General features: G+C 41.1%; 35 protein-coding genes and 7 long non-coding RNA genes across 55 annotated transcripts in view; 22 read left to right on the forward strand and 20 right to left on the reverse strand.

Moving 5' to 3' along the window:
- Positions 1-2,732: 2,732 nt before the first annotated feature.
- On the reverse strand, positions 2,733-16,929 carry LOC116616963 (chromodomain-helicase-DNA-binding protein 7-like). The gene is made up of 7 exons (XM_048719708.1): positions 16,356-16,929; positions 15,777-15,943; positions 15,286-15,396; positions 5,776-9,021; positions 4,957-5,050; positions 3,885-3,934; positions 2,733-2,817 (listed from the first exon to the last, which is right to left on the reverse strand). Exons 3-7 carry the CDS (start codon positions 15,385-15,387, stop codon positions 2,809-2,811), a joined length of 3,501 nt encoding a protein of 1,166 aa, XP_048575665.1. The 5' UTR covers positions 15,388-15,396; positions 15,777-15,943; positions 16,356-16,929; the 3' UTR covers positions 2,733-2,808.
- Positions 16,930-17,132: 203 nt separating this feature from the next.
- Positions 17,133-20,518, reverse strand: LOC125557285. Of its 2 annotated transcripts, XR_007305204.1 has the most exons (3): positions 20,354-20,518; positions 19,049-19,254; positions 17,133-17,219 (listed from the first exon to the last, which is right to left on the reverse strand). It is a non-coding gene; the product is annotated as an uncharacterized LOC125557285 (long non-coding RNA). The 2 variants fall into 2 exon arrangements; XR_007305203.1 differs by lacking the exon at positions 20,354-20,518 and having other exon boundaries at positions 19,049-20,284.
- A 75-nt stretch (positions 20,519-20,593) lies between these two features.
- On the forward strand, positions 20,594-22,894 carry LOC5510121 (actin-2). Its single transcript, XM_001630533.3, has 3 exons — positions 20,594-21,062; positions 21,135-21,245; positions 21,889-22,894. The coding sequence occupies exons 1-3, from the start codon at positions 20,808-20,810 to the stop codon at positions 22,651-22,653; spliced, it is 1,131 nt and encodes a 376-aa protein (XP_001630583.1). The 5' UTR covers positions 20,594-20,807; the 3' UTR covers positions 22,654-22,894.
- Positions 22,895-23,966: 1,072 nt separating this feature from the next.
- On the reverse strand, positions 23,967-24,817 carry LOC125557284. Its single transcript, XR_007305202.1, has 2 exons — positions 24,264-24,817; positions 23,967-24,100 (listed from the first exon to the last, which is right to left on the reverse strand). It is a non-coding gene; the product is annotated as an uncharacterized LOC125557284 (long non-coding RNA).
- A 1,789-nt stretch (positions 24,818-26,606) lies between these two features.
- Positions 26,607-27,089, forward strand: LOC125557592. The gene is made up of 2 exons (XR_007305332.1): positions 26,607-26,792; positions 26,956-27,089. It is a non-coding gene; the product is annotated as an uncharacterized LOC125557592 (long non-coding RNA).
- A 1,283-nt stretch (positions 27,090-28,372) lies between these two features.
- LOC5510122 (26S proteasome non-ATPase regulatory subunit 12) lies at positions 28,373-37,727 on the forward strand. Its single transcript, XM_048720347.1, has 10 exons — positions 28,373-28,516; positions 28,831-28,890; positions 31,545-31,781; positions 32,208-32,312; positions 33,003-33,152; positions 33,500-33,634; positions 34,193-34,305; positions 35,734-35,896; positions 36,471-36,548; positions 36,840-37,727. The coding sequence occupies exons 1-10, from the start codon at positions 28,415-28,417 to the stop codon at positions 37,050-37,052; spliced, it is 1,356 nt and encodes a 451-aa protein (XP_048576304.1). The 5' UTR covers positions 28,373-28,414; the 3' UTR covers positions 37,053-37,727.
- Positions 37,728-38,139: 412 nt separating this feature from the next.
- Positions 38,140-42,112, reverse strand: LOC5510134. Its single transcript, XM_001630569.3, has 3 exons — positions 41,718-42,112; positions 40,979-41,238; positions 38,140-40,227 (listed from the first exon to the last, which is right to left on the reverse strand). Exons 1-3 carry the CDS (start codon positions 42,010-42,012, stop codon positions 39,610-39,612), a joined length of 1,173 nt encoding a protein of 390 aa, XP_001630619.2. The 5' UTR covers positions 42,013-42,112; the 3' UTR covers positions 38,140-39,609.
- Positions 42,113-42,264: 152 nt separating this feature from the next.
- LOC5510135 lies at positions 42,265-50,480 on the forward strand. Its single transcript, XM_001630535.3, has 6 exons — positions 42,265-42,939; positions 44,084-44,356; positions 44,988-45,299; positions 46,525-46,606; positions 48,209-48,414; positions 49,075-50,480. The coding sequence occupies exons 1-6, from the start codon at positions 42,540-42,542 to the stop codon at positions 49,404-49,406; spliced, it is 1,605 nt and encodes a 534-aa protein (XP_001630585.2). The 5' UTR covers positions 42,265-42,539; the 3' UTR covers positions 49,407-50,480.
- Positions 50,172-51,574, reverse strand: LOC5510123 (dynein axonemal light chain 4). The gene is made up of 3 exons (XM_001630570.3): positions 51,364-51,574; positions 51,186-51,269; positions 50,172-50,745 (listed from the first exon to the last, which is right to left on the reverse strand). The coding sequence occupies exons 1-3, from the start codon at positions 51,445-51,447 to the stop codon at positions 50,581-50,583; spliced, it is 333 nt and encodes a 110-aa protein (XP_001630620.1). The 5' UTR covers positions 51,448-51,574; the 3' UTR covers positions 50,172-50,580.
- A 205-nt stretch (positions 51,575-51,779) lies between these two features.
- Positions 51,780-54,762, forward strand: LOC5510136 (endonuclease V). Of its 2 annotated transcripts, none has more exons than XM_048720349.1 (8): positions 51,780-51,980; positions 52,087-52,279; positions 52,691-52,825; positions 53,184-53,223; positions 53,305-53,417; positions 53,586-53,657; positions 53,896-54,035; positions 54,471-54,762. In XM_048720349.1, exons 1-8 carry the CDS (start codon positions 51,934-51,936, stop codon positions 54,625-54,627), a joined length of 897 nt encoding a protein of 298 aa, XP_048576306.1. In that variant the 5' UTR covers positions 51,780-51,933; the 3' UTR covers positions 54,628-54,762. The 2 variants fall into 2 exon arrangements, with proteins under 2 accessions (XP_048576306.1, XP_001630586.3); XM_001630536.3 differs by having other exon boundaries at positions 51,781-51,980; positions 53,896-54,039.
- On the reverse strand, positions 54,041-56,746 carry LOC5510137 (anaphase-promoting complex subunit 10). Its single transcript, XM_032379198.2, has 2 exons — positions 56,399-56,746; positions 54,041-55,758 (listed from the first exon to the last, which is right to left on the reverse strand). Exons 1-2 carry the CDS (start codon positions 56,729-56,731, stop codon positions 55,456-55,458), a joined length of 636 nt encoding a protein of 211 aa, XP_032235089.2. The 5' UTR covers positions 56,732-56,746; the 3' UTR covers positions 54,041-55,455.
- On the forward strand, positions 56,683-64,102 carry LOC5510138 (splicing factor 3B subunit 5). Its single transcript, XM_001630537.3, has 6 exons — positions 56,683-56,768; positions 57,525-57,561; positions 58,151-58,196; positions 59,115-59,238; positions 60,176-60,240; positions 63,359-64,102. The coding sequence occupies exons 1-5, from the start codon at positions 56,766-56,768 to the stop codon at positions 60,221-60,223; spliced, it is 258 nt and encodes an 85-aa protein (XP_001630587.1). The 5' UTR covers positions 56,683-56,765; the 3' UTR covers positions 60,224-60,240; positions 63,359-64,102.
- Positions 64,103-64,230: 128 nt separating this feature from the next.
- Positions 64,231-68,291, forward strand: LOC125556659. The gene is made up of 2 exons (XM_048720350.1): positions 64,231-64,811; positions 67,003-68,291. The coding sequence occupies exons 1-2, from the start codon at positions 64,467-64,469 to the stop codon at positions 67,318-67,320; spliced, it is 663 nt and encodes a 220-aa protein (XP_048576307.1). The 5' UTR covers positions 64,231-64,466; the 3' UTR covers positions 67,321-68,291.
- Positions 68,292-70,442: 2,151 nt separating this feature from the next.
- On the reverse strand, positions 70,443-73,096 carry LOC5510140. Its single transcript, XM_001630572.3, has 3 exons — positions 72,648-73,096; positions 71,625-71,834; positions 70,443-71,193 (listed from the first exon to the last, which is right to left on the reverse strand). The coding sequence occupies exons 1-3, from the start codon at positions 72,866-72,868 to the stop codon at positions 70,584-70,586; spliced, it is 1,041 nt and encodes a 346-aa protein (XP_001630622.2). The 5' UTR covers positions 72,869-73,096; the 3' UTR covers positions 70,443-70,583.
- A 235-nt stretch (positions 73,097-73,331) lies between these two features.
- On the forward strand, positions 73,332-84,254 carry LOC116616954. Of its 3 annotated transcripts, XM_048720346.1 has the most exons (13): positions 73,333-73,645; positions 74,952-75,089; positions 75,925-76,020; positions 76,174-76,366; positions 76,507-77,366; positions 77,664-77,789; positions 80,303-80,389; positions 80,967-81,089; positions 81,770-81,834; positions 82,288-82,362; positions 82,462-82,512; positions 83,214-83,261; positions 83,629-84,254. In XM_048720346.1, exons 1-13 carry the CDS (start codon positions 73,484-73,486, stop codon positions 84,092-84,094), a joined length of 2,490 nt encoding a protein of 829 aa, XP_048576303.1. In that variant the 5' UTR covers positions 73,333-73,483; the 3' UTR covers positions 84,095-84,254. The 3 variants fall into 3 exon arrangements, with proteins under 3 accessions (XP_048576302.1, XP_048576303.1, XP_048576301.1); XM_048720344.1 differs by having other exon boundaries at positions 75,925-76,366; XM_048720345.1 differs by lacking the exon at positions 83,214-83,261 and having other exon boundaries at positions 73,332-73,645; positions 75,925-76,366.
- A 218-nt stretch (positions 84,255-84,472) lies between these two features.
- On the reverse strand, positions 84,473-90,979 carry LOC5510141. Its single transcript, XM_048720348.1, has 4 exons — positions 90,836-90,979; positions 87,742-87,907; positions 85,996-86,780; positions 84,473-84,683 (listed from the first exon to the last, which is right to left on the reverse strand). Exons 1-4 carry the CDS (start codon positions 90,887-90,889, stop codon positions 84,507-84,509), a joined length of 1,182 nt encoding a protein of 393 aa, XP_048576305.1. The 5' UTR covers positions 90,890-90,979; the 3' UTR covers positions 84,473-84,506.
- A 608-nt stretch (positions 90,980-91,587) lies between these two features.
- LOC5510142 (rho-related GTP-binding protein RhoA-A) lies at positions 91,588-93,335 on the forward strand. Its single transcript, XM_001630539.3, has 2 exons — positions 91,588-92,031; positions 92,705-93,335. Exons 1-2 carry the CDS (start codon positions 91,646-91,648, stop codon positions 93,018-93,020), a joined length of 702 nt encoding a protein of 233 aa, XP_001630589.2. The 5' UTR covers positions 91,588-91,645; the 3' UTR covers positions 93,021-93,335.
- Positions 93,336-94,595: 1,260 nt separating this feature from the next.
- Positions 94,596-102,731, forward strand: LOC5510143 (kelch-like protein 10). The gene is made up of 4 exons (XM_032379206.2): positions 94,596-94,750; positions 98,111-98,180; positions 100,932-101,180; positions 101,309-102,731. Exons 2-4 carry the CDS (start codon positions 98,141-98,143, stop codon positions 101,863-101,865), a joined length of 846 nt encoding a protein of 281 aa, XP_032235097.2. The 5' UTR covers positions 94,596-94,750; positions 98,111-98,140; the 3' UTR covers positions 101,866-102,731.
- Positions 102,218-115,043, reverse strand: LOC5510145. 2 transcript variants are annotated; one of them, XM_032379203.2, is made up of 11 exons: positions 114,788-115,043; positions 112,029-112,271; positions 109,632-109,876; positions 109,184-109,319; positions 108,437-108,796; positions 106,566-106,977; positions 105,855-105,905; positions 105,416-105,469; positions 103,848-103,901; positions 102,966-103,163; positions 102,218-102,570 (listed from the first exon to the last, which is right to left on the reverse strand). In XM_032379203.2, exons 1-11 carry the CDS (start codon positions 114,849-114,851, stop codon positions 102,561-102,563), a joined length of 1,827 nt encoding a protein of 608 aa, XP_032235094.2. In that variant the 5' UTR covers positions 114,852-115,043; the 3' UTR covers positions 102,218-102,560. The 2 variants fall into 2 exon arrangements, with proteins under 2 accessions (XP_032235094.2, XP_032235096.2); XM_032379205.2 differs by lacking the exons at positions 112,029-112,271; positions 114,788-115,043 and adding an exon at positions 110,630-110,682.
- Positions 115,044-115,982: 939 nt separating this feature from the next.
- On the forward strand, positions 115,983-127,107 carry LOC5510146 (peroxisomal membrane protein PMP34). Of its 2 annotated transcripts, none has more exons than XM_048720055.1 (9): positions 115,983-116,172; positions 117,275-117,335; positions 118,020-118,086; positions 119,130-119,284; positions 120,807-120,932; positions 121,243-121,388; positions 121,858-121,956; positions 123,280-123,287; positions 125,538-127,107. In XM_048720055.1, exons 1-9 carry the CDS (start codon positions 116,044-116,046, stop codon positions 125,674-125,676), a joined length of 930 nt encoding a protein of 309 aa, XP_048576012.1. In that variant the 5' UTR covers positions 115,983-116,043; the 3' UTR covers positions 125,677-127,107. The 2 variants fall into 2 exon arrangements, with proteins under 2 accessions (XP_048576012.1, XP_048576011.1); XM_048720054.1 differs by having other exon boundaries at positions 115,984-116,172; positions 123,226-123,287.
- Positions 127,108-129,661: 2,554 nt separating this feature from the next.
- Positions 129,662-139,662, reverse strand: LOC5510124 (WD repeat domain phosphoinositide-interacting protein 2). Its single transcript, XM_001630576.3, has 17 exons — positions 139,471-139,662; positions 139,302-139,384; positions 138,040-138,143; positions 137,278-137,343; positions 136,632-136,688; positions 135,884-135,923; positions 135,415-135,476; positions 134,872-134,907; positions 134,568-134,660; positions 134,264-134,334; positions 133,621-133,728; positions 132,456-132,531; positions 131,717-131,774; positions 131,439-131,466; positions 131,079-131,186; positions 130,247-130,280; positions 129,662-129,950 (listed from the first exon to the last, which is right to left on the reverse strand). The coding sequence occupies exons 1-17, from the start codon at positions 139,539-139,541 to the stop codon at positions 129,735-129,737; spliced, it is 1,311 nt and encodes a 436-aa protein (XP_001630626.3). The 5' UTR covers positions 139,542-139,662; the 3' UTR covers positions 129,662-129,734.
- A 231-nt stretch (positions 139,663-139,893) lies between these two features.
- LOC5510147 (nucleolar protein 11-like) lies at positions 139,894-164,039 on the forward strand. The gene is made up of 22 exons (XM_048719907.1): positions 139,894-140,074; positions 140,141-140,254; positions 140,339-140,395; positions 140,758-140,915; positions 141,661-141,724; positions 141,988-142,068; positions 142,442-142,496; positions 142,684-142,814; positions 143,532-143,613; positions 144,032-144,260; positions 144,773-144,836; positions 145,242-145,331; positions 145,564-145,636; positions 145,708-145,766; positions 146,199-146,335; positions 146,704-146,749; positions 147,253-147,332; positions 148,335-148,448; positions 148,736-148,814; positions 157,495-157,581; positions 162,751-162,858; positions 163,378-164,039. The coding sequence occupies exons 1-22, from the start codon at positions 139,943-139,945 to the stop codon at positions 163,495-163,497; spliced, it is 2,160 nt and encodes a 719-aa protein (XP_048575864.1). The 5' UTR covers positions 139,894-139,942; the 3' UTR covers positions 163,498-164,039.
- A 2,299-nt stretch (positions 164,040-166,338) lies between these two features.
- On the reverse strand, positions 166,339-169,796 carry LOC5503872 (60S ribosomal protein L3). The gene is made up of 6 exons (XM_048719683.1): positions 169,711-169,796; positions 168,975-169,167; positions 168,711-168,879; positions 167,934-168,069; positions 167,186-167,638; positions 166,339-166,654 (listed from the first exon to the last, which is right to left on the reverse strand). Exons 1-6 carry the CDS (start codon positions 169,711-169,713, stop codon positions 166,388-166,390), a joined length of 1,221 nt encoding a protein of 406 aa, XP_048575640.1. The 5' UTR covers positions 169,714-169,796; the 3' UTR covers positions 166,339-166,387.
- On the forward strand, positions 169,796-171,254 carry LOC5510150 (NADH dehydrogenase [ubiquinone] 1 beta subcomplex subunit 10). 2 transcript variants are annotated; one of them, XM_048719690.1, is made up of 3 exons: positions 169,796-169,937; positions 170,463-170,724; positions 171,070-171,254. In XM_048719690.1, the coding sequence occupies exons 2-3, from the start codon at positions 170,466-170,468 to the stop codon at positions 171,123-171,125; spliced, it is 315 nt and encodes a 104-aa protein (XP_048575647.1). In that variant the 5' UTR covers positions 169,796-169,937; positions 170,463-170,465; the 3' UTR covers positions 171,126-171,254. The 2 variants fall into 2 exon arrangements, with proteins under 2 accessions (XP_048575647.1, XP_001630594.1); XM_001630544.3 differs by having other exon boundaries at positions 169,934-170,076.
- A 1,227-nt stretch (positions 171,255-172,481) lies between these two features.
- LOC116611666 lies at positions 172,482-179,366 on the forward strand. 6 transcript variants are annotated; one of them, XM_048719685.1, is made up of 7 exons: positions 172,488-172,756; positions 174,986-175,382; positions 175,747-175,797; positions 176,335-176,442; positions 176,916-176,999; positions 177,910-178,036; positions 179,007-179,366. In XM_048719685.1, exons 1-7 carry the CDS (start codon positions 172,696-172,698, stop codon positions 179,043-179,045), a joined length of 867 nt encoding a protein of 288 aa, XP_048575642.1. In that variant the 5' UTR covers positions 172,488-172,695; the 3' UTR covers positions 179,046-179,366. The 6 variants fall into 6 exon arrangements, with proteins under 6 accessions (XP_048575644.1, XP_048575645.1, XP_048575642.1 ...); XM_048719684.1 differs by having other exon boundaries at positions 172,489-172,756; positions 176,335-176,451; XM_048719686.1 differs by having other exon boundaries at positions 172,500-172,756; positions 175,004-175,382; positions 176,335-176,451.
- Positions 179,367-180,012: 646 nt separating this feature from the next.
- LOC5503875 (pre-mRNA-splicing factor CWC2) lies at positions 180,013-181,857 on the reverse strand. Its single transcript, XM_001624780.3, has one exon. It carries the CDS (start codon positions 181,473-181,475, stop codon positions 180,378-180,380), a length of 1,098 nt encoding a protein of 365 aa, XP_001624830.3. The 5' UTR covers positions 181,476-181,857; the 3' UTR covers positions 180,013-180,377.
- Positions 181,858-182,452: 595 nt separating this feature from the next.
- LOC116611676 (F-box/LRR-repeat protein 2) lies at positions 182,453-183,820 on the reverse strand. The gene has a single exon (XM_032372117.2). It carries the CDS (start codon positions 183,734-183,736, stop codon positions 182,453-182,455), a length of 1,284 nt encoding a protein of 427 aa, XP_032228008.2. The 5' UTR covers positions 183,737-183,820.
- A 2,549-nt stretch (positions 183,821-186,369) lies between these two features.
- On the reverse strand, positions 186,370-189,652 carry LOC5503869 (tripartite motif-containing protein 2). The gene has a single exon (XM_032372116.2). The coding sequence runs from the start codon at positions 188,489-188,491 to the stop codon at positions 186,635-186,637; it is 1,857 nt and encodes a 618-aa protein (XP_032228007.2). The 5' UTR covers positions 188,492-189,652; the 3' UTR covers positions 186,370-186,634.
- A 2,433-nt stretch (positions 189,653-192,085) lies between these two features.
- On the forward strand, positions 192,086-194,711 carry LOC5503881. The gene has a single exon (XM_001624768.3). The coding sequence runs from the start codon at positions 192,484-192,486 to the stop codon at positions 193,840-193,842; it is 1,359 nt and encodes a 452-aa protein (XP_001624818.3). The 5' UTR covers positions 192,086-192,483; the 3' UTR covers positions 193,843-194,711.
- On the reverse strand, positions 194,627-196,337 carry LOC5503873 (ankyrin repeat and SOCS box protein 3). Its single transcript, XM_032372118.2, has one exon. It carries the CDS (start codon positions 195,923-195,925, stop codon positions 195,119-195,121), a length of 807 nt encoding a protein of 268 aa, XP_032228009.2. The 5' UTR covers positions 195,926-196,337; the 3' UTR covers positions 194,627-195,118.
- Positions 196,338-197,248: 911 nt separating this feature from the next.
- Positions 197,249-200,131, forward strand: LOC116611677 (espin). Its single transcript, XM_032372123.2, has one exon. The coding sequence runs from the start codon at positions 198,263-198,265 to the stop codon at positions 199,820-199,822; it is 1,560 nt and encodes a 519-aa protein (XP_032228014.2). The 5' UTR covers positions 197,249-198,262; the 3' UTR covers positions 199,823-200,131.
- Positions 200,132-212,579, reverse strand: LOC5503880 (glutathionyl-hydroquinone reductase YqjG). Its single transcript, XM_048719999.1, has 5 exons — positions 211,951-212,579; positions 211,436-211,529; positions 203,773-203,889; positions 201,235-201,351; positions 200,132-200,521 (listed from the first exon to the last, which is right to left on the reverse strand). Exons 1-5 carry the CDS (start codon positions 212,430-212,432, stop codon positions 200,426-200,428), a joined length of 906 nt encoding a protein of 301 aa, XP_048575956.1. The 5' UTR covers positions 212,433-212,579; the 3' UTR covers positions 200,132-200,425.
- A 236-nt stretch (positions 212,580-212,815) lies between these two features.
- LOC5503878 lies at positions 212,816-216,887 on the forward strand. The gene is made up of 4 exons (XM_001624769.3): positions 212,816-213,686; positions 214,208-214,465; positions 215,279-215,542; positions 215,985-216,887. The coding sequence occupies exons 1-4, from the start codon at positions 213,061-213,063 to the stop codon at positions 216,499-216,501; spliced, it is 1,665 nt and encodes a 554-aa protein (XP_001624819.2). The 5' UTR covers positions 212,816-213,060; the 3' UTR covers positions 216,502-216,887.
- A 6,163-nt stretch (positions 216,888-223,050) lies between these two features.
- On the forward strand, positions 223,051-236,881 carry LOC5503870 (UNC93-like protein MFSD11). 2 transcript variants are annotated; one of them, XM_048719709.1, is made up of 18 exons: positions 223,051-223,199; positions 224,138-224,186; positions 224,955-224,970; positions 225,374-225,481; positions 226,413-226,492; positions 227,261-227,357; positions 227,550-227,602; positions 228,925-229,028; positions 230,041-230,081; positions 230,307-230,368; positions 230,964-231,029; positions 231,174-231,218; positions 231,424-231,501; positions 231,710-231,881; positions 233,366-233,429; positions 234,513-234,584; positions 235,006-235,074; positions 235,485-236,881. In XM_048719709.1, the coding sequence occupies exons 1-18, from the start codon at positions 223,101-223,103 to the stop codon at positions 235,569-235,571; spliced, it is 1,362 nt and encodes a 453-aa protein (XP_048575666.1). In that variant the 5' UTR covers positions 223,051-223,100; the 3' UTR covers positions 235,572-236,881. The 2 variants fall into 2 exon arrangements, with proteins under 2 accessions (XP_048575666.1, XP_048575667.1); XM_048719710.1 differs by lacking the exons at positions 234,513-234,584; positions 235,006-235,074; positions 235,485-236,881 and adding an exon at positions 233,541-234,354.
- LOC5503877 (mitochondrial cardiolipin hydrolase) lies at positions 236,406-238,392 on the reverse strand. Its single transcript, XM_032372132.2, has one exon. The coding sequence runs from the start codon at positions 238,199-238,201 to the stop codon at positions 237,551-237,553; it is 651 nt and encodes a 216-aa protein (XP_032228023.2). The 5' UTR covers positions 238,202-238,392; the 3' UTR covers positions 236,406-237,550.
- A 141-nt stretch (positions 238,393-238,533) lies between these two features.
- On the forward strand, positions 238,534-257,935 carry LOC5503871 (medium-chain acyl-CoA ligase ACSF2, mitochondrial). The gene is made up of 4 exons (XM_048719712.1): positions 238,534-239,199; positions 242,438-243,623; positions 243,946-244,091; positions 256,813-257,935. Exons 2-4 carry the CDS (start codon positions 242,441-242,443, stop codon positions 257,176-257,178), a joined length of 1,695 nt encoding a protein of 564 aa, XP_048575669.1. The 5' UTR covers positions 238,534-239,199; positions 242,438-242,440; the 3' UTR covers positions 257,179-257,935.
- LOC125557544 lies at positions 240,123-242,147 on the forward strand. The gene is made up of 3 exons (XM_048720216.1): positions 240,123-240,131; positions 240,408-241,389; positions 241,537-242,147. Exons 1-2 carry the CDS (start codon positions 240,123-240,125, stop codon positions 241,353-241,355), a joined length of 957 nt encoding a protein of 318 aa, XP_048576173.1. The 3' UTR covers positions 241,356-241,389; positions 241,537-242,147.
- On the reverse strand, positions 244,477-245,039 carry LOC125557295. The gene is made up of 2 exons (XR_007305212.1): positions 244,812-245,039; positions 244,477-244,647 (listed from the first exon to the last, which is right to left on the reverse strand). It is a non-coding gene; the product is annotated as an uncharacterized LOC125557295 (long non-coding RNA).
- Positions 247,899-255,204, reverse strand: LOC125557292. Its single transcript, XR_007305209.1, has 3 exons — positions 254,802-255,204; positions 250,262-250,663; positions 247,899-248,886 (listed from the first exon to the last, which is right to left on the reverse strand). It is a non-coding gene; the product is annotated as an uncharacterized LOC125557292 (long non-coding RNA).
- A 6,337-nt stretch (positions 257,936-264,272) lies between the features above and the next one.
- On the reverse strand, positions 264,273-265,135 carry LOC125557293. Its single transcript, XR_007305210.1, has 2 exons — positions 264,569-265,135; positions 264,273-264,406 (listed from the first exon to the last, which is right to left on the reverse strand). It is a non-coding gene; the product is annotated as an uncharacterized LOC125557293 (long non-coding RNA).
- Positions 265,136-266,511: 1,376 nt separating this feature from the next.
- On the forward strand, positions 266,512-267,426 carry LOC125557294. Its single transcript, XR_007305211.1, has 2 exons — positions 266,512-267,129; positions 267,293-267,426. It is a non-coding gene; the product is annotated as an uncharacterized LOC125557294 (long non-coding RNA).
- Positions 267,427-270,003: 2,577 nt separating this feature from the next.
- LOC125556742 (medium-chain acyl-CoA ligase ACSF2, mitochondrial-like) overlaps positions 270,004-276,553 on the forward strand; it is a 7,737-nt gene continuing 1,187 nt past the window's right edge. The window contains exons 1-3 of the mRNA XM_048719711.1: positions 270,004-271,304; positions 271,578-271,723; positions 276,236-276,553. The exon at positions 276,236-276,553 is cut by the window's right edge and continues 1,187 nt beyond it. Coding sequence (XP_048575668.1) covers positions 270,122-271,304; positions 271,578-271,723; positions 276,236-276,553 — 1,647 coding nt within the window. The 5' untranslated portion in view covers positions 270,004-270,121. The remainder of the gene's footprint in view (positions 271,305-271,577; positions 271,724-276,235) is intronic.

The following is a 276,553-nucleotide window of genomic DNA, read 5'->3' on the forward strand; positions in this document are numbered from 1 at the left end:
CATTTCCTTCTCGCACCCGTCATTCAAAGTCCTTGATGCATTTTCACTGGCCAGCAATGAAATGTTTTTTTTTCCAATTTGGCGCTGACCATTCAAAAAACTCTTAATTAAATTCGTCAGATAGCGGTTTAGCTGGACATTATTGGCTAGAGTTCGCAGGATAATGAAAATGATCGAAGTAAGGTTGGTTCTTATAAGGACGTAATGCTGGTTTTCTTTCGCTTGTGTTTAATTCCTGGTGCACACTATTGACATAACGACATAATGGCATAGGCGCGTGCACCCCTATGTTCAAGTGTAAATGGTTCAACATTTTGACATAAGCCCAACATAACGACATGAACATAATAAGGACATAAGAGAAAAAACTTGTTTTCTTTTTTGTCATTATGTCCATGTCGTTATGTCGGGCTTAAAAGAGTGCGCGCGCCTATGTTGTTATGTCGTTATGTCTAGTGTGCACTTGCCATAACCGATTTACACTTGTGTTGCGCTTTTGTTTGACCGATTTTCACTTGTGTTGCGCTTGTGTTTGTCCTAACGAGGGCACGTTGCTGGGACATGTTGTCCGCGCGCAAGTTTCCTCGATGTTTCTCAGTTTGGCCACCACGGGAACATTGTAGCGCGACACAAATTTTGTGTTTAGGACACAAAAAATGTTTCCACAGCGAGGTAGAAACATTTCATGTTTCAAAACGCGTGTAAACATTGTTTCCCGATGTTTCGTGACCGTTTGGCCACCCTCATATTAGGATACATGTTTCCCCAATGTTTCCGACAACATGTGTCCTCGTTTGGCTAGGGCCTTTGGCGCATCAAGTTAAAGCGCGAGTTGGAACTTTAAGCGCTTGTCTTCTAACAAGAGCACGGCTTCCTTGTCCAGTTTTTATCTAGATTTTCTTTTCATAAAAGGGCTCAAGCGCAATTCAAAGAAGGTTTGGTCACGCGCAAACGGTGGTCTAAAAAATGTGAACCTTAAGGTGGCGCGCCGAGGTTGTTTTGGCTAAACAGCTAGTCCACACCCTAAGGCAACTTGTGTGAGAGGGGCAAGAGGACCAGTGTTGCACAAGAATATATTTCAGATAGTCAATTCGAGAGTATTTTTGTTAAGATAATTTGAAAACTAAAGAATTTTTCCTTTTCAACATTTTAGCGCAACCCGATCATCTTCCAGACTATTACCCGACACTATTGGTAAAATAGGCCTTACCAAAAGTACTTGCTTGATGTAGTTGTATGTCGAACCTGCGTTTATGAGAAATTAGAATCAAAAGTTGAGTATCTGAACGCGCTTCAAACGAAGCCGACGCTAGTGTCACACATGGTAATCGACGATAGCTGCCTTGTTTGTTTCACATATGACAAAGTTGCACTAGCGGAACTGAGATCCCGGGTTGTGCATTTCGTACAGATATCTCTATTCTGTGAGAACGCTTACTGTGAAGATGTGAACGCTGAAAGAAACACTCTATACAGTCTTACGGAAGAATATAAAAAAATGCTACGGGTATATATTTTGAAGAGGAAATTTGTCAATCTATGAAAAACTATGGATAAGAATCATATAAAACACACATAACCCCCTCTCACTGAAAAAAGTTTGCAATTTCGCAGTTTTTTTTACAGTTATTTCGCACGGTATGTTTTTCACTAGACTTGGGGTTTTCAAGCCCCACACCCACACCCACCCCCGCTAGTCAGCATATCTCTCTCTCTATGAGTAAAATGCGACTTAGAACATGACGGGTTTTTGTTTTGTACTTTATGTATTTTTTATTTGAAAGAATCGAAACGGTTAAACGGGTGGAGTCTAGAAAAAGAGTTCAAAGGCGGTAGCATAACGTGTTAGGAATAGAATAGGAGATATCTGTATGAAATGCACAACCCGGGATGCATGAGATCTCAGTTTCGCTCGTGCAAATTTGTCACATGTGAAACAAACAAGGTAGCTCGTTGATTACCATGTTTGACGCTGGCGTGGGATTCGTTTGAAGCGCGTTTATATCCTCAACTTTCGATTCTAGTTTCTCATAAATGCAGGTTCGACATGCAACTGCATTAAGCAAGTACTTTCGGTAAGGCCTATTTTAGTCATAGCGTCGGGTAATAGTTAAGAAGAGGCGCGGCTTGGGCTCAAATGTTTAAAAGGAATAAATTCTTTAGTTTTCAAATTATCTTAATAAAAATACTCTCGAATTGACCATCTGGAATTTATTCTTGTGCAACACTGGTCCTCTTGCCCCTCTCACACAAGTTGCCTTAGGGTGTGGACTTAGCCGTAAATTCGGGGATGGATCTTTGTAGGCAAGAGTGCATTTATTTTTTCAAAGATTGCGAGGACAATTTTGGCGTAAAATAAAGATTCATCAATCGCGAAGTTTGACAGGTCAGTTTTAAGCCAAAAATTCGTGTGCTTCAAGCTGGAGTATTGTTAGGTGTTACTGTGAATTTAGAAAAAAATCATCGCGCAGATTTCGGTATTTTTATTTTAATATAAAAAAATTGCTTCCATTTACCTTGCATGAAAAATAAAATTTGATTTCAAACAAGTGTGAATCTTGCGGGATCTGACAAAGCATAGATGTATTAATAAAATCTGAAAAATTCACGAAAATCGAGCCGAAAATGAGTCTAATATAGGGAACTTGGTAAAAGCTGTTTAAGCCAAAACAACCTCGGCGCGCCACCTTAAGGAGTGCTCTCTATCGCTCTTGAAAGTCAATTCAACATAATGACAGACAAGAGTATTGATACTATTTGTATAGGAAAATGCTATGTACACTACACTACGTAATTTCCGTTATAAAGCTATGTGCTCTGCAAAGCAAAGAAAAAAACAAACATTAAACACAATTCTATTACACATCTTTGCTCTACGTTAATTTTCATGCTTCATTTAACAAATTTCCCATAGTTTTCTGTGGTATGTACTCTTATACACCGCGATATTCGTCACCTCATGTTCAAAATGTTGTGGAGTCTAAGGGCGCGTAGCGAGATTACGCGCAAGTGTTGTAGAAACTCGATTAATTTGCGCAGATCAGATCAGAGAAGATTAAAAGTACAAGATGGTAGGCTCATCTTTATGTCGCATTGTAGCAAGGGACTAGTAGCCAAAGTTTTTTTTATAAATACCCATAACGCGTCAAGACTACTCTACGCAAAATGTGCCGAGAAATTTCACGAAATTTAAGATCGAAATTTAAGATGTGCGAAAATAGAGAAAATTAAAGTACAAGATGGTAGGCTCATCTTCACGTCGCATTGTAGCAAGGGACTAGTAGCTTTTTTTTTTATATACCCATAACGCATCAAGACTACTCTGATCAAAATGTGCCAAGTAAAGTTTCAAGAAATTAAAGATGCGCGAAAATAGAGAAAATTAAAAGTACAAGATGGTAGGCTCATCTTGATGCCGCGTTGTAGCAAGGGACTAGTAGCCAAAGTTTTTTTTATAAATACCCATAACGCATCAAGACTACTCTACGCAAAATATGCCTACAAAAGTTTCACGAAATTTAAGATGTGCGAAAATAGAGAAGATTAAAAGTAGAAGATGGTAGGCTCATCTTTATGTCGCATTGTAGCAAGGGACTAGTAGCGAAAGTTTTTTTTTTATAAATACCCATAACGCGTCAAGACTACTCTACGCAAAATGTGCCGAGAAGTTTCACGAAATTTAAGATGCGCGAAAATAGAGAAGATTAAAAGTACAAGATGGTAGGGTCATCTTTATGTCGCATTGCAGCAAGGGACTAATAGCCAAAGTTTTTTTTATAAATACCCATAATGCATCAAGACTACTCAACAATTCCCTCCTTCCCCACCCCTCCTCGTAAACCATACCACGCGCAGACCCATGATTCCTGAATTGTGTATACTACCTTATGAGATGAACAAAATATGGTGAAATTCTCTTCGACGAAAGTGCAGCCTGAAACAAGAACAAGCACATCAAGGCAAATTGCAAACAGATCTATTAAAGCGAATTGCAACTTGATGCTGTTTATATCTGTACAGACCTCTAACTTTGCTTGTAGGGAAACAACAATGATGCTGATGAATGATGATAATGATAACTTTATTTATTGAGGGTAAAAAATTAACTGTAAAAAACTTAAAAACTTCTTGCCCTCAAACTACTAGCTTGATTTGTATTCACGGCGCCGTGAGGACAACCCAAAAGGATTAATCAGCTCCAACCCGGTGTAAGAACCAGTGTTTTACGTACGAGTTACGTCACCAACCTTTTTTTGTTTAACAGAACGAATCACGGCAATGGTGTTAAGGCTAAGTTCAAACGTCGTATTATCCATGAGCCGTATTATATGCAAATGCATGCAAATGAATCAAGTTAATTGTTTCATCTTCATTTGCATTGAATACGGCTCATGGATAATAAGACGTTTGAACCTAGCTTAATCAGAAGAAATATAAAAGATTCACATTTGTTGAATTGACCAACAAAGGCGCTACCACCAAGTGGTTACCCAGACTATGGATTTACAAGCCTGATTGCAGACCATATGGATGGTATTTTACCACGGAAAATCGGCAGCCATCTTGGATCTAAGGCTGCGCGCAGTCCCGCGGGCTAGCGGGACAACAAACTATCCTAGACATCAAGCTGGCGGATTCTAACAGGTTATCAGGGTTAGAACTTGGCTTAAGGTCACGGGTCATGTAGAAGCTATCAGAAGATTTTACCACATTGGATTGATGCACCACAGACAAAGAACGAGAATACAATAAAACAATGAGGTAATCTAGCCAATCCTGTTGGGCCCAGCGGGCTTCTACACTTCTCAAGGTTACGCGTCGGGCGGGCGGGCGAGCGGGACGGCAAATTTTGCTAGATATCTAGATGGCGGATGCTAACAGGTTGGCAGGATTAAAGCCTGGCTAAGATAACGCGTCGTCCCGCGGGTTAGCGGGATGTAACGGGTTGGGACTAACCTGAATCCTTTGCACATGCGTAGTGGAAGATTTTGTTGCAGCCGCGCCTGAAGCAGGCCAAGGTCGCCCCTAACTCAGAGCACTTGGAGCAATTCTGGCAAAACATATCGCACACACTTCAACAAATGCCGTCACAGCGTGTCACGAACAAAAAAGTTCGCAAAGTCGAGTGACAGTTGTTAATGACATGCTGTGACGTCTTCTGTGAAGACAGAGGCACCGAACAAAAAGAGATCTATTTGTTTGATACAACAAAGAAAATGTTTTCTTTCAAACGTGCGTGGGAACTCTGGTGTTTTAGAAGAGTTTTTTTTATAATAAGTGAATCGATAGGCATTAGCACTCATATATGTAATAATACTCACATGCAATAAGATGAATCGATAGGCATTCTACACAGTACTCACACGTGTATCCTTATTGTATTAGACGCGAAACCGCGCTATAAAAGGAGCGTGCCCTTCAGTTGTCGCTCAGCCGTCTAGCTGTCAAGACGTATCGGATTTTCTTTTCGAAATAAAATATTTGGTTCCATATAAACTAGCAAAGGTAGAAAGAAGCATTAAGTTGAGAAAGGTTATCTGGGCTTTAAAGGACGCAATCAGAGTTTTATTATGAAATTGTGTGTCTATCGCTCTGCCTCACGGTTAGTCCGGCATGTTGGTTCAGATTTCAAACTTCTCGAGGGGTGACAAGGGGGCGTCCCTATCTATTTATAGCGCGGTTTCGCGTTCAAGATGAATTGATGGATACACTACAGTACTGAAATTTTGTAGCGGTATTATAAAGATGAATATAAAGGCATTTCATAGTACTTACGTGTGTAGCGGCAGTCTCTACCGCCTGCTCCAATCCGTGCACCGTACGGCCCAGCATATACACCCCTTGTGACCACACCCCACAGTCCTTATGCATCCACAACTCAATATCCGATCCTTCGAGCTCCTCTGGGAGCTCTGGTATCCTGCGGCCTCCCGGGGAGAGAAGTTTTTCCGGTGACCGGCACTCTCTAGAAAGATCCCGCCGCTCACGGGACAGCTTTGCCTTATAAGGTCCGTATAACACTCCTAAGAAGTCAGAGTTCGAAGGTTTACCGCAAAACGCGCAGCACCATTTGCTCCCGTCCACCCCTCCCCTGGGTTGAATAGTTAGGATGCGTGAGGGAGAGGGAGGGGGAGGGAGGATTTTTCGCTTTTTAGGCGCAGGTCGAGCCTTGCTGACAGTTGGGATATCGATCGTAAGAGGGCGTTTACTGCTAGTGCTAGCCTCACCCTCTGTGCTGGCCGTTTTTGAATGTCCATGTTTTGTTTGCTTTTCGTTTCTATGTTTGCTTGTCTTACTCACCTCGGGCTCTTCGTTTTCAAGCATTAATTTCTTATGTGTTCGGTACGACCTTCTCTTCTGTTTATCTTTGCTTCCAGGCGGTCGCCCGATCCGTTTCTTGACTTCGGTCTGAGGTGAGCTTGGGTTTTTACTCGACTCCAGCTTGGCCTTTATAGCATCAATCTTTTTTTCTAACGACCCTGCTCGCTTGTTGGGCGACTTGTCAGGGGACCTCAGTGCACTCGTGGGCACCGCTCGCTCGGTCTTAACCACACTCATTGGGCCATCTTCGTCACTCTCACCCCCAGGGGACTTTATCGACTCCTCTCGGCATGCAAGGTCAATCTCCTTATGTTCCCTAGTCGCTTCCGTACCCTTACTGGTGTTTGAGGACTCCTTCGTGGAGTGAATCTCGTTGCCAAGACCATGCATCAGGTTACCCACCACTACCTGTGAGGTCTTCCCATGCCCCTGGTTCACCGTGATCACCTTACCACCATGCTCCCCTTTAGGCTGCTGCACAGTGATGTTCTGGACAGGGATGAGTACGTTCCCCTGGATGAGGTACATCTGACCCCCTGCAGTCTTAGCCACGAGGACTTGCTGGTTGGTATGTGCAGTTTGCCCCTTGGCGATGACTGTGGCCTGGATGGTGGGGGTACTACCGGACTTGGATGAAGTCCCTACATGGAGGGTAGTCGGCTTGGCACGGTCAGTCTGGGTGCCAAAGTCTTTACCTGGTTCAGGGGTTGTGTCCATAGCCTCAGGTATACTCTCATCGTCTGTTTCCTCCTCTGATTTATTATCATCCTTTTCCTGAGGTTTGTCCTCCTTGTTGTGTTCTTCCTCACTAGGGTTCGCAGACTTTGTTTTCCCCTGCGGCTTCTCATCTTTAGGTACATTCCCTGGATTCTTTTCAGAGTCCTTCTCTACATCACTAGCTTTAACTGGATCGCTAGCTGCAACTCCCTTTGTATCCATTTTTTGAGGATTCGGTTCATCTGTTTCCATAACTTGATCCGGGGATTCCTTGCTCGTATTTCCAGCCATATCTGCATCTTGTGCCGCAAGGGTGTCGTCTTTACACTTCTCATCTGCAGAAGTTTCCTCTTCGGTCTCATTCTCGACATTACTTGTCTCTGATTGCTCGCCAATTGTCTTGGTATCTAACGAAGCATGTGTCTCCAATTTTTCCACAACCATTTCACTTTTAGCATTTACTTCAGCATTCTTTTTCACGACCTGACTCTCCATGACGTTTCTTTCAGTAACCTTATTACCCAGAGATTCACACTTGGTACCATCCCCCTTCTCCAAAGACCCCTTATCTTCCTCACGCTCCTGGTCAGGTTTCTGCTCTTGTTCCACAAAGGGCTCTTTAAGAGTACCCTCGGCCTTCTGTTCTTGTTTCACAATGGGCTCTTTAGGAGTGCCCTTAGAGATCCCCATCAACTCCTTCGCAAAACTTGGGGTAAGTTTCTTGCCAAGCTCTTGAAGCTTCTGCATACTGGATTTCTCTAAGGGTTCGGTTGGAGCAGCATTCAGTGACGCTGGTGGAATAACTTTCTTGTCTTGTTTGGATGGGTTCTGGACACTACTTAAGGGAGGGGGTCTACTACTTGGCTTAGAAGCTGAAGGGGATCTTTGAGGATGAAAAGGAGGCGATTTGTTGGCCTGAAAGTGGATTGGAGACTTGACAGACTGCGGTGGTGAGGCTTGTCGGGGTGACGACTGGCCGGAGTGCCTCCCAGGAGACTTTGCTGGCATAGGGGGCTTGCTAGGGGTGTGGTTCTGTAGCCCAGTGTATGACGTCCTCCGTGCTGAGCTAGGGCCGGGTGTGCTGGTAGGGACCTGCATCTTATACTGACTTGACATCTGCTCAAGCCTCATGGCGGCATACATGCACGACGCTTGTTGTTGCTGCGACATGGTCATCGTTGTGCTAGGGTACTGCTGCGTCATGCTGTACATGCTCTGCGGCATCATTGCTGACACTGGTGATGTTGAAGACCTGTTAGGCATGCCCATCATAGACTGCGGCATTCCAGTCTGGCCCATGGGTGAGGTGGGTGACCGCCCAGTGTAATTACCTGCCATACCAGGTGGAGAGTGCAGTGCTTGTGAGACCGGTGACCTGGATGGAAAGAAAGCCTGTGCTCCTGCTGACATTTGGGTTTGCACTGGCGATATTGGTGACCTACTGGGATAAGTACTTGGAAAGTTCCCTGTGCTTGGACTATTCATGGGCTGGTATGATGGAATGTTTCCAGGATAACTCCCTTGCATCTGTGCCGGAGACTTGGGCGGCATCGCCTGGTACCCATCAGGGTAATAACTCCCACCAAATCCAGTAGAACTTGATGAATACTGACTAGCATGCTGTCCGATAGGTCTGCTCTGAGACCCATACTGTGGCAAATTACCTCCGGCCCCTGCCATATAGCTACCATTCTGGTTATAACTTGGGTAATTGTCAATGCCAGGGCTAGCTGGAGGGATGCGCCCCTGACTAGGGTACGTGGAATAGCCTTGATAGCTACTATCGGTGTAAGAGCCATATTGCTGACTTCCCATCAAATCTGCTTGCGGCATCATCGCCCCTGACTGCATGACCTGGTTAGGGCTCATTGGGTGGTAGCCACGTCCTTGCTGGCTGACAGGGGAAGGGATTGGCTGCATAGATGTGCCATGGCCAGAGAGAGAAACAGAGGAGGTGAAGCCGACACTCTGCTGACCATAGCCCTGAAACAAAAAATTGAAAATTTGGCTTTCCATAGGAGTACATTCATTCTTTAAATCAAATTCAATATTTAAGTTCAAGCATCATCCTGCCAAAATCATGTAACAAGATTTTCATGATTTTACATAGTTTTGGGGTATTGCTTTGGACATAAAATTAAATTGACACTGTTTAAATAATTAAATAATTAAATTGACACTGTTTGTACTACCGCCATAAACAATGCCTATAGCAGGCTCGTACCCAGGATTTTTCTTAGGGGGGTGCTAAATCATAAAAAGTGGACCTTATTTCTCGAGGTGGTGGGGGGGAGGGGGAGGGAGGGAGGGAGGGAGTTTTCTGATAAAAATCTAACCACCTCCGAAAGAATAAAGAGGGATTTTTTTTATGCCTTTGCAGTATCTCCACGGGACGTTTATTGTCGGATTTGGCTAATACCAGAGTGATCTAGCTTATGATTTTGAGTTTTGTCTACAAATAGCACGTCTATTGAGAGCCAAAAGTGGACTTTCGGCCGTTGTGGGGGATGCATTCGCACCTCCTGCACCCCCCTAGGTACACGCCTGTATAGAGAGGAAATTGAGAGTAAGTACGCAGCTGCTTTGTCTCCTATTATCTTTGTTCTACAAAGGAGTTCTTTTGTCTCTATTCTTCTCGTTCTTTGTGTCGAGGTGCGGATATTGTTCATTTGCCCAATCAAGTTGCAGCTTGTAAGAGCTGCGTACTGACCCGAAATTGAAGTAGAAAGTGACTCAGAAAAACAGTGCCTTTTGGAGAATTCAAAATCAATTTTAACAGCTTCCAATACAGCTATTTCAATGAAAATACCACACACTATTACTGACATGTTTATAATATGTTACTTAAGGAATCAATCTATTTAAAGCATCAATCTACTGTTGCAGACGCCCTTTAAAATGCCCTAGAAAAAGACTTTTGCCGTTCATTGGTGTAAAATGCTTGGTATTCGGTGGTATTTAGGTTACGTAAATAATTATAAAAAATAAAACAACCTAATGCTATGAATAGGTATGAATAGCGATAATGTTTTAGTACAAAAAATGCGAAAAAGATGTTTCTATAATGAAAGTTTATTAGAAGAACTTTATTTAAAAAAAACTCTTAACCAGAAACTTTTGGCACTGTTTTACCATGTTAACTGCAATGTTTTTTTTGTCTAATAACATCTGTTTGATATAAACATGCTTGTGACGCTTACTTTTTGGGTAATAAAAGAGTATAAAAACTTAAAAAACAAATATTTGGAATTGTTAAAAATCAGTGTTTAGTGTGTCTTAAACATATTTGGTTCCGAGTCAAATAGTTTCGATTCCACTATAGATGTAAAAGACATTTGTACTGTTAACTTCCTCACAGCTTATTTTCTTAATGGTTTTGGTTAATGGTAATTATTGTCTGCATTTACAGACAAAACAAATACTTTATTTATATAATAACTATTATAAACAAAAACTGAGAAAACACAGGCATTATACCAACATGGTTAGATTTAGTTGCCATTTTTAGAGGACAGTTACTGAAAACTGGGAAGTGTAAATATGTTTTTGTTTTTAGATTTGACGGATTGACAATTTGTTTCAGAAGGAAGCTAAGAATTTGTTGGATATGATAACTCTAACGAGATCAATTGAAAAGTTTCATTTTTGAATGGTCTCCTAAATTCACTCATACCACTAATTCATTATCTTAATTATCCACCTATTAAAGTGATTGACACCTATTATTGATTGCAAATAAAGAATAGAGGAAAATTCACCCTATAGTTTTTACACATAAATTTGGTGTTTGTAATTTACAAAAATCATTCACTTTTAACAACTACAAAAAATATACCTGATTTTTCCACAAACCAACAACTACAAAAAATATCCCTGATTTTTCCACAAACCACTGCATAAATTATCTGATAAGCAATTACTCTTATAAAGTTAAGTTTGACCACATTTTGAGTTTTTTTTTCTTTTTGCTTGACACCAAAATTTGTCTTTTATATAACACTACATCCAATGTCATTTAAAATACGCACCAAGCTGAACTTTGAAAGGAAAAGCTCTAAATGCTTAGACATTTGTGAAATTATAGCAAATGAACCGCCTTTGCTTATTTTGAAATGTAAAAAAAAAAAATGGTCACAAGGTTGTTGACATTTTTGTCAGGTGCCAGCTTTACTTGAGTTCCTATGGACTGAAGATTGCAAGTATATTGACGGCAAAAGTCAATGGCATACAGCAGCAGATCTACAGCGGGTTAAATGGTTTAACACCTACCCCTTGGGCTGTTTTTTTTTTTGTTTTCATTGTGTCTGTTTATTCAAATATTGTTACGAAGGTAAAATAATAAAGAATTTTTTTGGGTCAAACCCCCAACCCTTGGCAAAAAGCAAGATCCATTCCCGGACTATCTAACCACAGATACAAAAATTTTGAAAACCTCTATGACTTAAGTTCCTCTTTACAACTTCAGTTTTTTTTAATGACAATTGTCTCATAAATGACTCTTAAAACAGGGATTGTCAGATTATAGAAATTTCAGAAATTCCCACACACCACGCTTTTATGGAATAAAAACCACTGTGCATGTCTTTCATATTAACTATTGAAGAGAATTCTTTGCACAAACCAATAATAAAATAGTTGATTTTGTACCACATTCTAATTCATTTTCTGATCAAGCATATGAAAAACAAATATACAAAAAGCGAAGTTAACAAATAGCATAGTTTAGAGGCTGCTTTCTATGCAACATGTGATCATAGTATTTTTACCTATATCACAATCTATCTACTTCCATATTTATCATTTCTTATATTTATCAGATTTTAAAAACTCAATTTGAGTATTTATTAGCACAATTATATTCATAGATTTTGGATATTACAGTTGAACCTGGATTTTACAATGTGCCTAGGGGGAAAGAAAATGTATCATAAAATCGAGGTATCGTTAGAGGTCGAAGGAAAATCCAATAAAAATATTGTTGTAGCGAGGTCAGATTATTTATCAACTTTTACAAAATAATAATATTGTAACGGTACTCTGTGTACAACTGTAACCTGAGTATCAGGCCCTTCTATGTTTCTATCGCGCCGGCGAGAAACAAGACAAGGGCTTGATACAAAGGCCTGATACAAGGGCCTGATACTGTTCAAATTGCATGTTCTCATGCCAGATTCCAGCATGGCTCCTGATTGGTAAAAAAACAAAGGACACTCGAATGGGACACGCTGATTGGTTCAGCTATATATAGTACCCTAACCCGTCGAATGGTCGTTCTCAGAGTAATGGCAGACTCCAAAACTGCTTTTGACATTGCGTTAGCAGAATCAAAGAAATCGTTTTCTATAACATTAAAAATATAATTTTTTTCCTCTCCTCGTTTTTTTCGGAAAAGTTAAAATTCCGCCTGATACTCAGGTTAGATGTTCAAATGTCTTGCCCAGGCCGCTTTTTGGGTGCATATATTTCTCATTTTTGAAGCGAAGATCTACTAGTTATACGAAAAGCGCTGGAAATATGGATGTCATAAAAGCTGCTTAATACTACGGACATCATAAATAGTAGTTATCAAATTTTTAGACAGACAAGGCGCCGAATATTCAAGAAATTTGTCTGTGAGAGCATGAAGAATGCTTAGGATTGTTTTAGGTACTTCCTGTGAGTTGTTGATCGAGTGTGCTTATAAAATAATGGCATTTGTGTTCAAGCAGAGGTTTGTCTATTTAGACGAGAAAGCCTGTAGTAAATCGGTGATGTCAATATCTTGTAGTAATTTAGTGATGTGTGGATCTTCAGTTATATACTAAAATCATAAATCTCCTAAACCGTGAACAATCTTTGCGTTGCAAATCATTTAGCATAAAGTTACCCTCACTTGGGTTCGTCGTTACTAAAATTATTACCCTTGAATATAACACCAAATAAGTTTTGTTTTACATAAATGCTGTTTATAATTTGATTTGAGCATTTGACTTTGCCACCACGCGAGTTATTGGAAATTTGACAGCCGAGAATTTACAGCGGCCTGAAAAGGGGCAGCAGGCGGCGGGTCTAGTATTTGTGTCAGGCGTACTTTTATTTTTCCTCTCCGACTTTTGAAAAATCAAATCGCCTGATACTCAGGCTAGTAAGACTGTACAGTTACTCTCAGTAAATTGAATCTGCATTTAACAAGATCTGTCAAGTCAAGAAAATCGATTAACTGTACTGTACCTGTATGGTGTCTTGAGTTTTTCTCTCTTTGTTGATAGACAGAACCAGTAATATTGTTGTATCGAGGTCAAAATTATGCTTGGGAGAACAAATTTGTATCCTAAAATCGAGAATATCGTTGTATCCAATATCGTTAGATTGAGGTAATTTCTCATACATTTCACTGTATTTCCGCAAGGAGAAAGGAACATCATTGTGAAACGAGGAATCATAAAACCCAGTATCATAAAATCCAGGTTCCACTGTATTATAATTTTAAGACAATTGTTATTTAGCTAGGTGTCCCCAATTTGTATGTTACAAGTGAAAAGCTAGAGGCTATAACACATTAAATTGATTGATTAATTGACAGATGTAGGGCTTCTCTACAGATGACTAAGGTTTCTTATTCAGGTTTGAAATGAGTGCTTGTTTGGGAGAAGACAGCCTCTCATTTTCTTTTCTGTATATTACAATAACTTTTCACAAGCCTAAGACAAAAAGAAAAAGAAAATAAATATTGTAAAGTTTCTTGGAGTATATATTGACGAACATTTAACATGGAAATCCCATATCAACGTTATTGGTAAAAAAAAATGGCTAAATCAGTCGTCATGAACACTCTGAGCTCTGAGAGAGAACATTTGTATTCTATTTAATAATTTTAAACATTTTAGAGTTAAATTTTTCAAAGAAATAACATCCATGTAAATATGTCAATAGAAATAAAAAAATAGATGGAATGTGAATAGATTTTTATTATTCGTACTCTTGAAAAATTAAATTATGCTGTGAGGTCATACTGCGTAAACTTACTTCCGCAATGTAAATAAAAACAATTTGCAGATTCAAATACCTTGTCCATGTTTTTATTCTATAAATGCTTGCGGCGCTTGTGTTTTATTTAACTTTTTACATGTTTTTCGTGAACCCTTTCAACCTATTTTTAACCTTAGATTTTTGTCAAAATTTAGTTTATTTTTATTATTTTTGAAAAATGACCTTATTTATGAAAATATATGAAATCAATCTATCAATATGAAATCAATGTATTTAAGACACCAATCTATCTACTGTTGCAGATTATAAAATGTCCTGGTAAATGACTTTTTGCATTCATTGATAGAAAATGCTCAATATTCTGTTGGTATTTAGGTTAAAATAACAATAAGTGATAAAAAAAAAACTAATGCTGAGGTATGAATAGTGATAATGTTTTAGTACAAGAAATGAAAGGTGTTACAATTCTATATTTAAAGTTTTTTAGAAGAACTCTATTTTAAAAACTCTTTACCAAAACTTTTGGCACTTTTTTTACCATGTTAATTCCAATTTTTTTGTCTAATGACATCTGTGCTTGTAATGCTTACTTTTTGAGCCATGAAAGAGTAAAAAAAAATATAAAAAAACAAATATTTCGAATTGTTAAAAATCAGCGTTTGGTATGGTTCAGAGTCAAATAGTTTGGTGTTTTGGTTCCACCATAGATGTAAATGACATTTGTACTGTAAACTTCCTCACAGCTTGTTTTCTCATCCTAGTTTATTTTGGTTAATGGTAATTATTGTCTGCATTTACAGACAAAACAAATACTTTATTTATATAACAACTATCATCACTAAGTCCCTAAATCAGAGAAACCACAGGCATTGTACCAACATGGTTAGCTATAAGCTCAAGATTTTACTCATTCTCTAGCTATTTGTGCCAGTTACTGAAAACTGAAAGTGTAAAAATGTTTTTGTTTTTAGATTTGACGGATTGACACTTTGTTTCAGAAGGAAACTAAGAATTTGTTGGATATGATAACTCTAATGAGATCAAGTGGGAAGTTTCATTTTTGAATGGTTTCCTAAATTCGCTCATACCACTAATTCATTATCTTAATTATCCACCTATTAAAGTGATTGACACCTCTTATTGACTGTAAATAAAGAAGAGAGGAAGTGACAAATCGTATCAGTATAAACAAAGTTACAAACCGATCAGACTAAAAGCTTTTGTTTGTCCTGAGTTATGCAATAAACAATTTTATTTTTCAAAAGCTTAGGAACCTACCGGGGCTTGTATTAGACGGTCGTCTAAACTTGGTTGAACGGTAGCCTGTTCAGACTCTTCCTGCATTAGTATATCCATAAGATCGTGCTCTCCACTTGCCATAATAAGTGTCTGCCATAAATCATAACTTTAGCAACAAGCTAAACAAAACAAGACCTCCATTAAGAGCGAATAAGATCATTACTTATACCGGCAGTGCCTATCACACGTGGTTAATAATAATGGTCAAATGGGCAAGCAGTCACGAATCACACATCGCATAACTATAAACACCAATACAACACACACTCAACCGGTTTGTAGAGTACGAAGCGGGGTCAAAAGAGAGCATACTGCTTGTATGGTTGAGCGCAGATAATCCAAGCTTCTAAAAGCGCTAGATTCCGCAAGACTTGGCATGCGTACAAATGCCGTCCACGCAATCGCCTATTGCTACCTTATTCGCCGCCACATTTTCCCTCTTGGGTAGCGTGGTTTATCGGGTCGTTTACCTGTGGTATCAGTGATGACACGGAGGCTGGTTTGGGGTCTTCTGGCGGGGTTTTAGCAGGTCATTTCTTGCCGTTTCTCTCGTTGGAAGTCTCATAGCGCTCGACAGACATTTTTTGCTTCCGCCCTACTCACTGGTCAGCGGCCATCCTGGTCGGAACCAGGCTCTCTAGGTCGTACATACAACCGGAAATATAAAGGGGACGTGGCTTTGGGGGTTGAGGCCCCGGTGGTGACACGTCAAATATTTTTTAAAGGTTTTCCATTTTATAGTAGAATGTAGTATGTATGAGATTAAAACTTGGGGGAGGAGTCGGCGGCATGTTGACATTTTTCGACATTTTAAAACGCCCATAGAGATTTATTATGGCCACCGATTTCTGCACCCCTCCCTCCAATCAAATATTTAATGGTGTCGCTGGACTTCCTAGGTTTGTCCCTTCACCAGTGTGGCCCTCCCACTTACTCAATGTAACTCAATGCGTGGTCGTAGAGTGTGGCAAATCGACCCACAGGTTTCCCCACAACAACAACAAAAATCCTGCAAACAAAAATCTTACCATCTTCATATAATGGTTCACCTTTTGACATTCTGTACACATGATAGCGAAGCTCACTCCGGGAAGATTTAATCCCTAGTCTCCTTGTGTGCTTCTACCATTATTCACATATTGATTGCGAAGACCACATCACTGTCTAATCCCGAGGATGCGGTCCTGACACCCGCTAACAACTGTGGATCTGGTTCTGGTGCACACATCATTTTCACTCTTATTATTTCTTACTTTTCGCACGCATGGATGATTATTTTTTTCTTGTTTTGCAAGCGCGCAGGTTGTTGGTGCGTGTGTGTGTGTGTAATGGGGTTGGCGGTGGCGTTTTTTTAAAGCTCACTTGTCCAAATATACATGCATAATGTTGTCAAAAAGCCGTGTTTTAATTTAGCTGCGAAGGATATTATAGAGGGGAGGGGGTGTTACGAGCACAAATAGACAGAGCAAAAAATGGCAAGTTTTCCCAAAATAAGGTCTGGTTAACTTCGGTGAGCTTGAATTTTGCATAGAGGTTCCTTGTGTTATGTTAACCAACGTATCAAAAACTGTTTTTTTCTAATGGATTCGTCTTCGAGATATGAGGCTTGAAGTGCAATTGTCAAATGTTTAATTAAAGTATGAATTCTCCTCGTTTTTAGGGAGAAGTCGGGCTCTGATCAGAAATTAAGCCAATTTTGCTCGCTAATATCTAAATTTCATATCTTCTAAATTTCTTTAAAATTTGGAATTAAGCTTTTGGTCAGAGGAACTTCTTGTATGCGAAATCTTGAGCTTATATATTAAGAATTGGAAAATTTCTTTACATTTTTCCCTCTGTCGCACAAGGAGTCTCCCTACCAGGCGCTCAGCTTGGACTTGGTATAGAGGTGCTCATCCTCCCCTCACTCCACGCTAAATTGAAAAAAAAAATGTAGCCTTTACTTATAAAGAATCTCCAAATCTTTTAGTCGCTTAGTTGTATGATAGGCATGACTGCGCAACCCACCCCCACCCCCTACCCCACAAACACACACCCCTGCCCCCTCTTTTCGTAGATCTTTTTATCGTTATCGTTCTGTACATCAGAACGGACTGTATCCTACCAGCAGGAGTGGGAAGGGTGGATAGTGAAAAAGTCCTGGCTCGTTACTAGCCTCCTCCGCAGTCATCTCGGGTGTTTTCTTTCTTTTTTCTCTCGGTATTTTTATAAATGGGTCTCCCTGTTGCAAGTTGAACCGGAACCGAAAGTGGCCACTCTTCCGTGATTACGTCACAGGAAGTCCGAAATCGATAAAAGCCCTTTTTTCCCAAAAAGGGAAAACACTCGAGAATCCTGCGGAGGAGGACGGCCTTGGCTCCCGAAAATTAGCGTAGCAAGCGTTTCCTGAGTTATAACTCTCTGTGTGCGATGCTAGCAGTCGATGTCCTTGCTAGGGCAGACTCTCGAATAAACCTATGGAAGCGCTTTCTACGCACTCAGGCTATCGGAAAATGCGGTGGTCATTTTTTTTGTGCGTGTAAAATTTTATTGATATTTTCTTTCAAGAGGAGTACTTGAGTTTATTTATTGTGGTTTATGTATGATTGTTGAGTCTGGAAAAAACCATAAAAGGGCAATCCGTACACAGTACACGACGGCAGGAATGTATGAATGTATCAGTCAAAGGTCACGAAAAACATGAAATCTCTGCCCATACACATGATCAATAAAACAGGTATGACCGGTCACACTCTTGGGTTTATTTGAAGCTAGAACATTTATTTGTTAGCTAAGACGGAGCATTAAATATTTGAGTGAAGGGCTGTGCAATTAATTCATGTACGATATGTACAAATTTATTTCGAACAGATTTGCCAATTTCTCACTCCTCCACTTTTTAGCCCACGTGAAGAAAGGCATTGCAGGAAGATAGTACTCGTAAGTCTAGTAGCGGCATCAGAAAAGAATGACTTGTAGGCGAGTAGCTGCTACAGAAAGGAATGACTCGTAGGCGAGTAGCTGCTACAGGAGGAATGACTCGTAGGCGAGTAGCTGCTACAAAAAGGAATGACTTGTGGGCGAGTAGCTGCTACAGAAAGGAATGACTCGTAGGCGAGTAGCGGCCACAGAAAGGAATGACTCGTAGGCAAGTAGCTGCTACAAAAAGAAATGACTCGTAGGCGAGTAGCTGCTACAGAAAGGAATGGCTCGTAGGCGAGTAGCTGCTACAGAAAGGAATGACTCGTAGGCGAGTAGCTGCTACAGAAAGGAATGACTCGTGGGCGAGTAGCTGCTACAGAAAGGAATGGCTCGTAGGCGAGTAGCTGCTACAGAAAGGAATGACTCGTGGGCGAGTAGCTGCTTCAGAAAGGAATGACTCGTGGGCGAGTAGCGGCCACAGAAAGGAATGACTAAAAAAGGAATGACTCGTGGGCGAGTAGCGTCGAGTAGCGACTGGTAGGTTAGTAGCGGCTACAAGACTCCAGAAAGTATGGACACGTGATCCGAGCTAGTAACCATGGTTTCAGGGGCTCGAACGTTAAAGTAAACGAGGAGTAGGCTTGTCAATAACTGGGCGATGTTTGAGGTCCTGGGACAAGGGAATTCCTTAGAACATGGCAACAACACAGATGGCAAAATGAAGTTTGAGTTAAACAGGGTACTCCCACTAGACATTTAGAAAAAAGTTGAAAATGTCCTGTCTTCCGCCTGTTTGTTTATAAACACCATTTGATGCTCGAGTGAAGCTCCATTTACTTACAACATTTCAATGATGAGTGTTGTGAGGCCACAGCGCAGATCTAGAGACTGGAGCATTTTCCGGTAAAGCCTGTAAGGTCTGTAGGAATATTTTCCTGTGCTGCTACCGTTGACAGCTGAAAGAGACTTAACTTCCTTTCCCTTGTCGCCGGATGACCTTTAGTACAGCGACACCGCCACGCCTCCAAAAAGGAGCTTTAAACTTAGCTGACATTGATACAAAGAGAAAGCTTTTAATGCATTAACACTGTTTTGTACGTTACAATAAGGACAATATTTTGCCACTCGCGAGCTTCATCATACCAATGATTCAAAGACCGGTGATCCTGCTAATTTCTCGAGATAATTCGGGAATAGACTGAGAATTTCTGTGCAAAGAATATTAATCAAAAGACTAGAATTGTTTTAAGATAAAAAAACGTGAGGTGTTGGTGAAGGAGAGCTGTGCCGGTTTTGGAAGCTAGTTCTATCTAGTATCGTCACATGGTGACTTGACTGCCTGTGGTGCGCGCGAGTGACTATCACAACTGGCGGTCCAAAAACCTTCACAATAAATTATAACATAACATGGAAGACTCAGCTTGATTGTTGATCTAGAATGAAAAGGACGTTCTGCTTACAGTTTTTAACGCAGAGTAAAATATAAACAATAAGTCATCTAAGACAATGGGCCCCAGGATTTTCTTTAGGTGTTAACTACAGCCAAGTGTGGCAAGAATTACAAGCAAATTAATTTGTATACTAGTATTATATTATTCATTGCGGAAAGGATATAAAGTAGTGTTTCGGTTTTGCCCCGATTTAGGTCACGTATTTGAGTGACAGTCGAAAGCCAGCATAATAATGCATCTCCCGCTGTTATCAAAGATGACGCCTTAGTCTTCATATTACGATTTGTATCATTGCGGAACAATCCAATAGATTTAACTAAATATTTCAGAAACAGTGAAGTTAAAGGTAGTAGATTTAGCTTATTGTGGAATCGTAAGCGATATTTATTAATTCTAAACTCCTTTGTTTGTGACAAAGTGAATATACACAGAAATGTAGGAATTCAATGTTTATTTGAATAAAGGTTTGCAGTTGTCATAAAGCGAGTCAGAATTTTATGAAATCGCTCCTATAGAACTTAGCAATATCTTGCCTGTGATTTTGTGATTTGCATCACTTCAGCGTAGCGAAAGAATTCCACGGCTGTAGATCCATGTGATAACAATTTCGATAATCTATGCTCTTCGCTTGCTATGTGTCAATAGTGTTTATGCAAATCTTAGCCAAAAGTCACTCAAATCAACACAAAACTCACAAAATTGACGCCGATTCTTGCAATTGCCAGTACACCTAAAGCACTACCAAAATTGGGCATTATTTCGAGTGAAACCCGGCACTGGAGGCGAGAACTTTCACGGGAAAGGAAGTCTCCCTCACGGACGTTCTGGACTCGTCACGCTTGGCGGCGCTAGAGCGTGACGGGTCCAGAACGGCTTTTGTCGGCATTGAATAGTAAATGCTTGACGTCACATGATTGACTGATTCCTATTTGTTTATACTCGATGCGGCTTGTGTTGATACGCTGCGCCCATCGTACGGAAACTGCACCGAATTTTGACCAAATATGGGCAAAACCAGGCACCTATTGTTACGAGCCGCAGTATAAAAATCCACGAGCCACTGCCCTCTTGCCTATTCGTCTAGTTTTCTCTAGCGGTCAGATCTAACTTGGGTGATCATTGTAACTTTACCTCTCTCTCTTAAACAAAATGTGTGACGACGACGTTGCTGCTCTGGTTGTTGACAATGGCTCCGGTATGTGCAAGGCCGGTTTCGCCGGAGACGATGCTCCCCGCGCCGTTTTCCCCTCTATCGTCGGCCGACCTCGCCATCAAGGCGTTATGGTCGGTATGGGTCAGAAAGACTCCTATGTAGGAGACGAGGCCCAGAGCAAGAGAGGTATTCTTACTCTGAAATACCCCATCGAACACGGAATTGTCACAAACTGGGACGATATGGAGAAGGTAATCGACGATTGCAATTCTTCGTGCTTGCTGTGTAAAGTAGTAACTTACCGGCATTTGATTGTTTGATAGATCTGGCATCATACATTCTACAACGAGCTTCGTGTGGCTCCCGAAGAGCACCCCGTTCTCCTGACAGAGGCTCCCCTCAACCCAAAAGCCAACAGAGAAAAGATGACCCAGGTAGGGAGATATTTTGTGATTTTTCCTGCTATAATATCTATTCCTCGTGGTCGATTCAACGTGTATGAGAACCCCGCCCTACCTTACTAAACCGGCTTTGATGCTTTCAATCGCTCAAGTATATAATATCGCTCCAAATGTTAAAATTTATATGCCATATAGCTTGGAATCGAAGCTTTAAGTCGTAGTTCCCAAACCGTCGCTACATTTTTCAGGGATATTAATTTGATGAGTATTAATTCTACATTTACATCGGAATATTGCTTTAGCGTCTTGTGCTGTGACGAGGAGATAAGCGATGAAGCTTGCAAACAATACATCATCACTCGAGGGAATTTTTCTCCCGAACTTTCGCTATGAAAGCTGTCGCTGAATCACTCAATTCCTCAAATCAGCTGAAGACACGTTTAATTCTCGATTACATTTCCGTGCTCAATATTTTGACCAAATATGGTAATGCATGAAAGGAAATCGCTTTTAAATTTGTCGTCTTCTGGGGAGGGATCGATTTACTATGTGAATTAAATAATGTATTTACATATATATAAAAACATCCAAGTTTGTAGAAAAAATTTGGTTATATTATTTCACAAAAATGTGTGAGGATTATCGTGTACTAAATTATTATTATTTTTTTTCTTAGATCATGTTCGAGACCTTCAACAGCCCCGCCATGTACGTCGCTATCCAGGCCGTACTCTCCCTGTACGCTTCTGGTCGTACCACCGGTATTGTGATGGACTCTGGTGATGGTGTTACCCACACCGTGCCCATCTATGAGGGTTACGCTCTGCCCCATGCCATCCTCCGTCTTGACTTGGCTGGCCGTGATCTGACAGACTACTTGATGAAGATCCTGACAGAGCGTGGCTACTCTTTCACCACCACCGCTGAGCGTGAGATCGTCCGTGACATCAAGGAGAAGCTCTGCTATGTTGCTCTTGACTTTGAGCAGGAAATGACAACTGCTGCATCCAGCTCTAGCCTCGAGAAGAGCTACGAGTTGCCTGATGGACAGGTCATCACCATTGGCAACGAGCGATTCAGGTGCCCCGAGGCCATGTTCCAGCCCTCCTTCCTGGGTATGGAATCCGCTGGTATCCATGAGACCACCTACAACTCCATCATGAAGTGTGACGTCGACATCCGTAAGGATCTGTACGCCAACACTGTCCTGTCTGGTGGTTCCACTATGTACCCTGGTATCGCTGACCGCATGCAGAAGGAAATCTCTGCCCTCGCTCCCCCGACAATGAAGATCAAGATCATCGCTCCACCAGAGAGGAAATACTCCGTCTGGATCGGAGGCTCCATCCTCGCCTCCCTGTCCACCTTCCAACAGATGTGGATCTCCAAGCAGGAATACGACGAATCTGGTCCTTCCATTGTTCACAGGAAGTGCTTCTAAATTCTTCATAGAAATAGGACATATAAAAAAGATTTATGGACAGACGTTAAAGTTTTTCATAAGATGTATCACCCTGTTAGAGACACTGTTCGATTTTTGGACGCCCCCTCCTAGATTTCTAAATTCTATTTATTGTACAGACTGAAATGATCTTTGTAGAATAAATGTATTGGACTAGACACCCGACAATTTGTTATGGAATAAAGTTGTCTTTTTTTAATAAAAACATCTTGTGATTGAATTCATATGGAGAATATTATGATTTTAAGAAAAATAGATTCCTGGTATGCCACGGTCTAAAATCAGTCTCAACAGCTCAAGGAAAACGCAAAGGTCAAAGCACAGATAGCCCGTGATTTTAGGGGATGTGTTAGAATTCATACCATGCGTCGATACTCGCGGGAAAGCGTTATTCCCCAAAATTGAAAGGGAAACGTAAATAGAATAACAGTGAAGTACTAAATCAAAGTAGTGAGATTTTGTAAAAACGTAAATATACTAGATTTAGAATGCCTGTGCAATTCATTAAGCGTTACAACGCATAACAGTTAAAACGAAGCGCTGCAAGTAAAATAACTACAATGCGCAAATAAACTCGTTTAAAAATACCTTACTCACGTTGCATGCCTCAAGTCAGCACACGGTTTTTAAACTACAATAAGCTAACTCGTTCAAAAATCTTTTTTCACGCTGCATGCGTATTTACGGTTCAGCGATCACGTGTTTGTGGTTCAGTGACACTAAATTAACAAAAGGCTAATTAAGTGCACCAGTCCCTTAGATTCAACTGAGGAGTTCCAAATAAGAAATTTCGAAATCGCTCAAAATTGGTTTAAAGTTAGCCCCTGGTTCTCTTATCATGGTTAAAAAGTTTGAGTTACATACAATAAATATTTTTCGAGAAATTCCGAATTTACGATTTTGCCTATAAAATCGCCGATTTGGGGGCATTTTTCACCTTTCGTACAAAATCGCAAAATATTCTTTAAATATACGCGGAATTAAAAATAGCGATACAGATCCTTAGAAAGGAGTTGATAAGGTATAAATCGAGTGGTTTCTTTACTTTTTCCGGCAAAAAAAAGTATATTTTATTGCTGTCTAAACATGTCAATAAAAATATCGACTTGAATAATAGCTTAAATTAGGGGCTTATAAAACCGATGGTACATGGATTTTCGCAGAAATTTTGCACTTTGAGCAAACATTGGTGTTATTTCTTTCGATTCAGCAAATAAAAAATTGGGGGAATCAAATTCCCGAATTATAATGAAGCCGAACGCAACCCCATGTCGAGCTCAAATAACACGCGATTTTCTTGACAGCCGTCTTTATTAGATACACATACCTGTTTGTACAGGAGAAAAATCACAGAAAATAAACTCTACCCTTGCTGTATACTAATCTCAGATGCTGTATAATTGTCTTGGTTCATCCTTGGAAGTTACTGGAAGTCAATAAAGACATTACAATGAAAAATATTTGCTATTTTGTACAGACTTCAGTTCAGAACGCCTGCCGGAATGGCAAACTTTGAAGGATTTGTTTGGGTTTTAAAGTTTCTTTACGCTCAATTGAAGTAAAAGGTATTCAAGCACGTCAGTTCTTACCTTCTGCCAAGAGGTTTCTAGGGAAAAAGCCGATTTGTAAGATTAATTTCAATGCAAAGGTCAAGTACTACAACACGAGTCTGGTTTCAGATGACAACAACTGATCAGCGGTCTGCCAGATGAAAATGCGTGACTTTCCACAGGTATCCTAATCCCGATAAGAACATACCGTTTTGAGTCCTATTCTTTCTTTATTAGAAAATCATATTTTAAAAAAGGCGATATCATGTCTTGTTTGTCTATTTTCAAAAACATCTGATGATTTGGTAAAGAACTTAGGCGTAAGAGTAAAAATTGTATACGTTACGTTTATCTGCATATTAGTTGTGTGCGCATGAGCACTGCTTGATTACTGCAGAAATTTTTATCAATAATGGGAGCGGGTCTTTGTAAAATGAAGACAGGACCTACGCGGACCAGACCTCGGCGGACCGGGTTATTTTTATTTTATTTTTTTTTAATACACAAACATATGTGAAGAAACCGTTTAGCTACTTTGTAATCCACACCACCCTATTTACCATCTTCCATAAGTCACCCCTTACTCAATTACTATTTTTACCTTTTGTTAGTAAATCATCAATGAACTTTGTACATATACTAGCTGTAACATGCCATTGTAACTCATTTATAACCTGAAGCTGAAGAAGGCAGGTGTTGGCAAGCCGAAATATCGTTCTAAAAAACATAAATCTGCGTTGTTGTCGACTTTTTCTTTTAAAGGTTTTACCTTTTGCGTGGGAGTCCCTAGGGTAAATGTGCCGTTGTTGCTGGTCGCCGGTGGGACGGAGTTTCTTTTTCATTACGGACTTGCTCCAGGTGACTGAAGTAGTTTGAAAAATCGGTAGCTGGAAAATCGGCGACTACCGTGAGAATAGTGACTTTAAATGGGCTTCTTCGCTACTTTGTAGCAAGAGAAAACAAATATCACTCTGTCCAACCACTGATGAGCTGTCAGTTAACTCAATGTAAACTGTTGATTGCCGTTAGAACAGTAACCCTCTATGGGCTACTTCCCTTCTGCACAAGCACAATCGTAGATTGCCGTGAGAACATTAACTCGTTATTGGCTACTTTGCTTGATATAACAAGAACAACAACTGTGCAATGCCAACAAGACTGCCTGGAAAAGGGTTACAAAATCAGTTGGAGCTTGCGACAGATTGAATGAACATGTCTATGATTCCGATACAGACGACGATCTACTCCCCGTGTTTTAGGGGTAAAATAATACTTTCGCTAAACGAAAGATATAATGCTGATTGACATTGTTTTAATGCGAGGGATGTTTTAGCCTGTGAGCTAGTCTGTACTTTTGCGCAAAGTCCGTAATGAAAAATCAATCTCCGTCGCATATCCCCCCCCCCCCCCCCCCCCCCCCACATACACACACACACACAAACATCGGAACACACATAAACTAATATAAGGAAAGCAGAGGTGCGCGATAAATAAGTCGAGTCTACGAAACGGGAAGTTGAGTTGAAATAGGGACTCCCCAAAATATGCCCAGGGGGAAGGGGGGGGGGGGAGGGGGGATGCAGGGTGTGCGCCCACAGCTGCCGAGGGTCCACTTTCGGTTCCCAATTGACGTGCTATTTGTAGACAAAACTATAAAGCATAAGCTAGATAACCCTGGTACGTAGCCAAATCCGACAATAAAAGTCCCTGAAGATACTGCAAAGGCATAAAAAAATCCCTCTTTGTTCTTTCGGGGGTAGTCAGATTTCTATTAGAGAACTCATTTCACTCGTCGTCGCCTTACTCGTCCCCTCACAGAACAGCCGAATTCCGAGCTACGGACAAGCAACCATTGCCTGGGCTACCTGTGATTACATTTGCGTTTCAAGAGTCACCTACGCGCGCGCTTAACAAATACTCCGGTCGTTAAATCATGATTCACTTACCAGCTCTAGCAAGAAGAAGTTCAAACTCAGTTTAAAGTTTAAGAACGCACTTTGAATTGCTCGAGCAATCGACACTAGGGCCACAAGGACCACCCACGCAAACAGCGTAATCACAGGTAGTCATGATCAAGAAAAATATCAAGCATCATCTGAATTACAATTTTATGCTTGCCTGATTTTATAAGAAGCAGCCTTATGTGATCTCTTTGTGTTGCCCTAAAGCCTTTTGTGGCTAACGGAGGTGTTACTGTAACAGGATGCCGCTTTGAGGGAGTGTGACAATTCTTCCAGCTTATGCCCTTATGTCAACGAAGCATGTTTGCTTGTGTTTTATTCTTCGATTGGTGTTTCCTACGGTATCTTTTTAAAATAATTTTGGCATCATTACTATGTTTTTTTATAGAATGAAGAACATAAAATAAGAAATAATCTAGAATAAAAACTGCAAGCCGACTAGTTAAACTATTCTTTATATCGGGTTTCCTTTGCAAATTCATGCATTCTCATCTGGTAGACCGCTGATCAGTTGTCATCTGAAACCAGACTCGTGTTCAAGTACTTGACCTTTCATTGAAATTAATCTTACAAATCGGCTTTTCTCCCAGAAACCTCTTGGCAGAAGGTAAGAACTGACGTGTTTGAATATCTTTTACTTCAATTGAGCGTAAAGAAACTTTAAAACCCAAACAAATCCTTCAAAGTTTGCCATTCCGGCAGGTGTTCTGAACTGAAGTCTGTACAAAATAGCAAATATTTTTCATTGTTATGTCTTTATTGACTTCCAGTAACTTCCAAGGATGAACCAAGACAATTATACAGCATCTGAGATTAGTATACAGTAAGGGTAGAGTTTATTATCTGTGGTTTGTCTCCTGTACAAACAGGTATGTGTATCTAATAAAGACGGCTGTCAAGAAAATCGCGTGTTATTTGAGCTCGACATGGGGTTGCGTTCGGCTTCATTATAATTCGGGAATTTGATTCCCCCAATTTTTTATTTGCTGAATCGAAAGAAATAACACCAATGTTTGCTTAAAGTGCAAAATCTCTGCGAAAATCCATGTACCATCGGTTTTATAAGCCCCAAATTTAAGCTATTATTCAAGTCGACATTTTTTATTGACATGTTTAGACAGCAATAAAATATACCTTTTTTTGCCGGAAAAAGTAAAGAAACCACTCGATTTATACCTTATCAACTCCTTTCTAAGGATCTGTATCGCTATTTTTAATTCCGCGTATATTTAAAGAATATTTTGCGATTTTGTACGAAAGGTGAAAAATGCCCCCAAATCGGCGATTTTATAGGCAAAATCGTAAATTCGGAATTTCTCGAAAAATATTTATTGTATGTAACTCAAACTTTTTAAACATGATAAGAGAACCAGGGGCTAACTTTAAACCAATTTTGAGCGATTTTTAAATTTCTTATTTGGAACTCCTCAGTTGAATCTAAGGGACTGGTGCACTTAAGTTACCATAAATGATCTACTAAACAACGCCGGGGTGTTAATTAAATATTAATGGTCCGGGGGGGGGGGGGGGGGGGGGGGGCGTTCATTAAAAACGAATGATCGTGAGGATACAAATGATAAGTTTGCGTTGCAAGCCTTTCTGGACATCGAGCAAGACGAGCGCTACTCGCTTGGATTAGGCGAGAAGGCAATTAAATTTGATATTTGATTTATACTACCGGAATTCCTATGTCCTTTTGTTTAGACTGGGAGGGGGGTAAGGGGAGCGAGGGGGTACTCATTTAGATAGGAGGCGTTTTTCAGAAAGGGGGCGTTTATTAGATCAATTAGTAAATAGTTTTTGCTAATGTTTCACAGTTATATTGTTTGCACTCTAGAGGAATTCTGGGTCTCCGAGTAAAAGATGAGACGTACGTCTGAACTCGTGTTAATGCTGGGTACTAAAGGACTACGAATCTTATCGAGAGTCCACATATTTTATTTTCAGGGAGTTAATATTTGGCGGGGGATTGGCTGATTTTTTTTGGGGGGGGGATCAAAATATCAAATAGTCATTCCCTTATGTTGTTCATGAGCCCCTGAAGCGTTGAAGGCAGCCATAATTCAGGCCTGGCTTTTATCTTATTCGGAACGAGGTTTTGAGTCCCACAACCGTTAGACCACAAAACGACGAAACTTAGTTTCCGAGCGTAGTGGGCTACCTGTGGCAATGTGCTGACTAATGCTCCCATGATGCCGCCTGGGTGCACATGTCTTTATTTCATTTAAAATGGCGACCACGACGGACATGAAGGGGAATGTTGTGAAGATGGAGGTCGACTACAGTGAGACAGTCGACAAGAGGATACCGGAGTGTGAGGCTCTAGCTGCGGTAAGAACTATTCCACTTTCCCACACCTTTTACGTGCCTTTTATCGAAGGATTAAAGGCGAAATTTTTAGTTTGCCGGTGTCTCTAGATTTTCGTCCTGTCCGTCACGTAAAAAGTACAAAAGTTTTGCTTTTTTTTCAAGAGAAAAACATCCATCCCATGTTATAATGTTGGTGCGAATGATTTGAGACTTAGTTGATCTTGCCTGTATTATTTTATGTCTAAAGATGTTAATAAGTACCATAGAAGTTCTTGCTAAATTTGGGGGAAAAAAACGAATAAGCAAAGAATCAAACCATCTCTTTATATTTTTAGGAGGGAAAACTGACGGAATCTCTAGACATTCTGTTATCCCTTGAAAAGCAGACAAGAACGGTAAGTGAAATGTGATCTTGTTTTACTTATCTCAATCAAAAGGGGTGACAAAGCTTAACAGCACTGAAGTAACTTATACACCTATTTCAATAAACGTTGTCAGTGCAAATGGCAAATGGCAGTTCTAAGACCATTCACTAATTATGGGTATAATTATTTGTAAGAATAAAGATGATAGGTAATATAATCACAGAAATTATACACATTTTCCTTCATTCAGTAGATTCTGTGGTACTGTATTTTTTAATATGATAACTGCCATTTGACAATGGCCATTTGCCGTTTTCACTGACAACGTTATTAGGTGTAGGATTTTGACAAAGTTGTTATTTGGAGAGCTATGCATCTATGCTATGTATCCAATCCCTAAGCCGACTTGTGATAGGGAAGTATAGGGCATGAATGCAAGCAATAGAGAGTATTCAGACAGTCGAGCAATTGGAACTTTAAAATTGTTTAAACTAGGTCCGAAACGAAAACTTTTTTTTGCTAAAACATAAGTCTAGAAGTTAAGTAGCAAGCCTTAATAAAAAAAAGGTGCTTCATATTTGTTTGTTTTTGGATTTTTTTATTTAATTCCTGTCGAAAGAAAATGTCTCTCAGACTGGGGCCGAGTTTGGACCCTTGGGAGGCCTGTGGTGACTTCACAATCATGGTACGGCACGAAAATTTAGTGTTAAATCATATAGGAGATCCGAAATGAAAGCCCCAGAACTCAGTTGAAAGATGGCGTCGTCGATCGAAAGTACCAGGCCAATAGGCTTAGAGCCTCGATTTACGAATGGAATTGGAAGTGTTGTTTTCAAAACTGAAAGACGATGACTCAACTTTAGAGGTACTTGTCGATGAAGTAACATAGGTTGATAAATATGGACTTGCTTGAATCTAGCATGGAGAAGTGGGTTTGAGGTAAATAAAAATGTTTTTTATTTATCAGTAGATAGCTTTCGTTTGTTTTGATCGCCGTAGAGATTGTCAAAACAATTCGTACACTTGAATTTGTCTGTTCTGCTCCCTGTATTTCCTATTTTATTTCGAGTCAAAATAGATTAAAGCTTGGCATACTAAATAAAAAAGGGAAATCCTGTTTCATGTGAGTATTAATAGATTAATGACACATTAAATTATTTGTAATCGATTTTACGGCAAACTTTCATTCAACCAACGTGCTCGATTGCTATTGTTATTGACTTTTCCTGCTTGAAATCTTCTCAAATTTCATTCTTCAATTTTTGTCATGTTCTCGATATTATTATAAAAGTAATAAAATGACTTGTACAACTCTTTAGATTCCGGTTCCAGCCATTGGATATTTGATCCTTGTTGATCTCATTGGATTTTGTTGTTGAACTATTCATTGCCTCGATCAGAGTCGAAGTCAGAGGAAAATAAACTATCAGTGAAATCCTAACAGATAGAAATCCGAGCTGGCGTTATAATAACTATCGGTGCGAGTGTTGTGGACGAATACGATGTTGTCATGTGTATTGCATTTTCGAAAAAACTGTTTTAAAAGATTGTGCTTTTATTACCATGCTGTATGGTAATATTTGTTTGGTAAATCTGACCGTGTAGATCTTTTGAGACCAATGCGTTGCCGTTGTGTGAAATACTTGCTTATTAATTTTTGCGTTTTGTATTTTTGAACAAAAGAAATGTATCAATGAACAAGAAATGACCACTAAAGCCAGGCTGATTCTGTTTTATACATTCTTTAACTTATATTTAAATAACATCTATAGTAACCTTAAAACTTGCTGGGACTCGCACAGTCTGTCACAGCGTAATTGTCGTAAATATGCATTGTATACTTAGTACATGCGGTCCCTTGCGAGCTTTTTCCGTTATGTTCTCTTTTCTTTCCCGATGCAGTGTAGAAAGAGGTCCCCTCTTTAAACTCCTTTTGAATTTCGAGGCCTTAGCATCAGGGAGATTCAGGTTTGATTGCTTGAATCATTCATCGGCGAAATGGCTCGAACAAAGAGCGGTGGCGCTTACGATGGAGAACTCCTTTCGCTTAGTCCGACGAATCAGGCCTTTTTTTCCTAATTTCCAGGTCTTTTGAAGATGCATGTATTGACACATGTGTTGTATAGTGGTTGTTGGAGAAGCCCTGGCTGCGCAAGTACTGCCCGTTTTTTTTTTTACGAGTTTGCCGTCATTTTAAAACGAAGTTGTTATCGTTTTCAAACAATTTTGAGGAGCTGTACCAAGGTTGTGACGTCATGAGCCCGGCTTTCACCGAGCAAAACGTGAGACAGTTTGCAATGGCAAAACAACAACTTTGCGCTTGTTTTGTAAAAAATGAAAAACCTTGGACAGGCTTTTTTTTAGGTAACTGTCTACCTTAAAGCATCAATAAGTGGGGAAAAACAAGTTATTCTATAGTTCAGCCTTTCTTTAAAGTTCCAATAATGTTTTTGTATGTTTTTTAGACATGTTGATAGAGGCAAAACTTGATCAACTAATCTGTACTGTATAGTGTTTACTGGAATTCTTTACTGTTTGCAACCATGGAAAGTGCGTGTGTCAGTTAAATTGGGACTTTATTGAGTTTTAGTTTTTTCTTACACTCCTGCCTCATATACTAAGAAAATTCTCATTAAGATGTCTTTAACCACCTGTGTTTACACTGTTGATATTTTCTATTTCAGGCTGCAGATATGCACTCTACAGCACGTATCCTGGTCTGTATAGTACAGTTATGTTTCAAAGCCAAAGACTGGAATGCACTGAATGAGCATATAATCCTTTTGACCAAACGTCGCAGTCAGCTGAAGCAGGCCGTCACCAAGATGATACAGGAATCATACACGTATATTGACCAAACACCAGACATGGAGACCAAGCTCAAATTGATTGACACATTACGCACTGTCACCGCCGGCAAGGTCTGTCTACAGTTGATTCTTGATGACATATGACATATTGACATATGCTTCTTGATGCAGGATTGTTGCTAATAGGTCTATATAAGTATGTAGAGAGCCTGTTTGGCTATAATGTAGTGTTGACTCTGTCTGTTTTGTAGTTCTGTATACGGATTGTCTGACTGGGCTATGTGCCTGTTTTAAAACTTAAAAAAAATATTTTGACCCTCCTATACATGAAGCATCTTGCATTTAAAATTGGTGACCTAATAGTCACATTTGAAACTAGATTATTAAGAATAAAAAAAGTTTTAAGCCCTGTTTAGTGCAATTATTTCAGTTCTATACCAATGTCCCCTTACCTTATAAATTTGGCTCCAGCCTCCTCTATTTCATGGGCAATTCTGCCCTGCATGTTTTTATTTTGACTCTCTGCATGTCTTGTAGATCTATGTTGAGATTGAGAGGGCACGTCTCACCATGATGCTTGCTAAGATCAAGGAGAATGAAGGGAACATCACAGAGGCTGCCAACATCCTGCAGGAACTTCAGGTAGTGTGCTGTTCATTAAACATCAAACAGTATACTCTACAGGGATGTATTTATGGTAGGGGCCTTCCTTTTACTAGACAACCAACAAATTTCTTAGAGACGCCCCTGAAAGGAAGTCCTATTATTGTCATTTACCTTGTTTTTTAACCAGCCTGAATTATTGTCTCACTTACAAAAAAAAAGTCTTGCTCATGTTACTGAGATGTTGGTGCAGGCCCATAGCCGGTGGGGGTTTGAGGGTTTCGGAAGATTGACTGATTTGATTAACTTGCCCATATTGTGACACTTTGTCAGAACCATAAATTTTGCACTCTAAACTTGGTATTGAGTCCTATCCACTATTTTTCCCCTTCAGCTATGGTAGTAATTATACCAGCATTTTTTGTGGTACTTATATTTCGCCAAACAGTTTTATAAAATGGGAATTATCAAGCAACCCAGGGTTGCTGGCTGTTAGTTGTGTTTCCTAGGTTGAGACTTTCAACTCCATGGTATCATTAAGGCAAGAGCTCAGAGCATAAACCCTGTGTTTATTTGCTTTATTTGACAATATATGATGTACACCTTTTAATTATTGTCAAATGGTTAAGACTACATTAGAATGTTTTTCTTTTAATACGGAAATAAAGCATTGATATTCCAGGTGAATATTATCAAGTAACTATAATGGTAATGTGCATGGATTTTCAGGTTGAGACATTTGGCTCTATGGAGAGGAAGGAGAAAGTTGAGTTTATCATGGAACAGATGCGGCTCTGTCTCGCCAAGAAGGACTACATCAGAACACAGATCATCAGCAAGAAAATAAGCCCCAAGTTCTTTGATGGTGACAAGGAACAGGTGCATGGGATTCATAGAAATGACATAATTTTTTATCCTTACTAGATTATTGTGACAGTAATCAAAGGCATGTACCTGGTCTAAGCTTTTATTCTAGCAAGACCTTGTAGGGTGCAAAGGCCAAATAAACCTTGAAAATGCAGAGCCTCAGAATGTCCGAACAAGGCAATGTAAAGCAGCCCCTGTTATTATGGTCTCAAACTAATAGGTCTAGAGGGTTTCTGTAAAATAGCTATGGTTGACTGTATTGGATGTTGCTTACATAGGTTTGTCCCCACTTGAAAATCTTTGTGGACCACATAAATAAAAGGCATTTATAGCTTGATTTCTGATTTTGCTATCTTCAGGACTTAAAGCTAAAGTACTACCAACTGTTGATAGAGCTTGCTGACCAGGAGTCTAACTACTTGGCCACATGTAAACATTACAAGGCCATCTATGAAACCCCCATCATCACAGAAGACAAAGAGAAGAAACACCAGGTACTTTGCACTTGCCATTATTTAATCAACTTCTTATTAGACGTAATGTTGCACACGGTACTGTGGCCATCAAGACAACGTTGACTAATAAGCGTGCAAGATTCACTATTTTGATTGATGCATTTTATAACTAGATCGGTTTCATTGTGTTCTGATTTGCAATGAAGCTTGTCTTTGCCACACTGGCTGTATAGTGTGGTCAATGCTAATCAGACGGTATGTTTCTTGCAGTACTTCACAAACCGTTAAGATTGTGATGGTAGCATGCGTCACACTGAATAGTCAGGAGAAGATGTGTTTTATATGTCTAGTTTACCAAACATCTACTAGCTCTTTAACTGTATGTCCCCAGCATTTGGTGGATTTTATGATTTTGAATTTCTTATTGGTCAACACTCTGAAAACCAAAAAAAAAAAGTGTTTATGTTATTTTCTTTTGATGAATCACAAGATGACATCTCTCCTTATTTTCACATATTTGTACTGTCCATGGTTTTACTGTTAGGAGAGTGGTTCCATTCTGTTTTGATAACAGCTTGTGTTGTCTTGTGTGTCTAGGCTCTAAAGCATGTTGTTCTATTCCTTGTGCTGGCGCCATTTGACAATGAGCAATCAGACCTCCTGCACAGGGTAAAGGAAGATAAAACACTGGAGGAGATACCACTCTACAAGTAAGTACAGAATTGTATTCCTGGTTAAATTGTAAGGATTACATATGATGCAAATCAATTTGGTTCCAGTGAGATGAATTGTAGTGAAAAAAATTCTGCTATGTTTATCACCTGCAGGACTGATATCAATATCTTATTCCATTTATCGCTAAAAGCTAATCGCTTAATAGATTGGTATATTACATACAAAAGTCAAAGTCTTAAATAAAATCAGGCCCTTTTCTACAAATAGAGCATTCATTTGTAATTTAATTTGATTATTTGCGGAGAAGTATCCATTTTTGAAATGATTTTTTGAATTTTCAAAGCAAAGCTGGATAATTTTGATTAGACTTTGCTGTTGTTTTTTGTGTTAATAGAGAGGTATTTATCCTTGTTTTAAATTCACACAAACCTCTTGACTTGGATAAGAAACAGTGGTTCGAATTTTGGCCCATTTATCAAGTTTATACAGCACATGACTAGCAGAAAGAGAAGTCCAAGAGGAGTCCATTTGAAAATTTGAATACTCCTTTCAAGAATGGAAACTTCTCAGCAAATAATCAAATGAAATTTCAAATAATGAACTCAATAATTGGCACTAGGGGGGCGGTACACTCGACCCGTAAGAGAGTAATTAATTTGTTGAGTATGAAGTGTTTCGCCACCTACTGTATGAACATTTTCATGTTTCCACAGGGAGCTTTTTAAGTGTTTCACCACCTATGAACATTTTCATGTATTCACAGGGAGCTTTTAAAGTGTTTCACTACCTATGAACATTTTCATGTATTCACAGGGAGCTTTTAAAGTGTTTCACCACCTATGAACATTTTCATGTATTCACAGGGAGCTTTTAAAGTGTTTCACTACCTATGAACATTTTCATGTATTCACAGGGAGCTTTTAAAGTGTTTCACCACCTATGAACATTTTCATGTATTCACAGGGAGCTTTTTAAGTGTTTCACCACCTATGAACATTTTCATGTATTCACAGGGAGCTTTTAAAGTGTTTCACTACCTATGAACATTTTCATGTATTCACAGGGAGCTTTTAAAGTGTTTCACCACCTATGGACATTTTCATATATTCACAGGGAGCTTTTAAAGTGTTTCACTACCTATGAACATTTTCATGTATTCACAGGGAGCTTTTAAAGTGTTTCACTACCTATGAACATTTTCATGTATTCACAGGGAGCTTTTAAAGTGTTTCACCACCTATGAACATTTTCATGTATTCACAGGGAGCTTTTTAAGTGTTTCACCACCTATGAACATTTTCATGTATTCACAGGGAGCTTTTAAAGTGTTTCACTACCTATGAACATTTTCATGTATTCACAGGGAGCTTTTAAAGTGTTTCACTACCTATGAACATTTTCATGTATTCACAGGGAGCTTTTTAAGTGTTTCACCACCTATGAACATTTTCATGTATTCACAGGGAGCTTTTAAAGTGTTTCACTACCTCAGAGCTCATGAACTGGGCACACGTACAACAACAGTATGGCCCTGAATTACATGGCTCCGCCCTTGGTGTGTTTGACACTAATACTGATAATGGCAAGAAGAGATGGGACGACCTCCGCAAGCGTGTTGTTGAGCATGTAAGTTGTACCACTGCATTACTATATGACATCATTTTTCATTTTTAGATGTCAATAGATGGGAAGTTTTAGCCTTGTCAGTTTCTCTCTCACATTCAGGCAAATACCAAGGATTAGATGAGGGGTGGGGGGTGCGCAGTTATCATATCATATAGAAAAGGATAGTATTTTAAGATTCCTTAATAAGAATTGACCTGAGCTTGAATAGTTTTGAACTTGAAGTCTGCATGCAACAAACGTTGTGCTTGAAAATAGCTGACAAAAAAAGATATACAAACTGACAATATTCAAATAAACGCAAAAAGAACTCAATTATCACAATCATGTGAATTTGAGTAGCATTTATTTATGAATACACTTTTTATGACTGTCATTTTAGAATATCAAGTTAAGTTTAATATAGCACAGACAATTATGACCATCTTGATAGCTCCTATAGCCAATGTTTTACAACCAAAAAAATATTTTTGTTTCCCTAGCATGGATTTATGGATTTATATGGAATACTGTGATCTGATGGCTTTATTATGGCAATGTAAAGCTATTGACTCTCTTTGCTTGCTGTTTTGTTCAGAACATTCGTGTGATGGCGAAGTACTACACACGGATCTCCATGACCAGAATGGCACAACTTCTCAACCTAACAGTAGAGGTACGAAGTACTTGAGATAATTTATCTGTTCTTTAGGGCCGTAGCAGGGGGTGGGGCACCTCCCCCCCCCAATATTTTGAAAAATTATAACAAAAATGACCAGTAGGGGCGTGGCTATGCCCCCCAATATGTTCTTAATGTTTTTGTATGGTGCCCCACCAATATTCCGAGGACTGCTATGGCCCTGTTATTACTGTAAGCTCTTATTGCCTTATAATGGAATCAGGTGCCATTAAATTTTGTGGAGTTTAATAAGCAAATTTGATGACACAACAACATTGTTTCTTGCAGGAAAGCGAACATTTCCTCTCTGAACTAGTCGTCTCCAAAACAGTATTTGCACGGATAGACAGACCTTCAGGAATAGTCACCTTCAGCAGCAACAAGTCACCCAATGAGATTCTTAACGAGTGGTCACACAACTTAACGACCTTGATGCAACTCCTGAACCGCACAACTCACCTCATTACAAAGGAAGAGATGGTTCATAAGATGGTTCAGTGATAATCCCCGCCTTACCTGACCATGAGCAACTTATCAACCACACCCTGTGCAACTCATCAGCCTCTTTGACAAACATCCTGCCTCTAACAAGATGCTGCTTTGGTATGTGCTTTGAGCATCTGAACAATTCTATTAGGAACGTTTCATTATTCATGCTAAAGATCTGCCGAGGGCTTCTTTATTGGCAAAGATCGGCTGAATGTTTATTGCAGTGCAAACTAGTTGCAGGAAGGTAGAATCTGCTTGTAAGTTTTGGAACTTAATGATATAGAAGTGTGTGTCAGTAAAAGCAAAGATCTTATGACAAATTCTAACACATCTCCGGGCTTTACTTTCTATAACTGAAACTCGCTTCGGGGGATATGGCCCAAGCCTGCTGTTCTCTATGGCAACTGTCAGTCGATATGAACAATACGTAACATTATAACAACAGCAGTTCCAACACAATTCGCAACAATTATTGTTGTTAACTGCGGTGTGACAGCTATTATTACCAACTGACAAAAAATATAACAAAATCAGTGTGAACAAAGCAGTTGAATCAGTAGCATGACAACTTCTAGTGATAGTAGCTGAAGAAACTGTTACACAAGTAAAAGTAACACAGTAACAGAAGAATCACAACTATCATAACCATAATCATAACAGGAATTAAAAACTGATATTTTACTGTCATCTTTGTCATTTTCATCATTAAAACCAACTACCACACAAGTGTCAAAAACAATACCTTAAGTTTGGTTCTTACTTGGACGTAAGCGCAACGCACATAGTTGTCTGATTCTCACTAGAACATATGAGCCAGCGGAAGTGCAAGAGAACACAACAGCCTGATTTTCTTGCGCTTATGTTTGACCGACCACACTTGTGTTGCGCTTCCGTTTGCGCTTACGCCCTAACGGGAACCAACCTTTAGTACCACAACATTTACACTGCACATGGGTGGCAAACTCAACCCAAAATAACCACAGAAATGACTGCACCCATCACAACAGAGAACAACAGTATAACAGCCTGAGGGTGCATCCAAGGTATTAACTGGCTTATAACATGATCTATACCTAGTAAATAATAATATAAACTGGTGGAAAGAGACAAAACTCAATAATAGTTTATTTTTGTCGAAAAATCAAACAAGGTTTAGGTTATTATTGACCTGCAAGAAAACCCAGGAGAGTTGGTGGTTGATTGCACAAATTTGAAAAACTCAGATCAATACTGTACACAATTAAAATTAACTTTTAGACAGAGCAGGGCTGCTCCATGCTTGGACTCAATCCCCAAAGTTGGAGTTGAATTGCAAAATTTTCGTAGCCTTAATGACCTAATAAACTCCCAGGGCATTTATTAAATTTCGATGGTTCGAGGGGGGCATTCATTAGATAGGAGGAGTTTATTAGAAAGGGGCGTTCTTTACAAACTATGACACGGAAACGAGAAGTAGGCCTTGTTATTCCTGGATGCTACAATGCGAGGACAAAACGAAAGAAAATTGCAGACATCCTAAGCAATGAGATCAGGAACACTAGAGAGCAGTACCCTCATTTTGGACTTGACATTGAACAAGACGCTACTTGCTTACCAGTGTTAAGCATTTAATTGCCATTTATATTTCCGGCCAAAAAGTGGGTCTGTGTTGTTTGTTTTTAAGCTGGCAGGGAAGAAAGCGGGGAGGGGAGGGGGGCGTTTAATAGAGGGGGGTTATTAAATAGGGGGTTTATTACAAACTTGTAAGCTTAGGGGGAGGGACGTTCATTAGATCAGAGGCGTTCTTTAGATAGGGGGCGTTTATTAGGTCATTTATGGTAACTCAGAGTTTCAGTGTTAGCACACTGTGAGAATAAAGCTCACTGACAAGCGAAGAAGAGCGATTTATTTTTAAAACGCCAAATGTCTATTTTCAAGAACTGTAATGTTGATGACAATAAACAAGCAAAAGGAGTAGACGCCTCAGATAGCCACCCCACAGCCTAACTTTGCTGGTGGAATAATATTTTCCAAAATTGCACATATAAATTTGGCTGAACTTATTGTTGAATTTCAAAGGTTACAAATACAAATTTTGCTTTCTTGACAATTAAATCGATGCGTTGTTAATGTTCAATTGTTCTTGTTATCATATCAGTGGCAAAAAGTTTTTCGCTCATTTCTACTCAGTTTAAAATGATGGTCCTTTATTAGTATTCACGGTTATCTAGTTTTTAACCTACTCCTCCTTATTAGTATTCTAGTTATTAACCTCATTCATATTTAACAAGTTCATATTAAACCCCACTTTTTCTCTGCTGATACATCAAGCCCTTCCCATTTTTTAAGATTGTAAATTATTCATATGTGTTTTAGTGAAATAAAGGACTTGCAAGAACAAAAGAAAAGGTGTCAATCATGTAATAAATGGAGTCATTGGAACTTCCTTATTCTTCAGTTACCCTTCAAGCAGAATGCAAAGACATAACTGATAATACAGAGCTATTAGAATAAAGGTCCTCTGTTAGCTTAGTGAAAACCATTCACAGGTTTTTAAAATGAGAAAGTTAATCTGCTGCCTAATCTATTACTAGAAAAGGTAATCTCTATTGATGACGTCTACGCTCGGTATTGCTTCGCGTATTATCTTAATATCATCGGGTATAAGGTGGTTATAGCAAATAAATAAAGTCTCCAATGATGACAATTTCTTAAGCATCCGACACAGTCTTGGAACATGCTCTGCTGTGAATATATTATCTTCTATCAGCAAAAATCGTAGGCTTGTTGCAGACTTGCAGATAAACCTACACATAGCTTTCACTGCATAAGACATCCCGTTGCGTGACAGATCCAAGACCTCTAAGTGACACAATGAGTCTATGCCCATAAAGGCATCAAGCTCAGACTCACGTATACCACACCCACCAATATTTAGATGTGTTAAATTCACTTTGAGACTTTGCAGAACTTGGCAAACACCACTCCCAAGCTGGTTTTCTGATAAATCAAGTTTCTTAAGATTTGTTAATATACTGAAGGTAGAAGCAAGTCCATCTATGGCTTCAAAGTCCCTGTGTTTGATCAAGTTGTAAGCAAGATTGAGGTCTGTGAGGTTGGTGAAAGTTATAAGACTGCGGCATAATGTGACGACACCCTCTTGTTCCAGGGAGTTGAATGGACAGTGTAACGTATTGATCACATCAGCCTGCAAGATCAACATGCTAAAGATCACCAAGAAGCAGATGATTCAAAGTGGTTGTGACAAAGTTCTGTCAATTGACTAGAACCCCCCACCCACGCACAACTATTATTTAATATTTGTAGCCGTAGCAGGCCTTGAAATACGGGGTGGGGGGGGGGGGGGGGGTGGGGAAGCACAATCCTGAAAAATTAAGAAAATATTTAGGGGCACAGCCACGTCCCTACTGGTCATTTCCATATAATTTTTTAAAATATTGCGGGGCACATGCCCCCAGTGCCCCACCCCCTGCTACACCCCTGATATATTTCATCCAAAAGTTATTCAGCAGAAAATAAGCAACACCATTAATTAATCTGTTAGCTATTTATCTCAGAGCATGTTGCTTCTGTGCCTCTTCACCACTGGGTTACAGGTTCCTATTTCTTATGTGAATTGGTTCTTGCTTTCCCCCTGAGTATTTTCTGGTTTTCCTTCCCTCACAAAAAAAATAATTTTGATATACGGTAAGCAGTGTTCTGTTTCAGGCATTAGTCATATGGCAGCTGTCTAAAGCACCCTTAACGTCTTTGACTGACAGCATTGTATTTGTGCTCTTATAATTCAGCATTTTAGCTGCAAGGAGAATGATTAGCTTTTAAACAATAAGTATTTGTTTATTTTGTAAATATCTACCACCAACACCACCTTTGTATGGGAATACAAGTCCCTCCTCAGATAATTAATTACAATATATGCACATCAACTTTATACTCACCTCTAGTAAAGAAACCAATGAGCACAATTTTGAACGGTGAAGCTCTGATATGCTCAGCTTGTGAACCTTGATATCAACCGATGTATGATCCACTAATGCTTCTTTCACCAAAAAATAATTATCCTGATTCGCTATGCAGTCTAAAAACACAGTTAATGACGATGTTCTGTAGCAGGGAGCCTCGTCAGGAGTAGAGGGCTTTTGGGTCTGCAATATGCGATGCTGAGTCATACTGCAAAAGGCAGACGTTCCTCTGGTACCTTAAAATTAAAATAACCATTTAAGCATAAATTAATATAACAGATTTTTTTATGGGACAGATTTATTCAAAGGCATACTTTATCTTGGGTAACAACATTTCTATAACAGGTTATACAGTAATCCCAGCAACCACATTTTCTTATCCATTCTGTCCTGATTTCGCTTGTTTAGCAGACACAGTGGAATTCAAAACTGGACTATTTCACTGACATTATAAATACCCATACACCAACTCCTACAGTGTAGGACCATAAATACTATAGTATGGTTACCATCTGAACAATGCGTTAATGCGTTAATCTACAGCATTTATTAGTATTTATTTATTTTTTATTTGTAGCAGTATTTTTCACCCCCCCCCCCCCCCCAATCTCTAGCCTGAGTATCAGGCGATCCTCAGGCTACCCACTCTCCCCCATTTTCCCATCCCAAGGCTACCCTACACCACGCCCCAAATATTCTTTTGAAAGCAACACACCAATATCACATCCCGTGATGTCCACCACACGAATCTCATGACCACTTTTCTGTAAATACCCAGCAAGCAATACGGCGTGGCTTTCATCGAGAGCATCACAGTTCCGTAAAACGAGCTCCCTCAGCGGCCATCTTGTGACGAGGGTTTCTAGCGTTAATACCCGATCTTGCTGAACGGAGGCAAACAACAGCGAGTTAAGTATCGTCCGTGGTAGAGATGTGAGGTCTATTTTGAGGCTGCGGTGATCGTTGATGGCTTTTTTGGATGCTAATTCTAATAAACTTTGTAATTTCATACTGATATGTGTTGACTTTCGTCTTGTGATTTTAGCCTATGTACCAGGCGTTCCTTGTCACACGGGAAACCCAAGTATGGGTAAAAAGTTTCGTTTGCTAATTGCTATGATTTCTTTTTTTAGGTAAAGAACAAAAGATTATAATTCTCTAAAGTTTTTTGGAATGATAACCTGTGTCTATAAGAGCAATGAGTAAGCAAAAAGAAAATATTTTTGGAAATTTCTTTGAGGTTTTTGGTTACCTGTGTTGACACGTGACCAGCATGTGACATCGAATGAACCGACACAAAAACACAATCTCATTCTATTTCTGAAGTCCGTAAATTGTTACCCAGTAATTCATTGTTCTGCGGGGTGTATGGAATGAGGGTCAAGCTAGTGAAACCACGGGATAGCGTCACTGCACGCTGCTTGTCTGCAGTAGTCTACAGTAACTGAACTTTGAATCTTTCCTAGACGTACTTTTAATCCACTTCAATTTCAATCAAAAAGTGACTTAAGAACGAGTTTGCTCAAGCTCTACCGACATGGCCGAAGACACAAGAAAATTCCGTTATCTGTTTGGAATTACACTCCTTTATCTCAGTTTATTTGCAAGCTACGGAGAGAGAGGCGCGAAATCAAGCAACCGCAGACATATCGGTGATAACGATTTGGATGTCGTAATAACAAACGACGGGCCTACAACTATTGGGGGGCGGACTACCTTAACAGCTACCATAACTTCTCCTGAACAGAATAAATTTGAGTTCTGCTGGTTTCTTGATGAATATCGAACTAAAGAGAACTGTACTATTGCAACACATAGTGACACTTTTGTTAAATCAGACTGGAAATCACCAGGTTGGAAGGATGTTGAAGTGAGTGTCAAGCAATGGCCGAGTCCAGTCAGACAAGCAAGCTCTTGTACTCGTGTCCTTGTTACAGGTTAGATATTGTTACACTGCTTATAGGCATTCTTTTCGAGATGAAGAATTGCCTGTACCCCGCCCCCCCAAGCAAATACTGGCTACATGTCTGCATTCTCTTTTTCTTGGACATACTGTAGACTACATAATGAGATTGCTTACAGTGCAACAAGCTGTAACAATTGAGTGTTTCTGCATAAATACTATTTCTATGGCCAAATTTTTGAGCAGTCGAAGGCTTGCATAAAGATTCAATCTACTATAAAAAATATTCCAGACGCAAGTATAGTCCTTTCATCTTGTTAGAGCACAGGCAAAATATTTTTTCAAGGAATTATAGATCAGGGGTTTTTCTTTTTATAATCCAAATGCAACTTGTGCATTATAGGCGTATAAGTTTTATAATTGTCTGTTTTTTAATCTAGTTTTGTTGTTTTGTTGTTCATTTTCCAGACACCTTTGAGTATCATTTTCCAGACACCTTTCAGTATCATTTTCCAGACACCTTTGAGTATCATTTTCCAGACACCTTTGTTATGCCATCAATGTGCTGATTGACCCAGCACAGTAAACAGCACAGTTAATCTTCTAGCAGTCATGCACTAGAATACTCCTGTATCTGTGTCAGACTTATTTATGTCTCTGGGGAGCCAACTTAGAAGACAAAGTAGTCTAAAATAAGACACATTTGGTCCAAATCTGGAGACCTCTTCCCCTGCGCTTGTCATTCTTATTTGAGCATACTATGTTTTATGAATAGAATTGTTTTAGTGATCGATGAAATACACTTTGTTTATGTTGTGTTTCTTTTGTGCTTTCTGCCAAGAGCTTTTTTCTCATTTTTTTTTTATATTATTATTATTATTATTATTGTTGTTGTTGTTGTTATTTTATTAATCGGCTTGTTAATTGGGCACAGTGGAATTCAAAACTGGACTATTTCACTGACATTATAAATACCCATACACCAACTCCTAGAGTGTGGGACCATAAATACTACAGTATGGTTACCATCTGAACAATGCGTTAATGGATCTACAGCATTTATTAGTATTCATTGATATTTTATTAGTAGCAGTATTGTTCACCCTCCCCCCCACCCATTATTTAAAAACTACTCTATCTAACATTTTTTATATAACATTTAAAATATTATATATCAGATACAATAAATTGTCAACTTGCTGCAAGTTCGTCAGAGGTTGGACCAGTGAACCTCTCCGTCATTCTCCATGATCCAAGTCAGCTGTTTCCTCTATCAAATATATTATTCTCATGGAACTTTGGTGATGGCCACAGACTGTCAGGCAAAGGAAGATATAGTGTGGTGCATAATTTCACTCAAGACACGCATTACAAAGTAAATGTCTCCCTACAAGCTGACGTAAGTGGAAGGCAGTACAATGGGTCAGCAGATACTAATCTTCACTTATATGGTAGGTGCCTACGCGATTAATGGTTAAATACATGTTGAAGGTGGAAATATGGGAATGATGGAGAGGGGGACGAGCTATCCCATTAAAAGTTCAGAGATATTTTACACATTTTTTGGTATGAGGGAAATGGAGTTCAGTGATTTTAATGGAAGGAGTAGGGGGCAAACTACTGTAGGTTCAAATTTGAGTAAAGAATCAGGCTTAAGCTGATATGGATAACTCCTCAGGGATCAATTTTGACCAAGATAATATCAAATGTTGTCCAGATCGAATACTGTCGGGATAAGCTTGAAGTTTAGAAAGAAAAAGGCTTACAAATAATACTCTAATGTTAAAGCACAGAAATTACCAAAAATGTTAAAGTAAAATGCTGCTATAGGAGCACATACAGGTTACGAAAAAACAGCATCAACACAGTCAATTTCTACCCATGCTCACCTTAACCAGGTAAATAAATCACTAGATAGACTATAGATAATTGAACTTCCCTTTCCACCTTACTTTGGTATCATATGAATCACTTTTTCACCTTACTTTGGTATGAATCACTAGATAAACTATTGATAAAGGTATTTCCCTGTGTATATGAATCACTAGGATAAACAATAAAAATGGTACTTCTCTTTTCCAGTGAGGTTCTGGACAGATGCTTCTGTCACCAGTGCACCAGGAAGCAAGACAACATCAGTGGACGGCAAGATCTATGTTGCTAAAGGACCCGTGACGTTCACCCTTCTCTATAACAACCCTTACTCCATTGTGACAAACATTTCAACTGACTGGAGTTTTGGTGATCAAAGTACAAGTTTGCATTATACGCATGACAGTATAGTGCATAATTTCACTCAAGAGAGGGAATATAGTGTATGGGTGACCCCAAGAATTATGACAAAGTATAGCAAGCATAGCCTGGACTCTATTTTAAAGGCCATTCATATTAAAGGTAAGAGTTGCCTTTCTTAGTCACAGATCATTCCTCACTAGATTGTTTTGATGAAGTTCAATTGAGCTATTCTGGTCATTTGACCACTTGTTTCTTTGTATTCTTAGCAAGCAAAAATGGGCACAAAGAAAGTCGGCTCATTTCATTTGCACTTTTTTTGTTTCTTTTTGCATCACAAAGAATCTCAAAAAGAATGATTATGATAAAACATAATAAAAAAGTATGATCATGATAAAAACTATGATCATAATCAAGACATGATAAAAAAAGTATTTATCCTGATAAAAAAGTATGATCATGATAAAAACATGATAAAAAAGTATGATCATGATAAAAACATGATAAAAATGGGGGCATTCAAGCCATGATAAAAAAGTATTTATCCTGATTAAAAAAAGTGTTATCGTGATAAAAACATGATAAAAAAGTGTGATAATGATAAATACATAATAAAAAAAGATCGAGACATGATAAAAAAAGTATTTATCCTGATAAAAAAAGTATGATCATGATAAAAACATGATAAAAAGGTATGATCATAATCAAGACAATAAAAAAAGAATTAATCATGATTAAAAAAAAGTATGATCGTGATAAAAAATGGATCATAATTTTAAAAATGTATGCACGGTGACAATGCTCATTAACTGATAAAGTCATAAGAACATAGATTTTGCTCTTGCTACTTGTGCAAATGTTTATAAAGCATGAATAATTTTAAATTTTGAATTGAAAAAGGAATCCTTACTACCCTAGCTAAAAGGGAACTCTGATAAAAATTGATAAACATGGTAACATTGTATAAGTATTTTTTTTTACCCATTCAATAGCAATAATGGTTGTTTACCATATCAGAAATTCTGGTACTTCTGGTTATTTTGTAAATGGTACAGATTCCTCCCCCTGAAAAATTTCAAAAAAATTTGGAATTGCTTGAGAGGTAGTCCACTTTCACAGGGGATACCAGAAATTACGGGAAATTGTGTACCATTTGCAGTTTTCCATAGAATATTTGACTAATGCCCACATCGGCAACTATTCCCCAGAACCCCAAAAGTAGAATTTCTGTGTACAAAAATAAAATGGTACATAAGTCACCACGGAAATTCTGGAATATTGGAAACTTTTGCTTACCGTTGTAGCATCCTTGGAAAAAATGGGATCTCTTTCTGAAATTTCCAATTAAATGGTGAACAACCAACATCTCAGCTTTATTTTTCAACAGAACCTATTACAGATTTTAATGTTACTGATCTTGCAACATCTGATGCAACTATGGCCAAGCTGAATGTGACATGCAAAGGAAGGTAGGAGACTTGAAGTATTTATTACTTATTTAGCCCAAAGCCCGCATGACTGTGTGAAAGGAATGTTCATTTGTAGACCTTTGAGATTGATATTTAAAGTGCCCCTAGCATCAAATTCCAGCAACTTGTTTTTAATATTTACTTATCCTGAGATGAAGAATAGTTAAAGAGTTTTCATATGATGTCAGAAAAAATCTCGAAATTTGACCTCAAGCAAAGATACGAGCGTTTAAAAACAGCTCTTCGTTTTCAAAAGTTGACCCCATAAAACGAGCCTCCGCCCAGTGAGAACAGCGGGTGATTGCATCAAGCTAAAAAGTGCAAGAATTTTTTTAATCTAGGAGCTTTTGAATGACTAATTTCACTTTAAAGAGGTCTGGGATGTTAAGTTTAAAACGCTACTTCTTTTTGCATCGTTTTTTTTTTGCCGCTAAAATAATACATGGAAAAACTGTTGTTGCTACACTTTTTTTTTCAAGAAGAAGTGAAAATAATGCTTTGCCTTTTTTTTTAATAAAAAACGCTTTTAGGGCATGTTAGCAATTAAAAATTATTCGAACAACCCTTTGTTTTGAAAGAAAAGGACTAGAAAAAGAACGAAAAAGAAAATAAAGAAAACGAAAAAAAAATGTAAAACATGCGGGTAAGACTTGAACCGCTGATCGAGGGATTGTATTCATGCGCGCTTCCTGTTTGGCCATCAAGGCAAATGGAAAACTTCACCGAAAAAATAAGGTATTTATCTGGTACCTGTTGTAATCAAAGCATCGTTGAAAATTTGTGAAAAGACTGAACTCATTTGAAAAATTATACAGATGATCATATTGAATAAGAAAAATAATAATATTGCTCTGGTAAGGATTCCTGAATAAAGGAGGAACGCCTGGCCCTTTCGAAAAGTGGGGTCACTTTTCGCTCGAGAGTGTGATATTATTTACATTTAAAAACCATCAAAACCCCACGAAAACCCGTCGTATGGCAATAAAACTTGGTATGGTTTGTTTTCAAGTCCTAAACAACTGATATATTGGTATAAGCCCGGAAATTAAGAGTTTGTTGCTACAGTTACTTTAAGTACAAGACCCCCCCTAAAAAAGATAAATAAGTCTCATTTGAAAAGGTTTTAAAATTGTTAGGCTGTTCAACTGCAGGAACCATGAGATAAGATGACCCTGTGTCCCTTCCTAGCGTACCTGTAGGCTTTGATAGTTTTTCCAGCACGAAAGGCTTGAAAACATGGAGTTCGCATAACCCGGCCGCCATCTTGGATAATGCGCTCTGCAGGGGGAGGTGGAAGAAAAATGCCCCACACATTTTTTATCCCCCTCCCCCTGTGGAGCTCATTATCCAATATGGCGGCCGTGGTATGTGAACTCCAAATTTTCTGGGGTTTTTGTGCCGGAAAAACCATCTAAGCCTACATGTAGGCTACTGATTCTGAATCAGGAAAATCCTGATGATATCATGGAAGACTGGACATTCTGTTGAACTTTATCAAAATATTTATATTTTTATATACTGTCATTTTTATACATAATCCTTCAATGCCAGTAATGGGGATTTCTATTGTTATTTAGTCATGTGATTTTTCATTTTTCACAGTGGACCTTTCAAAGTTTGCTGGAACTACATTGGTACGAAACTAGACCATGCCTATGTCACCTCATCCCCGCCCAAGTGCCTTTGGTCGGCAGAGGTGTGTAACTTCGTGGTGACAGACAGACGAAAGAAGAATGGTGGCTTCTTAAAGGTCACTCTTTCAAGCTATGTCAGCCGTGAAGAAGTTGTGATGATGATCCATAATACAGGTAAGTACATTCCCATAAAATATACAGTAGAAACCCATAATTAAGAACCTGAAATTTAATAACCTTTTCTGCCTACAATTTTCATGGTTCTTGTGGGAAAATCACATTGTTAAGGCCTTAGAAAGGTCTTCAATTTGGGGAAGAGTTTGTTTAATGGTCATAAAATGGTCTTATATTTTTCTTAAATTTCAGATAAAAATTTTGAATTATGCTTTGAGCGATTTTCTGTTGCCCAAAATTTCTAGATCTTAAAAAATCTTAAATTTGTTGACTGATCAGCTGCAGATTTTTTATTTAACAAGTGAAAATGTGTTTAAATATAAAGCATTTAAAGAAAAAAAAACATTTAGGTTTACTCTAAAGGTTCTTACTTGCAGGCTTTTATTGTTAGAATAGGGGCATCTCTGTTAGTCTGTAGTTTTGAATAGATTATTTATTCACAAAATCAAATTGAGCCATCAGGGTTACTTCAATAACTATCAAGGATTTCTAATCTTAAATGTTTGCTGATACAAATAGACTTGTTTAGTGATCAATATAGTGTAAGAGTGATCAATATAGTATAATGTTTTAGGAAATAACATCTATTAAAAGACTTTGGATGGGTAGGAGGGATAAAATGACAACCCTCAGACCAATGGATTATTATGTACTTTCCAGGTCCAACTATCATCCCTAAGCCACAGCCTCAAAGTCCAGGTGTGATCGCTGGTGAGACCATTGCTGCACTGTTTATCTGTTCAGTAGCACTATTCATTATCCTGATGTACGGGATCCGTAAGCTCTACAAGGCACGGCAGCATGCAGTGCTAGAAACTGCAGACTTTGACTTCCGTGACGAAGACTGTCGTAGCATTGATTCAGTCTATTTAGAGCCAAGGCGTGGTTGCTTATCATTTGGATTTCTGAGTGGGTGTAGGAAGAAGACAGAGACTTATGCCTTGTTAGATCAATGCCAGAACAACAGTAGTAGCTATTCAAGTATCTTATAACCTCTGTGTGACAAAGTGTGGATGTGTTTTGTGAATCACTATCCGTGTTTACATAGAAAACCCAATCAAGTTACACTGCGTCGTCTGATCTATAGTAGTCCCTGTTACTTGTGAATAGTCCCAGTCCCATAAGCTATTTTTATTAGTACAATGGGTATTGGCTATTTTTACTAGTCTGGCAGGTTAAGGCTATTTCTATTAGCCGGATAGGTTTTAGTGGAAGTGGCTCAGATTTCGCAATGTAACTTGACCTGATTTTCAAAGTTAAAGTGCAGAGCATGGTTGGGGTTGAAATTGTAGAGCATAGGAAGGCATTAGAGGATGGGAGAGGTCTTTCTTTTTGCCTTGAAAAAGAGGTTTATGGACCCTCCTTAAAGCTGCATTGTCACCAGTGTACTTTTATCGGAAAACACAAAAAATATTTCAAAATATTAAAAGCAGTGTGTCTATTGGAAGTTTCTTTGATGTTGTGATTGATATTTAGAACGGATGGCCTGTTATATATCTCGGATTATAATAGATTCTTTTGTCTTTAGACGGTTGAGGTTTCCATCAGACCTCCGGAAGTAAACTGGTGACAATGCGGCTTTCAGAAATAGAAGAATGCCTTTATAGATAATATCTCCTCTGCAGCTGTTCTTTGTGTTGGCCATGCAACGCTCCCATTAGTTGTGTGACGGACACAAAAAATGTTCATCCAGGATCATCACCATAAATCTGGTGTTATTTTGATGATACACCTTGTACAGCAATGAACAAACTAAATTCACAGTAATGTCTAAACTTATTTAATCCCCACCAAATTGTGGTAATATATATATTTTACAAAGAGTTTACAGAATACAACATGATATATTTACATAAACATGATTACAACCTAATACAGAAGAATGGTAATTACCTATATTTACATTTTGTGAGATTGTTACTATGAAATCTAAAGTATTATTTGAAAATAGAAGGTACAAAATGACATTTGGTGTATAAAGAGAAAAAATAATATATGGGAAAGTCAAGAGATTGTGCCATTTGTAAATACAAATTTGAATTTAAAAATAAAACATTTTAAACACAGTACATTGTATTTTGTACATTATATCTGTGGAGACCATCTTTTAGCAAGGAGTACAACCATTGCAAATAGTGTTAAACCCTTCTTCCTTGTCTACAATGTTCAAGAGCACTTCCATATGCAAATAGCAGTTGTCCCACCAAAAAACATGTACAGCAGATTACGGACTTCATGGGTGATCTCAAATCCAAATCCCTCCCCAACGACAGCATGCCATGAAGCACCAAACTTTTTATCCATACTTTCTTTAATCATTTTTGCAGCAGTCTGAAAAATGAGAGAATGTTAAGGGGTGGCAGAGTGGTCCAAAAAGTAGGGGGTGGGGGTGTAAGGAGGGTGTTGTTCAGGGGGGAGGGTTGACAGAGTTGTAAAAATAAATTTACTTAAACGTTTTTTTTAAATATGAGATTGTCTTCTATTAAGCCATCAATTTATACATGTAACGCTTGATACATATTAAAGTACGTATCAACTGTGTGTTCATGTAAAAAAAAGAAAACATCTGATCGCGGAGAAGGGGGTTGATTGACGCCGGGTTTTTTTTAATGTTCTGTATTCAAATTTGCTTATAAATGGTAATTAACATTTTCTGAATTTTTTGTTTGCATTTCGGTTTTGTCGGGGATTGATCTTAATTTGTCTAATAAGCCATCATTTTAACGTGGTATGGGTGGGATTAAGGGAATATGATATGTTGTACTAGTTACCTCGTTGTTATTTGAAAACTTTTCGCACGCAGTTACACACAACTCCATTGCCTCTGTCCGCATTTCATCATTCATATCCGAGTACTAAAAGCGCAAGGGATAACGCACAACATGAGATTGATGAAACTTTCACAGGCACAAATATCCAACACAGGCTCAAAACAACAACCGAACTCACTCGAATTAACGGAAAACTGTGGAGTCTTTTGTAATCGTATCCGCCGGATTCTTGTGTCCCGGTAGCTTCGGGATTCTCTGCCATCTTTTCTGCAAACCGATTTCACGGTTTGGTGTTATTTTGGTGAGAAAAATAGCAAGAAGTCGTCTACGATTTGTGTTTAACTCAAAATCCAAAATGGCGACTTGTATGGAGAGGTTTCCATAGTTACATTGTGCCACAGGAAAACCACCAAAACTAAATGTTTTTGTATCTGTTTTCAGAGATTGCTGCTAAAGTAAGTAAAATAAAAAGTAAAAGAACTAATATCTACTTATTCATATTTCCATCGCCATCAAGAAATCTGTTTTATATAGTCTTATGATGAATATTGTGAAGGATTATCTTGCTACCCTTCGGGCTCCCTGTGTAATACTAACATGTTCAGCTCCCAGTCTCTCTCGATGATGCAACATCAACACAACACAAGAAATCACAACAGAAGAAAATAATGCGAGTTTCATCATTTTCGCGCAAGTTTTGCATCAAAAAAGAAGTCATTAGGAACTAAGTTTATCGTTTGAAAGCTTCATGTCTTACTTGCAAGATCAGGAAGAACTAATAGAACGCTGGAAGAGGTATGATTTCCTTATTACTCACCTTTTATTACTGACAGGAGGGGAAATTGGATGTTTACGAGTAAATACAGGTAATCTTCACTTACTTGCAGTTTCTACTCCATAGAGAGCAATTGACACTGAAAGAGAAACTCGTAACTATAGACAAAGTGAAATGGAAATTAAAGCTAGATGATGATGATAACGATGACAATGATGAAAGACTCACTCTGATTGGTGGAGTTGACATTTCATTTCCCAAGGGAGATGACGTACATGCATGTGCATGTCTAGTCATTATTTCATATCCTGGACTGGAGGTTAGTTTTGTTTTAAAAGCCTAATCAGGGGCCAATCTAGCCTCGTCCCCAGAATCATTGTTCTTCCATGGATTTCCTTATATTTCTTGTTATCTGAAAGTAAGGGGGCTTGCACCTGCGTGGTCTACCCCTAGATCTGCCCCCATTAATACAGTTTTAGGCACTTTGTTTTTCAGCCGCAGGTTATTTGCATGGCACCATACCTTGCTGGCTCTCCTGGTTTAGCTGAGTGTCTACTGGTGTTCAGACTTGATTTTGCAACAAATCGAATCTTTCAATATAATTTGATATATATCTCCTTGTTTAATTTTCTAATAGTTATTGAATTGCATCACAGTATACCGTTTTTTTTACGGATTTGTCATGGGTGACATCATGGGGCATTGATAATATATGGTTAACCATGTACAGGTTGTATATGAAGACCTTGCTATGGTTCACTTGACCTCACCGTATGTCCCAGAATTCCTTGCATTCAGAGAGGTGGAGTTCTTGGTTGAAAGCATCAAGAGACTTCAACAGAGAAAACCAGACATGATGCCCCAGGTGAGATAATGCAGTGAATTATAAAAGGCCAAATCAGGGGCAGATTAGTGTTATCCCCCCCAAAAAACATAATAATTTTAAAAAGTTTTGCCCCAGGTTCTGAAACTATGTTGCATGTTTTTGAAAATTGGGTTACCACTTCAAACTCTGTTACCCCTCTTTTTGCATGGGGGTGCCCAAGGATTCATGCAGGGATTCTTCATCATGGGATCGCAGCATGAGGGGATGGCATTAACCCCCTGCCACTCTTACCTGGACCTTGGTCAGCCAGTTCCTTATCCCAAATGGGGAGGGGGAAGGAGATAAAAAAAATGCTGTAAATCTATAAAAGAAATATGACAGACTTTTTTCCACCCAGGTTATCATGGTTGATGGAAATGGAATCCTTCACCCTAGAGGTACAGCTACAAATAAAAAAGTAAATCCAAAGTAAAATTTAAACTGAAAATATGTTGATATACTAAAATTTTGTTTACCAGGTTTTGGCATAGCTTCTCATCTTGGTGTCATAACTGATATTCCAACAATCGGAGTCGCAAAGAACTTATTCCATGTGGATGGAATAGAAAAAGGAGAAGAGCACACAAAGCAGGTAATTTATGTTAATAAAAACTAGCCTCTTAGACAGGGTAAAGTCTCGAGTCTTATTTCCTTTTGCATAGCATGTATTTCCAGTGTTGATTTTCAGGGTACCTGGTATTATGTTTAGTGCTTAGGGACTCACACTTTCACATCTGTCCCTTTTTTCCCCTTCTTTTAGATTTCCTGTCTTCTTCAAGACAAGGGCAATAGCTTCCCTCTGGTTGGAAAATCTGGAACAACATGGGGGATGGTAAGAGGCCGTCAATAGAATCAACAATTTCACTTGATTTTCTTATGAGTAAAGATCTTAGATAAAAAAGGTATCCTTTAGTAGTTCCATCCACTTACGAGAGAGTTTGACACAAGGGGGTATTTAAAAAAAGGGGAGGACAGGGTTGTTTTAAAACAGCTGTCTGCTTAGTATTTTCCATTGCTGAAGGTCCAAGACTGACATGTGAGTCATACGGTATCTAATTCTCCCATTACAGGCCTTGCGTAGCAGTAAAAAGTCCACCACGACCCCTGTCTGTAAGCCCATCTATGTGTCTGTTGGTCACAAAGTCAGTCTAGATACGGCAGTCAAACTGGTTGATGCATGCTGCCGATACAGGATTCCAGAACCTACCAGGCAGGTAAGGAAGTAATATTTATTAGCTCTTGGGATTGACTATCTAATGAATTTAAAAGTTGTTGTAATTGGAGCTAGCTACTTATGAGAATGGGCTCTTTTATGTAAAGGGCTACAACAGTGAACTTGTAAAAAAGATAATTTCTAATTTGTGTTTATAACTAAAGGCTTATGTGATTAGCCAAACAAAGCACTTCAAATGTTTAACTCTCCTTATTTATGTAAGTAATTCCTCTTTTTCAGGAAATTTTGGTATTAATAGAAAACTAACTTATGAGTTAACTTTTTTGCAATTTCTTGTCTCGTTTACTGATTGAGCCTTTTCCATTTCAACCATTCCATTTCATTTCAAGTCTAGAGCAGCCAGTACACTGTTTTCATACAAAAAATAAATGTTATTTTGTCTTGTGTGATGCTGAACATTTCTTTTGTCAGGCTGATATGCGATCTAGGGAATTCTTACGTCAACATTATGAAAAGGAACTTAAGAAGTGTGGCTGTCAAAATGAGGAATGTACCTGTACAAGTGACGATAAAACACCGGAGAGCGCAGAGAGCACCACAGACGACAAAACAAGACTTGAGCCAGTGACAGAAAGAATAAAGGAAATACAACTAAACATTTGAATAGACAACAGCAGTGACTGGATAAAACTGAATATAGGAATATGTAATAAATTTAGAATTTGATTTTTTTATGTGTAAATAAATTGATGTTTTCATGTTTTGTTAGTGTTGCTATATTTTTAGTTCCAGCCTGATGCTTACCACCATGAGTTGTTGGGGCCTGTTTGTTTGGAGGTAGAATCGCCTTGGTAACAAGTTGTTTTTGGCAAAAAAATTGTTTCCTTTTTCCACCTGGGTGTTTTAATTTTTTTAAAAAGAAAAAAAAATACTTAAAGTGATTCCAAAATAGGAACTAAGATTAGTAGCTGAGCATTAAAAACCTAGAATTAAAATTAAATCCAAATATTGCTTCAAAATCTCAAAAGGGGGTTATACAAACTATGGAATAAACTTTTGACTGTCATTCACTGTGAAATGATGGTGGCTCCATCTCCATTTACCTCAGCTCGAACACTTTGAGTGTTCTGGTCGATAAGCAAAGCTTCTGAAAGGTTACAAGTATAATGACAATACTTTGATGCATTTCTTGGTCCAGCCCTTCTCCAATCCTGTGTTACTTCAATGTTTCTTCAGGCCCGTACCCAGGGGGGTTCGCACCCCTTCAAGAAAAATCCTGGGTACGGGCCTGTTCTTGTCTGTAAGTAACTTGTTTGTTATTGGGTACCTTTTTCCAGCAGTCCAAAGTCAAAGCCATCTAGTCCCACAAAAAAAAATTGGGTGAAACTTCACTCATCACCTAGCACAACTATAAACAGCGCCATACACCAATGTGAAGGTGACTTGATCGAGACCATCACCTAACACAACTATACATAGCACAGTCAACTGAAGTAAATGTCGGCATATCAGGGTTCACTGCATCGCACAGTGGTGCAAAGATCTTGATCTGTCTCATGTGTGTGTCACGCCCATTCTGATGATTGGCAAGAACTGCCACCTGTAGCATGTATGTCCTTATTGGACGGTCACCTTCATTCAAAGACACCGTCAGCCACCCTGTTGGCTCATCCAATTGGATAAGTTCTATTTGATGTAAGTCATGGAAGCTATTGCCGGCTCTAACTGAAATTTTGCTTGGGGTATAGCTTTCATCTGCCTGAAAATAAAACCGCATAAATAGAAAGCTTCATACAGGCAAATGTCTGTTTGGTAAAAATAATTTACACTTTGTATGTACTTAAACAACTTAAAACCTTGTGTGTTAGTTAACTAAGATGGCCAAAATGCTTATTATGCAATAATTGTATGGTTCCTGGCACATAATTATGTTATTTCGAATTTCGGCGAATTATGAAACAGTATAATAAGCATTTTTCAAATTCTTCGACAAAAAGTAGGGTGGTGCCACTCCCCTTGTCCATGCCTATACAAAGGGAATTGGAATTTGAATTGTATCTAAGGGTAGGGGTTGACATTTTGGCTATTCAATTGGCAAATCAAAGAAACAAGAAAAGAATACCATGGTTTGACATCTTTTCTTAATGGTAGAGGGCTGCCAAGCCAAATGTTATACTCATAAAAAATGGGTGCCACACCCCCTTACTATTGGGTGACCCTCCTCTATAGAAACAGCCAAACTTAGCCCCTACTACCCCCCCCCCCCCCCCCATTCACTCTGTGTCAAACAATTTGAGATACAGGTGCTGAAGAAATATCCCTATTCAACATCATAAACGCTTATTGATCTCTCTAGAAGTAGCGTCTTTGAATTAAAAAAGGCTTGAGCTTGTAGACACCTTGTAATCGGCATAGATTGAGATTTTTTGTATGGCTGTCTTGCGTTTGAACTGTATGTTTATCAGATGAGGTTGTGGCCCGTCGGACTGCCAGTAAGTCTCCAAATTACCATCCCTCAGCTGCTCGATACCAAAGCCTGGTTTACACGAGGACAGAGACCACGCCGCCTGGTCGCCAATTTCGCGTAGTTTACCGTTGTTTTTATTTTCCTCACCGGCGACTGAGTCTTCTATTCTTCCCGCCATCTTGAAATTCGAATATTGCAATTTGGGCATGCGCAGTTTGAGAGGCCGCTGTTTACTTATCACATGCGCAGTGAGACGAGACGCCATCTTTGTTTGAGAAGGCTCTTGTTCAGCTGCTAAAATGGTAAGTTTCTGTTCATTTTCCATGTAGAAAAGCCACCAAATCATTGGAATACATCGAAGAGGAGTTAAGCATGCTAGTTTATGTGATGTAATGAACTTCGATGTATATTTTTCGCATCATACTTATTTTTTTTAAGAAAGCATGTGAGTTTTTTGTCATATCAATAGAAATATTCCCTAAGCTTCGGAATATCCAACCTCATAATTTTGTTTCAACATATTAATGCCTCGTTCTTCCTTGATGTTATGTGGCTTTAAAATCACTATTCTCAATGCAATAATGATCAGGTTTTTAAACATGTGACTTACTTGAACTTTAGTTGTCTTTTCTCATTGAAAAACATAATACTATTAAGCTTAATGTCTTTTAATTCACATTTCTTTTCTCTTTGATGACAAAAGTTACTACTACTTTTAGCAATCTGCGAATTCACTCCAATAAATTCCCAATGACAAAAAAGACATTTTGACTTTGGTTAGTCAAATGTTTTGGAATGTTTTCATTGGCCCATTGGCCTACACTTTGATGGCTTCCAAGAAAGCCATCTCACTGCCCCCAATCAGAGGGTACGGGTAATATTCAATTAAAATTTTTAAAAAAAACTTGATTGACAGAGGAAAAAACGGTCAAAAGAATCATTGGCAAGAGTTTTCAGCATACCCTAGACTGCAGTAATTGATAATCAACAGTATACTGAGTGTATTGCTGACTGCTGTTCTGAAAGAATACCATCTTGTATTGTTTTATTTGTTTCAGACTGATCGTTACAACATCCACAGTCAACTAGAACATTGTAAGTACCGTACATGTACTATGTTACTCTAACCAGAAATTCAAGTTTTGTGCTGCAATTGTTTGACAAGCTTGTCTGTCATGTAACTTGGGAAAGTGTTAATACTTGTTTTAAAATTTTGTGCAACTTGTGTAAGCCACAATAAAAAATCCAGGGGTTTCATTTAGTTTCAGAGTAGGCGGTGAAGATTGTAAAGTAGAGGTTAGAAGTTTTTTTTATTAGTTCAAATAAAACTTTAAAAAAAAAAGTTGCCAGCACTCAGTGGAAAATAGCCGGGAGGTCCACCTGCCACCAGGGCCTAATGAATACCCTGATATCTAAAAAGTAAAATCAAACTTGTCATTTGGCATTTGGAAACCCAAGAAAATTAAATTTAAAATTTACTGAAATATCGTAATTGGCCTAAAAAATATTTTCCAATACAGTACAATACACATGTATTTCTTTGTTGTCATTGAATCATTGAAAACTTTAAATTTATTTTCTCAGGTTTCCATGATGAGTTTATGGTGGGAAACACTGACTGGCTTTTTGAAATAGTTTGACGATAAGACACATGCATTTAACTCATTATTTTGTTTGTTTTCAGTGCAATCCAAGTATGTAGGAACAGGCCATTCTGACACCACTAAATTGTGAGTGTACTAATATGCAAGTTGTTTGCTTGGGATGAAATAATAGTTCTGTCCATTCACCTTATTTTTTCTTTACTTGCACAAGCATTTCCCATTATTGGAATTTTGTTTTTAGTTAAACACAAGGTTCCGCTATAAAAGGGAAAGCTACTCCCACCCCCGGGCTCAAGAACAATCAGTTATCAACCAGCCGTCAATGCGTCAACATGTCAGGACAATTGCTCTGAGCGCTTAATTCAAATGAAACCCCCCCATATTCAAAACCAAATGTAACATTATCCCTAAACTTGTACACCTAAAATGTTTCTATTTATAGTCAAATAATGCTTTACCAAGCTGTGTGCGCTCTAAAATACGAGAATTTCCATCACAGCAAAGTAATAATTTTTACATATGCATTTGATTATTGATAGCACATAATTTAAAATTTTGCTCTGAAAACTTGAGTGGACAGCAAATCCATTGTTACCTCTACAAAAATTGTTTTATTTCAAACGACTGAGGCTCAGAAATAAGCATTTTTTACAGTAGACTTGTAATTTGTGACTGCTAGCGTGGTTAGCGTGGTGGTATTCTGATAATAATTACAAATTCGAGCCCAAGGGTGGTAGGAGCTTTCGCTTTTATAGCCCAACCTTGTGTATAAGGTGTGGAAAATAACTTTTTTAACAGTATTTTGAGCAGTAATAAGAAGTTATACTTGTTGTTACACAAGCTTTATGACTCTTTCTATGTAAATTATCTTACAGCATGTAAAAGTGTTCTAAATTGCTTCAAATAAATTTTCAAATTAATAATTTTTTTAACAATTAGATAATTGCTCTTTTTAATGTAAAAATAATGGAAACATAAAATCCTAAAATAAGCTATCATAACATCTATAAAAATAATGTTTATTTGTGTCTGTTTGTTTTTCAGTGAGTGGCTTGTCAACCAGCACAGAGATAGTGCCTCAGCATACATCGGTCACGGTAATCTCTTGGACTACTTTGCCCTGGCGGAGAATGAGACAAAAGCAAGAGTTAGATTCAACCTTCTAGAGGTAAATTATGTGGATACAGGCTTGCCTACCATGGGTTGAGCCATAGAAAATCCATGGCTAGTTAACCCCAAATATAGAAGTTCCTTATTTAGCCAGCTTTTTTATACCTACAGTATTTACTAGCCAAATAGTCTCCTGTGCAGTAACCCGTAAGTCAGTATAAAAAACCCTATAAATGAATGGCTACTCAAATTCGGTCCGATGCTGTTGCCATTGTTTTTCATGTTTTAATTTGATACAAAACTTTTACTAGTTAAAGCTTTCTCAGCAGAAATGTTTTTGCATTTGCTACATGTGAGATTTTTATTGGTTCACAAGATATAGCATGTGGACCCAATTTGAGCAAACACTTGTAGAAAGGGATTCCAGACTGACAATAAGGAATACTGCACAGGAGACTATCTAACCAGCAGATAATATTTGTTGATAGAACCCTAGCAATCAGGTCCCCCTACTGAATCATTTAAGAATAGTAGAAAAAGCAGAAGCCCCCTCCCCTTCCCCCAATGAAAACTTTTCAGGGCCCCCCTGTTCACTCAGCCCCCCTCTAAATAAGGAACTTTCCGAATATGGATGACAAGAGGCTACTTGTATGTCTTTCTAAATGTAATGGTATAACTAGAAAGACTACAGACTAACTGTTAAAAACAAGATGGTCTGCCTAGGTGTGGTGTAGACAAGCTATAAATCAACACAAGGTTGAAAAAGTGTGTTGAACGCCTCTGTGAAACAGTAGTTGCGCTGACGTTTTGAGCGTTAGCCCTTCATTGGAGCAAAAGAGATGGACCTCTCTTTTGTTCCAACCAAGGGCTAACGCTCGAAACGTCAGTGCAACTACCGTACTCTGTCACAGAGGCGTTAAACACACTTTTAAAACCTTGTGTTGCTTTATACCTTTTCTAAATGTTAATCTTAAAACAAAACTTGATCTCAATAGAAAATGCTGCAGCCCTGTGGCACACCCCCGCAGCGACCAGAAGAGTGACAGACATCTTAGGAAATGTGAGTGAGGAGTAGGACACTGTTTGCCATGTACTGGTGGTAGTATCAGTTCAGTTTGACTTTTTTGGCCAGGAAACAGTATTTACATGGTATAAGTTCTCTCTACCCTTTATACAACTCGGAGTGATTCATATTTAGCTCATATTAATATCGCAAGACATGATCAAAAGTGCTTCACATTCAAATGGATTTACTTATCAGTATAGATACTGACTGCTTCACAAAGTTTGAAATCATAGTTTAAGCTATAGTTGTGAGAAAGCCATGGCAGAGAAGTCTGGCAGTGTCTAAAATTTCACCCCCAAAATTTCCAAGGAAAAAGCTTATCACCCTCAAAAAATACCTTACCCAAAATTCTATGCCCTTAAACATACCAAAGGTAGAAACCTATCACAAAAATTAATCTTGACTTGGAAATATCGAACCAAACAATACATGCAACAAAAAAATCCAAAAGCCAAATAATATGTCCCCCACGTCATGCTACTATCTCCCTGTGTGTAAGGACTGTCACTAAAGATGTCCCCCTCCCTTCCCCCTGTGTGTAAAGACTGTCACTGAAGATGTCCCCTCCCTTCCCCCTGTGTGTAAGGACTGTCACTAAAGATGTCCCCCTCCCCCTGTGTGTAAGGACTGTCACTGAAGATGTCCCACTCCCTTCCCCCTGTGTGTAAGGACTGTCACTAAAGATGTCCCCCTCCCCCTGTGTGTAAGGACTGTAACTAAAGATGTCCCCCTCCCCCTGTGTGTAAGGACTGTCACTAAAGATGTCCCCCTCCCCCTGTGTGTAAGGACTGTCACTAAAGATGTCCCCCTTCCCCTGTGTGTAAGGACTGTCACTGAAGATGTCCCCCTCCCTTCCCCCTGTGTGTAAGGACTGTCACTGAAGATGTCCCCCTCCCTTCCCCCTGTGTGTAAAGACTGTCACTGAAGATGTCCCCCTCCCCCTGTGTGTAAGGACTGTCACTAAAGATGTCCCCCTCCCTTCCCCCTGTGTGTAAAGACTGTCACTGAAGATGTCCCACTCCCCCTGTGTGTAAGGACTGTCACTGAAGATGTCCTACTCCCTTCCCCCTGCGTGTAAGGACTGTCACTGAAGATGTCCCACTCCCCCTGTGTGTAAGGACTGTCACTGAAGATGTCCCACTCCCCCTGTGTGTAAGGACTGTCACTAAAGATGTCCCCCTCCCTTCTCCCTGTGTGTAAGGACTGTCACTAAAGATGTCCCCCTCCCTTCCCCCTGTGTGTAAGGACTGTCACTAAAGATGTCCCCCTCCCCCTGTGTGTAAGGACTGTCACTAAAGATGTCCCCCTCCCTTCTCCCTGTGTGTAAGGACTGTCACTAAAGATGTCCCCCTCCCTTCCCCCTGTGTGTAAGGACTGTCACTAAAGATTTCCCCCTTCCCCTGTGTGTAAGGACTGTCACTGAAGATGTCCCCCTCCCTTCCCCCTGTGTGTAAGGACTGTCACTGAAGATGTCCCCCTCCCTTCCCCCTGTGTGTAAAGACTGTCACTGAAGATGTCCCCCTCCCCCTGTGTGTAAGGACTGTCACTAAAGATGTCCCCCTCCCTTCCCCCTGTGTGTAAAGACTGTCACTGAAGATGTCCCACTCCCCCTGTGTGTAAGGACTGTCACTGAAGATGTCCTACTCCCTTCCCCCTGCGTGTAAGGACTGTCACTGAAGATGTCCCACTCCCCCTGTGTGTAAGGACTGTCACTGAAGATGTCCCACTCCCCCTGTGTGTAAGGACTGTCACTAAAGATGTCCCCCTCCCTTCTCCCTGTGTGTAAGGACTGTCACTAAAGATGTCCCCCTCCCTTCCCCCTGTGTGTAAGGACTGTCACTAAAGATGTCCCCCTCCCCCTGTGTGTAAGGACTGTCACTAAAGATGTCCCCCTCCCTTCTCCCTGTGTGTAAGGACTGTCACTAAAGATGTCCCCCTCCCTTCCCCCTGTGTGTAAGGACTGTCACTAAAGATTTCCCCCTCCCCCTGTGTGTAAGGACTGTAACTAAAGATGTCCCCCTTCCCCTTTGTGTAAGGACTGTCACTGAAGATGTCCCCCTCCCTTCCCCCTGTGTGTAAGGACTGTCACTAAAGATGTCCCCCTCCCCCTGTGTGTAAGGACTGTCACTAAAGATGTCCCCCTTCCCACTGTGTGTAAGGACTGTCACTGAAGATGTCCCACTCCCTTCCCCCTGTGTGTAAGGACTGTCACTAAAGATGTCCCCCTCCCCCTGTGTGTAAGGACTGTCACTAAAGATGTCCCCCTCCCTTCTCCCTGTGTGTAAGGACTGTCACTAAAGATGTCCCCCTCCCTTCCCCCTGTGTGTAAGGACTGTCACTAAAGATGTCCCCCTCCCCCTGTGTGTAAGGACTGTCACTGAAGATGTCCCTCTCCCCCTGTGTGTAAGGACTGTCACTAAAGATGTCCCCCTCCGCTGTGTGTAAGGACTGTCACTAAAGATGTCCCCCTCCCCCTGTGTGTAAGGACTGTCACTGAAGATGTCCCCCTCCCTTCCCCCTGTGTGTAAGGACTGTCACTAAAGATGTCCCCCTCCCCCTGTGTGTAAGGACTGTCACTGAAGATGTCCCTCTCCCCCTGTGTGTAAGGACTGTCACTAAAGATGTCCCCCTCCGCTGTGTGTAAGGACTGTCACTAAAGATGTCCCCCTCCCCCTGTGTGTAAGGACTGTCACTAAAGATGTCCCCCTCCCTTCCCCCTGTGTGTAAGGACTGTCACTAAAGATGTCCCCCTCCCCCTGTGTGTAAGGACTGTCACTAAAGATGTCCCCCTTCCCCTGTGTGTAAGGACTGTCACTGAAAATGTCCCCCTCCCCCTGTGTGTAAGGACTGTCACTGAAGATTTCCCTCTCCCTTCCCCCTGTGTGTAAGGACTGTCACTAAAGATGTCCCCGTCCCTTCCCCCTGTGTGTAAGGACTGTAACTAAAGATGTCCCCCTTCCCATTTGTGTAAGGACTGTCACTGAAGATGTCCCCCTCCCTTCCCCCTGTGTGTAAGGACTGTCACTAAAGATGTCCCCGTCCCTTCCCCCTGTGTGTAAGGACTGTCACTGGAGATGCCGTTCCTCTCATGCTGTCGTGTGTTTTATTTCAGGTGCTACGCCCACATGTGTTCCTCAGCAAGACTAAGGCAGTACCACTTGGAAATATTCGGAATACTTTTGTTCGAAAATTTTTACAGTTTGTACATAGACTTTATATTGTTCATAGGCTCTTCGGCCTACCTGTTAATCGCAACAAATGCAGCAGCTGTTGAACAAACAAAAATCGCAAAAACAGTAGCAACAGCAGCAATAGTAACAGTCATCAAAAGCAGAAATACAAATAAACGGCGGTTTTAAAAATTCTGCTTACTCTCGCCGACTTTTCTTTTGTCAATCACGCCACTTCTCTGTAAGGCGCCTACCAATTAACAAGCACCTAATGTAATCCCGTTAGTCTAAATGGACTCTGCTAGCAGGCGAGAACGTGGCAAGTCTGTGCCTGGTCTATATTTTACTTTAGATTTTGTGAAACGAATCTTATTTGCCTGGTGTACGGGCCTTTCTTTCGGGGGATGATAAGAACTTATATTATCTCCTTTTTGCTTTGAAGAGTTCAAATATTTACTGAAGTTTTTTCAGTAATTATTTTTTTTCAATAAATGTTCTTATTTATCATGTAAACCTTGTTTTTAAGTGCTGTTCATTAGCGCTATGGATGCTCATGGACTGATTGATACCGTCATAAAAACAGACTGTCGGCATACCCTAAAGAGTCCATTTAATACCATTTAATTGTCTCGCTTGCTAATGTCCTAATCCCAGTGAACAATAAAAGACTGAAGTTTTAGCAGCTATCTTTGTCGATTCTGTTTATTTACACTAGAACACTAGAAAGACTCCTTAAATTGATGACACCGCTCTCTTTCGACCCTACACTCGCTTCATAAATCAAGACAAAGTTAAAGGTTATCCCGGATCGGTTTTCACCGCAGACATCGAAGCGCTTGATGTCGCTCTTGGAGTAAAACTGCGTTTGCTTCTTCAATTCTCGAGGGAATTTGGATAACTTGGACTAATTTCAAAGAGGCTTAACATAGTCCAAACTGAACAATAACTTATACATATTTCAGCAGTCGATTAAGGCTGGTTTCTTGAGCTATTAACACGGGCGAATTGGAGCCAAAAATGTAGCATCTTTTCTCAAGAAAGTATTTATCAATGGTGGAACATACTGCAACATTAAAGGTCCTGGTTCTTCCTGGGCCGGACGGTATAGCATTAAACACTGGTAGACGTGACAACTACTCGCTGCACGAAAAATCTGCTGGTTTCAAAGAGGAGATCTGGAGCATCAAACAGCTTATTCACCAAGACGAAAAGCGCCGAAATGCTAAGAACTCCAGACAGTATGCATGCCCACCGATAGTGGATCTTACATCGATGAAACAGTATGCGGAAGTACAACCGCAGCACCGACCAAAACGTATCTTCAACGGGTTCTTTCCCTCGAAAATACGGACCTCCCATCCTAGCAACACACCGGTGGGCATTCCACGAGAGAAGGTAAGGAAAACGCAAGTTTAGAAGGAAAAAAACTATCAATAAACCCTCGACTCTCCAAGTTGCGTGTCTTATACCTAGGTACGATTTTTAATGACATTTATTTCCCGGTTTGTAATTCCGTTACATGAGTTTTTGTTAGAGCAACTTTCACAACTTCGTTGTTAGTATTAAATCCTGCTAAGTTTTACTAAAAAGATTCCTAGTAATATAACTTCTTCTGTTTTGCGACTGTGTTTATTTTTCGCGAGCACTTGAGGCGCAAAACATTTTATTTTCGCGGGAAGGAAATGATCAGGCATGAAAGTTAGGAGATTAACTTTTGCATTAATTACTTAGAGCCTGTACTTTTATCATTATTATCATTTTTTTAAGAAGTTTATCTACATTGTTGACTGTTTTAGCTAGATGATGTTAGCGTGTCCTAGGTTACGCGATTGAAACTTGAGAAGAAGGTCAAAAAGATTTCTATTCACTGCTCGCGTTGGAATATCGTTTTACAAGAGAGATAGCACGCGTTGATCTATCATCAAAACTCCGTTAATCTTATTATCACCAAGTTTTCCAGAGAAGAAAATAAGGACTTGCGTAAAAAGAAGTCTTTTCAAAGCGTGCGGAAATCAAGTTATTTTTCATTAAACATTAAAACACGTTCATTGCACATCATGATGACAATGTGACAAGCAAAATGCAAACAAACGCTGCTCAAAAAATAATCACTAATGAAAATGATAAGCTTAAAATCACGCACTAACTCGTGTATCGCAAGTCATACACAACATAGGGCTGTGGAATATAAATTGCTGGTTTTCATTCTTGTTTTTCTGCCCGTTCTTTTTGGCCTATTACTAAAAAGCAACAAGTATAACGTAGTATCCTAAAAAGCAACAAGTATAGATATTTTGCTCATCTAAGGGTTGAACTTTAAAAAAAACATCGGTCAACCACTCCTTTGTTGTTATTTACAATTGAAACGTCAATTTGTGAAAAAATACAGCGGTTCATTCGCGAGAAAACTTCAAAATAACCATCCACGATTGAAGTCTGATACTTTATCAATGATTTTTTATTAAAAGTCTCTCGTTACTAGCTTGGATTAGACAATGGAAAGCTTCTTTTTATGACTGGGTAGCTAGTGCGGGAACATAAAATGACGGCGTGATTCGCTTTCTTTAGGGATAGGATTTACAATTGTTCAAGTTCCATGTTTGTTTTACGTGAGTTCATTTGTCTCTGCTCTTTTCCTGTCTTAATCCATATAATCACGACGAGGAAGCGTTGAGCTCACATGCAGAAAATACACGTAATATAGGACACGCACTGAGCTGAACAGGGACCTATTGGGGGAGGGTTGGGGAGGGGGTGCGCTCGAACTGTGAATGGGGACAAAAACATATCAGGAAAATTTAGCCAAAAATTGTCGTTTTTGCCAAACGCAGCCACTTCCATTTAAGGAAACTAATATATTCCTAATTTGGAAAAACTGCATAATTCTTATCATTTTTATGGTTACCGTACCGCAGGTGCTTTGTATATTTTATGACTTGTAATCAGAAGAGAAAAACAGTGACTGTGACCATCTTTGGTCAATGGAGAAAGTTTTGGAAAAGAATCTAAGATTTCTCGGTACCAGACCCCCAAAACGACAGCGTTTACAGGGGTGTGGCCAGAGAAAAACGCAGGGTGGGGAGTGTTAATTCATTGAGCACGGATGATCAAATTGGCATTCGCTCTGGTAATAGGTCCCTAGATCCATCAAGGAACTTTTTCTATCCAAACAAACAGATAAAATTAACCGTATTTTTACCAAAACTAAGGGGTCAACAGGATTTTAAACCATCACGTGAAAATATTGTGGACACAACCACGCCCCTAATGATCATTTTCTGATAACTGAATTGAAAACATTCGGGAGGGGCACGTGCATCCAGTGGCCCCACCCACTGCTACGGCACTGGTCCGGTACATTTCAACCTATTTTCACCAAACTAGGAAATAGGACCTGTCAGTTCCGTGATCTGCAGGACTAGTTCACGCTCAAAACACAACTATCGAAAGTAGAAACAAAGCTCTAGTCTAACATATATCGCACATTCTCCCTTTTTCGGGTTTCAGTCGAAAACCCCGAATCGCGACGCAACAATGACCAAACGTCTATAGGCTTGGGACTTGATTTCCTTCTTTCATTTTGCAGGATGCATATTTTGAGAATCTCGGCCCTGATCCCAACGCTTCTCCATATCAACACGGCGCTGTCCTGGGCCGAGTCGACTTCAAAAGCGGTCAACATTCTGAGCCCACAGTTTGTCGCGCTGACAAGCCCCATCGTCCTTCGCAAACCGCGCCGGCCAACAGATGGGTGATGTATTCCTTACGAAACGGCGCCCCATCCCCCTGGGTCAACAGATACAAAATCAAACAGAAGTCCATCGTGGGATGTAACCCGGGGGAACTGAGGCCTGGTAGGCCCACGAACTTAGTAGCACTAGAACAGCGGGGTTACTCAAGATGACATGCTCTGCGTGCCATGGAAGTTAATGTATCCCTACCACTGCCCCTCTAGCCCTACATAAAGTACTGACCGTGGGGATCCATGACGTTCTGACGAACATTTTTTACTGCTCGTCACAGCTCGTTACATTGGTTGCCTCGTATAGCAAAATAACAGGAACATAACACCCGGCTACAACACGGTCTACAAAACATTTTTTTCCTGAACGGTGTTTCGCTATTACTCCTATGAAGAAAACGTTGTCGTTTTGGGGGTCTGGTACCGAGGAATTTTAGTATCCTAGACTTTCTCCATTTGACTAAAGATGGTTACAGTCATTGTTTTTCTCTTCTAATTACAAGTTAACGAAGGCCCTGCGATACGGCAACCTTAAAAGCGACTGTACCATCGGTATACACCTATTTCAAATAGGGGTAACAATAAGAAAAATGAATATGGCCCAAGTAGCTTAGATTGTCAATGTTGCTTTAATGTGTTAGTTAGCTAAACCAAGCTAATGCCTAACAAAAGAAAACACAACTATTAATATCTATTTATAGCATTCGAAATGTTTCATTTTCTTATTGTCGAACTTAGATTGCAATAGGTGTATCATTGAAAATCGTTTTTTTTTTTTAATAAACTCATACAAACCCATAGTACAACAAATAAAAAGGGAAGAATTTGCCCTTTCCTCTCCCCTAAGAAATGGGGAGAGTGTATATAGTGTCATGAATTTAGTCTGCTTCAGTTTGACGGGGTCAAAGTTCTTCTTTTTCTCTTTCAAAGTTTCCGTTGAAATCCACAAAAAGGTTTTAGGCTAGTTTAAGTTTGATGTAGTGTGTCATCTTGTGTAATAGCAGCCTCTGAGAATACTGATATTTGGGACAGATTATGATAATGTTATAAGGAAAATGATGATTATAGCAATGAGAGGCAAAAGTGTAAAAGAAAAATATTCTGAAAAATATAATAAATGTGCCTTTTTGAAACTGTGTTGCTCGTCCCCAGAGCCCTTCTTCTGGGAAACTCCACATCGCTGCTGCTAAAATCTTGCAGCAAGGTGATTACTGAGCATGCTCGGAAAATGGCGGACTCGGCCTCGGTCAGTCTCGCTAAAGGAAATCTCGGAATTTTAAACTTAAACATCAACAGAAAGAAATAATCAAACTGCTTGTGGTTGACAAGTGCGATGTATTAGAAAGCGATACCAACGGGCTTTGGCAAATCTCTTGTATGATAAATCCTAAGTGATTGGCACCGAAAAATTCAAATTACTAACTTTAATCGGGGTAATGTTAGTCTCATGTTATATTTTATACGTTTAGAATTGTTCTTTTTTCTATTTTTGCCGCTTTGAAACAATACAACGGGTAAACGGGGCTAGCTTAGCTTTGCAACATTTTTCGGGATCGGGACAACTTCGAGAGTAACGGAAGTAATTCGGTACCTTTCTTGTACCAATCAACACGCTGCAAAATGTTGAGTTTTGCAAAGCCTTTCGTTTGGCGACGCATGCGCAGAAATAAGAAGGGCTCTGGGGACGAGATTGGCCTTGGCGGCGTGCTTTGCATCCGAGAAAGAAGTAACCAATCAGGGTATCAAACATCACCAGCAGTATAGCAGAAACAATAACGACAGTGGGAACATCAGAAACAGCAATTAAACATCCCACGCAGAAAACAACATCAATAGAAGCATCAACAACGACAAAAAACATCAACAGAAACAACAACAACGAAAGTAGGAACATAAGGAACAAAACACTAAAAACATCCGCAAAAACAACAACAACAGAAGCATCAACAACAACAACAACAACACAAAATCAGCAACAATAGCAACAACAGTGACACTAGTTGCGTTGTTGAACTTCAATCGCTCAATATTGCTTCAAATGGATTGAAACTTCACAGGGATTTAAATAACAACTCCACAAACTGGTTAGAAAAGTTTGAAGGTATTTTATTATATTTTTCGTCCCAATTTTTTTTTTATTGTAACGCACTATATATTTACAGTGAATGAGACACGTAAAATACAATATATTAGTTTGGGGGACCTGTGTAATAACATCAGCGGAAGCATCATCAACAACAAAAACAACAGCAAAATAAACAACAACAGCAGCAACAACAACCGCAGAAACATCAGTAGAAACAACAACAGCATAAACAACACAATTACAGCAACAGAACAGACGGAGAAACAACAACTGATAGGTATGGAGTAAAAGTAGACACGTGCACCATGGGCCTTTCGTTTGCGACTCCCATGTGTTAGGTGGACGTCAATCATGAATTTTTCCAATTATGCACCTTTCATGATCTTTTACAGCTCTATCACAGAGAAAATACCGATAAGCACAAAGCCAGCAATTAAATAAAGTTCGAATTGTTGCTTAGCTTTGCGTTGTTGTTGATTTAGTGCTTACATGTGCATGCGTCTCTTAGTCTGCTTTTTTGACGCCCAGTGCTTTTCAAACAGCGTTTTATCATTTATAAGCGGTCTAACGAGCTGGGTCTAACGGCCGCCGTTACTTCGAAATGGCTCCCGTCACCAAAAACCAGTCGCGACTCACTCGGAAACGAAAACCACGTTTAGGTGCGCGTTTGGCTGAAAACGGGTGTAAATACCCTTACTCAATCTAACGAATTTGGCGATTTTCAATGTTTTGCAATCTGCTAAATCATTTTCTAGCTGTTTTTATTCAAACTTACAAGATTGCATTTCAGGGCCGTAACGGACATCGAAAAACTGGGAGGGGAAGGCACAGCCACGCCCTGTTCAATTCCTTACAATTTTAGGGGGGAAAAACCTTGGGACGGGGGGAGGGGGCAGGAACCTCCCTGAAAAGAATACTGAAAACCCGCAGTAAAAGCACCTTTAAGAATACTCTATTGAATTATTTATGCTTTTCAAGGGTTAAAGAATGTCGATCAACCACTCTTTTATTATTTTTTACAATTGAAGAGAAAACTTTTCAAAATAGCCACCCACGATTGAAGTTTAATACCTTATTGGCAATATTTTATTGACAGTATCTCAGGCACTTGCTTGAATTAGCAGATGGTCCGCTAAATGGTCAAACAATACAGAGAACCCCCCTCCAGCCCCCTCCCCCACACACCCACACACTCAAATGTATTAATATATTATATTTTTCTTTTAAGCATGAATATGGATCCCTAAATTACAACATATGTCCTAGACTGGGAATAGATTTTCAGGATTTTGAGATCTTTGCCAAGGAGTCCTGGAAAGTCTACAAAGAGTTTGACGGTCTATGTCAAAGAAGAGTATGACTGTTGTACCATGTCACTGAATAAGGCAGGGTTTAAGATTGTGTTCAGTAACTGGTCAACTCCCATTTCCAGTAACATACCAGTAATAACATCAGCATGTCCAGGGTGCAATTTCCGGATTTTGTCATGTATCTTTTCACCTATAAATTCTTTTTGTTCTGGCTCTGAAAGCCCCTCAATTGCTGTTCTAATTTCAGTCTCATCAAATGAGCTTTTTATACAAACTTCAGCATCACTCTCCAATGTGTTGAGAATGCTTTTATTTTGTGTTCCTGTACATGACAAGTTTTCATCTCCACATCCCTGTTGTTTGCTCATCTGGTGGAGTGTTTCGACTGCCTCTGTTGCTCTTTGGCCAAGTAGATCTGGATCCTGGCTGACTTTTTGAAGCAGATCCAGTTCCATTTCCAACAGCATCCCTGTGATTTTGTCTGCATCTTTTGGGTACTTTTCTACAAGTTGGCTGTAAATGTTTTCACCAATCATACTTTTTAGATCTTCAGTTTTGTCTTTTTCAATATTATAACTTAAAGGTGCTCCATTTTCATCAACGGAAGCATTATCTACTTTTTTGTCTTCAGTATCTTTGCTGTGAAAGGGAAAACAATTACAATTTTATTATACTCTCCATTTTTACTCCAATAACACACAAAGCAAAATAGTGAGAAAGAAATTTGAATCCCATGTGCTGTTCACAACAGTTAGATGGTAAATTTTTTTATTTTAATTTTGACAAAAATGTAAAGCCGTTTTTTTTACCACATGCTCATACTGACACGTACTAGTGTCACTCTGAGTGTTACTATTACAGACTTTTGCTATTACGCCAACTAAATTGTAGTTCCAGGTGTCCATTATAGTGAAAGTTGCTGTATAACACAATGTGGAATCATTGATTTAAAAAGAAAGGGTTCAAAGCCCATTACCATATTTTCATAGAATTCTGAAGGACAATAATCTCTGAGAACATGGTGCCCTAAGCCCCATCTAAATCTTCTATTTGAAAAGCAAAATACACACCCTTGTATACTCTCCTGCCGTTTACTCTCCATCAGAACATGTGCTGCGGTGTGTATATGTTCCAGTAGCCCCTCCCTGGAATCCAGTAAGTGTATCAGCTGATCAGCAGGCATTTCCAGTAACATTCCCGTCACTCTTTCGGCAAGTGTTGGATACAATTGCTGAACGGTGCCATACACTCTGTCGCCTAGACTCTGTAGATCTGGTGTCCTAAAAAAGGAGACAGGAATAATAAAATGACTGTTGCAAGGCAACCACCATTGGATAGGAGGAATAAAGATAAAAGAAATTTCTACCCCCCCACCCCACCCCTCCCTCAATTATACTACAGTGTAGTGGAATTTGAGTCTCGCACTTTTAGGAGATTAATGCTTAAAAATGCCTTTTAAGCAGAGTTTTCACAACCTTTGTTGAATTACAGTATTAAGCAGAGTTTTCACAACCTTTGTTGAATTACAGTATAACAGATTTAGTTAGAATAATTTAGTTGAATCGTCGCAAGGACGATTGAGGAAAGAATTAGTTATCCTGTTATGTTGTTGTCGTTTAAAAAAAATATTGCTATGAATTTGAGTAATAAAGAAATAACCGGAAGTACTTTATCTTAATGTTACTTGAAACATGAGTTTTAAAGATTAAAATTTCAATATGACAATATTATATAAATATTAAAATATAACATGTTGTGTTGCTGTAGCATGCGATTTGAGTGTTTAAAATGCATTTTTTAAGGGCAGCCCGCTTAATACGGACACCCCGACAATACGGACACTTATGAAAGTCCCGAGGGTGTCCGTATTAACGGGGTTCCACTGTATAATCCTGTTCTACCCACCCTGTGATGTAATTTTTCAGTCTTTGGAAAGATCTTTGAGTTTGGAACTCTTGTCTATCTATTACTTATTATCCACTGGAGGTGTTATTTTAGTGCGTACAAGATACTCCAACAACCCTTTCATCATTGTGCAGTATTCTTTGACTTGACTTTGATTTATTTGCCATCCTAGCGTCCTACTTCCTTACCTCTGTGAGTTCTTATCACCCAGTAGCGAAGCAGCAGCTATAATCCTCTCGTTTAATCTCTTCTCGTCTGATAGCAGACTTGCTGTCTCCTCTTCACCCCCATCTAGTAGCATACCGGTGATCTTATCTGCTTCATTCGGGTAAATCTCGAACACCACATCGTAAATCTTGGCTCCTAGGTCCTCTAAGGTATTGGTCTTTGCGCTTCCACTATTCCCCATTAACCAGTGAGTTACGTAAGTAAGGCGTTTAGGAACCAATCGTAAGTATGCCAGTCCTCTCAAATATCAAGATTTGACCATCATTGTCTAAAATTCAGACAACGATAGAATCGATCAATGGTTCTATTTTGACCTTGGCCAGTTATCAGTCTTCTAGTAAGCGCTAGACCACGTAAAACACCCACGCAAGAACAGATTGACCCAGTATTAGGAAGTACACAGGAGAGAAGACTTAGGGGGAAGGGGGAGATCCAGCACACCACAGGGGGCCCGAATGCCAATTATATTTTGCAGAGATACTTCCCAATATACATGAGCCATTCAACAAGCATAGAAAAGTCAAACGATAAAAATAAAAAATTACTTAGAATATTTGTATCCTATTTATAACTTTTTATTTTATTTTCGAAACCAAAATGCGATTGGGTTCCCTGTGTGCCCCAAAGCGAGGTTCTCGTTCCAGTCTACCCTAAATAGAAAAATTCAAAAATGGCGCGAGAAGTTTTCTGTTTACGTTTTCTGTTTTGTCGTTTATTCGACTTTAACCTTCCTTTCTTCTCAAATGAATACCATTGAATTACTATAAGGAAGACAAAAGAGTCTAAGACCGCTTGAATGGCTGAGTTTTTCGTAGAAATGCCAGAGAGCCTACGCGATCTCTTGTCCCGAAGTCGAAATGATAAAGACGATGGCGTCAAACGATATTTTCACTTGATTGAATCCAAGAAGGACACATCTGTAATTCGCTTTTATGGGAAACCTATTCTTCCTATACTGGTAAGACAGCATTTACATTCATAGAAATTCAAAACTTAATAGAAAATAGAGAGTTTTTTTTCTTCACTTCGCGTTCTTATTCTCACTCGAATCCATTCCCTCTTTTTCAGATTCACACAGATTTTGAATTCTTTTATTACTTATTATTGTTATTATTTTAATACTTTATTATCGTCTCAGGTCTTCTAGCATAGCAAAGTTTTGATAATCGGGGAGACAATTGTTTCAAGATCTGCTTTCCTTGTCAATGAAAATTAAATCTAGATGAAAACAAGCTAACAAAAATGATCCTACCCATAAAAGATTAGGGTGATTTAGATCCACGACGCCGGCAAGAAGACGCTGCCTCGCGCATGTTCGATTGCGCGCGCACGCTTTTCTTGCCGGCGCCGCGCCCTGTTCAGGATTGCATTTCATGATTCTTCAGGACGGGACGCCTTCAAAAATTAGCGCACGCACAAACGAACGTGCGCGAGGCAGCGTCCTCTTGCCGGCGTCATGGATCTATATCACCGTAATACTAAACAAAGGGGGCGGAGGGAAATCGCCGTCCACTTTTTCGCAAGCTCTCGCGCAAGTCGTCGTCATTCACAACTAGACTTCATTGAGTAACTCTGAAACTGCCAGAAGAAAACATAGCAAAAAGTAAAGCGGTATGAAAAACTATGAGAACTGTAAAGTACAAGAGATTGTTAAAGAACTATCAGGCATATTCGGGAAAGTGTTTGGAGTCAAAACAAAAACAAGAACAAAAATTCTCCTTGAGAAATTAAACGCAGCGTTTAATTTGAAAGATAAAGTTAAAAAACAGTGTGCGTTTGCATCATTCAGGTGCGTGCGCAAACAAACAACAAATTTTCTAAACCTATCTAATCCTCCCTTGTTTGTGGTTTTGTTATAACGAAAGGCTAATAAGTAAACTGTTATTACTTCAATGGTGTGTTTTTTGCCAATTTTGAGCTCTATTATAGCTTTCTCGCTTCTCTCTAAGGAGCTTTTCACTAAGTGAAGTCAAATGACAAATAACAGCTTGCCCAAGGCAAGTCCCTTTTATAGTGCATGTTCATGTTAAAAAGGAAAAAAATATGAATTCTAACAACTATAAGGGGGGTCTAAATAGGTTTTCGTGCAGATCTGCAGATTTTCGGGGGGAAATGAGTATATCAGCAGATTCTGAGACCCCTATTTGCACCCCCCCCCCCCCACACACACACACACTTTTTCTACTGCATTCCTTAATTTTAATTCTTTTTCAAGGAGCATATATCCTTTTCTTGGTTTTTATATCCCAGAGTTTTTTCTACAGCTCAGTGAAGATGACAAAATTCAGATGCAAGAGTTTAGAAAAGCAGCTGTCAAAGTGGAGCAGAAGTTGTTTGAGGTGCAACGTGAGAAGTACTCCTCTCTTCTGATGCAAGTTAATGATGTCATGGACAGGGTCAAGGTAAAGCAAAGCCAGATGAATGATGATAATGATAGTTATGATGATGATGATGATGGTAGTAGTGGTGGTGATGATGATGATGATGATAATGATAGCAATGGTGATGGTAGGGGTGGTGATGATGATAATAATGATAGGTAATGATGATGGTAGTGGTGGTGATGTCCGTGACAGCAAATCTAGAACCGCATTTCCCTATTTTCTCGTTTTTAGTGCTGTAAGGGATGTCAACGTTTGTTTTGGAATATTCGTGAATGTGCATGCCATTCTTGATGCTGTCTCTGACGTTGCCTAATGATGATGTCATAGTGGTGGTGATGATGATGATAATGATGATTATTGTGTTAGTGGGGATAATGATGATGATGATGGTAGTAGTGGCAATGGTGGTAGTGTTGAAGGTGATGGTAATGATTGTGGTGGAGATTATTGTGGATGTATTGATTATGGTGGTGATGATGGTGGTAGTGATGGTGGTGGTTGTGGCAATGATGGTGGTAGTGATGATGATGGTTGTAGTGATGGTGGTGGTGGTAGTTGTGATGATGGTGGTAGTGGTGGTGGTAGTGATGATGGTGGTAGTGATAGTGGTGGTAGTGATGATTGTGGTAGTGATAATGATGGTGGTAGTGATAGTGGTGGTAGTGATGATGGTGGTAGTGATGTTGGTGGTAGTGGTGATGATGGTGGTAGTGGTGATGGTAGTGGTGGTGGTAGTGATGGTGGTGGAGGTTGTAGTTGTGATTATGAATGGTAGTGATGGTGGTGGTAGTGGTGGTTATGGTAATTGTGACAGATTGTGAATATGCTCACTTTTATATTGTTTTTCCAACAGAGAAACATTGGCATTGTAAAGAACAGGAAACCATACACACAAGCAGAGAAAGGTCACCCTAGACCAGAGAGCATATCTACTCTGTCAGACAAATTGGTAAATAGGCAGCATGATGCTTTAACCACCCATGGATACCAAAGAGCATCCGAGAGGACATCTGATGTTTCTAACTCTAGAAACAATCTCAGCACTAGTACCCTATTACCTGTAAAAAAGTATCCTGGAAGACTAACGGAAAGCATTTCCAAGTCCTCAGATGCCACCTTAAGAAACACAATGGACAGTGTGCTGTTCTCAACTAGACACACAGATAGTATCATCAATGCAATTCCAGGTGCACCTGAGGCAAGCCTGTTGAGTCAGGTTGCTGTCAGTGTTTATGGAGAGGGAGGAAATGTTGATGATTCTCTTGCATCTACAAACCTTTCCATGGCCTTTACTGGTAAGCGATAAGTCTTGCACTATGCCGTTGAAATGTTTGACTGCACCTGGTCATGATAAAAATCCTGACGAGGCAACTGTATGTTCCTTGATTCTTACTGAATATCATGATATCATCAGATTGATCTCCCTTTTTTTCAGATGTAAGTGTGGCATCACTCCAGTCAACTGCAGGTAACCAGCCAGGAAGACCCGTCCAGCGGCAACTCAACATGGACACTATCAACAATAACCTGTACCAGACTCATCAACGCCAGCCACTTACGAGCACCCCAACAACCAGCCATGCCCAAAGTAATAATAGCATAACTGACACCAATACCAGGAAGAACATGTCTGGTGTCATGCCTGGAAAAGGTGCTCAAGGGACCAAGGCTGCCCAAAGTTCAAGATCCACTGGACCATCTCACCATGTATTCAGTAAGAACATTTCCAGTAAACACTCGTCCAGTCGTCAGGACACTACTGGTGACCAGGATAAGGCTTTGGAAAAACTGGACATGATGAGGAAGAAATTACTTCAAGAGAAAGAGAAACAACTGCATATTCTAAGGCAGCAAGAACTCTCCAGATTACGTCAGAAATCTGCAGAATCCTTAGATGGTAGCTTTGAGGGAAGGGATGCTTACCAGGATAGTGTGGCCAGGGCAACCAGTAATATAACATCAATGTACTCTATCGCCGAGTGTAGTCACGAGGAGAGCATGAGCAAAACAAACGCAGAGGAGTCGACATCAGATAAGGAGAACGTCCCTCACTGCAGCCATGGCAACAATGAGCGTTGTTATGACAACACTCACATGACATATGGTAACCTTGGGAATGACTACAGTGTCTTAGCAGGAGAGGAGATATGTAGATATGTGAAGCCTGATAAGGTCTGGGACGGCTACCCACATGCGCTAGGGCGTGGCTATGAGGAGTCCACACCCAGGGGGAAGAGCACAGTAAAACATGCTGGGGATTTGTACATCAGGCATGAATTTGTCAAACAGATGGAGGTGAGTATTGTGTGACACAGTTTATTTATTTTTTCTAATTATGAGCTGCTGGATATCCAGTAGTTTACAGAATGAATATTTTTTTAGAAAGAAATGTATTTTAGTGAGATTTTTTAGGGTAGTTGTTTGTTTTGCGCCATCAGTTGCTCACCATGCACTAGCATATTCTGAAGCTAGAAGTGGATCTACAACTGGTCGTCAGATCTTTTAAAAGGTCCCTATTGAAAAACTGAAATCGTAACTGTCTTGTTACTTGTGAAAACTCAATTTCTTAGCCCCCCCTTTGCTGTGTTCTAGGAGCTGGGCAGTCAGGAGGGTTCAGAACTGCACAAGTTTGCCGTCTTGTCTGCCCATGCCAAGGGCTTTCTGACGCGGCGTCTCCTGCAGGCAGACAAGGTCCAGGCGCTTGTCAAGACTGTCAAGGTACGCTGTGGTCATAGGGTATCAAGTGCTAGAGAGGTGCTTTCTATTGCAACAGGGTTAGGCTAGTAGTCAGAGGATGGCTTCTACAGGGCTAGGCTAGTAGTCAGAGGGTGGCTTCTACAGGGTTAGGCTAGTAGTCAGAGGATGGCTTCTACAGGGTTAGGCTAGTAGTCAGAGGATGGCTTCTACAGGGCTAGGCTAGTAGTCAGAGGATGGCTTCTACAGGGCTAGGCTAGTAGTCAGAGGATGGCTTCTACAGGGTTAGGCTAGTAGTCAGAGGATGGCTTCTACAGGGTTAGGCTAGTAGTCAGAGGATGGCTTCTACAGGGTTAGGCTAGTAGTCAGAGGATGGCTTCTACAGGGCTAGGCTAGTAGTCAGAGGGTGGCTTCTACAGGGTTAGGCTAGTAGTCAGAGGATGGCTTCTACAGGGCTAGGCTAGTAGTCAGAGGATGGCTTCTACAGGGCTAGGCTAGTAGTCAGAGGATGGCTTCTACAGGGTTAGGCTAGTAGTCAGAGGATGGCTTCTACAGGGTTAGGCTAGTAGTCAGAGGATGGCTTCTACAGGGTTAGGCTAGTAGTCAGAGGATGGCTTCTACAGGGCTAGGCTAGTAGTCAGAGGATGGCTTCTACAGGGCTAGGCTAGTAGTCAGAGGATGGGTTCTACAGGGCTAGGCTAGTAGTCAGAGGCTGGCTTCTACAGGGTTAGGCTAGTAGTCAGAGGATGGCTTCTACAGGGCTAGGCTAGTAGTCAGAGGGTGGCTTCTACAGGGTTAGGCTAGTAGTCAGAGGATGGCTTCTACAGGGCTAGGCTAGTAGTCAGAGGATGGCTTCTACAGGGCTAGGCTAGTAGTCAGAGGATGGCTTCTACAGGGTTAGGCTAGTAGTCAGAGGATGGCTTCTACAGGGTTAGGCTAGTAGTCAGAGGATGGCTTCTACAGGGCTAGGCTAGTAGTCAGAGGGTGGCTTCTACAGGGCTAGGCTAGTAGTCAGAGGGTGGCTTCTACAGGGTTAGGCTAGTAGTCAGAGGATGGCTTCTACAGGGTTAGGCTAGTAGTCAGAGGATGGCTTCTACAGGGCTAGGCTAGTAGTCAGAGGCTGGCTTCTACAGGGTTAGGCTAGTAGTCAGAGGATGGCTTCTACAGGGTTAGGCTAGTAGTCAGAGGATGGCTTCTACAGGGCTAGGCTAGTAGTCAGAGGATGGCTTCTACAGGGTTAGGCTAGTAGTCAGAGGATGGCTTCTACAGGGTTAGGCTAGTAGTCAGAGGATGGCTTCTACTGGGTTAGGCTAGTAGTCAGAGGATGGCTTCTACAGGGCTAGGCTAGTAGTCAGAGGATGGCTTCTACAGGGTTAGGCTAGTAGTCAGAGGATGGCTTCTACAGGGTTAGGCTAGTAGTCAGAGGATGGCTTCTACAGGGTTAGGCTAGTAGTCAGAGGATGGCTTCTACAGGGTTAGGCTATTAGTCAGAGGATGGCTTCTACAGGGTTAGACTAGTAGTCAGAGGATGGCTTCTACAGGGTTAGGCTAGTAGTCAGAGGATGGCTTCTACAGGGCTAGGCTAGTAGTCAGAGGATGGCTTCTACAGGGTTAGGCTAGTAGTCAGAGGGTGGCTTCTACAGGGTTAGGCTAGTAGTCAGAGGATGGCTTCTACAGGGTTAGGCTAGTAGTCAGAGGATGGCTTCTACAGGGTTAGGCTAGTAGTCAGAGGGTGGCTTCTACAGGGTTAGGCTAGTAGTCAGAGGATGGCTTCTACAGGGTTAGGCTGGTAGTCAGAGGATGGCTTCTACAGGGTTAGGCTAGTAGTCAGAGGATGGCTTCTACAGGGTTAGGCTAGTAGTCAGAGGATGGCTTCTACAGGGTTAGGCTATTAGTCAGAGGATGGCTTCTACAGGGTTAGGCTAGTAGTCAGAGGATGGCTTCTACAGGGTTAGGCTAGTAGTCAGAGGATGGCTTCTACAGGGTTAGGCTAGTAGTCAGAGGATGGCTTCAACTGACTGTAGTCGGTTGTTGCCCAGGGCAGAAAGAAAGCAAGTTAATTCTAACTCAGGGATGAATGCTCTTTTTATCCAATCAAATGTTGATGAATCCCTAGGTTATCGCTAACCTGCTTTCCAGGAACTGGCCCCAGGTTAACAAATCTCAGTAGTAAATTAAATCAGCTTGAATCGTAGTTAATTTCAGTTTACATTTAAAACTGGTTCAAAAGTGGTTCTATTTCTAAGGTATAAAATGAAATAAGAAATTTGTATTAAATTTCTATTGCGTCCAGAAAGAGCAGCATGTGCATATGTTTAAGGGTGATACTGTACTGTATGCACCCAAAAAAAAAATGGTTTGCCATTTGGCAAACGAAAGGCATCTCTGGCAAAAACCATGTATAATAACAAAGCTGGTGTGAGTTATGTGAATCTTTTTTGGGGGGGTTGAAGGTTGCATATCATATCAATAAAATCATAGCGCATTAGCACATTTCAAATAAAAAGAGACATTCAATGTTTCCTGTTTGTGTTAAGGATACCCAAGCCTTTCTGTCAGACATTGCAAGGGAGGGGACTCAATCAACACAGGAAAAGATGCTGAATGACAGAGTAACTGCACAGGTATGTGGTAGAATTATGTTAGTTTTAGTGCTGTGACTATAAATGATATTATATGGTAAATTTGTGACATATATTATTTTTTGTATTGGGTATAATCAAAATTTGTATTGGGTATAATCAAAATTGTATTGGGTATAATCAAAACTGAATTGTATTGGGTATAATCAAAATTGAATATAATAAGGTACAGTATTATCAGATAATGGAATTTGCTTGAATTGAGCAGATAGCTTAACACATGAGAAGACGCCAAACAATAAGCACCCAGTCTTTGGGGTGGGGCGCTTATTGGATAGGGGGCGCTTACAGTATTTTATTTCTGCAGAAAACACCAGCTTGTTTTTTAGACTTAATACATTACATTCATGGAGGGGATTTCATTGTTTATAAATCGATGACAACATCGTTGTAATGTGAGAATGTCAATAATGAGAATGCAAATAATGTTTACACCATTTAAGTAATGCTTTTTTGGGATATTTTTAGGGTAAGGCAAGGGGTTTTTTTATTGAGGAGGGGGCGCTTATTCGAATCATTACGGTAGTTTTCCTAAGATATGCGGTTTTTCTCTGCTTAGCTGGATGCAGCCAGGGGTAAACTCCATGATGTGTTCTTTAAAATCCCTGTGACAGACAGGATGGCTTACATTGCACATGCGCGAAGCCTGGCGAAAGAACGGGCAATACGACAAGCCTCCAAGGTAAACGAATGGCAGTTATCATCAATATCATCATTGTCATCACATTTCTTGTCATCAGTGTCACTTGAACTAATATTTTTGTCATGTTTATTGTCATCATTATCATCACCATCATTGTCACCATCACATTTCTTGACATTATCACGACCTGGGGTTTCATTAGGGCCCGGTGGCCGGAAGAACCACCAGCTATTTTCAACAGAGAGCTGGTTACTTTTTAAATATAGTTGATTTAAGTTTTATTTGAATTAATAAAATAAAATAGCTTCCACCCTCTTCTTATCAATCTACGTCGCCTACTCTGAAACTTAATGAAACCCCTGACTAATATATAACATGGTTTTTATCATTATCACTTTCATCATCAGCGTTACAGTTGTGTATCACCACCATAATGTTCATCATCAACAATATAGTCATTATCACCAATATAGTAATTGACATCATGTCATCATCAATGCCATCATATCACCATATATTATCATCAAGACACATCACAATCAGTTCATCATCATATCATCAGGACAGTATCACCATCAATTCATCACATTGCATCATGAAACAATCCTCATCAAAATAACACATCACCTTCAATTCATTTTCCTCATTTTTTTTTAATGTCATAACCGTTATTGAAATTAACAATTCCATATCGCAAACTTGATCACTATTCTTCTCAGAAATCTGAGTCTCGTCGATTGTCTGCTGCCACCATGAAAGCCATGCAAAGACGTCAGGACGGCACGTATCCTGAGAATTACCACGATCTTAGTCTTAAAAACAACCATAAGCTTTACAAGCAACATCATAGCAGCAATAACTATTTTAGCTACCTCTACAACAACTATTATGACTTTCTTCCGCAGCCACTACAACCACAGCATTGCCAAGCGAGATATTTAATCTAATCTGTGAAACACCAGACATTATTTCATAATTATTTTGTTCTCTTTTGCCTATTTATGTGTACTAACTTTGCAAGAATGAGTCATTGTTTCCCTGACTTATTTAATCACCATCTAAATAGCACAAATTCACATTGACAAGGAATTGACATTTTCCTCGAGTTATTTTTTTTTTCAAATAGTTCTAAACTTAGGATGTCTCCCTTTTTTTGAGTTTGTAAAACATAGGATATAGTTGTCATGGTGATCACACTTGAGGTTAGTTTTGGAGCATAGTTCCTTGACGATCTTAGTCAGGGGGGAGGTGAACCAAAGAAAGTGGGAGGAGTCAGTGCCCACCCAGGTCGTCGACGAAGCTGGGATATCAGGTGAGCCAAGTAACCACTGTGACTTTTTTCTTTTGGCCAGATGTTTTATTAAGTATTTTGGTGTCACCACGTGAGTTTACAAGACCAATTCTATCACAGGGTTCTCAAACCAACGCAGAGTCAGCGGTCACCTACACTTGCAGAGAAAAGGTCTGATTGTATTTTTAACTAATAGACTAAGGATCTTTAAGCACAAATGAAACAACTATTTTTTTGCCTTAAAGATATTGTATAAAGAGTGTGCATTAAAGATGGTAATCTTGTGTGAGGTTGTCGTGAACAGGGAGATGAGAAGAAGAGTCACATTTACAGTTAGGTGCATGTCATAGAGAGAAGTTGCAATTTTATGGTAGAAAAAGGTGAACAATAACACAAGAGCCATGAAGGTTTTTAAAGAAGGTCAATACACCACTTTCTCAGACAATGTCAAGTTATGTGGATGGTCCTGGGGACAATTTGCAAAAATTTTAGAAAAAAAAATGTTTAGTATTACCTGTAGACACCTGTAGCCACTTGCCAGAAATGATGCATTGCAAGATTTCTGGTGAGCAACTAGAGGTTATTCTTTCGTAGGCTAATGTTGTATAATATTGTATGAAAAAAGTAAAAACAAGCTTTAGATGGGCCCAAGCAATGTACGGTTCCCCTCTCCTTACCTCACCATCCATCTTTGTTTGCTTTAGTGCAGACACGTAAGGGGTTCTAGGGAGGACAGACTTTATTATGTTGGGCAATGCTTTCTGGGGAAGGAGAGATTAAGGATTTTTTTGTGTGTGTGCCTCTCAACTTTTAGTGACTTGTTACATGGCTTTTATTAGTATGTCAGAATCCATATGTGACTCATGTTTCAGGCCCAAGCATGGAACCCGGCCTGAAACAGCACCCCCAGCTCGGCAGCCGTGAGTAAAGGGGGCACTTAATGCTGGAATAGTTGAAGGCTATGACTTCATTCATGTCATTTGGTGCCTTTTTCATGGGAAATCAGTATCTACATCTATTAATCAAGCTTTTTTTTCAAAGATACAGTAGTGGCACAATTTACTTATAATTTACTTTTTATGTAACCTTAAAAAATGTTCATGTCTTATTTTCTCTTTTACAAATTACTCTATAAAAATTTCAGCTTAGTATGTTAAGAATGTTATACCCCAGGGTATAGGAGGTATGAATAAGCATCCTTATCATTCGGATATACTGTATGGAGTCCCACAGGTAACTTCACTAGTCACCCTTAAGTATCTACTGAACATTTGATGTTGATTGCAGGAAAGCTCGTCGAAGTCTTGGGGGTCGGCCCGCCACTATGCAAGGAGGTCGGTCAGCCACTACCCAAGGGGAACGTCCCAAGTCCCAACCTGGCACAGATGGCGAGAAGACCCAGCTCAGAAGACCTACGAGAACCAGTCGTGAGGAGAAACCACTCACTAAGCGCCCAGCACGAGTCAGCCAAGAGGAGAGACCACAGAGGCCAACCAGGTCAAGTGCGGAGGAGAAAGCCCCGCCCAAAAGAGCCAGGCGGTCAAGATCTGCAGAGAGGGAGGGTGGGGATGGAGTGAGGAGTGGGGAAGAGAGGGTTGCTGCTCGCAGACCTCAGCGGATGAGTCTTGGGGCCAATAGACAACCGTCTATTGCTCTGAAGGATGGGGGGAACGTGCCAGAGAATAAACCTAGAACGGGGCCCATCACACGCAAGGTTGCTAAGTCGATGGCTGCTAGATTTGACAAGTTGTAATAATGTCATGCCAATTTTGTGTAAACGTCTGTGTGTTGGGGTGAGATACCTGACCTCATTGCTACTTTGCTGTATTTTGCTAGAAAATGGAGGCTAGATCCAACAAGTTGCTGGTTTAATGCTATTTGAAATGTGTGTAATAAAAAAACTTGTTCTTGTCAGAGTTCTGTGAATATGAATTCAACTGCAATCCTGATAGATTTTGTGGGTAATTAATGAATTGTACCTTAAGCTTATCAAAGAAGAGCTTGCATGTGTGTGAGCAGGTGAGAGGTTGACTTTATGACGCTACAAAAACAACAAATATACACTGCCATAAGCTTTTTTTGTATTTTTGTAAAACCTTTCGTGAGAAAGACAAAGACAAAAAAAAAACAATAAAAAAGGTCACATTTTTATTTGGTCATTGGTGCTACTGTTTTGCTGCCCCACCACTAGGCTTTCTCCATTGTATGACTCTGCGCTCTATCACCCTAGCAATCACATCAGCATGCTGGAAAAGTGCTGACTCAGCACTTCCTGGCAGCTGCACTCGGTCACTCCCAGCATGTATGACCTTGGTCATGTGATCCTGGGATGATGACCACACCTAAAACCATAACACATTGTAAGTGAGATACTATGGTATGTTACCATGACATCAGTTTTAAGGCAGTGACAGTAAACCCATGTAAAACCATACCATATTGTAAGTGAGATACTATGGTATGTTACCATGACATCAGTTTTAAGGCAGTGACAGTAAATTCATGTAAAACCATAACACATTGTAAGTGAGATACTATGGTAACATGTTACCATGACACCAGTTCACCAGTTTAAGGCAGTGACAGTAAACTCATGTAAAACCATACCATATTGTAAGCTAGATACTGTGGTAACATGTTACCAAGACATCAGTTTTAAGGCAGTGACAGTAAACCCATGTAAAACCATACCATATTGTAAGTGAGATACTATGGTAACATGTTACCATGACATCAGTTTTAAGGCAGTGACTACCTATTCAAATGATGTGAGGCATGCATAAGCTTAGACTAAACATCAATTTCCAAATAACACTCCACTGCTTATGAAAAGATTCAAATCAAGGTCCCTGTGTCAATGCTGGTTCATTTACTACAGTTTTAACACATTTTTGGGACCCACAAAGCTGTGACGGACTATAAGATAAGTGAAGGGGGGGGGGTAAGAAACAAGAGAAAAATCCTGAATGAAAGCCTGGAAAAAATGCATGCAGCTCGAACCAGACAGAAAAAAATGCAAACAATGATTTAAAAAAGTTAATGCACGTCTTAGAGAAAAAAAATTACTGAAACCCTCCCCCTTGACTTGACTTGGTCCATCCCTGAGCAGGCGTCTTTAATTAAAGGGGTGTATTAATTATAGGGTTGTTTTACTAATAAATGGTACCCACCCCTTGAGACAGGCATATTGGCGTACATACCAAAGGCGATCCCATCCCACAATAACAAATGATTTGTTGGGAAGGGGAGTGAGCCAAGGTTATCATTAACGCTAAAAATTTCTCAACCTCAAATGGGCACTGCGACTGATAGCTATTGACTCAGGGACCATGACAGGAGATGAATAATTAGTATAACTGCACTAGTAGGCCATTTTGTTTAGCCAAAAACAATTATCTAGTAGTCATTTCCTATTTTTTAGCTTTTGTTGTATTGATTGGATACAACAGATACTAGTTGGTCAACCAATCATAAGCATTTATAGAAATACTAGAAGAGTGATTTCACAAAGATTGCAAAATTGTGGTCACCCTTAAGTTCATCTGAATGAAGCGTGGTAAAGTACACTCTCATGGTGACCCCACCCACCAAAAAGTGATGTTTAGGAGAGGGGTGTACGCTATGTAATAAATGTTAGAATGGCATGATACACACCCTGTTAAGTTCCTCTGAGCCTGGCTTGGTGCTGTATGCCCCGCTTGTCACAACAGTCACCCCTACATGACTAGGGAACGGCTTAATCCTGCACAACGTCCTCATCTGAGATAGACTCTCATTAGCAAAGTAAAATTCCTCTACTGCTGAGCTCAAATGTGCTGGTTTACATAGTAAATGCTTCTGTCTAGCTATCACATCTGCTGAGACAAGGCCACTGTCGACTGGACTTGCCGTCATCAGTCCAAGAATAAGCGCCACTCGACTTAACCCCACTGCCGCTAAGAACTGTAATGTTTGTAACATGGAGGTGTGGCGACCTTGCCAGTGTTTAACCCATGTTTTCTCTGGAATATCAAACATTCCTTCTACTAGAGGGTTTATAGACACAAACCCCATGACGTCACTATCAAATAGCTGAGTATAAAATCTCATATTTACCGCTCCCAGTTCTGCGCCGACAAGTAGAAAGGGTCCAGGTTGCTTACTGGAACCAGTGAATAGCCTATGAAAGTCCTCAACCATCTTCTCAGTGGTATAAGGCAGCCCACCCTTTGGGCTCTTGCCACTATCAGGTTGAGAGCGGTTTATGAAGGGCCGATCACTGAACCCAAGCCCCGCCCTATCGTAGACACACACTCGGGTTGTCTTAGCAAGTTTGGGTGCAATAAGCGCCCACGCATCTGACGACATGCCAGTTGGAGCATCAAAAAGAACAGTTGGACGTCCCTTGCCGACGCAGCCCATGAAAAGTTTTTGTCCCCACCCAACATCATATAGCTCTCCTGAAAGACAAATCAATCACAATTATGGTGCACCAGCTTGCTGACATTTAATAGTAGAGACCTTAAGATCCAGGTTTTTCACGATTTACAACTGACCGCGAACCTCAAGCGGTCACATGACCGGGGCTTGCCGTCGCGTTTACCATTTTGAAGTTTACGTTTTGTACAGCTGGGACCACTTTTTGAGGTAAGTCATTTACAGCAAGGTTTTCTTGAACACCAAAATCCAACATTTAAAATTGAGAGTTAGCTTTTACTATGTGTTAACTTTCATCTAATATTTGTTTTACAATTAAAGAATACTTTTAAGAATGATTTCTTTAGCGCAAAGTCAAAGTGGTTGGCATATGAAAACAAACATATGGTGCCAGAATTAATGCTTCTTGTTAAACCTGTTGCTTAGAAAAAATCTTAAGCTTATCGATGCAAAGACCTTGTTTTCTTAACAGTTTTGTTATAGGGATGTCATTTACACGTTTTAGATGGCGCCTTTTAGATGCCCACTGCTATACAATGATTTGTAAAATCAACCTAAAATAATAATGATACACGGGGTTAAACAGCATCCTTTTAGACTTGACACTTTTAAGTGTGACACTTTTAAAAATCACTTGACAAGGCAAAGGAAATTTGTTAAAACAAACATTTCTTTTTTGCTGTGCTAATAATGAATAATATTTCAGGGAGGCATTAAAGGGCGGGGCTGCTGACCCCTATTCAGTTTCTCTTTTGAAATTTGTCCACATTAACCTCCCCCCACCCCCCTCTCCATCCATACAACTTCGACTGACTGATGAGCCCTGGCTTACTATGCATGTGCCTATCAACAAATTTTGGGGCAGAGGGTGTACACAGGCTTAGACACCATATGCAAGATTTGGTGATTCCTTAAAAGGAAAAGACTGTTCTTTGGTAGTCAAGTACCCGCCCAAACCCTTCACTAAGCATCAAACGTGAGTACCTAGAGGCTGGAGCTCTCTTGATTCCCGTGATAATGCCGCATGGTTCATGAACGCTGGTGCAAGAGCCACAAGTATAAGATATTTAAGAAACCAGTATCGCTGAAATAAGGACTGCTTCTCTACAGTTGATGTGGCTTTGTCTTTTCCATCACCTTGATACTTGACCTGGAATGAGTTCAAGAGAAATAGGTCCATGTATAATATATATAGCTGTTATATAAACAAAGACATGTCATAACATTTGGTAGGTTTTTGTGTTTTAGGGACACTGAATGGTCAGGAACTTGCATGACAATAGACCATTGCTTTCAAATACTTTTGATGCTTTTTGTCATTTCATATTTTGTTGTGTTGAATGCACAAATATAAAGACATATTTAGAAACAACTCTAACATAATGACACTCTGATGAAATGCACATTGTGAAAAGTGTTTAATAGGCTCATGCAATTATGATACTTTTTGAAAAACTCACTTGTGCAAATTAATTATTACTTATTAATAATATACATGTACAAATTAGGAAAGTCAAGTTTTTGTTTGGACATGGTAAAACAGTGCGTGCTCTTGTCATAACTGGCTTGATTCATCAACAGCGCGTGCGACGAGTTGTGAAAATTGAAAACTTTCGCATCGAAATCCTAACAATTTTCATGTCTTTTCTCGCTTTATCTTTCTAATGTTTGAATTGTTTTTATCAAAAAAGGTTTTGAAAATTGTGTAGAGTATTAAACAGTATCTATCGCGTAAGAAAATACTAACGAATGTAACTTCACTGGCATTACAACTGGAGTTACATGAAAATTGCACTGCTCACAGCCAATCAGAATCGAGAAATTTGTGCATGTATATTTAGAGCTGTCAACGCTCAAAACAAGCTTTTAAGATTTTAAAGTGATGTTAAAAATATATGCACATGGGATCAATTATAGAATTTAGTCAGTTCAGCAATATCAATTGTAATAGATTGTTATCGACCATCACATTTTTTGTCTGAGCATGCAGTTCCATAAGTCTTTGTATGAAACAAGTAGATGAACTCTGCAAAGTAGAATTTTCTCATGGATAAAATCACAATCCTATTATTCACTTCCTTTCAATCCTGTTTTTTTTTTCAATATCATGTGAGTTTCCTAGAAGCCCAAGCTAGACTTTTATATCTGTTTGTATTACTACATGATAATAATAATTAACAATTAGACTATAAGTTTGTGTTTTCTATGAGTCAATAGATAGTCAACAAGGCGTGTAGCGAAGAGTTGACTATTTGATTCATAGAAAAAGAGAACAAGTAGTCAAATTGTTTTAGTATAAATCCACTCAAATACTACCTTCGAAAAAATTAAGATTTTAATAATTTTCAGTAATAAATAACCGCTTTTGGCATGAAAACGCCAGCTTTTTCGCTACTTACTATCAATCAGACTACGAGTTTGAGTTTTCTATGAGTCAATAGATAGTCAACAAGGCGGGTTGCCTCGACTTGACTCATAGAAAACAAGAACGAGTAGTCTAATTGTTTTAGTATATATCTACATACTACCTTCGAATAACTGACGATTTTACTACTAATTCAGGTTGTTTTTTTGAAAATAGCCGTTTTTTTGCTACTCGCTACCTATAGCTCAATAGATAGTGAGTATGGGAGCCAATCAAATTGCAGGATTCGTGATAGTATGTGAGTAGACTTATACTTAATATACATAGATGAAGCTCTGGTAAGCAACCACCTTGGGAACTGAGAATTTTGGTCGTTAACGGAGCTGGTCTTTTACGAGAGCTTGCTCTCATAAGCGACCACTGGGCGCCAAAAACTTGAACAATAGGTGTTGGTCGCTTACGGGAGCTTAATTAAAATGGAATCTAAAAGTTATCGTGATAATAACAACGCTGTGATATTTTGGTTTATTGCTTGATTTTAAAACTAGGCATTTGACTTATCACGAGAGTGAGCTGTTTTATTTTATAGCAATTAATTCTACGCAAAGTAGCTCGTTATGCTCATTTATATCGACGACTTAAGCTTTTCGTCATTAGAACATCTTCTGCGTCTACGACGATTGCATGCCGTCTTTTGTTAGCCGATTTCTAAGCATGCAACAAACAAGTGGATGGCTATTGTAACTGGAAAAAGGATAAATCGTGGAGCTGGCAATGGACTAGAGATTCCTTGCATTTACACATTTCTTTAATAGTTGCCTACTAAAAAGGCAGCTTTTGTGAAACATTACAACATTTCCGCTTTATATGTGATTTCAGCATGCATTGGATATGATGTTTATCAGGTGTTGACTGATGTTGTTAAACCAAAAATCATCGTGGTGGCTTACGAGAGCTTAAAAATATAAGAAAATCTTAGTTGGTGTTTTGAAATTGTGGTCTTTAACGGAGCTGGTCGCACCAATAAGTTGGTCGCTTACGAGAGCTTAGAATTACAAATTTTGTGTGACAATTCAATCGGTGATTCGTGATCGTGGTTGTTATCGGGGCTGGTTGCTTACGAGAGCAGTCGCTCAGAGAGCTTCGACTGTATATGTAATATGATAGTTTAGCAATGAACAATTTGGTTCATCCAGGTAAAAATGATGTGTAACATCTATGTTACAGTTGTAAAAGGTTTAACTAAGGAGTGGATCAATCTTACAGTTGACCCACAAAGAAGCCTGTATTAAACATTTTTACCTGGACGAACTGAGATGTTCATTGCTAAACTAAATAAGCCCCTACAAAGTCGGGCACTATCATGGCTCAAAGTGAAAACATCTACTGGAATGTAAAATATAATATATATTTTTACGAAGTGTATAGATACGCGAGAGCCTGCAGCACGTAAGAGATACCCGGTAACTTTCATAATTTCGAAAAATTAGCCATATAAATTATATTTAATCAATCCAAAACCATGTAGCATTGTTAAAAGAACTTGTTAAGAACCCCTCTGGTGTACTAAGCATTTGTAATTTTGGCATCAAGACGCTTCGTATAAGTTAAGTTATATATTTTACGACACGTGTATCCGAACGCACAAAGACTTGGCTAGCTATTGAATAAAGAGCAGACCGACAGAAAATGCTAACAGTATACAGATCTTACCACTTGTGGTGGTATTTGCCGCTTGTTTTCCTTATTTCTTTTGATGAGAACCATTGTAAAACACAACAAAAACCGGCACAGTCAAAATACTAGGTAAAATAATCACAACTAAAATTACAACAACGACCAGGCGTTCCCATCGGTGAAATCTATGGGGTCTGGGTCAGAGTGCTCAAGATAAAGAAATTTTATAAAGAGCATGTCTAAAGACTTAGAAGGTGTGTTTTAGCCGTAGCGGATCTACGGGGGGGGGGGGGGGGGGGGGGGGGAGGGGGGGGGGTTAGGGGGTAGCTTTTCTAAAAGTGTTTTTCATGCTTGAAAGAGATCATAGTTAAAGCCAGCCGATCCGATTTGCGTGACGCGTGGTTTTGTAGGCTATGAAAACCCCATGCATGTGAATTAAATCCGTTTGAATCATGCTGAAATCAGGAGAGCATAAGATAAGAGAGGGACAGTTTGGTATTACCCGCGCGCCATGCCGATTCCGAATCCGACTATTTTTAGTAACCACCACCCCACCACTGTGCATCCTAAAATAAAATCGGCTCAATTATATTTCTATCGATATCAAACAATGCTGGGTAAGTTATATTTTTCAAAATGATGGGAGTACTAAACATTCAAAACAAAAACAAAACAACAGTGTCACGCAAGTCGGATCCACGGACATTAATGATGGGATTTTCACTGTATATTTCAGTTTGACAAATATTAACACAAACTCTTGAGTGATGACGTCATTTCCGTTTCGTTACAGCCCTGTTGCTTGTACACCAGCAGTGACGATTTCACTTGACTGCTTCCGCTCAAATGGCCAGTGAGAGAAAGCTCAAAGTCGTACTTACTGGTGATAACAATGTCGGTAAAACAACATTCCTTATTAACCTCACTCAGAATGAACTCGAGGGAACGCCTACGGCCTTTGCGAATTACGAGCTCGGGTTGGAAGTCGGTTCGCAAAAGTTTCTACTGGACCTATGGGACACTGAGGGGACTACAGAATACGATAGGCTCCGACCGCTGACCTACCAAGGTTCAGATATCATCCTTCTGTGTTTCGACATAAGCAATAGACAGACTTTTGAGAGAATCGAGAGCAAATGGTTACCGGAGACGACGCAAGTTTTACCCGGAAGTATTAGAGTGCTAATAGGGAACAAAAACGATATCAGAAAAACGCGTCAAGACAAAGATCGGTAAGTCACTAAATAATCCTTTTCTAGATAAAAGATCAGTGACAGGAAAAGTTTAAGGTATCAAACCAAGCATTATGTACCATGTCGCCATCTTTTTAAGGCGAGGGAAGGTTCTAAAAATGTCGTCAAATTAAGTTATTTACAGAGGTCAGGGGGCAAACTTCGCTATCATGTTTACAATCCCCCCCCCCCCCCCCAACACACACACACACACACAACATCAGTTTTACGAGAAAGTCGCAAAGAGTTGTTTGGGTGAGCCATATCCATTTCTTATGTCGCGTGAAAACCGGCTCGACGTAAGCGCAAGGTTTTACGCATGCTCAGTTCGTAGTCTTGTGCCCATACCTCCTCGACGAGCCAAAGCTGAATGGGTTAATTTATGCTTATGTTCCGCTTATGCTTACGTCGATCAGGTTTTCACGCGACGTAAGCGTAGCATAGACCTAAGATTATCAAAACTTCCCGTTCTTCTTGCGCTTATGCTTGCGCTTACGTCGAGCCGGTTCTCACGCGACATAAGACCATTACGCTTCCGTCTCCGCTTTACGCACACGTCGTTTGTGAGAACCCGCTTTAAGAACCTCGACAGCATTTAAAGTCATCATAGGGGACTATAGTCATAGTGCAGTTATTTTTTTGTAGAAATTGATACATGTAGGGTTTTCTTTAGGGAAATTCAAGACGCCAAAAAAGACAGCATCGTGACGGCAAAGGAAGCGAAGCTTCTCGCTAAGAAGTACGACTTGCCATATATGGAAACCAGTGCCTTGTCACGTCATGCAATACAAGAAGCATTATACGCATGCGTCAAGAAGTACAGCGCTGCGAGCTCTCGGTCTAAGCGAGACCTTCTTCGAAGGCGTTCAAAGACCGCTGAACGGCTAGAGACCACTGAAACGCAGAGTCGTGATGAAGATATGAGCTGTACAGTATCCGTGGAGGAAATGAGCAAGAGTCAGAACAGCTCTAGTTGTGTAGTGATGTGACACTTGTGTGGAATTAGACACTTTCCTCAGGATTTGTTGAAGGGGGGGACATTCTGGGAAAATATGTAAAATCGTACGAATCTTCAAAAAGAAAAGACCACATTTTGTGGCCGAGGAAGGGGTGGAGGAGGGGGTATAGATTTGCCAGTTCCTATACAACACAACACAACTCTTCGAGATACCTTAGGATATTGTGGGGGGGGCTCGAGAAATTTTTGAGGTCTAAAGGGGGGGGGGGCGTCACTGATTTATTTGGGTGTTGTCTCTACTATATAATTTGACGAAGTGTCTAATCAGACTTCTTGGTTTAACTTGTCTCAGTTTGGGGGCAGTTATTTGGCATGCACAATCCAAGAGTCCAGGATACGTATTAAGCCACATTTTATCTATGCGATGCAAACCTGTAAGCACCCTAAATACATCTAGTAGGACTATATATAACACGCTAAGGAATGGACTGTTGTCCACTATTTACGATAAAACGGCTGAGCAAGTAAACTCCGAAACCACGCCATTTCCACACATTTTCGGAGAAGAGGTGTGCAAAAGGGTTTTTATTTCATAATTCTACCGGATAGGAAAGTTCTAATTCACGCGTTTTTGTAAGCGAGAGGATCACACTCGCAAAGGCGCCATTTCAAGATTTCACAGAAGCACAAAAATAATTCATTTCCCGGTACAAAAAGGACTATTGACCTTCAGACCTCCGTGTCTCACAAGAAAAACACATTAAAAGTATACAGTAATAAGCCTATCTCCAAAAATATCATCGTAGAGGAGAAATCTTTTTTCTTGACAATTTCGGAACCTTCGAGCGCGCGGAAAATCAAATCTGAAAATGAATTCGAATACTTGCCGTAGTTTCATTGCATAGATAGATTAATTATAGCTAAAAACACAACCGTTTTTTATCTTTATTTAGAGAGGCATTATTCCTACCTCGAAAATAAACTAGATTCTTTAGCTCCATTGCGCATATACAAAACGGTTCGCAAACAAGAACGCGGAAGTAAAGAGCTTTTAGCCCATGGGCCAAGACCCCAAACTTAGCTTTTTGGTACCAAGAAAGGTGACAAAGGCTATCATACCTTTTTGGAAAGGTTATTATCTGTAGTTTTTGAAAATTTATCATAGACATTACAAATGAGTAGCTTTGAGTATGTAATCACGTGACAAAGTGACGTCATTATCCTTTTCTATATCATGCTTACTTTATGTACTTGGTAGAGAAAAACATAAAATGCCATGCTGACGAGTCCTAATAAAGACGAAACAGCGGTTCATGGTTGCCGAACTGCACGGGTAATAGACTGTGCTAGCGTCCCGTCTTGGCCCGACTGATGCCAATGTGTGTATGCTAGTGTGCTTTTAAAGTCCACATCATTGCATTTGTGACTATGTGGACTACGAAAACTTTCCATTCAAAGTGAGATAGTAATAAAGCATTAAACTAATACCCGTGCCAATTTAGCTCTAATATGGCAATTCTAAAGAGTCTAGTCCGTCAGGTACTATTAGAACTTCTCCTGTGATCACTCAATTTATGCTAACAAAAGTCTAGCTTATACTTGACGTCTGTTCGCGGTACGCAGTCCAGTCCGCAGTCCAGTCCACTCCAGAGTGTAATGTAAAGTAATCGATTCGATTTCCCGGAACTGGCGTGCATCGTTGTGCTTCCTTCTGGACTAAAACCCGATCCCCAGAGCTATATTCATATTGTTCGTAAAAAGGTGAGTCTTTTCTGCGTCTTATTCAATCTATTGCCGATATACGCAAGCTTTCACATCAATCCAGGATATATTATACGCTTTTTTCAGCTGAAAATCCGTGTAGACTGAAGCGACTTATTGTTGATCACTGCGTGTACCTTGCTAGCAGAGTTTTTCTCCTGTTTGTTTCTAGCAGTTCATTTACAGCGAAGAATTTTAAAATTCTATTTGACAAATACTTTTAATAAACACGGGAGAAGGAATGCCGATCGCTTGATATCCTTCGAAGATTTCCGAATGTGTGAAAACTGCTAGCGAAGAATTTTGAAATTCTATTTGACAAATACTTGTAATAAACACGGGAGAAGGAATGCCGATCGCTTGATATCCTTCGAAGATTTTCGAATGTGTGAAAACTGCTAGCGAAGAATTTTGAACATCGGAAAGCCATCTCTTTAGTTTGAGGAGGGAATGCCGATCGCTTGATATTATTCGAAGATTTTCGATTGTGTGAAAACTGCTAGCCAATCCTTTTGAACACTGGGAAGCCATTTATTTGACAAAAACTTGTATTAGACACGGGAGAATTTGTTTGGGGAAGTAATGCCGATCGCTTGATATTCTTCGATGAATTTCGAATGTGCGAAAACTGCTAGCGAAGAATTTTGAACCACGGGAATCCATTTATTTGACAAAGCAAAGACTTGTACTAAACACGGGAGAAGGAATGCCGATCGCTTGATATCCTTCGAAGATTTTCGAATGTGTGAAAACTGCTAGCGAAGAATTTTGAAATTCTATTTGACAAATACTTGTAATAAAAACGGGAGAAGGAATGCCGATCGCTTGATATCCTTCGAAGATTTTCGAATGTGTGAAAACTGCTAGCGAAGAATTTTGAAGTTCTATTTGACAAATACTTGTAATAAACACGGGAGAAGGAATGCTGATCGCTTGATATCCTCCGAAGATTTTCGAATGTGTGAAAACTGCTAGCGAAGAATTTTGAAATTCTATTTGACAAATACTTGTAATAAACACGGGAGAAGGAATGCCGATCGCTTGATATTCTACAAAACCCGAAAAGAAGACATTTATAGTAGAGCATGTTGTCGCTGACTCATGTTTTCGAACACAAACGACTACTACTCACAGTTTTCACACATTCGAAAATCTTCGAAGAATATCAAGCGATCGGCATTCCTTCCTCAAACTAATTCTCCCGTGTCTAATACAAGTTTTTGTCAAATAAATGGCTTCCCAGTGTTTAAAAGGATTGGCTAGCAGTTTTCACACAATCGAAAATCTTCGAATAATATCAAGCGATCGGCATTCCCTCCTCAAACTAATTCTCCCGTGTTTAGTACAAGTCTTTGCTTTGTCAAATAATGGCTTCCCGCTGTTCAAAAGTCTTCGCTAGCAGTTTTCACACATTCGAAAATCTTCGAAGAATATCAAGCGATCGGCATTCCTTTCTCAAACGAATTCTCATGTGTTTATTACATGTCTTTGTCAAATAAATGGCTTCCCGCTGTTATTAAGTCTTCGCTAGCAGTTTTCACACATTTCGAAAATCTTCGGATAATATCAAGCGATCGATCGGCGTTCCTTCCTCAAACTAATTATCCTGTGTTTATTGCATGTCTTTGTCAAATAATGGCTTCCCGCTGTTATTAAGTCTACGCTAGCAGTTTTAACACATTTCGAAAATCTTCGAAGAAAATCAAGCGATCGGCATTCCCTCCTCAAACTAATTCTCCCGTGTTTAGTACAAGTCTTTGCTTTGTCAAATAATGGCTTCCCGCTTTTCAAAGTATTCGCTAGCAGTTAACACACATTCGACAATCTTCGAAGAATATCAAGAGATCGGCATTCCCTCCTCAAACTAATTCTCATGTGTTTATTACATGTCTTTGTCAAATAAATGGCTTCCCGCTGTTATTAAGTCTTCGCTAGCAGTTTTCAAACATTTCGAAAATCTTCGAATAATATCAAGCGATCGATCGGCGTTCCTTCCTCAAACTAATTCTCCTGTGTTTATTGCATGTCTTTGTCAAATAATGGCTTCCCGCTGTTATTAAGTCTACGCTAGCAGTTTTCGGACACATTTCGAAAATCTTCGAAGAAAATCAAGCGATCGGCATTCCCTCCTCAAACTAATTCTCCCGTGTTTAGTACAAGTCTTTGCTTTGTCAAATAAATGGCTTCACGCTTTTCAAAGTATTCGCTAGCAGTTAACACACATTCGACAATCTTCGAAGAATATCAAGCGATCGGCATTCCCTCCTCAAACTAATTCTCCCGTGTTTAGTACAAGTCTTTGCTTTGTCAAATAAATGGCTTCCCGCTGTTTAAAAGTATTCGCTAGCAGTTAACACACATTCGAAAATCTTCAAGGAATATCAAGCGATCGGCATTCATTCCAAAACTTATATTATGTCTAATACAAGTCTTTGTCAAATAAATGGCTTTTCGCTGTTCCAGCTGTTATTAAGCCCTGGATCACACGTTACCGTTCGTCAAACCGTTTATTTTGCATCTGTTCGCGAACAGCGTGTTCGCGAACAGTCTATATGTTCGCGAATTTCGCGAACGTTGTTCGCGAAAGTTTCGCGAACAGTGTCCCTATGTTCGTGAGCGGTACTGTATCCGTGTCGCGTCTCTGTTCTTTCACAACAAACAAAAACGCGACACGGATAAGTGAACAACAAACAGGAAAAAACTCTGCTAGCAAGATACCAACAACATTGTGGGTTTGGGACCATGCCTGTACCCAGGATTTTTCTTGGGGGGTGCGAAATCCGAAAAAGTGTATCTAATTTTTCTAAGGGAGTGGGGGGGGGGGAGGGAGTTTTCTGATAAAAATCTAACAACCCCCGAAAGAACAAAAAGGAATTTTTTAATGCCTTTGCAGTATCTCCACGGGAAGTTTATTGTCGGATTTGGCTACAAATAAAGTCTGACCTATGAATTAATGACATACGCAGAGTGATCTAGCTTATGCTTTATAGTTTTGTCTACAAATAGCATGTCTATTGAAAACCGAAAGTGGACTTTCGGCCGTTGTGGAAGGGGTATTCGCACCCCCCGGGTATGGGCCTAGGGACTAAACTGAGTAACTCCAGAATACCCCTACACAAAGAGTCCACAATGGGACTTCACACCTCGGTTTTTCTTCAATATTTGAGGGGACATACTGGTCTTCCTTGCCCAATGGTATAGCCAAAATAGGCCTTCAAGTAAGTACTAGATCAGTGTAGCTGAATGGAAACACTGCATCTATGAGAAACTAGAATTAGAAGTTGTGTACAACTTTGTGTCCAAGGGGGCTTTGGGTGTCTTCACCCCCTTACTCCCTTACCATGCTTTCTGGATCCACAGATACTTGATATCGTCAGCAAATTGTAGAGAATGGCAGATAGCAGTGTGAACACTACTGGACAAGGCTCTGGTAAGATCTGTATTTTCCATGATATATGTCCTGATCTGTATTGCTACAGGGGCATTGGTATGCAATCTAAGATGTTCTTTAACACATTGACCCCTCAACCGGCCTGTACCGGCTTTGAGAAGTACCAACAACCCAAAAAATTCGTAAATGCAAAATAAACACAACAAGATGAAGATACTCAGGCATCAGTCTAAGGGATAAATGGTCTTGAAGATATGCATCCAACCAATTAAGGTTTTGGCAACTACTCTTAAGCCAAATAATAGCACAGGTTCTTTGAAAAATTTCAAATCGAAGAAGGAAAGAAAAGCAGAATCACCCCTCTCAACGCTCAAAATACCACACAAGGGAGAGAGATCAGCAAACACAGCTCAAGACACAAATAGATACCTTTATTCTGATCCTCCAGGTTCATTTCCATGGCCTCAAAACACAATGTCCACTCCTTGAAAGCTTGTAAAACCACTTAGATGCCTTTACGGATTGCAAAGCATTCTGGGAGATCCAGGGAAAAATTCACGAGGGGAGGGCCAGTCAACACCTCTCCCCAAAGTCAGATGGTTTTTTATAAGTCTTTTCACCCCGAAGCCAAACAAATTAATTCCAGGTCATACAGACCCAGAATATTTAGGAGAGCTGTGGTGATTCATCAGAAAATTATTTACTTATCCAGACAAAGCCAAACTGTAGTATTGGGCTCCCTGTGTTATTTCATTATAAGTATTGCTTGGCTACCCAGCACTTGTGTTCGGTTCAATATGGCTTCGGTCTATTAAAAATTCAGAGTTCTTAGAAGAATCGTCTTGTTTCTCGGCAATCCTATACCGACAAACACTACACAAACAAGAAAAAATCATGAATCCACCTTTGCTTGCAAATATCCATAAGCAAAGCACTCAATTATGCCCCAATAGACTTCATGATGTCCTGAGACACTCTCTTAATATGCTCATAGCTGTATTTTTGATGAAAAATACAAGCAACCATCAACTTGTGCTCGCTTCAGCACAACGACGAGGGATTAAAAGTGGGGACCGCAAAGCACTGTTGAAAAGCTTGGATACCGCTGACTAGGTGCAGCTGTGTTTGACTTTGACGGGCTGTATAAAACTCAGAATAGGGGGGTTTCTGTTTTAAGTTTGTTTTTTGTAAATTCAGCTCAAAAATAGCCAGGAGTCAATGGGTTAATTCCTATCTGGCCAGACAAGGCCCATGGCTAGTAGGAGGGGGAAGGTAGTTCACAAAGGACAAAGGATAGATGGAAAATATCACGGGAATGTTGGACCATTTGATCGACCTTTGAAAGCTCATACTGAACCAGACATGCAAGTACGGGCACTAATATATGGGTGAGGATATCTAATGCTTAAAAGCCTCCACCTGGTTATTTATGCAAGGACGATGATTAATTAGCTTTTTATGAGGTTTTGCACTTGAGCTTGTTTAAAACACTAAGGAAGTGTTCATTAAATACACTGAGGGGGGGGGGGGGGGGGGGGGTGAGGAAAGATTTTTACTCAAACACCTTAAAATTTCAGAGCCCTCTTTCATTGTTCACATTCTTTCGGTGCCTCCCTTTTGAGAACCCCAAAATTTTCAGAGCCCCGCCCCCTTATTGGCCTCAATAAACAAAAAAGTCTTTAAATGAATACTGCGAAGTTGATGAGCCAGTTAAGTTCATCATTATATCATAGTCTGACATCTATTTTTCACGAACTTTCGGTTTTGGCCTTTATATACACAGCCGCACAGCCGTTCTTTGTGTTGGTCACGCAACGCTCCCATCGGGTAGCGTCTTAATTTTTTGCATGTAAAATCGTGTAAATGGTACAGGGCTGGGTTGCAGGGATTTTTTTGCCCCTCAAAAGTCACATGGTCCGCCCCTTAGGACGCCTGAGAAGGAGCATACGTTTGTATTTGCTTTTGTTAAGACAATATGTTTCTGTATAAAAAGGGATAATGTCCATAGTATAAAACACTGCAAGTATAATCGTTTTGTTGATTTGCATGCTGTTTAAAAGTTTATATCCATTTGTTCCTGTTTACTGATCATCAACTGTATAGGTAGATCCAACTGTTATATAGTGAAAGCTGAAAGTATATATATTACGGTTAACAGGTTTATAAAGACAAAAAGTATTTTAAAAATGCATACATTGATCATTTGGCTTAATATTTAATCTATATTTGTGCTAAAAACTAGATCATATCAGTAGAATATTAAAGCTGAAAAGAACAGCCCCCCCCCCCCCATCCCACAATATCTTCCCTCCCCCCCTCGGTGTATTTAATGAACACTCCCTAACGTTAACAATTCCACATTAGAAATACTTGGATATCAGGACAGATCCAGAATTTCTCAAAAGAGGGAGGGGGGCATCAGTACATAGAAAAATATTCTATCCCATGATGTCAGTCAGCAGAATGGGACGTTGCACGTTGAACGTTGTAACAAACGTCCGTGGACCTTTCCCTAGCTGCAAGCCGTTAGGGACGGGAGAGGGGGCTGGTTAGAGTATTTTAATGCCTTAGTCATTCAGGGCCATACATCACCCCTAGGGCTTTGCAACTATGTTATGTATTGTTACTCGATATTTGAGATGTTGCTATCGCTGTGACTAGCATTATTCCCCTCTCAGATAATAAGAAGGACCAGAAGTCTCAGCAGCATTTCCTTTGACTTTGTTGTTGTTGTTTTGGTTGTTAGTGTTTTTGTTGTTTTTGCTAATATCCTCACTCTCCTTCATTCAGATGACGTAAAGCTAAAGGTTCAGCACCCATTCTCTGAGCCTTGGGATGAAAGTGACGTCATACTTGTGGTTGAAGAGCAGGAGTTTCACGTCCATAAGTTCATACTCAAAATGGCGTCTCCAGTTTTCAAGGCGATGTTTGAGCACGTAAAGGACAGCAAACCGATCCAACTGCCAGGAAAGAAGTTCAATCAGGTCCTTGATCTGATGAATCACATTTATCCCACTTCAAATAACAGCTCAATTACGAGTAAGTTTTCGTCTTCGCATTTTAGAGTTTCATTGGGCTTTTTCCACACCTGCTTATAATAAAGAACGTCACCATTAAGTTTTTTTTTCTGTTAGGCCATTTCATTTTTTCGTGTGTTCTTATTTAAGTGGACAACGTCGAACATCTCAGCGCTTTGGCCGCGGAATACCAGATTAAAGCTGTCACTAACTCCTGCTTCGATTACCTGAAAGGATTAGAGATGGGTGTAGATAACATCAGCTTGATTATACATCTCCTTCTTACGTATCACTCTGAGCGTCACGAAGAAATAGAAAGCCAGGTTTCCAAAGCATTCAACGAGATGAGTTTGACAGACATAAAGAATTTGCCTAAAGCTAAGGAGATAATGATAATAGCGAATCCGTTGGTAAAGAGAATGGAGAAACTGGAGGATTGGGTCCGTTACGTCCTACCTCGGATTATCGACATGATGGGTATGTATCGACTTGATCAAAAAGAATTTGAGAAACATGGATCGGTTGGAGGGAGATGTTATTATTCCAATAGACTCGATGGTTATGATCGTGCTCGTCATGTCCTCATTACCTGTGATGAGTGCCGGAATAACATGTCTGCACATCCAGGTGTGTCGAGGTGTCTAAAGAAATACGGCAACACAAGTCTTTTACGCCGAATGGAGGATATTGTCGAATACATTCGTTAACAACTACGACCTTCCGCACACCAAAATAATTGCATGCAGTGAGCATGCACAAATCACACAAAAAAAATCACCACGAAAAAAATTGTAGAAATTTTTAGATGTTTAAACGATGTTTGCTTAGGCAGCGGCGTAGCCAGGATTTTTAACAGGAGGGGGCCCAAAAGGCTCTTTCAACGCAATTTCTCCTGTGTTTTAGATAATGTCTTATACATTTATTGTATAGTGGCCCCCTTGGTCCCCCCCCTGGCTACGCCTCTGTTAGGTGTTTTGTAACCAGTTAAAATCATAAATTTACCTACGGCGACATTATACAACTATTTTCACGGGTAACTATTAAATAATATCGATTGGCGTGATTGAAAATACTGTTTTATTCATTATTTGCTTTCTTTTATCATTCCACACTTGCCATAACCCCTAAAAGCAAAGTGAGCAATGAGCACGCGTCGCGTGGAATTTTCCTCACCGTGTGCGCCGGGCTTTACAACTCATTTAAAACCACACAAGTAACAAAGGCTGAAAGTAGTGCTTGCATATTTTTGACAATCATTTATAATAGAATAAATAATGAAATTTATACAGCTTGTTTATAAAGTACAATGTAAAATGCAGGCAGAATGGAGACTGATGCTGTGAAAGGTCATCCTGTTGCCATTGTTTTACGGCTTCTTGGAGCGACACAACCTTCTCATCCCTCAAGCATTGCTGGTAAAATAAAAAGGCCACTGTTAAGAGGATTGTATACTTTTGCCGAGATTATCAGTGCTTTTAAAATACAAATATAATGCAGGAATACTTTGTCAAACATCCTTTTTTAAAGAATTATGATTTGCGTGCGTAAAATAAAGCATCCTTTTTTGCAAGTATAAACCTATTATTTTAGCATCACAGGGATATTTCATCAGTTGCACTTTGGGTCATCGAGTTTGGTTTTCCCTTGGGAATATATAAAATATAATTATACTATATTAACTACAAAATATTAAAGTGTGACTTTTCAGGTTTTCTTCCAACTCTCCTCCAATATACTGGATTGTTGGGTAAACCGTGGCCCACAGAAAACTCACTTGACGCATCCCTTTAAATGCAGATTATCTTACCTTTCATTTGATTGGCTACCACAGGGCATGCGCGTCTTATACAGCTCATTCTGGTATGCCATGACGTCATCATTCATTTCAAGGTGCATTGTTGGTGACATACCCTTATTAGGGAATGAGTTCTCCACAGGGGGTCCATAGCTAGAATCGTACAGCGGGTTATCACATTCTGAGAATGGGTTGCCATGGTTAGGATCACTGCGAATAAAATATCGCAATTGTTAGTTCAGGCTCGATCAAACGGAGATGAAAATCCTGCTCACGCATTTGAGAAATGAATAATTAGAGTATACAATTCATCTCCGAATCGAAAATCAGGCGCGTTCAGAGGGGGAGTAGGTCATTTCTTTTTAAGGAATCTTAAAGTACTATGCTTTTTCCTTATGATACCAACGACCTCGCACCCCCCCCCCCCCCCCCTCCCCCTCAGCCAATCCTGGGTACGCGCCTGGAAATTACCTCTAATTTTCACTTTTGTGAACTGCTGTCCGAAATAACTCCAATCAACTGACTGAATGTTTGGAATGCTCATTAACCATTGTTGTCAAAGATGTCCATAGTGAATGAGAGTCGGTGAGGGCTGAGCGTTTGTGATATTGCACGATCCAACAGCCATTCTTGGTTTGCAAACACGTGACCTTATCGTATGCAAATTAGCTAATTTGACCGGTTTTCCTGTGGATGGAGGTCTAACAAAAATCCAATATGTGTTTAGATCTCCAACATGGCCGCCGGGTGGTTATGCTAATGAGCGTGACTTCACATGCAAACCAAGAATAAGAGCTGGGACTCTCATGATCGTGGCTTTAGATGCCGGGTACCATGTTTTTTTAAAATCTGTGTCACGTGTCTATCTGTCACGTGCCAGTCTCACTAAATTACCTTTCCTGTGGGGGGGTTGTTGCTGTTTTTGTCTCAGCTTTTGCAGTTCCTCCCCTGTGCAGAATTAAATATAGATAAATAAATCAAGCAAGCATTATTCCCACCCCTCAGTAGGAAGAACGCTTTTAAACTGGCAAAGCATAGGAACCTTTCGGTTTATTGTCGTACATTTAAAGAGAGGGGAAGGAGGTAAACGACCGGGCAGCCTCTGTCTGCTGGTGTGCGTCGGACTATGTGGTCTATGTCGACAGTTAGATATAAATGAGAAATTTAAAGAAATATATATGCCGGAATATTGTTCTAAGAAACCAAATCAACGTTGTTGTCGTTTTTTTCTTTTGAATTTCTTAATCCAAAATATAAACTCGGCGAAATCGTACCTTTCTTATCGTACCTCACTTATCGTACCTCACTTATCGTAGCTCACTTATCGGGAGGAGAGGCACGCAGAGCCCCCCCCCCCCCCCCCCAACCCCTACATCACGTACTCGCGCAAGAGTAAGCGTTATAGTGAACTTAAGGGTGTACTGACATTAGTGTTGCTCAGTAACGACGTTGCTACGCTGGTGGCGTTGAGCGCGCGTATACATAACACAGAATTCGTAATTTCAAGCTTTACTGAAGTAAAAGAAATAAAAATATGCGTTTCAAGTTCCCAAAAATTTACTTTAAGTTGATCTCATCCTTTTCGGGTGAGGATATTTCCAATATTTTGTAAAAACGAAGGTTCAGCGAAGATTTAGTGAAGCCAACCTTTTTGAAGCCAAAGTTTTCAATTTTCACTACCTGCACGCGCTGAAAACACCGAACGCTTGCGCACGCACTGAAAATTTTATTTCAAAGTAGCGCGCGCTGTATCAGAATTTTAAAATACTTTTTCAATTTTTTATCATGACATGACGGATATCGTTCCTTTGAAGTGTAAATACCACGGAACACTATTGGATTTTGTTTTTAAACTTCATTTAAATTTCATCATGTGAGATATCAGTGTGTCTGAGCAGGCCGAATGAGCACGCGCGGGCTTTGTTTCACTTCCGGTTCTGAGTTTTCTAAAAAAAAAAGCTTTTTTGTCGCCAAGTTACTTCAAAACGCAACATTTTTTCTGTATTCCTTTTTATTAAATGCTCCTTCATATAGCCAAGCATGGATTTAGCGTTAATCTAACAGAAACCAAAATTATATCAAATAATCTGAATTTCAGGACCTTTACAAAACAATTACTCAATCATTTCTAAAACGCATGCTTGGCTTAATGCACCCATCCCTCAAGATTCATAAAACGTATTCAGTATTTGTTTTCGAGCAATTTTACTTGAAATATTTGCTTTTATCTGTATCTATGACGTCACATTATGACGTCACGGGGTAACGTCACATAATAGTCAGCACACCTGTGGTGGTCAACTTGGCAATTATCAGACCCTAAAGACTTTCTAAAAGGCTTTTATGCTAGATTCAATTTTCCTTAGCAACAGATGTCAGTACACCAGATGTCAGTACACAGTGAATAGCAGAAAAATATAGTTGCTTGTGCGCTCGCGTGAAACCGGGTATTTATTACTTACACGTCATAAAGAGGATTGTCAATGGAGATATCCACGTTAGATGCACTCGGGTCTCTATAAGAAAAGAAAAATCTCGGGCTAAAATAACTGTTACTGTCTGGGTTATTCATCACTATCTTGTTACTATAGACACTCTTCTTCATCAGGCGGCCGTACCCGAAATCTAGCGGGGTGGGGGGGGGGGGGGCGTTACCAATTAAAGCAAAAATCGTCTTTTTTTGGGTGCCATTTATCGTCCAGATACATCATGTTCCGTATTGTCGGTCGGTCCCTTAGCTTAGCTACAAAGCGCATAACCAGTATTTGCTGAGGGGATGCGCAGTCATAGGAAAAGTGGCGGTTGACGATCCTCCCCCGCCCCCTCCAAGAACACGCTTGAGTACGCCATATCATGTCGCAATTTTTTCATTTCAATGCATTATGGGTAGTTGAGACTCACCCGTTAAAAAAGACTAAGTGCTTTTTGTCGGTCTTGTTGTTGTTCTTTCGTCTGCAAATGGTAAAGCAAACGATATTAATTATTTATTTGGATGAATCAGTAGACTGCTAGCCGTCTCTCCATTGGCGAAATTCCCAAAATAAGGCGCGACAATGCTTGAGTGCCGTAGGCGCAAAAAAGCGTTTCTCCATATCTCCGAGCGTCTACCCGACCTAAGCCTCCCTCGCAGGCGTTTTTAAGCAGGCGTCACAACGAGCGAGGAATGCTAACCTAGAGGGAAACCTGACCCCACGAGAGCCTACTGCGTATATTGTTATTACGGACTACAGACGCGACAAGACAGACTGGTTCACAGGGTAATGAATCAAGAGACTATGAAAATATATGAAGTCTACTGATTTTATCAAAAAAGGGCGACAGAGTGAACTATCGATGGCCGGTAAACTTGTTCACAGCGAGTAAATAACGTAGTTATACCCTGAGAGTTGTTTTAAATCTCTTTAAATCCCATCCAAAGTGGTTGGAGATGAGTCGACGCAATTTAGGTCTTTTAATAAACGGTGAATTGCCTTCGAGTAATTTCATCGAGTATGGATTCGCTCTTGGGCTAAAAAACGATTATAAAATTCAATATGGGTCAATATGTTTCCATGCAATTAAGAAATAAGAGTCAATAAGTCAATAATGAGTCAATAAGAAATATGTATTCACCTTCGCCGATAAACAAAGAACAGTACCAGCACGATGATGATGATGACAATGAAGATAGTTGGGACAATGATGGTTACTGTGTTCACTCCCCGGGAAGAAGACTTCCGGTAAGCAAGCGCACTTCCGTTAATCACCTCTTCACTTCCAGTAGGGGTGATGCTCGTCACAACCTCTGTTGTTTTTTTAGTGATTTCAATTGTCGATTGCGTGATTTCTGTCCCGGTACTGGTGGATTGCGTTACTCCCTTTGTCGTACTGACATTTGGCTGCGTTACTTCAGTGTACGGTCGGGTGGATCGCGTCGCGTTTGGTGGCGTGACAGTTGTCACGTTTGTGGTGACGGTACTGGTAACGTCATCCTTCCTAGTGCTCAGGGACGTCGGTTTCGATGTCACGGTAGAACTTGTCGGGGCTATCAAAGCAACCAAATGACATTAGGGATGGACCATTAGAAAAGTGAAGGGGGATGGGCACACGATAAAAAGTCTGGAAAAAAATGCATATAGCCCAAACCAGACAGAAAAAATGGATACAACGATAAAAAACGCACGTCTTGGAGACTAGAAAAAAAAAAAAACATGCACGAATGAAACCTCCTCCCCCCTTCACTTTTCTAATGGTCCGTCCCTTACTAGTTATGTACTGCAATATGTTATTTGTTGCTGCAGTTGTTGTAGCCGCTACTCATGCTTATATTTTAGTACCGTGTTATTGTTACCGGCACATTGTGATGTGCTGTCGTCGCCTTTGTAAAGCCGGCTTTGTTTTTCGTTCCTGGTTTTCTATTTGTTGTTTTTGTTGTTGTTGATGTCGTATGCTGAGACTATTGTTGTTGTTGTTGTTGTTGTTCCTGTGTTTCTTATTGTTGTCGTAACGTACCCGCCTCCTCCTGACCGTTGCCTTCATTTTGTCTCAAATGTTGTATATTGCTGTTTTCTTTACTGTTTGTAATTACTGATGTACCGCTAATGTTGCTGATTTATCAACGAATAGAAATGCGTTACTAGAAGACAAGAATAGGGGGCCTGCAATTAGAAATCACGAGACATTTTGGGTGACAAATTTGCGCGCGCACCGCTTTTGGCGGCAAAATAACAACGATAAAAATCCACTTACTTTGCGCGCGCACCGCTTTTGGCGGCAAAATAACAACGATAAAAATCCACTTACTTTGCGCGCGCGCCGCTTTTGGCGGCAAAATAACAACGATAAAAATCCACTTAGCGCTTATGAATCAGTCAGAAAGGGCTTACTTTCTTAAAATATTTTTTGGCGTTTAAACGTTATTTTCCCACTTAAAAGTCACGTGATCTCTCGTGCAAGTCCGGCGGATTCTGTAAACTGAAGGATTTGAAGACATTGGTATTCATGTCGCTGAACGGATTAAGTTTAGGTGCTTGACTGTCGCGTGGCAAAGTATTTTAAATTAAAAAGGGTCAGGTTATTTAACTTCGAATCTCCGAATTCTCTAAATACAGCCCAATGGAATCTGACTCTGCTCAACGCGAGAGCTCGTTCTTTTTATAGTTTACCAACTTTTAAGCGTGTTTGTAGCTTTCGGGCTCAAACAGTCTCTGTCAGCCGCCATTTTGTCATCTTATCAAAGTACCAAAAGCGAAGTATTATCAATTTCCATCGGCTGATTTGGGGTATCCAATGCAATATTTTCAAAGTACTAAACTTTGTTTTTAGATAGTTATTTTGATAGTTTAGCACATTATATAGCTTCCAATATTAAATGAAAATAATAACAAGTGGGTGACTGACTAGGGCACTTTAAGAGTATTTGACCATAAAGTCAAAATGGCGCACAAAAAGTATGTTCTCCCCTTCCCTAATCTAGGAAATTCTACCCCAGGTTCCGCACCTACCTCTAGTCGGTGGTACCCAGACTTTGAACCAAGCTTCAAATCCTTTGTCGCTGTTGGACGAATCAGATTTAAACAAAACAAATATTTGATTTCCAGATGATAGCAATCCCTGTGATGGTGGACTATGCACTCCTGAGAACACGCCAAGTGAAGGAGCTTTAACGTCACTTCCATCAAATACCTGGACACTATCTACGTCACTCCCGCTTTGGAGCAGGAATGTAGTGAAGTTCAAAGATATCTTGGATCCGGTTGCTATGGTGATTGACCAAGAACAAATCTGCCCGTTGGGGTAAGGCTTGGGGAAATTTGGTGAAGCGAGGGTGCCGTTGCTAGAGCCGTTAATTATGTAGGCGCAGCCTGGAAGAACAAGAAAAGCATGCTATATATCAGCATGCATTTCGTAAATAAGGCCATAATAGAGGTGTGAGCCAGCCTTACCTGTATAGTGTAAACATGAACTCACCTTGTTTTAGTGTGAAACAGTCTTTCTCGTAAAGTGTGCACCGGTCTTATAACATTACTAGTCGTGTAAACAAGAACTCACTTTTAAAATGTGAACCAGTCTTACTTCCTTATTCTTGTGTAGTGTGAATCAGACAACTTTTGTAGTGTGGACAAGGCATTAAATGTATTGTGTGAACCAGGTATTTCTTGGATAGTGGAAACCAGGCAGTTTTAGTGTGAACAAGGTATTACTTGTATAGTGTGAACTGGCCTTAGTTTTATAGTAAGAACCCGGCTTACTTTTGTAGTAGCAGTAGTGCATTGTGTGGTCGTTAATGCCGGCGCCATAAGGGTAGCTACCGCCATATCCGTCCCCGTTATTTACATCTTCCGTATCGAAACGTAACCATTCCGTAACCGCTACAGCGTACTGTACCTGAAAAATGACAATAGTCTCAGTAAGTTTTAACCATACGTACACCCCTTCCTTATGACGTTTTCTCTTCATTAAGTATTGCGGGACGTGAAAGGACCGCTGGGTGTGCAGTAAGGCACACACATGATGTTTAAGCTGTGTGAAGCAGCTTGTACGAACACACTGAGAACTCAGTCACTGAAGCGCATTTGATAATCTCACCAAGTCAATTTGCGCTAAAAATACTCAAAATTTAATTTAATAGTTACCCTCAACGGTCGCTGATGTTACGCATTACACAGTAACGCAAAGAGAATGTCACGCTTTGCTTACCTGTTGACAGCTTGCAGAGCCTTGAGCCAATAGAAAGAAAGGCGTTTCCGTGGGGAGTGGTATGGGAATCGTCTTGCTCCCGTCGCTACGACAGCAAAAATAGATGAGGGTGTTTCTGTCGTATGTTCCATCAGGGAGCGTGCCTTGGTAATTGTTACTGTTCCTTACATCTTCGTCATCCCATCTGATCCAACCAGAGCTGAAGCCACTCGGACAACTCCCCTTCTTGTAAATGCAGTATTGACCTGATAGAATTATGGCGATGATTTTGGCGTGACACGTGTCAAGAGTAACGTAAGATATTAGTTGCGTGACAACATTGCGATAATAACGTTACATATCAGTCACGTGAATTTATTACAAGGGTAAGGTTAGACATCAGTTGCGTGACAACATTGCCAGGATAACGTTTGATCATTCGATAGTAACGTTAGATATCAAATGCGTGACTGAGTGCCAGGGTAACGTTAGACATCAGTTGCGTCACAAGGTATATAGCGCAGGTAGTTGTTAGGGTTGTTTGTAATTATGATAATAGTTTATTCAGCTTACTGCAACAACAGTTGGATTACGGAGAACGAAAGCAATTGATAACAACAAAAAAACTAACCGATAGGATACAAAATTTATGTTGCGTTACTCATCAGATATAAATTTCATTTGCATCTCAACTTTGAGTTCAAGTATAACACATTGACCTCTCAACCGGCCTGTACCGGCTTTGGGAAGTACCCACAACCCAAAAAATTCATAAATGCAAACTAAACACAACAAGATGAAGATACTCAGGCATCAGTCTAAGGGATAAATGGTATTGAAGATATGCATCCAACCAAGGTGTTGGCAACTACTCTTAAGCCAAATAATAGCACAGGTTCTTTGACAAATTTCAAATCGAACAAGGAAAGAAAAGCAGAATCACCCCTCTCAATAAAACGCTCAAAATACAACACAATGGAGAGAGATCAGCAAACACAGCTCAAGACACAAATAGATACCTTTATTCTGATCCTCCAGGTTCATTTCCATGGCCTCAAAACACAATGTCCACTCCTTGAAGGCTTGTAAAACCACGAAGATGCCTTTACGGATTTAAAAGCATTCTGGGAGATCCAGGGAAAAATGCACGAGGGGAGGGCCAGTCAACACTCCTCTCCCCAAAGTCAGATGGTTTTTTTATAAGTCTTTTCACCCCGAAGCCAAACAAATCAATTCCAGGTCATACAGACCCAGAATAGCAGTGTAAACAATTTTGGAATCAATTTGGTTTCAGAAAAGACAGCATTTAGGAGAGCTGTGGTGATTCATTAGAAAATTATTTTCTCATCCAGGCAAAGCCAAACAAGAAAAAATCATCATGAATCCACCTTTGCTTGCAAATATCCATAAGCAAAGCACTCAATTATGCCCCAAAAGACTTCATGATGTCCTGGGACACTCTCCTAATATGCTCATAGCTGTATTTTTGATGAAAAATACAAGCAACCATCAACTTGTGCTCGCTTCAGCACAACGACGAGAGATTAAAAGTGGGGACCGCAAAGCACTGTTGGAAAGCTTGGATACCGCTGACTGGGTGCAGCTGTGTTTGACTTTGACGGGCTGTATTTAACTCAGAATAGGGGGGGAGGTATCTGTTTTCAGTCTGTTTTTTGTAAATTCAGCTCAAAAATAGCCAGGAGTCAATGGGATAATAAGGCCTGGGTAGTTTTCTCTTAGCATCCAATATAACTTTTTGCCTTAAACTTTGTTAACATCGCCTTAAATTCATTCTTTTTGGCAAGAAGATTAAAGTTGACGGCCTTAACATTTTCGTAATGTTTTCTTGCTGGTGATGACGTCGCATAATAGATCACGTGACAAAATAGTTTTTAGCTTTTCCGCCGGTGGGGAAAACAGCTTGGACAAAGGTGTTTACTAAATAAGTGTTGACTTTATGTTTGTCATATGATAGCGTTTTAGCATCCGGAATTTTCTTGCCGTTAACAAGATATTAAATATTTTTTAAGTCACGTGACCTGCTGCGAATAATAATGTTGATTTGTGACCGGTGGGCTAAACTTTTCTTGCCGGTTAAGACATCAGTGTGCAGACGTGTTTCAAAGTAACATAAAAACAAGCGATGTTTTCTTTTTCATAGCGTATCACGTGATCGGCTGGATGACGTCATCACTCAAAATAAAATATTACCAATCAGCTAACATTGCCAAGTTTGATGTTTTGACCAAAAATGGTGCATTTAAGGCAATGTTAACCCACTTTAAGGCAACTTTCAAAATTTCAACTGTTTTAGCTAAGGATCCAAGCCTTAGCTTTGCCTATCGTCACGCAGTACTGCGCATTATTTCATAACGTAGTATTACGTTACTTATCACGCGGTGTTGCGTTACTACTCACCTTTGGGCCAGCTTGGCCTTGCGTTATCGTTCTTCGTGTCCGTTTTCATACAGAAGTGCCGTTTTAGGTTACTTGCGCTGACGGACGCGTCTAGGTGAAAGCTCGCGGAGTGCGCGTTCTTGCCGTAGAAGTCTTCCGTATCCTGGTAACGCCACCCTGTCTGCCACGTTAAGCCGGTCGTAGCCGGACACCCGGACAAAGCCTTTGGCAGGCCGTACTTGCCGGCAGGCCACTGCATACTCACTGCGTCAGAAGAGATGAAAACCACTTGATTACATCAACTGTTATAGTATATCAGTAGTGTTTTATTTCCTGAGGGGAGGGGGAGGATGGGGGAAGGGGTCACAGATCTATATTATCGCACCGCATTTTATTCGTTGACAAAGTCAAGAAAAAGATAGGCGGACGAAGAGAATAATGTGTGTGAGGGTGGGTGGTGGCGGGGGGTTGATGCGCGCCCTGCTTTAACCCTTAGCCACTTGCCTAGTCTTGGGAGTTATACTTGTATGTAGTGTACAAATTGAATACGATATATGTAGGCGCAAAGACGAGACAGAACATTATATACTAGACCGACTGACTGATGTCCTGTGCCATGGAAGTCTCGGGCTCTATGGAAAGTCGCTGATTCCTCCAGCTCCAGGAGTTGAAAATCGAGAGTTTTCTATTATAGATTCATTTAAAATCAACCATCGACATTTTGCTCAATTTGATTTAGATTTATCAACTCTTGCTAACAAATCCCTGTTTAGTCGTTTCGTGACATGCTCCGTGACTCCATCGGAGCTCCTGACCCTGACGGTTGACCGTCAGCTCTACGCCAATAGAATCTCAAGGTTGCTTGTAACGGGAAACTCAAGGGAATGACCCCCGAAAACCCAAGCGATGCCAGCGCCTCTGTTCTAGTTTCAGTCCGGATTTGTTTATTTGTGTGATGGCATAGGTGCTATTTCTTTACGAGGCACATTTTCAGATTTTAGTCACAGCCAACGCATTGTCGGGATACTTTTTACCTGTTCTCTTGCAAACTATTTGAACATTACCATTAGTCGCGGGTAAGGGGCGGGTGATTATCTACCGGAGTGAAGTTAGTTCCTTATTCGCAGTTCCTTTTTCGTCTGTTTCCTTATTCGCTCAGTTCCTTATTTAAATCCGGGGGGGTACTTACATGATACCTTTTAATTCGAGTTGAAACAGTATTTAGGCATAACAGTTTATTCAGAACAAGTCCAACAGCATTATCGTCGGGTAAATTTCGATGCTTTAACGTGCTCGCTGCTTTCTTTCCAAACGCATTAAAAAAACACAAACGACCCTCTTTTTAGTCTATTCCTTATTCGGATAAGTAGGTAAAACGAAATCAGGCGTTATGAAATACCATTTCCTTTTTCGAGAAATGTTTAAAAAACACTAACGACCCTCTTTTTAGTCTATTCCTTATTCGGATAAGTAGTTAAAACGAAATCAGGCATTATGAAATACCATTTCCTTTTTCGAGAAATGTTTAAAAAACACTAACGACCCTCTTTTTAGTCTATTCCTTATTCGGATAAGTAGTTAAAACGTAATCAGGCGTTATGAAATACCATTTCCTTTTTCGAGAAATGTTTAGAAAGTACTAAAGAACCCTCTCTTTAGTCTATTCCTTATTCGGATAAGTCGTAAAACAAAATCGGAAGTTGGGAGATTCCATTTATTTATTCGAGAAATGTTTAGAAAACATAAAAAAACCCTCTTTTTAGTCTATTCCTTATTCGGATAAGTAGTTAAAACGAGATAGGGAGTTATGAAATACCATTTCCTTTTTCGAGAACTCTTTCGAAAGGAGTCGTTAAAGCGAAATCGGGCGTTATGATATTTCCTTTCCTTTATTGAGAAATGATGAGCAAACACTGACAACCCTCTTCATAGTCTATTCCTTATTCGGATAAAGTCGTAAAACGAAATCGGACGTTGGGAGATTCCATTTCCTTATTCGCGAAAACTAACTTGAATAAGGAGCAGTTGCCTATTCGTGTCACTGCACTAATCTATTTGTTTTGTCAGAGCCATATCTAGTAGCCAAGGTGTTAATTGACAACAAGCACTATCTGTCAAATTGTGGTTTTGTTAGCAAGGTCAAATTCCTTCTACACGCGTACGTAGTCACGTAAAGCGTGAATATTTTTCCTCTAAATATATTAATGCGTTTGGAAAGAAAGCCCAAGATATAAATACATTTATCAGATGAGAGGTAGATTTCCTCTCTTTTGCTAGATTCATTTGTGAAAGCGATTGCACGCATAGCGTAATTTGACCTTTTGTAGCAGATAGAGTCTCATGTTCACAGCTCCGCTTAGCAGCGAGCACGTTAAAGCATCCAAATTTACCCGACGGAAAATGCTCTTGGACTTGTTCTGAATAAACTGTTATGCCTAAATACTGTTTCAACTCGAATTAAAAGGTATCATGTAAGTACCCCCCCGGATTTGAATAAGGAACTGATCGAATAAGGAAACAGACGAAAAAGGAACTGCGAATAAGGAACTAACTTCACTCTGGTTGATTATCTGTATGGCATAACAAATGAAACAACCACCAGCCTGAGTATCTCACTACCTCAAAATACGGACTATCGCACAAAATACAATAGTACCCTTGGAGTACCGGCCCAAGTCAAGAGAATGCGAATCTCGAAGGGGTTAGGTTACTCTGCGCGGAAAAGCGAGCTACATAGATCTAATAGATTAGACTGTGTTTGTGCTGATAAATTGGCTTACCAGCAAGTGGTAGAATAAACAGCACAGCGGCATTGAGAGCAAGTAGTCGATGAAATGCCGTCATGCTTGTAAGAAGTGTTGTCGTTGGTGATTAAGGGGACAGCAGACGGCGCTAGCTAGGGGAGAATAGACTTGGTTGATTATCGCTTAACCTCTTGCCATTTCCGCGATAGCCAAGAGATGGTCAAATCAGTGGCGTGATGTGACGCAATGTTTGACTTCTGTCTTGTAAAGGAATCTTGGCATTCCAAGTTCGTAACGGAAGTGCTCATTAAAGATTCGTTCCCTGTACTGCGACGCTAGTATAGTACGGGTAGTACACTCTTTTCTTTATAAGAAACTTTTTTTTATAAGAACGTCCAGCCTGAGATTTCACCAAATTTTTATAACATGCTAGCATATAGCATGCTTTTTTCTTTATAGTCCTGATGCGTTCTAAAAAGCAGAATCAAATTGTTTTCATAGTAACAACCTTATTACTGCTATTGATCATTTAGTCTAATTCTCTTCTTAATTATTCATTGGGTATTATATTCTTTATGCGCTAAAATTTAAGAACATCGTTTGTCCCAAAAATAAGAACGGCCCAGCCTCAACTGAAAATTAGACGTTCTTTTAAAAAAGAGTGTTCAGGAAGATTGTTTTTTGTTGTTGTTGTGTATAATAGTAATGTCCTTCTTTGTTGTGGTTACAAAAAAGAAAATAGGAGATGGCTCAAAATTGTGGAATACTGTGACGTGTAATGTTCTTAAACCGTTTGCAGTTCTAATGACATCAAAATTTAATCAAGTTCATAACAATAGCAATATCTTTATAGAAGTGGCAAAGAATCGAGAACGAACAAAAATGGGCAAACTGCGAAAAAACATTTAACCATCGACGTTTTTCCCCTTTAAATTCTGACTTTTCAGTTTTTGAAGAAAAGTATTTGCTGTTTTACTAGCTATTTCGTTATATGATATGACGAGAGAAGCTTACAAAAAATACCTCACAGGTAAATTTTGATGGGTCAACTACAGTAATTAACGCGTATCTTATTTCAGGAAAAAGTAACATAAATGGAACAAGAAAAGTTGTATATTATCACGTGATTAATCAGGCCATCCGACACGCTATGGATACAGCAGTTTTATTTCTAAGATTAGTACTTCATGATCTCTATTTTGATTTATACATGTGTAAGTTTGAAAACATAATTTCTTACACCAAGTATAATTGCACAGACTTAATTCCTGCTTTTAGAATCAGAAAACAAAATGACGATTTTCTCAAAAACCGTAAATTTTAATGACTTGGTGCCTCTGTTGCCGTATTTGGAGATCCCTCCTTCCCTCAAAGCAGTGTTTTCGTACAGTAATTTCGTCCATGCGTTATCAGGTGCTGTGGTAAGTAGAAACATTTCACGTGTTTACGATTCAATTTTTCTCTTGATTCGGACTAGGGTGGTAGGTGTTGTTTTTGAAGTAAAAACAGCTGGAATTATGCATTTCGTGGTGTTCTGGTTTGATTATATGCTGTATGACTGTATATGTGCATTTGCTTGTAGTCTCAAGATGTTATTTATACCATAGTTTTTACACATAGTTTATCACAGGGAGCCCAAGCTTTTCTTTTCGTTTCGTTACTGTAAATGTATGGAGAGATATTCTGAGTCGAGTTTAGGGGTGAAATAAATTAGTAAAAATCGTAAAGTTATTCTTGGCTGCGCTATGGGAGCCGATCTCTTTTAACCATCTGTCAAGCCATGTCCCAAGTTAGGAAATGGAAATACAGGTGACCTTCGGAAATGTAGGTGACTTTCAAACCCCAACAGAGGGGGCTTGCATAAAATGGCAAGCGAATTATCGATTTAAAGAAAAAATATAATGGATTGTATTCTTAAAATATATCAGATCCCCAATCTTTTGAAAATTTAATTTTGGATTCTGAATCGTGAGGTGACTGCAGATTTTGCGTATTCTTGACCTAGTAAAAATCAAGTAAAAATGACATTTTTTATTTTCTTATTATCGATTGTTTTCGTTTATCATGCATTGCAGATTAAGATTAAAGCGAAACTTTGTGCAAATCTGCGAATTTTTCCCCAAAAATGAGCAGATCACGGATTCTGAGACCCCTATTCACCCCCCCTGTTCCCTCTACCATTTGACAGAAAAATGTCTCCAGCTCATCTGAAATCACAGCAGCACTTTATTGTATAGTGCAAGCTACCATAGATCAGGATCATCACAGACTCAAACAATCCCCATTATATCAAGTAATGGTTGTCATTTGTAAGAGCCTGGCGCAAGTGGGCATGAAACCTTTGGTATTCTGAAATGTAAGGGTCTGGACCACTATTTCATATGTCAGTCAGCAAAATTGTCGTAAACATGAATTCCTGCAAATTTACATGGAAATTTAAAGGTAAAAAAATTAAAGGTATTATTCTTACTTTAAGGAAAATAATGTGAAGTCACTAGTAATTTCTTTTCTTGCATATTCCAGGGTAGTGTTACTGCGATGACGGTGTTTTACCCACTGGACACAGCAAGAACAAGGTTACAAGGTGATACAAAAGTACAACTTATTATAAAGACAATTTAAAATTTTACAGCGCACTGCATGCTACTGTGGCATCCTTGATAGGGAAGCTTATGCACAGTGCAATACACACTATGGTGGTTTTCTTGATAGGGAAGCTTATGCACAGTGCAATACACACTATGGTGGTTTTCTTGATAGGGAAGCTTATGCACAGTGCAATGCACACTATGGTGGTTTTCTTGATAGGGAAGCTTATGCACAGTGCAATGCACACTATGGTGGTTTTCTTGATAGGGATGCTTATGCACAGTGCAATGCACACTATGGTGGTTTTCTTGATAGGGAAGCTTATGCACAGTGCAATGCACACTATGGTGGTTTTCTTGATAGGGATGCTTATGCACAAGTTGTCCTTGATAGGGAAGTGTAGAAGGATGATAAACATGAATTTTAATTGCTAGCCATCAGCTTGTTAAAGAAATGTTCCAGTGCACATAACAACATGACGAAATCCCTCATGTCAATCAAAACTGTGATCCTCGCATGCTAATCTCCTAACTTGGTCACCATGGAGATGTGTTGTGCCCTATGAAGACATGGTGATAAATCCCATCTATTATTTCCCTAGGAAATTCTCCCAAGTGACACATCCTGACGCACACGATGAGAGAGCTTTTCTTGCTTACTACTTTTCTTTCCATTCTAGTTGATGACAAGAGAAAAGCCAAGGGGACGTTTTTGGTGATGAAAGAAATTGTTGATGAAGAGGGGATGTGAGTTTAGAAATGAGCCTGTTGGATAGGTGACTTTCACTCAGAATTCATGTGACTTTTTGATTTCTAAAGTGCATGTCGCCTATTGTACCTATTTCTTTGGATAGGTGACTTTCACTCAGAAATCATGTGACTTTTTGATTTCTAAAGTGCATGTCGCCTATTGTACCTATTTCTTTGGATAGGTGACTTTCACTCAGAAATCATGTGACTTTTTGATTTCTAAAGTGCATGTCGCCTATTGTACCTATTTCTTTGGATAGGTGACTTTCACTCAGAAATCATGTGACTTTTTGGTTTCTAAAGTGCATGTCGCCTATTGTACCTATTCCTTTGGATAGGTGACTTTCACTCAGAAATCATGTGATTTTTTGATTTCTTAAGTGCATGTTGCCTATTGTACCTATTCATGTCATTTCATTATTACTTCCCAATAAAAGGGTCAGCAAAGGGTCGGCTAAAGTTAGGTTAATTGGATTTTGCATGTTTACTTTATACATGGGTGTCAAAACGTATTATTATAGCCTGAGTTTCATTAGGCCCTGTCTGCCAGCGGACCTGCCAACTATTTTTCACCAAGCACCGGCTACAATTTTTAAAATTTTGATTCAAGTTTGATTTAAACTAATAAAATTTAACTTCCACCCCCTACTTATCGATCTCCACTACCTACTCTGAAACTTGTTAAAACCCTGGTATAGTCCTCCCAGTGCAGGTTTCTAAGTTACTTTTGTTATCCTTTGTACACCTCTTAACCGGGGGACTAATCTACATGAAAACTACTGTCCCTTCAAGCATATTAACATCTATTCATTCACTTGTGCATTCATTTATTCATTGATTTGCCTTGTTTTTATATATAGTACAAGTATAATTTATTTTCTAATAGTTGTGGTTAGGAGCCCTTGGGCAAACCACAAGGTTTTTAACATGGGACTCCTCAATGACAGACGACAAATGTATGTGGGGGTCTATGTATTTCCATCCATGACTTAAACTCAACACAAATCCCCTTTTTTATTTGTTTCTTGTTGCTTTGGTAGCCTCTCGTTGTACCGTGGCCTTATCCCAGTATTAACAAGCCTCTATTGCTCCAACTTCCTGTTTTTCTACTCATTCAACTGCCTTAAAGCCGTCTTCTTGAAGAACAAACATGTGTCAAGCAAGAGACAGGATTTGTTGTTTGGTTATATTGCAGGTGATATAATATATTAAACTTATGACTTATCACTGGGTCAGGAGAGATGGTGCCTAAGTAAAAAGGTGTATTTACTCAAACTAGCACCACTACTCCCACCTCTGTATCCACCTTTTAAAGCATTGCATAAGAGGGTAGATTTTTAGTTTTATTACTGGGTCAATTAAAGCTCCTTTTGTAAGAAGACTCACAGAAAAAGAATCTCAAGAAAATCCAAGAAATCCAAGAAAAAAACTTTTCAAGAGGGCAAGGAAAGCAGGCAGATAGCTAGGGTTCTGCCCAAGGGACATGCACTGTAAAGGCCCACAAATGATCCCACGCCTGCAAATGATCCCTGGCCCACAAATGATCCCGGCCCACAAACGACCCCCGAAAAAAACATAGCAGGCCTGCAAATGATCCCGGCCCACAAATGACCCCCGAAAAAAACATAGCAGGCCTGCAAATGATCCTGTAACAATTTACGGAATGAAACGTGAAATTAAGTGCTTGACTCTATGCTAGATAAAAAAAAATTCTTTTTGTAAAAGAATTTGGTCATAAATTATACATTTTAATTTAACAAGTGAAATACATAAGAAAAAGCAATACATTGCACAACATCAAAATCCAGTTATCCCAAATAACACATATAAGAAACTCTTTAGGAACAATAATCTTAAAATACACAGAAAATTGTGTAAAGTTTAATATCTGCGCTTTTATCAAATATATGTGGTCCAGGAAGTAAAAAAAAAAGCAATTTAGAGGTTTACTTGTAAGCAAGAGATTATCATCATAATACTCTCTTGTTGTAAGCTTATTGGATTGAATTATGCATGTGTTTTTCTAGAATTCCCGTATCCAGGTCGCTAAAAACACGCTAAATCCTGTATAAATTTATCATTATAATGGGTTATTGTGATAGAATTCTAGTCTTCCCACATAAATGCAATTTATACAGAGGGTATATTGCTTTGTTTTTTTAATGTTTTTTTATTTTTTAAATTAATGTATAATAATATCCACTTATAGAGTCGAGCACGCATAGAGTTGAGCACTTTATTCAGCATTCCATTCCGTTAATTCCGTTAATTAAATTGTTACAGGATGATTTGCGGGTCTGTTATGTTGTTTTTTGGGGGGATCATTTGCGGGCCTGTACAGCAGCCTTGTGGAGATTTTACATCTGTTTTCATATTATATCCGTTCGTCCTTCCTATCCTTGGATAATCTTGGCTACAGCCCTGGAGAACTAAATAAACTTCTCAAATAATGTAAAATAGATCGGAGGTTGTGGCGCCTGGGCCCCTAAAATATTTTCACAAATATTAAGGAAATGACCAGTAGGGGCGTGGCTGTGCCCCCAATATTTTCTTAATGTTTCTGTATTGTGCACTCCCTCCCCAATTTTGTGGCCTGCTATGGCACTGAACTTAGTTAACTTATTAACTATGATCTAAACTAAGGCTTGAGCCTTGAACCTGAATCCCTCTATGTCATGTGGACCCAATTTGACTTGTCAGTTTGTGTTGATTTCTAGGTATTGTCAACGTACTACTGACCACACCCTTGTGGGTCGCCAATACCAGGTTGAAACTACAAGGAGCAAAGTTCAAAACCTCAGAATTGGACAATCAAAGGCAACCAAAATACAATGGAATTATTGGTTAGTGTATGGTTATAGCAGATATATTCTGTGTTTGTGATGATGTTGTTGATAAATGATGACAGAGATGATGATGATTATGGTAATGATGGTTCTTATTATGATGATGATTGTGGTAGTAATTGTGAAGATGTGAATGATGATGGTGGTGGTGGTTGTGGCAGTGTTGGTGGTGGCGGTGTTGGTGGTGGCGGTGGTGGCGGGGGTGATAATAGCAGTGGTGATGATGGCAGTGGAGATGATGACGATGATGATGACGATGATGATGACGATGATGATGACGATGATGATGATGATAATTTCTCCCCAGATGGTGTTTGCCGTATAGCCAAAGAAGAAGGACTGCCAAGTCTGTGGAGTGGTACAAGTTCATCAATATTTCTCGCTGGTAACCCAGCCATACAGTTCATGGTTTACGAGTCCATAAAACGATTCTACCACCGAACAGGAAAAAAAGTATGAGGGTTATGAGTAAAAGAGTAAAAGTATGAGTAAAACACAGAGCAACATTTTGTGATTAAGACACAGTAAAAGAGGCCATGCAGTTAAATTTTTTATTGTTTTTTTTTATAGCTGCAGATCTTATTTGACTCTGCTCTAGAAGAGCTGTAAGTTACCAGAAGGCCAGGCTTTGTGTGAAGTTTAGTGTTAAGGTAGAAGCCACCCTAGGAACCCTCGGTGGCAGTGAAAGCTGACGGCTGACCATGCAGCCTAGCAGTATTCTGGCAGTGTTCTCTCTTTGCCGTCTCTGGTATTCAGAGAATCCTTGGACGGACAATCTAATTAGAACTTGTGGCAAAAGGAGAACCAAAAGCAAAAATCATGTTCCCTTGGCAAAAAAAAAAAAAAGAAAGAAAGAAAGAAAAAAATAAAACATGCCCGCTCTTTCCATAACACACATTTATTTCTTTTTTTCACCCATCAGAAGCTTAGTGCGTGGGAGTTCTTCATTATCGGAGCTATCGCTAAAGCAGTTGCAACAGTCGTTACATACCCATTACAAGTAGCCCAATGTAAACAAAGGGTAAGTCGTTACATACCCATTACAAGTAGCCCAATGTAAACAAAGGGTAAGTCGTTATATACCCATTACAAGTAGCCCAATGTAAACAAAGGGTAAGTCGTTACATACCCATTACAAGTAGCCCAATGTAAACAAAGGGTAAGTCGTTACATACCCATTACAAGTAGCCCAATGTAAACAAAGGGTAAGTCGTTATATACCCATTACAAGTAGCCCAATGTAAACAAAGGGTAAGTCGTTACAAATACACACCGAGTAGAGCATTGTAAACAAAAGTCAAGTCGTTACAAACACACACCAAGTGGCCCAATGTAAACAAAGGGTAAGTCGTTACAAATACACACCGAGTAGAGCATTGTAAACAAAGGTCAAGTTGTTACAAATACACACCAAGTAGCGCATTGTAAACAAAGAGTAAGTCGTTACAGGTACACACTAAGAAGCGCATTGTAAACAAAGGGTAAGTCGTTACAAATACACACCGAGTAGCGCCTTGTAAACAAAGGGTAAGTCGTTACAAATACACACCGAGTAGCGCCTTGTAAACAAAGGGTAAGTCGTTACAAATACACACCGAGTAGCGCATTGTAAACAAAGGGTAAGTCGTTACAAATACACACCGAGTAGCGCATTGTAAACAAAGGGCCAGTCGTTACAAACACACACCAAGTAGCGCATTGTAAAGAAAGGGTAAGTCGTTACAAACACGCACCAAGAAGCGCATTGTAAACAAAGGGCCAGTCGTTACAAACACACACCAAGTAGCGCATTATAAACAAAGGGTAAGCCGTTACAAACACACACTAAAAGCGCATTGTAAACAAAGGGTAAGTCGTTACAAACACACACCAAGTGGCCCAATGTAAACAAAGGGTGAGTCCACAACTAGGCCAGGGGAGGATCTAGCTCTTTTCTGAGAGAAGGGTTGACCTGTATCTTCAATAAATTGCACACTAATTAGAGTGGTTTGAGGGCATCCATCCCCAAGAATGAGATGCTGTATATCCTGTGCTCTCCGAGGAACTTGAGCTCTCTCATTTTCTGAGCATCAATTACGTTAGGGATGGGTGAGGGTATACACGAAGGAGGAAATATTTTCTTTGCACATGACACTTTCCCTTTGCATCCCATAATGGGGTTTGACCCCCGTAATCCCTCCCCCTAGATCCGCTACTGTAGACAAAGCCGTACTATGGAATAAAACTATGGGGTTTTATTTACATCCCTATTCTACAGCGAATGTGTTAACTCAAATTTTGTATTTCGTAGTCTGGAAGACGCAATAACGAAAAGCACAGTACCTTGATATCCATACTTACTGAGCTCATCAGGTATGTCCCCGACTCTTGATATTATTATTCCCCATGTTAAATAAGGTGGACTTGACATGATCGACACCCTTTTTTCTATCGTAACAAAAGCCCTCATTGGTAGCTCTGCCATATAATTGGCTAATTAAGTGAACTTTGTTCCATCCGGGATATACGTGTTCCTTGATGCTATTCCTTAAAGAGGCTCAGTCAGCCACATCTTTGTTACTGTTTTTATTTACTTTCGTTTTCAGACACACATGCACCCTGTGGCTTTCGTTCACGAGTCACAACTGTGTTTTGGTGAACATCAATCATAACTTTTGAATTTTTCCAATTCTGTATCCGTCACAGCTTTACATCGATCACAACCAAAACAACATAAAAGTGGGTCTTAGCTACTGTCATCGAGAAAATACCGACAAACACAAAGCCAGCAATTCAATAAATTGCTAATAAGTTTAAATTGTTCCTTAGCTTTGCTTTGTTGGTTGTTTAATGCGTCTGTATCTCTTTTCTGTTTTCTCAACGCCTGGTGCTTTTCGGCACTCTCTCGGCATTCGTTAGCGGTCTAACGGCCACTGTAACTGTGAAATGGCTTCCGTCGCCAAAAACCAGTCGCGACTCGGAAACGAAAAACACGTTTACGTGCGCGTGACAGAAAACGAGTGTAATATTGGAAGGCACATAATAGGAAGAAAACTCGAAATAAGCATCTAAAACAACGGCTTTTGCTTCACTCCAAATTCAAGGGGAAAAAAACCTCAAAAGTTTCCCCAAACCAGCTAATGGAATGCTTCATCACACTTGGTATCCACTAGGATGACTGGCGGTTGACAGAAACTCTTTAAGGTTTTTCTTGGAACAACGCGGATGTTTTTATTACCTGTGATGCCTGACTCTATTGGTGACTAGCACTAAGAAATCACATGAGCACTAAGAAATCACACGGCTTTTAGTGGTAAAATAACAAACATAAAAATCAACTTGTTCAGCGCTTACAAAAGGTTGACAAAAGGTTGTCGTCAACCGGCTTTGTGACTATGCGACAAGCCCGCATGCAAGCATGGGTAAAAACCACTGAAGCGCCTAGCTGAATATATTAGCCACTGCATTTAGATTTATACCGCATTCACACCAGCACTTAAACCTGTTTAAAGGTGGTTTAATTAAACTGGTTGAAATCTTAATCTCCTAAGAGTGGACAGATCCAAGAACAAAACTGAATAGACTGTGCTGTTAACTAATACGTGATCATTTAGCTGGGAGCCTAGGTGGTCATTTAACTGGGAGCCTAGGTGGCGCAGTTGGCAGAGCGTTGCTCTGTAGTGCCTGTGCCTCTCACCACTGGGTTCTGGGTTCGATTCCCGGTTCCGACGTGAGTAGAGTTAGTTGGTCTTACCTTTGCTCCGAGGGTTTTTCTCCGGGTTCTCCGGTTTTCATCCCTCCACAAAACCAACAATTTCGATCTTAGCTGTGATCCGTGGTCAGACATGAGTTGTATGCCGGCTGCCTGAGGCGCCTTCCTATGTGCCTTCAACTCGACCACGTCTGAATCTGCGCTCTCGTAATTCAGCTTCCCAGCTGCAATGAAAGCGATTAGCTACCCAAATTTACCCAAATTTTTTAATTTTTTAGCTAGTAAGAATTCAACACAATGAGAAACTCGGCAAGTTATCAGGCGAAGAAAAACCTTGTCTAACTAAACATGGTTTTGGTGTGAATGCAGAATTTAACTCGTCGGTTAATAAATGCAGCTAGGCGCTTCAGTGGATTTTACCCATGCTTACATGCGGGCTTGTTGCGTAGTCGCAAAGCCGGTTGACGACAACCTTTTGTCAATCGACTGTATTGGGGGTCACGGTACAGAAACATCATGAAAGTTGTGGGGGCACAGCCACGCCCTTACTGGTCATTTCTTTATAATGTTGGAAAATATTGGCTGGGTTTGGGGGGGGGGGGGGGGCACGTGCAACTATTACCCCACCCCCTGCTTCGACCCTGCACATGATAGACACAATCGGGGACTTGCCCTAGGAAATCACGTGACTTTTTGGCTGTAAACTCATGCAAAAGGCAACCTATTTAGTCAGAAAGGGCTTATTTTCATTGAAAGATGAAATTTTCTCTTCGTTCTTTAGCGTGACAGACGCAGCAATTTCTGTGTTTATATTTGCTTGAGTTTGCCGATGAAAAAGTCACGTAATTTCTTAGTGTTGTACCGTTGTATCTGTGAGGTCTCCTTACCCTGTCCATCCCGTTATGTTGTAGGGAGCAAGGCGGGCTGGGTCTATATAAAGGGCTGGAAGCCAAGCTATTACAGACCGTGCTGACCGCCGCATTGATGTTTCTCGCTTACGAAAAGATCGCCGCAGTCACTTTTAGTATAAGCCGCCGAATTCGAAGGTAGAAATGGACCTAGGCTGATCATTCATGTCTCTCTCCGTACAATGACCAGAATCTGAAGCAAGGGAGCTCAAGGAAATCAAGGAAATCAATAGTCCTGTGTGTAATTCTGAAGAAACAAGTTTTTCAAGTGCCATATCGAATTCGTATGGATGGATCCAAGTTGTCTGAATACCAGACTCATTGGAGGATTTGCCAAATATAATATTTATGACGAATTGCTATAATATAAAGCTGAGACTATTTGGATAAAGAGAACGGCAAGGAAGAAGACGGCAATAAGGACAATTAGGAAATAAGGATGAAGAAGAACAACAATTACGACAGCTACGACAATGACTACAGCAAGACTATATCTCTACGCCTTACAGCTAAGACTTTTAAGGATGAAGACGAACAACAATTACGACAGCTACGACAATGACTACAGCAAGACTATATCTCTACGCCTTACAGCTAAGACTTTTAAGGATGAAGACGAACAACAATTACGACAGCTACGACAATGACTACAGCAAGACTATATCTCTACGCCTTACAGCTAAGACTTTTAAGGATGAAGACGAACAACAATTACGACAGCTACGACAATGACTACAGCAAGACTATATCTCTACGCCTTACAGCTAAGACTTTTAAGGATGAAGACGAACAACAATTACGACAGCTACATCAATGACTACAGCAAAGACTATGTCTCTACGCCTTACAGCTAAGACTTTTAAGGATGAAGACGAACAACAATTACGACAGCTACGACAATGACTACAGCTACGACAATGACTACAGCAAGACTATATCTCTACGCCTTACAGCTAAGACTTTTTAGGATGAAGACGAACAACAATTACGACAGCTACGGCAATGACTACAGCAAAGACTATGTCTCTACGCCTTACAGCTAAGACTTTTAAGGATAAAGATGAACAACAATTACGACAGCTACATCAATGACTACAAGAAAGACACTGACAGACTATTTCTACTAGAATATTGGTCACATAAACGATGAGTATGGTATATAATGAAAAAATTGGGTTTTTATTATATTTATAGTTGAGAAACTGGTAATAAACAACCTTTTTTATGTCTTCCTTAGTTTCAAGGTCCGAATCATCGTCGAAGGACACTAGACGCTGATGAATAGACAGGAACCTTTAAACGTCTGTAATACAGTAGTTACCCGCCTATAAGAACCTAGGTTTATCCAGGTTCTTATTTAACGAATACTATTCCAAATTTAAGGCTTCTTAGGTTCTTAAATAGGTTTTTAATTTTATCGAAAAGTTAATATACTAAAGGCTGGCAGAAGTGGGGTATCCAGATTGATGAAATGTCAATCCTGGCCTGGCCTTCGTACAATATGGGGTAAGAGAGCACACATGACTGTTTCTGTCTGTAAAAGATAGTACGAAATATAGTTGGTTGGAATGTGTCCCACTTGTCACGATCTCGTACATTTTTGGCGACCGGCCCAGCATTGAGAACACGCTTAACACCCTTGACATTTCTTATGTAAACAATTATATGCTCCAATAATAACAAAATATTGACACAATTCGTACTCCAAATTTCGAGTAAGTGCGGTTTCTTTGTGCTTTTAAGGCTATTATGTACATTCTCCTCGGATCCTCTGACCCATCGCCAAATTGTTTACATACAGTGATTGTTTGTTTTCGCTTTAGAACAAGGTGTTTATTTTCCGCTCGGTCAACCTCTCCGCTTCCATGCTAAGAATCTCTGCCAGCTCGGCGGCCGTCAGCTTGGGTCCCCCTCCCTGCACCGTCACCACCTTGAGCGTCATGTTCGCGGGGAGATCACTCAGGTCGATAGGGGATGGGCCGGCGCACGGAGCCTCTCCTACTTTGTACTCAATCGCGAAATCTTTAGTGACGCACACTTGTTTCCCTGACATTTTTTGTTCTTTAAAGTCGAGTGTTTTCACTTCAATTATGTATTTTCCTTCGACGACACTTGACGAAATGTTTTAACTCCTGAAAGTTCTAGCAGCATTTAATTCTTCTTGCCCTCTCACCGTTTTACTTTACGGGGTTAGCTTTTAAAAGGTAACCTCCCTGTTTTGAAGTCTGGCCTATCTACTGTTTTGTGATTGGCTGATTATTGCCGCTACCTGCTCTTATTTTTACCAGCTCTTTTTAAAAATTTAAAAATCTTTAAATAGCAATTACGTATGCAAACAGCAGCGCCCAAACCAGCGGGGGCTTTTGACGCATAAAGCAGAATCATTGCTATTTTAGTTTCTTTTTCCAGGGGGGTGTAAACGGCACATGGTACCATTTTATTTCATGTGAAACAGCCTGGTATAATTTTGGTTGTTGTCTCGTGCTCTACTGCTAAACGGAGTTATGAAAAGCATGGTATAAAATGAAGAGAAACGGTTTATTTTATAATTCGATATTATAATATTGATGTAAACCAGAGCGGGGGCACTAAGTCACAATATGCTAGGAGATGAGGGTCAACCTTAACTTTTTCTCATAAGAGGGAGGCCTTACTTAAATTGTCATCGAAATATGTGTTTTGTATCCAGATTTATCAAAAAGTCACCTTTCCCTTTGAACACAGAATCCACGCAAACTTTGAGAACCTCTTTACAGTCCCACTAGGGACCGCCCTGTTCTAAAAATCGCTATATATATCTCAACCGTTCTATGATGTTCCTAAGTCGCATGAGCTCAAACTCAGAAAGCGGACTCTCGTAAGGAAGTGTTCATTAAATACACCGAGGGGGGAGGGGGGAAGGAGGGAAGACTTTGAGGGGGGGGAGAACCGAAAATTTTTAACCACCAAAAGGGGGGGGCTCCGAAAAAAAAAAGATCCTCTAAGGGAAAAAGAAAGAAAATTTTGGGGTTCTATAAGGAGGGCCCCGAAAAAATGTTTACAATGAAAGGGGGGCTCTGGAATTTAAGTTGTCTTGAGTAAAAATCTTCCCTCCCCCCCTCGGTGTAATAAATAAACGCTCCCTAAGCATCCTGGCGGCCACACCAAGACAACAAAAGGATTTGTCACACGTGAAGGGGAGGTATCTTTTAGATTAAAAGAAACCAAACGCGTATAACAATCTCAGATATATAGGGCAATTTTTAGGTAAATTTTAATCAATCCATTTTTAATTATTATACAGAAAGAAGAAAATTCCATTTCTGCTCTGGATCATTTCTAGAAAAAGAATATTATCAGATTCTCCAATGAAACGTTTTGCGCTTGTAGGTCCTTAACTCATATAGGTAAGATATGATTTTTCAATATTTTTTTCCCAGACATTTGACGGTTTAGTTGAACCAAGCTATGAGGTGCTGATGTTTATCCTCATACCGAAGTAGAAAGTAATTTTTCATTATTCAAAGCTCATTTTACGGCCATCCTTTTGATAATTATTACAAAGTCCCTAAATACAAATACGAACACTTTATCAAGCAATCGCTTTATACATATAAAAACCGCGCGTTCATGTAAAAAAAAAAAAAAAAAAACACATTTTCCCAGAAATCTGTGTTTGCTTCAAGTCTAACCAATAATTGAAAAAAAGAAACAGCTTCACATATTTATATTATCTCAAATATCCTTAGTAATATACAATAATCAGTAGAAACTATGGGATATGCATTAAGATTAAGAATTAATGCCTCCATACGGAAAAAAAAGGGAAAGCAACTTTTTTTACATTTTCTTTTCAGGGGGCTGCAACACCTCCCTAGGATCCGCCCTTTTGCACCCCTAAAACATTGCCGCCCAGCCTTGGTCCCACTACTGCACTCTGACCAATAGCAATAGGGCCCCCGAATGGTCCCCGAAATTTCGATGTGCTCGCATGCTCGCGCAATTTTGGTCTCGCATAAAAAAAAATGGGTGCTACCAAGTGCTCGCAAAAGAGGGGACCCTAGCGATGGGACCTCCAAGCACAAAACTTTAAAAACATTAACTTGTTCGAAAATGCGTCATTGGGGATAAGACGGGAACAAACTACACGCGTAAAACAAGTATATATTTCTCTTCCTTATCATAAAACAAGAATCCATATGAACTAGAGTGCAGGCTCTCTCAGTCGTTGTGCACGGTAAGCGGGGGATACTCCGATTCGTCATCTAGTCTCAGGGGCGATGAGCCCTGTGGTCCAGTCAAGGCACTAGCAGCCTGGGGCGAGCAATCCATCCCAGTAGGCACTGGGGGCGAGGAAGATTGTGCGGCCTGGCCTGATGAGGCTGAGGAGCCTTGTCTGCTTCTGCTTGTGGCGCTTTCTGAAGCCGTTTCTTCTTCCTGAGGGTGAAAAAAAAAGAAATAACTTGTTCATCGAAAGATTGAGATAATCCATTGCTCGATCAGCCTCTCCTTTTACTGCCTACATCTTTATTTGACTAAAATTATCTCAGTTACTTGATTGAATTGTGGTTCGGTTTTGAGCGGGAACGTAAAATGGGAGAGTAAGTGACCAGCCATCGAGGTTGTCAGAGAGATGTCTATACCTAGGGTTCATTGCGGTTTATTTGCATACCCAGGGGTCTTTGCGGCATGAACTCAGTACCGCTGAACCAACTGAATGCAGTGCTACTCACATGTGTGTTGTCTCCGTCCTCGTGGCCGATTAATCTGTAAGAAGTGACCACCCTCCTGTTAGCGCAAGTAACAGAGTATTTCCCCAGGGGAAGGGGAGGGGGGAGTCAAGAAGAACGCCTGGTGTTGTAGTACAAAACGTTTACTCAAACTCGTACCCAGGATTTGCTGAAGGGGGAAAAGAGGGCAAGTAACAAAGAACGCCTTTATTCAAACGCGTACCCACGATTTCCTGAGGGGGGAGGGCAAGAGGAACGTCTGGAGTTGTAGTACAACACGTTTATTCAAAAGAGTACCCAGGGTTTGCTAAAGAGGGAGGAGAGCGACAACAGAGGAACGCCTGGCGTTGTAGTACAACACGTTTATTCAAAAGAGTACCCAGGGTTTGCTAAAGAGGGAGGAGAGCGGCAAGTAACAGAGGAACGCCTGGCGTTGTAGTACAACACGTTTAGTCAGGCGCATACCCAGGATTGGAGGGAGGGAGGGTGGGGGAGGGGATGCGCAGTCGTGGGAATCACATGGAAAAATTCAAGATGACTTTCTCAGGCTACGAATGGAAACCCTCTACATCATACATAACAGCATAACACTGTGGGCAACGATGAAACGGTGGTTCGCGTGGTTTTTTTCCTACAAACCGAGATATATCCCGCTCTACAACTGTGTATTGAGCACTGTTCTATGAACGCCTGCACTCACGCATTAACAGCATAGCACTGTATATATCTTTCAATCGATCACGTACACCCGAACCCCCACTAAGTAGAACTGATTTGGCTCCCATTAAGTGTACGACTTGACTTGGTTCTGCTTATTCTCCATGTGTGGCTGTACCTGTGTTGCTTGAGAAGGGTGCAGTCCCCGCCGTCTTCAGGATCGATGTTGTAGATGTAGAGATAGCCATCGGCGCTAGACACCAGTAGACGGGGTAACTTGCCTATCCTGAGAAAAGCGTATATACAGGTCAACACCTGTATCGCCACTGCCACCATCACCACCATAGCAGGGCAACAACTATCACCACAAAAACAACTATCACCACCATTACTACAACAACAACCACCGCCGTCACCACAACAACATCAATCGGTTGACAGGGAGCTTGTCTATCCTTTGAATGACATACATACGGGCCATAACAAAACGCATGTGCGGTCGCATGTATAGCGCATGCGTGAACACTACGCAACTTACGTGGCAACTGCGCAGACATTCCTTAGACCTGAAACGAAAAAAACACATAATACATTTAAATGAACAGAACTATATGATCGCTTGATGCAGGGATAGTTAACCCTGATTGCTTAAACTAATCGCGGAATAGAAGAGGGCATTTAAGCGACGACGACGAAGACGTCAAGGAGTACCAAAAACGTGTTTTGATGCCTAGCAGGAGGGATGAGGAGCTATCTTTATTCGAATCATCTTTGAGCCAAGCTACTTGTGTAATGAGGGGCTATGTAGTAATGTACCTGCGACTGGTAGGTGGACGTTGGCGAAGGCTCTACCTTGATTGAATACTTCCGTGACCTGAATAGCAGAAGTTGAAGTGAGTTTACTGATTAGCTGCAATTGGTCGCCACAACTATGGACATTTTCCCGGTCCAATACTTCCTGTACGGGTGCAACGAGAATTTGGGATTTTGGCTCAATTCCTGTTCGGATTAATTCAGATTTAGCACGAAAAATATTCTTAGGAGTTCACGTTTACAGACTTGTCTTTGCGTAGCTTCACTTTTGAGATATGATTCGATTTTGTGCGGGATACTTGATGACTAAAGATTGCGTAAATAGATGAGAAGTTTGAACTTTTTTTAAGTTAAAAAAAAAAAAATTATTACGATCAGAAAAAAACGAGAATGGCATCATGGTCTTGATGTGGTACTACTGGCACTTGGATAAAGCGGTCAAAACTAGAGGCCGCATCTGTCCAATCACAATGTGTCGTTTTCCAAGCGGGAGCAGTAACTTTATCTCTTATTGTCATTGGTTAGGGTAAGTGTGAGGCGCGGCTCCTTACCCACGGCAAGGCTAAACGGCTAAAAGTTTGAGGGTTCCTAGAAAGCAGGTTAGCGCTAACCCAGGGATAAAAGCCCTTTTTATCCAATCAAATATCACGATAGCCGTATTTATCCCTGGGTTAGTGCTAACCTTCTTTATAGAAACCGGCCCCTGGTCTTTAGTATTTCTACAAGGGCTTACAGCAGTTACCTGTGAAGGGAGATAGTTGGTTGGCGACAAGGCTTTGCCAAAGTATCCCATCCAGCCTTGCGATTCCTCTTGTGGTCTAAATAGGCATAAGCAAGCATGATTATCACCATTGCTAGACAGTGCTGAATAACGTATGCGCATGCGCGTGTTGTGGCGAAAACAAACAAAATCTCAGTGTTGAATCGTTCGAGTAAAGGTACGAAAGGCTGACTTCGGTCGCTGTTTTGACTTACTGTACAGCATTAAAACCATACTGTACAAAAGATGACAGGTTTGTTTGATAATGAGGGAGTCATAAAGAAAATTTTAGCCTTAGGTTTGATCTAATTTTCTTAGCATTCGCCAAAATGTGACAGTTCGCCGGTAAAACGCCGCCATTTCAAAACAAAAAGAATGGTATAACCGCGCGGTACTGGAACTAGTCTTGCGTTTTTCAGCACTGTCCTATTGCTACAGTATCTCATTATCATCGTTATCAATCTCAATATCACTATCCTTATCATCACCACTAATCTCATCTTCATCCATAACAGACAGCAATGGCAACAACATAAACAACAACAACAACAAAAGATCTTTGAGAACACAAAGAGTCAAGGTCGGCGCAACAAGGCGAGCGGAGGGAGAGGGGGAGGGGGAGGGGCAGGAGAAAAGAGAAAGGAGAGAGAGCTATAACAGGGCAATAACAACTTCTTTTTTTAAGTAATCTTATCGGTTATTGACATTCTTTCTGCCATCCTCTTCACTAAATGGATATTCTTGCACAGCTCAACAACTTTCCAAATTCTGTTTGAACTCTGATGTATGTTTACGAATGATATGTATTTGGATACCCTTTAGGTGAATACAATGACTAACAAACACTTTTCCGTTACCAAACCCAGATCAAGCCGCTCGGACTACTGTTTTGAAAGAATTGTAAATGTATCGTATATTGGTGCTACCCTTTCTAAAAGTCTAATCGAGAAATCCTTGTTCCGTCCCTTAAATTCTTCTTCTGTTTACGAGAGAATTGAATGTAATGTTGTACAATATATAAGAAACTTAATATTTTGTGCGCGGATTTTGCGCGTTTTTTTGCGTGTAGTTTGAGTGTAATAAGATTCATACTACACGCACTTTGAGTGGATTACACGCAGATGCACATGAAAATGAAAATACTCACTTGTCTTTGGGCATTTCGAGTTTGAAAATGTGCACGGTTTCGGTATTGCTTGATGCTGACAGGAACAGCGAGTCTTGACTAAACGCGAGGGAGTTGATTGTAACACATCTGTAACGAGACAAGACTTCAGCCAAGCATCTCCTATGTATGGCCGAAGCTAGGGACTTTTGTTGAGGGGTGGCAAGCCACTGTGATCAGACACCATTTTCCCCCTTAGGCCCGATTCAAACGTCGAGCTTCTGATGTGCAAAATCAAATACCTTTTTTTCATTTTGTGCAACAGAAACTCCACATCAAGTCAACATTTACTACTCACAACCTTTTGAGCGCCCCTTATTTTGTGCGACGTCTGAATCAACGTTGAACCCAATGTATTGTGCCGATACAAATAGACAATTAGATTCGCCACGACAGTAGCGCGACGTATAAATCGGGCCTTATATTCCATTCTCTCCACCTATCCCACTAGCTAAGCTACGACCCTTTTACGGTATGTATTCCGAAATCAAATAAGAGGGGACGTAACAAAGTATTGAGAGGTGACGTGTACGTTAAAGCCAGCTGCCAACCTTGGATTTACACATGACAAACTGCAGATCTGAAAGAGATCTAAAGAAGTAATAAAAGCAGTAAAGAACAGCACCTTTTGACGCCTCGTCTGAACTCATACAGCTTCTGCCCATCTGGAATTGAGAACACTCGAATAACAGTCCCCTAAAAAAATTAATCGATGTCAGATTTGTTTGAACAACTGTGGATAAACTAGATAATAATTTCAATATCAGTTCTTTTAAAGACCAAACAAATGCGTGGTATAGCTTGCATTTTCTAATAGTTTCTCAAGAACAAATAAGTGTGAGGCTGTTGTGAGGATGTATAATGGAGGATGTGAGAATGGTGCATCAACAAGCAATGGTTTATAGTGAAAAATGAGGGATTCAAGCTACCTTCTCTGAAGCTGTAGCAAGCTTTGTTCCCATGTGATTGAATGCCATAGAGGCTACTGGCGAGTCATGAGCAGGGATCATGGTCACTGCCCTCTGAAAAACAACAATTGTTTCAATCAGCTGGGGTGTTGTTAGAGGGGCTCTCAAAAAAGTAACAGACATAAACTGTGGGGAGTTATTCTGTTTCCTAGCAAACAGACAATTGTATTTCCACATTCCCTAGGTAAACACAAGGAGTAACAATACTAGTCATGTTTTGGACAGACATTGTCCATGATGTTATTTTGTGTCATCAGGAACTTACCAGGTTGACTGCATCAAATATCTGGACTTCACCAATCTGAAAATAAAAGATTGTGCCTATGAGCAAGATTCTGATGAGGCAAACAGGTTACCCATTTGATTTTCCTCATTCTGTGCTCTATCAGGATACCTCTTCATGAAGTCATTCCCTTCTAGAAATATAAAAATGGAGCAAAAGGACCAAGTCTTTCAAAGAATAGAGCATCAAGGAAACATCAAATAACTCTGTCATAGTCTACTCCTCCTAAATTTAGTTAGAGAAGATTATTATTATGTCTTTCTAGAACTCTTCATGGCTTGATAAAACGTATTTGTCACTACCCATATCTTAATTTTAATAGAGTCTTAAAGGGTCCACTTCTCCCAATTTTATCAGGATTATCCTGGATTGTTATTGTGGTAATTTCCAAATAAACTAAACAATAAATCTTTGCAACTTCTATAAAACAAAACATTTATGTTATTCAGTGCTCTATTTTTGGTAATTTCATCTCAGCAATGAGACGCTTCATTTTTATATGCTTGATAAAAATATCCATAGTACCTGGTTACTGCCAGGATATGCCAGATAGCAGTTGTCTGAGTTGACAGAGAGTGCACATAGTCCTGAAAAATCAACACAATACAGTCAACTCTCAGAACTTGCTATTTAGTGAACTGCACATAATTAAAGAAATGGTGATAAAGTGACTTCAATAATCCTGAGGGTAAAACAGAAACCAGGATTTGCCTTGATTTCAAGATTTGGGTCAATGAGAACGAGGATGGGAGCAGCAGGAGTGTATCTGTTTTTAAGTCAGTAAGCCTGGGCTTAATCAGATTTTGGAACAGTCTTTGTTTTAAAGGCACAAAATATACTAAAGTATAGTACACCATGAGAACAACCATATATTTAGCAAAATTTGAATGACAGGTTTAAAGGTGAAAATAGCCCTGGAACACTCCTGAATGATAACATGATTTGTGGTAAACAGCAACCATGGAAGACAAGATTGAGAAACAAAAGCCTGTACCTGAGGGGTTAGGAGGTGTGTCTCGTATTGTGTGAAGAACCTACAGCATAAAGGTAACAATAAATAAACTTGTTATAGTTAGCAAAGACATGTTTTTTTAAAGCATGGGTGCCCTTGAGGATGCTAAATAAGGTATATGATACAGAGATTATAATGATAACAAGACTCAATCGTAATTTTGTTTCCCCAGGGGGACTGACTGTAGTGGTTATGCGGACAACTAAATCAGTCATGGTCTTAGCCAAAAGAGGGGGGTGGATAACATGGCAGCTTAAGCACCCCTACATGATAAACTTTTTCATACATAGGTCAGCCCTCATTCATTGTGATACAATTTCACTTATAAGCCGGGTTAGATTATTAACATGATGGGGGAGGGGTGGGTCAAACATACATTTTGATGTTTTGATGTTTCATTATTAGTATATCTTAGGGTAAAACAATTTGAATGGAGCAGAAGGATAGTGCTTATGTTCATGAAGTGCAGTCTAGCTATTGTGAAACTGGTACATTGGAGTATTTAAAAGTCAGGGTGTTCTGAGCAGGGAATTCAGGGAAAGGTTATCCTTTGCCTTGTAATATTCTATTCTTAGTATTGTTCTTTTTTTTTATAAGGAAAGGGAAATATTGGGCTTTGTCACACCCCCCTGTCAAGTACCAGGACTCCCCTACTCATCTCAACAGGCTTACTACACCCTGTTTAGGAAACAAACAAACCTGACAATAATAGTTTATAGGCATACTATACCTTCATATCTCTGATATTGTGTATGTATAAGCTTTCCTCTAGGACCACAAGAAGTCTCTGAAAGTCACAGGTATCCTATCAGAGGTCGCTCCAGAATAATCAAAAAGAGATAGGGCAAGACAAGGGTTTGAAACAGGTGGCGCAATATCATCTGCCTTGGTCGTTGGAAAAAGTGGTTGTTAATGGCGATAGTCACTTATAGAAAGCATCCACAGGGTGAAATAATTTTAGTTAAGAAGGATTCAGTATATTTTTTTAAGCATGCATGCCCACAGCCAAAGGGGAAGGGCCCTCAATTGGAAATTGAACATCACTACTATGTGCTGGAGGGTTTGACCTAACAAAAAAATTGCCTGCCAAATGGGTAAACAATGAACACTACTCAAAATAGATTGAGAATTGCATGGTGTTTGTTTTATGGGGGTTTCAAAACAAAGAAAAAGAACAGGGATACTTAGTTCAAAGTGGTTACATTCACTATAAACGATGCATTTACCAATAATAAGATAGTGCTTTTTACAGGAGCTTCTTACTACAATGATTGAATAACAACTAAAAAAGGACTTTGAAATGATAGTTGTAGCCAGAGCAAGCTGTTCTAAAGTTTTCTCAAGGAAAGCTGAACTGTGTACAAATCACATCTCACCACTCTGTTTAGGCGCACAGCAAGAATTGTGTTTGGGTAACTGTAATTGCATATTTCTGTTCCTTTCTGTAAAAAAAAAACAAATGTTGTTAAAACACATCTCTTGGAACAGAAATAGAATATATCTCTTTTTTTAAGAGTAATAGAGGTAAGAACCCTAAAAGAACACATCAGCTGTGCAATTAAATGTTTTGTCTTTCAAAATTTAGCCAAATTACTCGGGATTACGCGGAAATTTGTGGATTACGCGGAAAAAGCCAAATAATTTCAGAAGCCCTGTTTAAGGTAATCTGCCTTCATGTTTGTTTTGTCCGAAAACAGGATTCATTGCAAGTAAAATTAAGTTTATAGCAGGACCCCTGCGGAGCCCCATAGTCATAGAAAATTGGTATAGTTATACAATAAATTTCCTGTGGATTTTCCTGTGTCTGGTGTGCCCCTCATGTCTCTGATTGACCGACAATTGAATGCCACAACAGTTGGAATGTGTGCGTACAGAAAAATATTTTTCAATTTCCTTCATTCGTTGTTTGCTAAACATGTCACAATACATAATCAAAGCTTATAATTCTATAAAATCCTGTGACAATACACAAATATGATTATTAAGTGTAGGGCTCTGCTTTAGGCAGAGCCCAATACAGCAATACAGCATCTTTAAAAATGTTTCAAGCCAACATAGGAAATTGAAAAACACTTTCAGTCAAGCTAGACCTAGAAATGAGGAGATAAGAGTAACAAACTAAAATGTAATAAACATACCTTGAAATGACAAACTTTCAGCTTTCTTGGTGCAGATAAACTGACAATGGCTACCAAACTACTGGAGAATAACCGCTCTACAATACAAATGTCTGGTGTCCCCCCTAAACAAATACACAAATAAATTAATTAATATTGTTAAACCTTTATATATAGAATTCCCACAGGACAACTAGTTTTAAGATTTTAGTGTAATAATTCACAGAATTTGAGTTGCAAGCAAAGGCGGTCAAATAAAAATATGAGCCAGACGATGTATGTGATTGATACTGTAGTTGTGGTGACTACTCCCTCCCCTTAACCCCCCTTTGTGTCATTCATGTTCCCTTGTTCTTTGGAAATACAGGGTGCATACACAGGGGGGTGCATGAGTACATACACACCCACCTTTGCCACCAAAAAGTGGTCCTACCCCTGCCCCCCTCAGCCAATCATGGGTCATGCCTGATACACCCAGAACTTCAAGTCAAAAGTTCAGAGGTAAGTTGTGCAGGCTATCTAACACTACTTAAAGCTTTATCCAGAACTTCATCTGGTTGATGGTGGTTCCAACAAAAGGAAACACTTTAAACCTACTAAAACCTATTTCAAATTAGGCTGCCATCCAGGATTAATGTGTAGCACTGGTTCATGGGTAAAATAATTAGCTAAATGCTGATCCAAAAACATGTGAATGTTCACAGGTACATAAATGAGAATGCTGAAGCCTTTAAAGCTTATTTGATTATTTATTTCATACCCATGAAACACTGCATGTTGTGATACATTAATTCTCCAATGCCACCTTATTTGATATAGGTGTATATAGTCAGTTGGTTTCCATCCATATATTCTTCATTGTTCCTATTTATTTCTACTTTTTTCTCTGAAAAAAAAAAATATATATATATATATATATTTCTACAAAGATAAGTGGGATACCAAGGAACTTTTTACAAGTTAATGAGGCGGTGAATTATGAAATTAGTTTACATTTGCATAAGAGCAGTTCCTATGATTGTCAAACGAAGATGTAATCTGGTGGTTTTTGTATCACAAAGGATGCCAAAACAAATCAAAAGGCAATTCTTAATAGCTTTCCTTAGGGTAACGGCGTAAAAACAATCCTAGCCATAGTATAAGAGCGAGATGGTCGATTGAACTGAGAGAAATGGCTTCATAAGGCAGAAAAATTAATGACGACATTTCTACCATTTTCCTTGAATTGAAGTCACCAAAGAGAAAGTCAATGGTCGAAATATGAAACGGGGACGCTATCTTACCATACTCGTAGATCTCTTCCAGCTTTTCCACGGATCCTAGCGAGTAAAGCTTGTAGCCAGACTTGGTGCCGATTGCTAAAGACCTTGAGATAAAACCAAAACAAGGAGAGATGTCTATGATGGAACGAGAATTCAGTTTCTATCAGACGATCATTTCTGTCAAACTTACGTGCAGTCTTGGTTAAAATTTACGAACAGAAGGTTCCCCGTGGGATCCCCTCCATAGGCGGCTAGATTCATGGGGAATCCTCCAATCTTTTCGGCTTTTTACGGCCTCGGTTGCTGTATTTTTTCTTGCTAAACTGAGAACATTACTTTTTCTGATGAAAACACAACAATAACAAAGCTCCCAAATTTGAGCATGCGCACTAGAACTGCTGAGAAAGCGGTATGCGTGTGACGTCATCTCCAAGACATTTAACCGGAAGCAGAAATTTTTCATAAAAAATCGTTCACAAAACGGGCGAAAAAAATTGTGTTATATCCGAACGTCATCTTAGATATGAGATCCTTATACAAGGTCTAAATTAAGAATATTGTTAGGTTTATCTTAAACGAGATTTGATGTTGCATTTCATTTCCGGTATGTAAATGTAATCCGCAATGTTTGCGTATCGCTGGCTCAGGCACGTGTAACGAAGATGGCGGCCACCGGCGAAGCTTATGCTTTATGCCGAGTCTTTCAGAGAAATAACTTGCTTTCTGTTGAAAAACATTGCGAAGAGAACCACGTTATACTAACATTCAAGGATAGAGGCGTTCTAGTGTACAATGTGAGTCGAAGCGGCGTTTGTTCCACCCTTGATTGTGTGTTGATTGCTTTTTTTATCCATTTCCAGCTCGCTAATAACAAACTTGTGCATAGCTTGGCCGCCCAACAAAAGCAGGAATTTACTTGCCCCGTTGTTCATGACCCTAGAACCAGGAAGTATATCGGTGTTATCAACGACACGGTATGTTTGAATAAGAAGTCTTTCATATTTCTGACTTTGTCATAGCCGAGTGTTAGTTAAATCTGCAACATGGACCTTTTGCAGAAAATTTGTCAGTGGAGTGAAGATTCAGTGGATTTATCTGATTTTCAGTCTTTTGAGGTACAGTATGACAGCATATGTAGCTCCTGCGCATAGGCCTTTTTGAAAGAGCCAGGAATATTATACCCCCCCCCCCCTTGCAAAAAAAATACAAAGGACAGCAACTCGCCTATAGAATGATACAAGATCCTCTATTTTGAAACCTATGTCCTTAATTTATGGGTTAACAGGTTTTGATAACCATTAAACTCAACTGGAAGGTCTGCTAAACGAAAGAAAATTGAGTACTACTACTGAAAACATCAAATTGAAAAATCCCACTTCTCCCCCAGACACACTTAAATCCAGTTACCTCTTAGGGCCCTCACAGTTATATTTTGTATATATGTATATATATATACCTTGTAGGCTTGTTTGTACAGGTAGAGACTGCTATCGCTTCCATCAAAGTTTCCTGTGGTGAAGTTGATCATGAACCTTTAGTGGTTTTTGTGGATGGAACAGTATCTTTCCTCAATAAATGCCCCCAGAAATCCCGCAACTCCAAAAGAAAAGCAAAACCCAAGAATATAGTAAAAAGGTTCGTGTCCTAATCACCATTGATTGTACTTTTTGCAGAAACTTTAAATATATAATTTTTTTTTATTTATATGATATATCTATTCAATATTGTGCTGCCCCAAAATAAAACAGATCCTACACATGACAATCCTGAGGTTTTAAGTCTCTTGATTAAAATTGGTTTAAGTCTTTCGAATAAAATGATAGCATAATTGGTCTCCTTTAAGGGTAGTGTATACTCTTATTAGTCTATGAACTCTCTGTCATGTTTTAGGGCAGTACACTCTGATAACATGTCTTTAGTCTAGTACACTCTGATTACATGTTCAGAACTCTGGCGATAACGAAGCTTAGCACATTTGGTGGGAAATGTGGCATTTGGCAGGAAAAAGTGCAAAACATGTGCTAGACTCCAACCTAGCCAAAAGTTTTAGTAATTGTGCAAATTGTCAATTAATATATATAATTTCAAGAGTCAAATGATTAATAACACTTATTCATGGTCTCAAACGTGAGCTCATAGAAAATTTGAAGGAAAAACTGCTGAGGTAAATCATTTACTGCTAGACGGTGCTCCTGAGGTCAAAACGCAAACTGCAGACTGCAAACTTGACCACAAGACCTTGTAATGTGACACCCAGAGGTTTGACGTTTGCCGTTTCTGAGAAAAAACGCCGTGTTAAATGTCTCTATTATCAGTCTATGAACTCTCTGTCATGTTTTAGTGCACTCTGATTATCTGTCTAAGAACTCTCATGTTTTAGGGTTGTTCACTCTGCTGTACTCTACAAAGAGGAGTCAGTATTTGTTGGTGTTTTCAAAAATAAGGTAAGGTTTGAAACTACTTAACTGTGCTGTATCTGTTGTATGGAGGTTAGAATTAGAATCAACTAGTACAATATGATACAATACTGTCTTCTTTTTAAACAGGAAAGCATCATAGCTATTCTGATAGTTTTCTAACCAATAGGTTAACCAATTTTGATAGAAGTGCAAATGGCCAGCCAGGCAGACAAGCAGATAGATGAAAATAAACACTATTATCTGTACACACTAAAATTTAACACTTTCTACTGTGTTTGTATCTATAGGACAGCAAGAATGTTTTATCTGTAACTCGTCTTGATGAAACAGTGGAGACTCACGAGGCAGAGATTGTACCACCAAGTCTGGTAGGTATTTTTATTACTTGTTAATACACCTATTTCAAAAAAGGTTCCACTTGAGAATCAATGCAGCGCAACCTGCGCTGGAACAAATCAATGACTGAATCCTGGTCTCTAAAAGCCATGTGAATCTCTATAGAGATTTACAAAAGTATGTTACAGCTAACCAAACCTTATTTGCTCTTATTTGCTTTTGATAACCATGAAGCAATGCCATGACACATGCATTCTCCTGGTGGAAACTTATTTGAAATAGGTATATAATCAGCATGACCTATGTAAATAGCTTTATTTCTTTGTATTTTTAGCAAAGAACTAGCCACAGACTTTTTATTTTATTGACTGTAACCTAATTAGCTGTTTTATTGTGTTTGTACAGAATGCAGAGCTGCTTTGTTGCTGTGTGTCAAACAATGCGATGGCCTTATCCTACTGTGAGTCAAAACAAGATATATATTATTTTTACTGAATGGGTGGGCTGTGTTTAAAAAAAGGTGTAATTGAGGAGATCAGTCTAGACCAAGATGACAGTCTTCCTCTGGTCTAGTAAAAACAAAAATATGTTGTTGATGGTATAAAAAATACCTTGCTCGAAGTTGGTATCTATTTGGTTTCCCTCAGGGTCAGACGGATGTCTATGTAGCTGTGATATCACATCCCTACTGGTTCCAGACACAGCTTTAAAACAACCTATACAGCTTCACAACAAGTTGCTATGGACAAGCAAGCTACCAGACTCCTCTATTTCAAAGGTAGTGACGCAGAATAACATAACTTTGTGCATATAGACTCTACCTTAATATGGACAGTTACAGTGCTACATAACTTGAGGGCTGAATCTCAAACAAATATCAACCAGAGCTGAGTTTTTGGCCCGTTTAGGAGAAAGTCCAAAATCCTTGTAAAATTGCTGTTTTCATAACATGTGCAAGTTGTCAGCATAGTCTCAATTTCTGCCCAGTTAGCTTTTCTAGGTTAGGATTTTCAGCTTGTGAATTTATCCACGTAATCACGTAAAGTATCTCAGCCCCACATGTGTGCTGTGTGTAATTCAAAGACAAATTCAGCCTGGGCTGAAGTTGGATATACAATCGGAAAACATTTTGGTGGGCTAAAGCTTCAGCTTGGGTTAAAATTCGTCATGTAATTGACCCCTTGCACTCATAATGTTGCATCTGAAGAGATTAGAGATGCTGTGATAAGAGCTATAGAAATTCAGCATTTACATTCTTCTGTTTGGAGTACCCACAACCAAAGAGCAACTGTACAATATCACCTGTTACTTCTTCTATGTGCTTTTTCCTTGTGCATCTTGTGATATACATGGTCATTATTTCAAGAAAGCCATTCTTGTTATTCCTTTAGGGGTTATGGAATTGATGTGGTGCATATAAAATATCACAACATTTAAAGCACTAGCCCTCTGAATGGAAAGTAACCATAAGGTTGTATTGACATTATTGTTTTAGTCAACTGTTTCCATGGTGCCAATTGGCTCCTCCCACATTTGCCACTGCGGCAGTCAGAAGGCAAAAGATGATACTTTACAAGGTTTGTTATCTTTATTTTGTTTATCTTTTTGTGTAAGTAAGTCAACCCTATACTTATAATACTTTTTAATACTATGGATCTGACTTTTGCTACACTTTTGTTTTATTGTGAATATCCTAACACCTTATCAATACCATCATAGGTGATTCAGGGCTAACCAAGCAAGATGCACTACTTAACTGGGCCCCCACCAGAAATCTCAAAATAACTATAAAAAAACAAAGTTTAAAAATTCATTAACCAGATCCAATAGAAGATACCCCAATAGCTTCCTCGAATTAGCTAACAGAAATGGGTGCTTTTTTACACTTGTTATTTGCTAGGATGACAACATGGTTGCTGACAGAGACGTTTTGATACATGCTGTGGCATTTTGAACAGGACTTCTTTCTAACTCTGACTTGTTCTATTTTTGCAGTGTGTCTATCAGTCATTGACACAAGGTTTGGTACTCTTCAAGCGAGCAAGTCACTCCAGGGTATCATATCTAGCCAGGCAACAACCGGCGCCAATACATCTCCTCGGGCAGTCGGCCCTATTCTGGCCACATCAGGTTATGTCTGTGTGGGTCTCAGCTCATGTGTTGCTGCCTGCCCTTGCCGCGTGGAACAGTCATCCCTGGCCACAGCTCTTGGAAAGCTTTCAAGGTAAGGGTTGTTGATTGAAAATCTAGAATTTGTCTAAATTAGTTTGTTTGTGTGGCTGCCTTCTTGGGTGGATCAGTCATCCCTGGTCGCGGCTCTTGTAAAGCTTTCAAGGTAAGGGTTGTTGAATGCATAGGTAGACATTTTTTTAAATCAGGTTGTGTGTGCCACATCCTTGCGTAGAGCAGTTTTTTCTGTCTAAACATGTTTATCGTGATGCTCGACGCACAACAGGTTAATTATATTTGTTGTTTTCACCAACTACTACATGTATCTTCTGTTTGGCGTTACGAGTCCCCGTTTGTCAACCCGTTTGTCCCGGGCTGTTTGCGAACACTGCTGTAGTTGGGCAAAGCAGTACTAAGTTCCCCTTTCAAATTCTTTACAAGTTCTTCTCAAGTGTTAGACAGAACAAAGCCTGGTTTTTGAAGCAGAAAAAAAGACCCTCACCCCGTACTTATAAATGTAACCTTCTATCATTTTCCATACTGATATTAAATTTGTATTTCTTAAAGCTACTCCACCACAGGGATCCCACAACCTCTACTCTGCATTCCACAGCTGCCAAAACCCACAGAGGTGAACCAAATAGTGTAATGTTGTAATAATTTTGATTACAGTTAAAAGTCTCAACACATTTTTTTTTCACAAATTATGCATGTGATGTATCAAATGATGGTAAAAAAAGGAAATTGTGCCATTTGCACAAATGCTTCCAAATACTGTTTTCTTTAATATAAAGATATAATGAATAAAAAGCATGGATAAATCTGATACATTTGTGAGGTTTGCAAGCATTAATTACATTTTTGTTCTCTGCAAAAGTTCTTGTGTAGTTTGAGTTTCATTGCTTTCTCTGTGATTCATTGAGCAAGTGTTAAGTGACCAATCTTTTTAAAGTGTACACTTAGCATGGCTCAACACAGCTACATACTTGGAGTACCACTGTAAACGTATATCCATAGCTAACTAGGTTGTTTGCAGATCCAGGATTTATCTAAATGGAGAAAACAAGTGACTTCACAGCAGACAACCGAAGAGTCATCCCTGGAGAAACTCACTGATCCCAGCAAGGTAAATACTTAAATACTGTAGCAGTTAATTAATTATGCCCTACACTTGGTTAGTGTTAAGAAATGCAATTACATACACCATACTCACCAATGAGTGAACTGTGTGTGGGAAGGGGGGTTCTGGTATTTATTTTAGAAATGAATGTTCAAATTTCCAGAATGAAAACAGAAAATGATATCCTGTAGTTTGTGATAATTTTTATTTCGAGCTTCATCATTCTGTGTGATTTCAGACGTCAACAGCAACAGAGTTTACCTCTGAGCTCAGACGCTATCTTGATTCCAAGTGCTCTGCACATGAGCAAGGTTTGTATCAATAGTTTACTCTCCTGCTTTTTAGCAAATCCCATAGATTTACTAATATTGCTATTTTTCAGATGAGAAAGTCAAACATAGTCCTATCAAGAGAGTAAAAAAGCAATCATTTAAAGCCAAGGTAATAAGTTTTAAATGTATTTTTAAATATTGCCCTGAAAGGAATAATAAAAGCCAGGACCTCACCTAATATTCACACCATGAATTCCACTGTTTGAATGATTACACAATTCATGGAGGTAGCATTCATTGGTTGCAAAAGGTTGCTCTTTTATTGCCTTTTAAAACAGGCTAGCATCCTCTTAGAGAAAGCCAATCACGCCGCCATTTTATGCTCCCGCTCAATGGCGACTCACACAAAGCATCCATTGGCAACGGCTATTTCAAGCAAGTAACCAAGATATTTCCTATCAAATATCCTCAAAAACATATCATACTTCATTCGTAGATCGTTATTTTGAAGTTTCCTTGCGAAAAAACTGCTGTATTTTCAACATTAGTGAGTACTGTAGTTGATCAACATTCTTTCTGAGTCTTTGTGTTGCACCTGCAGGAGAAACTATCGACCAAAAGAGCCTTGTTATCACAGCCTTTTGTGCTGTCTGTGTTATCACGGTGTCTGACAGAAGAAGGGTTCTGGCCAACTGATGCGCTGTCTTGTCTGCTTCAGACCTGTTGCGTGCCTGCCAGGTAAACAAGATGGTAATCCAGGGCATTGCCATCTTTAGGAATGGGAAGAGGGTCACATGTACCCTACAGTTGTTTGAATATACATACTTAAAAAAACTGGTCAATTTTTCCTTTATTCCTGAATGGGGGTTACCAAAGACCCCCTGCTCTAGTTAAATTTTTTCAAAGCATATTATGGTGCTGTACAAAGTATAAGTGTGTTAGTGAAAAACAGATCCCCCTGCTCTAGTTAAATTTTTTCAAAGCATATTATGGTGTTGTACAAAGTATAAGTGTGTTAGTGAAAAACAGATATTTAGGGACTTTGATAGTGGTTGCTAGATAGAGGTGGTCTCTTAATGATTGATGCCTATGACCACTCTCCCCAGTTCGAGTCCAGAGCTGCTTGAGCGTTTGATGGAAAAGAAAGATATAGTAAGTGATGAGATATGCAATTGTGTCATCTTCTGATAAACAAGGACTGACATATAAGTCAATGCTTTTAGACAATGCTTTTAGACAAAATATCAAGGATTCAATTTCAGGTATTCTCCATTACCATTTTCACTCCAATCATATATACCTATTTCGAAAAACGTTGTCAGTGTGAAACGGCAAATGGCGATTGGCAAATGGCAGTTCTAGGACCGAAAGGAACCATGGGTCTCATTAAATTTCTACTAAATGCTGAAGAATATAAATAAATCAAACAATTATCCATAAAAGATCATCAATGTATGTCTCTGACATTGCTAGACTCTATTTAACACCTTTAATTTTACGAATGATTAGTACCCAGAAGCACTGTTCGGGCTTAGAACTGCCATTTACTATTTGCTATTCGCCATTTGCACTGACAAATTTTTTGAAATAGGTGTATATAGGAGCATAAAATGGCGGTGGGTTTGGCCTCCTTAAGGCATCTTTTATCTTTACAGAATCTGATTATGCAGTGTTTTAAGTACATCAAGGGGATCCCAGAACCCACTGTGGTCTCTAGTCTTCAGTTTGTGTTAAGGTATAGTGGTTTAACTTTCATCTGTGCTGTGCCATCATGACTTCTTGGGCCACACCCTAGGAAATGTGCACATTTACATGTGCATTATAGGTATTTCTTAACATGATGTTACTTGTGGTTTAAATGGGGTTTCAATTACTGCCTTAATTATCCTTGGATTATAATAGTTTAAGAGTTTACATATGGCAAAATATGCAAAGCTACGTCCAGCCATATACCTTGCACCTTGAATGGGGTTTCAATTACTGCCTTAATTATCCTTGGATTATAATAGTTAAAGAGTTTACAGATGGCAAAATATGCAAAGCTACGTCCAGCCATATACCTTGCACCTTGAATGGGGTTTCAATTACTGCCTTAATTATCCTTGGATTATAATAGTTAAAGAGTTTACAGATGGCAAAATATGCAAAGCTCCGTCCAGCCATATACCTTGCACCTTGAATGGGGTTTCAATTACTGCCTTAATTATCCTTGGATTATAATAGTTAAAGAGTTTACAGATGGCAAAATATGCAAAGCTATGTCCAGCCATATACCTTGCACCTTGAATGGGGTTTCAATTACTGCCTTAATTATCCTTGGATTATAATAGTTAATGAGTTTACAGATGGCAAAATATGCAAAGCTACGTCCAGTCATATACCTTGCACCTTGGTTCCTATATCAGGAGCAGATCCAGGGAAACCATTTAAATGTAGGGGGTATGGGGTGTTTAAAACATATGGCAATTTGTGCATCCAAGACAAGCTTCTATGTATATAAGCCCAATAATGTCTGAAAACCAGGGATAGTACAGGATTGTTCAAACATTAGGAGTCTAACTGTGGATTTTTGTCTAAAATCTCTGTCTGAAGGGGTTGGAATTTCGTCAACAACCCCCTCCCCCCTAGATGCGCCACTGACCCATCCCCTTCCAATAAATCGTAGGCATATACCTTATATTAATAGTGGTCTTTATTATAAAGTGCCTTTAGCCTCTAATACTTTCTTGGTGTCTAGCGCTGATAGTTCTGTTTTTGGAGAGGAGGATGGTGAAACAAATATGACTGATAGAGTTGAAGAGTCAGGGTCCGCCCCCTGTCTATCATTTAGAGACAAACAGACAAAGCTACTGTATCCTTTTATTGATTCAACAAATTAATACATGGGAAGCAGTTATATAGAAAGGTATGTTTATTATATACTCTAGATGTAATTATACGTTTTTGCAAAATTTCAATTCAGTTGCCTAGCTTTATTTCTCTCGTCGACATTTTCCAGGAGATACTGTATAATTCCCCTTCTTACTTCCGTCATTCACTGTAGCTTGAAGCGTTTTCATTAATGGCTTTCAGTCATGATTCCTGAGAATCCAGTTTTTATTGGTCAAGTTTTGATTGACAACCTTAACCACACTGAAGCTGTTTAATCCTCTGTTACCCTGTGAATGATGTATTTATCCAAAGCAGTGCCAAGATACTGACAACCAAAAATCTCTGTGTAAGTACAACCCCTTGCGTCTTCCCTTATCTACGTGTGAATACAACCCCTTGTGTCTTCCTATATCTTGTGTGAATACAACCCCTTGTGTCTTCCCTTATCTTGTGTGAATACAACCCCTTGTGTCTTCCCCTATCTTTGTGTGAATACAACCCCTTGTATCTTTCCTTATTTTTGTGTGAATACAACCCCTTGTGTCTTCCCTTATCTCCGTGTGAATACAACCCCTTGTGTCTTCCTATATCTTGTGTGAATACAACCCCTTGTGTCTTCCCTTATCTACGTGTGAATACAACCCCTTGTGTCTTCCCTTATCTACGTGTGAATACAACCCCTTGTGTCTTCCCTTATCTACGTGTGAATACAACCCCTTGTGTCTTCCCTTATTTTTGTGTGAATACAACCCCTTGTGTCTTCCCTTATCTTGTGTGAATACAACCCCTTGTGTCTTCCCCTATCTTGTGTGAATACAACCCCTTGTGTCTTCCCTTATCTACGTGTGAATACAACCCCTTGTGTCTTCCCTTATCTTGTGTGAATACAACCCCTTGTGTCTTCCCTTATCTTGTGTGAATACAACCCCTTGTGTCTTCCCCTATCTTGTGTGAATACAACCCCTTGTGTCTTCCCCTATCTTGTGTGAATACAACCCCTTGTATCTTCCCCTATCTTGTGTGAATACAACCCCTTGTATCTTCCCCTATCTTGTGTGAATACAACCCCTTGTGTCTTCCCTTATCTTGTGTGAATACAACCCCTTGTGTCTTCCCCTATCTTGTGTGAATACAACCCCTTGTGTCGTCCCTTATCTCCGTGTGAATACAACCCCTTGTGTCTTCCCCTATCTTGTGTGAATACAACCCCTTGCATCCTTCCTTATTTTTGTGTGAATACAACCCCTTGTGTCTTCCCCTATCTCCGTGTGAATACAACCCCTTGTGTCTTCCTATATCTTGTGTGAATACAACCCCTTGTGTCTTCCTATATCTTGTGTGAATACAACCCCTTGTGTCTTCCCTTATCTTGTGTGAATACAACCCCTTGTGTCTTCCCCTATCTTGTGTGAATACAACCCCTTGTGTCGTCCCTTATCTCCGTGTGAATACAACCCCTTGTGTCGTCCCTTATCTCCGTGTGAATACAACCCCTTGTGTCTTCCTATATCTTGTGTGAATACAACCCCTTGTGTCTTCCCTTATCTTGTGTGAATACAACCCCTTGTGTCTTCCCCTATCTTGTGTGAATACAACCCCTTGTGTCTTCCCTTATCTTGTGTGAATACAACCCCTTGTGTCTTCCCTTATCTTGTGTGAATACAACCCCTTGTGTCGTCCCTTATCTCTGTGTGAATACAACGCATTGTGTCGTCCCTTATCTCTGTGTGAATACAACCCCTTGTGTCGTCCCTTATCTCTGTGTGAATACAACCCCTTGTGTCTTCCCCTATCTTGTGTGAATACAACCCCTTGTATCCTTCCTTATTTTTGTGTGAATATAACCCCTTGTGTCTTCCCCTATCTTGTGTGAATACAACCCCTTGTATCCTTCCTTATTTTTGTGTGAATACAACCCCTTGTGTCTTTCCCTATCTTGTGTGAATACAACCCCTTGTGTCTTCCCTTATCTTGTGTGAATACAACCCCTTGTATCCTTCCTTATTCTTGTGTGAATACAACCCCTTGTGTCTTCCCTTATCTTGTGTGAATACAACCCCTTGTATCTTCCCCTATCTTGTGTGAATACAACCCCTTGTGTCGTCCCTTATCTACGTGTGAATACAACCCCTTGTATCTTCCCCTATCTTGTGTGAATACAACCCCTTGTGTCTTCCCCTATCTTGTGTGAATACAACCCCTTGTATCCTTCCTTATTTTTGTGTGAATACAACGCATTGTGTCTTCCCTTATCTCTGTGTGAATACAACCCCTTGTGTCTTCCCCTATCTTGTGTGAATACAACCCCTTGTGTCTTCCCTTATCTTGTGTGAATACAACCCCTTGTGTCTTCCCTTATCTTGTGTGAATACAACCCCTTGTGTCTTCCCCTATCTTTGTGTGAATACAACCCCTTGTATCTTTCCTTATTTTTGTGTGAATACAACCCCTTGTGTCTTCCCTTATCTCTGTGTGAATACAACCCCTTGTATCTTTCCTTATTTTTGTGTGAATACAACCCCTTGTGTCTTCCCCTATCTTGTGTGAATACAACCCCTTGTGTCTTCCTATATCTTGTGTGAATACAACCCCTTGTGTCTTCCCTTATCTACGTGTGAATACAACCCCTTGTGTCTTCCCTTATCTACGTGTGAATACAACCCCTTGTGTCTTCCCTTATCTACGTGTGAATACAACCCCTTGTGTCTTCCCTTATTTTTGTGTGAATACAACCCCTTGTGTCTTCCCTTATCTTGTGTGAATACAACCCCTTGTGTCTTCCCCTATCTTGTGTGAATACAACCCCTTGTGTCTTCCCTTATCTACGTGTGAATACAACCCCTTGTGTCTTCCCTTATCTTGTGTGAATACAACCCCTTGTGTCTTCCCTTATCTTGTGTGAATACAACCCCTTGTGTCTTCCCCTATCTTGTGTGAATACAACCCCTTGTGTCTTCCCCTATCTTGTGTGAATACAACCCCTTGTATCTTCCCCTATCTTGTGTGAATACAACCCCTTGTATCTTCCCCTATCTTGTGTGAATACAACCCCTTGTGTCTTCCCTTATCTTGTGTGAATACAACCCCTTGTGTCTTCCCCTATCTTGTGTGAATACAACCCCTTGTGTCGTCCCTTATCTCCGTGTGAATACAACCCCTTGTGTCTTCCCCTATCTTGTGTGAATACAACCCCTTGCATCCTTCCTTATTTTTGTGTGAATACAACCCCTTGTGTCTTCCCCTATCTCCGTGTGAATACAACCCCTTGTGTCTTCCTATATCTTGTGTGAATACAACCCCTTGTGTCTTCCTATATCTTGTGTGAATACAACCCCTTGTGTCTTCCCTTATCTTGTGTGAATACAACCCCTTGTGTCTTCCCCTATCTTGTGTGAATACAACCCCTTGTGTCGTCCCTTATCTCCGTGTGAATACAACCCCTTGTGTCGTCCCTTATCTCCGTGTGAATACAACCCCTTGTGTCTTCCTATATCTTGTGTGAATACAACCCCTTGTGTCTTCCCTTATCTTGTGTGAATACAACCCCTTGTGTCTTCCCCTATCTTGTGTGAATACAACCCCTTGTGTCTTCCCTTATCTTGTGTGAATACAACCCCTTGTGTCTTCCCTTATCTTGTGTGAATACAACCCCTTGTGTCGTCCCTTATCTCTGTGTGAATACAACGCATTGTGTCGTCCCTTATCTCTGTGTGAATACAACCCCTTGTGTCGTCCCTTATCTCTGTGTGAATACAACCCCTTGTGTCTTCCCCTATCTTGTGTGAATACAACCCCTTGTATCCTTCCTTATTTTTGTGTGAATATAACCCCTTGTGTCTTCCCCTATCTTGTGTGAATACAACCCCTTGTATCCTTCCTTATTTTTGTGTGAATACAACCCCTTGTGTCTTTCCCTATCTTGTGTGAATACAACCCCTTGTGTCTTCCCTTATCTTGTGTGAATACAACCCCTTGTATCCTTCCTTATTCTTGTGTGAATACAACCCCTTGTGTCTTCCCTTATCTTGTGTGAATACAACCCCTTGTATCTTCCCCTATCTTGTGTGAATACAACCCCTTGTGTCGTCCCTTATCTACGTGTGAATACAACCCCTTGTATCTTCCCCTATCTTGTGTGAATACAACCCCTTGTGTCTTCCCCTATCTTGTGTGAATACAACCCCTTGTATCCTTCCTTATTTTTGTGTGAATACAACGCATTGTGTCTTCCCTTATCTCTTTGTGAATACAACCCCTTGTGTCTTCCCCTATCTTGTGTGAATACAACCCCTTGTGTCTTCCCTTATCTTGTGTGAATACAACCCCTTGTGTCTTCCCTTATCTTGTGTGAATACAACCCCTTGTGTCTTCCCCTATCTTTGTGTGAATACAACCCCTTGTATCTTTCCTTATTTTTGTGTGAATACAACCCCTTGTGTCTTCCCTTATCTCTGTGTGAATACAACCCCTTGTATCTTTCCTTATTTTTGTGTGAATACAACCCCTTGTGTCTTCCCCTATCTTGTGTGAATACAACCCCTTGTGTCTTCCCCTATCTTGTGTGAATACAACCCCTTGTATCTTTCCTTATTTTTGTGTGAATACAACCCCTTGTGTCTTCCCCTATCTTGTGTGAATACAACCCCTTGTATCTTTCCTTATTTTTGTGTGAATACAACCCCTTGTGTCTTCCCTTATCTCTGTGTGAATACAACCCCTTGTATCCTTCCTTATTATTGTGTGAATACAACCCCTTGTGTCTTCCCCTATCTTGTGTGAATACAACCCCTTGTATCTTTCCTTATTATTGTGTGAATACAACCCCTTGTGTCTTCCCTTATCTCTGTGTGAATACAACCCCTTGTATCCTTCCTTATTATTGTGTGAATACAACCCCTTGTATCTTTCCTTATTTTTGTGTGAATACAACCCCTTGTGTCTTCCCTTATCTCCGTGTGAATACAACCCCTTGTATCTTCCCCTATCTTGTGTGAATACAACCCCTTGTGTCTTCCCTTATCTTGTGTGAATACAACCCCTTGTGTCTTCCCTTATCTCTGTGTGAATACAACCCCTTGTATCCTTCCTTATTCTTGTGTGAATACAACCCCTTGTGTCTTCCCTTATCTTGTGTGAATACAACCCCTTGTGTCTGACCTTATCTTGTGTGAATACATCCCCTTGTGTCTTCCCCTATCTTTGTGTGAATACAACCCCTTGTGTCTTCCCTTATCTTGTGTGAATACAACCCCTTGTGTCTTCCCCTATCTTTGTGTGAATACAACCCCTTGTGTCTTCCCTTATTTTTGTGTGAATACAACCCCTTGTGTCTTCCCTTATCTTGTGTGAATACAACCCCTTGTGTCTTCCCCTATCTTGTGTGAATACAACCCCTTGTATCCTTCCTTATTTTTGTGTGAATACAACCCCTTGTGTCTTCCCCTATCTTTGTGTGAATACAACCCCTTGTGTCTTCCCCTATCTTGTGTGAATACAACCCCTTGTATCCTTCCTTATTTTTGTGTGAATACAACCCCTTGTGTCTTCCCTTATCTTGTGTGAATACAACCCCTTGTGTCTTCCCTTATCTTGTGTGAATACAACCCCTTGTGTCTTACTATATCTTGTGTGAATACAACCCCTTGTGTCTTCCCTTATCTTTGTGTGAATACAACCCCTTGTGTCTTCCCCTATCTTGTGTGAATACAACCCCTTGTGTCTTCCCCTATCTTTGTGTGAATACAACCCCTTGTATCCTTCCTTATTCTTGTGTGAATACAACCCCTTGTGTCTTCCCCTATCTTGTGTGAATACAACCCCTTGTGTCTTCCCCTATCTCTGTGTGAATACAACCCCTTGTATCCTTCCTTATTTTTGTGTGAATACAACCCCTTGTGTCTTCCCTTATCTCCGTGTGAATACAACCCCTTGTGTCTTCCCCTATCTTGTGTGAATACAACCCCTTGTGTCTTCCCCTATCTTGTGTGAATACAACCCCTTGTGTCTTCCCCTATCTTGTGTGAATACAACCCCTTGTATCCTTCCTTATCTACGTGTGAATACAACCCCTTGTGTCGTCCCTTATCTACGTGTGAGTACAACGCATTGTGTCTTCCCTTATCTCTGTGTGAATACAACCCCTTGTATCTTTCCTTATTTTTGTGTGAATACAACCCCTTGTGTCTTCCCCTATCTTGTGTGAATACAACCCCTTGTGCCTTCCCCTATCTTGTGTGAATACAACCCCTTGTATCTTTCCTTATTTTTGTGTGAATACAACCCCTTGTGTCTTCCCCTATCTTGTGTGAATACAACCCCTTGTATCTTTCCTTATTTTTGTGTGAATACAACCCCTTGTGTCTTCCCTTATCTCTGTGTGAATACAACCCCTTGTATCCTTCCTTATTATTGTGTGAATACAACCCCTTGTGTCTTCCCCTATCTTGTGTGAATACAACCCCTTGTATCTTTCCTTATTATTGTGTGAATACAACCCCTTGTGTCTTCCCTTATCTCTGTGTGAATACAACCCCTTGTATCCTTCCTTATTATTGTGTGAATACAACCCCTTGTATCTTTCCTTATTTTTGTGTGAATACAACCCCTTGTGTCTTCCCTTATCTCCGTGTGAATACAACCCCTTGTATCTTCCCCTATCTTGTGTGAATACAACCCCTTGTGTCTTCCCTTATCTTGTGTGAATACAACCCCTTGTGTCTTCCCTTATCTCTGTGTGAATACAACCCCTTGTATCCTTCCTTATTCTTGTGTGAATACAACCCCTTGTGTCTTCCCTTATCTTGTGTGAATACAACCCCTTGTGTCTTCCCTTATCTTGTGTGAATACATCCCCTTGTGTCTTCCCCTATCTTTGTGTGAATACAACCCCTTGTGTCTTCCCTTATCTCTGTGTGAATACAACCCCTTGTATCCTTCCTTATTATTGTGTGAATACAACCCCTTGTATCTTTCCTTATTTTTGTGTGAATACAACCCCTTGTGTCTTCCCTTATCTCTGTGTGAATACAACCCCTTGTATCCTTCCTTATTATTGTGTGAATACAACCCCTTGTGTCTTCCCCTATCTTGTGTGAATACAACCCCTTGTATCTTTCCTTATTATTGTGTGAATACAACCCCTTGTGTCTTCCCTTATCTCTGTGTGAATACAACCCCTTGTATCCTTCCTTATTATTGTGTGAATACAACCCCTTGTATCTTTCCTTATTTTTGTGTGAATACAACCCCTTGTGTCTTCCCTTATCTCCGTGTGAATACAACCCCTTGTATCTTCCCCTATCTTGTGTGAATACAACCCCTTGTGTCTTCCCTTATCTTGTGTGAATACAACCCCTTGTGTCTTCCCTTATCTCTGTGTGAATACAACCCCTTGTATCCTTCCTTATTCTTGTGTGAATACAACCCCTTGTGTCTTCCCTTATCTTGTGTGAATACAACCCCTTGTGTCTTCCCTTATCTTGTGTGAATACATCCCCTTGTGTCTTCCCCTATCTTTGTGTGAATACAACCCCTTGTGTCTTCCCTTATCTTGTGTGAATACAACCCCTTGTGTCTTCCCCTATCTTTGTGTGAATACAACCCCTTGTGTCTTCCCTTATTTTTGTGTGAATACAACCCCTTGTGTCTTCCCTTATCTTGTGTGAATACAACCCCTTGTGTCTTCCCCTATCTTGTGTGAATACAACCCCTTGTATCCTTCCTTATTTTTGTGTGAATACAACCCCTTGTGTCTTCCCCTATCTTTGTGTGAATACAACCCCTTGTGTCTTCCCCTATCTTGTGTGAATACAACCCCTTGTATCCTTCCTTATTTTTGTGTGAATACAACCCCTTGTGTCTTCCCTTATCTTGTGTGAATACAACCCCTTGTGTCTTCCCTTATCTTGTGTGAATACAACCCCTTGTGTCTTCCTATATCTTGTGTGAATACAACCCCTTGTGTCTTCCCTTATCTTTGTGTGAATACAACCCCTTGTGTCTTCCCCTATCTTGTGTGAATACAACCCCTTGTGTCTTCCCCTATCTTTGTGTGAATACAACCCCTTGTATCCTTCCTTATTCTTGTGTGAATACAACCCCTTGTGTCTTCCCCTATCTTGTGTGAATACAACCCCTTGTGTCTTCCCCTATCTCTGTGTGAATACAACCCCTTGTATCCTCCCTTATTTTTGTGTGAATACAACCCCTTGTGTCCTTCCTTATCTTCGTGTGAATACAACCCCTTGTATCCTTCCTTATTTTTGTGTGAATACAACCCCTTGTGTCTTCCCTTATCTCCGTGTGAATACAACCCCTTGTGTCTTCCCCTATCTTGTGTGAATACAACCCCTTGTGTCTTCCCCTATCTTGTGTGAATACAACCCCTTGTGTCTTCCCCTATCTTGTGTGAATACAACCCCTTGTATCCTTCCTTATTTTTGTGTGAATACAACCCCTTGTGTCTTACCTTATCTTTGTGTGAATACAACCCCTTGTGTCTTCCCCTATTCCAGGAGTTCGTCATCTATCTTTTTGTACAACAGGTCTTGTTACATCTCCTACAGGGCTTAAATCTAGTTCGTCTTTCAAGGATAATGCGTGCTGCGTCTAGTTTTAAATTTCTTTCGAAATTCTATTCGCGCAGATCAAAATCTTCAATTGGATGTGCAATGAAGTTGACAAATTTGAGGTCTCATTTGCTAAACGTTCTGCTCTGGGGATATTCACGTATTTATTGATTGAAACTGCATGTATTTATTGTTTTTATTTGTATTTATTGTTTAGCTGTTTGGTAAATCAAGTGAACAAATTATTTTCTATATACATTCTATTATTAGTTTAGAAAATCTAGTAACGCTACCATTCATTCAATCCTGAGAGTTTTTATGGTATTTATATATTTTTACTATACATTTAAATTTATTGTTTTCTGGTTTGTAAAATCTAGTAACAAATGCGACCATTCATTTATGCCTAAGAGTATTTATGGTCTATATTTTTAATTATATATTTGTTCTCGTTGGCAGGTCTTGTTGCAGTTTCTAACGCAGATCGTCCAGCAGGCCCCACTTAAATCGTTTCCAAGTCACCAAAACAGCCTTCCCTATTCTACGGTAAGTATGTGGCTTATACTACGACGCACGCTACCGTGGCCACCTTGACAGCTTTTTAAAGTAAGCAAATAAGGAAACGAGAAACATGCTATCTGATACAAAGCGCGCTACCGTGGCCACCTTGACAGTTTTGTAAAGTGAGCAAATAAGGAAACGAGAAACATGCTATCTGATACGACGCGCGCTACCGTGGCCACCTTGACAGTTTTGTAAAGTGAGCAAATAAGGAAACGAGAAACATGCTACAGTACCGCTCTCGAACATAGGGACACTGTTCGCGAAATTCGCGAACGACTTTCGCGAAATTCGCGAACGACTTTCGCGAAATTCGCGAACATATAGACTGTTCGCGAAACGCTGTTCGCGAACAGATGCAAAATAAACGGTTTGACGAACGGTAACGTGTGATCCAGGGCTTAATAACAGCTGAAACAGCGAGAAGCCATTTATTTGACAAAGACTTGTATTAGACAGAGAATTAGTTTGGGGAATGAATGCCGATCGCTTGATATTCCTTAAAGATTTTCGAATGTGTGTTAACTGCTAGCGAATACTTTTAAACAGCGGGAAGCCATTTTTTTGACAAAGCAAAGACTTGTACTAAACACGGGAGAATTAGTTTGAGGAGGGAATGCCGATCGCTTGATATTCTTCGAAGATTGTCGAATGTGTGTTAACTGCTAGCGAATACTTTGAAAAGGGGGAAGCCATTTATTTGACAAAGCAAAGACTTGTACTAAACACGGGAGAATTAGTTTGAGGAGGGAATGCCGATCGCTTGATTTTCTTCGAAGATTTTCGAAATGTGTGAAAACTGCTAGCGTAGACTTAATAACAGCGGGAAGCCATTCATTTGACAAAGACATGTAATAAACACATGATAATTAGTTTGAGGAGGGAATGCCGATCTCTTAATATTCTTCGAAGATTGTCGAATGTGTGTTAACTGCTAGCGAAAACTTTAAAAAGCGGGAAGCCATTTATTTGACAAAGCAAAGACTTGTACTAAACACGGGAGAATTAGTTTGAGGAGGGAATGCCGATCGCTTGATTTTCTTCGAAGATTTTCTAAATGTGTGAAAACTGCTAGCGAAGACTTAATAACAGCGGGAAGCCATTTATTTGACAAAGACATGTAATAAACACATGAGAATTAGTTTGAGGAGGGAATGCCGATCTCTTGATATTCTTCGAAGATTGTCGAATGTGTGTTAACTGCTAGCGAATACTTTGAAAAGCGGGAAGCCATTTATTTGACAAAGCAAAGACTTGTACTAAACACGGGAGAATTAGTTTGAGGAGGGAATGCCGATCGCTTGATATTATTCGAAGATTTTCAATTGTGTGAAAACTGCTAGCCAATCCTTTTGAACACTGGGAAGCCATTTATTTGACAAAAACTTGTATTAGACACGGGAGAATTAGTTTGAGGAAGGAATGCCGATCGCTTGATATTCTTCGAAGATTTTCGGATGTGTGAAAACTGTTAGTAGTAGTCGTTTGTGTTCGAATACATGAGTCAGCGACAACATGCTCTACTATAAATGTCTTCTTTTCGGGTTTTAGAATATCAAGCGATCGGCATTCCCACCTCAAACTTATTCTCCCGTGTCTAATACAAGTCTTTGTTAAAGAGATGGCTTTCCGATGTTCAAAATTCTTCGCTAGCAGTTTTCACACATTCGAAAATCTTCGAAGGATATCAAGCGATCGGCATTCCTTCTCCCGTGTTTATTACAAGTATTTGTAAAATAGAATTTCAAAATTCTTCGCTAGCAGTTTTCACACATTCGAAAATCTTCGAAGGATATCAAGCAATCGGTATTCCTTCTCCCGTGTTTATTATAAGTATTTGTCAAATAGAATTTCAAAATTCTCCGCTAGCAGTTTTCACACATTCGAAAATCTTCGAAAGATATCAAGCAATCGGTATTCCTTCTCCCGTGTTTATTACAAGTATTTGTCAAATAGAATTTCAAAATTCTTCGCTAGCAGTTTTCACACATTCGAAAATCTTCGAAGGATATTAAGCGATCGACATTCCTTCCCTCTTCGAGGCAAGATTTTCAGAATAAACTAACTAACTTTTTTGCCTGTGTCTGCCCTCGTAAATCCACGATCGAATCCTTCGCATGCTTTGGCTTTCATCCGCCATCTTTATCGTCTTTATTTCTCAAACTTGAAAGTGTCTTGTCTTGATCGTCTACAAATAATTGAACTGAAGGCATATCAGACTATAACTGAATTTGTTGTTTCTGATTTCAACGATAACCATAGCTCTCAGCTGACTTTTACACGAACAATTTATTTGAATCGCTTGCAGAACTCCTGTATGTATTTTAAGTGAGTATCAGTACTGTAAGTCTTCGGTAACACGGTACGAGTTCCCGTTTGTCAATCGGTTTGTCCCGGTCTGTTCGCGAACACTGTGTTCGCGAACATCAGCTGTTCGCGAACGTTGTTCGCGAATTTTGTTTTGTAAAGTGAGCAAATAAGGAAACGAGAAACATGCTATCTGATACAAAGCGCGCTACCGTGGCCACCTTGACAGTTTTGTAAAGTGAGCAAATAAGGAAACGAGAAACATGCTATCTGATATAAAGCGCGCTACCGTGGCCACCTTGACAGTTTTGTAAAGTGAGCAAATAAGGAAACGAGAAACATGCTATCTGATACAAAGCGCGCTACCGTGGCCACCTTGACAGTTTTGTAAAGTGAGCAAATAAGGAAACGAGAAACATGCTATCTTATACAACGCGCGCTACCGTGGCCACCTTGACAGTTTTGTAAAGTGAGCAAATAAGGAAACGAGAAACATGCTATCTGATACAAAGCGCGCTACCGTGGCCACCTTGACAGTTTTGTAAAGTGAGCAAATAAGGAAACGAGAAACATGCTATCTGATACAAAGCGCGCTACCGTGGCCACCTTGACAGTTTTGTAAAGTGAGCAAGTAAGGAAACATGAAACATGCTATCTGATACAAAGCGCGCTACCGTGGCCACCTTGACAGTTTTGTAAAAGTGAGCAAATAAGGAAACGAGAAACATGCTATCTGATACAAAGCGCGCTACCGTGGCCACCTTGACAGTTTTGTAAAGTGAGCAAATAAGGAAACGAGAAACATGCTATCTGATACAAAGCGCGCTACCGTGGCCACCTTGACAGTTTTGTAAAGTGAGCAAATAAGGAAACGAGAAACATGCTATCTGATACAAAGCGCGCTACCGTGGCCACCTTGACAGTTTTGTAAAGTGAGCAAATAAGGAAACGAGAAACATGCTATCTGATACAAAGCGCGCTACCGTGGCCACCTTGACAGTTTTGTAAAGTGAGCAAGTAAGGAAACATGAAACATGCTATCTGATACAAAGCGCGCTACCGTGGCCACCTTGACAGTTTTGTAAAAGTGAGCAAATAAGGAAACGAGAAACATGCTATCTGATACAAAGCGCGCTACCGTGGCCACCTTGACAGTTTTGTAAAGTGAGCAAATAAGGAAACGAGAAACATGCTATCTGATACAAAGCGCGCTACCGTGGCCACCTTGACAGTTTTGTAAAGTGAGCAAATAAGGAAACGAGAAACATGCTATCTGATACAAAGCGCGCTACCGTGGCCACCTTGACAGTTTTGTAAAGTGAGCAAATAAGGAAACGAGAAACATGCTATCTGATACAAAGCGCGCTACCGTGGCCACCTTGACAGTTTTGTAAAGTGAGCAAGTAAGGAAACATGAAACATGCTATCTGATACAAAGCGCGCTACCGTGGCCACCTTGACAGTTTTGTAAAAGTGAGCAAATAAGGAAACGAGAAACATGCTATCTGATACAAAGCGCGCTACCGTGGCCACCTTGACAGTTTTGTAAAGTGAGCAAATAAGGAAACGAGAAACATGCTATCTTATACAACGCGCGCTACCGTGGCCACCTTGACAGTTTTGTAAAGTGAGCAAATAAGGAAACGAGAAACATGCTATCTGATACAAAGCGCGCTACCGTGGCCACCTTGACAGTTTTGTAAAGTGAGCAAATAAGGAAACGAGAAACATGCTATCTGATACAAAGCGCGCTACCGTGGCCACCTTGACAGTTTTGTAAAGTGAGCAAGTAAGGAAACATGAAACATGCTATCTGATACAAAGCGCGCTACCGTGGCCACCTTGACAGTTTTGTAAAAGTGAGCAAATAAGGAAACGAGAAACATGCTATCTGATACAAAGCGCGCTACCGTGGCCACCTTGACAGTTTTGTAAAGTGAGCAAATAAGGAAACGAGAAACATGCTATCTGATACAAAGCGCGCTACCGTGGCCACCTTGACAGTTTTGTAAAGTGAGCAAATAAGGAAACGAGAAACATGCTATCTGATACAAAGCGCGCTACCGTGGCCACCTTGACAGTTTTGTAAAGTGAGCAAATAAGGAAACGAGAAACATGCTATCTGATACAAAGCGCGCTACCGTGGCCACCTTGACAGTTTTGTAAAGTGAGCAAGTAAGGAAACGAGAAACATGCTATCTGATACAAAGCGCGCTACCGTGGCCACCTTGACAGTTTTGTAAAGTGAGCAAGTAAGGAAACATGAAACATGCTATCTGATACAAAGCGCGCTACCGTGGCCACCTTGACAGTTTTGTAAAAGTGAGCAAATAAGGAAACGAGAAACATGCTATCTGATACAAAGCGCGCTACCGTGGCCACCTTGACAGTTTTGTAAAGTGAGCAAATAAGGAAACGAGAAACATGCTATCTGATACAAAGCGCGCTACCGTGGCCACCTTGACAGTTTTGTAAAGTGAGCAAATAAGGAAACGAGAAACATGCTATCTGATACAAAGCGCGCTACCGTGGCCACCTTGACAGTTTTGTAAAGTGAGCAAATAAGGAAACGAGAAACATGCTATCTGATTGGCATCATCGTACAGGCTTTACTCTCGCCTTACTGAAACCTTGGATTTGTATACAACTGGCTAACGAGATCTCTACTATAGGTATACCCATTATCACAAAAAAATAGTTTCTGTTTTGAGGACCAGGGTGAAGATTTTTGTAGTTTCGTTACACCGTTTATTATAAATATTTTTCCTCAATTTTTTTTTTAATATTACCAAGTGCCACTTTGTTTTTTTTGCTTTTAAACCTACATAAGTTGATTCCCCTCACTAGGTACTGGATTGGACAGGATGGCTGATGAACGCGCATTACACCAGCCTCGTTCTCATGCCGGAAGTGCACCAGCTTCTCCTAGACCTCCACGAGTCTGTACAGGACCAGGTAATTTTTATAGCAAACTTTTGTGTTCTTTCTAAGCGGGCGTACGGCGAGTTACGGCCTACTAAAGTCTGTAACTCACTAGGCGTTTTTGTACGCTTTTGTCAGCTGAAAATCCGCCAAGTCTCTCTGCTGCCGCTGCGGCGAATTCGCCGATATTTAGACATCTGATTCGTCCGATACTTGCCTGCAATTCAGACGTTTACCCGGTGTTTTTATAGCGAAACACCAGCCTCCAGCATTGCAGGCTAGTCGGATAGTGGAGATCAAATTTTCTAGCAATCGCCGGCGATTGAATTCTCTCATAGGAGCATACAAAACCACGTAGTCTGTCGTAGGCTTAATCAACCAATGGGAGCGTGTGTAACACCCTAGTAGTATACTAAAGTCTTTGAGTGACCAATATTTTGGGACCCTGGGAACTGGCAGCGTCATAGAGGGTAGCCACGGTAGTAGGCACCTAAAGTCGCCACCTTCAGGGTACACCTCGATGTAACTGAGCCTCTTATTGTTTACCAACAGGTCACGCTCTTCCGACACTTAAGTCGCCTGGATGGGTTCCTGTCCCACTTGAAGAGCAAGCAGCCACTCCCAGGCACGAGGGGGATCGGTCAATATACCATAGAGATGATAGAGCTATGATCTACTTACCATTGAACCAAGAACATCGGCCAGTATGCCATAGAGATGATAGAACTATGATCTACTTACCATTGAACCAAGAACATCGGCCAGTTTACCATAGAGATGATAGAGCTATGATCTACTTACCATTGAACCAAGAACATCGGCCAGTATACCATAGAGATGATAGAGCTATGATCTACTAACCATTGAACCAAGAACATCGGCCAGTATACCATAGAGATGATAGAGCTATGATCTACTTACCATTGAACCAAGAACATCGGCCAGTTTACCATAGAGATGATAGAGCTATGATCTACTTACCATTGAACCAAGAACATCGGCCAGTATACCATAGAGATGATAGAGCTATGATCTACTAACCATTGAACCAAGAACATCGGCCAGTATACCATAGAGATGATAGAGCTATGATCTACTTACCATTGAACCAAGAACATCGGCCAGTATACCATAGAGATGATAGAGCTATGATCTACTTACCATTGAACCAAGAACATCGGCCAGTATACCATAGAGATGATAGAACTTTGATCTACTTACCATGATTGATGATAGAACTGTTTTTACATTGGACCAAGAACATCAGCCAGTATACCATAGAGATGATAGAACTTTGATCTACTTACCATTGAACCAAGAACATCGGCCAATATACCATAGAGATGATAGAGCTATGATCTACTTACCATTGAACCAAGAACATCGGTCAATATACCATAGAGATGATAGAGCTATGATCTACTTACCATTGAACCAAGAACATCGGCCAGTATACCATAGAGATGATAGAACTTTGATCTACTTACCATGATTGATGATAGAACTGTTTTTACATTGGACCAAGAACATCGGCCTTTTTTACCATATCAGAGCCGTAGCAGCCCAGGCGCGTTCACAAGGGGGTGCACAGGGTGCGCGCGCATTCCCCCCTCCCCCTCGGCAGCCAAAAAATGGGTAATTTCTTATTAAGGAATCTTCGAATACTTTTCTTTTTCCAAATATCTTTTTCCATATGACTGCGCACCCCCCTCAGCCAATCCTGACTACACGCCCGAGCCCACGTTAAATTGGGGGGACAAAATTAGAGAAACATAAAGAAAATATTGGGGGCACAGCCACGCCCCTTCTGATCTTTTCCTTATTTATATATTTTTTAATATTGGGGGGGGGGGGGGGGCACATGCCCCCAGTGCCCCACCCCCTGCTACGGCCCTGCATAGAGATGGTAGAGCTATGATCTACCTTCTTCTTACTACATTGTAGAGCATACCTACCATGATAGATGCAAAAACTGTTTTATTGACCATTGGACCAAAAACGTTGACCAGTTTACCACAGAAATGAAGATCTCCCTTTTTGATTATGCGACCAGGGGTATGGCCTAGTACACCAAAGAGGTGACACACAAACAGGTAACAAGACCAAGCCGGCGCCACTGTTATCTACACACTTAAGAAAGAGATAGTGACTCTCACTCCAAGTAGACGGGCAAATGAGACCACTTACGTGTACAAAGGGTTAAATGCACTTAGAACTGAGGAGATCATGCAAAAGAACAGATAGAACAGAAAAGACCCAAGAAATCAGACCCCAAATATAACTTCCTGGTAGGAAAATGGCCAGTAGACCAAGATATCACTTGAAACTAAGGGGAAGTACAACACGTGATGTACATATAGTTCACAAGGAGAATAGACAGGCTGCGCCAAACTTGTCATCAAAATAAGTGTGGTAATGCACAATAAAGTGTAAAGAGAAAATACCCTACATGAAATAAAAATAATTATTTGGCTTTCCTGCCTTTTTATGGGTTTTCTATAGAGCTCTGATTCAACAGAATATAAAGCCCTTATTGGTCGAGTGGCGGGCCGTTCTGGAACTTTGGTATCTGAGAATGTTTCCATCGTTTTAGACCGCTAATCAGCCAATGAAAGCGCGCACTATAGCTGTATAAAAGGGTCATTTGATGACAGTTCAATATTACTGTAAATTTCGGAAAGTGATTTCCTTTATTGTCAGGTACATATATTAATGCATTCGGCAGTAACACGAGACCCATTTTTCATAACTGGCGCCACATTACACTTTTTCATTCCATGGAAATGTTAAATTGAAGGCACTCGCCACCCTTCCATGACAAGTTTACGGCCATTTTCAAGGCATACTCTAGGCGCTCTTATTCCCAACAATAAACAATGGGCCTGGGGATGGATAAATGTTTTGAGATTTGGGCTTAAAGTTTGAAGGGACGTGGGGAAGAACTAGGCCTTGTGCCCATTCGCCCCCGCATCTCAAACCCTCGTATTGCCAAAGTAGCCTCCTAGGCAACTTACAGTAGTTGAAAAACGCGGCCGACCTGTGGACAAAAATAGCAGATAGAGGCTGAAGTTGGAGATGGGTTCAAAGCCTATAGGGTTTTGAAAATAAGCCTCACGCCGTTGTTGATTGTGAACACTAGCTTGTGGTTTTTTGCCGTTTGAAGCCTATTCCGTTGGTTACCGTCCTTAAAGCCGCATTGTCACCAGTTCACTTCCGTAGGTCCGACGCAAACCTCAACCGTTAAAAGAATCTATTAGAATCCGAGATACTTAACATGCCATCCGCTCTAAATTATCAATCACATCATCGAAGAAACTTGCAATATACACACTGCTTTCGATATTTTGAAATATTTTTCGCGTTTTCCGTTAAAAATCATCGGAGATTGTAACGTAATCGACCAGAAGTAAACTGGTGACAATGCGGCTTTAACCAAAACCGTGATTTGGTGGGACATAGTAGCATCTTTTAGGATCCTAACTAATGAGACATTTCCAATAAGACAATAACAACTTTTTTTTAAATTAAAGTTTCATTTTATTCTCCAAGTTGTTACAAGGGTTTACTCTGCGCCAGCAGCAAGCTCCTTTTCGCGGTCACTCTTGAGCATGCCCATGAAAGCACGCTTCTCAGCAGGGTGCTGGAAGCGGCCATGGCCAAACTTGGACGAGGTGTCAATGAATTTCAGGGTGATCTTCTCTGCAGCATCACGGCTGGTGTGAACCAGAAGGGACTTCCTGAGGGTGAGCACACGCTTCTTGGGTCCAACAACACATCCCTTGACCATGAGGAAGTCTTCGTTGACTTGTCCATAGTGAGGGAAGCCACCCTACAACAACAAGAACATCGAATCAATCTAAGACTACTTCCCATCAAATACACTAGATACTGTAAATGTAAATCGAGAGGCAGAGATAATAAAAAATGCTTTTAGTCCTGCAAACTAGAGCCTAATGGACAATAAAACTCAGATATTACAATCAGGTCCAGACAACAGTAAAGTAGATAGGATTTTTGTTAAAATGAATAACCTTTTTTTTTCTCAGTGTAGCCGCTTAAGGGAAAAGTGCTTCTGGCCGTGACTAGAGTGTCCTAGCCACTAATGTACTCACCATGGGTGTAATACTCTTGTCTGTCAGGTCATACTCTGTGTTCTAGCCACTAATGTACTCACCATGGGTGTAATACTCTTGTCTGTCAGGTCATACTCTGTGTTCTAGCCACTAATGTACTCACCATGGATGTAATACTCTTGTCGGTCAGGTCATACTCTGTGTCCTAGCCACTAATGTACTCACCATGGATGTAATACTCTTGTCGGTCAGGTCATACTCTGTGTCCTAGCCACTAATAAACTCACCATGGGGGTAATGCTCTTGTCTGTCAGGTCATACTCTGTGGAAGCATTGTTCTTGATGACTTTGCCGTCCTTCTTGTGGATGCCCTGGCCGATACGATAGATCTTCTTGTTCAGCTCAGTACGGTGATGATAACCAGCCTGACCAGCACGGGCGACAGAGAAAGATACACGGGCAGGATGCCATGCCCCAATACAGGCCACCTTGCGCAGACCCTTGTGTGTCTTGCGTGGGAGCTTCTTGGTGCCCCACCTGTAGGTGACACCCTTGAATCCATGACCCTTGGTGACGCCGATGACGTCAATCATCTCGTCCGGGGAGAAGACCTTGCGGACAGGGGCAGGGTTCTCGAGGCGCTCACGGCACCAGTCGACCTTCTCTGCGACGTCTTTACCTCCATTCACCTGGATCTCCATGATGTGTGCCTTCTTCTGCCTCATCTTCAACAGCTTTTGCTAAAATATAATGATGAACATGGGTCTAGAGTTATTTGGGTACTGCAGCACAATGGCCACAATAGATTTAGACTGGATTCTTGGTTTGGTCAAATGACATAACTTCCCTGATTTCAAACACTTTTTCAAATTCCTTGTCTTAGGGCACGCGAAATCTGCTTAGAAAGTCTTTCAAGATTGTTGTACTCTTCAGAGGAAACTAAGGGAAACCTTTTGACTGGACTAGTGGTTTCCCAAGAACCCTCCAAATGTTATCAAGTAAGTAATTTTGACTACACTCCATGCTATTCCTCACCTGTGTGTGGCAGATGACACGGATGACCTTGCAGTACTTCTTCATTGTGTTGAAGTCCTCCTCGATAGACTTCTTGCCATCATCGTCAGCCCACCTCTTGCTGGCCTTGGTGAATGCCTTCTTCTTGGAGTTACACCTTTATCAGCAGACAGCAGGTAACATGGGGAGAGAAGAGAGAGAAGGGCCAAGCCTCATGAGCGATATCGAACCGCTCAGCGGAGGATCAGCACTGGATTGCAACTCATTGTTAGAGTGTGTTACAGCCACAGTAATACTGTAGCTAGTAGACAAGAATCTGCACTAAATTACAATCCATTGTTATACTTTACTACTAAGTTTGACTAGTAGGATTGTGCCCTAAAATGTGCCACTGTGTGAAACAGAGGTCAATACAGTAATGAATGTATGCTTCAAGTGGACTTTGACAATATGATGCCAAGTAGAACTAAAGTGATAATGCTGCCATTAGACTATCACTACTATCAAAACTGAAGCAGTAACCAAATTAGGCTAGTAGAAGGGCATGGACAAGAATTTTGAACTAAATAACAATATATTGCTAGACTTTGCGACAAAGACTAGATTAGTCATAGCTTTAAATCTTAGCAATTTCCTAGCCATAGGAATGGGCAATCCAGGGCCCCTATCAACAGCAGTTTTTGTCAAAGTTGGGTAAAAAGCTGATTCAGCATCCCTGTTTTAAATAATGCATGTATGTAATAAGGAACCTGTTAATATTTCTACTATATATATATTTTATGGTACGTCATTGCTCACCAGTTCTTGTAGAAGCGACGCTTGCACTCCTCGCTGAGATGCTCAGCCCAGATGGTCTTCAACACCCTCATACCACGAGGGGTCTCAATGTATCCAACAACACCGACGACCATCATGGGTGGGGTCTCAATTATGGTGACAGCCTCGACTTTCTCCTTCTTATTGAGTTCTAGAGAGAGAGACATCAGAAAAGGTCAATTACCCCTGCTGAGATCCCTGTATCCACTGAATGTAATTTTATCAATATGAATGAGCAACACGTACTAGATCCAGGTTTCTCGACCTCTCGGAGAATGTGGGTCATGCCGGCCTTGAAGCCGATGAAGGCGGTCAAGTGAGGGGGGAGGGTGTTGTCATCTTTGGGGAAGGACTTGACTTTACCGCGATGACGCTTGCATCTCTTGCGCGGCAGGAAACCAAGAGAACCATGGCGTGGTGCCTCAAACTTTCTGTGAGACTGTTACAGGAAAATATAAAATACTACATGTCAAAATATGATCACTGTCTGATAGATTTGATTACTTTGTAGTAATGATACTCGAATCAAATACCCGTGTTCTATTTTTATTATTAAAAAATCATAAACGTCTTTAAAAATACAATCATGTTCCACAGAAATTAATTTCTTGGGAAGAACCCTACGTTCAATAAACGTTGCCATTTTTTGTTAAATAAGTACGGTAATTAAATCTTCAAATAAAATCCCAACTATGATCTTTGGACAAGGGCTACAAAGAACAAAAAGCCTGCCATAAAAAAAAAATTACAAACTAAAAACTAGTGATTCAACAAAAAAGTTCGATCTATGATGGTTTTACACGTTGTGAGATCTTTAATTTCCCGATCAAAATTCTTCATGAAAAAAGACCATACACTCGATATAACTGGACTACATGGTACAGAAACATGTAAGCTCAAGTTCTAAATAAATTTTGAAAATGGATGGCAATTGTACAGGGTTAATTTTGCCGGATTTTATTCACAGGATCGCAAAACTCACCATCTTTGGTTCGAGCACTTGGGAAAGAGAACGAAAAACCACGTGACACTTGAATATGTAAAATCGTGAGAGGGTGGTCAATAGATTGGAAATTGCAGCAACCCAACGCAGGCTCAGGTCAGCGGTAGTCGAGGTGGCCGCCATCTTGGATTTTCTGATTTGTGTTTCTTGGAGTTAAAATTTATTGAATCACCTCCCTCGATTGTTGCGATTTTGGCTGCCGGAAGGTAAAGTTCAAATTGTTGATAAAATGAAGAAAATTTGAAACTAGCTTGATTTGATCACGTGATGGCATGCTTCGCGAACCAGCAATTCAAAGTAACTTCTCTAAGATTGGGCTTTTGTTACTTTTAGCAGTAAAATTAAGTAAGTTATATGATGTCTTTAACCGAATGTAATTGGTCTTGCCTGTTGGCTTACCCCCTTTGCAAGGCCCCCTTATGTAGATGGAGGTTCGACATCTATTAGTTATTTCCTGACGTGTTGAATACATAAATTGTCAAACATGTAGACCAAATGTTAATTACAATACAATATATTTGATTTGTACCATAAGATGAAATTACAATACAATATAAAATACTTTAATACAAAACGGGTACAGGCTGTCTAGAAATAACTAAAGAGCTAATCTAGCTAGACAGCCAAAATTAATCGATAGATGCCAGCCGTTCAGCAGAGAAGTTGTGAATAATTACTTTAGAGCTTCATTTTGTCGAGATTGTTGAACTTGTTTCTTGATTTCTGTTTAGGAAATGGGTGATAAATACTTCAAGCGCTACACTGAAAAAGCAAGAGCGCCCTCCTTTGAGGAGATTGATCGGCGTGATCCTGTTGCCTTCTCGGAGGCTCGGGAACAGTGGGTGCTAGACAGACTAGTTGAACTGGAGACCGTTAAGGAGCTAAGAGACCAAGTGGCTCACTGTTACAGACAAGAGGAAGTCAACGCAAGACAGAATTGCCGCACTATAGTAGATCAGTATATGCAAGCATTTAAGGCATACAAGGACAAAGGTATCTTTAGTACCTACTTTGTGTTCTCAACCTGGATTAGCAGTGCCCTCACCACCCTAACCCTGACACTCACTGTGTGCTTTGTGTTCTCATCCTGTACTAGCAAAACCCTCACTATCCCCAACCCTGACACTCACTGTGTACTTTGTGTTCTCATCCTGGGCTAGCAAAACCCTCACTCTCCCCAACGCTGACACTCACTTTGTGCTCTGTGTTCTCATCCTGGGCTAGCAAAACCCTCACTCTCCGACACTCATTCTGTGCCCTGCATTCTCGATCTGAACTAAAAATGCCCTTGTTATTCCCAACTTTGATACTTACTCTGTTCTTTGTGTTCTCCACCAGCTTGGGGTAATTCACCTGATGGTAACTGGAGCAAGTGGAAGGTGCCAGTTGAATAACTCTATCCCATGAATTAACTGATAAACTTTATTTTGTATAAATCTTATGCTGTTGTTTTAAAAGCACAACAAAGAAAGGATTGTTGTGTATTCCACTCAAATAGAGTAATTAAACTGTAAATTGCTTCATTTGCCTGTGCAGCTTTTTATTCTCAAGACTGCCCCTAATCTAAAGAACACCTCCTATGTAATAACCCCCCTCCCCGGAATTACAAATTTGTATTGAATGCCCCCTCTCTACAAACTCCCCCCTCTACTGCGTACAATCAGCACTTCTAATCTAATGAGGCTCAACATATTGTTCTGTGTCAGGCCTGATTTTTCATAAAAACCTAAGCCCGACAAATTGCAGTTTGTAAATGCTCTAGCGGACAATCTATCTGAAAATCAGATAAACACTTGTGTGTTTAGTATGCAAATAGGGATAGTTTTCCTTGAGTCTTGAATTTGTTTTATTTTTGTTTCTTTTGAGACTTAAGAAGAGCTCCCAGTAAGATGACAATAAATACAAGTTGGAGTTTCATGTCTTTGTGGTAGTTTTTGTTGTGTTTTGAAGGGCTAAGAATTTTTTTTTTCGACCTGGAAACTAAAGCAAGTGATTAATTATTTGTTGCACACTAATAAATGTCAGTAAGTTAGTGGTTTTCAAAAACCTGTTAAATACTAGTTTAGTTTAGTTTATTTAGTCATAATACACTTTAATGTCTTTGTTATCTTTTGTTCTGACTTGACTATTACACTTTAACAATTACATTGTGTTTCACAGGATTTTGAAAACCTTTGTATTGCAAGAAAGCTTCGTGGCACTTTTGATATTTCTCGACACTTAATTTTTACGAAGTCAACATTTTGATCAAGTGAAATCTTTGTGTCTCTAATCCAACCAAACACACAGTGGATGCTGGGAGTCTTTCAAGCGTTTCGCATTTTGATTTTGCATACTAAATACTGCCCCAAGAAGGTTTTTTGGGATGGTCCCGTTGCCACATTTACTGTAATCTGTAACCCGCATTGTTTGATTACTGTAAAATAGATAAGCTTACATAAAAATGCTCTTATTCCACCACTCCCCCCCCCCCCCCCCCCCCCACAAACCCTAGATACGGGCCTGTTAGCAGCTAGACAAGGGAATTTTTAGCGTCAGGTCACTTATCATTAATTTTTTGTATCTAAATCGTGAAATAAAAGGGACGCGAAAATCTTATGAAAGAAGGTAATATTTTGGTCCCAGATCGTGCGCGGTTCGAAAAACACAGAAATACCATCTTTACCTAGCAACTTGCCCTCCTCTCGAAAAATGACTTGATTGAAAGATACGGCGTGCGTAAATGACCCATCCATGCTTTGTTTACACGCGCATCACAGCCCTGACATGAGTCTATTGACATTCTTTTTAGTTCGTATCATCTTATTGGCTCAGTAGCATTTTAATAACTCTCGTCGAATACAACTTGCAAATGAAAGTGGGGGTATGATTTCTATATGAACTATTTCGCGCGTTTTCTTGCCTCGGAATGCCCGCTTTTGACCGCCGTGTCTTGGAGTGTCTTGTTTTACGAGTCAACTAGAGATGACAAGGGAAGTTTTGGCTTGGTTGTCCATTTACTGTAACTGGCTTTCTCTAATAACAGGTAAATACCTCCGCATCTTTGCCCCACAGCCACCGATCAGAGCAAATAGCGTTTTCCTTTATTAATCACAAAATGATTGTTGCCGCTCTCTCCTTGGCTCAAATAGGGGTAAAAACGATTTGTAATTGCATTCGCTTTTGGTTTAATTATCTCGTGTGTTTTACATCATTGTTTGTCCTATGTGAAAATTGGTATAAATTGACTCCCAGAGTATCCGTAATCAAAGCATTGATTTGACGGCTTCTTGTATACTTTTTATATATTATTATCTATAGTATACAAACGTGCAATAGTTCGTTTTCTTTTTTGTTAAATTGTCCCAGTTGGATAGAACGTAGTTACCTACTTAAGAGTTATGAGCCTTTTTCGGCATTTTCGTCAGATTAATTATTCGCGTAAATTTTGTGGTCAGATTCCGAAAAGCGTTGTTAATGTTGAAGCAGCTTACACAGCTGATACGATACACGAACATTCTGTCAAATGCGTGAAAAGGTTTGAGAGACCTCCAAACAGCCGAAACTAGGCGACTAACTACAAATCGAATTTTTCTCTGGATTCGAGAAGTCCAGTTCCCTAACGTAGACTAGACAAGACCCCATCCATAAAATAACTGATATATCATAATAAGGAGGATATGGATCTAACAACATGAACCGGGCAAGCAAGTGAAAATCCTTTTTTCACTCTTTCAAAGAAATATAAAAAAGATCGCACGATTTTGCAAGATGGGCCCTAAGGGGAAAGAGTAGTCCTTTCCAGTTTTATTATTTTATCGATTTCGAAATAATTACCCTGCACGAAGCATTTATTGCTCTTTACTCTTTCTAATCTAAAGTGCAATCAAACAATGTACCAGTAGAAGTTCACTCTTTTTTGCTTTTAGTGTTAAAAACTCGCATGAAATGCGATACGTCTTATTTGATTATTGACGGGATGTCTTCATCGTAGACCATGCTAGTATACGATACCTAGTAGAATATTTCTTTTTCAAAAGTATGCAAAAGCGTTTTATAAAAAAATGTTTCTGTGTATTTCGCAAAACGAAGCATTTTGTTTGGCAATTTTATTTTATAAAGAGACTAAAAGATTTCGTGGTTCGTGAACTCTTTGATTTGCATACACTAAATTGACTATACCCGAGAGTAAAGAGAGATAACAAAAAAATGTTTAGCTGTCAACCGGGACAAAGAACATGTGCAAATAAGAAGTCCTGACTCGTTAACGATCAAAGGTATGTTTTATATTAAAAACGTGCAAAGGGTCTAAACGAGGCGAGATTGAACAGCAATCGTCATACAAACAATACAGGTATTAACAACAATATTCCTATACTTGTTTGCAAATAATATAGTCAACTTCTTAGATTCTTATCTTATATTAGGTAAGACATTCATATAAGAGTGGAAACCTAAGGACATATTAGTAATAGTAGTTGATCAAAGTTGGCCATTTGTGGAAAACGCGGATCAAGGGCACAAAACGGATCTGTTCCGCAGCCCGTTTTTTTGCCGGGTGTGAAGATGTTAGACCCCTCGGTTCCTGGGGAAAAAAAACGTCCCGAATGGTTCTGCTGGCAAATTTGTGGAGTCGAACTAATTGTGCTGGGAATATTTTGGGGGGCGCTGGAACAGATGCTAGGGGGAAAATGGTCCCGATCGGTTATACGGGCAATTATTCATGTGCTAAAATGCCTAACCAATGCTGGCTGGGAAAAAGAATTCCTAACCAATTCTGGCTGGAAAAAATGAATGGTCCCTCCTGGAAACAAGGAACAGATAATTTTTTTTTTCCCAGCAACTTTTAAAATGGATATTTTCCGCATCAGAACATATTCAAACTAAGAAATATGCCATTGTAACGTGTTTCAGTAAGGGGAGCTCGTTGAATGTCCTTGGCGGATTCGTCGTTTTGACTTTCCTGTGAGAGCGACACAAGGAATTAATACGGGATATCATCACAGTAAACACACCGTGCACACATACTATAAATCAGTGTACTAGCCACCTATTGTTATAAAAACTATCACCCTAGAAGAAAATGGTGGCTTTAGCTAGTACAGGGATCGAGGCTTGCCCCATCCAACTCAAAAACCTCAGCCAATATTTTCTATTGTTTCAACCATGGGTTCTCAGAATATATTCATTTTAAGCTCATCCAATGCGTGGCGTCAATTCAGGGGCGTCTTCTAAACGAGTTAAAATACAGTACTTTTCAAAAGTATTTCTTTAGTCCTCTTTCTCTTTTCAGGTCTCAACGTTTCTAGCTCGTTAAATTCCTCGTATTTTCCCACCCCGACATCTTTATTGTCAAGTGGTACGTCCATCCCGAGCGATAAAACACCTTCGATTAACAGTACCACAACTAGCACCATCATCATCATCAGCAGCAGCAGTAACAGTGCTCCTGTAACCATGGCAACAATGTCACCTACAGCAATCATGCCAACAACATTAGGGCTGAACACAACAAACGCGACGTCAAACACCACAGGCAGCCCGTGGCAGCCAAACGTCCCAACGGTCGAGCTTTCGATCTTCAGCATCATCATGATTTCCTTAGGGGGTTTACTTATTGTTGTCATGACAACATGTCTTTTTGTCATCTGCTGTAGAGGGCGAGAGAGGGGGTGAGTCTGCACATTTGTTTTCAGGAAATTGGCGACTTTGGGTGACAAGCTCGCTCTTACGTTAGAATGAAACTCACGAGCTTTGTTCCCGTACACTCAAAAGGGCTACTCTGCGGTACGTTCACCCACGATACGAACGAATGCCGAGCGCGGGGAATTCCCATCGCTCATAACTCGTTTGTCTGGTGTCAGGGTGCATTCACCCACCCGAAGGCGATACGAACTAATGCCGAGCGCGCGTAATCCCTGTCGCTCACCACTCGGCGGTCTATAATAAGAAGTCTTGGTGCGAAGATGCGACCGCCCAAAGGGCCGGCACTTTTCGTTTATATCCCATATTAAGCTTGTGCTTTACTTATTTCAGACCGGGGGCAGCACATACGCCACATACTCAAGTCAAGCTAAAGCCATGGAAGTAAGCAGATGTTATCAAATAATATCCACGATTTTTTGTTATTCGAATTCGTGCGTTAGCGATTTTGCGTTATATAGCCAGATTTTGAAGTATCGCAAACGCGCAAACACATACGCGATTTTGTAGCCTCGTGTAGAGGCGGCTATCACGTAGGCTAACTATTTTGTCGGGTGGGTACTCGGTAAAGGCACCTGGTAAGATTATGGGATTTCCAGGACCGTAGCTAGCACGAGGGCAGGAGGGAGGAGAGGGGGGACTGGGAGGGCGGCAAGAATTAAAGCAGATAAAAGAAATATCTGAGGCTTGCCCCCCTCCCCCCTGAAAAAAAGATTTCTAGTTATGACCTTTATTTCTGGTCTTTGCAGGGAAGGTTTCTTGGCATTGTTTTATCCAGCCAAATGTCCCATTATCCCTTTCGTCTGGCTTTCCTAAACCAGTTCGCCTCTTGTTGGAAACCATCCAAAACCGTAATTATCAGCTTTATTCCACAACCCAAGTTTTACGTCAATACAGCCAGTTCAATTTTTATTTTCACAGGATGCCCGATCTGAGTTCTACGAATGCGGACATGACCGACGACGCGATTGAACCCCAAACACCAGCTGCTAATAACGGGGATCATCCGAACAGCTTCCGAAATGATGGGTTGGCCAAGTACCGTAAAAAATCCCCTTTCTCGGATACATGAAATATTTGGACTGATAACTTAAAAATGCTCACAATATATACTAGTCAATGATAACTACTGATAACTACAAAGACTGCTAATATTAGCTAATTATAACTAATATTGGAAACCCCGATTCTATTGATTTTAAAATAGAACTTATAATTAGACATAGGGGCTAATGCTGTTATACTTTTTCTTATTGTTTCCACCACTTTTGCATAGATCATCAAACCCACGTCCACCCCTAATAATGTCATTCTTTCTTACCTCCAAGTCCCACGTTGCCAGCCCCTTTAGACTCTTTGGGTCACCCCTGATAATGTTATTGTTTTCTTAGTCAAAATCTCACGTCACCAGCCCTTAAGAGTCTTTGGTCCACCCCTAATAAGCCCCTTATCAGGGTTGGACTCTTCGGTCCAACCCTGATAATGTTTCCTTGTCGTCTTAGTCCAAGTCCTACGTCACCATCCTCGCCGAATCATCTGGCATCTGCTAACAACAACCTCGTCACCACCCCCACCGGAACCTTCAGGTACGCCAAATCCTGGGAGGGGGAGGAGTACCGTTTGAAGAATTCTTTTGTTCTAAAGCCTAGGCAATTCACTGCATATAAAGCTTTGCCCTCTTTCCCTCACCCTCCCCACCCCCCCACCCCCCCCCAAAAAAAAAACTATCAACGCCTTTGCATCACACCATTTTTATAGGTTTTACGCAGCTCTCATGGCATGACCACAGCATACCCATAGAGAATGAATCATGTTTATCACAATTCACAAGTATTTAAAAAATCAAACACAAAATTCATACATTACTTTCATTATGCACTAATTTTCAAACATCTGCGAGATGAATGTCGATTTAAGGGGAACTGTCACACATTTCGAGTTTTCTGAATGTTTATCACGGCTTGTTTAAAAGTTTGGTCACCTCCTTATTAGGCATGATAAAAGTCTGGTCATTTCCTAATTAGGCGTGATAAAAGTCTGGTCATTTCCTTATTAGTCGAGATAAAGTCTGGTCATTTCCTTATTAGGCTTGATAAAAATGGTTATTTCCCTATTAGGCGGGATAATAATCTGGTCATTTCCTTATCAGGCTTTATAAAAGTCTGGTCATTTCCTTATTAGGCGTGAGAAAAAGTCTTGTAATTTCCTCATAAGGCTTGGTAAAACTTATTATTTCCTTATTGGGCATAATATTAATCCTGTCATTTCCTTATTAGGCGTGATAAAAGCCTGGTCATTTCCTTATTAGGCTTGATAAAAATGGTCATTTCCTTATTAGGCGAGATAAAAGTCTGGTCATTTCCTTATTAGGCTTGATAAAAATGGTCATTCCCTTATAAGGCTTGATAAAAGTCTGGTCATTTCCTTATAAGGCATGATAATAATCTGGTCAATTCCTTATAAGGCTTGATAAAAGTCTGGTTATTTCCTTATTAGGCGTGATCTAGATCCAGACTCCCAGGAACTCTGGGGAGATTATGGACGTAAATTATCGCTTGGTCAAAAAGCATACGAACAAAATAGCTCCACTGACGAAAATACTCTATCAAAATCAAATACGAAGGTATGCATAGAACAACATAGAACATCAGCAGATAATATTCCTATCACCTATTTTTCCATTCATTTTTTTTTATTCAAATGTTTCTTTCTTCCATCCCACAACTGTCACACCGCTGCTCGGTTAAGTTAGTTAAGTACATATTTATTCATGACTTGCCTCATGGTACGGTAATAAAAGTAGCAAAATCGTACATATTTTGTGGCAGCATTGCTGCAGAAAAGTTCGTAGGTGAAGCTGCACGTTTCACTACCTGCGAACCAACTTTTGTCGCAGCAATTTTTTTATGTTAAGCAAGCTGAAATAGTTTGTTACAGAAAGTAGATGGTTCTACTTTTTGCAACAAAACTCGGAGACGTTGACCGTAATACTACAACAACCCAACTTGTCTCGCAGCAAAAAGACGTCACACATATAGTTCAATTAGCTTTTGTGATTGGTTGAACGAGGGTCACGGAGCAAAAAAGATGGCCGGTCAAAAGCAAGAACCAGTCTATCCTTTGTTGAGACAAAAGTTGGTTCGCCGGAAGTAAAACGCGCAACATAGCCTTCGAACTTTTTTGCAAATGCTGCCACAAAAGGTTTTTGCTGCTTGTATTGCCGTACCTTTACGTTTTGGCGTTTTTAGTATACGCCGCTGTCACCAGGCAAACCTACAAGAGGCATTTTGGAGGCATTTTCTCATATTATATTTGAGTTATTCGCATGATGTTTTCTCATATTTCACTGGCGGTTGATTGCCCCGCATAAGGGATGGCTAGGATCCCAGACAAAAAAATCCTATGAATACAAAGAGAAGACTTGCCTTTTAAGGATTTTTGATGTAACCGACACTAATTCATTGTCCCGAGAGTGTGGTGTTGAATTGACAGACTCCTGCTGACTAGCCTAGACGTGTACTAAAGACATATCACAAAAATGTGACTACCTAAGATGCTTCCAGTAGCTTATGCTTTGTACTGTCTTGCTTTAGGGAGTCCCAGATGATCTAGAGAGGGTTCACTTTGTATAGTGACCAAGTGACGAACCATCAAGCATTGATAGAAAGAATGGGACATAATGATGACCTGAGTAAAGCTACATAAACTCTACAGCACATGAATCAGATGCTTTATCACAGCCAACCTCTGTACAGCAATGCAGTCTATTGTGACGTCACATCAATACAGGAATGCTGATCAGAACGGTGGAGAACAATGCAGTGTTTTTTTGGCTCCAGTGCTGACTTGCGGCCTGACATGTACTCTCAGCCCAGAAAGCGCTGGATCATCGAGCACTATGACAGCGGCTTATTATATTTTTTTTGTTAGAAATAAATTGAGTTTCAAAGTGATTAAGCAGGTTTGGCTCGTTACCCAAATGGTTGCCCTATTTGAATAGGGTTGGTTTCAAAGCATATGATAAACGTGACACTCAGGTCTAATCAACAGATACGAGATATGACCAGCGCGTAACTAAGGCATACCCCACCCCGGCCGCCAGAAAGTGGGTCATTTCTTAACAAATGATCGGGAAATATCCATATCCATGACTTTGCACCCTCCCTTTCTGGGTTATGCGCCTGCGACCTGACATCAGCTAACAAATAGGTTGTGTTACCAACAGTTAACTGTCGGGTTCGTTTTGAGTATCATAGTGGAAACATTTGATCATCAGTTGGCTGATCTGGTTTGAGCTCTCCTACCGCCTAAAAATGTTTCAGAGTTAAATACCCTGTATCCAACTTATGTGACGAACCTTATATAGCGGGAAAAAAATAAGACATTTTCTATTTTAATACTCACAATAGAACCAAAACTACTGTAAACTTCCGTCATCATCCGTGTTTGGTGATATCATAAAAAATACTAAAAGAACAGCATATTGATTAGAAATACTGTATATTTTGTTTATATTTTGAATGGTTCTTTTATACATTTTGTTTAATTATAAAGGTATTTATAGCCTTAAATATATTTTGCAATAAAGAAAAGTGATGCACACTATATGCTTGAATTTTCTTAGGATAGACTCAGACATTACAAAGCAAGGGGTTGAATACATGGGCATGTTCACATTGCATACCATTACAAAATATATACTGTAATCCCTCTGAATACTAGGAGTGACAATGAAACACTAAGCCTCAAACTTTAAACAGGGTCTTGAAAGGGTGAAAGGAAACTGAGATTTACCTAAGACTCAGGAATGGTAATTTAGCTACCAGAAACGGGAATGAAATTTGAGAAACAATGCCAGACAGGAATGGGGATTAAAAAGAACCCAGAAAACCCTTTTAGGACTTCCCATCTAAGGTTATTTTGTATAAGGGACTTGTTAGTAACATGATCAATAGCAACTGGAGCTAATCATCAGCCTCATCCTCAGACAAGGAATCATAAGCACCAACAATTGAAGCCAGTCCCGATTGTCCACTTTCCTTATCATTCCTATCTTTGACTTGTTCATTAGAAGTCTTCTTAGAGTTTTTCACCTCAGATGTTGAGGTGCTTCCACCAGTTTGCCTCTTGGACCATGCGACAAGCTCTTCAAGAGTTTGCGGCCGTGCATCAGCCCCATGATGTCCTCCCTGAGCAGGATTCTGACCGTGCCCTCTCAAGGAAAACTCACTGATATCAGAATTTTGCCAAACTCCAGTGGGTATCGAATCCAAGGCATGTGATGAGTATTGGAAATCTGTATTTGGATAAGATCCCACTACTGAGCTACTGTGACTAGTTTGACATCTCTTTGGTAGATTATGCACATCAATTTGTTTACCGGCAGCTTCTAGGTACATCCTTTCATCAGCTTTTCGCTTCCTCTTCTCAACCCAAGGATTTGGATCTTTAGTCGCCCATCGAATATTCAAGACTTCGTTATCGTCCAATGACTGCCTCTGCATAGCCTCCATGGCAAATTCTGCACTCCCACGGAGCTTATATCTGACAAATGCAACTCCCTTGTGTTCTAGCAACCTCAAATTCTCAATTTCGCCCCACTCACTGAAATGCTTATATACAATGGATTTCATATCCTTAGAGCAGGCTATACCGCCGACATACACCGTGCGGGAGGCTTCGTCATCGGTATTGAACGACCCAACACCGCTTTGGTCGTCACGGACTTCTGAATGCCTTTCTCGAAAGAAGCAATCGCGCATTGTCTCCTGTTTCACCTTAAACTTTGCATCGGGTATCTCATGAATCCATGAACATTCAAACCCGAGTGGACAACATCCCCGCGCGAAGTTTAGACAAATCCCGGCGTCGTCTCTGTTCGTTCCTCGAGTCTCGCCGGCATCTGTGGTGATCTTACAACGCGTGGAGGCTTTCTCTCGGGCCTCTCCTGGCTTGTGGCGATCTCCAGTGTATTTATTATACCAGATGTTATAGGTTGACTTTGGTTTATCACACTTCTGTGGACCAACGGTTTGAGCTAGTTGTCGTCTTGCTTTGACCATTTCTTTCTTGTGTTTTACTAAGAGAGCTCCACAATAGATTCTTTTTGGGTCCTCTGTAGGAAAATAGTTGCGGATGACAAAATAGTTTTCCTTTTTTACAGTGGTAAAAATATACGGTCTTTGGCCACCATTTTGTTTTACTCCTTACCAGTCCCACGGTCGTTGTGTGCCACAGACAACCCCGAAAAATTATTTCCTTTATCAAAATTACAATCCCAATAATAAATCCCGGCAACTAACAGATATTTATGCAAGTTTTAAATATTGAGTATAGAATCAAGATGATACGATCTGAGCTGGATATTTAATAGTATTCGAATATTTATTTGGCCACCTCAGAAGAAAATGAGCATGGCACGGGGGCGGGAAAAAATGTCCCTCCTTTGCCGTGTCAGCCTCCCAGGGAGAGGGGGGTGTCTGTATGTTCTCCCTGATTCCCATTGGTTCCATCAAGGGGTGGATCCAAGTTTTAAAGTGAGTAGTTTCCATCCATGGAGACTCCACATCGCTAGGGGTGTTTGGGTAATGCCCCCCCTCGAGTCTCCTAGCAAAATCTGTTATCCCTTTAGCGAAGTAAAGTTACATACAAAATAACACGTTATTTAAATAATAATAATTTTATTCGAGAACTAATAATATTGATAATAATTTTATTCGAGAAATAATACTATTGATAATAATTTTATTCGATAAATAATACTATAGATAATAATTTTATTCGACACGATTAGGGAATCGTGAGTGGCATTTTCTGCACCTATACAAGAAGTCACATCTTGTAGATAGAAACTCGTACATCGTGCAGCTATACACAAACATCTTCATGACAATGCCACGTACATGTCACGCCGCGTGGAAAGAGATGGTGTCACGAAGTAGATTCACGTGCGGCATTACACATAATGTTTGCGTGATTCTGTGACGTAAGGACTCCAGGAGTCACGCCACGGTCACGCTGACGTCATCAAGTCGTGCACTTAAACAGGAGTCTCGAGGTAGTGCTGGTCTTCAATGATGGAGTCCTGGCGGCAGAGCCCTTGCCCTCGCTTGTTGTTGTCGTCACGTACACTCGAGGATATCGAATATCTATGCCTGTCAACCACAGCGCAGTTTGATTCAAGCTTTAGTTCAATGTTTGGACATTTTGCCGCGAAGCCGCATATGGCGGACTTTGTAAATCGCCTTGATGAACCGCCGTTTAATGTCTCGACGTTTTTAAAGCCTCCATCTAAGTAAAGCGCACCAAATTCCTGAATGATTTTGTCTCCGCTTCCTTTGCCGTTTCCAATTGACTGAAAGCCTAAGTATTCCAGCGCGTCGATTCGCGCTAGCTGGGGGAGAATTATTCTCAGTCCTTTAGGGCTAATGAGAGAGCACCATCCTAATTCGAGATACTCGAGATTTGAGGAGATTTCCCAAGATATTGACGTCATTGTCACATCATCAAGACTGGTCCCATCCAGTATCAAGGCTTTCAGCCGCTGACAGTTACTAAGCAACGCCTCTAGAGCAGTCCCCCTGACAGAGATGCATTTGCGCATGCTCAGAACTTCCAAGCCTCGACACGATGCTATGATTGACAGGAAATTGTCCTTGACCAATAAGCATTGACTAGTGTCCAGACTTCTGAGGTTCTCAAGTCTCTGGAATGTGCTCTCGAGTTTACCATTTTTGAAAAGCGCGTAAATAAAAGCGTCACATATTCCAAGCCAACGAATAGTCCTTATACACGACGCCATAGATAGAAACAGTTCTTGATCACCGTTTGAATAACGTAAGTCCAAACAATAAAGACCACATGGAAACACGAGTTTATTGCTAGTGGGACTGATCTCGGAATCTGGACTTACTCTTAGTTCAGTTGACTTCAGGACTAATTTTCTCAGGCGTGGGCAGTGTGCTGCAATCACCTTGAAAACGTTCGAGGTTATCCTAAGCCCGCTAAGGTTAAGTTCTCTAAGTCTAGAAACAGGGTTCTTTTTAAGAAACGCCTCCACTCTGTCCTCGCCCTTGAAGTAGGCAGTCATTACACTCAAATCCACCGTTTTCCAAAGTTGCAGGTCCTTTGCTACGCGATTCCATTGCTTACAAACGCGCGAGACTTGCAACAACTCACCAAGACGTAAATATGAAAAAACTTTCAATAAAACCGCTTCGTCCAGGCAGATAAACCAGCAGAAACCTTCAAGACTCTCGGCGGCTTCTTGCCGTTTTTCTTTCCCCTGGTACAAAACAACTGCTGATGTTTGCAGAAATATCATCACTTTAAAAAAAAAATTCCAGCTCTTTTCCACTTAGAAGATGGTAGAAACTTTGAGCAAACAATTTTTCATACTGGTCGCTATTTATACTAGAGTGGCAAGGTCAATGTTGAAATATGATCGTTTATGAACCCATATGAAGAATATCAGGTTTTCATTTTATCATGACTCAGGGCAGCGACAACAACCAGAGGTCACGCACTACTCGATATTCTAAGTACAATTTAGCTTTTATAGATGATTTAAAAACTCATAACTGTCAATGGCGTGGCCCTCCCTCGCGGCAAAGCAATGCGCGATTTCCGATAAGTTTCGGCTTCAGTATTTTTCGCTGGCTAATAGGCATTTGGCGACAAATGGCAAGAGTTTAGTATAGCTTCCAGCGATTGCCATGCGATTTGACATGTACCATAGCATGTGTACGGAAACAGCTATTTACTTAATTATCAAGAAAAGGAAATAATATCCTAAGGACTAACCGGCCTTAAGAAAACATACCGTTTAGAATCCCACAAGCTTTGCCAAACGTAAAATAATATTTCATTCCCTCTCTAAGCAAACTGCAAGCGATATGTTTTAAGCTGTTTTCCGCATTTTTTATGTATTTGTGAGTCAAGTACGAATTATAAGTAGAAAATTCCAGCAAAAGAATGCAATTCCATCGAGGGCGTCTAGTTATCGGTGAACAGTTTCAGTCTCAGCAATATTCGAAACAGTTTCCATTCCAGAGTTTTTATGATAACAAAAAAATAAGAAAAGAAAACTCATTGAGCTAATCGTTACATCCGGAATTTCAATCTTTATTCTTACAGAATGCACGAAAAGTTAACATCGTAATAACGCACTAATCGACGCTACCACTCCATAATTCACTGAGATATAGAACATACACAGCAAATGTTTTCAGCAGCTTTGCTTATGTGACGTCAGATACCACCGCCTGGCAGTTGAACAAGTTTTACATCCGGACAACTTCCGGTTTAAGAGAAAATAACGTGCGACAGTGATTACCAGTTTCCTTCGGTATGACGGACATCATGCTGGGTCAGTCAGTGGTCAAACCTGTCCAACTAGTTTTAATCCTTGCTTATAGTTACTTTTTTTCGCAAAATTTGATCCCACTAAAGAAAAATATATCCTTCTTGTCCTTAAGAAAAAATCTTTGTTTTATTCCACTAGATGGACGTATCAAGCTCAAAGAGTAAAGATTATGAGTCGGCATTCAGCATGTCGACTTGTAGGCGCACGACTTGATGAAAGCGACGTGATCGTGGCGTGACTCGTGAAGCGATTGCGTGACAGAATCACAACAAGCAAGGTCAAGGGCTCTCCCGCCAGACCTCGATAATTCAAGGTCAGCATTCAGCAAGAATTACCTCGAGACTTTTGTAGGTGCACGACTTGAAGACGTCGACGTGACCGTGGCGTGACTCGTAGATTCATTGCGTGACAGAATCACAACAAGCAATGTCAAGGGCTCTCCCGCCAGGACTAGATAATTCAAGGTCAGCATTCAGCAAGAATTACCTCGGGACTTTTGTAGGTGCACGTATTGATGATACCGTGGCGTGACTCGTAATAATTGCGACAATTATCAAGGCCAAGGGCTCTGTTTTAGGACTCGATCATTCAACATCAGCTTGGCGGGTTAACTATATGCTATGACACATAGCCCCAACCCAACCCCCCCCCCCCCCCCCTGCTATGGCTCTGTGATATAGTTTTGTCACTTTCTTACTCCAGAAAGTTGGGCAGCCCATAGTAAAAAAAATGAGGCTGGGACGGCTATAAGAGTCTCCTTCGCAGCCCCCAGCGGTCGGAGTCACAAAGCACTCCCCCCCCCCCATAGGGGCTGCTCAGATTCGAACTACTGGCTACGCTGCTGCAAACAGCATCATCAGAGCATTGGACAAGTCAAACAAGCATTTTAACCTCCCAGGACACTCTGTCGACCACTTAGACCGTAGAGTTTCTTAACACAACGGTTCTAATGACTCTCGCATCCAGAAAGAGAATAGAATTATTTTCTCTCTTGGTTGCAGAGCCCCCCTAGGTATAAACGAAAAGCTGTTCTTCGCATAGAGGCATAGATAATAACGATTTCTTTAAGGCGGTTTACACGGGATAACATGAAACAAATACTTTTCGCGATACATTGTATGGTAGAATGTTTCTGACCTTTTAACATATCGCGCAACACAACTTTCCGCGCATCATTTCACTCGGCAACATGTTGCGTGTTTTTTAACCCTCTTCAAAAACATGCAACACAGTATAACAAATATCTGGAAAGTTATTCCGTGTAACATTTGTTTTGCAACATGTCAGAATAGATACGATACAATGTATCGCGAAAAGTTTTTGTTGCATGTTACCCAGAGCGTGCCCCGCTCTAATTGCCTATTGTTCCTTGTTCCTTTGTCCGCCCGAGCGCGGCGCTGGCTTACTGCCTATTGTTCGCAATAATCAAAATGATCTAAATAAACGCCCCCTATCTAAAGAACGCCTCATATCTAATGAATGCCTCTCCCTTAGCTTAAAAATTTGTAACGCCCCTCTTTAACAAAAGCCCACCTCTATTTAACACGCCCCCACCCTACCCTCCCTCCCAGCTTAAAAACAAACGACATTTCGGTAATATAAATCAAATTTGATTAATCTGAGTTTGGCTTCTACTTGCTACGCAAGCTGTAATTTAACGTGATCCTGGCTGAGACTAGAACCCGGCAATATCACTCAATCAAATCAAAACACTTATCCAGCCAATATAACCAAAATAATGCTCTGATGCCGTTATAAAAAAAACAGGTATTATTGCTATAATCAAAATCACAATGGTTAAGGTGGATGAATCTCCCCCCCCCCCTCCCCAACCTTGAATTCCCCCCCTTGGGTCTACTATTGTGACACCTGCTCAAAGATGACCAATCTATGATTTCCCTTATCGCTAACGACCACCCGACCGTCTGGGAGAGCAGCTACTGCCTCAGGCCCACAGAACTGTCCGGGACAAGTACCAGGCTGTCCGAATTCCGTTATGAATGCCCCATCTAGAGAAAACACCTTGACGCAATCTCTGTTATAGTCGCAAACTAGGATGAACTGGTCTTTATAAACTGCTAGGCCTGAAGGGGCACTGAATTGGACGTCCTCTGTGGCAGGGTCCTCTAGGTCCTTCACGGGACGCTGGGGGTCTTCGAGGTCTTTATTATGGCACAAGTACCTCAGAAATGTCCCTTCTTTGTTAAAGATCTTTACTGTGTCGTTATCTGTGTCTGAGACGTAAAACAGACCGTTCTTGGAAATGGCATAGTTTGGGTAATCAAGCTTATGGTCACCGTAATCTCCAAACGCGAACACGAACTCGCCATTTTGGTCGAACACTTGAATTCTGTTATTCGCCGTGTCCGCAACAATTATCCGACCGATACGATCTATGGAGACTCCGTGTGGCGTTCGGAATTGCCCGAATGCCTTTCCGAGCTTTCCGAACTTGTGAATTAAGCTTCCGGTTGACGTCATGACCGTGATTCGATGCCTTCCCCTCTCTGCGACAACTAAATTTCCACCCTTGTCAAACACCACCCCAGCAGGGGAGAGTAAGGCTATTTTGCGACCCTTCTCTGTGATCACGTGAGTAAGTACCCGGATGAGCACGCCATCGGGGGTAAAAAGCTGGATCCGGTCGTTGTTATAGTCGGCAATTGCGATGGTGCCATCATTTGCTGTTGCTATGCCAACGGGGTCCTGGAAATTTGTGTGTGCCGTACCCTTCCCCCCTAGGGACGTTTGGTAGACGAAATGTGGGATTACGGGGGTGGTGTTCGTCTCTGTTTGATTTTCCTTCACATTGGATATTTGGTTCCAGGACTCTGGCTCACTTTTCCAGAAATTTGTCTCGGAATTTGAGTTGATATCTGAGTCGGACGCGCATTCTATCGACTCGTCATCTGAATACGCCCGGGACATGTTCACTCCAGTATCAGAACTGAAATCCATACCGTCTAACCTCTTTGTCCTGATTTCTCCGACCTCCCCAATCACTAGATCCTTCATCAGTTTAAGAGGGCTGCATATACTTCCTGTTTCCATGACAACATCTTCTGTTGTCTTCCCGATATCCTTGTGGGCTACTTCAGACGCATTATGTCCGTTGATGTCCTCCTTTTTCAAAGCGCCTTTGGCTAATTCTAAGCCTTTTGTGACCTCGTCTATCGCTGAACGGAGAACACATTTTTTAGTCTCTACGCTTTGGCTCATTAAGTTCTGGTTATCTTCCAGACAAGAAACTAGCGCATTCTGTTGCTCCACTATCAGCGCTTTTAGCTGCCTTGTGCGCGATAAAACGCGCTCCTTTTCGGCCGCTATCTCTTTTCTCTTGTTTTCGAAATGCGTCTCGAGTAGTTCCATTTTTTCTTCCAGGTTCTTCTTCTTCTTCTCCACTTGTGTTAGGATTTTATTGAACCTCTCCCTTGTTTGGGGGCTTGCTGGCTTGTGGTCTTTATAGTAGACGAACTCGTGAGTCTTGTGACTTAGCACCGCGCAGTCACGACATATCCCCTTGGCGCACGACTCACAATAGAACTTCATTTCCTCACAGTCATGCTCTTCACACAAACCAAGCGATTTACGCGCGGTAGGTGATTCCGACTCCCACAACTCGAGTTTATCGGGAGCAATTCGTTGTCCATTATTTAAAATCCTCAACAGATCCCCATAACTTAAACACACATGTCTCTTGTTCGGGTGCATCATGCAGAACGATGAGTCCACCGAAGGGAAACTGTCGCTACTTTTCACCGCGCCGAATGGTGCTGGAATATCGGATATAGAGCTTATCTGTGTAGTGCCTGTTTTTCTTCCCACGTCGTGCTGTGGTTTGGGGTTGATATTGGCGGAAAGACCGTCTAAACTCGGCTAAGACTCGATAGCAGGTTTACTAGTACAGTGTGATCTATTTACGTTCAAAAGACCGGTGTTTTCTTGAGGAGGCGAACGTAAGAAGTGACAACACTCGGGTTTTCTTCGCAAATCCGAAGTCTCTCGCAGGCACAAGTCACATGTGCATGAGTTCATTATGGCGTGCTTTTAGGGTTTAAATGAGAATGTTTTTAGGCTTGGATGTGCGTGTCTCGCTATGCGAAGACTCTAGCGATTAACGGTGTCTATTCAACTCATTTAACAATTCGCGACAAAGGAGGTCTAAGGTCAAACAACACGCTCAGTCCACATGACAATAGCATGACAAATTTGATAGAATTGACGAACAACTTTTGATTTCTAGATCAATTCAAACGGAGTTATTTCCTTTTTTACCATAAGTTTGCGTACTTTGGCTTTCCTTTGTACCGTCAAAAGTTATTTCTTAAACCACCGATTTTTTTTTCTGCCAAGCGCGTGATTGATTCCGTGATTATCGATCTCGTGCCTGACTTCACAAAAACAACACACTTTTGTTGAAATAAATATCCTATTAACAAATCCATTGAAAAGGTCAATATACCCTGGTTGGTTCCAGAGCCTAGCAGTGATTTACTTCCCACCGTCAGGTCTAAAAGTATTGTTATCATTAGTCCATTAATTGAATTATGGAATTGATATTACACTATTAAATTAAATATTTACTTGATGAGCATAAATGAAGAAAGGGAGAGCCTAAGACCTTGTTTTCTCTTCATTCGATAAACAAACCTGAAATCTTCGGTTTCCATGGCGGGATCAAAGATTAGTTGACGGCTTTTTCAGATAACAACATGCCGAGAATTATTGAAAACTAAAAAACTAAAGACTGCCGTTTTGCAGCTTCGCAATTCGAAGCTGTTTTTGACTTTGCCTATTTAGTTTGCTTGTGGGAAGGCATGCTTTCAGCCAAATATTGTTGTTTGTGAAATAGTACAATAGGCTGGGCAAATAACAGTCTTTTCCGTAGTGTTTCTCGGAGATGTACTTGAATTCGCGGTTTTGGTTACTTTTGTGCGAAAACCTGGAGACGCGCAGCCTTTGGGGCTCTAACAAGCTGCAATTTGATTGGGCAAATGAACAATATCCGCACCTCGACACAAAGAACGAGAAGAATAGAGACAAAAGAACTCCTTTGTAGAACAAAGATAATAGGAGACAAAGCAGCTGCGTACCCACCTTTAAGCCGGCTCTCCGGAGTTTCGCCGAAATTCCGGAGAGCCGGCTAGCAAGCTAACGAGTCTAATCTCGGATCGCGGGTGAGAGGCGCGGGTGCGGGTAAATAGGCGCGGTTGAATTATTAAATCGTTCTTTTTAATGAACACTGCAGAACTGTAGACTCACAATCTCGATCCACACCAACCCACGCCGCTTTCTGAAACCTAACCACTCCGCTTCCGTGTAGATCTCATACCTATTGAAAAAATAACAAGCAACCGCGACTTCATCCGCAAAACAAGAGAAGCCACACTGATAGCTCTGTACAGGCCCCGAAATGATCTCAGGACCCGAAACGATCCCAGGACCCGAAACGATCCCCAAAAGTTCCCCAACTGATCCTCGGACCCGAACCGATACCGAGGAGTCCCCGAAATCAACGCCAAGGAATTGCGGTAATGGACAAAGGGAAAGCAGAAGAAACACTAGCAATTTTAAAGCATAATTTAGGGTTAACAGCGACTCGATTTCCAAACAACGTGACTTAAAAATATTAAATTACAACACAATACTTCTATTTATTACATTGCCCGGCGTTAAACCCATAAACAGAGTCCAAAACAAATACAGCATAAACATAGCACAGCTTTGCTCAGATCAACCAAACTTTTGACCTTACATCACATCTTAACATTTTGCGGTTCCGACACATGACTCTGACACTATAAATGAGAGTCTCATTTCCGGTAAACATCACCCCTAAAATTATTCTATTAAAATTATACTATTATTTATCTGACAACCAAACATGTATTTCACCACGAAATCCTTGTCCACACGAGCGAATATTTACCGACACATTTTAGGCAGCCGGTTTGGCCGAGAAGATGGAATGACAAAAGCACACTGAGTAATACACTCGAACAACCCTTCTACTTCCGATGCAAAATATTAAGAGGATGTGGCTTTTGTTGAAAGCAATATTATGTGAGTTTTGAATTCCCTCATATAGTCGTGCGTACACCCCGGCATGATATCATGATATGATAGGTCTTTCATTCACCGAAAACAAACATGCCAAAAAATAACTTTAAAACATTTCGCTTCCTATGAAAAGCGGGATGTCCTATCTGTAAAGACTTTCTTTTATGGCTTGTTATGTAAAAATTATTTACCCACGCCGGGTTCTTCAAATTACTATCACAGGAATTGTTAATTTCTGACTCAACCACTGATTTCCCCCGCAGTCGTATATTAAAATCTTAATACTATAGTTTTAGTTAATGTAAATTTCCTTTTAATAAAACAAACAAAGCTAAATGTTTCATATGTTTTTAAAACTGAAAGCCGATCCTTACACATTCCTTTAGTTGTCCATTACTGTAATTCCTTGGAGTTCATTTCGGGGACTCTTGGGGATCGTTTCGGGTCCCGGGATCAGTTGGGGAACTTTTGGGGATCATTTCGGGTCCTGTACAGCTCGCGCTGGCTCTTGAGCCACGTGGCCTCAACTGGCGTGAAGAAACCTTTCAGTAATCCACACCTGCCTATTAATTACTCACTTTCTCAAACACTATTTTTTTCTTTTGTTAATCAACATTGAACTTTGTACATATACTAGCTGTAACATGCCACTGTAACTCATTTATAACCTGAAGATAGCAGGTATTGGCCTGCCGAAATATAGTTTTAAAAACGTTGTTGTCGACTTTTCCTTTTAAAGGGGCTTTATTTCATAATCCACTGTCGACGCAGATCATAAGTTTCTACCCACACCGGCAGATATAGAGGCTGTCCGGTGGTTTCTTCCTACGTTTTTGGAAAAAATAACCGGGAATTTTACCTTTCTGTTTATTAGTCATGTTAGAAAAGCTACAAAACACCCTTTACCATGTCTATGTGCTTTTTTTATTAACACTCGGGGAATGTTTGTCGAACTGATTAAAAACTTGAAAGTCACTCGCCGACTTTCGAGTTATTTCATCAGCTCTGGCCAACCTCCTTGTGTTTATAAAAAGTACATAGACCCGCGACCATTAGACAGACTCCTAGGAGCTAGGAGACGCGAATCGGCAAGTCTTCTTTTTTCTTTGTTTTTAATACTTTGTTTTAGCACCCTTTTGCTTCCACTATTTATGTAGAATGCCGCCTCGTTTCCAATGCGTCCCCCCTCTCCCTACTAATGCCTGGTGCACACTCGTGACATAACGACATAATGCACATAATGCGATAATGTCGTTATGCCGGGCTTGAGTGCGCGCGCGTATGTTGTTAAGTCGTTATGTCACTAGCGTGCACTAGGCATAAGCTAGCAAGCCATTTATCCTATGTCATTTTATCTCATTTAATATAGTCTAAACTTAATTATTTTAAAAACAGTATATTAAATACGCATTGTCAATCATAGACTCTATCTCATTTTTTCTGAAACAAAAGATCGCGAAAATGCATCACTAGAGCAAACAGGTATTTAGAGGGTGTCACGTTTCAATCAGGAGCATGAAATGCTGGAAATGCTCAATGTGTTCGTGTTGGTAAATAGCAGAAACATCGTGCGATTGGGCTACGTATTCATTGATTCTAGTTTTTTACCCACAAAGTCAAGGAATTAATCGGGTGGATAGACCACCATGTTACTCGTTTCCGCAGTCCGATTCGGACGGACTCACCAAGTGCGACTTCTACTGAAGGCGGGAATAAACACGGAGAATCGAGACGACAGAGGCCGAACCGCGCTAGTGTATTGCTGCTTTCTGAAGAACCCTCAGACAAGGCAGACTATATTGAAGCTGCTTTTGGCCTCTGGAGCCAAGGTTAATAAGCGGGACCACTTGGGTCGGAGTGCACTTCTGTGGGCTTGTTTACAAGGTCTTGTGGACGTGGTAACAAGTCTTGTAAACGATTCACAAAGCGAGGTCGACCTCAATTTAACAGACAATGACGGCAACACGAGTCTTCTTCTTGCGGTCAAATCTGGAAATCTGGAAATGGTGCGACTACTTCTGCGCTTGTTAAGACGTTCCTTGAGTAATAATACTACTAGTTTTATTCATCGTTGTAACAACAGAGGAATTTCGCCTTTGTTAGCGGCGTTTCTACGCGGGGATAAAGACTGCGCGCGCGTTTTGGTGCAAGGCGGTGCTCAAGTGTCTTGTGTTGTCTGGTATCTCAAGGATTGCGTGGCTGAGAGCGAAATTCAAGAGTTGAGTGGATCTCAAGAGGCAGTGTTTAGTTTTCTTGGCAAAAGTCGTGACCCGAGATATCACGCTGAGATCTTGACAAACAAAGGCATTCTGGAATTTCTATTTTCAGATGATGAGAAAATTACATCAAAACAACGAAAAATAACCCTCAGAATACAGTGTGATTTTGAACATCTGAAAGATAAAAGGTCGGGGAGTTTTTCGTCAACTAAAGCCACTATTGGACCTAAATCGCTAACCACACAAAGTTTGCTTGCTGGAAACGAAAGTTTATCGATCGACGCCGATATCGAATCGTGTTGCTCCGAATCCCGCCAAGAAGTCGATTCGGCATTGGCGACTAAATGCATGGGAGAGTTAAAAATAATGGACTATTCATCGACGCAAGATTCGGTTTTAAAACTCTACGATATCTACACCGATCAGCTTTGTACATCTTACAGAGTGGGAATGCCAATTTGCCGCTATAAAACCCCGCCTCCCCTGCCCCCACCCCCACCCCCTCTGCGTAAAGAATCCTCAAAATCCACCCGGTCCCCCAAGGTTAGCCTTCAGCACCACTCAGGTAGTGACGTCACTCGCTACCTTTCCACCAAACGTGGCTCGGGCTCGTCTGGCACAGGGTTACCGTACATGCAGGAATCAGCGTTTGATCGGCAGATGCGTTTGAAGTACGCGCGCTCCAGTCGCGCGGCTAGCATGCAAGTCGGTAAACTGCCGGCCATAGGGCATGCCGGGAAGAAACTGAAGAGGACCAAGTCGTCCGTCACAATCACGCTAAGGTAGTGCGCATGCGCTATGAAAGGCAAACTAACGAACAATGGAGGACAATCCAGGCCAGTGGTTTGTGAAGCAAAACGATGCTTGTACTTAGAAGCAGACAAGTAAGTCCTTGGAAAACTCGAGTATTGCAGCCCAGTCCCAGGAGTTCTCACCTGGTTTCCTTTGATCGGAGATGAACCGTGAGGTAGCCTGGGGACTGGGACGAACTCTTACCATCCACAGGAAACCCGATAAGAACGTCTGGAACTCCTTTGAAAAAAAAGTATTTGACCAGCCGTTGATGCAAGCCAGCGGGTCGGGCGCCTTAGAGTGTGGGATAGAGGGGTTCTTTCTGTCGATAAGAATATAACACATAAATGATGATTTTATTGCACAGCTAAAAACACCGGAATTTCGACAGGGGGCATAGGAAGTTATACCCTGGGTAACAGTCTCTTGCTTTTCTCGCTAAGTGACGCTCCGTGCCAAGTCGCTCGATTACTGACTCTGAGGTTGACTTGGAGCAAGTCTACAGTAATCGCTCTGTGAAACGCTCGACACGGCGACCCCGGGGGAGGGTGTATTCTGTGTAAAGCAAGACATCGCCTGCGCATGCGCATGTTTAGCTCTTGTACGTGAGCGTACAACACAACCTTTGACACGGCGCCATTATCAACGCTATTTCTACCCTTAGGCTTTTATAATATGCTTGGTAAATCAGCTACTAGTTTGGATTGAAGGTTGCCTTGTTGCTTTTGATGCCTTTCCTGTTGTTGCCAAGAAAAGCGAGACCACAATGAACTTTTGCTTAGCATACTGGACGTATTTTATTGGAGCCCTGTAAACCATTTTGTGTTCATTACTTTAATATATATAAATATAATCAAATAATATTTGTATATCTACATCCAACGTCAAATCAACGTATGAGCGACTCGATAAACAATAGATATACACACTTTTTTTTATAAGAACTTCTTGATAAGAACGCTTCAGTTTTTCATTTCCTACCCTATCCAGTAGTTATCTCTATTGAATTATGATAAAAGCAACGATTCAAATTGTATTCTTGTAAACAGAGGCATTTAGTGGGTCACAAATTCATGACTTCTATACCGTGTTTTGGATCTGCGAAATTCATGAACGAAGCTTGAGTTTCTTTTTCCGTTCCTAGGCTACAATTGATGAAAAAATAGGAACAATCCATGCTTAGTAGGACAAAAAAGGTTCTTATATTAAAAAAAAGAGTGCAAATTCGCTTCTCCTCTCTTTAATGCGTTCGTGTGTGCTTTCCTCGCGCCTATCTTCGTTCTATGCACGACTTACACTGTCTAGTAGGATAGGAATTCGTCAACTGCTCGGTATAGAGATTAAAAAGTTTCGGTAGGTTACAAGAGGCCCGCTGTTTCGGAGCTGTGTGTGGCTTTGGTCTTTTACCAGCCACTGGTTTAATTCCTGCCGAAGTTAAACTCGGCCTCTGTGGCACATGCCCTCTGTTGACGTGAGCTACGTCTAGTAACACATCAACCAGATCTTTATAGCCGAGCTGTCTTACAAGAGACATTGCGCTTTCACCCGCATTATTTCTTCTGTTTACATCAAAGCGATTTCGTCTGAACGCTCTCGCTATTAAAGTAACTATTTTAGCGTTCCCTGACATGCACGCCAATATGAGGTTTGTGTTCCCTTGGTTATCAATGCTTCCAAGATCTAGATCTAATTGTGGATTACCTTGGAAGATTCTAAGTACGTCTTCTCTGCCGTGATAGCAAGCCCAAGAAAGCGCCGATCGTCCGGTCTTATCTGTTATCTTCACCTTCGCACCGTAGTTCACAAGCATTTTTAACGAAATCCGTCGAAGTTTCGCATTTTCCAAAAACACAGCTCTTATTAAAGCCGTTTCTCCGCTCAATTCGTCTCGGCTATTGACATTAACCCCTGCGTCTAACAGCAATCTTAACTGACGAAGCCGACCTTTGCTGACCGCATCTAATAGAATTCGTGGTCTTCCCCAAGTTATTTCTGACTCCTCAGTGCAATCGTGTTTGTCCCAAGCTTTCCGAGGTGTCAATAAACCTTTATTAGCACTGCAAAATGCGGGAAACATGGTATCAGCTCCCCAGACATACGGACACTTGTTGCTCGAGTGGTTCTTCTCTCCCGAGTCGCTTTGTGTACTCTAGACTTACCAGCTGTCAACAGATATGACTAACACACGCAACACCAGCCTTGCTTACGACTGGGTTGCTAAAACGACTCACGTCTCGACGATTTGCGCGCAGCGAATCGTCAGTTATCACTCATTCAATTACACCCATAAGGGCTACGCATGATTTTGTCTTTGTTCTCCGATGTAAACATCTTTTGTTGAAATTGAATAGTTGGGATTACTCGAACGCCGCCAAAAGATTTGACTGTCCCGGTAATTAATCAAAGCCATTGACATTTAAGAAAACGTAGGAAGAAACCACCGGACAGCCTCTATCTGCTGGTGTGCGTCGGACCTTGTGGTCTGCGTCGACAGTTAATTAATTAATAAAACCTTTAAAAGAAAAAGTCGACAACAACGCCGATTTATGTTTTTTAGAACTATATTTCGGCAGGCCAATACCTGTCTTCTTCAGGTTATAAATTATAACCTATTAGGCCGGTAACATAAATCTTAGTTGTTGTCGACTTTTTCTTTTAAAGGTTTTGACATTAAAGAGTTGGCCTTTTTTAGTCGTATAAGCTTGTCCATACTATCATTTTTGTATGGTGTACACTGACCCCCCCCCCCCCCAATATTCTAAAAAAAATTAAAAGAGAAGTAGGGGCGACCCGGTTTCCCTGAACTTCGCGTTGGAGTCAATTAGCAAAGAGGCCGCTCGTGACGAGCGGGAGTCAATTAGCAAAGAGGCCGCTCGTGACGAGCTGCTGCGAAGGAGATTACAGCTACACCTCTGCACAAGTCCATAAAAAATGTCTGCGCTTGTATTGCCTGATATGCAGATATAAGTCGAAGTACTGGAGTTTTCACGCATTTCTAGAAAACATGGGAAATGCTGATACTTGCAACTTTGTCACTAATTTAGAGAAACCCAGTCCCCCAACAAATCGACCGAGCGATGGGGTGGGTTATCCAAATATTTATATGCTGTTCTTTTTATCAGTTTATATCGACAACGAAAGACGCGTACTATTTGTTGGAGTTGGTTTTTGTTATGTTTAACATTCTTAGTGTGTTATCACACAATCTCCATTCAGGACCTGAAGGGGGTCCAAATCCCGTTTCCCGGCCGTTATTCTCGCAAAATCCCGGTGGCTGTACTGTATATTTACAACAGGGGAGGCGGGGGGGGGGGGGGGGGGGGGGGGGGGGGTGGGGGGGGGGGGTGCTGAAAAGAGGGCCTAAATTTAGAAGGGTTAGGAGTCTTAGGAAGTGACGTCCGCTGAGCAGCAAGGTTTGAAGTTTGATGCTATTAAAAAGTTCTTAAAATGCGAAAAATTATATAGATTAACAACGTTTTTAGCATAGACAAGAAAAGATTTACAAAAAACCCCGTTCCCGTTGGAGCATGTTGATTCCCGTTCCCGGTATCCCTAATCCAGTTTTCCCGGTAACCCTAATCCCGTTTTCCCGGCCCAAAATAAGGCGAATCCCGGCTCCCGTTTTACCCCTTCAGGATCCCTCTCCATTTCCAGCTCTTTTCTGTGAGCCCGCAGTACGTGCCCCCATGGCCAAATCTCATTGTAACTTATACTTATAAGCTTACACAGATGCATATCGCTTCTTTCAAACATTATCAGTGGTCACATCAATTACCTAACTAAACTTGAAACAAGGCAGTCAGCAAAATGTTAGATTAAACGTTTGCTTAATCTAAACCGGGTGAAAGACTTTCTAATTGATATTACGACATCAAAAAGAAACCTTTCGATCAAACGATATGAACATTCTCAAATGACATATTTCTCTACAAATACATTCATACGTTAAAAAGTAGCGCATCTCTTGAGTTGCATTTACAGGGAAATATAAACCCGGAGCTAGTTGTGTTTTGTCATTATCAAAGTAAGGGGTCAACGGAGTTACAAGGGACTGATCAAAAACCAGACAGGGCCTCCTTAAAAGATCAACAGGTTACGAGTATCACCATGACAACGGGCTGCTATTCAAAAGAGGGTAAAATAATTTCAAAAGGCTGCATGCAGGATCGATAAGACATGATTATAATATTAGCGTACTAAGCTGGCTTCTTATTGGTTGACGTAATTCTTGTGTTATATAAATTCCTAATCACTCTAATAACCTTTTATCCAAATGGTAATGGGCTTTTATTATGTGCACCCTTGCGTACCAGCGGTTATTAATCACCAAATCTCTTTGTTGCTGTATTATCTCTGTTTGTGTAACTAAGTCTAAAGAACTCACATAAAAGCTGCTTTAAAGTGTGATTTTAGAATGTTGTCGGACGCAGTGGTACGTGGGAGAATTTATCAAGTAAAGTTTCTTCTGGAATCAGGATCCGTGAATGTGAATAGTACGGATGAAGACGGCCAGACAGCGCTGACGAAGGCGATTTTACTACAGGATCAAATGCATCGCACACGATACAAACTCGTCCGTTGTCTCTTAGACCACGGTGCGAAGGTAAACATAGCGGACAAACACGGAAGAAATGCATTAATGTACACTGCTATTTGCGGACTTGAGGACCTCGCCGGGAAGATTTTACAGAAAGCGATACTTGACTTGGATTTGAATGCGGAGGATAATGACGGGAATACTGCACTGCTGCATGCCGCTTCGCGAGGTTACACGAGCATAGTTAGCCTCCTTATAAATGCATTGAAGAGATTTGGACTAGATTTGGACAAGAAGAACCATAGCGGTATGACACCACTTTTACAAGCGACGAAAAACGCACACGAAAAAGCTGCCTTGGTGTTGATAAACGAAGGAGACGCGAGTTTGACCATTAGGGATCCGGAACACAAGAAGAACGCGCGGGAATGGGCGAGTCATCACTCTCTGGGTGGTTTATTAGAGAAAATTAATGAGAAACAGCCGATAGAAAAAGTTAAAGATGAGAGAGAAGAGCCGGACAGTGTCGATAGTCGAGGTGATTCGGGAACAAAGATGGAAGATGTGAACGAAAGTATTACATGCCGAAGAAGTGCAAAAAGTCGGCAAGGCGAGGACACAGATATGGCTTCTCCTAGCAACTTTGAGCGGCCGTCTTCCCGACCATCTTCGCGGCCGCACTCGAGACGAAAGACTGGGGTGCAAAGCCGACTAACGGTCCCTCGAATAAGTCTATCCCAGTGTGAATCACCGGAAGTAGTCATAACACCTACAACAGATGTGATCTCCGTTGAACCCAGCTTAGAAACACCGAAAAGAACGGAGGGAAGGGAGACTAAACATAGCGCGGGAAACGATTCAAATACAGCCTCGACTCCGCGTCGACCTATCAGCGGGGACAGCACTCGGGAGAAGCCAATCACAGCAAAGGGTGAAATGCTACGATTATTACAGCTTTATGGAGTCCAGACTTCGGACATCTACAGGGGCGGATTTGATGCCTCTACGCTGCCTCCTAGCGGATTTTGGCCCGATCCATTGGCACATTTACGAGACCCGTTTGGCAGCGCCTGTGAAGATATGGACCACTTTCCGGACACATTTTCCGAACTCCAATACTCGAGAATGTCTTCCAATAATCGTCGGCGGTCATCAGTTTTAGATCTTCCAACATCATCACGGCGGATGAGTATTGTGGGGGGTAGGGAGGGGAGGAAAACATCGACCATGGGGGGTGGGATGGGGTGTGGGCGTGGCCGCGGGATGATAAATCCCACTTTAGGCAAGGGAATCCACCCCGATGTGGGAAGAAAGGTATCAGTCGCCGCGGACAGGAGGACATCAATGATAACAAGACCGTTGATGGAGAGGCCGACGCTATCAAGAAGGAATTACAGTACAGTCGTATCACCAAACCTTAACTTATCACGCAGTTGACAAGTCCAAGTGGACTGTAAAAGCTGGCTGGGAGCAAGAAAGCGAAATAGTCGGGTCGGAGTTTGTTCACAGCCGTCTTGAAACTTATTGCAGCTTTTCTCTTGTTCTATGATAAAGCTTTAAGCTAAGCATGCTTCACATTGTTAGACATGCTTGAAATGCTGTACTTAGGTAAGAAAATTTGCTAAAAACGGCAAACTTGCTGTAGCAAATAAATGTGATTAGCTATAATTACATGATACGGGACAAGAGAGTATAAGAGTATGATTGAGAATGAAATAAAAGATGAAGATAAAATCAAACCACTTATTACATGAGGACATCATATGTTTTTCGTCAGAGTTTTCAGATGTTCGTTAAGCGGCCCTGAAAGAATTCGAAAGCTAATCAGATAATCAGATACTCATTCAACACCTTGTAGATTTTCAATTAACTTACTCATAAATGTCAAGTCTGTTTTGAGAATTCATTTAAATGATCTAGCTAAAACGATCTACTACGAACTATTTCCCTGACCTTACATGTTATTGCATCCCACACTAAAAGATGGTAAGACAACCGACCAGCTGTAGATAAAATCTCCTGTGAAACAGATGTTATTTTCTAGTATGCCTTGGTGTCCCGGTCATGTGGGGCATTGAAGTCCACTATTGGACCAATGGGGAGGATGCCGCTTGGGTTAAGATTCACAAAACCACCCTGTAAAACACAAAAAAGACTTATCAAGCACTGCAGCGGCGTAGGCAGGACTTTTAACAGGAGGGGCCCAAAAGGGGCTTTCAAGGCATTTTCTCCTGTATTTTAGATAATGTCTCATATATTTACTGTATTTTTGGCTGCTAAAATGGGGGCCCGGGCCCACTAGGCCACCCCCCTGGCTAGCCCCTGCAATGTGTCCAGTATGCGGAGGACATTAGGGAGTCAAAAATTAGGGAGTAATCACAACACATTTTTGTATGACATTTCTGAAGGCCAATGGCTGTCTTCAAGTTTGAATGGCTATTATGGCATTTTTTAAAGTTCTTTCAAGGGGAATGAGGGCTTCTTTAATTATTTAGATTTCTAGTACACAAGAATATAAAGCAAACAAGTGGATTAAGGGATCCTTGATAATTCACTTATCTAGAAACAGCAACGGCAATAACACACCAAATCTACATACACAAAATCTACATTTTTTTAAATTGAAATGCTTCAATCACATGAAAATCACCATGATTGACTATTTGGTGGCAGACAATAACTTGACATATTAGTAGGGTGTTATTTGATCTAGCCTGCTAGTTTGAGGTTTCCTGTGGGTTCCTTCCCCTCTTCTAGCACGGCACAGGAATCCTAAAAATCTGAATATACAGGGTTTTTTGGGGTGATTAATCTCACCCTGGCTGCATGTAGAAAAAATAATTCCTTACCCAGTATCCAATCTTGATGTGATTCATGTTGACTGTATCAGCTATTCCTCCTGTCTGGTAGATGTCACACAGGAACCCTTGGAGACTGGGACAGTCAGCAATTCTCTTCTTGTTGCACTGAAAAACAGTTAAGGTCCATAAATAAGGTAAAACTTCCAATCACTCACTCATTACAAATGTTGATTTTTAAAAATGTCTGAATAAATAATCAAGAGTTTACATAGTTGAGAAAGGAAAACGGGTTCACAGAAAAAAAAATGTCACTATTATCACCATCAGAGCTTTAAGAGAAGAGAGTTCTTTTAGCCTTGATACTAGTGCTCAACTACCATGACACCCAAACCCCTTCTCTTGCAAGGCACCCATCTCCATTTTTCAGCAAGGCACCTATCCACCAAGACACGCATTTCCCCTCTCCACCAAGGTACCCCTCCCCCCTCTCCACCAAGACCCCATTCCCCCTCTCCACCAAGACACCCATCCCCCCTCTCCACCAAGGTACCCCTCCCCCCTCTCCACCAAGACCCCATTCCCCCTCTCCACCAAGACACCCATACCCCCTTCCTAGCAAGGCACCCATCCCTCTTCTCCAGCAAGACACCCATCCCCCCTCTCCACCAAGACACCCATCCCCCCTCTCCACCAAGACACCCATCCCCCCTCTCCACCAAGACACCCATACCCCCTCTCCACCAAGACACCCATTCCCCCTCTCCACCAAGACACCCATCCCCCCTCTCCACCAAGACACCCATCCCCCCTCTCCACCAATACACCCATCCCCCCTCTCCACCAAGACATCCATCCCCCCTCTCCACCAAGACACCCATCCCCCCTCTCCACCAAGACACCCATCCCCCCTCTCCACCAGGGCACCCATCCCCCCTCTCCACCAAGACACCCATCCCCCCTCTCCACCAAGACACCCATCCCCCCTCTCCACCAAGACACCCATCCCCCCTCTCCAGCAAGACACCCATTCCCCCTCTCCACCAAGACCCCATTCCCCCTCTCCACCAAGACACCCATTCCCCCTCTCCACCAAGACACCCATCCCCCCTCTCCACCAAGACCCCATTCCCCCTCTCCAGCAAGACACGCATTCCCCTCTCCACCAAGACCCCATTCCCCCTCTCCAGCAAGACACCCATCCCCCCTCTCCAGCAAGACACCCATCCCCCCTCTCCACCAAGACACCCATCCCTCCTCTCCACCAAGACACCCATCCCCCCTCTCCACCAAGACACCCATTCCCCCTCTCCACCAAGACCCCATTTCCCCTCTCCACCAAGACACCCATACCCCCTCTCCACCAAGACCCCATTTCCACTCTCCACCAAGACACCCATCCCCCCTCTCCACCAAGACACCCATCCCCCCTCTCCACCAAGACACCCATACCCCCTCTCCACCAAGGCACCCATCCCCCCTCTCCACCAGGACACCCATCCCCCCTCTCCACCAAGACACCCATCCCCCCTCTCCACCAAGACACCCATCCCCCCTCTCCACCAAGGCACCCATCCCCCCTCTCCACCAAGACACCCATCCCCCCTCTCCACCAAGACACCCATCCCCCCTCTCCACCAAGACACCCATCCCCCCTCTCCACCAAGACACCCATCCCCCCTCTCCACCAAGACACCCATCTACCCTCTCCACCAAGACACCCATCCCCCCTCTCCACCAAGACACCCATCCCCCCTCTCCACCAAGACACCCATCCCCCCTCTCCACCAAGGCACCCATCCCACCTCTCCACCAAGACACCCATCCCCCCTCTCCACCAAGACACCCACCCCCCTCTCCACCAAGACACCCATACCCCCTCTCCACCAAGACACCCATACCCCCTCTCCACCAAGACACCCATCCCCCCTCTCCACCAAGACACCCATCCTTCATCTCCACCAAGACACACATACCCCTCTCTCCACCAAGACACCCATCCCCCCTCTCCACCAAGACACCCATCCTTCATCTCCACCAAGACACCCATCCTTCAGCTCCACCAAGACACCCATACCCCCTCTCCACCAAGACACCCATACCCCCTCTCCACCAAGACACCCATCCCCCCTCTCCACCAAGACACCCATCCCCCCTCTCCACCAAGACACCCATCCCCCCTCTCCACCAAGACACCCATCCCCCCCCTCCACCAAGACACCCATACCCCCTCTCCACCAAGACACCCATCCTTCATCTCCACCAAGACACCCATCCCCCCTCTCCACCAAGACACGCATTCCCCCTCTCCACCAAGACATCCATCCCCCCTCTCCACCAAGACACCCATTCCCCCTCTCCAGCAAGACATGCATACCCCCTCTCCACCAAGACACCCATCCTTCCTCTCCACCAAGACCCCATTCCCCTTCTCCAGCAAGACACGTATTCCCCTCTCCAGCAAGGCACCCATTCCCCCCTCTCTCTTAAGAAACCCTCATCCAAACAAAGAAAACAGGAAATAGAAAACAAATAGACAAGCGAATAGATAAATTAAACAAGAAACAGAGAATAATGCATTCAAATTACCTTAAAAAGGCCATGGTAAACAACATCAAAGCGGACAAGTGTTGTGAAGAGGCGAATGTCAGTCTCTGTCATCTTATCCCCCAACAAGTACCGTTGTCTGGACAATATATCTTCAGCCTGAAGAAAGAAAAAATTATGTTACATAGATCCAATAACAGGTTAAAAGTGGATTCCTGTGAATACAGAAGTAAAGTGGCATATTTTTCAACAAACAGCAAATAGCAAAATGCCACTTTTATATTGTTTTCTTTCAAACTGATTTGAAATATTTTATTATCAAGTTTTATACAGATATGGGGCAATAAGTTTTATAAAAACATTGTGTAAAAGAGATGGGGAAATGATTTCTCCATAGAGAGTATTTGGGTAAGGGAGTGTTCAGCACCACTCCACATGAGTTTTCTGTGCAATCCCCCCTTCGTCAACATCAAAACTTTTTTATACCCCACCCCCCAGGAGAAACCCAAAAACTTGTTTGACCCCCCCCTCCTTCTCTTTAAAAATCCACAAAACTACATTTATAATATGAAATATAAATACATATAAACAAATCATGCAATAAAAAACAACCAGGAAAAAATATTTCTTATTGTCAAATGTGGCCTTGTGGCGTTTTCAAACAGTAAAGAATATGTATCTATACCTATAATCTTTGCATGCCATATATCACTAGTCCATATCGCGAGGGACAATTTTATATTTTACTGCATGGGACTGTCCTAATAAAAGATTGAATTGTCCTGTGCCCTTGGTCTAATAGATGTCCCAGATCTGGTACTCGCGGGGGTGTCCAAAGCAAAGGTATCCGAGTCAGACTTTTTAACACATTGACATTATCTAATAACTTGATGTACTAGTTTCCTAGTATATTTTACAAATGCATATATTTCAGTTGTTGTTTTTAATTGATCCTATAGGTCAAGCATAAATTAACTACTACCAAGTAATAAAAATTGTTGAAACAGTCATTTGTGGGAAAGCATTTATGGCTCAACAGCAGTAAACGTAGCCTAAATATGTTATTGGCAACGCTAGGAAACAGATTTTTTTGCATTTTGATTACTCATTTCATTAATAATAAATAAAAAAGTTCCTACTTTGAAGGGATGAAACTCTTTTTTACCCCCCATTCTTCAACCACATTGAAACTTTTATGACACTCCCCCCCCAATCGACGTATCCAAAACAGTTCTAGCCACCCCCATTTGGGAACCAACCCCCCATCGGCCATAAATAATGAACACCTCCTAAAACAGAAGAGGGATGGGTACCTTGCTTGGGAAGAGGGATGGATGCCTTGCTGGGGAAGAGGGATGGGTACCTTGCTGGGGAAGAGGGATGGGTACCTTGCTGGAGAAGAGGGATGGGTGCCTTGCTAGGGAAGAGGGATGGGTACCTTGCTGGAAAAGAGGGATGGGTATCTGCTGGGGAAGAGGGATGGGTACCTTGCTGGGGAAGAGGGATGGGTACCTTGCTGGGGAAGAGGGATGGGTGCCTTGCTGGGGAAGAGGGATGGGTACCTTGCTGGAGAAGAGAGATGGGTACCTTGCTAGAGAAGAGGGATGGGTACCTTGCTGGGGAAGAGGGATGGGTGCCTTGCTGGGGAAGAGGGATGGGTACCTTGCTGGAGAAGAGGGATGGGTACCTTGCTGGAGAAGAGGGATGGGTACCTTGCTGGAGAAGAGGGATGGGTGCCTTGCTGGGGGAGAGGGATGGGTGCCTTGCTGGGGAAGAGGGATGGGTACCTTGCTGGAGAAGAGGGATGGGTACCTTGCTGGGGAAGAGGGATGGGTACCTTGCTGGGGAAGAGGGATGGGTGCCTTGCTGGGGAAGAGGGATGGGTGCCTTGCTGGAGAAGAGGGATGGGTACCTTGCAGGGGAAGAGGGATGGGTACCTTGCTGGGGAAGAGGGATGGGTACCTTGCTGGGGAAGAGGGATGGGTGCCTTGCTGGAGAAGAGGGATAGATACCTTGCTGGGGAAGAGGAATGGATACCTTGCTGTGGAAGAGGGATGGGTGCCTTGCTGGGAAAGAGGGATGGATACCTTGCTGGGGAAGAGGGATGGGTACCTTGCTGGAGAAGAGGGATGGGTACCTTGCTGGGGAAGAGGGATGGGTGCCTTGCTGGGGAAGAGGGATGGGTACCTTGCTGGGGAAGAGGGATGGGTACCTTACTGGGGAAGAGAGATGGGCACCTTGCTGGGGAAGAGGGATGGGTACCTTGCTGGGGAAGAGGGATGGGTACCTTGCTGGAGAAGAGGGATGGGTACCTTGCTGGAGAAGAGGGATGGGTACCTTGCTGGGGAAGAGGGATGGGTGCCTTGCTGGGGAAGAGGGATGGGTACCTTGCTGGAGAAGAGGGATGGGTACCTTGCTGGAAAAGAGGGATGGGTACCTTGCTGGAGAAGAGGGATGGGTACCTTGCTGGGGAAGAGGGATGGATACCTTGCTGGGGAAGAGGGATGGGTACCTTGCTGGGGATGAGGGATGGGTGCTTTGCTGGGGAAGAGGGATGGGTACCTTGCTGGAGAAGAGGGATGGGTACCTTGCTGGGGAAGAGGGATGGGTACCTTACTGGGGAAGAGGGATGGATACCTTGCTGGGGAAGAGGGATGGGTACCTTGCTGGGGAAGAGGGATGGGCGCCTTGCTGGAGAAGAGGGATGGATACCTTGCTGGGGAAGAGGGATGGGTACCTTGCTGGGGAAGAGGGATAGATACCTTGCTGGGGAAGAGGGATGGATACCTTGCTGGGGAAGAGGGATCGGTGCCTTGCTGGGGAAGAGGGATGGGTACCTTGCTGGGGAAGAGGGATGGATACCTTGCTGGGAAGAGGGATGGGTGCCTTGCTGGGGAAGAGGGATGGATACCTTGCTGGGGAAGATGGATGGGTACCTTGCTGGGGAAGAGGGATGGGTGCCTTGCTGGGGAAGAGGGATGGGTATCTGCTGGGAAAGGGGGGTGGGTACCTTGTTGGAGAAGAGGGATGGGTATCTGCTGGGAAAGGGGGGTGGGTACCTTGTTGGAGAAGAGGGATGGTATCTGCTGGGAAAGGGGGGTGGGTACCTTGCTGGAGAAGAGGGATGGGTATCTGCTGGGAAAGGGGGGTGGGTACCTTGCTGGGGAAGAGGGATGGGTACCTTGCTGGGGAAGAGGGATGGATACCTTGCTGGGGAAGAGGGATGGGTGCCTTGCTGGGGAAGAGGGATGGGTACCTTGTTGGGGAAGAGGGATGGGTACCTTGCTGGGGAAGAGGGATGGGTGCCTTGCTGGGGAAGAGGGATGGGTGCCTTGCTGGGGAAGAGGGATGGGTACCTTGCTGGAGAAGAGGGATGGGTATCTGCTGGGAAAGGGGGGTGGGTACCTTGCTGGGGAAGAGGGATGTGTGCCTTGCTGGGGAAGAGGGATGGGTGCCTTGCTGGGGAAGAGGGATGGGTACCTTGCTGGGGAAGAGGGATGGGTGCCTTGCTGGGGAAGAGGGATGGGTACCTTGCTGGAGAAGAGGGATGGGTACCTTGCTGGGGAAGAGGGATGGGTATCTGCTGGGAAAGGGGGGTGGGTACCTTGCTGGAGAAGAGGGATGGGTGCCTTGCTGGGGAAGAGGGATGGGTACCTTGCTGGAGAAGAGGGATGGGTATCTGCTGGGAAAGGGGGGTGGGTACCTTGCTGGGGAAGAGGGATGGGTACCTTGCTGGGGAAAAGGGATGGATACCTTGCTGGGGAAGAGGGATGGGTGCCTTGCTGGGGAAGAGGGATGAATACCTTGCTGGGGAAGAGGGATGGGTACCTTGCTGGGGAAGAGGGATGGGTGCCTTGCTGGGGAAGAGGGATGGGTACCTTGCTGGGGAAGAGGGATGGGTACCTTGCTGGAGAAGAGGGATGGGTACCTTGCTGGGGAAGAGGGATGGGTACCTTGCTGGGGAAGAGGGATGGGTACCTTGCTGGAGAAGAGGGATGGGTACCTTGCTGGAAAAGAGGGATGGGTACCTTGCTGGAGAAGAGGGATGGGTACCTTGCTGGGGAAGAGGGATGGATACCTTGCTGGGGAAGAGGGATGGGTACCTTGCTGGGGATGAGGGATGGGTGCCTTGCTGGGGAAGAGGGATGGGTACCTTGCTGGAGAAGAGGGATGGGTACCTTGCTGGGGAAGAGGGATGGGTACCTTACTGGGGAAGAGGGATGGATACCTTGCTGGGGAAGAGGGATGGGTACCTTGCTGGGGAAGAGGGATGGGCGCCTTGCTGGAGAAGAGGGATGGATACCTTGCTGGGGAAGAGGGATGGGTACCTTGCTGGGGAAGAGGGATAGATACCTTGCTGGGGAAGAGGGATGGATACCTTGCTGGGGAAGAGGGATCGGTGCCTTGCTGGGAAGAGGGATGGGTACCTTGCTGGGGAAGAGGGATGGATACCTTGCTGGGGAAGAGGGATGGGTGCCTTGCTGGGGAAGAGGGATGGATACCTTGCTGGGGAAGATGGATGGGTACCTTGCTGGGGAAGAGGGATGGGTGCCTTGCTGGGGAAGAGGGATGGGTATCTGCTGGGTAAGGGGGGTGGGTACCTTGTTGGAGAAGAGGGATGGGTACCTTGCTGGGGAAGAGGGATGGGTGCCTTGCTGGGAAAGAGGGATGGGTACCTTGCTGGGGAAGAGGGATGGGTACCTTGCTGGGGAAGAGGGATGGGTGCCTTGCTGGAAAAGAGAGATGGGTACCTTGCTGGGGAAGAGGGATGGGTGCCTTGCTGGAGAAGAGGGATGGGTGCCTTGCTGGAGAAGAGGGATGGGTGCCTTGCTGGGGAAGAGGGATGGGTGCCTTGCTGGGGAAGAGGGATGGGTACCTTGCTGGAGAAGAGGGATGGGTACCTTGCTGGAAAAGAGAGATGGATACCTTGCTGGGGAAGAGAGATGGGATACCTTGCTGGGGAAGAGGGATGGGTGCCTTGCTGGAGAAGAGGGATGGGTGCCTTGCTGGGGAAGAGGGATGGGTGCCTTGCTGGGGAAGAGGGATGGGTACCTTGCTGGAGAAGAGGGATGGGTACCTTGCTGGAGAAGAGGGATGGGTACCTTGCTGGGGAAGAGAGATGGGTACCTTGCTGGAGAAGAGGGATGGGTACCTTGCTGGGGAAGAGGGATGGGTACCTTGCTGGAGAAGAGGGATGGGTACCTTGCTGGAGAAGAGAGATGGGTACCTTGCTGGGGAAGAGGGATGGGTACCTTGCTGGGGAAGAGGGATGGGTACCTTGCTGGGGAAGAGGGATGGGTGCCTTGCTGGAGAAGAGAGATGGGTACCTTGCTGGAGAAGAGGGATGGGTACCTTGCTGGGGAAGAGGGATGGGTGCCTTGCTGGAGAAGAGGGATGGGTATCTGCTGGGAAAGGGGGGTGGGTACCTTGCTGGAGAAGAGGGATGGGTACCTTGCTGGGGAAGAGGGATGGGTACCTTGCTGGAGAAGAGGGATGGGTACCTTGCTGGAGAAGAGAGATGGGTACCTTGCTGGAGAAGAGGGATGGGTACCTTGCTGGGGAAGAGGGATGGGTACCTTGCTGGGGAAGAGGGATGGGTACCTTGCTGGGGAAGAGGGATGGGTACCTTGCTGGGGAAGAGGGATGGGTACCTTGCTGGGGAAGAGGGATGGGTACCTTGCTGGGGAAGAGGGATGGGTGCCTTGCTGGAAAAGAGGGATGGGTACCTTGCTGGGGAAGAGGGATGGGTACCTTGCTGGGGAAGAGGGATGGGTGCCTTGCTGGAAAAGAGGGATGGGTACCTTGCTGGGGAAGAGGGATGGGTACCTTGCTGGAGAAGAGGGATGGGTACCTTGCTGGGGAAGAGGGATGGGTACCTTGCTGGGGAAGAGGGATGGATACCTTGCTGGGGAAGAGGGATGGGTACCTTGCTGGGGAAGAGAGATGGGTACCTTGCTGGGGAAGAGGGATGGGTACCTTGCTGGGGAAGAGGGATGGGTATCTTGCTGGGGAAGAGGGATGGGTACCTTGCTGGGGAAGAGGGATGGGTACCTTGCTGGGGGAGAGGGATGGGTACCTTGCTGGGGAAGAGGGATGGGTGCCTTGCTGGAAAAGAGGGATGGGTGCCTTGCTGGGGAAGAGGGATGGGTACCTTGCTAGGGAAGAGGGATGGGTACCTTGCTGGGGAAGAGGGATGGGTGCCTTGCTGGAGAAGAGGGATGGGTACCTTGCTGGGGAAGAGGGATGGGTACCTTGCTGGAGAAGAGGGATGGGTACCTTGCTGGGGAAGAGGGATGGGTACCTTGCTGGAGAAGAGGGATGGGTACCTTGCTGGAGAAGAGAGATGGGTACCTTGCTGGGGAAGAGGGATGGGTACCTTGCTGGGGAAGAGGGATGGGTACCTTGCTGGGGAAGAGGGATGGGTGCCTTGCTGGAGAAGAGAGATGGGTACCTTGCTGGAGAAGAGGGATGGGTACCTTGCTGGGGAAGAGGGATGGGTGCCTTGCTGGAGAAGAGGGATGGGTATCTGCTGGGAAAGGGGGGTGGGTACCTTGCTGGAGAAGAGGGATGGGTACCTTGCTGGGGAAGAGGGATGGGTACCTTGCTGGAGAAGAGGGATGGGTACCTTGCTGGAGAAGAGAGATGGGTACCTTGCTGGAGAAGAGGGATGGGTACCTTGCTGGGGAAGAGGGATGGGTACCTTGCTGGGGAAGAGGGATGGGTACCTTGCTGGGGAAGAGGGATGGGTACCTTGCTGGGGAAGAGGGATGGGTACCTTGCTGGGGAAGAGGGATGGGTACCTTGCTGGGGAAGAGGGATGGGTGCCTTGCTGGAAAAGAGGGATGGGTACCTTGCTGGGGAAGAGGGATGGGTACCTTGCTGGGGAAGAGGGATGGGTGCCTTGCTGGAAAAGAGGGATGGGTACCTTGCTGGGGAAGAGGGATGGGTACCTTGCTGGAGAAGAGGGATGGGTACCTTGCTGGGGAAGAGGGATGGGTACCTTGCTGGGGAAGAGGGATGGATACCTTGCTGGGGAAGAGGGATGGGTACCTTGCTGGGGAAGAGAGATGGGTACCTTGCTGGGGAAGAGGGATGGGTACCTTGCTGGGGAAGAGGGATGGGTACCTTGCTGGGGAAGAGGGATGGGTACCTTGCTGGGGAAGAGGGATGGGTACCTTGCTGGGGGAGAGGGATGGGTACCTTGCTGGGGAAGAGGGATGGGTGCCTTGCTGGAAAAGAGGGATGGGTGCCTTGCTGGGGAAGAGGGATGGGTACCTTGCTAGGGAAGAGGGATGGGTACCTTGCTGGGGAAGAGGGATGGGTGCCTTGCTGGGGAAGAGGGATGGGTACCTTGCTGGGGAAGAGGGATGGGTACCTTGCTGGGGAAGAGGGATGGGTACCTTGCTGGGGAAGAGGGATGGGTACCTTGCTGGGGAAGAGGGATGGGTACCTTGCTGGGGAAGAGGGATGGGTACCTTGCTGGGGAAGAGGGATGGGCGCCTTGCTGGAGAAGTGGGATGGGTACCTTGCTAGAGAGGAGGGATAGATTCCTTGGTGGAGAGTTGGAGATCAATTCCTTGGTGGAGAGGGGGGGTCAATTCCTTGGTGGAGAGGCGGGGATATGTTTTTTTACAGACAATATTCAACATTTCTGTCTCAAGGAGGGAAAGGAGAACTGTGCCCCCTGATACATCACTGATATTACCTTGTCAAGATACTGGAATAGCTCCTCAACTTTCTCATCATATCTCTGCTGATTTGGTGCTAGGCCAGCAACATACACTCCAAAATTGATTTTTCTGTCAATTATAAAAGGGAACAAATCATGTAGTTTTCGATAGGTACTAACAATAAAAAAATAAAATAGTTCTTGGTATGGTTTGGAACAATTAAACCATAGCTGTAGCAGACCATAAATGGGGAACCAATGTTGATATTTTTAAGGACCACCTCTCCAGGGCTGTAACCAGGGGGGGAGGGGTTCAGTTGTTTGGAAGAACCCCCCTCAACTGGAAGGACATATCTAAAAAAGTATAACAACAGCAGTGTAGCCAGGTTTTTTAACAGGAGGGGGCCAAAGAGGCTTTTTCAAGGCAAATTTCTCCTGTGTTTTAGATGTCTCATACATTTACTGTATTTTTGGCTGCTAGAGGGGAAAGCCGGGCCCCCTGACCCACCCCCCTGACAACGCCCCTGAAAAAACATAAAGTAAGATCTTACCCGACCCAGGCATTAATATCCTCCATCTTATCCTGTAGGTCAGACGGGCGGAGGTCAATGCTTCTCTGTTCTTTAGTGGGACAGAACGCATTAAACTCTGAGTTCAACATCCGCATTATTTCTACCGAATCGTTATTCACAGCCGTACCGGTCTTTTTATCCCAGAGAAGGGGCACAGAGATTTTACCCTTGAAATTTGGATCGGCTTTCAGGTAGACTTCTTTAAGCCCCGAGAAACCGTTTACTTCGTCTGCAGTGCAGCTATCCTTTTCAGGGCTAAATTTCCATGTCTCGTTGGGTAGTTTGAAGGGATCTGTGAAGTTTATGGAGATTACTGTCTCTAGACCCTTCAATTTCCACACGGTAAAAGGGCGAGCGGCGAAGGGACACGAATATCCGATGTAGAGATGATAGCGGTTGGCTTCGGGCGGGAAATCAGTACTTCCATCGGCCTTGATCCAGCTATTGAAACACTCAGCCATTATATTTGTAAAATAGAACAGTGCGCGTTTATTCTATGGCAGAAACCCTGTTCTAGTCTAATCGCGAGACATTTATTTACATAACTGATCTGCTCCCCGGGTCCCGTGCTTTTTGTCTGCGCATCCGCCATCTTGGAAGAGCGAGAAGTTAGAGGGCCTGAGGCGGGGAAAAGAAGGAGGGGGGAGGTGGGATGGAGGTGACGCATATGTTTTTAAGCTTTTACTTTTGTAGTTGATAGAAATAGCAATAGGAATTAGGAATCATAGCGATAGAAATTATATTTAATGCCAGAGAAATTAACCGTTCTAAACGCAATAAAGAAATAATGTAGATAAAAAAAAAAGACTAGGGCCAGTACCTTGCGGTCAAAAACCCATCCGGCTAAGCATCCTGGGGAAAATTGATCCAAAACAAAATTCGGCCATTGTTGGTAGATTTCCCGTTCTAAAAACAAAAACAATAAACATTTTCTCGTCATGCTTTCTAAAAAGAAGGACATCATCAAGTAAACAACAACAACAATCGTTGTCCGTATTTCTAGCGAAGTAACTATTTCCGATTATATATCCGCCCATTTCGTGAAATCCGGATTCCATGGAACCGTCGAAGTGAAAGGATAAAGTAAGTATGGCGGAAAATGTGCTAGATGTTTATGCTGAATACTCAAGCTATGATGGCACTGAGAAAGGTCGCTTGAGCCTAGAGATATCTTCATGGAGGACCAAACTCGTAAGGGATTTGAAAAATGTCATTCAAAAACAGCTGAAAATCCCGAGATGCGATCAAACACTAACATACCGTGAGCAAGTTCTCTCGGACGATTCGGTGCTCCTTTCAAGTTTGTATCTGCGAGAGAAAGATGTGCTACAACTTCAATTCCTCGCAAGTGGGAAGCTGGACGAGATGAATGAGCTTATCTCCAATCTCAAAGAGTTCGCAGAGGCGATCACGGATGATTCGAAAAGACACGATGAAATTCTAACTCTAGTAGAATCCAGATGTGAATCTACAAGCGAAGACGAAGAGGATGCAAACCCTTTGTTTCCGATGTCCAAATATGATCTTGTCCTCAGAGCACTTGAAAACTTGGCTTTCATGTACTTCATTCCTTGGAAAAGCAACCAATCGACTGCACAAAGACATTACTTTGTACAGGAGGGAGGGTTTGGCACTTTTCTTATTGTGTTTACTTTCTCACACAAAAGATACCAGATTGATTCTAACACCAGTAAACCCAAAAGGTCCTGGTACCGGTAAGTGTCTATTTCTGCATTGCACAGACAGTTCAGCCCCCTACAGGTACATAGTTAATGATGAGCACAGAGCACCCCCCTCCCCTTCACCCCACCCCCCTCTTCATCCTGGCCACCCATGCCAGTCTTATTTGAAAAAATATGTTTCCTGATGATATCTATGACACCCCCTCATTTTTCCTTTGTAAACCCAGGCTAGAAATTGGTAATGCATGAATTGTACTTGTGAAAGAAGAGTGGATTGGGATGGTTATCCCAAATCTCTTTAGTAATTTCCTAATTTTGGAAGATGGTATGCTCACTTGGAGTTGGTACCACAGATTGTGTGTGACTCATAACAATCATATCCTAATAATAAACAAGAACTTTGGAAAGAGGGAAATTAAGTGACTAATTACTAACCATTAATTTTGAGAGTCATGTTGATTCTGTCATTTTCATGAAACAATCAGGAATACACCAATGCTTTAGTTCTGTTGTGATTCAGCACTGAAAATCACACATTTTTATTCTCTTGACAGGGCTACTAATGAACCATCTAACTTGGAGCGAAGACTAGCACATTATAACAATGAACAACAAATGCTAGAGATGCACTGCCTTAGCCTTCTCTGGAACTTTTCTGAGACTAGTCATGACAGGCTACATGCTATGCGCCGTGGTGCTGTGGAGAAAGTTGTTGACGCCTTGCTATTGGACCCACATATGCAAGCACCTGAAGAAGATGATTTTTGGGTGACAGTCAGTCTGAATGAGACGGCTGTTGGGTGTCTTGTCCAGTAAGTGTAGTATTTGAGACAAGGCTTAATGAAACTGCCTTTTTTTTTATTAGATGTAGTATTTGGGCAAGGCTGAATGAGAAAGCCATAGGGTGTCTTGTCGAGTTAGTGTGATATTAGGGCAGGGCTGATCTGATTGAGACTGTATAGGTGTGACAGGCCTGTAGCCAGCAGGGGTTCAGGAGGTTCAGAAGAACCCCCCACTCAACTGGAAGGTCTGCTCTTATTGAGGAAAATTAAGTACAACTACAAGGTAGGACAAGCTAACTAGTTGAAAATGGTCTGCTTTATGGGTAAACCAGCCCCTCCGCTCAAAATCCTAGCTACAGACCTGTGTGGGTAAGAGTGAGTGTTGTGTTGGGGCAGGGCTGATTGAGACAGTCATCAGGTGTCTTGACAGAAAGTGTGATATAAGGGCAGGGCTGAGTGAGACTGCCATAGGATGTTTGTCCAGTAAGGGACATTTTGTGTGAGTGAGAATGCCATAGGGTGTTTTGTTCAGTTGCAATAATGTTGGGTCAGGGCTAAGTGAGACAGCTATCAGGTGTCTTTTCGAGTGAGTGTAGTGCTACGGTAGAGCTGAATGAGTCAGCTGTTTGGTGTTTTGTCCAGTAAATGTAGGGTTGTGTCAGTGAAACTGCTGACCAAACCTACTTCTTCTGCACCAGGGAAGACTACCCCAAAGAATTGATATTAAAAATGTCATACAGTAGGCCTCGTCCCCTTATACACTTGAAATAGTCAACTTTTCAAGTGCATATTTGTTTGAATTTTGCTGTACAAACATGCTTTAATGCTTATTTTCTTGTCTAGATATGCAGAATTCACAGGGACTCAAGAAGCCATAGCCAAGGACAGAGCAACTGTCAACAAACTCATAACAATGGTCGAGTGCCGATTACATGACACAACAACATCATACTATTCTATGTACTCCAGTCAAATTGCTGCAAACACCCTGTTTTGCTGCGCTTCAAGTGTCAGGTCACCTATTGATCTTGTGAGAAGTGGGGTTCATGTGCGCATGATTGAGTTAACAAGGAAGCTGCTGGCCAAACAGAATGACATGGCAATAAGGTGAGTCTAGAAATCTGAGTAGGAAAACACAGGCATTTACAGAAACAGGGTAGGGGATGCAAACAATTTATTTTGGATCATACACATACAGTAGTTGATACTGATCATTGTATTCATGTACAAGCTGTCCTTTTTCAAGTATTTTGTTGTTTCCCAGTATATCATTTTGATTACCCATTTAGCAGACCATTGCCCCTTCTGTAACTTGTCTTGCATTTCATGCAGTGTTATACAATTTAGTGTCTTTGAACCCCCTTGACTACAAGCCTGTGAGCCGCCCTTTTAAATAGAAGGTTCACTCAAATGAGAAAATTTAGTTTCTATGATTTGGGTTGATGTTATATATTGTTGCTGCACAATTTCTGTTCGCACTTAGAAAATTTATCTTTAATATTATTGCTGCATACATGACACTTACACTGTGACCTTTATGATTTCTTAGGTATTATTGTTGTATATTCCTGGGTAGAGTACTCTGCTGTCCTCTCATCAAGTTGGACTCAAACACCATCAAAGATATCGACAAATTGCTGGACAAATTCATGTCTTTACATAAACCCGAAGACATTTCTGCCTGGGAGGAAAAACACAACTATGTCTGGATTACAATGGTGCCTTTCATTACCCTGGCATTTGCAGGGGGGCATTCAATCAGGCTTAAATATGACACAGTACCAACTCATGCATTGCCATGGTTACCTGGTTCGCCTGCCACTCAGCGCCTGGGGTTATTCTGCTTACGTCATATGTTTGCCTCTCCTGAAAACTGTAGCCTGGTTAGGAAGGAAAAACTTCTCCCATATCTGGTCTGCCTGAAGCGGTATTTGGATGGCAAAGAGAGGGAAGCTTTGGATCACTGCTTAAGACTCTTTTCTCCTCATGAACCTCCTGCATTGAGTGCTATCGCCAAGGCAACATTAGCCCTTATAAGGGGCTTCCAGCCCACCTTAAAGATGTGAGATGTCACCATGACAACTCTGGCAGCCTTCTGCCTTGGATCATTAAGACTTCCCTAGCTCTAAATAAGGGGGCTTACTAGATAGCATTGAGTTGTGAAAAAGAACAAACTGTGTTAAAAAAAAACAGTTTTTTTTTTCAAAGACATATTTGTATAGGCCTCAGTTTTGACCACCATAGAATCAATTTTCAGGATATTCTTGAAAACAAATGTTGAAGATGAAAATGTTGATATATAAGAATTTTATTTACATTTATGTTGACAATTACAAAGAAAAAAGATATAATTAGAAATATTTATTGTAACAATGCATGAATTTATCCCAAACTCTACCATGTCCATATTTTTTAAATAAAATGTCAATACTAATAAAAGATGTGAGACAAAGTTCCCCTTGATACAGTATACAAAAAATTAATAATTAAAAGCACCAAAAATAGGGATGCAAATTGGAAAAATAAACCTGAAAGTGCAGCCAGGATTCATTATTAACCTTAAAAGGACACTCTGATTGCCTTAAAAAAAATCTTTTGTTCTGAACAGGTAAGACACTTAAAGCGTAATGTGACAAACACTGAAAAAGCAATATTAAAAGATTAGACTTTTTTAGAGTCCAAAAACTCTATTTGGCTTGATAAATCTGGGGGTTTTCATAGACACCGAAACGCCCCTCTGGGCCTCCAAGCCCCATTTTAGGCTTGGGAGGTGCGCTGGGCCCCTTTGACCCCCCCCCCCAGCCCCATTTTAGGCTTGGGAGGTGCGCTGTATGGAAAAAGTATACGCGCAGTATGGAAAAAGCCCGCCTAGATGCAGCGCCGGAACGGCAGCTGCATCACGGCAAGCGCCAATTCGGCGTTTTTCTGCGTTTTGTCGGGGATGTAGTAGTCGGACAGCTCAGGAGCCCGCATCGACTTCAGGGATTGTTTTGGTCGGGTCTGGTTGTAGAGTTTGAGCGCATAGTCAGTGTCGGTGAAGTTTTGCTTTGCGAGGGCCCCTCTCTCGCGACTTTGCGCTTGCCAATTGAGGATTTTTTGTCGCCGCTGTTGGTAGCGTCCATAGTCTTGTTGGTATTTCTCTAGGGCCTTGTCGTGCCTCTCCTCAGCTAAGGCAGGGCTCTCATCGTTCGACAGGAACTTGCGAGGTAGTTGCAACCAACGAATGCATTCGCGTTTAGGACGGCGCCACCAACCAAAATCGCGATGGAGGCCATTGAGTAGTGCGTGTGCTTCGCACACTTCACGTGCTGTGTGTACGTGAACACGAGTCTAATACATGGCCTACACATGTAGTAGTGTGCCACAGTACACTACTACATGGGCAGGATCTTCTGGTCCTCAAGGTAACCCTTCAAAGCGACAGCACCTGCAACGGCGGCAGTCATTTTTGCGTAGTTCATGGCGTTCCCGGAGGGGTCTTTGGTGAAGTCTTCGCGCAAGACCTTGCGCCCAACCCAGCCGATACCGGCGACGAGGCCGGTTATGACTGCGGCGTCGGTGATGGTCTTTGTAATCTTGCTTTGCTGCTTCGTCGACATATATACGCGTGTACGTACACGTATAAGATGCACGGACGTGCGGATATGGGTGGGGCCCTCGTGTTTAAATGTCTGCTTACTCCATTGCTAACAGTCGAGATTTGCACTGTCCGGGAGCGCGAAGCGCTGTCGCCGGAACGGCAAGTGGTCGATCCTTGATGTCCTGTGCATAGACACGAAGTGTCGGCGGAGTCACGTCGTCGGTACCTTGTGTAGCAAGTTGATCGCTGATTAACAGCTGGTGTACGAGTGAACGCGGCAGCTAGCTCCCGCCTACGTGTGTAGAGGCCGATCAATGACACTAGAAGACCAGCGACCCCGATAACCGAGCTAGCCGACCAAGCAGAGTTGCTTTCCGGGACTGGTGTGTGTGCCCAAGGTGTGCCAGCGCTTGCCGTTCCGGCGGCGGCATCTTCGGCGCGCGCGCGCAAGCCCTCGCGTCCCTGCGACTCGCTAGCGACCGGCGACCCAACGTGTTGCACGACACGAAGTGTCTCTTACTTCGCTCTGTTAAGTCAAGCGCCTTCCAGCTTCGACTCGTCCAGGGTGTTTAGGTCGGGTCGCGGGTGGTCCGGGGCTCGTGATTCTCTCCACTAACGCCGAAGGCGTACGTGCAGGTTCATGAGCAGTTTTTTGATGATGCTCATCAGCAGCTTCCGCTGACCCGTTTGCCGTTCCGGCAGGCTGAGCACTAGTACTTCCTTGAGGTCCCTCCATTTGTGGTGCAACTACTTGGTTGCTGAAGAAGTGGCAAGCTTTCAAATGAACGTCTACTCTGGGATGGCAGACTCGCCAGTGTGCGTACCCTTCGGGGGGCAAACCACTGGTGGGTCCGCGACTGCTACCTCGTGTTGGCACCGCGTGTCAGCGCTTGCTGTTCCGGCGGTGTTCACATGGCGTGCTACGTGTAACGCCCCGACGGCTAAAGCCATCAAACGACCGCAGCGTAGAGACAGGCTTCCGCACAATGTGCGGAGCTCGTTGTCAGATGATGTAGTCGGACACTAGGTCATTGTGGAGATCGACCACACTGTCTATCGGCAGCGCCATGCCTACTAGCTTGGTCTTGAGCTTCAGAAAGCTGTCTGCCAGGGCGTCTGTAGTCCGGCTGGCTAGAGCGGTCTCGTATCGCTTCTCGTACTTCCAGCGCCGGGGTAGGGGTCTCTTTGAGTGGGATAGGGGTTCTGATCGGCGGTCCGCTGGCAGGGGTCGCTGGGCTGGTCGGTGTCGTGGGCGCAGGGATAGTCCCTAGGGGTCTTACGAGCAAGATGGCTAAACACGAAGACACGATGGTTTTAGCGGAGAGTAAGAAAAACTCGATCAGCGAGCTGGTCTCTAAGGCTCTACAAGACGGGCATATCTCAGACGAAGAGTTTCGGCTAATACTTCGGGAACAAGAGAGATACTACGCGCTCAAGGCCGCTATCAGAGCTCGACACGGCCTCGCATCGCGTGAGAAAAAAAGCAAGAAAGGGCCTCCCTGGAGACACGCGAAAAGATGAAAAAGAGACTGCGAGAAATTCGCGAGGAGTTCGGGAGCGAGGTGTTCGAGTAAAGCTCAGGTTTAAACGCCACGAAAGCGGCTTTGAATTTACGGCCGAAAAACGGTCGTTCCACGCACCGTAGGGTAGCGGCCCAACCCAATGCTATATATATATACACGTGTTTGCATGGCCGACCTTTAGCCACCTGCAGTAATCTTTTCCGCACTTCATCCTTCGAATGATATGCACATGTGTATATACTACAGGACAGACGGGGGTCTAATTGCAAGGTTCCCACTCGTTTCTATGAAAGGCACCAGTCCCGCCACCCTAATAGACAGCGGATTAATGATTGCTAACCATTGCTAATTATTTATCTACGCGAGGTGGTCCCGACGTAGATTGATAATTGCCAATTATTAATCTACGCGAAGTGGTCCCGACGTAGATTGATAATTAGCAATTATTAATCTACGCGGGGCCGCATCTGCATGAGACGGGGCTGGGGGGCTGGGAGGGGCACGCCGCGCCTCCCAAGCCTGGAATAGGGCTGGGGGGAAGGGGGGGTCGAAGGGGCCCAGCCCACCTCCCAAGCCTAAAATGGGGCTGGGTGGGGGGGGGGGGGCGGAGGGGCCCAGCGCACCTCCCAAGCCTAAAATGGGGCTGGGTGGGGGGGGGGGCGGAGGGGCCCAGCGCACCTCCCAAGCCTAAAATGGGGCTGGGTGGGGGGGGGGGCGGAGGGGCCCAGCGCACCTCCCAAGCCTAAAATGGGGCTGGGAGGCCCGGAGGGGCGTTTCGGTGTCTATGAAAACCCCCAGTCCCCCCCCCCCCCAAATCAACTTGATGATCAAACGTATATTCATAACTGGTGTTACAAGAAAATATTGAGTTTTGGTGGTTGATCTCAAAACCTAATAACAAAAATTCAAAACGTTCAATTAATAGATAAGGAATAAGTATTTGAAATAAAACGGTGATTTTTTGTATATATATCATTAATAAGGTATATTTTTTATCTTTTCATCTTGTTTTGCATCTGTATCCTTAAATTTGCTATTTTATGATGTGCATATTTGTTTCAAGAGTGGAAAGCTGCTACATGTAGACTAGCCAGTAGCTAACAGGAGACAGTGGGTGACGGCATTTTTTTAGCTATGGGGATGCTAATTTTGTCTCTTTGGACATGGAAATATAGTTCATACAGAATCCACAAGTCTCTATTGATCCTCAGCAAGCCAATCAGCCAAAGGTCATGCCACAATGTGAGCACCTTCTCTCTGTTAGCATCAGACAGCAGAGGATGCCAATAGGGAAGAACAAAATTGCAAGACAGATCCCGAGAATGGTGAACTCCTGATTAGGGACACCTACTCCACAAGATGGACACGACCCGCCGGCAACATAGACGTAGGTAGTCGAAGGCACGGTTGTTGCCGGGACTGGTTGGTATCCAGGGGGTGCGCCTGATTGGTAACCACCGGGCGGAGCCCCACCCTGGTACCCTGTAATACAAAATGAATGTCAAACGAGCAGGAGGGGTGGGTGGGTTTAAGAGGGTGCTGTTAACCATGTTAGAAAAGAGAACATAAAAAAGTTGAAGTAAGCATTGGTGCAATGAAGGGTAGCAATGGGTACCAAGAAATTTTGAAAGTTCGTGCCAAAATTTCGCAGTCTCAGAATCTCACTGTTTTTTAAGCAAGTCCCGGAGTCTTGTTTATTTTTTACCACCGTCTCGGAGTCTCTGATTTTTAAACGCGATCTCATGGTCCCAATTTTTTAAGATTGTATGGTGTAATCAGACCCTGCTTATAACTTTCCATATCCAGATAAACGATTCTCTACATAAAAAATTTCATCATCTAGTCTGGCCGTTTTATTGAAAAGTATGGGCTCAGAGTCTTGGATTTACCCATCTAACCCCTGCACTGGGATGGGGGGTTGATGGGTAATATGCATTCTGTAAGACAAGAAAATAACAAAGAGTTGTAGCTAGTAGGAGGGTGAAGGGGTAGGTGGGTTGTAGGGCACTCATTGTATCCTAAATGACAAGAGAACATCGAAGAGGTGTAGCTAGCACGGGGCAAGGGTGTGGCTAAAATGTACTACCTTGGTAGGGTGGGGCTGTTGCATACCCAGGCTGTGCCTGGTAGACCGGTGGTTGCTGCGGCATGTAGGCTGGTGGCAGCTTGTCTCCAGACATCTGTAAATACAGGTATCAAAAGTACAAACCATGACTCTTAGAAGCTGGAGGTGTCATGGTCTGAATATTTGAGCATGGAATGATACAGGGAGCTAACCTAATTTGAGCTTTTTCTTCTTTGCTTTTTTGCTCACATATTGTTGTCTTTGTCAACCCAGGCTCAGATATGCTCATAACCATCATAAAGCCGAGCTCACAGGGTGCACTTTGCTCACTGCCTCACAAGGCCAAAAACCCACATTTAAAAAAAAGACAATCAACCACTCCCTTCTTAATGTTTAAAATTGGAAATGTGAGGCTTATATGCAAGAAAACTTCAAAATAACCATCCACGATTGAAGTCTGATACTTTACCATTGGTATTTGATTAAAAGTATCTCAGTTACTTGCTCAAATTAACTGATGGAAATGGGTTCTTTTTGTCACTTTTTATTGTACAGTTGTGTAAAATGGTGGCATATGTGAGTGGCCTTCTTTAAATAGGAGAAAAGTTTGTCTGAGGTATGAGATGAGATGTGAGTTGAATGACTGATCAATGTCTACACACTGTGAGTTTCTGGTGTACGATAAATGCTACGATGAATGTCCTTGACATTTTGTTTAATAATCAATCTTATCTAAGTGATGAGCCAAGATATACACCTTCATGTATTTGTTCCACCCCTTCTATCCTTGGTAACCATTCCCCCCCCCCCCCCCCCCCCCCCGCCACAACCACCTCATTCAATTGTCTAACTTTAACCTTTTCACTTCCTCCTAAGATATGCCAAGCAAGTACCGCAAGCGAAAGAGCACAAGCTCATGCACGGAGAGAAACTGAATAAGCACACTAATCTTTGAAATTAAAGCAACATTCGAAACTCATTATTTCGATTTCCGCGTTTGTAGGCCGAAACTTTCGCAAAACATTCCGTGGGTTTTCCTAAACCAATTGGACCGCTAAAACCTTTCTTCTCGCCTTTAAGCCCTTCCCGAAACATGACATCTAGCAACAATCTTACCTTGTCGTCAAATAAAGAAAACAACGTTGAAAATATCCGAATTCCTATTAAAAAACACGAGCTGGGTTATGATGTTTCCCTGAAATAAAATTCTTCAAATGACGTCGTACGTGTGGCCAATCATGTGATGGTGACAAATTGCACTCCCCCGTGTAGGGAGGCTAACATTTTGAAAACTTCTACATGTAAAAGTATTTTTTAAAGCTTTTTGTCCATAATTTGAAGTAAAAAAGCTTTTCATTAGTTTAATTAGTTTTTCATTAGCTTCCATTTCCCAAAATACTTTATGGTAAGAAATAAAAGTATTTTTTTTAGTTTTCGTCCTCAGGGGTACTCGGTACGGCTATATTTTGTAGACACGGAAGAAGACTACTTTCCAAGATGGCGGGGTTGTGCGATGTCCGCTTTTGGAACGTGATTGTTATGGGTTTTTCGTTTATGTTTGTTTTCACAGCCTTCCAGACTACGTCTATTATAGAGGTATGTTATATAGCAAGCTTTAGATTGATAAAAAATTCAGGAATACATAGGTACACTGGAGTTTCGCATCAGAGAGCGCGTTCTGACATTTGAATGAAGTGTTTTTGTGTCAAAGAATCCACGATTTCACGTAACAATTTAGTATTTTAGATTTATGTGTTGTCAGAGATAAGAGGTTTATTTCTTTGTGCCAGATGCTAGCATTTTTCGGAATGAAACGGTAGTTTTATTAAACCAAACCCTCGACAAACTAGACCTCATTAAAAAGAGTAAAAAGTTGTCACTAGAGACTCGCAAAGAATCAGTCATTAATTACTTATTGTGTTTATGGTTCAATCTTTTTATTATTTTTTTCTGTCATTATATATTTTTTTGTCGTTTCCTTTTTGCCTAAAGTACTAAAGACAATGACAACTGCTGAGATTATTATAATTGGTGGTGGTGGTGGGGGGGGGGGGGTAGAGGAGGCGGGGGGGGGGCATGTTGTTAATACCCAAAGTTGACAGGAAGTTTATAAAACAATTAATGTCCTCACATTAAATGACAACTCATTCAAATAAACAAACCATGAAGTACAATCATAATACAGTACTTCCTCCACAACCAGACTCATACCCAATAAATTATTGTTTATTTTAATGTGTTATTTTATATGGTGAGCCTGGAAAAGTTAACTTTAGGATGAACTGGATATCTGGTAACTGTTCAGACAGGGAGATGTCCCTATATTGGACATACTTGATGAAAAGTCCATCAAATGTGGAGTTTTTGTTGTTGTGTTTTAAAACAACTGGTGTTTTGTTTGTTATTGGTGCTCTCAATTAGTCTCTCCTTCATCCAAAAAATATTCTGATAATAGAAACACCTTGTTATGGAGGATAATAGCATCAACCCTTCTGTTTTTCCATCCAACTAGTTTTTTGTTTCTGTGTTTTTAGCCATCAGTCCTACAAGCAGCGAGAAATGTTACAAATGGAACTTTCACAGGTATAAATAGTCTTTTTAATGTTGTAGTTTAACTCATTCATTACTATGCCCTCTTAGATGCTAATAATTTACAAATGAAACTTTCACAGTTATAAATTGGCTTTTTATGTTGTAAAGTAATAGCAAGACTGATAATTGCAGCTATTTATTCTCTTTAAAAACCTGTCAAAATACCTCTTCAGAGGAAAATTTGCAGGGCCGTAGCCGGCCTTGAAATATTGGGGGAGGGGGGGGGAATAAAGAAAGATCAAGAGAATATTGCGGGACACAGCTCTGCCCCTACTGGTCATGTCCTTATAATTTTTTTAAAATATTGGGGTGCTCCCAGTGCCCCACCCCCTGCTACGGCCCTGATTTGTACAAGCCAATGATTACCTGCTGTACAGAGCTTTATATGTCACTTGTTTACTTTGTTCCATGTGGGACAAAGTAAACGAGTGACACAGAAAGCTCTGCGCAGGTGGGTAATGATTACCTTGATAGGGTTCTATTTCTCCACGTACTGCATAAATGCTGTTTGATAAAATATAAAGTGGAAATAAGAATCCATATCTAACAATGCCTAGTTTTCAAACAAGGGCTTCTATTTATTTGCTTGTTATTTCTGTTTAAACTTAGGTACATCAGCAAAATTGTAAATTTGAGCCCTGTTTGACCTCCCCTACAAACTTTTGTAGTGACTAAGAATTTATTCAATTATCCAAACAAGAAAGTAACTCAATGACAGTAATAGACACTAATGCTTTCCCTGCTCTATTACTTTTTTAGGTGACGGATATGTCAGGTATGTAAGATAACAACTCTGAAGCAATAAAGGGATGTTTCTAGGAAATCATATGGAATAAAGCAGGATTTTAAGATTTCTGCCAGTATTTATTAGTTATGTTTGTTATTGTTTATCTATTATTTATATATAAATAGCCTTAGGGTTGTATATCACTCTATATCACTCTCCATTTTATGCTCACACAATACCAAGTCACACAAAGAATCCATTTTCATCGGTTAATTCAAGTAACTGAGAAACTTTCAATCAAATATCATTGACATGGTGTTTTGGCTTTAATCATGGGTGACAATTTGAAATGTTTTTGGCATATAAACCATTTGATTGTTAATTGTAAACCTGGTGCCGTGTTTTTGTGTGTGTGTTTTTAAAAATCTATATTCTTTTTCTCTCTACATAGTTTGGGCATTGTCTATTCTGTCTTCACATTTTCCAACTGGGTAGCACCATCTGTCGTTGGATTTTTTGGTCCCAGGGCTTCTATGATAGCTGGTGGAATCTGCTACTTGTAAGTTCACTACACTAAGCAGCATGAGAAACGCTAATGCTCCTTTGTCCCCAATAAATCATTGTTTATTTTATTTTATTTTATTGGTAACTAGTCAGGCAGGGAGATGTTCTGTTAACTGTGGACTGTGCTCCTTTTTACAGTTCCCTTTGCATAAATGCGACTTGCAATAAAGCCATTTTATTTGTAAGCAATCTGAACATTGCCTAGCCTGCTTGCAGGTGATACTTGGTGTTATCATCGCGGAAAACCCTCTCCGTTCGATGATCGAGCGGCATATTGTATTCTAAGCCGCATGGTTCCTGGGGGCGAGTGCAAAAACAGCCCTGCGTCCGTTTTTGCGCTCGCCCCCAGGAACCATGGGGCTTAGAATACAATATGCCGCCCTATCATCGAACGGAGAGGGTTTTCCGCGATGATAACACCGAGTACCGCCTGCAAGCAGGCTAAACATTGCCCACACATCGTTTATTGTCACCACCATCCTTTGAACGTTGATCCACACACTGCTGAAGGGTCCCCATGTCCCTAGAGATTGGTTCAGGGAATGATTATTTTCTTGACCTCACAAGGAGCCGGCCTGGTCTCACAGCAGCACACAGGAGATTGCCTTATCTTGGAAAACAGGGGCCAGCAAATTGTAACCTCCTTTACTGTGATGAGACCCTAGGGATAATTAGTGATATACTATTAGAAACTATTGTTTTACTTGTCCCAGAATTTTTTTGTGGTCAGCGTTCTTAAATTTTTGGTATAGTGAAACCTCAATATAACAAGATTAAAAATTACATCGATATATCGAGAATATTGGCAAATCAAGATTATTCCCCATCAAATATTTTATAGTTGAATGGACCTGAAATTGACATTATTATATTGAAAGATTTATTATATCAAGTTATTTACTCCTTAATTCATTTATATTTTCCAGGCTGTTTATTCTAGCTCTTATTGAACCCAAAACATGGACATTATACCTTGGTTCTGTTATCATTGGATTTGGAGCAAGTAGTAAGTGGCCACAGAAACCTGTACAAGTAGATCATCCATTCTTATCATTACTAATAAGTAGCAATCACACTATTAATTACGCAGAAAGCTTTCAACCCCCTCCCCCTCCTCCTTGTGTGTCCTTACCAAATAAGATAGGCAACTTTGCAAAACTCACACTCACTCCAACCTTTGGTGGTAAAAAAATTACAACAAAAAGTAATTTATTCAGTACTTATGTATGACACAGCTAGAAACATTCTATTATTTTTATTTTTATTGAAAGATATTTTCTTTTTCGTTTTATTTTGCTACCGGCTTGCTACTCCAGAAGTCACATAATCCCTTTTTAACTGAAAAATGTGCCCATGTAGCACCTTTTGGTTAATAAAGTCTATCTGTATCACAATCATATTTGTTCTTATCAATTACTACCTCTGCCTTAGAATCTTTGGCTGAATTTTGAGGCTGGCTTTAATTATAACAAAACCTACTGTAAACCAGCCAGATCACTGTCTAACATCACAGGCAAATCTAATAGAGATACCCCCTTACACACCATATAGATACTGTCTTTTTATTAAGAAATATAAAAAAAATCCAGCAAAAAAATTCTAAACTTGCCTCCCCCACCCCCTTTCTTGAAATTCTTGCTGGGCCCATCCCTGGGGATCTGCCTCTGAATATTTCTTGCGAACAGCTTTAGTGCAACCCTTATGAATTAATTTTTAAAGTCAGGTGTTTGTCTTTTGATATCTTGGTGGTCTTAACTTTCTGTGCTATGTTTAGTTATTTGGACAGGCCAAGGAAACTTCTTGACAATCAACTCAGACAAGGAGACAATGCCCAGGAACAGTGGTATATTCTGGGCTTTGCTACAGTGCAGGTATTACTCGAAGAACCCTTGTTAGCTATCCTTTGTTATTGTTTTCATTTTATATTGGATGACACATAGTGCAAAGAAATCTCAAAATAACCATCTAAAAAATTATCCAGTTTTATTGTTATGTCACTACCAATACAGTAGCTTCCCCAAATCAGCCGATAAAATGTATCCTTTTTTATACTTCTTTCACAGCCTTTTGTTTGGAAATCTGTTTGTTTACTTCGAGTTCAAGGGTTCTACTATAGGTATGTGTTTGATTTGTGCACAGAACAGAGATCAAGCAATAGGGGACTTGAGCTAAGAGATCATGTGACTGTTTGTGTGGCAAACTAGCAGGCACTCAGGCTTTAAGCGGCAAAATAACAGCAACAAAAAGGAACTTACTCAGCTTTTACAGAAAAAAGCCAGAATTCATTTTTTCCAGAAATGATTTAGTTTCATTTAAAGATTTTATTTTTTCAACATTTTTTGGTGTGATTTTTTGTTTGATTTTTTGTTTGTTTTGAATTTGCCACCCAGAAAGGTCACATGATCTCTTAGCGCAAGTCCCCTATTAATAGGAGACATTGTGAAACATTTTTTTTGGACCCACATGGCTGCTATTACTTCACCTTTTATCTGATTAGCTAATCACGTACATGAGGCATGTCAGAAACATGAATTAGTTGCACCACACCTTAGTAAACAAAGAGAGTTCTACTTGATAAACACCTTGTATAACGTTGACTTGATGAACACTTTGTATAACGTGATTTGATAAACACCTTGTATAACGTTGACTTGATAAACACCTTGTATAACGTTGACTTGATAAACACCTTGTATAACTTGACTTGATAAACACCTTGTATAACATTGACTTGATAAACACCTTGTATAACGTGACTTGATAAACACCTTGTATAATGTGACTTGATAAACACCTTGTATAACGTGACTTGATAAACACCTTGTATAATGTGACTTGATAAACACCTTGTATAATGTGACTTGATAAACACCTTGTATAACGTGACTTGATAAACACCTTGTATAACGTTGACTTGATAAACACCTTGTATAACGTTGACTTGATAAACACCTTGTATAACGTTGACTTGATAAACACCTTGTATAACGTGACTTGATAAACACCTTGTATAATGTGACTTGATAAACACCTTGTATAACGTTGACTTGATAAACACCTTGTATAACTAAGAGGCTAAAGAATATGCTGACTTAACTTTAATTTGGACTTATGTGCACAATGCCCCTTTATCTCAGGCACCCAATTGCCTTAGGTTATTTAAGGTCTGCATTCTTATATATTATTTTTGTTTCGTTTTGACACATCCCTTTTATAAGACAATGCCACTTTTCTAAGGAAGTTGCAAGGGGTGTCCATTATTTGGAGGTTTTACTGTTATTTTTGTATCAGAAGTACATGTCAATTTGTAAATAAATATTAAATGAATTGAGAGCTTATCATTGGTGGATCATTGACCAAGACATGTTGATGTTATACTTAGAACTAGGCCAGACACACAGTTTTATTCATCCAGTAAGTTATCCATGTTTATTCTAGATGATGCAACCAGAAGGACGGTCTTCATTGTCTTTAGTGTTGTCTGTGGTATTGGCATAGGAATGATGTTTCTCATGCGAAGAGTTCAACCCAGCACTAAACAGGTATCAGGTATCATCCCCTACACAGCCCCACCCATCCCCTACACACCCCAACCTATCCCCTACTTCCCCCACCCATCCCCTACACAGCCACCCATCCCGTACACACCCATCCCCTACACACCCAACCCATCCCCTACACACCCCTACCCATCCCCACCCATCCCCTACACAGCCCCACCCATCACCTACACACCCCACCCATCCCTTACACACCCACACCTATCCCCTACACAGCCCCACCCATCCCCTACACACCCCCACCTATCCCCTACACAGGCACACCCATCTCCTACACAGCCACACCCATCCCCTACACACCCATGCATCCCCTACACACCTACCCATCCCCTACACACCCTCACTCATCCCCTACACACCCCCACCCATACCCTACACACCCCACCCATCCCCTACACACCCTCACCCATCCCCTACACACCCATCCCCTACACACCCCCACCCATCCCCCACAAATCCCACCCATCCCCTACACACCCACACCCTTCCCTTACACACCCTTCCCTTACACACCCCCACCCATCCCCTACACACCCCCACACCCTTCCCTTACACACCCCCACCCATCCCCTACACACCCCCACCCATCCCCTACACACCCCCACCTATCCCCTACACACCCATCCCCTACACACCCCACCCATCCCCCACAAACCCCACCCATCCCCTACACACCCCCACCCATCCCTTACACACCCACCCATCCCCTACACACCCTCACCCATCCCCTACACACCCATCCCCTACACACCCCCACCCATCCCCCACAAACCCCACCCATCCCCTACACACCCCCATCCATCCCTACACACCAACACCTATCCCTTATACACCCCCACCTATCCCCTAGACCCCCTACCCAGCCCATTCACACAAACATCCCCTACACACCCCCACCCATCCCCTACACACCCCCACACATCCCCTACCCACCCAGGAGGATATTTCCTCAAGAATGTTGTAGCATTTGTTGTAAATATTATATCTTTTTTAGTTGACAACTCATCATGAGGATGCACATTATAGATCCGAGAGGTTGGTGTTTTATTATTCACATGTTAACTCCTAGGCTGTCTCTTTCCATGTGTAGGTGTGTGTTTCTATTAATTGTTGCAAATCATTGTAGAAATTGCCAAATCCAAAAAGTTTTTTATTATTCTTATTTTCCTTTCTGGGGGAGCCAGTTTTGGGCCTTTTTTGGATAGGTAGTAATACATCCTCATAACTTTCTTATTGTGACATGTTTATGCCTGACTTCAGCGATTCTTATCAAGATAACTCAGATGCATCTCCAAAGAATTCAGGAGTCATCCAGGCATTTTGTAAGTGTATGTCACTGTAGTGTACCCTGATTAAGATAAGCTAGAATGACAGGAATTGGGTATTAGGGAGAAGGGACTCAATCCCAGTCATTCTCCTCCCATATGTGACAGTGTGAATCACTTTATTTGTATGTGTGTGTGTGTGCACAAGAAATGAGGACAGCTGAAAGAAATATTGATTTAACAATATTGGCTTAGGTGCCATGGGGACAAGAAAACATGGAAACAATGTTAAGCCAAATGTCTTTATTTATTTGGTATGACTGGAAAGATTACAGAAAAGCTGTAGAAAACTAGGTGGTCTGTATAGGCATGGTACAATCAGGGAAATAAATAAAACATGCGGTTGAAATTGTGTGATTTTCGCCACTGTGGAAACAGAGTACCAGTAAACTACTCTGTTTTCACAAAAGCATTAAACATACCATTTTATCATTTTCCTTGCCTATTTCCCAACCTTTGGCATATAACAGTACATAAGGTTTAGACATTGATTTTATAGTTGAAGGCTGATTCTCACCTTTCTCAAAAATGTTTTTTTTCTACCATTCATTTTTACTACAATCTCTGTACCTAGTGCATTCTGTGTTTTCAGTGACATCAATTCGCCTCTTCATTACAAGAGACATGATGTTGCTGAGTTTGTGTTTTGCCTACACAGGTAATGTGGCATATCATTTCTGCAGGACATACCACAAACCTTACAATTATTTTATGTTATGTTAATATATATTCCTGAAAAGTTCATCTTCACCTTCTATTGTGCCTTTAAAAAATGCTTTAAACTCTTCTCCTCTTCTCTTAGGGCTAGAGTTGACATTCTTCAGTGGTGTCTATGGAACATGTGTTGGTATGTATGCTGCTGCTGATGATACTGTTGATTGGGATGATAATTTGACTACTTTAGTAACCCCTCCGTTACTTCGTAGTAGGGCATTGCTTGTAACCAAATAAAAACTTCAGATTTGGTACTTTAGTATAATGTTATTTTAAATGCTGACAATGAAACTATTTATAGCCTTTTGTTAATGTCCTGTTGTTTATGTCATTTTTAGGGAACACTCAACAACTACCAAATTCAAAGAAGCTTATCGGCTTAACTGGAATGTTCATTGGGGTTGGGGAGATAATAGGTAAATAAAGACCTTTTTATTTTCTGAGTTATCGTTTTAAGAAATTATTAATGAACCATTAGAATTAGCATGTGTAAGACATAGTTCCATGATGCACCTTGATATCTAGTTAAACAAGTTTTTATTTTTTACGTGGGCCAATTCAATAATTATTTCAATGACTATATAGTAATGATCCACAGTAGTTTATTCATTGACTTTCTTCTAGGTGGACTTACATTTGGAATTTTTGGCAAGAGGACAAACCGGTTTGGCCGGGATCCCATCGTCCTGTTTGGACTGTTTATCCACTGGGTTGCGTTCATCCTCATTTTTCTCAACATTCCTTCTGATGCTCCCACCGGTGGAACAATGAAGGTTGCATATCTACATGCTCCAAAGTGAGTCGAGAAAATTCCCTATATTATGTCAAACCCCACAACCACATCGTCATCATCATCAATATCATAATCATCATCCACATCGTCATCCTCATCACCATCATCATTATCGTCATTACCATCACCATCATCACCATCATTATGATTATCGTTATGATAATGATAACTATTATAATAATCACCATTATTATCATTACCCTTAACACCGACATCATTATCATTCCCATGGTCATTTTTAACTAGGAATACAAGTTATTGGAGGGACTTCAGTGTCACTCGATCGTCAGATCGTTGGATTGTTGGATCGATCATCCGTAAACTTTTTGTGGTCTTTCTGTGCTTTTGCAACACAGCAATTTTTAGATCTTCCTTTAAACTTCCAGTGACTAACTTCCGGTTAAAGCTTGGTACTATAAAACAGCCTTGTCATCAACCTGTGGCTGCTACGGTCATCACGTATTATAGCCGTAAATTATATATAAGCTAGTTTTTACAAAAAAGTCTTGGATGTGGGTTGAGCGTGCGCATGCGCCTTCCTCACTGACGTCAATCGATCTTCTACGGTTCAGTCCAATGCAAGTTGTTAGTTTACAAAACAAGTAAAATGCTAGCAAAGCTTTTAATTATTCTTCTTCTAGTACTTGAAGGTTCGCGTCTCTGGGTTTTCGTGTTATTTGTTTGAATTTGTGCTGAAAGAGCCGATATCCAAAGCTGCGACTTTTAAAGTCAGAGAAACACAAGGGAAAAGCCTCTGTTAGCATGGCCTTTCTTTGCAGGGTAATAAAAGAAAGCCTCTGTTTGCAGGTCAAGAAAAATAGTATGGACTTCCATAAGTTGTTTTTTCCATAAAAAAGGGCTAAATATCAAACAAAACTCGTTTAAACACACTTATTCATCAAGAAACGATCAATAACGATTATTTGCGAATTTCTAGAATGTTGACATGCTTAAAATACATATGACTGTAGCTTGATTAATTATGTCGGGTATTTAACTTCTGTTTCCGTAGAGAATAGGGCGAAATTTGACATGCTAGCAAAAGCAGTTCGAACGGTGAGATACCAATTAGGATAAAAGCTAATTTTACTCAGAGGTTACTTCTGCAATGCTTCAGTGGTGTAGTGGTTCTGTTGCTTGTCTAAGTCATCAGAGACCGGAGGTTCGATCCCTACTTGTTCCTTCTAATTTTTTTTTTTTTTACTTTTTATGATAATAATAAATAATAAATAGAACAGTTGTTCTTAGTGTTTTATCACATCGAAAAGAAAGGACATTGTTATGTACTCCCAGCATCTTGGATGTGTTCATCCTTTGTTCAAAATTAATCCTGTATATGTTTTTTGCACACAAGAAAATAACTAAAAAACAAATTTGCATTCACGAGGTGGCTCACAGAGCCCTTCGATTATTATATATACCTCTTGCCCAGAAAATCTGAAATATTGATTGTATGTTCAACACTGATACTTATTATTGTCTTTCAGTCAGTATGTGGTTCTACTTTGTGGTTTTCTTCTTGGTTTAGGAGATAGTAGCTATAACACTCAAGTGAGTACAGCTCTGTTTTCATAATAGCATATTTGCTTTGTTCACACTAGCAGCAAATCAACGTATCCAGATACCAACCTGATGTTACTCATGCTCTACCTTTTTCCTCAGATATACTCCCTTCTTGGGTCTACTTACTTTGATATTCCACACGATCTGCCATTTTTCTCAGATATATCCCATTTTTGAGTCTACCCTGATATTCCACATACTCCTTGGGTCTACTTATCCTGATATTCCTCATGCTCTACCTTTTTCCTCAGATATACTCCCTTCTTGGGTTTACTTACCCTGATATTCCACACGATCTGCCCTTTTTCTCAGATATATCTCATTTTTGGGTCTATCCTGATATTCCACATACACCCTTCTTGGGTCTACTTATCCTGATATTCCTCATGCTCTACCTTTTTCCTAAGATATACTCCCTCCTTGGGTTTACTTAAGCTGATATTCCACACGATCTGCCCTTTTTCTCAGATATATCTCATTTTTGGGTCTATCCTGATATTCCACATACACCCTTCTTGGGTCTACTTATCCTGATGTTTCTCATGCTCTGCCTTTTTCCTCAGATATACTCCCTTCTTGTTGGGTGTACTTATCCTGATGTTTCTCATGCTCTGCCTTTTTTCTCAGATATACTCCCTTCTTGTTGGGTCTACTTATCCTGATGTTTCTCATGCTCTGCCTTTTTTCTCAGATATACTCCCTTCTTGTTGGGTGTACTTATCCTGATATTCCACATGTTCTGCCTTTTTCCTTAGATAGACTCCCTTGTTGGGTCTACTTATCCTGATGTTTCTCATGCTCTGCCTTTTTCTTCAGATATACTCCCTTCTTGTTGGGTGTACTTATCCTGATATTCCACATGTTCTGCCTTTTTCCTCAGATAGACTCCCTTCTTGTTGGGTCTACTGATCCTGATGTTTCTCATGCTCTGCCTTTTTTCTCAGATATACTCCCTTCTTGTTGGGTGTACTTATCCTGATATTCCACATGTCCTGCCTTTTTCCTCAGATATACTCCCTTCTTGTTGTATGTCGTTACCATGATATTGCTCGTGCTCTGCTTATTCCTCAGATATACTCCCTTCTTGGGTTTGCTTACCCTGATGATAGCGCTCCAGCCTTTGCTCTGTTTAAATTTGTTCAGGTGAGCTAGTGGTACAGTACTTGTGGAATGAGTGAAACCTACAATCCAAAATTTGTTCATTGTAGCTGATTTTGTAGCTGCACTACCGCATGTAAACTACAAAAGAGGATTGGCAAATAAAATGTCTATGTGCAACAATAGTTTGCAAACTGCATTATGCACAGCAAGTACAGTATATACCATTTAGTTACAAACTGTAGTATATGAACCATATACCAATTGGTTACATCTCATTATCATGCATTTTTCTGAACATAAACTAGAGGTTTGGGAGGAGTACAATAAGCCTAAGCGATTTTTGTTTGCTAACATTCAATTTGGCTCTGCCTCTGAAACTTATTACTGTGATAAAAGAAAATGTTCAATCATGTTTACTTTGCATCTGAATATGTATAAAGTATCCTTTTTTTTTCTTTCGCAGTCTGGTGCAGCAGCGATAGCTTTTTTCTACAGCCTCAAGCTCCTGCTAGAGTGGCAGCTACTTATTCTAGTAAGTTTCTAATGAATTATCCTCTACTACACAAAATATTTTTAGGAAATGTTCATTATATACCCTGAGGGGGTAGACTTGGGCGTAGACTTTGACTCAGGACACCTTAATGTTTCAGGGGTCCCCTGTTTAATTTTTTATATTTTTTAAAGCCCCTCCCTCCTCTGAAGGTGGTTTAAAATTTTTGAAACCCCTAACCCCCCCCCCCCCCCCCCACCAAACACACACCCACTAATAACACCTCATTCCTCTCATGGTATTTAATGAATAATGGGCTTAGAAAGCATCTCAGGCTATCAACCTTCTTCTCAATTTTGTGCCAGTTATATTAAGGGCTCCCAGAGATCTCTATTCCAGGCTATATGTTACTCCTTATATTAACTGCAATATACTTTTTTTTTAATTTCTAGGTAATATGGTCCCTTCTGGGTACAAAAGGTTTCTTCCTGGTTGAGTGGAAGTACAGAAGAACAGAAAGTTATTCTCGCATTCAATGATTGACATCCTGTGAAGGATTTGAGATGATTCTTGCATCTTTATTACTTATGACCATAGGCACATCTTCAAGGGGATGGGTTGGGTGGGGTCCACCTTTCCACTAAGACTTATAGAAATGCATTGGCAGTAACTGGCAGCTCTTATCTTAACTTATGTTAAAGATTAACCATAAGTGGATCCAACTGGATTATAGGTTGGGTGTGGGGGAGGTGGTTGGCATTAGCAGTTTTTTGTCTTGAAAAAAGGTGTATTGATAAAGAGAGGCAGTGGCGTAGCCAGGATTTTAAACAGGAGGGGCCTAAAATTGACGTTCAAGGCATTTTCTCCTGTATTGTAGATAATGTCTCTTCCATTTACTGTATTTTTTGGCTGCTAAAGGAGGGCTACGCCCCTGAGAGAGGACCTATCGGACCTATCCCTCTAGGAGGACTTTCCAGAAAAGTAGAGGGGTGTTGTCCCATCTTTTAGGATAAGGTGTTGAAGGATTTTTTCAATTTTGCTATCTCTTAAGGTATAAAATTCAACTGCTATTCCTAAGGACGTGTTTATTGTTTTTTTGCTGATTCTGTTATCTCTTAGGGTTAAAAATTCCTTTGACCACACCCAATTTACTATTTGCTTTTAGGGGTACGGATTTCTGTTGACCACACCAAAATGCTATCCCTAAGGGTTTAAATTGATTTTGCTGACAATCACCCCCATAGTAGTGTTATATTTTGTATGCTCTTTAGTGGAAGGGAGAGAGGGAAGGTTTTGGAAAATACTGGCTCTAGAGGGGCACTTTTTCCCCACCTCAAAAAGTGTGGGTATGGTACATATAGAGACAAATAAACTTACAGTTCTTATAACCTTTTCATTAATATATATATATCAATATATTTTAAACATAGTGATTTTTTTTACAGTGGAGCATCAATGCCTGCATAATTAAACAATGTCAATTACCCATTGTTTATCATTGAAAATTCAGCCGTTCATTTGCAAGAAAACTTCAAAATAACAATCTAAAAATGAAGGCTGATATGTTATTGACAATATATGATTTATAAATATCTTGGTTACTCTATTGAATTATACGATGAAAATGGATGCTTTGTGTCACTCGGGAGAAAAAAAACATCTGACTTTGGGGAGAAAAGTGTTGACTGGCCCTCCCCTTGTGAATTTTTCCCTGGATCTCCCAGAATGCTTTGCAATCCACAAAGGCATCCAAGTGGTTTTACAAGCCTTCAAGGAGTAGACATTGTTGTATTGAGGTCATGGAAATGAACCTGGAGGATCAAAATAAAGGTATCTATTTGTGTTTTGAGCTGTGTTTGCTGATCTCTCTCCCTTGTGTGGTATTTTGAGCGTTTTATTGAGAGAGGTGATTCTGCTTTTCTTTCCTTGTTCGATTTGAAATTTGTCAAAGAACCTGTGCTATTATTTGTTTTAAGAGTAGATGCCAACACACTGGTTGGAAGCATATCTTCAAGACCATTTATCCCTGGGTCAATGTGTTAAAAGAGAATTAATTTATACTGTATGTCCTAGAATTGTCAGGTTTGAATATGAAGTCAGTCAAACTCTTACTTACAGCAATTTTGAACAAGTGTGAACTGTCGTCTACATAAGGAGTTCAAACTGTTTAATTGCTTTCTGGCTGTTGTTCTCTGGTTAGTTAAAGCTTGGTGGGGAAAATGCAGGATCATACGGCACTTAGCAGACAAGTTAACTTCTGGTTGATTATGTAAAAACAGAGTCTGGAAGTTTGTTTGAGAATGTGACTGATGATTTATGGTAGGTGGCCTGTTAAATAGCATGGATTGTAATAAATTATTTTGTCTCTTGTTGGGTGAGGTTTTTGTCAGCCCTTTGGAAGTAAACTAGTGGGATTGCCACTTTAAGTTTTGGATAACATTAAACATAAAGGCTTTTGATTGGTTGGGTCCATAGTGTATTTTTCCCCCAAAAATTGGAGAGTTTGACATAAGATAGATCACCTCTTGCTCGGATCATACTCTTCCCAAAGTTTGTTGAACTCTTGGCTAAACTTTCTCACAAGTTCCCTTTCATAAGTAATAACCACGTTCTCCCTATTTCCAGTCACCGCCTGGCGTGTCCAGTTAAACGAACCATTGGCCAGCACTTCCCCATCAACAATGGCAAACTTGTGGTGCATAAAAAACGACGATAAATCATTCCTTACTTGGATACCTTCTCTTCGGAATTTTTCTATCTGTGATCCGCTGGAGCCTATTTGTTCGCTATCGGTAAGGACACGAATTACGACGCCACGTTTGTGCATTTGAATCACAGCATCTGCTAGTTCGAAACAGTTGATTGTGAAAACACAAACATCTAGCGTACGTCTGGCTTTAATAAGGACATCTATGAGTCTGCTTAGGGATGTGACCTCGTGTGCGTAAGAGCATCGATCTCTGGAACAACCGCCATCTGAGAGGAACTGACGGCATGCTATTTTTTTATCAGGGAAAAAAAGCACTTCCGATTTCTTGATTCCTTCTGTTTGATTTTCACGATTCGATTCGAGTGATTTCTTGAGGTAGTCAAATATGGAATATACTGCTTGCGATGCAAGGACGATGAAAACACAAAGCCGAACTTTTCCTATCATACCGTCCGCCATTTTGAATTTCTGTTGTCTTTTCTACCGCTGACATCGACACCGCGGCAGAACGACTGCGCTGACATCAGTCGATCAAGGAACTCTAAAACACAGGAAACCCAAATAAACGGGAAACGGTGCCGACCTAGCCTGCGTGCAGCGGCTATGCCGACCATGTTCATAACAATTTTGAGTTCCAAAACGCTGAGCGCTGCTGTGCTGTGATTGGCTCTTTTTTAGGTGTGGAAAAAAAGGCCCAATCACAGCACAGCAGTGTTTACTTGTGAATCTTTAACGCCGCGTAATGAATGGGGAGGGCAAGCCTTGTCGTCCCACCCTCCCCCCCCCCCTTGGCGCTTCATGTTTTGTCACTCGAATCCAAGATGGCGGCCACGAACTACGATTTCGAGATTTCGAAGGTTTTTATCGCCGAAAACAGCATCTAAAGCCTACAGGTAGGCTACGGCTCCTAGTTTTTCCCTTCGCCTTCTGTATATAGAAGAGACAAGGTTGCAAATTCCGACAAACGCCAAATTCCAAAGTGCTCAACAAATCCACCGATCCTTTCGAAATCCAGACTCGCACGGCAAAAAAAAAAAAAAAAAAAAAAAAAACTCGCAAAATCATAGCACACATATTTATCTTTCAACCATTCCTTTTAATCGTCTATTCGTCCCCGTTTAGCTGTTTGAACCGCGAGAATCTTTCTTTTGAATTTCATCGGCTGTCGGTTTTAAATTGGCTTAAAGTTGTGCCGTGTCACGCGCCCAGAACCAGTCTTACTAGGAAACTTATTCAGCGGCTCTTCTGCGGTAGTGACCTAGGAGCGCCCACGAAATACGCTGACGTGTCGGTTCATGTTTTTGAAATATTGTATTGTATTGCATTCCTGAAAATCTATGACGTCACCGCACTGTAGGTGATAGGGTCACGATAGACTATAACCTATAGTCAAGATAGACTGGCCCGTAAAGGTTTTTACGACAAAAAACTACTCAAGGTGCGTATCCTTATTCAAGGTAAGTCATAATACTGCACTGCTAAAGAGACAGGCGCTAAAACAGGGAATAAGTCAGGCGCTTTGTCGGACGGAACACAGCGTCTTAGGCGTCCCAGAGCACCTATATTCGGTTGAGGTTCGATGATAGAGCGGTTCCACAGTAAGCAGAAAATACGCGGTCAACCTTCTATTTAACCCTGCGTGCGCAATAAACGGCGCGCTAACGTCGCATTCTCTACTCTCTTTTTGGTTGTCTTTCTCTTAGTGTGGTTTTAAATTCCACAGAGCAGCTCTAAAACAGCCCCAAATGTGCTCTGAACTGCTTAAACTTGTAAATGAAATACAACTACAAGTACTACAACATATTGGATGGAATTTATTACAGTTTTACAGACAAAATCTACCATAAAGTAACAAATCCATATGTGCTTTTTTAATCATCAATGTAATTTAATACCAGCCCATTGGGCACCCCGTGTTCTGGAGAGCCAGCAGGGAGGATGTTTGCCCATATAACGCTAAATCTCAATACAGAACAAATACAACAACAACAAAAATACTATGAGATAATGATTTCAAACGAAATTTAGTAGTTATGATGTAAAAAAACTAAATAAGAAATTACCCTGTGTTCTGCAGAGCCAGCAGGGAGGATGGTGTTTGCCCATATAACGCTAAATCTCAATACAGAACAAATACAACAACAACAACAAAAATACTATGAGATAATGATTTCAAACGAATTGCAGTAGTTATGATGTAAAAAAACCTAAATAAGAAATTACTGCCTTTAATTCTCAATAAACAACATTCGATATCGTTAGGCTTAAATAAATACAAGATAAGATAATCCAATGGAGCCGGTGCCAGGCTCAAAGGTCGTCAATAAGTATATCGTACGAGTACGCGTAACACGCTACGATAGCACAGGTATGACTCAATATGCCTTTTGTGAGATACCTCACTATACACGTTCTTAATTGTTATTGGTCGTTATCCACCTATATAAAGTATCACACCACAAGAAAAGTCATTCGGTCTTTCTCTATTGCTAAGCTACTAGTACTGCATAGAAACATTTTGTTAACCATGCCTAAAACGCTCGCAGACGGCGCACACACTCCTCTGTGTCTACGCCTTTCGGTGTAAAACACGGTTTTCGGTGTTACACACTCCTCTCGGTGTCACTCACTTGTTTCGTCTTCTCGGTGTCACACAATCGTTTAGGTAATACTCTTCTCGGTGTCACACACTCGTTTCGGTATCACTCACTCTTCTCGGTGTCACACACTCGTTTTCAGTAAAACTCACTCTTCTCGGTGTCACACACTCGTTTCGTTATTACTCACTCTTCTCAGTGTCATACACTCGTTTCGGTATTACACACTCTTCCCCTGTGTCACACACTCGTTTCGGTATCACTCACCCTTCTCCGTGTCACACACTCGTTTTGGTGTCACTCGCTCTTCTCGGTGTCACACACTCGTTTCGGTATCACTCACCCTTCTCCGTGTCACACACTCGTTTCGGTGTCACTCACTCTTCTCGGTGTCACACACTCGTTTCGGTATCACTCACTCTTCTCGGTGTCACACACTCGTTTTCAGTAAAACTCACACTTCTCGGTGTCACACACTCGTTTCGGTATTACTCACTTTTCTCGGTGTCACACACTCGTTTCGGTATCACTCACCCTTCTCGGTGTCACACACTCGTTTCGGTGTCACTCACTCTTCTCGGTGTCACACACTCGTTTCGGTATCACTCACCCTTCTCCGTGTCACACACTCGTTTCGGTGTCACTCACTCTTCTCGGTGTCACACACTCGATTCGGTATCACTCACTCTTCTCGGTGTCACACACTCGTTTCGGTGTCACTCACTCCTCTCGGTGTCACACACTCGTTTCGGTATCACTCACTCTTCTCGGTGTCACACACTCGTTTCGGTGTCACTCACTTTTTCGGTGTCACACACTCGTTTCGTTATTACTCACTCTTCTCAGTGTCATACACTCGTTTCAATATTACACACTCTTCCCCTGTGTCACACACTCGTTTCGGTATCGCTCTTCTCGGTGTCACACACTTGTTTGGTATTACTCGCTCTTCTCGGTGTCACACACTCGTTTCTGTAGTATCACTCACTCTTCTGGTGTTAGGGGTGGATCACTAGAAATTTGAAGAGGGGGTGGCAATTCCAAAAAAACGTGCATGGCCGATTCTTAAAAAAAATAAACTTGCAGAACTCCAAGCACTAAAATAAAACTTGCAAAACCTTAATGTCAAAGTCAAGCACAATAATTATGTTGGCCTCAGCCGGGTACTTGAACCTGGGAAACTGTAGTCATTGGAAGCAGTTCATTTTCCTTACTTTTTTATGACATATGTTTTCCAAATTTTTTTCTTGATTGACTTACAAAAAATATGTTTTTTTCTGCCCTCAGGGGTATTCATTTTAACACCTCTACCCAAATATTGTATGGGCCTAGGCCTGTGATCGCCACAAGGATTTCTTTTGTCACACTGTTTATACTTTTCACTTTGAGTGTCGGTGTCCCGTCGGTATGTATTCAATATGCGACAAAATATCCTCTGTGTCACACACTCGCCTAGTGTCACACACTCTTCTCGTTGTCACACACTCCCCTCGGTGACACACACTCGTCTTAGTGTCACACACTCCTTTCGGTGTCCACTTGGTGTCCCTGGTATAACAGTTCTAACAGCCGGTATAAAAAGGTCAATGACGTCTCCATTTAACGCTCCCGCACAATGCTAAAGTATCACCCTTCAACCATTGATTTGCAGACGATCGTCGTATTTTTTAAATGAGACTTGCTGGAAAAAGATTTACAAGTAAACTTGCAGGAGTTCGTGTTACCTACACAGGCCTTCTAACGGTTTAGAAAATCCCGGGCGTTTGCCCAGGCTAAGACCATTTAAAACGGACAAATGAATGAATGGATAAATGAATGAATGGATGAATGAATAAAGGGATAAATAAATATAACGGATAAATGAATGAAAGGATAATAAATAAACGGATAAATGAATGAATGGATAAATGAAAAAACGGATAAATGGATAAATTAATAAACGGATAAATGAATGAATAGATAAATATGAATGAATAAATGTCTCCCGAGCAGTCGCCATTAGTTTCTATCGGTAGTGTTGCGTGACTGTCACTTAGAACGGCTGCGCGGGAGACGTTGGCATTCTAAGCTTCTTATTTTAGCTTTCACCATTTTTTAGGTCATGCTGTCAAAGAAAATGAGCTATCTGCACCACCCCCACACCACCCCCATGGAGCACAAGACCCTTTTTCAGCTCCTTGACCGCCACACCGCCGAATGTCCAAATAAGGAAGCACTGGTTTACCGAGATGAAAAAGGCAACCGGAAGTCACTTACCTTCAAAGAGTACAAAGATCAGTCCCAGGCTATCGCAGCCAGACTCTTGGAGCTAGGCGTGGGTCGTGGGGACATGGTGCTAGTCATGCTGCCCAGTGAGTTCGAATTTGCGATTGTCGAGATCGCTCTAGGGCGAATTGGCGCAATTTTTGTAGCAGTAGAATTCGATGCCCCTGAAGCTGTAACAATATTACAAGATCAAATTCACTGCATATTTTACTCCCATGAGAGCAAGGAAATGCAAGAAGTCGTAAGCGTTATTGTGGATCGAGATCACTTCAAGGCCGCGGTCTATGTCGGTCCCCACACTACCCCCCCAAACAAACCAAAAGTCTACAGCTATAGCGATCTCCTGGAAGCAAGCGAACCGTACGATCTCGCTGCCTTGGCCCAGGTTGAGGCAGAAATTCAGTTTGATGACCCGTTTTTGATCATTCACTCTTCCGGAAGCACAGGGAAACCAAAGCCTGCACTCTACACCCATCAGGGATTCGTCAATGGAGTGAAAATAATAAGCCTCGTCTTCAAGGCGACACGGGAATCCATCGTGTTTAGCGATTCTCCGCTGGACTGGATCCCGGGCGTCGGGTTTATGCTTGGTTTGGTTCCGTTCTGCGGCGCAACTCTTGTCATGTTCCCGCCAAATCTTGCCGTACACGGCCACGTGACTGGTTCTATTCTTCACATAGTCGAAGATGAAAAATGCACCCATTCCCATTTTCTGTCCTATTTTTTTGTCGACATGACGCTGTATTCAGAAATATCAAACGTGGACTTAAGCAGGCTGAGGTTCTGCCTTACTGGAGGACAGCTAATGGACAAGAATCTGATGAAGAAAGTCTTCGATATTGTGCCCGACCTTTGTATCTTTGTTGGTTACGGCGCTACAGAGGCGTTTCTTGTCGCCAGGCAGCCGCTTACAAAGGACAATATTGACTCCGTCAACTATGCTGCTTTGGAATTAAACCCTGGGCTGGAGATTAAGGTGGTGGACAGTAATGAGAACGTCGTGCCTGTTGGAACTCCAGGTAAGAAAGTCAAGTATTGCTGGAATGGAGTCGGGTATATAAGACGGGGGTGTAAGGCGGTAGAGAGAAAATGTTAGAAGGAAGAAGGGTATTACTATATATTATATACTATTATATATATATATATATATATATATATATATATATTTACCAGGCAGATATCTTATTTTCACTTGTATTCATAATATTAGAAATGACCCTAAGTAAGGATGACATATTTTCTATCAAACAACCACAAAGCTCTGTCCTCAAGATTGATAATATTCTATATTAAACTAGAGGTTGTCCCATTGTAATTTGTGTACTTTCACCCTGACCGCAGGCGAGCTGTATGTGAGAGGGCTCTCAATGATGCACTCCGCGAACGCTCTGAAAATCGAAGGAGCGGACTACAGGGACTGCTTCACGGACACAAGGTGGTACCGGACAAACGACCGCTGCCTTCTCACGCCAGATGGAAAACTAAAGGTAAGTCATATACAGAGTAGCACCTAGGAACTTGAGTTTTGTCCAATACAGATCAAAGCGGTCCAGCGGACACCTCAACCGACAAAAGACAGAGTTTATTAGAATAATTTATTAAGGTTGGTTCTCATCCTTATTTATTATTCAGCAGGACGCCAGCCAACCAAATTACTTAAATTTGGTCACATGATGATACTTGAAATCTGGTCTAGTCCAGTGACTAAAAGACGGGGAGGGTATTGAATTTAGCAGAGAAGAGCTGGGGGTGAAGTACAAGGACTGGAACAAAATTAATTCAGTTCAGGGACAACAGTTCAGGGACAACAGTCCCTGAACTGAATTAATTTTGTTCCAGTCCTCGGACTTAATTCACTACTCACAAACAGCACTTTATTTTGTCCTCGCCTTAATCATTGATCAAGTTACAATAGGTAGGTTATAGAACCTACAACTAGAAGTAAATTATAGTAATTAACATCTGTTCGGTGAAAAGTGTTCTCAGGGTGGCGCTTAAGACCATCCAAGATCTGGTATAAAGTTTGAGCGGGGCATCGGTTACCTAAAAAATGAAAACAAATTAATTTTCAATAAGCATTAATGTTCTGTTTTTCCAAATGCCATGTAATAACGGTGCTGTTTTAGAGCGCTACCATAACCCAAATTGCTGATTCAAGTAGTTTACTCGAGCAACACAAAGTGGTACAAAATGAAATAAATAAATACCTTGTTTATCTGCAACTTCTTGGATGATTTTCCGATCCAGAAATTAATGGAAGAAGCCGACGTAGATTCCCATGCGCTGTCGAGGTTTTCAAGATCGGATGTTCTTATATTGAAGACTGTTGACTTCTTTGCGGCTATTTTGTTCACTCGGTTAGCACGCCAAACATGTTGACACACCACTTATTCTTATATCTTGTCGACGCGGGTACAGCTTGCGCCAAAGCTACTTCTTCCTCATCTTTACTTTTGGCTTTTCTGAACCTTTTAAGCGGCCGCACGATTTAGTCTTCGCTGGAATCCATTGCTTTTTGACAGCATTAAACACGAGGTTCCGCTATAAAAGGGAAAGCTCCTCCCATCCCCGGGCTCAAATTTGCAATTATAATCAGAACACGGCCACGCTAGCTGTCACAAATTACAAGTCTCCTGTAAAATTGCTTATCTCTGAGTCTAATTCGGCTGGAATAAAATTATTTTTGCACAGGTAACAAGACAGTTGTCTTAAGAGATTGATAAATTAGTTATTTGCTGTCCACTCACGTTTTCGATGCAAAATTTTTAATTTTGCGCTGTCCATTATCTAGCGCACCTGCATAAATTATTCTCGCGCTGTGATAGAAATGCTTGTATTTTAGAGCGCACACAGCTTAGTATAGCATTATTTTATGACAGATAGAAACATTTTTAGATGGACAACTCTATGAATGAAATTTGTTTTGGTTTTGAATTTGAAATTTGAATTTAGCGCTCAGAGCAATTGTCCTGGCATGTTGGCTCATTGACGGCTGATTGATAACTGTGTTATGAAGGAATTGTTAATCTATGCAAAAGTCGTTTCCGACACGTCAGATATTTACTTTCACTTTCCATTCGACATTTCACTTATTTGCTTTATGTGGATCTCTTCATTGTTTGACTAAGCATGCGTAGTTACTGTTTAGCAAAACAGGTTTTATATTTGCCAGGCTAAAATAACAGTTTAACGATTACTTTTATCCTTAATCTTACCGCTGTTACATTACTTAATTTTGCATATTACTATAGTCAAACTATTCCTTTTATACTGCTCTTGCTATTTCTATCGAAGGAATTTATTCTAAGTCATTTATTATTTCATCGTTGATTTTCTTCCCAAAGTCAATACCCGATCTTCTTTTCTTACATCATCCTTAAAACCAGTTTGACCAGTTTATTAATGAGATTAGTATAAATTGAGCAGCATAGTAACTAGCTCTAGGATTGTACTGTAACTGTTGCGAGGACACTACACGGCAGTGCTCTAGGTTGGTTTAGTCAGGACTCTCTAAAGTTGGCTTCGTCAACTTTCCGGGAAAGAGATGTTCCTTCACTACCTTCCAAAAGTACTTGCCTTCGTACAGCCAATCTCCCGCTAGCCAGTGGTAGCTCTACCATTTGTAAACACTCAAGCGGTGCAATAAAGAACAAAGAAGACGGTCAACCCTTGCTCAGCATGTACGATCCCCGGCTACCCCCAATACCATAAAAGAACCACCCAAAACCTCGTAACAACTGATTGTTCTTGAGCCCGGGGGTGGGAGGAGCTTTCCCTTTTATAGCGGAACCTCGTGTTTAAAACATGGACTTGCTAGAAAATAGCATAAACTTGAGCTTTATTCCCAATGGAAGCCTCCAGTGAAATCAAGACGAACGAAGTACGTGACATGTTCTTGATTTTAGACGGACAGACAAAGCGCATAGAAATGAAAATCAAAGGATGGAGTAGGGAAATTTAAATTTACGTAGCTTGCAGGCTTGCGTCCTGCTAAATAATTAATAAGAATGAGAAGTCATTTCAAAGCCTCCAATTTGGACTGGACGGGATTTTAAATCCGCGCGATAAGTTCGAGTTCGAGGCGCAGTCCTCATTGTTGGCTTTGAAATATTACTTCTCACTTAAATGTAAGCGCAAGCGCAGTACACGTATCGATCCTCACTGGAACGCAAGCGTTCCAGTGAGAATTCCAAGAGAATACAACTGCTTGATTTTCTTGCGCGTCCGTTTACTCTTGCGCTTTCATCCTAGTGAGAACCAACCCATAGAATCTGCGCTATTTAACAGGCAATCCGCTCTAAATTATCAGTCACATCCTCGATCGGAGGTAAATTGTTGCGAGTCCAATAAAAGGCAATTAACAGGAAAAGAGAATAGACCTGCAAGGACTTATTCTTAAACTTCTAACTTTTTCGAAGCACTATAGCCCTTAATGGCCTTCGAGTTTTTTCCAGTTCAAGGCGAAAAGAGAATTGATCTATTCTAATAAAAGAAAATTTTAAAACAAATTTCCAACTTTGTCGACCAAGCAGGGTTCCAAAACAACCTTGCAATGGTCATTTGAAGAAGTATACTATGTGTACTAGTGATAACGAACAACAGACCGAGTTTTGCGAAAATGATCTTGTAAACGGTCGTGAGCAGTTATTTAAATCGCTATATTTTTAAAACTTATGTAGTGTTTTTTCTAGTGATTGCCTAAATTAACACTTGCCTAAATTAACAACTTCTACCTGTTTCTTTCTTTCTTTGTTTTTTTTGTTTGTTGATTTTTTTTCGGTCGAAATTCGCCACTTGGCTATGCAAACCAAGCCCGCTGCGAAAAAATGTTGAAAATTGCCATCGGGCAATATCGTAGGATTCCAGCCCGCTCAACAGCCAATCAGATCGCGCTTACTATCGTAGCCATATAATATATATAATTAAGCTGGGCTTATTATATTTTATATCCATTTCCAAGTAAATCCTGGTGTCTTGGGTACATTACTAATTTCTGCCATGACCCCCACCCCCTGGGGTTTGACTCTCCAAAAAAGTAGATGGGGTGTAGATAATCATTCTATCTTTTAGTGTATAAACTTCACCTAACTACTATCCCTCAGGGGGTGTTTAATGGATATTCTGATACTGCTATCCTTTAGGGGTATCAAATTAATGAATTTTTGTATTCAATAACAACTGATATATTTACCTCCCTCCACTCCCCCAGGAAGACTACCCAGGATTATGATGGATGAATGAATTGAATTGAGCACGAGAATGACAATAAATTCTTTTATTAACAAATGGGTGCCTTTTAGAGAATGCTTGTTTTTATTATCATTGTGCAAATGCACCATTATTTGACATGAAAAAGTCAAAGCTGAGATCCAGCAGTATAGGATTGCTTTTAGTAGGAAAGTGGTGTATACACGTAAGTAGGAAAAATGCATGATGTTAAAAAAGGTGTTATTCTGAATTATTAAGAAATAATGGCTTTTAATTTAAAAGCATTTATTTAGGCTGGTGTCTTATCACATATAATTTGGTTGTGAAAAATTGTGCAAGCCATAATAGAAATAATATTGTATTGACACAGGAAATTAAAATGGTTCATTCAAAATTATTCATTTCTAAAGTTAGGCTTGTGTCCTATCCTTTATAATTTGGCTATGAAAAATTGTGCACACCACAATATAAATATTGCATTGACATGAAAAAATAAAATGGTTCATTCAAAAAGTATTCATGTATAAAACTATGCTCGTGTCTTATCATTGATAATTTGGCTATGAAAAATCATGCACAACCTAATAAAATATTGTATTGTCATGAGACCCTATTGGTTATTTACATCAAGAATAATAAAATATAACGGGTTAGGATATTTTTGAAATATATATTATACACCTATTTCAAACAAGGTATTGCATTGGAGGATCAATGTGTGGTAACACTGATTGGTTCATTCAAAAGACACACAAAAAGAAACATGGGTAAGCTTTGATCTATGCTTATTTGTTGGCTCATTTGATATCTTTGAAGGACTGCAGTTTGTGACATTGGTATTGTAACCTCATTTGAAATAGGTGTATTATATAAAATAATAAATGTTAAAACATGTATTAATAAAGAGACAACAGTTTGTCTACCACTTAACAATTAATTTCCATATTTAGAGGAGGCACCAAAAGCACTCCCCTAAATATGGAAATCAATATATGTGGAAGACAAACTGCTTTGCCCCACCACTGCTGCCGCCTACAGCTGCATCACCTCTTTTTATGTTATTGTTGTTCTTCTCTATAAAAAAGGATGAAAGAAGTATCAAATTATATATTTTCCAAACGTTAGGGCTCACCTAAAATACACCAATAACACCATCTAGAATCTATGTATCATACCAGCATAGGTTCATGGGTAACGTATCAATTAATTAATGGGTCATGTAAATATGCAATTTTTTATATTTTATGCTGTAATTGACACACAACAACCTTGCAAAACATTTTTGAGAACTGAGGGGAAAAAAGCACAAATGTGTCAGATAAATAAGACCTGACTGAAATCATTTAGCCATATTTCTTTCATAGTATCAAAGTAAATTGGGTTTATTTACACCAAAACATTGATATACAGCTTACTTTTTAAATAATTTATCAGTGTTTTTTTAAACTTACCTCATTAAGTGGGAAAAAAGGGATTAAAACCTACCTGGTCCCCCTAAAGAAAAAAGCTCTTATGTTGTCTGCAAAGTAAAGAAGGATTTCAGAAATACAAACCTTACTTTGTGTTAGAATATCTATCTCCATGTTTATAATCAGCAATGAGTCAAATGTAAAACAGTTTAGAATCTAACCTTCAGTGTGTCTACAATTAGTGTATGTAGCATCTATACATTCATCTGGTATCTGCAAATTATATAGTCTGCTATGGCAGTCTGCTAATAAGACTTTATGCTTGTACTCCTGGATTTCAAAATAGTACACCTGTCATGTACACTATTTTTCATTGAAAATTGTTGTGCAAAATTGATATTTTAACTATAAAAGGGGTAACATCAAAACTTTGAAACTTTTAGAAATACGACAGATCACCACCTACAATATGTATCTATGTATGTATGTATGTATACGAGATTTAACTAAAACACAACTATAATATTTATGAAACATCTGAGGTAACAAAAACACAAATCATAATTATGCATTATTTTATGCAACCAAAACTATAATAATTATGCATTATATTTTGGGTGCCAAAACTAAACCCAACTATGATATTTATGCAATATTTGAGGTGACAAGAAATAAGACAACTATTATATTTTGAAATATTATTTTGAAAAAATATATTACTGTACACGAAGTTTTCACACAATTACAATGCAGAACGAGAATTTAACTCAACAGAATTGGGCTTAACAGTTTCAGCTTATTATGCATTTTACACAACCAAGCTAAGTGTGCCACATCTGGCATACTTAGCTTGATAAATAAACTAAATGACAAATAAACTAATTCTGCATTACTGATTCTAGTTTGCTTTATTTGAGGTATTTGCTCTTACTCTCAATAGTCTCCTTAGTCTAAGAAGAAGAAAACAAATAAGAATATCGATACAATTACAAAAGAATATCGATACAATATAGACATTATTTTACTCAAAGAAAACTCACCAACAAAAGCGGTAGTAGTGGAGGGCTGCCTCTGTTGTTTTCTCTTGAGTCTAGATGCCCTCTGTCGCTCACGAGTCCTTTCTCTTTGCCTTTGGGCAAACAAGCTGTCTTCTGCCATCATTGCACGCTGGGCGATGAGTGTTTCTAAGTTTCTCTGCCTCTTACGAGCTCTCTGCTCGTCATTTAGTTCGTACTCCGAGTCCTTTTGCTTTTTCCGGACTCTTTACTCACCACTTAACCTGTACTCGGAGCTCGTCTGTCTTTTTCGCACTCTTTGCTCCTCGGTGAGTACAAGGTCACGCGCTCTCTTCCGAGCTCTTTGTCCTTCTGTCAACACTCGTGGCCTGCGTGACCTCTACTCCTCATTATTTCGCTCCTCCCCTCTTCTTGGTTCTTCTTTAACTAAAATAGATCGAAACGATATGACATGATCTGAAAATTAGCCCAATGGTATAAAATATACCTAATATATAGATTTAGGCACTGCCTAAAAGCGGAGCCAGCAATTAACACCTTTTTGTGTGACTGATAGGGGTAGTTCTAGAGGGGATCTTGGTGTCTCTAGTAGTTTTTTTTAATGAGATTAAAAATATGTCAAATTTTACTGCCATGTAATTATGAATTGTATTGGCCCCTCCAAATGGATCAAGCAAACACTCATTAAATAATATTGAATATGCAGTATGAAAGTTAACAAAATACTAAAACTTGGTGTGAAAAGGCTGTCAAAGTTTAAGGTGTCTTAGTTGACGGGAATGTTTTTTCAAGAGTCTAATGGTCAATTCTTATTTCCCTTTATAGAAGTTCCACTATGTATATATTTATCAAAACACCATTCTAACGAGCTTTGACCTTGTGAAGAATATATCATGGATTTAACAGCATTCCAAAGATTTAGATGCCATACTGTAGTTCAGGGGCGGATCTAGCTTTTGCCAAGGGGGGGATTTCGCCCAAAAATTTGTGTCATTGTTTTACCTTCATAACGATTTTGGAATGAAAAGATACACTGAAAACAATAAAAAAAGAAAGCTCAAGGGGAGGTTTAAACCCTTAACCCCCCTCCCCCCATAGACCCGCTACTGTAGTTTTCATGTACCACAACTGATTATTCAGAAGAATGTGTTGAAAAGAAACTCCACAAATATACCTCCTGTCATGCATTACATATTGGTGCACCCACCCATTGGCCTGTTGGTTTTAGAAACCCTGGATCCACCCATACTGGCTACTCAAAAATGAATGCAATGGAGGCAAATCCTAAATTATTACTGAAAGTGCTTAATTCAAATTTCTAATTTCAAACCAAACCATGTTCATTGACCTATGTTAGGGTTAGAGAGAAACAAGTATAACAAAAAGTCAATGAGGAGAAGAAAAAGGGAGAAATGAATGACTCTATTTGACAAAATGTGACTCTACTTTAAAAAATATATAACAATAATGCAATAAGATAACAGCTTAAATGATCACATTCCTAACATTTTCCCCTTTCTCTTTACCTACAGGTTTGATATAAAACTGTTTTCTTTACAGATTTATTATTGAAAAAAGCACAAGTTTGATGTTCTCTTTATATAATTAACTACCTTGCTCCCAGGGGGGAGGTGGGGGGGGGGGGGGGCTTTGATAAACGGGAGTTTGAGAGACGGGGGTGCTCGACAGCATAATCAATTTTAACCCTAAGGGATAGCACTAAGGGCATGGTCAACAACAATTCTTACCCTTAAGAGATAGCACCTTGGGTGTGGTCAGAGGAATTTTTAACTCTGAGAGATAGCATTAAAAAAACAATGCTGGTTTAAATTTGCTGACGGATCCTATATTGTTATGTTACCGACAATAAAGTCGAAAGTATTAACTGATCAGTTGACTTGTGGTTTATTGTAAAATACATTTCAAGCGATTGGGCCACTACTTAGCGTAAGACACCCTTAAAGATAGCAGAATCGGAAAAATCCTCCTCCCCGGGCGTGAAAACCCCTAAAAGATAGCAGAATCGGAAAAATCCTAAAACACACCCTAAGAGATAGAAGTTGGTAAGAATTTTATACCGTAAAAGATAGACCGAGCACCCCCGTCTATCCTGCTGGAGAGTCCCCCCCCCGGACCTTGCTCTAATAAAAAGCCCTTCCCTTGATAGAAGTTTCATTAATGTACACTTGTATCAAAGCTACATTCTGACCAGCTTTGCCCTTGCAAAGAAACAAATGATGGATGCAACAGCATTCCAAAGATAGAATGATATAGTTAGATACACTTCAGGTGACATATGGAATATTAATATATCACTTATTACTGGTGATACTCCATCACCAAGGAAATTAAAATCCACAAATATACCTCCAGTCATGCATTAGACATTGGTGCACCCACCCTGTAGGATGGTGGCGTGCTGTTTTTTTATATAGAAACCATGGATCCACATATGCTAATGCTACTCCAAAATTAAATGCAAGGAGGAGAACAAATTGATTGAAAATGTCTAGTTTCAAACCTATTACCTATTTTAATTTATTTAGGGTGCAGGAAGGAAACAGCAAACAATATCAATAGTCACAAGAGAGAGAGAGAGAGAGAGAAGAGAGAGAGAGAGAGAGAGAGAGAGAGAGGGAGAGGGAGAGGGAGAGGGAGAGGGAGAGGGAGAGAGAGAGGGAGAGGGAGAGAGAGAGGGAGAGAGAGAGGGAGAGAGAGAGGGAGAGAGAGAAGGAGAGAGAGAAGGAGAGAGAGAAAAGGAAGAAATTGGACTATAGCTTTGATAAAAAACTGATCAGTAATGCAACAACTATGTTGAGCACCCTCATAACATTTCCCCTTTCCTCATTATCTTTAGGTTGATAGAAAAAATGTTTTCAGATTTATCATTGAGGGCAAGTGCTTTAAAAAAACTATTTCAAATTTACTGCTGTATCTAAGTAAGAAATCCCCTACTTGATTATCTTTAAGACATTTGCCTAGTCTCATGCCTCCCAGCCTTCAGCATCAATCATGGCCCTCGGGTAGTCCTTGGTTGGTTTTACCTAAATAAAAGTGAAAACAATTATACGTATTTTTTTCTTTCAAAACAACATTTAAATAAATAAACACAATAGATAGTTATGCAAGATGCAGACAATATAAGCTAAGCAAAAAGAATAGGTAATAGGGGTTGCATTTTGTGTTTTTATTTTCGATGAGAAAATTCTCTTGTAACTGTAAAGTTAATATATAGTATATATAAGTTATTTGTAGTTTTGATAATGTTGAAAAAGTTGCTGTATCTTCGAGAAGACTAAATACACAGAATATAAAGACAAGAAAGGTCTTCTTTAGCAATAAATGACAGGATGATATTTGTCAGCCTTTATTAAATATCTCAACGCAGTCAATAAGGTATAGAGAGAACAAAGAATATCAAAGGATGTTGTTATGCTCAAATTGTTTGATTTAGACTACGAATTCTCAAAGCAAACTCTATAAACAAATGTATAAATCAAACAAGCTAAGTGACATTGAAACAGTAACTAGCTTGAGCGATTGGTTTTGGAAAAAAAACACACGAAGAAACGAGCATTATAAAAGCACAACAATAAAAGAAAAATAACTGTGATATTCTCAATACAAACCGTCGTTCAAAACTCACCTTGGCAGTGTTTTTTGTCGCTTTCTGTTTGTCGCTTGTGTGGTTGTGTTCGCTTTTTGTTGTAAACTGTGAACTTGTCGACTTTCTGCTAGCAAGAATCTCGTCGACACAAGTGAATTATTTTTATAGCTGAAAACATTCATCAATCCAAGGCCCTTTATTCTCAGGATCTCCTTATAGATCTCCACAGATATAGACGTGAATGAATGTTATTAGAATGGTAGTGTAGAGCCTCTAAGTAGTCCTCTTGTTGCTGCTGCAACGGACGGGATTCACGAACACTCGGGTAGATTTTACTATCGGCTCGTACTTCAGACAAAACGGTTCCTCAAAGATTTCAGCCCATTTGAATCCGCATATTTTCTCATTAAATGCTATTTTCAATCTGCCTTTTTTCGCTTTGAACATACGAACTTTGAAGGCGGTAAAAAAATAAAAATATGTAAAAACGTAAGACCGAGGGGGCCTGGGAGTTGCGCGATTGACTGGATGGATTGTGACACCACAGGGTACCCGCGCGATGACCACAAAACCAAGTCGCATAGCTATACCATATTTCTATACCTATGGAGCTCCGCGCGCGGCCTGCGGCCGCGCTGGCTCCGCTAAAAAGTAAACACAAGCGCGCGACTACCACAATCGACCGACTACGGACTACCGCAATCTTGTTTTTGGACGCGAGTTTTAACAAAACAATTGTACACACATTATTTTCTGTACAATAGAAGTATTTTATTCTAAAATTTAAAATGCTAGTTAGTTTTATTTTAGCATTTTTCATAACCGTTTGATAATAAATCCGTGAAAAACCTTTCTAACATATACTTAACTTAAAAAGGCACTCAGTTCAAACCCGTTTGTTTTTTAACATAATACCTACTGGATGTAAACATAAAACCATAATAGTTGTGCACGTACCTCTTTTATCACCACGTGAAAGGTCGTCCATGGTCACAGTGGCAATAATAAACTTCTCAATATTCAATTTCCTGTTTCGCTTTGCGGGTTTGCGTTGTTCATAAAAGAACTTTGAAGCATAAGTGAGGAAGTTTGGGGGCGGTGGTAAAAAATGTGTAAAAACACGTAAGCTTCATTTCCAGTTAGACTGGTTATAAACCGGTTATGTCCAGTTTGGTGATTTAGTAAACATCATCATGACGTCATCGTGATTGACGTGTCACTTGACGATGACTCCTTTCTAGTTGAGGCCGAGTGGGGCCTGGGAGTTGCATGATTTACTGGATTGTGACACACAGGGTACCCGAGCGATGACCACAAAAACCGAGTCGCATAGTTATACCATATTTCTATACGTATGGAGCTCCGCACGCGCCCTGCGGCCGCGCTGGCTCCGCTATTATGTTAAGGGTTAAGGTTTAGGGCTAAATTCAGTATTAGGTTAAGGTTTGAGGTTTAGGGTTAGGTTAGAGGTTAGGTTTAGGATTAGGTTAAGGGATATGGTTTAGTTAGGATTAGGTTAAGGGCTAGGTTCAGTATTAGGTTAAGGGTTAAGGTTAAGGGCTAAATTCAGTATGAGGTTAAGGTTTGAGGTTTAGTGTTAGGTTAAGGGTTAGGTTTAGGATTAGGTTAATGAGGGATTTGGTTTAGTTAGGATAAGGTTAAGGGTTAGGTTAAGGGCTAGGTTCAGAATTAGGTCAAGGGTTAAGGTTTAGGGTTGGGTTAAGGTTTACATAGCTGTCAACCTCGCTTTAGGAAAAATCTGTGAAAAAATTTAGAAAATACTGTGAATGTATCAGGAGTACCAAGATAGCTAATTTGGGAGAATACAGTAAATCACGAGAGCATAAGATAAGAGAGGGACACTTTGGTATAACCCGCGCGCCATGTCCATCTGGCTATTTTTAGTAACCACCACCCCACCACTGCGCCTGAGGATTTGCTTCTTTTATTTTGTCCTACTCTCCCGCGGGTTGCGTGTTGTTGTTTTGCAAACTCGATAGGAATGAAAAGAGATCATGTAAAATAACCCAAAAGAAGAATACAAGTCTAACTTAAGTAAGCAAGATTGGCAAATATACTCTAAGAAAGCTAAATCCCTGAATAGTTTGACTGTTTTGTTTGTCAGAGCGACGAAGTCAAGTGAAGAAGAAAGAATAAACCGACGAGCGATAAAATGGCTGTGATACCGCGTTTGATTCAAACCCCGACTCCAGCTTGTATAATAACAACATAATAATATAACATATAACAATAACAACATCAAAGAAGTACTGTAATATCAACCTTTTTATTTTCTCACTATTACAAAAGCTCAGATACATCCCTCGCTACAAGGATTTCTTGGATTCCTTCTCAATTCACCGGAATATTTACAAAAATCAATATCATATCTAATGTCTAACTTACAGATTTCGTTTGACCATTAGGAAGATAATGAAGGTTGAGAAACCACGAAGAAGCATCAAGTTAGAGCGAAAACGGTGTTTGAAGGTTTTCCGCTCTTGATTTTGAATGAAATCTCGTTTTCGAAATCTTGCAATCCTCGAAGTACTACATCCCCTTAATAAACCGCAACTGCCCGTATCCTTGATGCTAGAATGAAATTTTCGATGGTATTTGTGCAAATAGGGTGGGGTTTTTTTCGGTTTCAAGTCACAAAACAGCGGCAAACAACAAGATGTAAATGCCAAAGCGCGGGGATAGGGTGAGTTAAAATGCTCACGCGCAGTGGTGGGGTGGTGGTTACTAAAAATAGTCAGATTCGGCATCGACATGGCGCTCGGGTATTACCAAAGTGTCCCTCTCTTATCTTATGCTCTCTTGAGTAAATGTATGGATATTTAAAAAAAATAGATTTGAGAAAAGGTTCAAAATGTTAAGACTCCCGCCTTATGCGGGAGAGTTGACAGCTATGAGGTGTGGTCCATCGCGTGCCTTTGATTCGGGTTTTATTCATGACTATCCTTAGATTCTTGGGAGAATCGATAACCTCATCAAATGCGCCACAGAATCCATTCAACCCGTCGAAGTTGAAACTGTCCTCTCCAAGCATCCCAAAGTCATCAGCGCCATCGCTGTCGGTGTACCAGACCAGCGGCTGTATGAGACCGTCTGCGCATGTGTGAAGCTCGGACTTGATAAAGGCGAGACCGAGGAGTCAGTAGTTGCTGAGATCGACGCCTGGTGCGCGGATAAGTTTATCGTTAGCACTAACGGTCTATCGTCACAACCTGTCCACTACGTTGTGATGGATCAGTTCCCTACTACAAGAACGGGTAAAACGGATAGAAAAACCTTGAGAAAAATGGCTATAGAAAAACTTGGTATCGCATGAGCATGGACGCAGTTAGAGAGTGTCTAATAATTTCGGTGAGAACCTTCCAAGCGTGTATCGTTAACCTGCCGAGCTTGTATCGGGAACCTTCCAGGCTTGTATCGTGACCCTTCCAGGCGTGTTTATCGTGACCCTTCCACGCGTGTATCGTGACCCTTCCAAGCGTGTATCGTGAACCTTGACGTAGATTTAGCGTTTATCGTGAACACTCTAAGCGTGTATCGTGAACCTTCTAAGCGTGTATCGTGAACCTTCTAGGCGTGTATTGTGAACCTTAGCGTGTTTCGTGAACCCTCCAAGCGTGTATCGTGAACCTTCCAGGCGTGTATCGTGAACCTTCTAAGCGTATATCGTGAACCTTCCAAGCGTGTTTCGTGAACCCTCCAAGCGTGTATCGTGACCCTTCCAGGCTTGTATCGTGACCCTTCCAGGCGTGTTTATCGTGACCCTTCCACGCGTGTATCGTGACCCTTCCAAGCGTGTATCGTGAACCTTGAAAGCGTAGATTTTGAACCCTTCAAGCGTGTATCGTTAACCTTCCAAGCGTGTATCGTGAACTTTCCAAGCGTGTATCGTGAACCTTCCAAGCGTGTTTCGTAAACCTTCCATGTAGCCATGCGAAGGTTAATTCTCTTTCATCATACATAATGATATGTATGTTCATTACATTTGTGGGTGACATTATTACAATTATGGGTTTATTACACTCGTTGGCACATTCTTATTACAATTATTAAATTTGTGGGCATTTATTACATTTGTGGGCTCTACATCTTCTCTCGTTGTTTGGATCAAAAGCACAATTCTGGATGAGCGGAGATATTTATTGGGAGATATGGATTAGATTCGCACCATGGCCCGTTCTCATCTGGCCCACTCCTATTCAAAATTGTCTCTTTGACTCCATTAAGAAATGTTAAAGCTATTCATCATGGTTTTTTTAAAGTCACAGCTAGGACACACAAACACGTGTGTTAGCTATTCCAGGAATGTCGTATCGAAAAAAGAAATAAGGAAAAGTTCATTTATTATCACAAAGGGAGGGTGGTGGTGGTGTTTGGGACTTACCGGATACCGTGGGGGGGGGGGGGTTGAAGATACCGTGGTGGTGGTGGTGGTGGGGGCTTAAGGATACCGTGGTGGTGGTGGGGGGAGGGGGGCTTGAGAATACCGTGGTGGTGGTGGTGGTGGGGGGGGGGGGGGGGGTTAAGGATACCGTGGTGGTGGTGGTGGTGGGGGGTCTTAAGGATACCGTGGTGGTGGTGGTGGGGGGGGGCTTGAGAATACCGTAGTGGTGGTGGTGGGGGGGGGCTTGAGAATACCGTGGTGGTGATGGTGGGGGGGACTTAAGGATACCGTGGTGGTGGTGGGGGGAGGGGGGGTTTGAGGATACCGTGGTGGTGGTGGTGGGGGCTTAAGGATACCGTGGTGGTGGTGGTGGGGGGGGACTTAAGGATACCATGGTGGTGGTGGTGGGGGGGAGGGGGGGGGCTTGAGAATACCGTGGTGGTGGTGGTGGGGGGGGGCTTAAGGATACCGTGGTGGTGGGGGGTCTTAAGGATACCGTGGTGGTGGTGGTGGGGGGGGGGGCTTGAGAATACCGTAGTGGTGGTGGTGGGGGGGGCTTGAGAATACCGTGGTGGTGGTGGTGGGGGGGAGGGGGGGCTTAAGGATACCGTGGTGGTGGTGGGGGGGCTTAAGGATACCGTGGTGGTGGTGGGGGGGGGGGCTTGAGAATACCGTGGTGGTGGTGGTGGTGGTGGTGGTGGTGGGGGCTTAAGGATACCGTAGTGGTGGTGGTGGTGGGGGACTTGAGGATACCGTGGTGGTGGTGGTGGTGGGGGCTTAAGGATACCGTGGTGGTGGTGGTGGGGGGGACTTAAGGATACCGTGGTGGTGGTGGTGGTGGTGGTGGGGGCTTAAGGATACCGTGGTGGTGGTGGGGGGGGGGGGGAGGGGGGGCTTGAGAATACCGTGGTGGTGGTGGTGGGGGGGGGGGGGGGGCTTAAGGATACCGTAGTGGTGGTGGGGGGAGGGGGGCTTGAGAATACCGTGGTGGTGGTGGTGGGGGGGGGCTTAAGGATACCGTGGTGGTGGTGGCGGGGGGGGGCTTAAGGAAACCGTGGTGGTGGTGGTGGTGGGGGGGACTTAAGGATACCGTGGTGGTGGTGGTGGGGGCTTAAGGATACCGTGGTGGTGGTGGGGGGGAGGGGGGGGCTTAAGGATACCGTGGTGGTGGTGGTGGTGGGGGGGCTTAAGGATACCGTGGTGGTGGTGAGGGCTTAAGGATACCGTGGTGGTGGTGGTGGTGGGGGGGGGCTTAAGGATACCGTGGTGGTGGTGGTGGTGGTGGGGGCTTAAGGATACTGTAGTGGTGGTGGTGGTGGGGGACTTGAGGATACCGTAGTGGTGGTGGTGGTGGGGGACTTGAGGATACCGTGGTGGTGGTGGGGGGGCTTGAGGATACCGTGGTGGTGATGGTGGGGTGGGGGGGTTAAGGATACCGTGGTGGTGGTGGGGGACTTGAGGATACCGTGGTGATGGTGGGGGGCTTAAGGATACCGTGGTGGTGGTGGGGGGGGGCTTGAGAATACCGTGGTGGTGGTGGTGGTGGGGGGGGGGGCTTAAGGATACCGTGGTGGTGGTGGTGGTGGTGGGGGCTTAAGGATACTGTAGTGGTGGTGGTGGTGGGGGACTTGAGGATACCGTAGTGGTGGTGGTGGTGGGGGACTTGAGGATACCGTGGTGGTGGTGGGGGGGGCTTGAGGATACCGTGGTGGTGATGGTGGGGTGGGGGACTTGAGGATACCGTGGTGGTGGTGGGGGACTTGAGGATACCGTGGTGATGGTGGGGGGCTTAAGGATACCGTGGTGGTGGTGGTGGTGGTGGTGGGGGACTTGAGGATACCGTGGTGGTGATGGTGGGGTGGGGGGGTTAAGGATACCGTGGTGGTGGTGATAGCGACGCTCGATGGGCCGTTCGTGGATAAAAATATAATACACGCCATGCCAAATTCTACCAGCCGGAGTAGGGTGCTTCGCATCAGTTTGACCTTGCTTTGTATCTCTGAGTCTTTTCCGACGTCCCTAGACCTAATTACCACCCAACTTATAGAAATTTAGCAGTGATAGAGGGAACTCTAAATGTCACCGAACAGCGCTAAAGCGGCCCCAAATGCGCTCTAAATCGCTTAAACGTGGAATTAATAGACGGCTACAAGTACTACATCACGTTGGATTGAATTTATTACATTTATATGGAAGAATACTTGCATAAAGTAACAACTTCAATCAGCCGGTCGGTTCAAATTACTCATTGACAGAGCCTGGGCTACCTGTGGAGAACGCTGTCGTTGTGGTAGTTTGCCCGCTCAAGTCGATCGTCCAACTGCAAGCGAAAAAGCTCCAAGCGCTTAGAGATTAGTCTTCTTCGAAGCCCCCAGCGATCGGAGTCGCACAACGCTCCGAGCTTTGTGTGACTCCGACCGCTGGGGGCTGCGAAGGAGACTACTTAGAGATCAGATCTTTATAAGGGGCAGACCATTTGACTTTTGAGGGGGGGGGGGGGTGGGGGGTGGCTGATTTTATGTCTGATTTTATGTCTTTATGTCAACATGGCCGCCACGCATGCGTAATAGTGCACATACAATGTCAAAATGGCTGCCATTTATTATAAGGAAATGTGAGGAGACATCACAATTTATCAAATTTTCTCGTTTCAGAGATTTTGGGCTCACGATGCAGGACCCGAAAAAAAAAACCTTGCCATTCGAGTGATACACTTTCCGTTCAAACGATGCCAGAGAAAGCCCTATAATTGTTCCTTGGACATTGCACTTTTGTTCGCATGAGTGCATACAATCCTTCATACATTCTCTGTAATTTCATTGAAATCGGGCATAAAAGTAGTCGTTTAAAAGGTAGAACTGTTCGCCGCATCACAGGTGCAGGACTCGAAATTGGTAAATCGACTATCCTTCCATCAAATTGGCCAATAGAATAGGCAGTAGCGCCTTCCAATCTTGTTCCCGAAGAAATAACATTTGATGTAGTTATGCCTAGTTCAGGAACCATTATTGTTGTCTTTAAGATACAGACTGAAGCAAGAAAACGGTGCGCTCCGCAAGAACAACTTCTCTCCGTTCGTCCGTTCTCCATTTTGTTTTTAAACGGCCCCACGGCTTTCTGGTATAGACACAGGGGAACCATAAAGCCTTCCTAAAATACATTTTTTTAAATTTGCGCATTTAATGTTTTCCAACCTCAGCAAGACTGCCGCACTCCCATTATCCCATTATCATTGGACGTATCAAATCAGAGATGCCCCTTGCACGTTTAAATACCGCTAATACTACTTTGATTTGGAATTTTAGTCAACCTGATTAAAAACTTCTAGTGTAACAACAAAAGGGAAGCCCCTGTGCTGGCCGTCATCTTTTTTTTTTTTGATACCGCTGTTATTCCTCGCGGGCCTAGCAAACTGTGAGCCCAGAGAAACCGCTGGCTAATGTCCCTTATTTCTGGGAATGTATAGGGATTATACATGGTAAGACCTTCGCTATCAAGCTCTTACCTTGCATATTAAGTCAGATAAAATAGCAAAAAAAAAAAGCTTATTTGAAATCTCTCACATTTGTTAGAATGTTTTTTAAAGTTCTGTTGAAATATTTCACAAAACAAGGACATCTTTAGGGGGTGAGCATTTATATAGATCCCATCTTCTGAATTTTAATTGATGGTTGATATCTCTGCCTATATGTGAACACAAAGAGGAAACAACCATTTTAGTTGTTTATGAAAGATTTATCTATTTTATCTATTTATATTCAATATGTTACAGTTTATATATTGATCTATTAAACCTTTTTATTTATTTATTTGTTGTTTTATTAAGTCTTAATAAAACAACAAATAAATAAAAGGTATTTCAAGTTTGTGACTTCTGTTGTACAACTAAACTTTTTGGATTGCAAAGGGCAGTATAGCAATCATCATTGAAAAATCTTCATTCTTATTTCAGAATGTAATTTCTAAAATAAAACCATTGGAAACTAGTTTTATCTGAAAGGAGGAGACCACACTTATAAGTTTGAACATAGGGTGTGATAGTGGAAAGGGCGAGTCTCAACCAATAGAAACTTTTAAGAATATGGTGAGGAGAAATACAAAACACACATAGCAAAAATATAGAGGGAAACGTTTTATAGAGTAAAAACATCAAAGTTATCACAGAATTTTGATTTTATTTCATAGAGTTAATCTTTTCACAAAATGGCTTTGCAACATTTTTTTTCTTAAACTTGTGCATGAATTTTTTTTCTGCTCATTTGCTTTGCATGCAATTTTTTTATTTGAAATGTAGCTTGCAGGATATATATTTTTTTAAATCACCCCCCCCCCCCCCCTCTCAAAAGTCAAATGGTCCGCCCCTTAAGACGAATTCTTTCTTGAGTTTAACGAGTGAAAATTCGCCTGCTAGAGCGTCGGGCTGCAGCATGAAAATATTGTAAACAAAGGATAAGTTTTCCACATTTTGTCTACGACAGCGTTTCTTACCAAAATGTTCACACTGATAAAAATAAGACAACGATTTAGTGTGCACTGACCGAAAAGGAACATATTTCTGACGTTCCATTTTGGTATCTCGAAGAAAGAAACTGCATTTAATTCAGTCAGAATAATTTTGATTTCATCGGCTGTCAGTTTTAAATTGGCTTAAAGTTCTGCCGTGTCACGCGCCCAGAACCAGTCTTACTAGGAAACTTATTCAGCGGCTCTTCTGCGATAGTGACCTTTAGGAGCTGTACAGGACCCGAAATGATCCCAGGACCCGAAACGATCCCAGGACCCGAAATGATCCCCAAAAGTACCCCAACTGATCCTCGGACCCGAAACGATACCGAGGAGTCTCCGAAATCAACCCCAAGGAATTGCGGTAATGGACAAAGGGAAAGCAAAAACAATACTTGCAATTCTTGAAGCATAATTAAGGGTTAACAGCGACTCGATTTCTAAACAACGTTGCTTAGAAATATCAAATTCCAACACAATACTTTTATTTATTACATTGCCCGGCGTTAAACCCATAAACAGAGTCCAAAACAAATACACAACTTTAAATTTCTACTGAAAGGAATACAGCATAAACATAGCACAGCTTTGCTCAGATCAACCAAACATTTGAACTTCCATCACACTCTTAACATTTTGTGGTTCCGACACATGACTCTGACACTATAAATCTCATTTCCGGTAAATATCACCCCTAAAAATTAATATTCATTTGACAACCAAACATGTATTTCACCACGAAATCCTTGTTCACACGAGCGTATATTTACTGACACATTTTAGGCAGCCGGTTTGATCGAGATGATGGAATGACAAAAGCACACTGAGTAATACACTCGAACAACCCTTCTACTACCTATGCAAAATATTAAAAGGATGTGGCTTTTGTTGAAAGCAATATTATGTAAGTTTTGGATTTCCTCATGTCAGTTGGCGTACACCCCGGCATGATCTCATGATATGAAAGGTCTTAAGTGCACCAGTCCCTTAGATTCAACTGAGGAGTTCCAAATAAGAAATTTCAAAATCGCTCAAAAGTGGTTTAAAGTTAGCCCCTGGTTCTCTTATCATGGTTAAAAAGTTTGAGTTACAAACAATAAATATTTTTCGAGAAATTCCGAATTTACGATTTTGCCTATCAAATCGCCGATTTGGGGGCATTTTTCACCTTGCGTAAAAAATCGCAAAATATTCTTTAAATATATGCGGAATTAAAAATAGCGATACAGATCCTTAGAAAGGAGTTGATAAGGTATAAATCGAGTGGTTTCTTCACTTTTTCCGACAAAAAAAGGATATTTTATTGCTGTCTAAACATGTCAATAAAAAATGTCGACTTGAATAATAGTCTAAATTAGGGGCTTATAAAACCGATGGTACATGGATTTTCGCAGAAAATTTGCACTTTGAGCAAAGATTGGTGTTATTTCTTTCGATTCAGCAAATAAAAAATTGGGGGAATCAAATTCCCGAATTATAATGAAGCCGAACGCAACCCCATGTCAAGCTCAAATAACACGCGATTTTCTTGACAGCCGTCTTTATTAGATACACATACCTGTTTGTACAGGAGACAAATCACAAAAAATAATCTCTACCCTTGCTGTATACTAATCTCAGATGCTGTATAATTGTTTTGGTTCATCCTTGGAAGTCACTGGAATTCAATAAAGACATTACAATGAAAAATATTTGCTATTTTGTACAGATTTCATTTAAGAACGCCTGCCGGAATGGCAAACTTTGAAGGTTTGTTTGGGTTTTAAAGTTTCTTTACGCTTCATTGAAGTAAAAGATATTCAAGCACATTAGTTCTTACCTTCTGTCAAGAGGTTTCTAGGGAAAAGGCCGATTTGTAAGATAAATTTCAATGTAAAGGTCAAGTACTTGAACACGAGTCTGGTTTCAAATGACAACAACTGATCAGCGGTCTACCAGATGAGCATGCGTGAATTTCCAAAGGAAACCCGATATAAAGAATAGTTCAACTAGTCGGCTTGCAGTTTTTATTTTAGATTGTTTCTCATTTTATGTTCTTCATTCTAAAAAAACATATTAATGATGCCAAAATTATTTTAAAAATTAATATGGGATATATATATATATGTATATGCGTATGCGATACTTGACATTATCATGTCACTCACAGCAGGCAAGAGACCATGATGTATCATGGTCTCTTGCAGCAGGACATCACCCGAAAGTAGGAGATATCTCTTCTCAGCTGGCTCGCCTGTTGTGAAAGCGTAATTCTAGATAGGAAACACCAATCGAAGAATAAAACACAAATACCACAAGCAAACATGCTTCGTTGACATAAGGGCATAAGCTGGAAGAATTGTCACACTCCCTCAAAGCGGCATCCTGTTACAGTAACACCTCCGTTAGCCACGGCTTAGAGCAACACAAAGAGATCACATTAATCTGCTTCTTATAAAATCAGGCAAGCTAGAATTGTAAATCAGATGATGCTTGATATTTTTCTTGATCATGACTACCTGTGATTACGCTGTTTGCGTGGGTGGTCCTTGTGGCCCTAGTGTCGATTGCAATTCAAAGTGCGTTCTTCTGAAAGACTGTAACAAGGATATTCGTGGACACAAGAAGCTGCTTAACATATCAGACAAGTCTCTTCAAACTGAGTTTGAACTTCTTCTTGCTAGAGCTGGCAAGTGAATCATGATTTAACGACCGGAGTATTTGTTAAGCGCGCGCGTAGGTGACTCTTGAAACGCAAATGTAATCACAGGTAGCCCAGGCGATGGTTGTTTGTTCGTAGCTCGGAATCCGGCTGTTCTGAGTGGGGACGAGTAAAGCGACGACGAGTAAAATGAGTTCTCTAATAAAAATCTGACTATCCCCGAAAGAACAAAGAGGGATTTTTTTATGCCTTTGCAGTATCTTCACGGGACTTTTACTTGCCGGATTTGGCTGCGTACCAGGGTTATCTAGCTTATGCTTTATAGTTTTGTCTACAAATAGCACTTTCATTGGGAACCGACCTTCGGCCGTTGTGGGGGGATGCGTTCGCAACCCCAGCATCCCCCCTCCCCCCTGGGTACGGGACTGCATTTTGCTTGTTCTCTGAACATATTTTGGGGAGTCCCTATTTCAACTCAACCTCCCGTTTGGTAGACTCGACTTCTTTATCGTTGTGTGTGTGTGTGTGGGGGGGGGGGGGGGGGGGGGGGACGGAGATTTCTTTTTCATTACAGACTTTGCGCAAAAGTACAGACTTGCTCACAGGCTAAAACATCCCTCGCATTAAAACAATGTCAATTAGCATTATATCTTTCGTTTAGCGAAAGTATTATTTTACCCCTCATACACGGGGAGTAGATCGTCGTCTGTATCGGAATCATAGACATGTTCATTCAATCTGTAGCAAGCTCCAACTGATTTTGTAACCCTTTTCCAGGCAGTCTTGTTGGCATTGCACAGTTGTTGGTCTTGTTATATCAAGCAAAGTAGCCAATAACAAGTTACTGTTCTCACGGCAATCTACGATTGTGTTTGTGCAGAGCGGCTTTTGTTTTTTTCTTAATACAATGCAGGGAAGTAGCCAATAGAGGTTCATTGTTCTAACGGCAATCAACAGTTTCCATTGAGTTAACTGACAGCTCAGTGTTTGGACAGAGTGATATTTGTTTTCTCTTGCTACAAAGTAGCGAAGCAGCCCATTTAAAGTCACTATTCTCACGTAGTTGCCGATTTTCCAGCTACCGATTTATCAAACTATTCATTCACCTGAAGCAAGTCGGTAATTTTGCGCAAAGTCCGTAATGAAAAAGAAACTCTGTCCCACCGGCGCCCCGCAACAAGGGCACACTTGCCCTAGGGACTCCCACGCAAAATGTCAGCAAGCTGTTTTTTCTTTGGCGACAATTTTTTATTTTATGTATATGTTTGTGTATTTAAAAATAAATAAATAAAAAAAAACCGGTCCGCCGAGGTCCGGTCCGCGTAGGTCCGTGAAGGTCCGGTCTTCCTTTTACAGAGACCCGCTCTTATTGATAAAATTTCAGCAGTAATCAAGCAGTGCTCATGCGCACACAACTAATATGCAGATAAACGTAAATATACAATTTTTACTCTTACGCCTAAGTTCTTTACCAAATCATCAGATGTTTTTGAAAATAGACAAACAAGACATGATATCGACTTTTTATCAAATATGGTTTTCTAATAAAGAAAGACTAAGACTCAAAACTGTCTGTTCTTATGGGGATTAGGATACCTGTGGAAAGTCACGCATTCTAATCTGGCAGACGGCTGATCAGTTGTTGTCATTTGAAACCAGACTCGTGTTCAAGTACTTGACCTTTACATTGAAATTTATCTTACAAATCGGCCTTTTCCCTAGAAACCTCTTGACAGAAGGTAAGAACTGATGTGCTTGAATATCTTTTACTCCAATGAAGCGTAAAGAAACTTTAAAACCCAAACAAATCCTTCAAAGTTTGCCATTCCGGCAGGCGTTCTGAACTGAAGTCTGTACAAAATAGCAAATATTTTTCATTGTAATGTCTTTATTGACTTGCAGTAACTTCCAAGGATGAACCAAGACTATTATACAGCATCTGAGATTAGTATACAGCAAGGGTAGAGATTATTTTTTGTGATTTGTCTCCTGTACAAACAGGTATGTGTATCTAATAAAGACGGCTGTCAAGAAAATCGCGTGTTATTTGAGCTTGACATGGGGTTGCGTTCGGCTTCATTATAATTCATAATTCAAGGTAAGTCATAATACTGCACTGCTAAAGAGACAGGCGATAAAACAGGGAATAAGTCAGGCGCTTTGTCGGACGGAACACAGCGTCTTAGGCGGTGTGCGACACTTGCAGACTGCAGACTAGGGTGAAATTGATGATATCGGAAATTCGATGATTGGCAAGTTTCCTTTCAGGTTTTTTCCAGCAAAATTCTTCAAAATATTTTGTTATTTGCTGTTTTAGTTCGGCTTGTCAATAATCGAATTTCCGATATCATCGAGTAAGTACGCGTCTGCTCTGTCTCCTATTATCTTTGTTCAACAAAGGAGTTCTTTTGTCTCTATTCTTCTCGTTCTTTGTGTCGAGGTGCGGATATTGTTCATTTGCCCAATCAAATTGCAGCTTGCAAGAGCTGCGTACTGACCCATATCATCTACAGTCTGCAAGTTTGGTCTGCAAGTGTCGCCCACCGGTAGGTTCATTACCTACATACCTCCCCATGGTGTTCACGAGCGTAAATAATTTTAGCCGAACTAAAACAGTAAATAACAGAATATTTTGAGGAATTAAGCCGGAAAAAACCTGAAAGGAAACTTGTCAATCATCAAATTTCCGATATCATCTGCAGTCTGCAAGTGTCGCACACCGGCGTCTTAGGCGTCCCAGAGCACCTATATCCGGTTGAGGTTCGATGATAGAGCTGTTCCACAGTAAGCAGAAAATGCGCGGCCAACCTTCTATTTAACCCTGCGTGCGCAATAAACGGCGCGCTAACGTCGCATTCTCTACTATCTCTGTGGTTTTCTTTCTCTTAGTGTGATTTTAAATTTCACAGAGCAGCTCTAAAACAGCCCAAAACTGCTTAAACTTGTAAATGAAATACAACTACAAGTACTACAACATATTGGATGGAATTTATTACAGTTTTACAGACAAAATCTACCATAAAGTAACAAATCCATATGTGCTTTTTTAATCATCAATGTAATTTAATACCAGCCCATTGGGCACCCTGTGTTCTGGAGAGCCAGCAGGGAGGAGGATGTTTGCCCATATAACGCTAAATCTCAATACAGAACAAATACAACAACAACAAAATACTATGAGAAAATGATTTTAAACAAAATGCAGTATTTATGATGTAAAAAAACTAAATAAGAAATTACTGCCTTTAATTCTCAATAAACAACATTCGATATCGTTAGGCTTAAATAAATACAAGATAAGATAATCCAATGGAGCCGGTGCCAGGCTCAAAGGTCGTCCATAAATTATATCGTACGAGTACGCGTAACACCCTGAGATAGCACAGGTATGACTCAATATGCCTTTTGTGAGATACCTCACTATACCCGTTCTTAATTGTTATTAGTCGTTATCCACCTGTGTAAAGTATCAAACCAAAAGTAAAGTCATTCGGTCTTTCTCTATTGCTAAGCTACTAGTACTGCATAGAAACATTTTGTTAACCATGCCTAAAACGCTCGCAGACGGCGCACACACTCCTCTGTGTCTACGGCTTTCGGTGTAAAACACGGTTTTCGGTGTTACACACTCCTCTCGGTGTCACACACTCGTTTCGGTATCACTCACTCTTCTCGGTGTCACTCCCTCGTTTCGGTATTACTCTTCTCGGTGTCACACAATCGTTTCTGTATTACTCACTCTTCTCGGTGTCACACACTCGTTTCGGTATATCACTCGCTCTTCTCGGTGTCACACACTCGTTTTCAGTATAACTCACTCTTCTCGGTGTCACACACTCGTTTCGGTATTACTCACTCTTCTCGGTGTCACACACTCGTTTCGGTATCACTCACCCTTCTCGGTGTCACTCACTCGTTTCGGTATCACTCACTCTTCTCGGTGTCACACACTCGTTTCGGTGTCCACTTGGTGTCCCTGGTATAACAGTTCTAACAGCCGGTATAAAAAGGTCAATGACGTCTCCATTAAACGCTCCCGCACAATGCTAAAGTATCACCCTTCAACCATTGATTTGCAGACGATCGTCGTATTTTTTAAATGAGACTTGCTGGAAAAAGATTTACAAGTAAACTTGCAGGAGTTCGTGTTACCTACACAGGCCTTCTAACGTTTTAGAAAATCCCGGGCGTTTGCCCAGGCTAAGACCATTTAAAACGGACAAATGAATGAATTGATAAATGAATGAATGGATGAATGAATAAAGGGATAAATAAATATAACGGATAAATGAATGAAAGGATAATAAATAAACGGATAAATGAATGAATGGATAAATGAAAAAAACGGATAAATGGATCAATTAATAAACGGATAAATGAATGAATAGATAAATGAATGAATGGATGAATGAATAAAGGGATAAATAAATATAACGGATAAATGAATGAATTGATAAATGGATTAATGAACAAAGGGATAAATAAATATAACGGATAAATGAATGAAAGGATAATAAATAAACGGATAAATGAATGAATGGATAAATGAAAAAACGGATAAATGAATAAACGGATAAATGAATGAATAGATAAATATGAATAAATAAATGTCTCCCGAGCAGTCGCCATTAGTTTCTATCGGTAGTGTTGCGTGACTGTCACTTAGAACGGCTGCGCGGGAGACGTTGGCATTCTAAGCTTCTTATTTTAGCTTTCACCATTTTTTAGGTCATGCTGTCAAAGAAAATGAGCTATCTGCACCACCCCCACACCACCCCCATGGAACACAAGACCCTTTTTCAGCTCCTTGACCGCCACACCGCCGAATGTCCAAATAAGGAAGCACTGGTTTACCGAGATGAAAAAGGCAACCGGAAGTCACTTACCTTCAAAGAGTACAAAGATCAGTCCCAGGCTATCGCAGCCAGACTCTTGGAGCTAGGCGTGGGTCGAGGGGACATGGTGCTAGTCATGCTGCCCAGTGAGTTCGAATTTGCGATTGTCGAGATCGCTCTAGGGCGAATTGGCGCAATTTTTGTAGCAGTAGAATTCGATGCCCCTGAAGCTGTAACAATATTACAAGATCAAATTCACTGCATATTTTACTCCCATGAGAGCAAGGAAATGCAAGAAGTCGTAAGCGCTATTGTGGATCGAGATCACTTCAAGGCCGCGGTCTATGTCGGTCCCCACACTACCCCCCCAAACAAACCAAAAGTCTACAGCTATAGCGATCTCCTGGAAGCAAGCGAACCGTACGATCTCGCTGCCTTGTCCCAAGTAGAGGCAGAAGTTCAGTTTGATGACCCGTTTTTGATCATTCACACTTCCGGAAGCACAGGGAAACCAAAGCCTGCACTCTACACCCATCAGGGATTCGTCAATGGAGTGAAAATAATAAGCCTCGTCTTCAAGGCGACACGGGAATCCATCGTGTTTAGCGATGCTCCGCTGGACTGGATCTCGGGCGTCGGGTTTATGCTTGGTTTGGTTCCGTTCTGCGGTGCAACACTTGTCATGTTCCCGCCAAATCTTGCCGTACACGGCCACGTGACTGGTTATATTCTTCACATAGTCGAAGAGGAAAAATGCACCCATTCTTTTTTCTTGTCCTATTTTTTTGTCGACATGACGCTGTATTCAGAAATATCAAACGTGGACTTGAGCAGGCTGCGGTTCTGCCTTACTGGAGGACAGCTAATGGACAAGAATCTGATGAAGAAAGTCTTCGATATTGTGCCCGACCTTTGTATCTTATTTAGTTATGGCGCTACAGAGGCGTTTCTTGTCGCGAGGCAGCCGCTTACAAAGGATAATATTGACTCCGTCAACTATGCTGCTTTGGAATTAAACCCTGGGCTGGAGATTAAGGTGGTGGACAGTAATGAGAACGTCGTGCCTGTTGGAACACCAGGTAAGAAAGTCAGCTATTGCTGGAATGGAGTCATTTATAGAAGAAGGGGGTGTAAGGCGGTAGAGAGAAAATGTAAGAAGGAAGAAGGGTATTACTATATATTATATACTATATATATTTTTTTATATATATATTTACTTGGCAGAGATTTAATTTTCACTTGTATTCATAATATTAGAAATGACCACTTAGCTCAGTACTCAAGATTGATAGTATTTTATATTAAACTAGAGGTAAGCCATTGTAATTGGTGCACTTTTACCCTGACCGCAGGCGAGCTGTATGTGAGAGGGCTTTCACTGATGCACTCCGCGAACGCTCTGAAAATCGAAGGAGCGGACTACAGGGACTGCTTCACGGACACAAAGTGGTACCGGACAAACGACCGCTGCCTTCTCATGCCAGACGGCAAACTAAAGGTAAGTTATATACAGAGAAGCACCTAGGAACTTGAGTTTTGTCCAATTAAGAAAATATCAAAGCGGTCTAGCGGACACCTCAACCGACAAAAGGCAGAGTCTATTAGAATAATAAAGGTTGGTTCTCACTTAAGCGTAAGCGCAAACGCAAAACGCAATTTTTAATCTTCTTAATCTTCTAACTTTTTCGACCCACTTTTGCTCATAATGGCCTTCGAGTTCTGTCCAGTTCAAGGCAAAAAGAGACAGCTAGGATCATAACTAAAATTGGATGTTCAGTTTACCTCATTATTATGCAAAATGGCAGCCATAGCCGCGGCGAGAGAACCACGCAGAAAACGTTCTTCTGTCGGCCGAATAATACTCCTACCTATGATTTATTGCGTTTACTGTATGCTAGAGGAACCCGGACGCCTTGTTGTAAAAACGAATCAGTGCGATCGTGGCGAGAAAATATTCATTTCAAGATTTACGGCCAACGTCACTCAAAATTTCGCCCTCATGTGTGCCCGATCGATCTGAGAAAGTTGGGATTTTCGTTAGGTCCGGACGGTGTCAGCAAAAAAGGAAATACATCGGCAGAACCTACAATAGTTTTTCATCATTTTGATGCTTTGAACAAGCGAATACCTCGTGGGTACCCCATGGGTACCCAGCCATTTAGTTTTTGTTTACATTTTCGCAATTTACATGCTGTATCATGGAATCTCACGTCCAATACCTAAGAGCGTGTTTGAGGTAACTCGCATACATCAAAGTCGCAGAAGAAAGGTAGCCGACTAAAACAAGCGAGAAGCAGAGTTGTGGTAAACCTTTTTTGTCTTTTCTTTTCGTTTCGGTTGGGGTGCTACAGTAGCCGTTGCGAATAAAAATAATCGATGAAATTGAAAGGGACTGGCCTAGTGAGCACATGAGTAGGAGCTTATTTATATGGGATATTTTTTCAAGGGGTATGCTCTTGAGATACATGACAAGTGGAATTCTCTGCAGTTTTCTACAATAAATCATTGTATACCTATCTTATACCATGCTAGATGGCAACTTATTCTACGTAAATCCAGTGCATGATGCAAAGTTTGAGTGGATACTGCCAAATAAACAAAGCAATTTCTGCCGCATTCTCTTTGGCTTGGTATAAAGATACATGCCTACATTTAAAGACTTCTGTATGGAAAGGAATCAGAAGTTTAATGCTTATACATCAAACCCCTATTATCTTTTCTTTTATAAAGATGAAAAATGTTCATGTAAACTAAGTTGCACCCTTTAGTCAAGCGGACAGAATTTCTGTTTAAAAATAGAGAGTTCATGTGGGTGTAATTGACAATTGATCATTCAGTTATATTATTTTGTAATTTTCAAAACATTGTCAGGCTAAAATAGGATGCCTGATTTAATGTAATTTTCAAAACATTGTCAGGCTAAAATAGGATGGCTGATTTAATATCAAAAATATAATTTTTAATGTTCGAAAATGATCCTGTCTGTTGTCCTATATTTTCTGTAGGGCTTTCATGTCTCTATACCTCATTTCTAATGAACACACCCATACAGAGACAGATCCAGGGGTGGAAATGGAGGTGATTTTCTTCTGAAGACATTCTATAAGTTAACTGTCACCAAATTTTTCTCATATGTCTGCTTAATGCTTTGGAGTATTTGGAAAGGGGTTGTTGGGTTGGTTTGGTTGGAGATGATGGTGGCTAGTTTTAATTTCTGGTGCACACTTGCAAAGCACAGGGTCACATAATTCCCCGCTAGAATACACAAAGTAAATTAGTGGCACAAAATAATAGAAACAATGCAATCTCAGCATATTACATTCAAAATCATGATCATTTCTGCTGCTTTACCACACTTTTAGGCCAAAATACTCTCTCTCTCTCTGTCGCTTAAAATTTTTAATGTTTGAAAATGATTCTGTCTGTTGTCCTATATTTTCTGTAGGGCTTTCGTGTCTATACCGTATTTCTAATGAACACACCCATACAGAGACAGGTCCAGGGTTGGGAATGGGGGTGATTTTCTTCTGAAGACATCTGAAGCCATCATATAAGTTCACTGTCACAAAATTTTTCTCATACAGTATGTCTGCTTAATGGTGTCCAGTGGAGCACAATGACTGTGGTCACACAAGTAAACTTGCACCCAGAATAGGTTGTTCAAGTTTAAGCCCCCTCTCTCGCTTCTTTATTTTTTTTTTTTTTATTGTTTGATACATTTACTGTACGCCGTTGTATTTTGATCACACGTGAAACTATTGAGAAAATTAAGTAAAATCTATGTATAATCTCCGGCTTTATAGTAGACCCCTGGTATGAAGTAACTGCCTTGAAGAACATTTCAAAAAAACTTAAATACCTCGTAATTTTGATAGAAAAACAGAGGGGCAAAGTTAAAAGTTCTCTATTTAATTTTGTATCAAGTAAAACTTTTACACTAGTGTTTTAGTTGCTGTACTTAGCTTATTACAACGCATTAGCATCGAGTCGACGGTGATTCCCGAGTCTGTGTTCAGCGTTTAGTGAACTATAAGTGCGTGTTTTTCGATATTCAATGTGGCATATTATTTTCGGGGTGTCAAACAGCTTCAAAGAAACGGTTAGGCTGTATATTCGTACTCCCCTTCGCGCCGCCATTTTGTTTCAAGTGATAGCTTGGCATACAAATACCAAGGGGGAGAGGGTGGGTACTCTGCTGTGATTGGATATGGATTGTTTATGGCTCACATGAACTCTATACATAGAACTATAAAATTTACGTTTGAGTGGTCCACTAGTCAGGTAAATTTTTTGGATGTTTCACTTACTCTTAGGGATGGGTTAATATCTACAGATCTGTATAGTAAGCCTACTGATAAGCATCATAATCTTTTTCATACGTCCTGTCATCCGTCTGCTTGTAAGAAAGGCATTCCTTTTGGGCAGGCACTACTTATTCGTAGGATATGTTCGGAAGACTCTTCTTTCGAAAAGAGGGTATTAGAGTTACAAGGTTATTTAGTTGATAGGGGTTATGACAGCAGGTTTGTGGGGAGGGAAGTTGACCGGGTTAGACGTATTCCTAGGGACGACACATTGAAAGACAGGCGTAAAGGTAAAAATGATCGTGTACCTTTTGTAGTCACTTTTCATCCAGCTTTACCTAATTTACCTGGTATTCTTCGTAATTTACAGCCAGTTCTAGAATCTTCTAGTAGATGTAGGGGTGCTATTGGTAGGGTACCTATGGTGGCTTATAGGAAACCTAGGAGTTTAAAGGATATGTTGGTGCACTCCTCTCTTAAAGAGGATAGTACTCAGGTTAGAGGTTGTGGTAAGTGTGGCGGTAAAAGGTGTAGGGTGTGTAACTTTCTTAAGACAGGGCGGGAGTTTCGCAGTACAGTTACTAATAAGAAATATGTCATTAATTTTGACTTGGACTGTAACTCAGATTTTGTTGTTTATCTAACTACTTGCTCTTTGTGTAGCAAGCAATACGTAGGGTCTACTGTCAATAGTTATAGGAAGCGTTTTAATAATCATAAAAGTAGGTTAAATAAGCACCCTAGTTTACCGGTTAGTGAAAGAGTTAAGGATGACCTTATCTATCAACATTTTCATCGCGACAATCATTTAGGTCTTAATAATGTTATGGTACAACTTATAGATAAGTGTAACTCTGAGGCTCAGCTTAGGGAAAGGGAAGGCCAGTGGGCTTATCGGCTTAAGTCTATCTACCCGCGGGGTCTTAATAGTGATGACTTTTTTGTAGTAGGAACCCACGTAGAGATGTGTAAATTCTTTTTATCCATAGCGCGCGCTATTCTAGAAAATGCGCGTTTTTGTCAGTTGTAATGTTTTTGCGTCTCGCGCCACTATTCTGATGTAAATAAGCTTGTAACGATTCACCTTCTTCAGTCTGCCCTGAAGAAGTCTTATTAAAGACGAAAATTTGGCAGAGTCGATTTCCAGTTTTTGGTGTATTGTATTCATTGTTCTGGTACGAGATCGCGACAGTTTGGGCTTTTTGATTCCAATATATATATATATATATATCTTGGTTAAATATAAATATATACATATATATTAAGGGATATGGTTTAGTTAGGATTAGGTTAAGGGCTAAATTCAGTATAAGGTTAAAGTTTGAGGTTTAGGGTTAGGTTAAGGGTTAGGTTTGGGATTAGGTTAATGAGGGATTTGGTTTAGTTAGGATAAGGTTAAGGGTTAGGTTAAGGGCTAGGTTCAGAATTAGGTTAAGAGTTAAGGTTTAGGATTAGGTTAAGGGTTAAGGTTTACATAGCTGTCAACCTCGCGTTAGGAAAAATCTTGAGAAAATCCAGTGAATGTATCAGAAGTACCAAAATAGCTAATGCGGGAGAATTGAGTAAATGTATGGATATTTAAAAAAATAGACTTGAGAAAAGGTTCAAAATGTTAAGACTCCCGCCTTATGCGGGAGAGTTGACAGTTATATGGTTTAGGTCCATCGTGTGCCTCTGATTCTGATTTTATTCATGACTATCCTTAGATTCTTGGGAGAATCGATAACCTCATCAAATGCGCCACAGAATCCATTCAACCCTCCGAAGTTGAAACCGTCCTCTCCAAGCATCCCAAAGTTATCAGCGCCATCGCTGTTGGTGTACCAGACCAGCGGCTGTATGAGACCGTCTGCGCATGTGTAAAGCTCAGACTTGATAAAGGCGAGACCGAGGAGTCAGTAGTTGCTGAAATCGACGCCTGGTGCGCGGATAAGTTTATCGTTAGCACTAACGGTCTATCGTCACAACCTGTCCACTACGTTGTGATGGATCAGTTCCCTACTACAAGAACGGGTAAAACGGAT

Source organism: Nematostella vectensis, chromosome 12, assembly GCF_932526225.1.
Source record: "Nematostella vectensis chromosome 12, jaNemVect1.1, whole genome shotgun sequence".
Taxonomy (NCBI): Eukaryota; Metazoa; Cnidaria; class Anthozoa; order Actiniaria; family Edwardsiidae; genus Nematostella; species Nematostella vectensis.

Bases quoted from the DNA above. Each gene is read 5' to 3' on its own strand.
- LOC5510136 (XM_001630536.3), top strand. From the start codon at position 51,934: ATGTCTTACTTGCAAGATCAGGAAGAACTAATAGAACGCTGGAAGAG. The intron at 53,658-53,895 runs GTAAGAGGCCGT...CTCCCATTACAG, and splicing joins CTGGAACAACATGGGGGATG to GCCTTGCGTAGCAGTAAAAA. The intron at 54,040-54,470 runs GTAAGGAAGTAA...TTCTTTTGTCAG, and splicing joins TTCCAGAACCTACCAGGCAG to GCTGATATGCGATCTAGGGA.
- LOC5503880 (XM_048719999.1), bottom strand. From the start codon at position 212,432: ATGGCTGAGTGTTTCAATAGCTGGATCAAGGCCGATGGAAGTACTGAT. The intron at 201,352-203,772 runs GTAATTTGAATG...ACTGTTTTTCAG, and splicing joins TTTACCATGGCCTTTTTAAG to TGCAACAAGAAGAGAATTGC. The intron at 200,522-201,234 runs GTAAGGAATTAT...TGTGTTTTACAG, and splicing joins ACATCAAGATTGGATACTGG to GGTGGTTTTGTGAATCTTAA.
- LOC5503872 (XM_048719683.1), bottom strand. The intron at 168,880-168,974 runs GTACGTGTTGCT...CTCTCTCTCTAG, and splicing joins GGTCGAGAAACCTGGATCTA to AACTCAATAAGAAGGAGAAA. The intron at 167,639-167,933 runs GTGAGGAATAGC...ATTATATTTTAG, and splicing joins GTGTCATCTGCCACACACAG to CAAAAGCTGTTGAAGATGAG.
- LOC5510121 (XM_001630533.3), top strand. From the start codon at position 20,808: ATGTGTGACGACGACGTTGCTGCTCTGGTTGTTGACAATGGCTCCGGT. The intron at 21,063-21,134 runs GTAATCGACGAT...ATTGTTTGATAG, and splicing joins ACTGGGACGATATGGAGAAG to ATCTGGCATCATACATTCTA. The intron at 21,246-21,888 runs GTAGGGAGATAT...TTTTTTTCTTAG, and splicing joins ACAGAGAAAAGATGACCCAG to ATCATGTTCGAGACCTTCAA.
- LOC5510150 (XM_048719690.1), top strand. From the start codon at position 170,466: ATGGGTGATAAATACTTCAAGCGCTACACTGAAAAAGCAAGAGCGCCC. The intron at 170,725-171,069 runs GTATCTTTAGTA...GTTCTCCACCAG, and splicing joins TAAGGCATACAAGGACAAAG to CTTGGGGTAATTCACCTGAT.
- LOC5503878 (XM_001624769.3), top strand. From the start codon at position 213,061: ATGGCGGAAAATGTGCTAGATGTTTATGCTGAATACTCAAGCTATGAT. The intron at 214,466-215,278 runs GTAAGTGTAGTA...TTTCTTGTCTAG, and splicing joins GCTGTTGGGTGTCTTGTCCA to ATATGCAGAATTCACAGGGA. The intron at 215,543-215,984 runs GTGAGTCTAGAA...ATGATTTCTTAG, and splicing joins CAGAATGACATGGCAATAAG to GTATTATTGTTGTATATTCC.
- LOC5503875 (XM_001624780.3), bottom strand. From the start codon at position 181,475: ATGGTCAAAGCAAGACGACAACTAGCTCAAACCGTTGGTCCACAGAAG.
- LOC5503870 (XM_048719709.1), top strand. From the start codon at position 223,101: ATGGCGGGGTTGTGCGATGTCCGCTTTTGGAACGTGATTGTTATGGGT. The intron at 223,200-224,137 runs GTATGTTATATA...CTGTGTTTTTAG, and splicing joins AGACTACGTCTATTATAGAG to CCATCAGTCCTACAAGCAGC. The intron at 230,082-230,306 runs GTTGGTGTTTTA...GCCTGACTTCAG, and splicing joins GCACATTATAGATCCGAGAG to CGATTCTTATCAAGATAACT.
- LOC5510147 (XM_048719907.1), top strand. From the start codon at position 139,943: ATGGCGGCCACCGGCGAAGCTTATGCTTTATGCCGAGTCTTTCAGAGA. The intron at 142,069-142,441 runs GTAGGTATTTTT...GTGTTTGTACAG, and splicing joins AGATTGTACCACCAAGTCTG to AATGCAGAGCTGCTTTGTTG. The intron at 146,750-147,252 runs GTAAGTGATGAG...TTATCTTTACAG, and splicing joins TGATGGAAAAGAAAGATATA to AATCTGATTATGCAGTGTTT.
- LOC5510145 (XM_032379203.2), bottom strand. From the start codon at position 114,851: ATGACGGCATTTCATCGACTACTTGCTCTCAATGCCGCTGTGCTGTTT. The intron at 109,877-112,028 runs GTGAGTAGTAAC...TAATTCTATCAG, and splicing joins AAGGCCAAGCTGGCCCAAAG to GTCAATACTGCATTTACAAG. The intron at 106,978-108,436 runs GTAGGTGCGGAA...TTGCTTTGATAG, and splicing joins CTGGGTACCACCGACTAGAG to CCCCGACAAGTTCTACCGTG.
- LOC116611676 (XM_032372117.2), bottom strand. From the start codon at position 183,736: ATGATATTTCTGCAAACATCAGCAGTTGTTTTGTACCAGGGGAAAGAA.
- LOC5503873 (XM_032372118.2), bottom strand. From the start codon at position 195,925: ATGTTTCCCGCATTTTGCAGTGCTAATAAAGGTTTATTGACACCTCGG.
- LOC5510138 (XM_001630537.3), top strand. The intron at 58,197-59,114 runs GTGAGTGTACTA...TTTGTTTTTCAG, and splicing joins CATTCTGACACCACTAAATT to TGAGTGGCTTGTCAACCAGC. The intron at 59,239-60,175 runs GTAAATTATGTG...TGATCTCAATAG, and splicing joins TTAGATTCAACCTTCTAGAG to AAAATGCTGCAGCCCTGTGG.
- LOC116616963 (XM_048719708.1), bottom strand. From the start codon at position 15,387: ATGGCAAGTGGAGAGCACGATCTTATGGATATACTAATGCAGGAAGAG. The intron at 5,051-5,775 runs GTAAGTACTATG...ATGTTTTGCCAG, and splicing joins TAGAGACTGCCGCTACACAC to AATTGCTCCAAGTGCTCTGA. The intron at 3,935-4,956 runs GTTAGTCCCAAC...TTCTTGTTTCAG, and splicing joins CGCATGTGCAAAGGATTCAG to GCTGCACTTTCGTCGAAGAG.
- LOC5510141 (XM_048720348.1), bottom strand. From the start codon at position 90,889: ATGGTTCTCATCAAAAGAAATAAGGAAAACAAGCGGCAAATACCACCA. The intron at 86,781-87,741 runs GTACTCACGTTT...TTTGTCTTTCAG, and splicing joins AAGAGAGCTCCAGCCTCTAG to GAGAGCTATATGATGTTGGG. The intron at 84,684-85,995 runs GTGTGTATCATG...TTATGGTTTTAG, and splicing joins GCTCAGAGGAACTTAACAGG to GTGTGGTCATCATCCCAGGA.
- LOC5510123 (XM_001630570.3), bottom strand. From the start codon at position 51,447: ATGGCAGAGAATCCCGAAGCTACCGGGACACAAGAATCCGGCGGATAC. The intron at 51,270-51,363 runs GTGAGTTCGGTT...TTGCGCTTTTAG, and splicing joins ACAGTTTTCCGTTAATTCGA to TACTCGGATATGAATGATGA. The intron at 50,746-51,185 runs GTAACTAGTACA...CTCATTTTTCAG, and splicing joins AGTTTTCAAATAACAACGAG to ACTGCTGCAAAAATGATTAA.
- LOC5510137 (XM_032379198.2), bottom strand. From the start codon at position 56,731: ATGGCGTCTCGTCTCACTGCGCATGTGATAAGTAAACAGCGGCCTCTC. The intron at 55,759-56,398 runs GTGTCTACAAGC...TTTTATTTTCAG, and splicing joins CAATCTATGCCGATTACAAG to GCAGATGAAAGCTATACCCC.
- LOC5510140 (XM_001630572.3), bottom strand. From the start codon at position 72,868: ATGGGGAATAGTGGAAGCGCAAAGACCAATACCTTAGAGGACCTAGGA. The intron at 71,835-72,647 runs GTAAGGAAGTAG...CTCCTTTTTTAG, and splicing joins GGTGATAAGAACTCACAGAG to GACACCAGATCTACAGAGTC. The intron at 71,194-71,624 runs GTGTGTATTTTG...TCCCTTTCACAG, and splicing joins CGGCAGGAGAGTATACAAGG to CAAAGATACTGAAGACAAAA.
- LOC5510124 (XM_001630576.3), bottom strand. From the start codon at position 139,541: ATGAATCTAGCCGCCTATGGAGGGGATCCCACGGGGAACCTTCTGTTC. The intron at 136,689-137,277 runs GTGAGATGTGAT...TGTGACTTTCAG, and splicing joins CTGTGCGCCTAAACAGAGTG to AGACTTCTTGTGGTCCTAGA. The intron at 134,335-134,567 runs GTAGCTTGAATC...TAATTTTTTTAG, and splicing joins TTGCTACAGCTTCAGAGAAG to GGGACTGTTATTCGAGTGTT.
- LOC5510135 (XM_001630535.3), top strand. From the start codon at position 42,540: ATGGCCGAAGACACAAGAAAATTCCGTTATCTGTTTGGAATTACACTC. The intron at 46,607-48,208 runs GTAGGAGACTTG...CATTTTTCACAG, and splicing joins AATGTGACATGCAAAGGAAG to TGGACCTTTCAAAGTTTGCT. The intron at 48,415-49,074 runs GTAAGTACATTC...TGTACTTTCCAG, and splicing joins GATGATGATCCATAATACAG to GTCCAACTATCATCCCTAAG.
- LOC116611677 (XM_032372123.2), top strand. From the start codon at position 198,263: ATGTTGTCGGACGCAGTGGTACGTGGGAGAATTTATCAAGTAAAGTTT.
- LOC5510142 (XM_001630539.3), top strand. From the start codon at position 91,646: ATGGCCAGTGAGAGAAAGCTCAAAGTCGTACTTACTGGTGATAACAAT. The intron at 92,032-92,704 runs GTAAGTCACTAA...GGTTTTCTTTAG, and splicing joins ACGCGTCAAGACAAAGATCG to GGAAATTCAAGACGCCAAAA.
- LOC5510122 (XM_048720347.1), top strand. From the start codon at position 28,415: ATGGCGACCACGACGGACATGAAGGGGAATGTTGTGAAGATGGAGGTC. The intron at 31,782-32,207 runs GTCTGTCTACAG...CATGTCTTGTAG, and splicing joins GCACTGTCACCGCCGGCAAG to ATCTATGTTGAGATTGAGAG. The intron at 33,635-34,192 runs GTACTTTGCACT...TTGTGTGTCTAG, and splicing joins ACAAAGAGAAGAAACACCAG to GCTCTAAAGCATGTTGTTCT.
- LOC5510134 (XM_001630569.3), bottom strand. From the start codon at position 42,012: ATGAAATTACAAAGTTTATTAGAATTAGCATCCAAAAAAGCCATCAAC. The intron at 41,239-41,717 runs GTGTGTTGCTTT...TTTAATTTTAAG, and splicing joins CATCACGGGATGTGATATTG to GTACCAGAGGAACGTCTGCC. The intron at 40,228-40,978 runs GTGAGTATAAAG...TTGATCTTGCAG, and splicing joins CATTGGTTTCTTTACTAGAG to GCTGATGTGATCAATACGTT.
- LOC116611666 (XM_048719684.1), top strand. From the start codon at position 172,696: ATGACAAGGGAAGTTTTGGCTTGGTTGTCCATTTACTGTAACTGGCTT. The intron at 175,798-176,334 runs GTAAGCAGATGT...TTATTTTCACAG, and splicing joins GTCAAGCTAAAGCCATGGAA to GATGCCCGATCTGAGTTCTA. The intron at 176,452-176,915 runs GTACCGTAAAAA...TTGTCGTCTTAG, and splicing joins CGAAATGATGGGTTGGCCAA to TCCAAGTCCTACGTCACCAT.
- LOC5503877 (XM_032372132.2), bottom strand. From the start codon at position 238,201: ATGGCGGACGGTATGATAGGAAAAGTTCGGCTTTGTGTTTTCATCGTC.
- LOC5510143 (XM_032379206.2), top strand. From the start codon at position 98,141: ATGGCAGATAGCAGTGTGAACACTACTGGACAAGGCTCTG. The intron at 98,181-100,931 runs GTAAGATCTGTA...TCCTTCATTCAG, and splicing joins CACTACTGGACAAGGCTCTG to ATGACGTAAAGCTAAAGGTT. The intron at 101,181-101,308 runs GTAAGTTTTCGT...TTCTTATTTAAG, and splicing joins AAATAACAGCTCAATTACGA to TGGACAACGTCGAACATCTC.
- LOC5503881 (XM_001624768.3), top strand. From the start codon at position 192,484: ATGTTACTCGTTTCCGCAGTCCGATTCGGACGGACTCACCAAGTGCGA.
- LOC116616954 (XM_048720344.1), top strand. From the start codon at position 73,484: ATGGCTGAGTTTTTCGTAGAAATGCCAGAGAGCCTACGCGATCTCTTG. The intron at 73,646-74,951 runs GTAAGACAGCAT...TTTTTTCTACAG, and splicing joins AACCTATTCTTCCTATACTG to CTCAGTGAAGATGACAAAAT. The intron at 82,513-83,213 runs GTCTGATTGTAT...CTCATGTTTCAG, and splicing joins CCTACACTTGCAGAGAAAAG to GCCCAAGCATGGAACCCGGC.
- LOC5503871 (XM_048719712.1), top strand. From the start codon at position 242,441: ATGCTGTCAAAGAAAATGAGCTATCTGCACCACCCCCACACCACCCCC. The intron at 243,624-243,945 runs GTAAGAAAGTCA...CCCTGACCGCAG, and splicing joins CGTGCCTGTTGGAACTCCAG to GCGAGCTGTATGTGAGAGGG. The intron at 244,092-256,812 runs GTAAGTCATATA...GACTATCCTTAG, and splicing joins CGCCAGATGGAAAACTAAAG to ATTCTTGGGAGAATCGATAA.
- LOC5510146 (XM_048720054.1), top strand. From the start codon at position 116,044: ATGACGATTTTCTCAAAAACCGTAAATTTTAATGACTTGGTGCCTCTG. The intron at 117,336-118,019 runs GTGATACAAAAG...TTTCCATTCTAG, and splicing joins AGCAAGAACAAGGTTACAAG to TTGATGACAAGAGAAAAGCC. The intron at 123,288-125,537 runs GTATGTCCCCGA...GTTATGTTGTAG, and splicing joins ATACTTACTGAGCTCATCAG to GGAGCAAGGCGGGCTGGGTC.
- LOC125556659 (XM_048720350.1), top strand. From the start codon at position 64,467: ATGGTGGAACATACTGCAACATTAAAGGTCCTGGTTCTTCCTGGGCCG. The intron at 64,812-67,002 runs GTAAGGAAAACG...TTCATTTTGCAG, and splicing joins TGGGCATTCCACGAGAGAAG to GATGCATATTTTGAGAATCT.
- LOC5503869 (XM_032372116.2), bottom strand. From the start codon at position 188,491: ATGATGCACCCGAACAAGAGACATGTGTGTTTAAGTTATGGGGATCTG.